The sequence below is a fragment of the Aotus nancymaae genome, unplaced genomic scaffold, assembly GCF_030222135.1.
Source record: "Aotus nancymaae isolate 86718 unplaced genomic scaffold, 86718_ANA_hifiasm-v0.15.2.pri h1tg000008l, whole genome shotgun sequence".
Lineage (NCBI taxonomy): Eukaryota > Metazoa > Chordata > Mammalia > Primates > Aotidae > Aotus > Aotus nancymaae.
Window position 1 is genome coordinate 5992376 of NW_026988419.1, and position 263026 is coordinate 6255401.

At 38.0% G+C, this 263026-nt stretch overlaps 2 protein-coding genes and 1 non-coding gene across 7 annotated transcripts; 2 read left to right on the top strand and 1 right to left on the bottom strand.

The window, feature by feature from the left end:
* The first annotated feature begins 50828 nt into the window (after nucleotides 1-50828).
* On the top strand, nucleotides 50829-219844 carry SPHKAP (SPHK1 interactor, AKAP domain containing). Of its 5 annotated transcripts, XM_012446151.3 has the most exons (13): nucleotides 50829-50981; nucleotides 82975-83053; nucleotides 99254-99359; nucleotides 121628-121735; nucleotides 188774-188833; nucleotides 190738-190872; nucleotides 194196-194451; nucleotides 195546-199299; nucleotides 207739-207924; nucleotides 210151-210237; nucleotides 212424-212476; nucleotides 212566-212750; nucleotides 217940-219844. In XM_012446151.3, the coding sequence occupies exons 1-13, from the start codon at nucleotides 50954-50956 to the stop codon at nucleotides 218081-218083; spliced, it is 5181 nt and encodes a 1726-aa protein (XP_012301574.2). In that variant the 5' UTR covers nucleotides 50829-50953; the 3' UTR covers nucleotides 218084-219844. The 5 variants fall into 5 exon arrangements, with proteins under 5 accessions (XP_012301574.2, XP_012301576.2, XP_012301575.2 ...); XM_012446153.3 differs by lacking the exon at nucleotides 210151-210237; XM_012446152.3 differs by lacking the exon at nucleotides 82975-83053 and having other exon boundaries at nucleotides 50860-50981.
* LOC135273703 (U6 spliceosomal RNA) lies at nucleotides 62995-63101 on the bottom strand. The gene has a single exon (XR_010341519.1). It is a non-coding gene; the product is annotated as a U6 spliceosomal RNA (small nuclear RNA).
* LOC135273638 (BLOC-1-related complex subunit 7-like) lies at nucleotides 162486-165427 on the top strand. Its single transcript, XM_064372918.1, has one exon. The coding sequence runs from the start codon at nucleotides 164181-164183 to the stop codon at nucleotides 164475-164477; it is 297 nt and encodes a 98-aa protein (XP_064228988.1). The 5' UTR covers nucleotides 162486-164180; the 3' UTR covers nucleotides 164478-165427.
* Nucleotides 219845-263026: the final 43182 nt, after the last annotated feature.

The following is a 263026-nucleotide window of genomic DNA, read 5'->3' on the forward strand; positions in this document are numbered from 1 at the left end:
TCTGGAAGATGGCTGAATAGGAAGAGCTCTGGAGTGCAATCCCCAGCCAGAACAACACAGAAGGTGAGTGATCACTGCATTTCCAAATGTGTTATTAATGCCCACAGACCAAGAGATTCCCAGGCTGAAAAACACCATGAGTTTCCAGCATGACTGTTTCAGTCAGCGCAGCCAGTCTCTGCACAAAAACTCATGCAAATCTGGGCGACCATATCAACTGGTCCCTGGAACACCTGGGAGACAGAGCTTCCCATTCAACTGAAAAAAAAGGGGGCTGAAACAGGGAGCCAGGTAATCTGGCTTGGCAGTTCCCACCCCCACAAAGACCAGCAATCTGGAATGCTCTGGATTGAGAGTTTCACAACAAGCTTAGCTGGACCAGGGACAGTCCAGCTGTATGAGGGGAAGGGCATCCACCATTACTGAGTCAGTCCACCACTCCCGAGGCAGTCCACCATTACCGAGGCAGTCCGTAATTACTGAGGGAATCTGCCATTACTGAGGCAGTCCGCTATTATTGAGGCAGACTGTCATTACCCAGGCAGTTCTAACTATACCTCTATAAACAAAACTGCAAGGGAGTTCACACAGCAGCTGGGCAGAGCCCACAGCAGCTCAACAATGCCTCTGCTGGCAGACTGTGACTAGGCTACCTCCTTGCTTAGCAGGGAATCTCTGAAAAGAGGCAGCAGCACATCAGGAACTTATAAATAAAGCCCCACCTTCCCAGGACAGACCACCTGGGAAAAAAGGTGTTTATGAGTTCCACTGCAGCAGACTTCAATGTACCTGCCCAGCAGTTCTGAATGGAACAACGGAGCTGCCAGCTCAGCACTTGAGCTCCTATAAGGGACAGACTGTCTCCTCAAGCAGCTCCCTGACCCCCATATATCCAAAGAGACACCTCATAAAGGAGAGCTCAGGCTGACATTTGGTGGATATACTTCTGGGACAAACATAACAGAAGAAGAAACTGGCAGCAACCCTTACTGTTCTGCAGCTGCTGCAGGTGATCCCTAGGCAAGCAGGGTCTGGAGTGGACCTCCAGCAGTCCTACAGCAGAGAGGCCTGACTATTACAAAGAAAACTAAAAAACAGAAAGAAATAACTTTATTATCAACAAAAAGGATGTCCACTCAGAGACCCCATCCAAAAGTCACCAACTACAAAGACCACAAGTAGATAAATCCACAAAGATGGGAAAGAACCCACACAAAAAGGGTGAAAACACCCAAAGCCAGAATGCCTCTTCTCCTCCAAGGGATCACTACTCCTCACCAGCAAGGGAAAAAAAATGGATGGAGAATGAGTCTGATGAATTGACAGAAACAGGCTTCAGAAGGTGGGTAATAGCATACTTCTCTGAGCTAAAAGAACATGTTCTATCCCAATGCAAAGAAACTAAGAACCTTGAAAAAAAGTTTGACAAAATGATAACAAGAATAAACAACTTAGAGAAGAATATAAATGAATTGATGGAGCTGAAAAATACGAGAACTTCATGAAGCATACACAAGATTCAATAGCCTAATTGACCAAGCAGAAGAAAGGATAACAGAGATTGAAGATCAACTCTATGAAATAAAATGAGAAGGCAAGATTAAAGAAAAAAGAGTAAAAAGAAATGAACAAAACCTCCGAGAAATATGGGATTATGTGAAAAGACCTAATCTACATGTGATAGGTGTACCTGAATGTGACGGAGAGAATGAATCCAAGTTGGAAAACACTCTTCAGGATATTATCCAGGAGAATTTCCCCAACCTAGTGAGGTAGGCCAATATTCAAGTCCAGGAAATACAGAGAACACCACAAAGATATTCCTCAAGAAGAGCAACTCCAAGGCACATAATCATCAGATTCACCAGGGTTGAAATCAAGGAAAAAATGCTAAGGGCAGCCAGAGAGAAAGGTTAGGTTACCCACAAAGGGAAGCCCATCAGACTCACAGCAGATCTCTTGGCAGAAGCCCTACAGCCAGAAGAGAGTGGGGGCCGATATTCAACATCCTTAAAGAAAAGAGCTTTCAACCTAGAATTTTATATCCAGCCAAACTAAGCTTCATAAGCAAAGGAGAAATAAAATCCTTTATGAACAAGCAATTGCTGAGAGATTTTGTCACCACCAGGCCTGCCCTACAAGAGCTTCTGAAAGAAGCACTAAACATAGAAAGGAACAACCAGTACCAGCCACTCCAAAAATGTACCAAATGGTAAAAAGCATTGACACAATGAAGAAACTGTGTCAAGTAATGGACAAAACAACCAGCTAGCATCAAAATGGCAGGATCAGAATCACACATAACAATATTAACTTTAAATATAAATGGACTAAATGCCCCAATCAAAATATACAGACTGGCAAATTAGATAAAAAGCCAAAACCCATCAGTGTGCTGTATCCAGGAAACCCATCTCACATGCAAAGACCCACATATGCTCAAAATAAAGGAATGGAGGAAGATTTACCAAGCAAATAGAGAGAAAAAAAAGCAGGAGTCACAATCCTAGTCTCTGATAAAACAGACTTTAAACCAACAAAGATTAAAAGACACAAAGAAAGACATTACATAATGGTAAAAGGATCAATGCAACAAGAAGAGCTAACGATCGTAAATATATATGCACCCAATACAGGAGCACCCAGATACATAAAGCAAGTTCTTAACAACCTATAAGGAGACTTAGACTCCCACACAATAATAGTGGGAGACTTTAACACTCCACCCTCAATATTACACAGATCAACGAGACAGAAAATTAACAAAGATATCCAGGACTTGAACTCAGATCTGGACCAAGCAAACCTAATAGACATCTACAGAACTCTCCACCCCAAATCCACAGAATATACATTCTTCTCAGCACCACGTCACACCTACTCTAAAATTGACCACATAATTGGAAGTAAATCACTCCTCAGCAAATGCAAAAGAATGGAAATCATAAGTCTCTTAGACCACAGTGCAATAAAATTAGAACTCAGGATTAAGAAACTAACTCAGAACCACAAAGCTTCATGGAAACTGAACAACTGGCTCTTGAATGTTGACTGGATAAACAATGAAATGAAGGCAGAAATAAAGATGTTCATCAAAACCAATGAGAATGAAGACATAACGTACCAGAATCTCTGGGACACATTTAAAGCAGTGTCTAGAGGAAAATGTATAGCAATAAATGCCCACATGAGAAGCAAGGGAAGATCTAAAATTGACACCCTATCATCAAAATTGAAAGAGCTAGAGGAGCAAGATCAAAAAAAATAAAAAGCTAGCAGAAGACAGGAAATAACTAAGATCAGAGCAGAACTGAAGGAGATAGAAACAGGAAAAAACCCTTCAAAAAATCAATAAATCCAGGAGCTGGCTTTTTGAAAAGATCAACAAAATAAACAGACCACTAACCAGATTAATAAAAAAGAAAAGAGAGAAGAATCAAATGGATGCAATAAAAAATGATAATCAGTGGTGGGGATATCACTACCAATTCCATGGAAATACAAATTACCATCAGAGATTACTACAAACAGCTCTATGCACATAAACCAGTAAACCTAGAAGAAATGGATAAATTCCTGGACACTTGCACTCTCCCAAGCCTAAATCAGGAAGAAGTCGAAACGCTGAATAGGCCAATAACAAGGGCAGAAATTGAGGCAGCAATTAATAGCCTACCAACAAAAAAATCCCAGGTCCAGAGGGGTTCACAGCCAAATTCTACTAGACATACAAAGGGGAGCTGGTACCATTCCTTCTGAAACTATTCCAAACAATCCAAAAAGAGGGAATCCTTCCCAAATCATTTTATGAGACCAGCATCATCCTGATACCAAAACCTGGCAGAGATTCAATAAGAAAAGAAAACTTCAGGCCAATATCCATGATGAACATAGATGCAAAATTCTGCAATAAAATGCTGGCAAACTGATTGCAACAGCACATCAAAAAGCTTATCCCTCATTCAAGAAGGCTTCATCCCAGAGATTCAAGCCTGGTTCAACATATGCAAGTCTATAAACATAATCCACCACATAAACAGAACCAAAGACAAAAACCACATATTATCTCAACAGATGCAGAGAAGGCCTTCGATAAAATTCAACAGCCCTTTATGCTAAAAACTCTCAATAAACTATGTATCAATGGGATGTATCTCAAAATAATAAAAGCTATTTACAACAAACCCACAGTCAATATCATACTAAATGGGCAAAAACTAGGAGCATTCCCTTTGAAATCTGGCACTAGGCAAGGATGCCCTCTCTCAACACTCCTTTTCAATATAGTATTTTAAATTCTAGCCAGAGCAATTAGGCAAGAAAAAAACATAAAGCGTATTCAATTACAAAAGGAGGAAGTCAAATTGTCTCTATTTGCAGACGACATGATTGTATATTTAGAAGACCCCATTGTCTCGGCCCAAAATCTCCTGAAACTGATAAGCAACTTCAGCTAAGTCTCAGGATACATAATCAACGTGCAGAAATCACAAGCATTCCTGTACACCAAAAACAAACTTAAAGAGAGCCAAATCAAGAAAGAACTGCCATTCACAATTGATACAAAGAGAATAAAAAAACCTAGGAATACAAATAACAAATGATGTAAAGGACCTCTTCAAGGAGAACTACAAACCACTGCTCAAGGAAATAAGAGGACACAAATAGATAGAAAAACATTCCAAGCTCATGGTTAGGAAGAATTAATATCGTGAAAATGGCCATACTGCCCAAAGTAATTTATAGATTCAGTGCTATCCCCATCAAGCTACCTATGACCCTCTTCACAGAACTGGAAAAAAAACACATTAAACTTCATATGGAACCAACAGAGAGCCCGCATAGCCAAGACAATTCTAAGCAAAAAGAACAAAGCTGGAGGCATCACGCTACCTTACTTCAAACTATACTACAAGCCTACAGTAATGAAAACAGCATGGTACTGGTACCAAAACAGAGATATAGACCAATGGAACAGAACAGAGGCCTCAGAGGCAACACCACACATCTACCACCATCTGATCTTTGACAAACCTGACAAAAACAAGCAATGGGGAAAGGATTCCCTATTTAATAAATGATGTTGGGAAAACTGGCTAGCCATGTGCAGAAAGCAGAAATTGGACCCCTTCCTGACATCTTACACTAAAATTAACTCCAGATGGATTAAAGACTTAAACATAAGACCTAATACCATAAAAACCCTAGAAGAAAATCTAGGCAAAACTATTCAGTACATAGGTATAGGCAAGGACTTCATGACTAAAACACCAAAAGCATTGGCAACCAAAGCCAAAATAGACAAATGGGACCTAATTAAACTCTTCTGCACAGCAAAAGAAACAATCATTAGAGTGAACTGGCAACCAACAGAAGGGGAAAAAATTTTTGCAATCTACCCATTTGACAAAGGGCTAATATCCAGAATCTACAAAGAACTAAAACAGATTTACAAGAAAAAAACAAGCAAACCCATTCAAAAGTGGGCGAAGGACATGGACAGACACTTCAAAAGAAGACATATATGAGGCCAACAAACATATGAAAAAATGCTCATGATCACTGGTCATTAAGAGAAATGCAAATCAAAACCACATTGAGATATCATCGTGTGCCAGTTAGAACGGTAATCATTTAAAAATCTGGAGACAAATCTGGAGATGCTGTAGAGGATGTGGAGAAATAGGAACACTTTTACATCGTTGGTGGGAGTGCAAATTAACTCAACCATTGTGGAAGACAGTGTGGTGATTCCTCAAGGACCTAGAAATAGAAATTCCATTTGACCCAGCAATCCCATTACTGGGTATATATCCAAAGGATTATAAATAGTTCTATTATAAAGACACATACACACATATGTTCATTGCAGCACTGTTTACAATAGCAAAGACCTGGAACCAGCCCAGATGCCCATCAATGATAGACCAGACAAGGAAAATGTGGCACATATATGCCATGGGATACTATGCAGCCATAAAAAACAGGAGTTCATGTCCTTTGTAGGGATATGGATGAATCTGGAAACCATCATTCTCAGCAAACTGACACAAGAACAGAAAAACAAACACCACATGTTCTCACTCATAGGTGGATGTTGAACAATGAGAACACATGGACACAGGGAGGGGAGCATCACACACCGGCATCTGTTGGGGGCAACTAGGGGAGAGACAGCGATGGGTGGGGAGGTTGGAGAGGGATAACGTGGCGAGAAATGCCAGATATAGGTGACAGGGCGATGGAGGCAGCAAACCACATTGCCATGTATGTGCCTATGCAACAATCCTGCATGTTCTGCACATGTACCCCAGAACCTAAAGTGCAATTATATATAGATAGATAGATAGATATGTGTGTGTGTGTGTATATATATATATCTATATAGATGTATATAGATATATATGTATATATATATAAAGAGTGTTCTGGTTCAGGTGTCAATATGCTACTTACATCACAGACAGGTGTATGTACTTTTGTGAATAATTTCTTCTCCCTCTATCTTTATTCTTTCGTTCTTCTACTTCTATCTCCTCCAAAGTATGAGAAAGAGAAATTCCTTTTCTGCTTACTTGTCCAGATATTACAGTCTATGCTGGATACTCGCTTTTCCTTTGGGAAAAGGTGTTCAAAGGCTCGCTTTTTCTGGGCCTCCAGGATTGCAGTTCCTTGGGAATCCCTTTAGACGTTCTCCCCTGTATAATTCCTTGACGTGGCTGATACACCATTTTGTCATTCCCCCACCTGAGTTCCTGTTATGTGGAAGTACACCCCATGGCCTTCCATGCTAAGTTCTCCTTATGCTGTCAGACCATCCTCTTGGGGAAGGAACAAACTGTGTTTTATTGTGTCCACCAGACGCAAGGGAAACCCATGAATCCTAGCCATCTCAAACAACAGGATCAAAGGCTGTCTATTGCTTCCTGTTCTACTTGTCCTGCTTATGGAATGCTGCAGAGCAGCAGAGACCCATATTGATCTTTATGCCCATCCCAACTCCAGGATGTGCCTATGAGGCACTCCCAGAATTCCACACACACAACATTCTGCCCATGGCAACCCCAAATGGGCTGATTTTCTGCAGCACAAGTTTCTAGCCAGTAGTGGATGTAATGCCACTTTCCCATGCTTGCTCACAATGTCAGTCTTTCTCTGTGGTTTTCTTGAGGTTCACTCCCTAGACTGTGTGTTCTCCAGTGGTTAGCTCTACTGGTTAGGCCAGTTGGATGGTGAAGGTCTCAGAGTTACTTTGATTAACTCTTAGTATGCTGTAAGGTGAGCTCTTACATGCTAATTTTAGCATGTAAAAGAATTTCTCACCTGATTTTATTTAGTTTGGGCACATTAGATTTCAGTAGAGAGGACTCCTTGGAATGGGAATGGTGGTAACTGTCAGGTTATGGATTCAGGAGAGCTTTTAGAATTTTTAGGCAAGAGTATAGGGAGCTCCAGTTTTGTGATTTCTGTTTTCTATGTAAAATAAAAGATGACATTGTCTATCTCTACAAAAAGAGATGGGAAGAAGTAGTAGATTTAAAGGTAGTAGAGAAATATTTAAAAAGGTTTTTGTAAAGATGTGTAAAGACTTGGAAAGCACGTTAATATGGAAGAACACATCAAATTATATACACTATTGAGCCCCTATTCTCTGTGCAAAATAGTACCAAAACAGGAGGGAGTGCACAGGCTGGAGGGCCGACCAAGATCAACTTTGGTTACCCAATAATATAACCTTAGATGGGTTAAGTGTGTGTTTAGATATATGGGATTCTTTAGATTGTTAACTCAAATTATCCACAGACACCACTGTTTTTTTCTTTTTTGAGACAGAGTCTCTCTCTGTCGCCCAGGCTAGAGTGCAGTAGCTCAATCACAGCTCACTGCAAACTCTGTCTCCCAGATCCAAGTGATTCTCCTGCCTCAGCCTCCCAAATAGCTGGAATTACAGGCACACACCATCACATCTCACTAACTTTCATATTTTTAGTAGAGACGATGTTTAACCATGTTTGCCAAGCTAGTGTCAAACTCCTGGCCTCAAGTGATCCACCTCCCTCAGCCTCCCAAAGTGCTGAGATTACAGATGTGAGCCATCACACCTGGCTGACACTACATTTTTGAAGTTAAAAAGATGGAAAAGAAGATACTAAGAATTAGAAAATGAAGAAATACTGCTAATTTTCAATAACACAAGCATCCTATTTCTTTCAATAATGACTTCTTAGACCTCTTTCTCTCTATATGTGTTTATTTTTGTGTGTATATATTTATATGTTTGTATATTTACACAAGTGATGTATACATATATTTGTGTGTGTATATATAAATATATATGTATACATATCCATGATTTTCCTATATTGCATTTAAAAGTTAAAGCTATCACTATGACATTGGTTTAGGCAATGATTTTTTTTTTTTTTTTTTTTGGATATGATCCCAAAAGCACAGGTAACAAAAGCAAAACTAGACAAATGGAATTACATCAAATGAAAATGCTTCTTCACAATGAAGGAAGCAATCAACAGAGTGAAGAGAAAACCTACAGAATGGGAGACAATATCTTCAAACTATACATCTGATAAGGAGGTAATACCCAAAATATATAAGGAATACAAACAACTCAACAGCAAGAAAACAACCCAATTTTTAAAAGGGACAAAGTACCTGAATAGACATTTTTCAAAAGATGACATACAAATGGCCAACAGGTATATGAAAAAACACTCAATATCACTAACCATCAAGGAAATGCAAATTAAAACCATAATGAGGTATCACTTCACCCTGTTAGAATGGCTATATCAAAAAGACAAAAGATAACAAGTACTGGAGATGATGTGAAGAAAAGGATGCCTGGCACACTGTTGAGGGAAATGTACATCAGTACAGCCATTGTGAACAATAGTACAGAGGTTCCTCAAAAAATTACAAGTAGGCCAGGCATGGTAGCTCACGCCTGTAATCCCATCACTTTGGGAGGCCGAGGCAGGCATATCACCCGAGGTCAGAGGTTTGAGACCAGCCTGGCTAACATGATAAAACCTCACTACTGAAAATACAAAATTTAGCTAGGTGTGGTGGCAGGTGCCTGTAATCCCTGTTGTTCAGGAGGCAGAGGCTGGAGAATTGCTTAAAGCAGGGCAGCAGAGGTTGCAGTGAGCTGAGATTATGCACTGCACCCCAGCATGGGTAGCAGAGCAAGGCTCTATATCAAAAAAAAAAAAAACAATTACATGCAGATCTACTATGTGATTTACCAATCCTACTGTGGAATATATATCCAAAATAAATGAAATAAGTATGAAAAGAAAGATCTGTACTGCCATGTTTATTGCTGCATTATTCGCAACAGCCAAGTCGTGGAATCAACCTAAGTGTCCATTGGTAAATAAATGAATAAAGAAAATGTGGTTTGTATACACAATAGAACACTATACTGCCTTTAAAAAGGGGAGGAAATCCTGTCATTTAGGACAACATGGTTAAACCTGGAGGATATTATGTTAAGTGAAGGAAGCCTGGTGCAGAAAGACACACTGCGTGATCTCTCTTACATGTGCCAACAGTTGATCTCATGAAAGTAGAGAGAAGAATGGGGGTTACCAGGGATTACGGTGGTTTGGGTGGTTGAAAGCGGAGTTTGGGAAGATGATTCTGATAGAAAACAAAATTTCAGTTAGGAGGAATAAATTCAAGAGATCTATTTTACAGTATGGTGACTATAACTAATAATGTATTTTTCTTAATGCTAAGAGTCAATGTAACATGTTTTCACCATAAAAATAATTATAGAAAGTAATGCATATGTTAATTAACTAGATTAAATTGCTCTATAATGTGTATATACTTCAAAACAATATGTCACATATGATAAATACATACAACTTTATCTGCAAATTAAATAAGTAAATAAGTAAAAGTTAAAGCTTTCAATCAAGCCTATCACATAGCTTCAAAACAATAGGTTACATATATCTCGGGTAGATAATTGGAAGGAAAAGTTCTATTTTTTTCAAGTTGCAATGATCAATTTTCAAATGGACCTTTCTCCCTACTGCCTCAGAGGTATTTACAGAAAACATCATGATCTCTCCTTAAATATAGCACATTGCTTCTTCTATTTTTAGTCTCCTAATTTTCTTTCCAATTGCTCAGTCCACAGCGTGACATATCTTTGGAAATGATTTCTTGGAGGGCATAGTATATTTTATAAAAGAGCAAAAAGGCTTTTAGTTTCATGCTTCATGTGTGAATTTTCCATACCCAGTTCGAGAGTATAACAATCATTTTCTGTGCTGTGTTGTGAATGCTCATGACAGTCAATGTTTTCCTCATTTGCTTTTCATCAACATCCAGCTCTGCATATCTTCAAAAACAGAAATTTGTTACTTTCACACAGAGGGAAGGACACACTGAACTTTCAAACTGCTTCCTCAACTGATACATACTACTATTATAGAAATGCTCTTTGTTTCTGGTTGACTTCCTTTGGTTTGCAGAAAATTTTTCTTTATGAATCATCTAATATGACTTGCACATTACTTTTGGTTTGACATCTCTTGTAAAGGGCAATAATTCCCATTTTCACAGAGGGTTAATTGGCTGAACAGTTTCCTAATTGTGGGTCAGCATTTATATTCTAAACCTCCTGCCTACAGGTATACTTCATTTATATTTGGCAGAAATATCATCCCAGCTACCTGTGGTTTCCCCTTCTAAAATTGCATGTAATGTGTGTCTTCAAACAGAAAAAGTAAAAACAAGAAAGCTCATCTTCCTTCAAGCAATAAATAACCAGCAGTTTATTCAGATAAAAGAGATGCTTTGCCTGATTGATACTATGTGAAAGAGTGAGAAACTAAGAAAGAAGGAAACAAGAAATGTAGCATGCACCCAGAAAAGATTAATGAAGGCATTGCTTGCCTGGAAGCATTTAGGATAAAAATGGCATCCTACTCCTACTAGATTGACTTGTCACATCTATCCAATGGGCTCTGGGGGAAGAGGGCCTGACTGATGGGCAGTTTGAAAGGGAAGTGCCAGGGTGAAATTGGGTCAGCCTGGCTGCACTGAGTCAACCACTACTCCCCACTCCATGGTTCCATAGGGTCCCCATAATCCTACATTCAAGGATTGAGATCAAGTCTAAGTGAGTATAGTGAAAAACCTCAAAGATTAAAATCTGTTTTCAATGTTTTATACATTGATTTGAGATATGGTTAGATGAGTGTACACATTTGTTAAAACTCATGGCATTGCACCCTTTAAATGAATGAGTTTTATTATTTATGTATTAGACCTTAATAAAGGTAATTTCAAATTTTAATTTAATTTAACTTTAATTTTAAAACTATTAGCTATAAAGATGACAAATTATTAAGGATATGCTTTGATACAATGTTACTTTATAAATTTTTATAATGATATCAGTTTACCTTTAAAATGCAAAAGTTATTTTAAAAAACTATGTCTGAAAAAATTATGTTCTTGAAATAACTTCTGTAGGTAATATAATTACCTTTTCCGGTAATTAAAATAACTAATATCAACAAGGTGAAGAAAAACCCCACAGAACAGGAGAAAATATGTGCAAGCTACCCATCTGACAAGGGATTAATAATCAGAATATATAAGGAGCTCAAACAACTCGGTAGGTAAAAAACAAATAATCTGATTTAAAAATAACCAAAAGATCTGAATGGGCATTTCTCAAAAGAGGACCTACAGAGGGCAACAGATATGTAAAAAACTGTTCCACATCACTAATCACCAGGCAAATGCAAATCAAAACTGCAATAATATATTGCCTCATCCCAGTTAGATTGGCTATTACTGAAAAGACAAATGCTGGCAAGGATGTGAAGAAAGGAAAATTCTTAAATGCTGTGTGAATGTAAATTAGTACAGCCACCATGGAAAACAGTACAGAAGTTCCTCAAAAATCTAACCATAGAACTACCATAGGATCTAGCAATACAACTGCTACGTACATATCCAAATGAAGTAAATTCAGTATATAGATGAGATTGCTGCACTCCTGTGCTTATTGCAGCTCTGTTCACAATAGGAAAGACTCAGAATCAACCCATGTCCATCAACAAATGAAAGGATTCAGGAAATGTGCTACATATACACAATAGAAAATCATTCAGTCACAGAAAAAATCAAATTCTGTCATTTGCAACAACATGGATGGAACTGGAAGACATCAAGTGAAATAAACCAAACATAGAAAGACAAACATGTTCTCATTTATATGTGGAAGCTGAAAAAAACACAAACTTGAACTCATGGGTATAGAGAGTAGAATGCAAGTTATGGCCTGAAAAGGTAATGAGAAGGTAAGGGATTAAGAGGGGAGCTGGGCATGGGGGCTCACACCTGTAATACCAGCACTGTGGGAGGCTGAGGTGGGTAGACCACTTGAGATCAGAAGCTCAAGACCAGCCTGGCCAACATGGTATGAGGCCATCTTTACTAAAAATACAAAAATTAGCCAGGTGTGGTAGTGGTCACCTGTAATCCCAACTACTTGGAAGACTAAGAAAGGGGAATTGCTTAAACCCAGGAGGCAGAGGTTGCAGTGAGCCAAGATCATGCCACTGCACTCCAGTCTGGCTGACAGCGTGAGACGCCATCTTAAAAAAAAAAAAAAAAAATGAGAGGTTAATAGGGATAGAAACACAGTTAGATAGAACTAATGAAATCCAGTATTTGGTAGAATAATAGGATTACTATAGTTAACAATTTATTATATGTGTTGAAATAACTAAAGAGTGGAATTAGAAAAGTTCTAATGCAATTAAATGATAAATGCTTGAGATTATGGATACCCCAATTACCCGTATTTGATCATTATGCACTGTATGTCTGTATCAAAGCACCACATAGACTCTATAAATATGTACAACTATTATGTATCCATGATTAAAATTTTTTAAAGGAAATTAAAAAAAAAAATTTAAACAAAAATTAAAAAAAAAAACTAAATCTTCATTCCAGTTCTGACATCACAATTGAAGTTAATCTCTGACTCTTTCCTCATCTGTAAAATGAGAATTGTATCTGCTTTACCAAGATTACAAGGTAGTTGTGAATATCACAAGAAATAATATATATGAAACAACTTTATAGATTACCTCATTAATGTTCAACTTTAAATTTATAATACATTTGGTGGACTAATTAGTCTATAAACTCTGTCTTGTCTGAAGCTTTATCTTATTCACATGGTAGCCTCCAGCAACTATCATAACACAGTCAGCATATACTAAGTATTCAATAAATATTTGTTGACTAAATAAATTAAAGAAGTATCAACTGAGCACCAGCTATTGCCAAGGAATATGGTAGGCACAAAACAAATATGCACATTAATCAAATCAAGACTCTACTTGGGCAGATAACTCATACATGTAGGCTTAACGAAGTGATTTGCCCCTCAAAGAAATGCACTTGGATAAAGAAGAGGTTTAGCCTGAGGGAAAAAATTGGACCTTCCTTGGTCAATCGTTTTCATCTTTAGAGAAAAATGGCAAAAAAAAAAAAAAAAGGAGCAGGGAGGATTCAGTTGTCCAAAATGAAAATTGATTATAAAGACTAGAAGGGGCAATTCATTCAACTCTATTCAGAAATAGAAACCTCTCTCCTCTCTCCTCTCTCTCTCTCTCTCTCTCTCCCCCCTCCACCCCACAAACGCACACATATACACACCGAGAAACTTGTTTTTGGTGTATTTCTTAAGTATTACTGAGGAACATGAACAGAGACAAGAAAAGTTACTTGGAAAAGTATTAGTAAATTATTGCCTTAATGGCTTTATAATACCTCAGGGTCTCTTCAAATCTCAAATTAATATTGTCACTAGGTATTTTGTTTGTTTGTACAATTACATCTCTAGAAGTTATCTTTCATTTCCATTAGAAAACAAATATGTACGTCCTTTCCTAGAAAAGAAGTAAGAAGAACCTCTGCAAACCAGAGTAATGCCTCTTTCTTATTAAAGTTGTCCAAATGTTGAGGATTCTGGCCTAGGAGTGAGAACTGAGCATTGTCACTTCATAACTGAAGCCACTGCTGCTCTCGAAGTCCAGTGCAGCCTGGACATTGGATTTGAAGAATGGCTTCCTTGACGCCGCTGGTTGGGTTTCTGGCAAGGGATGTGCCTAGTTCTTGAAGCCTCCCACTCAGGATAACAAAATTCCAGGAGTCCATAAGTTCCTGTATTTAGTGATTTTACATAAACCTTTCACAGACTTGCAAAAGTATCACAATCACTTTAAATACAGCATCCAGGCCAAGCACTCATGCTCTATTATTTGGGGCAGCCAATTACTAGACCTGGCTATGCATGCCCAGTAGGCGTTACAGTGCTACACTTACTTTTTTCGTTTTGTTTTGTTTTTTTTAATTGTACTTTAGGTTCTGGGGTACATGTGCAGATCATGCAGGACTGTTGCATAGGTACATACATGGCAAGGTGGTTTGCTGCCTTCATCCCCCCATCACCTATATCTGGTATTTCTCCCCTCCTTATCCCTCCCCACCCTCCCCACCTCCCACTGTCCCTCCCCTAAACCCCCCCAACTGACCACAGTGTGTGATGCTCCCCTCCCAGTGTCCACGTTTTCTAATTGTTCAACACCCACCTATGAGTGATAACACGTTGTGTTTGGTTTTCTGTTCTTGTGTCAGTTTGCTGAGAATGATGGTTTCCAGACTCATCCATGTCCCTATGAAGGACACGAGCTCTTCGTTTTTTATGGCTGCATAGTATTCCATGGTGTATATGTGCCACATTTTCTTTATCCAGTCCATCATTTTAAAAACATTTTCTGAAGTTGCTACGTCTTTTCAACATTTGCAAAAGCTGACCTCTGTTTCCCCCCATCTCTTCACCACATAATATGATTTAAAGAAACCCCTTAGTTACATCCACCTTTAAAAAATGTATAAAATTGTACATTAAAGTTTGCATCATATCAATCAAATGCTATTTCTATAAACCAGTGAAAACATTCATTCATTTCTTCTCCTTTTTTCTTATGTAAACTAAAAAATATTCCTATCAAGAAACAATCTTGAAGGCCTGCCCATGCCTAGTTGTGACAGGAGCAAGACTGCCTATGTGGAGTGCAAATGTTTGCATGCTGGTCTCTTAACAATTGACTGCAAAGTAAAAAGCTTTACCACTGTCGGTCCAATAGACTACCATCTGTGTGGAAAGCTATGTATATTGTTCAGCAGGGTGTTCCTGATACAGCCTATTCATGTCACCACAAATGTTAGAAATATCTCAGACAGCTATTGAAAATCAGAAACTGTATTCAAGGTGATGAAGTATTCTTTAATCTAGGATCCACCTGCCTCATGGAAATCTCCCTCCTGTGTCTTCTTCTTGTTCTTTAGCCACAAAAGACGATTTGATGCCCTGGTGTTTATTTCTTTGCCAGAGAAGAATCTAAATCCAGGATTTAACTGGTTGTTCTCTGAAGCAAAACTGGGTTGTGAGTTGAAGAAAGAAAGTAGCTTACAAAGATGCCAGAGCTAACATTCGCCATTGTAGTCCCAAACAGAAGCACTGGGCTTTGCGATCTTCCACGGGTGAGTCTGCATGTCTTCAGTAAACACAAAAGCCTTAGTTAAAATGCTCCCCAGTCAATGATCAGACTAACAAGAGTTTCTGCTTGAGCAAATTAGAGCAACTGCTCTAGACCTCTATTGCCATGTAACTCTGCTGCTCACAGGGACTAACTTTTGCATCTTGTAAATAATTCTGGCATGATTAGTCAGAGGATGTTTCAAAGCGTCAGGTGTGGTGATCACAAGCACCGTTTACTTGAGGTCTATTATCCACACCTCCCCTGGCCCCAACAAAAGACATCATGGAAAAAATGAATCCTTCTTGGCCACAAGACAATCTCCTGGGAGAAAATTTGGTTTGGTTAAATGTTCATGAAGCTGAAAATTTCACAAAATGAAAAGCTTTTTACAAATTAGGCTGGAAATCTTTCAGTGACAGGATATTTGGAAAGGTTTCTTACACTTCCAGATTTGAAGGAATTGGGAAAATCTGCAAAGGCAGCTGCTAAGTTCATGCATCACTTAGAAGAACAGCATATAATACTCTTTCCTTCCTTCTGGAATCCAGGCATTCTTACAGCTCACTATATGAATTTAAGAGTGGGTAATACATCCTTTTACCTAGAGTCGTGGAGAATAATGTCTTCACTCAGGGTTCCACTGTGAAGACTTGAACTGTTTTATAGATAACATCTCACTAATTTTCTTTGAATAGGAAATCATCTAGAGGAATTTGAGAGTAGTAACTATCATACTAATTGTGGTGGAATGGGGGGATGTTAAGGAATCTTTATTGTGCTGAGCGTCCTCTGAAACTCAAGTTTTCTCCAGGCCTCTTTCTAGTCTGTTCTTCCTGTGCTGGGCAGTCTAAGGTAATCCCAGTTCCACCTTTTAACTCCCAGAAATGCTTAAAAATTATTTCAGATCATCTTAATGTCTTTGGCTCCTTTGCTATACAATTTGTTGTCATGGAAACAGCACTAGACTTAAAGGAAAAAGGCTTATTTTCCTCTCCCTATCATTTGCCAGGTGTGCAGTTCACCTAACTGCTCTAATATTCCATTTTGTCATTTATTCATTTGTTAATTAATTTAGTAAGCAAATATTCATTGAGTATTTGCTCCAGGCCAGGTATGGTGCTAGACACTAATGATAAAATGGTGACCCTAACAAATTGTTTAGCCAAGGTGATCATCACTGATTCTTTTTTACCACCCCGTATGCTCAACTCTCTTCTCCATTGCAAAGGGGAGTTGATTCCCCTTCTCTCGAAACTGGGTAGGCTTTGTGACTGCTTGACCAATAGAATATAATAGCTCTGGTGCTAGATCCAACATTCAGGCTGCAAAAGTGTGGTGGCTTCCAGTTTCTGTCTCTTGGAGCATCTGTCTGTGGAATCCTGAGTCCACCATGTAAGAAATCCAACTACCCTGAGGCTACCATATATGAGGAAACCCAGAGCCAGTCATATGGAAAATCCATGGGAAGAAATAAAGGGAGAGATGGAGAGATGGGTCAGGGGGAAGCTTGGTCAGCCCCTGGCTTCTTCACATAATCTGATACTGGGACTGGAACAGTATCTAAATCATTTTAAGTGAGGAGGTAACAAAATCAGGGTTAGTCTTTATCAAAAGACATACCGCCTCAACAGAGATGTTGCTTGCTCAAGCGTTATAAAATGCACAAGCATTTTTGTAAAGCCAAAGGCATTATTAAAATGTAAAACATTATAATTAGTTATTACAAAAATGTTTTAGCGAGCTCACAAAGAAAAAACCAGATTTTAAAACCCAGAGGTAAGTAGTAGATTTTCAAGAAATATTTTAAATGAAACGAAAACTCAGTAATTGTCTACCAATAAGATCAGTACTCTGATGGCGTATATGGTTAAAATGTATTACAGACAAAGTAAAGTAAAAATGCAAGTAAAAACAGTTCTTTCATGACATATTCTCTTTGATATGCTGTGGCCAAAAGCACAAGGAACTTGAGGTCAGAAATTGTGACTCATTATGCCAATTCTGTCCATAAGTATCTATATGACCTTGGTCCAGTCTTTGCACTCTAAAGACTTCAGTTTCTCACCTGAAAATTAGGAGATCACAATACTTGGGTTTTTTTTTTCCAGTTCTTTAATTCAAATTGCCTTTATCTATTGTCTATGGAATTATTACATGTGTAAAGACATGTGAATATATGAAAAGAAAACTCCTGTATTACCTTTTTAGAATTTTTGACAAATTGCAAGCCAAACTAATATATTCATGATATTCTTTACACAGATATCTCACTCATAAACTATGTTTTTTTCAAAGACTGATTAAACAGATTGTTTTTGGCAAAGTCACTAGGTACTTTGTTCTTTAATTTTCTAGCACTAACTTAACGACTGATAACTCTGAGTTTTATCAGAATAAAATGTTAATACGTTCTATAAAAGGCTGGTGAGTTCAATTGAAAGTAATTCACTGTTAGTTTCTAGGCTTACCCTCAAAAAGGACCTTAAAATAATTTATTGTTTTATATCTAATGGGACTTATATGCAAGTCCCATTCATCCTTTTTAGGGGTCTTTTCCTGAAGGAAGAAGATGAGTGTTATCAAGCTACATTATTTAGCTTAAGGTTTTATATGTTTATAATGTCCTCAGTCTAGGTAAAATTTCAGGCTTACCTAGATCCATTTGACATTGGAGTTTACATGAGTATGTGTGAATAAATAGAAATAAATTTCTGTAGCACCTTCTAGATTGGATTCTCCTTGCTAGATGAAAGTAAGATACATTTGAACAACACTCAGTTTCTGCCACTGTTCACTTAGAAAGCAAAACATTTATGCAAATAAGTACACTGTAAGTCTGAGAGTATTATGTCATGAGAAGAATGAAGTAGACTTCCTAGCACGATTGCATGCTAACGATAGACTTCCAGACCCCAACTCCCATGCACAGACTCTGAGAAACACCTTTAGTTTAAAACAGATGAGATCAAATTGAAGGAAGTCATCAGGCAGGTAAAGCAGTACATTGAGGTGGTAAAAAAAGTATAAGCTTTGGATTCAAACACGACTGGGTTAGTTCTGCAACTTAGTAGCTCTGATAATAATGCCAAGTTATATAAATGTTCTATATTTGGTTCTACATCTGTAAAATAAGGACAACATATACCTTCCTAATTGAACTGTTGGGATGTAGTTTTATTGAGAAAAGATATACATTAGGGTGATTATAATGGCTGCAGCATAGTAAATATTGAATAAATATTGCCTGTAAGAATAATGATAATGATAGAAGTTTTAAACAATGAAAAGTAACATAGGCTGATGTCTGTGGACCAGTTGTAGCATTGCACACAGACAATCACTCAATCACTATTCACTTGTATTGGGCAATACATAAGTATGCCATACAGGCAAATCCAAAGCCTATGTTGATTGGGTAGAAGCAGTATTTCACCAGTAAATTATGACAGTCAATATAGTACTCCAGGGTTACCTCTATGCTGATTTGGTAAATTTTTTCTTTTACTAGTTGGAGAACTAGCTCACCTTTCTCTGATATCCAGTATCTTCACCCATTAACTCTTCTTTTCTCCAATTAAAGCTTACTGTCCAGTATCAAATTAAGAATATGTATAAATTAAGAATATGTATAAAGAGTTTCTAACATATTATAGAGTTATCTTCCCACAAACATTCCCATTTTAAAAGATCCCAACACCCTAAAGGAAATGAGCAAATTTCTTGTAGGCACCAGGTATTAAGTAAGCAAAAGAATTTTCAATGCTTAACGGTAGACAGATGCTTCCCTACAAACCCTGAGAATACTATCTACTCATCTAAGACTAAAGACAAACTTACTTTAACACATTCGTTTACAGAAACTAAAAGATTGTCAACAGGATATAAAATGTAAAGACTACATATTAATTGATGTATAATTAATATATAATCATATCTAGTTAAAAATATTTATTGACAATGCTACTGTTATTGCAAGTTGAGTTCTTAAAGAGAAATAATTATGCAAGTAGCGTAGGTTTCCAGGTGCTAAAACAAGTCCAGAAATACAGATCCCAGTGCCATCTGGGATTTTTGGCTTATTGTACATAGTTTACATCATTACATAGGTGAATCCCAAAAACCTATATAACAGAGTGTTCTATTTCACATCTCTCTGCTTTTTGACAAAACTGGGTTCTCATAAAAATTAACTTTTATGAAAGTGAGAACAATATCTTCAAATGTCAGATAGAAGATATGAACATGGGTGTTTGTGCTGAGTTGAGGCTATCATGGAGAGCAAATGTCTGGGGCTGTGTATATGTGAATGCACATAGGGATGTGTCTAATTGTGCACAAATGATTGCTAACCTGGTGGTTATAACAAAGGAAACAATAGCGTCTACCATTCATCAATTCTCTAATGGTTGACTGGCATTATAGCCTTTGCTTCACAATCCATCCTGAGAAGCAGGTAATTACCTAAAGGGAAACTGAACCCAAAATCACACAGTTAATGAGTTTCCTATCTGTGACTCACACCCAGGTTTGAGCAATACAATAGACTTTATCCTCACTCTCTAATACTACTTCTTGTTATTCCTTCCTGTTAACTGCTTTGTTTATAACAAGAACAACCATATATTTTTCATTGAGAGAAATATGCATCTCTCATAGATTGCACTATTGTTTGATATTTTAATGAGATCTTACCTTACTGCATTTTCAAAAAAATCAAGTATGACTTCTTTTTATCTAGAAATCATCCTAATGCTGAAGTCAAGAATCTACTTTACATTCCCAATCAACTTTCAGTCATTTAGGTCGTTTATATCCTTTCCCAGAAGATCAGCTGGGAATCCATCGCACAGAAGAAAATAATGCAAAAGCAGATTGTTTTACCTCACTGCAGTGAAAAAGGGAACTCTAGGATAACTGCAAATGCCACTAAAGAAGGTGGAGAAGAAGGTGATTTTTGTCAGGTATGGGTTTGTATGAGTCCGTTTTAACATTGCTGTGAAGAACTTCTCTGAGACTGGGTAATTTATAAAGAAAGGAGGTTTAATTGACTCACAGTTCACACATGGCTGGAGAAGCCTCAGGAAATTTACAATCATGATGGAAGGTGAAGGGGAAGCAGGTACCATCTTCACAAGGTGGCAGGAGAGAGAGAGAACGAAGTGGGGAGAGCCCCTTATAAACCCATCAGATCTCATGAGAACTCATTCACTATCATGAAAATCACATTCAGGAAACCACCCCCATGATCCAATCACCTCTCACCAGGTCCCTACCTCAACACATGGGGATACAATTTGGATTACAATTTGAGATATTATATGGTTGGGGACACAGTCAAACCATATCATGTTTCCTACTCAAAGATTCAGCAGTGGGTCTAAGGAATAGAGTCCACTTTGGAGTGGCTGCTGTTTCGGGCAGGATTAGAAGTAGGGGTTAACTAGTGCCTTTGTCCATTCAGGCGGCTGTAACAAAATACAATAATCTGGGTGGCTTGTAAACAACAGAAATTTGTTTTTCACAGTTCTGGAAGCTGGAAATCCAATATCCAGGCACAGGCAAATTCAGGCTCTTGGGAGGACTTACTTTCTGATGAATACACAGCCATCTTTTCACTGTAACCTTACATGGCAGAAGGGATGAAAGGCTTCTCTCTTGCTTCCTGTAAAAAGGCATTATTCTCATCCACGATTGTTGTGCCTTCCTCACCTAACCCCCTCTTCCAAAAGCCCCAAATCCTAATATCTTCACCTTAAATGTTATGATTTCAAAATATAACTCTTGGGAAAACACAAACATTCAAACCATAGCAATGAGGAAGTGGGTGCCCACAAGAGATGAGGGTCGTTTAGCAATGGCGTCATATGATGACGAGAAAGCAAAGCAGGTAAGGAGTGTTGCTGGTGAGAAAGTAGTAGCCACTCAAAAAACCTGAAAGAGGGAATTATTTTGGCACTTCGTGGCTGCTGCTTGACCCAGGAGAAACCATGTTTCCTTTTAACATTGCAGTGGGCATTATGTTTGTCCTGATTTATGGATTACTGCTTTCTTTCTTTCTCAATCCAAGCTGGTTTTCACTTTTAGTCCAGAACAGGATTTACACTTTCACTACTAATTCCAGTTGTTGAAATTATAAATCATTTCTATTCTATTTTATTACTGTGTACTTTTTATAGCATGTTTCATATGTTCTATAATTTGTTAAGGATGAGGATAAATAGAGAAAGTCCTTGTGGAAGCATAGTTAAAAAGCAGTAATGAGTATAAAATCAATTCGCAGTCAGGAGTCTAGAAAAATAATTGTATATATATATATTCATTATCCAGACCTCCTGTCTGCATTATTGAGCAATACATTTTCATTTTAGATAATGTTTATACGAACTGAATGGATAACACATTTCAATCAAAACAAATTTCTAGTTTAATGTGTTGGAAGAATCCAAGTATTTCAAAGTGCTGATGGAAGGAAATGAGAAAGTAATAAGGAGTGATGTTTTATTTATTAGCACAGAGATGATTTGACTCGAAAGCTATCATGGTGCATTTTGTCACTAGCCCCAAAATGAAAGCCTTCTGAATAGTGCAGCCCACAATCCATCTCCTGTTACTGGGTCCCATCAGTGTCTTCTGTATTTAGCAGCACTTTCCAAATCTCAGAATGGCTACATCTATATTTTGGGGAATTCCAAGAATTCCACATTCCTTTCTGAAGATGTTCAAAGAAAATGGACAGAAATACATTCTCTTGTCTTCATCTGTACCTTACAATGAGTAATAATTGATTTTAAATTCAATTTTATCTTTGTAGGCCACGAATAGATCACTAAAATGGCCAAGATAGATGATGTGCCCTCATGTTGAGCAGAATTGAGGGCTCTTGTGGGTTCTTCCTCCTCTGCTATTTGGTGTCAGTGGGCAAATTGTGTGCTGTCAAATGCTTCCTGCCAACAACACCGTTGCTGATTTAATATCACTAATAATAAGACAGGTCCCATGTATTTTAACCATGAAATAGAAAGGCTAAAATTGCCTGCTCTGATGTGTTAAACCATTGCTCTCTTTTCTTTCCATTCATTTTATCAAATATTTGATATGTGGAGTAAATTCCGAATGCAGAGTTTTTAGGAGTTAAATAAATGACACAAATCTTGTTACCAAGGTATCCATCTAACGGAAGCTTTGGCAGGAAATCCTGAAGTCTCAGTTCTTCAATTATGAGGTACAGGACCAGGGAATATAAACCTATTATTATTTTTGTTACAAACCCTAGAGATGGGACTTGGGCTTACTTTTCCTGTATCATATTTCTCTTTGTATCTATAAGCATACAAACAATGAAGATACATTTCATACTCATTTGGACCTGTGTTAAAACTATTTCACCATCTCTACCTTTGAAAACACATGCTGTTTTTCCTAACACTTCAAGAATATAGAGAGATCCTATTATTCTGAAATCTTTTATTTGCTTTATGGACTTTAGAAACAACTCTTGATACAAATGTACCTGAAAAGACAATTTGTAATTATCATTCTTCCTTTCATGCCAATTTGCTAAATCTTTGTAAAAAAGCGTGTTTAGAGTCAGAAGCCATTCATGAAAATTGTCATTCACAGTTGAAAAGCACCATTCAAACAGGGCGTGGTGGCTCATGCCTAATCCCAGCAGTCTGGGAGGCCCAGGTGGGTGGATCACTTGAGTCCAGAAGTTTGAGACCAGCCTTGGCAACACAGCAAAACCCCATCTCTACAAAAAAAAGGTGCAAAAATTAGCTGAACATAATGGTGCACACCTGTAGTCCCAGCTACTTGGTAGCCTGAAGCAGAAGGATCGCTTGAGCCTTGGAGGTGGAGATTGCCGTGAGCCGAGATGGCGCCACTGCGCTCCAGCCTGGGCAACAAAGTGAGACTCCGTCTAAAAACAAACGAACAAACAACAACAACAACAAAAAGCACCATTCAAGTATTTGATATTTCTACTACTACTGTTTTTTGTTTTGTTTTGTGCTCTTTTTAGTTTGTATTCTTCTAGAGAAAGCTTTAGAATTGTATCTTCTGTCACCATTTCCTGTATTCTAAGGAATTGGAATTGAACTGGAGAAATGTCCAAGCTTTATAAAATCAATTTGTTTTGGCAACAGATAGGAAATTTAAACATTCAATCCTTTCACGGCATCACATTAGGCTGCTTCAGCTATTCATAGCAGAAGGATTATTCATTATCAGGTGCACTCACTAATGGTTTCAAAGAAAAATAAGTGCTTCTTGTTTCAAGACATAAATTTTGGGGTTGTTTGTTCTACAGGACTTTGGGAAAATAGATAGCTAATACAAACAGAATCTTACTAATCATTATTCTTCCAGTCTCTAATATCCTGCTAAAGACAGACACAGTGATCACCAAATAAAGCACTCTTAATGTTAGTATATGTGAGGTCAGTAATTATTTATCAAATAAATAAAGGAATGAACTGACAACAGGTGTGAGTCAAGAAGAGGATGATAAAATGGCGAGAGATGGTTTCATGACAGCTTAAGTTATAAATTACCCAGTCTCCAGTAGTTCTTCATAGCAATGTGAGAACAGGCTAATACATCATCCAACTTGTTTTGATTGTTAGACTGATAGCAACATTCTATTGCAATATTCTTCATCTGAACCAGAAGCTATCCTCCAATCATGTTATTTTAAGATACAGTCACTACATGCATTATGTAGTATTTACTAGTTCTCTCTCTAAATGGTTTATCATCTTTGTTATGTTTCAAAATGTCTTTTAGTGTTTAGGAAGATTTCGATTCTTATTTTAGTAGAAATCTTTGTATTCAAACCCTTTATACTGTTGTTAATCTTCTTTTGTCTTACTTAATCTTTTATTATCTGGTTTGTCTATTTTATTATCTGGTTTGTCTATTTTGATTTTCACTTGCTAATGATAAAACTCAACGATCTTACACAACATTCCCCATTCACTCTCCCTTTTCTTCCTATTTTTAAAATTGTATTCCTTCCACTTTTTTGGAACATATAATGTTTATTTACTTAGCTTTCCCATTCATGTCACCATTCTTGGTTTAGTCACAATTTTACAACTAACTGTGTTAAATGTTTGCCACCAGCCTTCTGGCTGAAGTTTCTCCAATTGTCTCATGGAAGGAGGAAACTCACCATATACTTGAATTTTTGGGAGAGGTTAAGGTATTTAGGATTTCCTGTGTAGTTACATCTTTAAAACTGTTTTTTTTTTTTCTATAGTCTTGATATTTCAAGGACATCTTGGCTGAAAATTATATTCTTGGGTCATGCTGTCTTTGTGTTTTTTTTTTTTTAATGCTGCTCTATAGTACACTCGCTTTACATTCAGTTCCTGAAGAGTCCAATGCCAGCCTAATTTTCTTACCTTTATAGGTACCTTGATCTCTTTGCCTGAAGGCCCTGTGGATTTTTTTTCTTTGTCCTTATAGACTAACAATTTTACTAAGAAAGATTTCAGTTTATTGTCAAATCAATTTTTTGAGATGAACTCTTTTAGTAAGAATTTTAGAAGTTTTATTTTTCTATTTCCAAAAAGATTATATTGGATTTTAGTTTCCAATATTACTTCTTTTTTAAAAAAACTTGTGGATGCATAAGAAGTGCATATATTTACGAGTTATATGAGATATTTTGATACAGGAATTCAAGGCGTAATAATCATATAAAGGTACATTGGGTATCCATCACCTCAAGCATTTATCCTTTGTGCTTTAAATGATCCAATTATACTTTTAGTTATTTTAATTCATGTTTTTCTAAATGATTTACTTGTTTTTCCCCTTCAAAGACACCAATTTCATGTATGTTGAAACGTCATTTTCTAGCTTCCATTTGAACCACTTTTATTCCCACCAATATTACTTCTTCTTTTATCTAATTTCATTCTCCTGGCTCTTATTCTACTTTTCTTCCATGTATCTTACTACATTTTTCATGTTATCTATTTTTTGAGTCTTTGTACGTTCTTAAACTTTCTGTGTAATCTATTTTTTGAGTCTTGTATTTCTGAAATGGTTTACTTTCTTTTATTTATTTTTAAAATTCTTTTTTTGGTCACATGAATCCCCTTTCTCCCTCTGAAACGAGGGGATAATATAACAGAAAAGTAGTTAGAGTGAAAAGAGATAACAGACTTAATAAATTGCAGCCAAAATATTTTACTTTCACAAATGTTGTCCAAAAGATGACCACGTGAGTACATTACTAGGACTTCTGCACAGATGTGGAACAGACCACTAATGAGGGGGGCACCAAAGCTTCCAATTTGCTGCATCACAGTGACTCCACCTCTAGTGACAGCTGGATGCCAACAACATACTAAGTGCTTTGTATACATTATCTTATCTAAAACTTCATTTAATACGGAAACAACAAATCTTTAAGATAAACAGTATTGTCATCTACACTTTATGATGAGAAAAATCAGACTTCAAGAGGCAAATCTCAAGTGGAAAACAATATTTGAATGCAGCACCTCTTTACTGCAAAGTCCACGTTTCTCTAGCCACTCTGCTTTGATGGCTCTGCTAAATCACCCCATCATATCCACTGATACCTCATTCAGTCTTTTCAGCCCCATTTGCCTCTAGCTGACACCTCCTCTCTGTCAATGCCTTTAAGCATTTCTAGACACCTGCACTGGTCTGTCTCTTTGAAGTCTTTGATCCTGGTTCAATTTCCTGCTTACTCATCTATTGCAATTGCTCAGAATAAAAAACACATAGAACGTTTCTACCTTCACAGCCCTCATAGTCATCTTAAAGATCCCAAGCACATTCATATCAGAGTTGTAAGAAATTATGAAAATAGCATTGGAATGATCAACCTTTCATCATCCCTCCCCCTCTGGAGCCTCCTTGCTCACCGACCACCCTGTATCTATGTTCAGAGGATGAAAATGGGAAAGATCAAGGATAACAATCAGGTTGTTTGCTTAAACTATTGGGTAACTGTGACAATATTTTCTAAGAGGTGGAAGACTTCTCCAAGTAGCTGTTTGGAGTATGGAAATCTCTTAGATCCAATAGCCTTTTAAAAACGGAAACACCAAAAATTGAGATAAAAGTTAAGGCAGGTATCTTCCAAGAATGGACATTTACAACAAGGTTTAATTTAATACTTATTGAATAAAAACAAGAATTACATGCTGAATTTTAATGCCCCCAATAATCATAGAAACTTAAATTTTTCTTTATCTGAGAACATATGGGAAAATAGTTTTAATACTATGACTTTTATCAGCATATTTGTTTGTATATACAGACATTTATTTGACCAGTTTGTTTTGATTTTTTTGTTTGTCTGCCTTCCAAACTAGGACAAAATTTCCACAGAAGAAATGAATTATAACTTCTTTGTTCACTGATGTATCCAGAGTATCAAGTGCAATGCAATGCAATAGATGAGTAAATGAGTGTCTGCACATTGACAAATTTATATTGAATGAGAAAATAAAATAAATTCAGATATCAAATTTTATAATAAATATGAAATATTTATCAAAAATGAATTAGGTTATGGATCACTTTAAATACTAATTGTCAGTAAACTAGCATCACTGAAATTAACATTCAAATCTGAGAAGTTCATTTGAGACAACGTTATTATTTTCTATGGTTTCCTTTACACATGCTCAAATATACATGTGCTTACATGCAAATGAACAGTAAGGCTGATACATTGCTTGATGGCTAGAGCAATTTAAACTCCTGCTTCACTCAAGTGGCTTCGATTTCCATCTCTTAGAAAGCATAGTGAGGCAGTATGACTGAAGATATAGAGAACAACAGGACAGCAAATGGCGAGAACCTTAATGGTGGCAGCATCTTTTATTTATTTATTTATTTATTTGAGATGAAGTCTTGCACTGTTGCCCAGGCTGGAGTGCAGTGGCGCAATCTCAGCTCACTGCAACCTCCACCTCCCAGTTCAAGCAGTTCTCCTGCCTCAGCATCCCGAGTAGCTGGGACTACAGATGCATGTCACCATGCCAGGCTAATTTTTTGTATTTTTAGTAGAGACGGAACCATATTAGCCAAGATGGTCTCAATCTCCTGATCTCATGATCCACCCACCTTGGCCTCCCAAAGTGCTGGAATTACAGGCATGAGCCACTGCACCCAGCAGGTGGCAGCATCTTTTGCTCACATACGTTGAACTTCAAGGGCTGCAGTTCCTGTAGACACAGGTGCTTCACACAGCAACCCACTAGTGAGCTTGAAGGTTTTGTCTAGATGTCTGCAGCATCTGTTGCAATGCTTCTATGTTGCTATGTGAAGTACCTGCATCTAGAGGACACTCAGCCCTCGCAGTAAATTAATGTAACCGATTCTGAATTCTTCCAGATAATGCGTGGACTGTTTTCAGGTTCCATAATCCCCTTTTCCAGAACTTCCAAAAATACCTGAAATATGAAAAACGAAAACCTCTTAAGCCAAGTTTAGTTATATGTCTAAATTAAAGAAAATTCTATGTGACTACTTTTCTGTGGTAGGCTGAATAATGCCTCCCAGACGATGTTCTCATCCTAATTCCTAGGATTTGTGAATATGTTATCTCGTATAGCAAAAGGGGCTTTGCTGATGTGATTAAGTAAAGGATGTTGAGATGGAAAGACTATCCTAGATTATCTGTGTGGGCTCAATGTGTAAACACAGGGTTTTGTTTTCTTTTTCTTTTTCTGTTTTTTGAGATGGAGTTTCATTCTTGTTTCCCAGGCTGGAGTGCACTGGCGTGATCCTGGCTCACTGCAACCTCCGCCTCTCAGTTTCAAGCGATTCTCCTGCCTCTACTTCTTGAGTATTTCAGGATTACAGATGTGTACCACCACACCCAGATAACTTTTTTTTTTTTTAGTAGAGGGGGTTTTCACCATGTTGGCCAGGCTGCTCTCAAACTCCTGACCTCAGCTGACCCACCCACCTTGGCCTCCTAACGTGCTGGGATTACAGGCATGAGCCCCTGCATCCTGCCCAACACATGGTTCTTAAGACAGAGAGGCAAAAGGTCAAAGGAAGGAAAAAGCAACGTGACAATAGAATCAGCGACTAGAGTCATGTGACCACAGCCAAAGAATGCCAGCCAACTCTAGAACAGCCAAGGAATAGATTCAGAGTCTCCCCTAAAGGCTCTGAAAAGAACTAGCCCTGCTAACACCTTGATTTTAGCCTCATGAGATTAATAGCAGACTTCTGACCTTCCAAACTGTATAGGAATAAATTTATGTTGTAGTAAACCACCAAGTTTGTGGTATTTGTTATAACAGCAATAGGCAGCTAATATGCTTCTAATATAACTTGCAGTCTCTTCTTTTTTTTTTAAGACAGTCTTGCTCTGTCACCCAGGCTGGAGACCAGTGGTGTGATCTTGTCTCACTGCAGCTCTACCTCCAGGGTTCAAACAATTCTACAGCCTCAGCCTGCTGAGCAGCTGGGACTACAGGCATGTACTACCAGGCCAGGTTAACTCTTTTGTATTTTTAGTAGAGATGCAGTTTTGCCATATTGACAGGGCTGGTCTCAAACTCCTGGCCTCAAGTGCTCGGCCTGCCTCGGCCTCCCAAAGTGCTGGGATTACACGCATGAGGCACTATACCCAATCAACTTGCAGACTCTTGTTCATTCCCTTTTCACCCTTGATGCAAAATTGCCCTCTCTTTTGGCTCCACAAGCCCACCGTCTGAGATTTTAAATCACCTGTTTCTACTTCTTGATAATCTGTGAACCATGTAGCCATCCTGAGCTAGGCTGTGGGTTTATTCAGCCACTAGCTCTCTAACAGTGAAAACTTCCTTCACAACAGTGAAAGTGCCACAAAAGTGAAACTTTCTTAGGGGTATTTCAAATTTTCTCTGTCTTTGCCTTGTCTTCTATTACTTATTCTATGATGCTAAGAAAGTGATGTTTTAGCCCCTGCTTGGTACTGTTTTCCTAAGAATATCTTCCAAATATAGCTTTGATCGCTTAGTCTGCCTGTGACTTTTTATAGTATTTAACTTCTTATTTTTTTAACAGTACTTACATCTTGTATAATTGTATTATACACATACTTGGGATGGCAGTTAAAATTGGACTGGAAAAATAAGCTTATCCTGGTGGTTATGTCTAAACGGTAAGTACATCCAGCCTGCCAAGTAATATTAACTTTTAAAGACTCAAGCTCCTGAACTGAAGTGTTTCAGAAAATAATTTGATATATTGGTATATTTGATTTCTATTGCTGCTATAACAAATCAGCACAAACTTAGTGGCTAAAAACAACAAAAATTTATCACACAGTTCTGGGGATCATGAATCCAACATGGGTCTCACTGGGCTAAAATGAAGTTGTAGGCAGGGTTGCATTCCTTCTGGAGACTTATAGGAGAGTCTACTTCCTTGCCTTTTCCAGATTTTACAGGGAATCTGAATTCCTTGGCTCATGACCCCTTTGTCCAACCTCAAAGGCAGAATCTGAGTGTCTTCAGATGTCCTTCTGACTCTCTCCTTCCACCTGCTTCTCATACTAATAAAGATCTATGTGATTCCATTAGACCTAGGGGATAGTCCAGGATAATCTTGCCATTTCAAAGTCAGCTGATTAGCAGCCTTAATCTCACCAACAACCTTAACTTCCCTTTGCTGTTTAAGATAACAGATAGGGTTTGGCTGTGTCCCTACCCAAATCTCATCTTGAACTGTAGCTCCCAAAATCCCCATGTGTCATGGGAGGGACCCCAGTGGGAGGTAATTGAATCATAGGGGTGAGTTTTTCCCATGCTATTCTCATGATAGTGAATAAGTCTCACGAGATCTGATGATTTTATTAAGGCCAGTTCCCTTGCACACTTTCTCTTGCCTGCTACCATGTAAGATGTGCCTTTGCTCCTCCTTCACCTTCCATCATGATTGTGATGCCTCCCCAGACATGCTGAACTGTGAGTCAATTAAATCTCCTTCCTTTATAAATTACCCAGTCTCAAGTATGTCTTTACTAGCAGAGTGAGAACACATGAATATAGTTAACATATTCAGTTTTCTGGAATTAGAACATAGACACCTTTAGGGGGTCATTATCCTTCCTACCAAAGTTCATAAGAGCATTCACTAGTATTTTAGTCATATCATGACACTATCTACCTGTGGGAACTTTTGAAAGTCATCTGTCTCTGTCTTTTTTTTCCCTTGGGAAATTAGAGATCTGAGCTAACAACTTTTAAGCTCCTATTCCAGTTAAAATATGGCAAGTGTTTCAAAATATAAAAACATGTATTTTTAAACATATAAAACCATGTATTTAACCCTCCCACAAATGATGTTTCTCTTTACCAAAGTAAAGAGAGAGAAGTATCTTCTAGACTAGCAGTCTAGTCTAGAAGATACTTCTGCACAAAGTCCTCTGTAAAAACTTGAAAAATATATATATCCATCAGTACTAACAGCCAATAACTTTTAAGTTATAGCAATAGTGTTTTATTGTTGCAAGTAGCCAAAAGTTAAAAAAAAATAATTGAATCCTTCACAAGTTGCAGCCATTGTATATTTTTCAGCATATAAATTATTTTACACATTGCAAAGGCTTTCAAATGCTTCGCAGTTATGTAACAATCAACCCCCACTTTTTAAAGCTCACAGTATTGTTACTAGGTTTGTATTTCCTATTACTGAGGTGAAGAAACAAGCTGAAAAACATTATGAGTTTTTCCAAGGTGACCCAGTTAGAAAGCAGTAGAGTAAGTAATGAAGTTATGTCTATGCCTGTAAGCAATCACTGTTTTCTCCACTTCAACATCCCACACATACTCATCGCCTCCATTAATAAATGGAGAAAACAATTGAGAAGAAAAAAAAACAAGAGTTTACTGGTTAAAGGGTGGACTTTCGATAGCCATTGCATTGATGATAAATCATTTATGACTCCTGCCTTTGTTTCAAACTTTAATCTCTCATTTCTATCATTTACACGATTTGTACAAAAAGTATAGGAAGAAATGATGTACATATGAATTTAGCCTGAATGTATTTAATCAAGAGCTTCTTATGGGTTGAGAGATTCTTGGTTACTGCGTCCACAAGTGAGTTTGTGCTTATGGAACTCAATTTACTAATTCATCAGGCCAATATATAAAGTTGAATAAAAAATACTAAACAAGATGCAGTACATGAGGAAGGTTAAAAACTGCTATCATATTTTAGCACCATGCAGCTTTTGTCTTTATAAATAAACAAGACTGAAAAACAAAAAAGGAAACTATGAAATAACTTTTTTAAGGGGATATTTTTCATGATATTTGTTTTATTGCAAATTAGTATATAAAAGTTACTATTCAAATTATGATACATATTAATTATATATGTTTTAATGGTTTACTAATAATACTAAATTAATAATGTTAAATTAGGGGAGAGAGATCCAAGATGGCTGATCACTAGCAGCTCGGACTCGTAGTTCCCAGTGAAAGCGCAGAGAACGAGAGGACGCCACACTTTCAGACGAATATTTGTTGCTCACAGACTAGGAGATTCCCAGCAGAGGAGTCCCACGGGTCGCCAGGGCAACTCTTGTGGCCGGTGTGGCGGTTTTGCTGGTGCCTTAGCGCACCAGTTCTTGGTGCAGAGTCCGGAGATTCCCAGGCAGAAAAGCACCATCAATCTTAACACCGCTATTTTGGCCGGCTCAGTGGATTGCTCAGATTTCGGCGCTGGGAATCAACAAGTTGGACGTCAGCTCAGAGACCTAGTTAGAAAGTCGGTAATTACAAAGATGACAGATGGATAAATATATAATGAAGGGAAGAAACCAGCGTAAAAAGGCAGAGAATACTCAAAATCAGAATGCCTCTCCCTCTACAGGGGATCGCAATTCCTCATCAGTAACAGAACAAGGCTTAATAGATATATTTAATATTAAATTAAATATATCCAATAACAGAAGCAGGTTTCAAAACGTGGGTGATAAGAAACTTCTGTGAATTAAAAGAACTTGTTCTAACCCAATGCAAAGAAACTAAGAACCTTGAAAAAAGGTTTGACGAAATGTTAATGAGAATGGACAATTTAGAGAAGAATATAAGTGAACTGATGGAGCTGAAAAACACAACACGAGAACTTCGCTAAGCATGCACAAGTTTAAACAGTCGAATTGATCAAGCAGAAGAAAGGATATCAGAAGTCGAGGACCAGCTCAGTGAAATGAAACGAGAAGACAAGAATGGAGAAAAAAGGATGAAAAGGAATGAGCAAAGTCTCCAGGAAATATGGGACTATGTGAAAAGACCTAATTTACGTTTGATAGGTGTACCTGAATGTGACGAAGAGAATGAATCCAAGTTGGAAAATACTCTTCAGGATATCATTCAGGAAAATTTTCCCAACCTGGCAAGGCAGGGTAATATTCAACTCCAGGTAATACAGAGAACACCACAAAGATATTCTTCAAGAAGACCAACCCCAAGGCACATAATTGCCAGATTTATTAGGGTTGAAATGAAGGAGAAAATACTAAGGGCAGCCAGAGAGAAAGGTCAGGTTACCCATAAAGGGAAACCTATCAGACTTACAGCAGATCTCTCAGCAGAAACCCTATAAGCCAGAAAAGAGCAGGGACCAATATTTAACATCCTTAAAGAAAAGAACTTTCAACCCAGAATTTCCTATCCAGCCAAACTAAGCTTTATAATCAAAGGAAAAATTAAATCTTTTGCGAACAAACAAGTGCTTAGAGACTTCACCACCATCAGGCCTGCTTTACAAGAGCTTCTGAAAGAAGCACTATACATATAAAGGAACAACCAATATCAGCCTTTCTGAAAATATATCAATAAGAAAAGAGTATTAACACAATGAAAAATTTACACTAACTAATGGGCAAAACAGCCAGCTAGCATCAAATGCCAGTATTAAACCTATATATATATTCTAATTGGATAAAAAGCCAAAACTCATTGGTATGCTGCATCCAGACCCATCTCACATGCAATGATACACAAAGACTCAAAACAAAGAGAAGGAGGAAGATTTATCAACCAATCAGAGAGTAAAAATAAACAAATAAACAAAAAGCAGGAGATGCAATTCTCGCCTCTGATAAAGTAGACTTTAAAGCAACAAAGAGCAAAAGAGGCAAAGAAGGACATTATATAATGGCAAAAGGATCAATGTAACAAGAAGAGCTAACGATTTTATAGATCAACAAGACAGAAAATTAACAAGGACATTCAGGACTTGAACTCAGACCCGGAACAAGTAAACTTAATAAACATTTACAGAACTCTCCACTTCAAATACACAAAACATATATTACCACCTTACACCTATTCCAAAAGTGACTACATAATTGGAAGTAAATCACTCCTCAGTAATCGCATAGCATTTCATAGTTTTAAATGAAATGTTGGTTGGCTGCTTGTTTGTTATTTTCTTCCCTTATTCTTTCCTGTCTACATCAAGTATAATTATTGGTATAAAAGAGGTCTTCAATACCCATTACTAAACTGCATTCTAGCCTGGGCAAGAAAGCAATACTCCCATTCTCTCTCTCTCTTTCTCTTCCTTTTTCTTCCTCTTCTTCATTTTTTTCTTTCTTTCTTTCAAAAAAAAAAATAACGTTAAATTAAATATATCTAATAAGAGAGCGTATGTGCCTTTTCACCAGCATGCCACATTCCATCCTACTCTCCAGTCAATTCCAGGCCTACTGATGAGATATGAGGACAGAAAAGAACATGTAGCTAGCACAAATCTAGCTTGGAGTCATAGTGAAGGCAGTAGTTTGCCAAATATTTACGTTAAGTTTTATTGCCTAAAGAAACTGCCTCTGATTATTTTTCTTATTCCTTCTGTGATCTAGTTTGAGGTTTGATGCCAAAAGTAAAACACAGAAAATCAGTTAAAGGACTAAATCTAAGCGATTAGACCATCAAGAATAACTCTGGAGTAAAACAAACCAAATCAATATGATGATGCCAGTGTAAGCTTCCAAACCTAAAAGCATTCACCAACATACAGATACTGTGACAAATCACTTTACATCAAAAACCACTTGTTTTTGTTGTTAATTACAAAAATGTGTTTCCCAGGAAAACAATGGATCTACATCTGTTACAAAAATCCACAGCATGATTGCACTTTGCATATGAAAACTGACGACACTGTCTTATAGGCTTTCAATGTTGAAATAGCACCATCGACAAAGTCTGGGCTGCTTTGTGGTCTATTTACTTAATCAAAGATAACATTTGTATGAGAGACATAGATGTAATAGATCCTGTGGCTAAAATCTTAAATAATAGAGTTATTTACTGTCCATACAACCTCTTCCGTTGAATGACACTTCAGAAGATATTTTACAGAGAATCACCAATGATGGCTATTATCTCCCCCATAAATCAATCAGCTATTACTTTGCTGTTGCCAAAAATAGTATTGAAGCCAGAGTAAGAACCTAATAAACACAGCAGATATTTTTAAAGTTCATCCTAAAGTCCAAAATATAAATTTAATAGTTTAAGAAATAAATGAAAATAAAAATATTTTAAATTAAGTCAACATTAATATTAATTCATTCACTCAATACTCATTAATGATTACTGCATGCCAAAGCCTGACTGAGGGCTTTGACTGGGGGTATCCCTATGAACAAGATATTATAGCTTCATACTCTGTCTTCATAGGAGGGGGCTTACAATGTAACAATGATGACAGACATCAAATAGGTAATAATATTAAAATATCAGCAGTCGCTGTCAAGCTGTCCTAGAGGAGTTACAAAATGCTTTGGGAACAAAAAGTATACAGTCACACAGCTGGTATTTTTTTAATTGAATATTTAAAAATATAAGACAAAAAACACTTTCAGATAGAGGAAAATTTATTATTTTAAATTTTAATTTTACAATTAGGAAATAAAAAGGAATATTTAATATCTAAATTTAAATATGTGGGTTATGTAATTCTTCCACGGAATTTTCTTCCAGTATGCTCTTGAAATTATAACCCCCATTAGAGGAATAAATTGTATCTATAAAAGAATACAATTACTTTAGCTTTTAGAGCTGAAGTGCAGAAAAGTTTAATTGAATGCTTATATTTGAATAAGCAATTTTGTGACTGGGAAAAGTGTTTTTAAAAATAATGACCATTCTAAACATTTACATATAATTTGTTTTTAAAATTTTTCCCAGTTGTCACTTGTACTAAATGTATAGTGGAGGAGGCAAGGATATGTCCATCTATCCACATATTGACAATTGTCATGAGTGTATACATGAAGTAGCCAGATAACACATTTGGGTTGAATCAGGTTATAAGGAACAACAAATTCAACTTTTAAAAATCAATTTTTATGCTGGGCACAGTGGCCTGCAATCCCAGGACCTTGGGAGGCTGAGGCAGGCGGATCATTTGAGCCCAGGAGTTCAAGACCAGCCTGGGCAACATAGGGAGACCCCTGTCTCTACAAAAAAAAAAAAAAAAAAAAAAAAAAAAAAAAAACAGAAAAATTAGCAGGAATGCTGGTGCATGCCTGTGGTCCCAGCTACTTGGGAGGCTAAGGCGGGGAGAATAGCGTAAGCCTGGGATGTTGAGGCCATAGTGAGCAGAGATCACACTACTGTACTCCAACCTAGGTGACAGAGAAAGACTCTGTCCCACAAAAGTAAATAAATAAATAAACAAATTTTCTATTGAATTCAACTAATATTTATCATCCTAGCCACTAGAGGCACACTAACATGAAAGGGTTTTGCTTTGGTTCCCATGAAATTTATTTCCTCATAGGTAGACAAAGAGGTCTACATTAGAATATGATGAAGTGATGAGTGCCACCTTAGCCCTAGTAGACGAGGACAGCAGAGGACACAAGAAGAGCAGCCTGCTCGTATATGGAAGCATGGAGAAGGCATTCCTGGGACACTGCATCTGAGACATCTGTGAGACATGGCAATATCAAAAGGAGGAGGGGATAGGTGTATGAAGGTAGGAGAGGAAATTACCAGCCACTCTTTAATTTGTGTGATCTTGGTTTGCTGTGCTTGTTGACCAAGTATCTCCCCAGGTTGCTGTTTCCCAGTTGGCCTCCATGGCTTCACACACCTCAGTGAGGAGGAAATCACGGACCCCAGCCTGGGACCAACCTGTGCTTCCGATATATGGCCAACACTAGCCTTGCACTAAGGATCAGACAATGTTCAGTTTCAAAACGAAACTATGATTTGTTAGCCAGGATGTCCAGGGAGCAGAAATTTGACTCATGCTATAAAATAAATCCATATTTATTGTTTTCTTTATTTTTGCATGAAAATAATATTAATAAGTCTTTTCTGATTAAAAACTTTTTTATACAAAAAAAATCAGAATGTACAGAAAAACAAAAAGAAGAAAATAGGTTTCCTATGATCCTACTACCAGGGATGTAACATTTTTATTGTTATGTAACATTTTTATATAAATCAGTGTTGATGTTAGACTTTCCTTTTTCTTTACAGAGTAATAGCTGCATACCTGTTGGTCATTTGTATGTCTTCTTTAGAGAAATGTCTATTCAGGTCATTTGGCCATTTTTAAATTGAGTTCTTTAATTTTGTGGCTATTGAATTATAGGAGTTACTTACATATTTGTGAGATTATCCCCTGATCAGATATATGATTGGCAAATATTTTTCTCACTTAGGATGTAGCAAGCTGAAAAGAGCCTCATATCCACTCTATCAACAACAAAGCAGGCAAACAGTATGTTTATGGCTTTCTTTGAACCCCTCAGAGATCTAAAGAGCAGTGAATGATCAAATGGTCTCAAATCTAAGAGATGATTGCCTGAGAGAGAGAGACAAGGAACGTGTATTTGCTGACCTGACCCAGAAGCTGTCAGACGGGAAAAGTTCAGCTACATAGTTGTGGCATTGGCAGAGGCTAAGTAAAGTCTGGCCACAGAGTGAGTGTACACCCTCTGGGAACACAAATATATAGAAAATTCTCACCCTCTTGCATGCGTTTTTCTGTGGATCCCTCAAAAATGTCTGGTGAGAGTCCTGAAAAAGTTTCCTTATATGCAGGCCCGGAGGAGAACAGCAGCTGCTGTAAAACCTTCCTATACACTTCTCCCTGTCTACTGCAAGAAACGAAAGCCTTAATAGTGGGGCCGGGGGAGGGCACCGCTGTCGTCTTTAGGGCACTGGGTAAAACCCATCCCAGCTGGGAAAGTAAGCAGAACAAATGCTTTTCCCTGGAGAGAGAGTAGGAATGTCATGAGGAACATGACATGGGAAAGTCTTAACCAGGAGTACAGGACTTGCCCAAGACTGAGACTTATTCAGAATTAAGAGAACATCCTCTTTTCCTGTCTTGTATCACCAAAATAGCAGCATGTAGTGTATAAAGTAGCAGTGGAATGCCACTAGGGTAGGGGCAAGAGCACAGAGACAGACTCAGTGAGAAGCACAGCACCAAGGCAAGAAGGAAAGGCGAGGGTGGAAAGGCACTGAGTACAGCCCTCTGACAAACCAGCCCGCACACTACACACAAGGCAGCACTGCAGGATTTTGAAAACTGGGCTCTCCAGGAACGAGAATGGGCTGAGGAAGGGAACAGAGTATACGGGACAGCGCCAACTCTCCCTTTGCCTGCCAAGGTCGCTCACAGACCTTCCAGGAAGACAAGAATTTGGCCTCTCTGATCTTATGAAAGTACATTAATCAAATAAGGAGATAAAATGTGCTTTATTTAACAGCTCCATAAGTAGCTTGCCACTGGGACAGAAAGCCTGTGGGTTTCTATTGTTACATTATAGGTGTTTGTTTTTCTTTGATGAAGCATAATTTTGGTGCCATATTCAAGAACTCTTTCCTTAGACTAATTTTCTTATTTTCCTAAAGGTTTTATAATTTTGCATTTTACATTTAAGCTTATAATCCATTTTGTGTTAATTTTTGTATAAGGAATAAGATGTGGCTAATGTTCTTTTTTTGCTATGAATGTTTCATTGTTCCAGAACTGTTCGTTAGAAAGAATATCCTTTCTCCATTAAATTGTCTTTGTAACTTTGCCAACAGCCAGTTGACCATGTTTGTGTATGTCTATTTCTGGACTTTCTATTCTGCTATACTCATCAGTGTGTTTATCTATTTGTTAGTACTATAAGTCTTGATTACCATAACTTTATATTTCATTGTGATTTTGACTTTAATTTCCCTGATGACAAGTAACATTGAACATTTTTTCATATACCTCTTGGCCATTTGCATGTCTTCTTTAGAGAAATGTCTATTCAGTTCATTTGCCCATTTTTTAACTGAGTTATTCACTTTTTGCTATTGAATTATAGGAGATCCTTACACAATGGGGAAATTAACCCCTTATCAGACATATGAGTATTTTCTCCTATTACACAGGTTGTCTTTTCATTTTGTTGGTTCCTTTATTGTGCAGAAGCTTTTTAGTTTGATATTATCTCACCTGTTTATTTTTTGTTTTGTTGCTCATGTTTTGGTGTCATAGCCATGAAATCATTGCCAAGGCCAATGTCATGAAGATTTTCTCACTTTCTTTTAGAAGTTTTACAATTTCCAGACTTAAATTTAAGTCTTTAAATAATCTACTTTGAGTTGATTTTGTGTATGATATAAAAGAATGCATCATTTTATTTCAAATAATCTTCTTTTAAAGAGGATCTTAAAAATCAACGAAAGCCATTTTTCATGACATATGAAACATCTGCAAAATAGTAAATTAAAGCTAACAAAGAAAGAGAAAGCAAATGACATCAAGGGTTCATTGGTGAACTTTCAATACATCTGTTTTAAATATTCTGCATAAACAAAAAAGAAATACTAACAATTACATAAATATATAAACATTCACTATCTTTTCTGTACATATCAATATCATACCTACACAATTTTTTCCAACTGGATCTACAATATTATATGGAAATTACTTCACGGACAGGAGAGTTTTTTTCTTACTACCAGATATCGCCTTAGCTATTGCACGTGTATATGTGTTTCTAAGAATTAGAAGTTGATAAAATTAAACATTTAAAGTGCATTTAATCTCATATAGACAATGTAATATTCCCAATGCTAAAGAAACAATATCTTTCTTATGAGAATGAATAATTCAAACCACACTTCCAAAATCAATCTATAAATTTAGTGTAATCCTAATCATACCAGCAGGATTTCCTGTAGATATCTGTTAAGGACTGAGTATTTGTGTCTCTTCAAAATTCATGTGTTAAATACCTCCAGAATGCATGTGTTGAAGCCCCAACTAGCAATGTGACTATATTTTGAGACATGGCCTCTATGGGGGTACCTAATGTGAAATGAGATGGTAAGGATGAGGCTCTGATGCAATAGAATTGATATCCTTATTAGAAGAGACACCACAAAGCTAATGCGTTCTTTCTCTCTACCATGTGAGGTCACAGTGAGAAGGAACTTTCTGTAAACTAGGAAGGAAGCCCTCTCCAAAAACCAAATCAGACAGCACCTTGATCTTGGACTCTCTCAAAACTTTGAGAAATAAAGTTCTGTTGTTTAAGGCACCTACTCTATGGTATTTGACTGTGGCTGCCTGAAAAGACTAATACAATGTCAATCGCCTAGCTCCAAAATTTTTTGTTGAAAGGAAAGAACTAGAATAGCCAAAAGAACTTTGATAATAAAGAACAAAATTGGAAGGCTCACACTAACTGATTTTAAGGCTCACTGTAAAGTTACAGTAATCAAGATTGTTACAGTACTGACAAACGGATGAATACACAGATGAGTATAGCAGAATAGAAAGTCTAGAAATAGACATACACAAATATGGTCAACTAACTGTTGGCAAAGTTACAAAGACAATTTAATGAAGAAAGGATATTCTTTCTAACAATCTGTTTTGGAACAATGAAACATTCACATGAAAACAATAACATCAATCAATAACTTATTTCTTATACAAAGTAATACAAAATAGATTATAAACTTAAACACAAAATAACAAAATCTTTAGAAAAATAAGAAAATTAGGCTAAGGGAAGAGTTCTTGAGAATGACACTGAAGTCGTGCTTCATCAAGGAAAAAATTGATAGATTAGACTTCAACAAAATGAAAAATTTTGTCACGGTGAAAGGGCCTGTTAAGAGAATAAAAACATAGCCTACAGACTGGAAATAAAATACCTATTAATTATATATCTGACAAATTTGGTATTATATTCAGGATGTGTGCACGAATGTGTGTAAAACCTCAAAACTCAACAATGTTTCAATTTTTAAAAAGGAAAAATGGGTAAAAGTTTGAATAGGCATCGAAGAAGATGCGTAGATCAAAAAGAAGTACAGAAAAGATGTTTAATATCATTATTCATTAGTTAAATCCAAATTAAAATTATGTTGCCATACCACTACACACTCATTAGAATGATTGAATTAAAATAAAATTGATACTCTCCAATATTGATTAGAATGTGGAGCAATGGAACTCTCATAAGTTGCTGGTAAGAATCCAAAATGGTAGAGTCACTCTGGAAAATATTTTGGCAGTGTCCTATAAAGTTAAACCATAAACTTACTGTATGGCCCAGAAATTGCACTCCTACATATTTACTTTAGAGAAATGAAAGTGTATATTCACACAAAAACATCCACGTTGGTTTTATAAAAGCAATATTCTTAATTGTCAAAAAACTGGAAATGCACCAAATGTTCTTCAGTGAGTAAATAGATAAACCGATGTACATTCATACAACAAAATACAATTCTGCAATTAAAAATGTGAATTATCGTTAGACACAGTGTCTTAGTCTGCTTCTACTGCTATAGCAAAATACCTTAAACTAGGTAATTTACAAACAATAGAAATGTATTTCTCACTGTTCTGGAAGATGGGAAGTCCAACATCAAGGCATCAGCAGATTTAATGTCTGGTGAGTACTGCTCACTGCTTCCAAAATTGTGTCTTCTTGCTATTTCCTCACATGGCAGAGGAGGGCAAAAAGGAGTGAATATTGTGTCCTCACATGGCAGAAGGGATGAAAGAGCAAAAGGCACTAGAACATTCCATTCAAACTCTTTTATGAGAGCACAAATCTATTATGAGGACAAAGCCCTCAGGATTTAATCACTTCCTTTAAACAAAACAAAAGAAGAAGAAAGAAGAAGAAAGAAGAAGAGGACGAGGAGGAGGAAGAGGAAGAGGAGGAGGAGGAAGAGGAAGAGGAAGGAGAAGGAGAAGAGGAGGAGGAAGAGGAGGAGGAGGAAGAGGAAGGAGAAGGAGAAGAGGAGGAGGAGGAGGAGGAGAAGGAGGAGGAAGGGGAAGGGGAAGGGGAAGGGGAAGGGGAAGAAAGCCCACTTCTTAATACCATCACCTCAGGGTTTAAGTTTCAACATAAAAATTTTAGAGAGATGCATACATTCAGACCATGGCATACAACAACCTGGATAAATCTCAAGTGCATTATGCTAAGAACAAGAAACCATACAAATGATTTCATACTGCGTACTTACATTTTGTGTGACATTCTGAGGAAAAAACCAACCAACAACTTTTGGAATGGAGAATAAATCAGTGGTTGCCAGGGGTGAGAGGTGGTTGAAGATGGCTGAAGAACTACAAAAGTATAGTGTAAGGGAAGTTCGGGGGAGAAGAGGGAATCATCCTGTATTCTGATTAGGTGGTGGTTACCTGACTTGGTAAGTTTGTCACACCAAAAGAAAGTGAATTTTACTGTGTCTAAATGTTTTTAAATAAATTTTAAAATGTACATTTAAACAAACAACAAAATATCATCAGAATGTTCCTAGTTCTCACCCTGCCCTGATGCCCTGTAGATGGAGCACTTATCTTCTCTCTTGCTTCTGTGGCCTCTATTCCCACATCACAGCCAAAATAATATTTTGACAACATCAATCAGATTTCACTCCTCTGCTCAAAACTCTCCAAAGCTTCCCCATTTTATTGAGAATAAAATCAGGGTCCTTAAATGGTCTACAAGAGCCTTTATGATTTGCTCCTCCCCACCCTCCTTCCTATTCTGCAACTTTCCCTTGGAACCATTCTCTCTGTTCCCTCTGTCTGGAAAAATCTTCTCCAGATATTCACCCCCACAATCCTTTCCTCTCAATAGGGCCAAACCCCACCACTCTACTTAATGCTAAAAGGTGCCCCTACCCAGTACTCTCAATTCCCCTGCTCAACTTTCCTTTTTAAAAGTACATATCACCTTCCATTAAACCAATTCATGTACTTCCACTTGGGTTGTTTATTTTCTGCCTTCTCCTAGGAGAACATAAAAAGCAGGAAGACAAGGGTCTGTGCATGTTTTGTTCACTAATGTAATCCAAGTACCCAAACAAAGATCGGCTATTGTAAAGGAGCTCCAGAAATGTGTGTGGGCTGAATAAATAATTGAACATTGTGAAAACCTATAAGATTTGCTAAGGACTATAAGGATGTATAAAGTAATCCTTTAAAGACCTGTAAAAGCAAAATTATATTTGCCCGGCACTTTCACTTGAAAAGTCATGGCCTCTCCTAAATGGCAAGATTTAGAATATTTCTATTCTAGGCCCAGCACTGAATAATATCTTAAGCAAGTTGTCTTTTCCCTAGGCCTATGATTTGTTCTATAAAATAAAATATTTTAAAAAAATATTTCAAGGTCTTCTGTAGACTTAGAAGATGTTCATATAGACTTTGCACATTAGATCTGCCTCAGGAACTTTTATAAAGCACTGATGCCTGGGCACCATCTCTTCAGTCTTTGCAAGGTTAAGTATTGATCTATAGACAGGGTTGAGACCCACTGACCCAAAGAACATGGTTCAGCCATATTCAAAAGCCATCTTCCAAGCGTGTAAGTTAACGTATTCAGGTGCTTACTGCTAAAGCTAAATGTTGATCACCAAACTGATCATATTCAGATGTGTTCCATTGGCTTGATCAATGCCATCAATGCTGCAGACACTGGGGAGGAATATTAGGAGGCTGCATGCAAGAGTAGTTATAGCCAGGCTACGTAAGGTCTTCTTCCCATTTCACTGTGGCATCTGAGCATACTAGCTCCTTAAGCTGCTAAATAAATATCACATCTCACTTGTTTCTTCTCTATGTCTATATGCTTAAAGCCAAGTAGGACATTTTCTTATGCCCACAAGGGTGAAGCTTAGTCATTTTCATATACTTTTAGGAACTGTTCAGGCCCTGTTCAGCAATCCCTTCAAGTTCTATGACTGTCATTGAATCTTTGATATGAAACTTCAGAATTCTTACATTCTAGCTCGTCACACTTCTTCCAGAAATCTGAATGAAATCTACTGACTTCTGACACTGTTTTGAGACCACATTAGGAGAATAGCACCTGCTGCCCTCCCAAACCTTGAGAAGCTCAAATTCTGATAGCTGCCAACCAGAATTATTGGGTTAATTGCACCACCCCTTCCTGCTCTCAGAATTGGTAGAAGCTTACATTTTTGAGAGCAGTGCCACAAGGACTGCATTTAAGAACTTCACAAAGCTAAGAAATTGGAAAGAAAAATTTCAGTCAAACTAATGATTTGAAGAGTTCCATGATGCCCTGTTCTCCACTTGCTTTTTTTTAAAAAATTAATTTTCCAACTGTTTGTTTTAACATGCTGCACAGAAAATTGAAAATATCTACCATTAATTTGTTTGAACTTTATTACTTAGTTGTTTTAGCAGGTGCCATGATCATTGCAATTGTGAAACACAAGAATGTTCTATTTTGTTTTGTAAAGTAAGGCTCTGAGTCTCAGTAATCAAAAAAATGTTTAGGATTTGGAATGCACATAGACAATTTCCCTGTTTCTTGGTGAGGACTACACTCTAATGTGTGATATGTAAATTACAGACTGAACCACTTCCCTACAACTGTGATTTCTCTCCTGATGCTCTTTTTCTTTTCTCTTTTCTTTATTTTTAAATGAAGAAGTATATACTATACCTGTCATATATATTGGGAGAAAAATCTCAGTGTTTGTTAGTGATCAGTACTATTATTTGAGATAGTCTTGAGGACACCGTGAGACTTACAGGGTATGGTGGGGAGAAAGTGAGAAGATTGCTATGATGCTCGTTTCTCAGATTTGTACTCAACCTCAGAATGGATTGTGAAGTCCAAGCTTTAGGTGGCCAAATTCTACATGTGGAAAAGGGAAACCATCACAAAAAACGACAATATGCACCGGTCTTCTTTGTACATGCCAAGCCATCAAGTTCATCATAAAGTTAGGGCTGATTCAGAAACTATTCCAGTAACTGTTCTCTCTGCCTATTGGCCATGTTCTTCCCCCTAGACTTTTGCATATCTTGCTTTTTCTGTCTGGAATGAGTGTAAGTGTTCCCTTTTGAGAAATATGTTCCCCACCAGCCAATCCAAATTACCCTGCTGTATGTAATTTATACCATACATCATTATCTAAAAGTCTCCCATTTAGTCTGCCCTCTCCTTCAGAAACTAAGCTCTGGCCAGGCATAGTGGCTCACACCTGTAATCGCAGCACATTGGGAAGCTAAGGTGGGTGGATCATCTGAGGTCAGGAGTTCGAGACCAGCCTGGCCAATATGGTGACATCCCATCTCTACTAAAAATATTAGCCGGGCATGGTGGTGGGTACCTGCAATCCCAGCTACTGGGAAAGCTAAGGCAGGAGAATCACTTGAACCTGAGAGGCAGAGGTTGTAGTGAGCTGAGATTGCACCATTGCACTCAAGCCTGGGCAGCAAGAGCAAAACTCCAAAAAAAAAAAGAAAGAAAAGAAGAAAGAAAGAAAGAAGGAAAGGAAGGAAGGAAGGAAGGAAAGAAAGAAGGAAGGAAGGAAGGAAAGAAGGAAAGAAAGAAAGAAGAAAGAAAGAAACTAAGTTCTATGAGCATAGGCAGGGACCTGGCTGCTCCTGTTATTAATGCCTCTCAGTATGTACATCACCCACAATAGTACCTGAACTATGGAACACAGTGAGTACTCTGGTCTGAATATTTGTCCCCCTCCTCACCCCTGCACACATTTCATATGCTGAAATCCAATCACCAATATAATTGGTATTAGAAAGTGGGGCCTTGGGAGATAATAAGGTCATTCCTCATGAATAGAATTAGTGCCCTTATAAAAAACTTCCCAAAGAGGTCCTTTTTCCCTTCCACCAATGTGGGGATGCAGAGAGAAGGTATCATTATAAATGGAAAGTAGGCCCTCACTGGACACTGTATCTATCAGCACCTTGATCTTGGACTTCTGAACCTCCAGAACTGTGAGATACAAATGTCTATCATTTGTAAACCACCCAGTCTATGCTATTTTGCTTCAGCCACCTAAATGGAGTAAGACAGTGAGTATTCATTGTTGAATAATGAAAACATTAATAGACCAAGGAAAAGAGTGAAAGAAATCAACAAGTGCCATCCTTTAGAATCTCCGAAACAGGGAAATGTGGGCCCAGAGATAATCTGTGAATAATTGCACAGCAGGTCATGTCTAAGAAACAACAATCCTGGCGTGGCTCTGCAATTGAAACATACACCCTTCCTTCCCTACCTACCGTCCCAGCACACCAAAATGGCTGATTATGGCAGGCAGAATAACAGATCCCAAATGACAGTCAGACAGCAGACAGTCATACCTCAGTCCCCAAAACCTGTGAATATGCTACCTTATGTGAGTAAAGGGGCTTTGGTGATATGATTAGGTTAAGAATTTTGAGATGAGGAAATTACCCAGGATTATCCAAGTAGCCCAATCTAATCATGTGAGCCATTAAAAGTGGAAGAGAAAGACAGAGAAGTGGGCCAGAAATATAGTGTGTGTGAAAGCATAATAGTGTCCCAGAAATTTTGATACATTGTATTTTCATCTTCATTGAATTAGATGTATTTTTTAAATTTTCTTTGAGGCTTCATTCTTGACCTATGGATTGTTTAGATGTCTGGTGTTTAGTTTCCAAGTATTTGAATATATTCCTCTTATCTTTCTGTTCTTGATTTCCTTTTTGTTCCCATTGTAGTTGGAGGACACACTACATGTATGATTTCAGTTATTTCTAATTTATTGATGTTTCCTTTTGTCCCAAAATATGTTTTATCTTGGTGTATGTTCAATGGACACTTAAAAAAAGTGTATTCTTCTATTTTTAGGAGGCATATACTATAAATGTCAATTTGATCCTTTCTGTCGATGGTATTGCTGAGTCTTTCAATATCCTCAGTAATTTTCTGGCTAGTAGTTGAAAAAGTGATTAAAGTTTTCAGATATAATTTTGGATTGTCTGTTTCTTTTTTTAGTTCTATTATTCTGTTGTTTTATATATTTTGCAGCTCTTCTGTTTCTGTGTATTTAAAGTTGCTATGTCTACTTGGGAGATTGACCCTCTTACTATTAAATAATCTCCTGTCTGTCTCTGGTAATTTTCTTTGCTCTGGGGTCTATCATATGTCATATTAATATGACCATATATGCATTCTCTTAAATAATGTTTGCATAACATATCATTTTATCACATTTTTACTTTCAATCTTCCTATAGGGTTGTATTTGAAATGTTTGTTATAAGGAGCACATAATTGGGTCATGTTTTTAATTCACACTGTCAATCTCTGCCTCTGAATTGTTCTATTTAGACCATTTACATTTAATGTAATCATTGGTTCATTAGGCTCAAAATTAAGTTTTATTTTGTTGTTTCTGTTTATTTTCTCTGTTTTATCTCTTTTTTGTTTTTGTTTCCTTTTTCTTCCTTTACTATGGGTTAATTAAGCACTTTTTTAAATTTTAAAATAATAAAAATTGTTTAAAATAATAAAAATGAAAAAATTTTAAAAGCAATAAAACCAATTTCATTGATTTACCTTTATCATTTTTAGCGTATCTATGTGCATAGTTTTATAAAGTTATTTCTCTACATATTATATATATGTGTATATATGTATGTATGTGTGTATATGTATGTACATGTATATGTATATATAAATTTATAGTTTATCAGTGTTGTCAATTTATCAATTTGAGCAAAGTGTGTAAACCTTACTTGTCTTACACCCTTTACCCTTCTCCCTTCAATGCAATTGTCTTAAATGTTTTCTCTGTCAACATTTAGAAGCATATCAGACAAAGTCATAATCTTTCCTTTGATTTTCAAATATAGTTTAGGAAACTCAAAAGGAAAAGAAAATTCTGTTGTATTTACCAAATTTTTTCTTATTGTTTTCTTCTTTCCTAATATTCTGAGATTCCTGAAACTATAAATACAGTTTTATTGCTGTCTAGAGAATTTCTTTTACTCATTCTTTTAGGAGAGGTCTGATGGAATCCTATATCATGTTCACCTTCATTTCTAGTGAGTATTTTCATTAGACATAAGATTCTTTGTTCAGTTCTCTTCCTCTACACTTGAAAAATGTCAATTACTTCAGTCCTCCATGGTTTCTAGTGGGAAATACACTGTTTTTGAACTATATTTTCCTTACGGGTAAAGTGATATTTCTCTCCAACTAATAAAACAATTTGTGTTTTATTTTGGTTATTGTATTTTTCACTTCTAAAATCTCCATTTGTTTTTTCTTTACATCTTCTACTTATATTTGCTTAGATATTTTTAGGAGATGACTTTCTATTTTTTGTTTAAATTACTCATTAAATTATTTTTATCATGGCTGCTTTAAAATCTTTGACAGATACATTTAACATCTCTGTCATTTCCATGTTATTAATAGTATCAATTGATTGTTTTGTTTTGTGTTGATTTTCATTCAGATCTGGTTTTTAATATGACAAAGAATTTTCTATTAAAGCCTGCCTGTTTGGAACATTATGTTAGCAAATTCTGAATTTTGTTTAAAGATCTGTTTTAGATGGCTTCTCTTGACACTGCTCCTGTAGGGCAAGGAAAATTAGGCAACACTGCCTCATCGCTACCAAGTGGGGGTAGAAGTCTGGGGCCCTCACTTGGTTTCTGTTGACACTTGAAACCGGGTAGGTATTCATTACGGTGAAGCAAGAGTGGGTGGGAGTTCAGGCTCCTCACTAGGCCTTCACTGATATCTCTCTGGCTAAGAGTGGTAGGAGTACCTAGTTCCTGCTTCCCATGTGGCCTTCTGTGATTGAGAGTCGGGGGCAGGGGATACACACAGGGCCTTATTACATTTGGACTATGGCTTTTGACTCTCCACAACAACTCCTCTGACACTGCCTCAGTGCAGAGTGGATTACTGGTCTGTGGGTGTGAAAGTACAAGGTCATTGATACCAAGGTAAAGAAGCAGTGCTGATACCTCTTGTTGGGATTAAAAGTCCTGGTTCCCATGGAACTAGCCAAAATGCCTATTAATCAATGAGTGGATAAATAAATTGTGGTATATATATATATATATATATATGATGGAATGCTACTCAGTCATAAAAAAGTATGAATTAATGGCATTTACAACAACTTGGATGGGAGAAGAGACTATTATTCTATATGAAGTAACTCAGGAATGGAAAACCAATCATCACTACATTCTCACGCATAAGTGGGAGCTAAGCTATGAAGATACAAAGGCATAAGAATGATGTAGTAGACTTTGGAGACTCAAGGGAAAGTGTGGAGGGGCAAGGGATAAAAAACTGCAAATTGGATTCAGTGAATACTGCTTGGGTGATGGGTACACCAAAATCTCACAAACAACCACTAAAGAACCTACTCATGTAACCAAATACCACCTGCTCCCCAAAAACCTATGGAAATAGAAAATATTTTTTTAAAGTCCTGGCTTCCTACTTTTCCTTAATGCCTCCTGTATGTGTGGAATGGGAAGGGGACTTTATTATTTCTGTGTGGATGTGGAAGTTCAAGCTTTTCTTGGCACCATGATGGGGGAAACGAGACATGAAGAGGAGTGTGGCTAGTGTTTGGAGGGGATGAAAGTTCTGGTCCCTACTTAGTTTTCTCTGACACCACCTGGTCCAGGGGACTGACTTACATCCTCAGAGTCTACAGACGGTGAAATGTAGGCTCCCTACTTGGCCTTTGGTGGTGTAGTTGAAAGAGGGCCACAGTTATTTCTCATAGTGTTTGGCCACAATGGAGCCATTATTCTGCATAAATTTCCTGTCTTGCTAGGCTGCCTCTTTCCTGATCCTTTGGCTAGAAAGAGGAGTCCTTTGTCAAGGCTTTTCCTGTCTCTGTCCCTTGACATTTCTGGGTTGTCATCTTCTTCAGTCAAAGTCTGGGAGAACCTCAGGAACCCATTATCATGGCATTCCTTGAGTCCTGGGATCTCTAGCTGGTCTGCATTCTTTTGTCCACCTTTTTCTCATGCCTGTTTTATAGATAATCTCTGGTGGATTTAGTTGTACTTACTAGAAGGAATAAGTAAAAGTACACTGGCTCAACCTTCATGTTTTTGGAAGTCCCAAATTTTATTTTTAATTTGATTTTTAATTGGAAAAAGAAGCAGATTCAACAGCGCCCTTATCTTCGCAGTTACTTGCTGCTGTCAATGTCTTTCTTCTTAAAACAACTGTCATTTTTTGCTCAGGGAGATACCCAGCCGGCAACTGAGGAAGTTTGTGACAGCTCTTCCTCCCAGGTTCTCAGTGCTGACCTCAGATGGATGGCCGCTGTCCTGGGTTTTGAGATTTCTGTGTGCGCACACGGTTCTAACAGAAGATAGAGACAACTAAGTCACAGTTAAGCCAAAAGAGTTAAAGAAACAAACGTGAAAACCAAAATCAACAGAGGAAGTCCAAATAAAGGGACAAGACTTGGAGGTCAAAGAGAGCATTGTTCTGGGTGATCAACAGCATGGTAGACCACAAACAAAAATGAAATCGAGACAAGAAGCCAGAGGAGTGGCGCGCGACCCGTGGGGAGTGTGGGCGTTGCCAGGAGTGAGGGCGTGAATGTGGGAAAGTGGGTGAACAACTTCAGGGCTCAGACCTGCTGTACTCCAGAGAGAGAGGGAGGGGAGACCGACGGCAGGCGGCGAAAGAGAAATTTTGTCGGAGTCACCTATGCCTCTGGGCACGAATGAGCGGTAGACCGGGAACCTCCAGCATCTGAGACAGGGGCCCGCCCTGGAGGAGGCAGGAGCCAGGCAGAAAGGCGGGAGCGTTGGCCAAGTGCTCCTGCGAGATCAGAGAGGACCGCGGGAGGGGACATCGGGCGGTCGCAGCGCACAGAGCTTGCGGGCCAGGGAGGAGCGAGTCTCCGTGGGCGCCACCGCCGCCGCCCCAGCCTGCGCGCCGCTCTCCTGGCGCGCGCCAGTCTGGCACTCTGCGAGCTGGGTCCTAGCACCACAGACTTATCCTTCGCCTGCACTTTGCGTCTTTCTTCTCTAGGCGCCCATCAACAATGGATGTCAACTCTCTGCTCTCGGTACCAAGGTAAGACCCGCTTCTTTCTTTGCCGGACACAATGTCGATCAAACTGGGTTCCGCGCTGTGAGTCGCTCACCAACTTGCCCCAGAGCGCTTCGGTTTACACGGGGCTCCCAGGGAGGAGACAGGGGTCACTGCACTTGCAAGTAAGTCCGACCAGCCTCGCTGGAGCTACAGGGGTCCTTTTCAACTGCCCCACATGGTATGATGCTCAGTGGGGGCCTGCGCGCTGCAGCGGCACCGGGTGGGGTCGGCCGGGTGTCCGCCTCTAGGACCCTGGGACGGAGGTCCGCTCTGACCTGGTGGGAGCCAGGAGCTGGACTTTCCGCGGACACAGCCTGGAGAGGTTTCACACCTTGTGGAGAGACAGATTCCTAGGTCTAAAACAGGAGGGAACCGGGCTAGGGCCAAGTACTCCCGCTTTCCGTCCATCCTGACCTGAGCGAGTGTCTGGGGCTGCTGGGGTGGAGACGATTACGCCTCGCCCCCGACCCACACCTAGACTGCCCCAAAGCAGGACAGAAAAGACCTAGGTCGCCGGTAGTACCACTGTCCTCCGCTGCCCCCACACCCCCTGCCAGTCTGCGAGTTCCTTAACACCTTTGGCTCTGCTCGTCCCCTACACTGGGAGGGGGGGTCAGGGACGCCACCCCAGGAGCTGCCAGCTGCGAGTAACGTGTTTTTCGGGGTGTGTTTCTTTCTCCTGTCTCTTTTTTGCCCCTGTTCCGCACTCCTTTGAACTCAGTCCTTTGTGAATTTAAGTACCTGAGAATTTTGTATCTTTCCCATAAATGTCTGGGTAAATTGGGGCGGTGGTACTGGTCCTGCTGCCACCGTCCCCCAATCCCCCGTTGGGCAGGCGGCCTTTGCGCTCTTTGCGCTCGCTGGGCGCGGAGCGTTCGCTCCAGGAGCAGAGGATGCTGTTGCTCCCAGGGAGAGGGTGCCCCGGCTGCGGCGCTGCCCCTCCTCTCCTAGGCAGCGGCTTAGCGTGGCTCTTCCTGCCATCCTTACTCCCTCTTTTCCCCAAGCAAACAGCTAGGTAGCTTCTAGAGGAGAGCACCAGGCAGGCTCTGGAATAAACACTTTAAGTTCGGATTCTTGGAGAGCAGCAAAATCCAGTATCCACTGGCCAGGGCACACATGTAGTGATACTACATTGCCAAGGAGCCGAGATGCGGGTGGGAGGGGAGGTGGGGGTGGCGGAGGAGGAGAGAGACTACTTTCCAAAGGCTTTGAAGGCTGCCATCTAGAGACTTGAATTGTTTGTATTCCGCGATGAAATAGCGCTTTCTCGGCTCCACAGGCACTTCCTCCTTAAGCATCCCTTCGCCGCGGGGGTAGCAAATGGCTCAGAAAAGGCCCGCGGTGGTTTCTGTGCACCCGCTGAAGCAGCTGTTAAGTGAAGTCTCTATCTCCACCCTCCCAACCCCTGCCCCAACGGAACAGGATCAAACGACCACCACTAAGTCTTTCCATTTTGCCGATTTTTTTTAACTTAAAAAAATTGCTAGTGATATTTAAGCAAAGGCATTAAGGCGTTTGGAAAGTCAAGTAAATTGGAAGCTCACTTTCTTCATCCATCCATTCTACTGTCTAAGGCAAATTGTCATCAGAATTGAAATGGTGAATTGACTGGTCCTGATCCTCCAATAGAGATTTTTGATAAGACAGGGATTGCTTTAATCCAGTTTTATAGACCCATACAGCTGTGCCTGAATCCTGACTATATTTCTATTCAAATTCTGGAACATTTTCTAAAATACTAGAAACACATTATGCCAGTAATTTATTCAAGTTATTTCTGTCTCAGTGCTATAAATGACCCTATAAAGAGCAAAGCAACTGTGATAATATTGCTCTGACTCTTGCAGTAGCCTATTAAAATGTTAATATAGGTTTAATATCAGAGGCAGCAAACTAAACTTTTTGAACATGACTTTTTACAAATTTCCACAAATCAGTATAATAATTTCGGATATTATATTAGCATTCTTAATCTTGTAAATTAACTCCTATGCATCCGTCGATTCAATCCTCTATTTCGTTGAATACAAGAAACATCACTTCTTTTCTATAAGACTGAATTGAAAGCCATAGGGATTGATATGCAAAAGTAAATTAAAATTTTTTAATGGTGTAGACAAATCATGTATTAGTCATGCTACTTGTCCACAAAACATTGCATTTTAAAGAACTGGTGATTGCATATTGTACACAAGCTTTTCCAAGAAAACGGCAATGATCAGCAAATATCAAATTGTTATTGGTCAAGGCTTGCGATGTTCAATCTGAAAACATTTTTGGTATCTAATAAAATTAAGTTGGTGGTTATAAATCGTGGTTTCTCTTAAGAAGTACAAAACAATTTAAGACATTCTATTTAATAATTAAACAGAGAAAACCAAATGATTTAATAATATTAATTATAGAATACTTTTTATGTTGGCTTTTTCATTTTCTTCAAATTTTCTATTAAGCACAAGCATAGATTACTGAAATTTCAATCAAACAATATTCTGTGAAGATTGATATTAAAACATAATTTGACTATTATGCTTTAGAACTGTAAAGCATTTTTTTTTGAAGAAAATATTTTGGGTTCTTTGAGTTATTATACTATATTCCCTTCCTTCAGTGAAAACTCCAATTCATTTTCACTATGAATATTTTCCTTTTTATGTAGATTAAAGCATAATTTGACTATTATGCTTTAGAACTGTAAAGCATTTTTTTTTAAAGAAAATATTTTGGGTTCTTTGAGTTATTATACTATATTCCCTTCCTTCAGTGAAAACTCCAATTCATTTTCACTATGAATATTTTCCTTTTTATGTACATTACATCACAGATTTCTTAAAATCACTGGTTATCAAAGCTGGAAGATATCTTCAATAAGGAAACCGAGCTGTGCAGAGATTAAATGTTTCCATGTTAGTTACAGTATAGACCCGGAATCCAAGTGTTTTCTGATTAGTAGTCCAATTCAAGAAAAAAAAAATTTAAGGGGAAATTTGTTTTAATATGAAAGCTTTGATAGAGGTTCTTTAGTCATCTATTTTATTAAAATTTTATCTGATTTGCTAAGTCACAAAATTAGATATTAGAAAAATAAAAAAAGACTCAAAGGACTTCCATCCAGTGTGTTCTAAAGTACATTGTATTACAATGCAGTAGTTTCCCCTCACAGGAAAAAAAAGTCAATTTCACTTTTATGTTGGTAACTAGTGTGTGTATAGTAAGGTGTTATAAAGTGTTATCTAATAGATTAAATTATTTGATCATCACATCCTTGTGAGTCAATTATGACAGATATTACTATCTCCATTTCCTAGCTGAAAACTCTGAAGCAAAAGGAAATTAAATAAAGCAAATAATTGTATTTTAAAAATCCATACAAATTGTATGTAGTGGAGCGAGGTCATCCGCAACGTTTTTCTGCCTTCAAGTCCAGCTTTCTACTGTGTAGTGATTGAAAAATCCATACTTTCATTTAAATTGAAGGAAAAAGAAATTCTGGTACACGATTTGGACAAACACTGATATCAGTAGAACACATGGGGGCAGCCTAAAAGCAAGAAGACCATCTTCTAAAGCCAACAAGTGCCAAAAATAACTTTTTTTTGACAAACAGAAATAGTTTGTCATCTCGACTATATCTAAGCTTGAATTTGAAGGTTATGAGGGTTCCTTATTTTCTGAACATTTGCATTATTATACTATATTGTTTTACTTTTTGTTTGGTTTACTGGATTCTATTTCAATAATAAAATTTTTATATGACACTTCAAATGATAAAATCAAAATTCATCAAACATAAACTTTTAAAAATATAATTTATATTTATTTTCTCTGTGTGTCATAATGTATATAGGCTTCCCGTCATTTTGTTTCAGCCAATTCAAAGTTTAACACAGACACATGTCACTAAAACTCATCTGAATCTCAAGATTTGGCCTCTTAGTATGTTAGTTCCAGGAAAAAAAAAAATGATTTTTTAAAAAATGGAGCAATCCAATACTGTATAGTAGACTCTGATCTTCCATCACCAAGTTTTTATGGAAAGGTTAACTATTTTAGACTTACACAAAAGGAGAAACTTAAGAGCACTTTTACACTTCTTTGTCCTATCTATGAAAAACGTTCAGGAATGATTGATCCATTTCTCTTAACAAGTTGAGTGACAAAATACTGCCTTAAAAGTATGCTTAACTTCATTCTCTATCATGGAATCCCTGCTGTCCTCAAGGCCAGCTCTGAGCTGTGACCACATTTTCCAAGTTTCACTCTCTTTTCAGAGTAACACTGCCCAAGAGCTACAATTTCCTGAAGAGAAACAAACTGGGAATTAGAAAGTCCTGGTGCTTCAAACTCTGAGGGTCCACATTGTTGCTGGGTTGTGGATACTTGGTGAAGAGACTGGAATTCTGAAGGAAATTCCCAATCGAAAAAAAAAAATGCTTAAAAGAGCAACATTAAATCTACAATTAGTTACTAGCAACTTCTCTGGGACCTTCCTACATGATCTGGTAAATGGGCCCTTACAATCATCTCGTGAATGAATGATTAGGAAACATTTTAGTTTACAAGTGGCCTCCTTTGGCTGGTGGTACTTAACTCCTTTGAGTTGAGTTCTTTCTTGGTGTTACAGAGTTACAGGTACAAATAATTGTAAAGAGGGGAAGAGGAAGAAGTGATGTATTTGTTATTTGTGTTTTTTGTTTGTTTGAGATGGAGTTTTGCTCTTGTTGCCCAGGCTGGAGTGCGATGGCACGATCTTGGCTCACTGCAACCTCCACCTCCCAGGTTCAAGCGATTCTCCCGCCTCAGCCTCCCGAGTAGATGGGATTTCAGGCGCCCACCACCAGGCCCGGCTTTTTTGTACTTTTAGTAGAGACAGGGTTTACCATGTTGGTCAGGCTGGTCTCTAGCTGACCTCAAGTAATTAACCAGACTCGGCCTCCGAAAGTGCTGGAATTACAAGTGCGAGCCAAGCGCCCGAACCTGAATTTGATCTTTGGAAACCTGGTGCTTAATCCTGTTCTGAAATTGATAGCTGAGACTTCCTGGGCAAGTTACCTGACCTGTTACTTCTTTGCCTCCTCCTAGATGGACTGACATGTATCTTGGATATAATCATCTTATAGGCCCCTCTTGCTTTAGTCTTCTATAATGTCACAACCTGTTTTGTAGCAGGGACGCTCCCTTGGGTATGACATGGATAAATGTCTTACTCTCTTGAAAGAGGGGGGTGAAATCAAGACATTTAAAAGAACTGAAGCAACACACACCCATCCAAAAGAAAGCTTGTCTTAGAGAATTGGGTTGTATTGTTTTTAATGTTCCCCAGAGGTGGAAAGCAGCAGTGTGCTTACAGAAACTCTTTTGTAAAGAAGACACACAGCACAGTAATTAAGATCCCAGTTCTGTCACATATTAGTGATTAGTTATCTACTCTGAGGCAAAATGCTTACCTACTGTGTGATTCACTGTCATCATCTGGGGAATGTAAAAACTACCTCAAACCTTTAAAGAGGATGTCAGGCTTGAGATAGTATTATGAAGTACAATAAATAGTGAGTCTTTAGCAATAGCTTTCCATCATACTAAATGAACTCCTCTAAATAGGATTGTTTTATGATAGGTTTTTAGATTAATTCTGGTGAATAGCTCACATAACTCAGACATAAAGTTGACTTTATCTGATATTAGCATAGATACCCTTTCTTCCTTTTGACTTGTTTTTTCTACGCTTATTTTCTTAAACCTATCTGTCTCTTCAGATTTAAGTTGTTTCTTATAGATAGGGTATCATATCTTACATTTTTATCTCATCTAAATATTTTTTTAATTGATGTGTTGGACCATTCACATTTGTTAAGATTATAGATAGGGATAAATTAAAGTCTGCCGACTAGCTATTTTCTACTTGTGTCATCTGTTTTTATTCATTCTTAAAATTTCTGCCTTGCTTTGAGTTAAATGAGAATTTTTTTATGATTCTATTTTACTTTACTGATTTATTATTTAACTTTTATTTAAAAAATGTGTGATTGCTCTAGGATTTAGAAGATTTTTTTTATTAAGCAGTACCTATCTTCAAATTTTAACATACCACTTCATATCCAGTATGAGGTTTTTACAAGTATACATTCCAAATTATCTCCTCTGATTCTTTGTGCTAGTATCATCATATATTTTATTTTTATAAATGCCATAAACACATTATATTTTGCTTTAAATTGCCAGATATTTTTGGAACAATTAGAAATATGAAAAAATACTTTCATTTATTCCATTTCTGACATTTCGTTTGCATAGTTCCAAGTTTCTTCCTGGTATCAACGTCTTCTGTCCAAAGAGCTTCTTGAATCTGTGACTTCATGCCTGTTATTAATTCTAAAAAAACACTCAGCCATAATTTCTTCAAATGTTTGTCCTATCCTGTTCTGTTTTTTCCTTTCCTTCTAGAATTTTAATTGCACATATTTTAGAATACAGATCTTGGATGTTCTCTTCTAATTTTTGTTTTTGTTTTTGTTTTTTTCAGATGGATAACTTGTATTGACCTATCTTTAAGTTCATTGATTCTTTCCTTACCTGAGTTTATTCTGCTGATAAATTTATCAAAGATATTCTTTGTCTGGTTACCATGTTTTACATTTTTAGCATTTCCATTTAGTTTTATCTTATAGTTCTTATCTCTCTGCTATAACTACTCATGTGAGCTTGCGTGCTGTCTGCCTTTTCCACCAGAACCATTAAAATTATAATCACGACTTTTAATTCCCTGCCAAATAGTTCCAACATCTGTGCCATGCCTAGGTCTGGTTCTGTTTGTTGCTTCATCCCTTGGAAATGTTTTGCTTTTTTCCTTGCTTTTTCATAGGGTTTCTAATTTTTTGTTAAAAGCCAAAAATCTGTGTAAAATAGTACTATCACCAAATGGAAACTAGAAGTCAATGTTATATTCTCATGTTAAAGATGAGGAACCAAGACTGAGAAAAGTCAAATGACTAGTTGACGTTTACTCAAGTAGTGAGTAACAGAGCCAGAATTTGAAATCTAGGATTTCAAACTCAAAGTTTCTCTCTGCTTTCTGATGCCCGTACATTCCCACTTTGGAGTCCTCCAAGACCTTCTCATGCCACATAGCTTTGTTTATTTCAGACATTTTCGACCCCATATTCTAAGAAAGTCATTGAAGCAAATGAGAAAAAAAAAAAAAAAAGGTTCCTCCCTGTAATTATCTTACTATGTAATCTCAATATACCACATTTTTTTTCCTGAATGTCTTTTGATTCAATCTTTCTCAAAATATGGTCTCTGAATTAAAAGCAGCTACAAAGATGGGTGGATGCTATAAGAGGCTTTGACAAAGCCACAGGAAGCAATGGAAACACAGGGAGTGACAACCAACAAAGTTAAGCATGTGAATTAGAAAGTTTGTATCTGTTCCCAGTACAGCTGAGAATTCAGACACTGAAGCCTCTACCTGCACGTGGGGCCACATTTCTGCTTGAGATAGAAGAGGTGACATTTTCTTCCATATAATTTAAGAGAGTTTTTCTCTAAAAAATAAAAATAACATGCAGACCAATGTGCCTCCTTTTAACTACATTTTACATAGCCAAGTTATTGAAATAGTGTTTGAACTCGTTAGAGTATCCATGGTTTTAGAAGTACAGTTAGTTCAAAACATCATAAAGGTATCATATTGCTTTTCTATTGCTGCTTTTAAAAATTTTCAAAAAAATAGTGACTTAAAACAATAAATGTATCATCTCATGGTTTTGTAGGTCAGAAGTCTGGCATGGATCTCACTGATCTAAAATCAAGCTGTGGCCAGGGCTGCATTTCTTTCTGGAGATTTTACAGGAGAAACCGTCTCATTGCCATTTCCAGGTTCCAGAGGCTGCTTATATTGCTTGCCTCATAACCACCTTTCTCCATCTACAAAGCTAGTGATGGAGGGTTGAGACCTTTTCTCACATCACATCATCTGACTTCTGACCTCCTCTTCTGCATCCCTCCTTCACTTTCTTTTTTTTTTTTTTTTTTTTTTTTTCCGGGACGGAGTTTCGCTCTTGTTACCCAGGCTGGAGTGCAATGGCGCGATCCCGGCTCACCGCAACCTCTGCCTCCTGGTTTCAGGCAATTCTCCTGCCTCAGCCTCCTGAGTAGCTGGGATTATAGGCATGCGCCACCATGCCCAGCTAATTTTTTTTTTTTTTTTTTTTTTTTTGTATTTTTAGTAGAGACGGGATTTCACCATGTTGACCAGGATAGTCTCGATCTCTTGACCTCGTGATCCACCTGCCTCGGCCTCCCAAAGTGCTGGGATTATAGGCGTGAGCCACCGCACCCAGCCCTTCACTTTCAATAAACCTTGTGATTACATCAGGTCACCTAGATAATCCAGCATAATCTTTCTATATTAAGATCAGCTGGCTAGTAAACTTTATTCCATCTTGAACCTTGATTTTTCTTTGTCATATAATGGCACTTATACTACAAGTTTCAGGAATTAAGATATGGACACCTTTGAGAGAGTTCATTCAGTCTACCACAGGCATTAATTGAACTAAAAACTGATCATGCTGGCCATCAAATGACACATGAAATTCTACTAGAACTAATTTCTTTCTTATTTCTTTCTCCTTGTTTCCTTCTTTCTTTCTTTATTAAATAAAAAAGAAGGGACAAGACTATTTGTTCCTTCTCTGAGAAATGTGAGTAATTCAGTGTGATTGAGCTGAGACAACTGCTGAAGATTATTCACGAACACGAAACCAGATCAGAACGGACCTGGAAACCCTACAAAATTCACTCTTTGGCATATGTTTATTGTAGTGCTCATCAGTGCTATTCAGTAAGTTTTCCAATTTTACTCCTAAGTATAGGGCAGGATTGTACTTGCTCTTCTCCTTGATATAAGAAACAGTGAAGTGATATGATTTGGCCAATGCAAAGCACACAGAAGGGATATATGTCTCTTCCAATGTAAGTGTTAAAGATCTCATGTGTGACTTGCTTCATTTCTCTTACTTTCTGCCATGGTGACTAGCAGATTCCAGATCGTGGCTGTTCCAACAGGCTGAGTTTCAGAATGAGGTTGACTTGGAGCAGAGTCCCAAGCCAATCTATGATGGACATGTAGCATGAGTAAGAAATAGAAATAAACCTTTGTGGTCTTAATCCCCTGGGATTTTGGAATTGTGTTATATTTCGGTGTAACCTAGACCATCCTGCCTGACCCTGCTGCCCTGAGGGTTGAAACGGTAGGTGATCAGATGGGCTTTTCACTGGCTTGTGAAGATTTCCAAAGGATCTCACAGAACTCTATTTTTGCTCTAGAATTCCAAAGACCCTCATCACTATCTAACAACATATTCCTGGATGTATTGACATTAAGATGAGGTTGGAAAAAGGAAGAAATGAGTTTCACCCTGACCAGTTGTGCAAGTAGTCAGAAAGTTTGTCCTGTGGACCAACTCCAGATAATAACAATAAATACCATGGCCTATAGGCTTCTCCTCGGGACAAGGCGTGTGAACTGGGAATCACACTTATCCTGTCGTCAATTCACACATTGTCCATTTCACAGTCCACAGGCTTCTGCTATTTAGGGATGGAATGGTGTTGTGTCATATATACTTTTAACTCTTGAAAGTGCAATGCTAAATGATCATTTTCATTTTTTTAATTCTTTCATTTCTCTGTCATCCTCATATGATTAAATATATAGTAAACTTATATGTAACTTGTACATTTATTATACATTATACGTTCTTATATAGGATATACACACACCTAACTTTATAAGATTTTTTTTACAAAATCCAACACACCATAATTTATAAGCCTCTTAAGAGATTTTAGAAGGTTATTTTGTCTCCAAAAATTTTTAAGATAAACAGTGACATTAGATCCTAAACCTCACGTTAGATGCATCTGTGCTGCACAGGGGTTGACCAAACACTGATTGTGGTAGCATGTCAATAGGAGTAAGAAGAAGATTCAAGAGACAATTGTCAGGCAACGTTTATTGAGCAGACATTCTCTTCTGACACCTTCAAGACTCTTAATAGAGTAGGAAAGACCCAGTTCCTGCCTTCCTTACATTAACAGTGTGTAGGTCCAAGTGCACAGGGGGTACAGCTGGGGCCACAAATCAAAGGATGTAAGGAGACCTGCTAGGAAGTAGATACCCAGGACACCAGGAAGTTCATGCTCCTTCCACTCTGAAATTAGCTTTTCATTTCTTGAGTGATCTCTCTCAAACTAACCAAACTGATCAGTCCTCTCATTTAATTTTTAGGAGCATTTGGCATAATTGACAGGTGACCTCCTAACTTAAAGTTATTTCTTCCTAGGAAGAGACTCACCTATGCATTATAGGCACACTTACAAAAAGGCAAACGTGCCTTTTTAAATAACAAGTGCTATTCTCTGTGCTGGGAAAATGGGAACCCATTGGATATGGGATATTAGAATTACAAAGGACTTGAATGCAGGTCATCTTACCCAGACCTCTTCCTTTGCAGATGAAGAAACGAAAGTCAAGAAAAAAATGAATTACTCAAATCACGCAACTATTTAGAGATAAAGCCAAGAATAAAATGATATGCAGCTGATTGTACTTAACACTGCATTGCGTTTATTTAAAAAATATATAATCATAAATCTACAAAACAAAATTGGAAGCAATTAAAATTTTCTAGTACAGCAAAACATGTCTATCATCCACATCTAAATATCTTCTTTCCTTTTCATGAAGAAACAATAATAGCTATATAATTGCCCATGTCTTTATGTCACTTCAGTTGCCAGAATTCCTAGAAACAAATTCAAAGCTCAATTATAACAGTGTAAAAGTTTATGACTTGAATATCTGTGTTGTTCTTAACCATGATATTGACCTCTTATTATAATTTCTATTATTTTCAGCCCTGAATTCTAACTTATGTTTTTCCACTTTATTGTATATGTTTTTTTCTGTTAGCTATCACAAATTCCTAGAGAAACAAGATGGAAAGCAGATATACCCCAGTGATATTGTAGGCTTGGTTCCAGACCAATACAATAAAGTAAATATTATAATGAAATGAGGCACAAATTTCTTTTGGCTTTCCAGGGTATACAAAAGTTATGTGTACACTATAGTGTAGTATATGAAGTGTGCGATAGCATTATATAGCCAATTACAATGTACATATCTTAATTTTAAAAACTACATTTTAAAAAATGGTAATGATCATCTGAACCTTCAGCGAGTTCTGATCTTTTTGCTGGTAGCAGGTCTTGCCTTGATGTTGATGGCTGCTAACTAATCAGGGTGGTTGTTGCTGAAGATTGGGGTGGCTGTGCAAATTTCTTAAAATAAGAAAACAAAAATGCTTGCCCCATATATTGACTCTGCTTTTCATGAAAGACTCCTCTGCAGTATACTTTGCTGTTCGATAGCATTTTACTCATGGTAGAACTTTCACAATTAGAATCAAGCCTCAAAAGCTCTGTTACTGGTTTATCAGTTAAGTTTATGCACTTAGAATACTTTATCAATTAAGTATTTTAAACTCTTTGTGGTCATTTTGACAATGTTCTTAGCATCTTCATCAGGAGTAGCCTCCATCTCAAAAAAAAAGAAAAACAATTTATTTGCTCATCCATAAGAAGCAATTCTTCATTTGTTCAAGTTTTATCATGAGATTGCAGCAATTTAGTCACATCTTCAGACTCCATTTATAATTCTAGTTTTCTTACTATTTCTATCACGTTTGCAATTACTTTCACCACTGGAGTCTTGAACCCCTCAATATCATCCATGAAAGTCAAAATCAGCTTCTTCCAGACTCTCATTAATGTTGATAGTTCAACCTCCTCATGAATCACGAATGTTCATAATAGCATCTAGAATGGTGAATTCTTTCTAGAAGATTTTTAATTTACTTTGCCCGTGTCCATCAGAGAAATCACTATGTATAGCAACTGTACCCTTATAAAATTTTTTTAAATTTTTTAGAATATAGAATGCTTCAAGAATTTTCATGTCATCCTTGTGCTGGGGCCATTCTAATCTTCTTGGTATCATTCTGATTTAAGTAAACATGCTGTCGAAGCCAGCACCAAACATACTTTTTAAATCATAAGACTTGAAAATAAAAATTGCTTCTTGATCCATGGGCTGCAGAATGGATATTATGTAAGCAGGCATAAGAACAACATTAGTTTTCTTGTACAACTTCATCAGAGCTCTTGGATGACCAGGTGTTTTGTCAATGAGCAGTAACATTTTGCCAGAAATACTTTTCTAAGCAACAGGACTCAGTAGGCTTCAAATGTAGAGCAAACGTGAGGCAGAATTGCTTGAACCCAGGAGATGGAGGTTGCAGTGAGCCGAGATCGTGCCACTGCACTCCAGCCTGGTGCCTGAGCAAGACTGTCTCAAAAAATATATACAGAGAGAGAACAAACTGTGCTGTGAACAAACGTGCTGTCATCCAGGCTTTGTTCCATTTATAGAGCATGGTAGAGTAGATTTATCATAATTCTTAAGGGCCCTGTGATTTTTGGAATAGTAAATGAGCATTGGCTTCCACTTCAACTTGTCTTCTGAAGCTTTGAAGCCAGACGTTGACTTCTCCTCTCTAGCTATGGAAGTCCTAGATGGTATTTTGTTCTAATGTAAGAATTCTTCATTTACATTGAAAATATTTTGTTTAGTGAAGCCACCTTCACTAGAGATCTTAGCTAGATCTTCTGGATAACTTTCTGTAGCTTCTCCATCAGCACTTGCTGCTTTACTTTACACTTTTATGTAGGGAGACAGTTTCTTTCCTTAAACCTCAGGAACCAACCTCTGCTAGCTTCAAAGTTTTCTTCTGCAGCTTCCTCGCCTCTCCTAACTTTCACAGAATTGAAAAGAGTTGAGGGCCTTGCTCTGGATTAGGTTTTGCCTTAAGGGTGACCTGAACACTTAGACTTTCTCCATAACAGCAATTAGGCTGTTTCTTTTTCTTACCATTCATGTATTCCCTGGATTAACACTTTTAATTTCCTTCAAGCACTTTTCCCTTTGCATTCAGAATGTTGCTAACTGCTTGATGCAAGAGGCGTAGCTTTTGGTCGTCTTGGCTTTCAATATCCCTTCTTTACTTCATCATATCCAGTTTTAGATGTGAGGTGAGATATATGTGAATTTTCCTTTCATTTGAAGACTTACAGACCATTTTAGAGTCATTAATCGGCCTAATATCAATATTATTTTGTTTTGGGGAATACAGAGACCCAAGGAGAGGAAGAGAGAAGGGGTAACTTCCAGTCGGTGGAGCAGTAAGAACACACATTTGTTGATTAAATTTGCTTTCTTGTATTGCCATGATGTGTGGCGCTCCAAAATAATTTTAATAGTAACATCAAAGATCACTAAACACAGATCACCACAATAGCTGTAATACTAATAATGACAAATTTTGAAATATTGCAAGAATTTTCAAGTGGCAAGTTGAGGCTCATAAAAATTATGGTCTATTCACATTTAATTTGACTTTAATGATAAACTGCATATAAAAGGTTGTAAGTAGTTTATAACTATTAGTGCATTAAAGTAAAATCAACTGTTTAAAATAAATATATGATAATATAGAATGCCAAAGTTTTGTTGGATATTTTTCTCAATTATTAATTAAGCATAATACTACATATGCATTTTAAATATGCATGCATATATAAGATATCAGCATATACTAAAGGTATCAATGTATGAGAATGTCTTTTTCAGTTTGTACATTTTATAATTTAGTATATTTTTCATAGATATTACAATGAGTTAAATAATATGATAGGAACTTTAAAATATTTAATATTGCTTCCAAAGATACAAAGAGAATTATTTCCCTTCTTTATACTTCAGTATTAATATAAATTACATAACATATCTTATTTCTTTTTGTCCTACAAACCTATAATTTTGAACTAAGAACATAAAAAGAATTCAGTAAATTATTTTTGATAGACTGTATATATGTATAGACTTACCCATTTCTTTTCATTCTGAGTACATAATTCTTCCACTTAATTTATATAGACAAATAAATTAAAGAATTTATCTGGGTATTTCAAACCAAAAATAAAACTCAGATAAAAATAAATGAAGAACCCATTGAAGTCATTTTTCTCTAAGCAATATCTTGGGCCATATATTGTGTTCATGCTGACTCATGGATTTAATATATCCTGAATATTTTCAATTTTTACTTCAACATTTAAAACAAATGAATCAACAGTGCTTCAAAATAGTGATTAAAAAGGTACATTCACTTCACCTGTGTTAATTATCAGTAGATCAGTGATCTGACCAGCATTCTGTTACACTGTTAGTCTTTCTGTCATTGCAAAGGTGAAAAAAGTGTAGTGACTTCATGAGAATCAGGTAATATATATAATTAGTTGCAGTTTTGTCACATGATCACTATAAAAGTATCCAAGAAAGAGATTCAATATTCAGAGAACCTCGTAACTAGAGAAGTTGTTATCACAACCGATACAGTTTAGATGTGTGTCCCCACTCAAACCTCTTGTTGAAATTTAATTCTCAGTGTTGGAGGTGGCGCCTGGTGAAAAGTGATTGGATCATGGGGTCAGTTGCTCATAAATGGTTTAGCACCATCCTCTTGGTGCTGTCCTTGTCATAGTGAGTTCTCGCAAAATCTGGTTGTGTGAAAGCCTGTGGTATCTTCCCCTCTCTGGATTCTGCTGTCACCATGTGATATGCAAGCTCCCACTTTGCTTTCTGCTATGACTGTAAGCTTCTAGAAACCTCCCTAGAAGCACATGCCAGTTCTATGCTTCCTGTACATCCTGCAGAACTATGAGCCAATTAAACCTGCTTTCTTTATAAATCACCCAGTCTCAGGTATTTCTTCATAGCAATGCAAGAATGATACACAACCATAATAACACCCAGCTCTTATAGATCATAGTCATTCATCATGCAGAAGAAACGTGCAAAATATTAATAACATTTTCCTTAGTATTTCTATTGTGTCAAAGATACTTTCCATAGAATGAATAAGAACATATATAAAAAATGAAGCAGGAAAAGTGAAGATATGATCCAAGTTTTAACCTTAAAAACTAATTATATAGGACTGGTAAGGATGCTTGAGATTGGGCAAAAAATCAGGGAACAGCTTACTTAACTTATTTGAAAGGAAGAATAAAACCTAGTGACTTGAATGTAGTCTTCATTATGTGGGGGTACATGAAACCTGGAAAAGGCATATAAAGTAAATTTACTACAAGGAGATCTAGTTGTCATACTAAATGGTGAACAAAGTTAGTATGTTTGGGAATTTCTCTTTCAAAATAATATAAGGGAAAGTAGTTTATTTTGTCAATATTTTTTAAGTAAATATGAATTATGTAATAAATAATGAACTAGGTGTTGATTAATAGATCATAATTTTCCCTTCAAAATTGTATGCAAACATGGCCCTTTGTGTCACAAGATTATAAACAGCCTCATAAAAAGCCTCATAAACAGCCTCATCAATTTTGCCAGCACTCCCTTTAATTCTTTGATTCTCAGATCTGTCTCTTTGACACACTTAGCATGTTATAGTCCTCATGGATTTTCTCTTCTTCCAACATTAACTGTTTTCACTCTGATAGACTCATTTGCTGGTAGTTTAACATGTGATTAAAGAGTTCTCCAACATCACTTTCTTCTTTTTTCGGAAACCCTTCATCTTCCTCAAAGTTTGCTATTTCAATTGATTAGTATTTTACTTAAATAAAAGTCACAACCTCTTAAAGTATTAGCAGGCAATGACCACCAAATAATTAAGGTAATGGACAGAGATAGATGCTCAAGGTAGGTGGAGAGAGAAATTTACTGGAAACTCATTGTTAATTGTTCAGTACATTAATTAATATAACTTTTGTTTTCTTACACAATCTTGTAACTGCAGAAAATGGCTTAACAACAATGAGGACACCTGATCTTTTGAGGGACAATTTGTAATAACTTTAAGTTTATCAGATTTTCTCCAGGGAATGACATTGCCAAAAATCTTTTATATTTTCACCAAGATTATCTATAGAGGAGCGAATTATCTCACTAAGCAATGCAGGTGCAATCAAATATTTCAAAAACTCAGTCCTCTAAGAAATGTTCTAATGTAGTTAATATTACAGAGGTCTTTATATTTCTAAAATGCCTTATAATTATTGTTCTATTTTTAATTATTATTCTATCACTAGTGGTTATTTCAACTGAATATATGAAAGGCACCAAATGGTGTTCCAGAAAGAAAGTAGGCCCTTGATAAATATCAATACCCTTTTTCCCTTTGGATAAGACCACAATGTTGTTCAAAGTCTAAAAGATAGTACATAGATCAGTTGGATTAGAACTGTGTAGTAAAATTTCTAGCAGTGTTTTAAGTGACCAGGACCCTGGGGAGATGGATACATGTCTAGTCTCTCAGAGTTGCTGAGTCACTCATTGACCCCTATAATTGGTTCCAAATGCCTCTGAGGTCAGTCAAAATAAAAAATGCTGCCACAGAAACAAGTTTCTTTATAAAGAGTTAAGGTCTAATGTAAAATAGATCTAAGCCTTGGCAAAACAGAATTCATTCATTCATTTATTTATTCAGTACTCATATTGATCCTGTATTGTATGTCAGATATCAGCTGATAGGCAATAATGGACACAAGTAGAGTCCACCCCTTCTCATGGAGTTTTGGTACCAATGGTGAGAAAGACAATGACATCAGTGGACATATAGTAAATTGACATGTGTTCTCCAAGGGAAAGGAATATGGTCTTTAAGAACGTATGACAATGAACAAGACTTAATCAAGACAGAAAGGAAGAGTGCATTCTCATGAGGAAGAGTGTTCTGGCAGTTGGAAGAGTCCAGGGGCAGTAGAGCAACTGAGTGTTTAAACAACAATGAGATCTGAAAGTTGGGGGCCAGAATAGGTTAAGCCTTGGGGACCATGGGGTATTCCTCCTAAAAACAATGTGATGTCATTGATGGTTTTCAATGTACAGGTGGCTGGAAGCCCTAATTCATATAAAGTTTGTAGCCCAGTATGTGGCATATTGTAAATGCTTCATAAACAGAAACTATTAATATTGCGATAATCACTGTTGAAACTATAATTTCAATGCCACAATGTTTGGGGACTGTGTTAGTCAGGGCTTTCCAGAGGGACAGCACTAATAGGACATATGTACACATGAAAGGGAGTTTATTAGGGAGAACTGGTTCACACAATCACAAGAAGGAGTCCCACAGTAGGCCATCTGCAAGATGAAGAAGGAAGAAGCCAGTAGTGGCTCAGTCGGATTCTGAAAGCCTCAAAACCAGGGAAGCCAACAGTGCAGCCTTCAGTCTGGTTGAAGGCTGAGGGGCAAACTGCTTGTGTAAGTCCAAGAGTCCAAAGGCTGAAGAACCTTCCCCTGCATGTCCAAGGGCAGGGGAAGCATCCAACCCAGGAGAAGGAAGGAAGCCACAAGACTCAGCAAACAAAGTTATCCCACCTTCTTCCATCTGCTTTGTTTTTGCTGTGCTGGCAAACTGATTGGATGGTGCACACCCACACTGGGAGTGGGTCTTACTCTCCCAGTTCACTGACCCAAATGTCAATCCTCTCTGGCAACACCCTCACAGACACACCCAGAAACAATACTCTACCAGCCATTAAGGCATCTCTCAATCCAATCAAGTTGACACCTAATGTTAACCATCACAGGGGCATTCCTAAGGAGGGGAATACAGAGCTAAGATTACAGGATCACCAGAATAGGGTTATTCAAAAGTGGCAGCTGTCATTACGATGACATTTTAAAAGCATCTTATTGAGTTTCAAGGACATCTGGAAACAGTCACCCAACAGGTTGGTCATATGTCATGCAGATAAGAAGGCAACTCAGAGTATCCCAAAGGGCTGCTTCATAATATTTGTTGCTATATTACCATGTTCTCCACTGCACATAGCAAGGGAGGTGGAAATACTGCCCACACCTGAAAACACCCATGATGACCTGTGTACATTATAAATAGGTACAATTGCTCCTCTTCAATATTATGGAGGAAAGGATGGAGAGGGATAAAATAAGGAGTAAAAGAGAGAGAGAACATATAGATGATATGAGAAGGAGGAGACAATAGTGGATCACTTTGTACCTTAGTCTGCATCTTACATAATGAGTATAAAAGCTATTATTAGATTTCAATCAAAAAAATTTTGCCCCAACATTTGATAAGTGTACAATAAACATTATTTCTTTATTTATATTGAACATCTCTCTCTCTCTCTCATCTCTCTGTCTCCCTATGCCGCTCAGTAGGCTTAATAATTGCAGTCATTCTCTGGGGTAATGCAAAAATCTAAAACCTACCAGAATCCCCAGCCTGTCATTGTTGCTGCTGATATCCAGTTGATCATTGACATGCAGTGGCTTTCTGCTCACTTTAAAAGTTGGACAGAAAGATCTTTGTCTCATCTGAGAGCTCCAGGGCTTAAGGATTCAGTTTCTGTGGCTATAACAAAGCCAATCCTCCCAGTTTTGCTACCTCCTCATGACACTGGCTTTAAGAAGGGCTTTGTGGCTGGGTGTGTTGGCTCACGCCTGTAATCCCAACACTTTGGGAGGCCAAGGCAGGTAGATCCCCTGAGGTCAGAAAATTGAGACCAGGCTGACCAACATGATCAAACGCTGTCTCTACTAAAAATACAAAAATTAGCTGAGCATAGTGGAGAGCAGCTGTAATCTCAGCTGCTTGAGAGGCCAAGGCAGGAGAATCACCCAAGAGGTGGAGGTTGCAGTGAGCTGACATTGTGCCATTGCACTCCACGCTAGGCAACAAGAGCAAAACTCTGTCTAAAAAAAAAAAAGGCTTTGTTTCCTCTTTCTGCCAACCTCTATGTTGCTCCCATTCCATTACCTCTCAAAGTCAAGTTAATATAGCAATATACAATGTATGCGTGCTACACAACCCCTGTTGTCAGTATTGACAACCAGTTTCACTGAATTATTTTCATTGTGTATTGACAACTTTTAAATGGCTGCACGAATATAATTTAGTAAAAACGGCCAAACCACTGGTCTTGTTCAAGCTTAAACTAAGATAAAGCTTACCAATCGGTAATTAAGGGGAAGGATCTGATTCATTTGGCCAATTAGAATAATTCAAATGTAAAAGACATTTCCACAAAATATTAGTTATATCAGAATTGATACCTGAAATTTAACTCTTAATAAATTCTCTAATTTAGCTCTTTTGGGTCTGAAATGCAGATACAAAAAGTCAGGAAGCATCTGAAGAGTTTCTGATTCTGGAGATCAACTTGTTTCTCCAACCTTATTTGTTTGGAAGGGAAGTACACAGAAGCAGCAAACCTCAGCCTCTGAAGGGGCTCAACTCCTGATTCTACATGGTTCAAGGGTTATTTCTTAGCAAAGAATATGAATAGATTACAACTAACATCTATCAAAAATAAAAACAAAGCAAATTCCTGGAAATTGGTAAATACCTTCTATTCTCAATTGAGTCCTTCCTCTGGGCCATGATTTTTTTGTTAATAAATTGTACTTCTGAAGGAATATGAACTTGAATCATGCTCTGAATTAATAACACTATAGATAGAAAACCTAGCAATATTTCTGTATCTAGCACTGTCAATCCTATAACCAAGGCATTTCAACTGATTACCACATACTGAACAGGGCATGAAGGCTTGGAGTCCAAGGTGGCAAAAACAAATAAACATTTCGATCAAGGGCAATTTTAAGAGTGGATTAGATGTGATGTGGATTTGTACTTCTAAGCAAACATCTATTTTATTTTATTTTATTAAGTTCCATGGTACACGTGCAGGATGTGCAGGTTTGTTACATAGGTGAACATGTGCCATGGTGGTTTGCTGCACCCATCAACCCACTGCCTAGGTATTAAGCCCAGCATGCATTAGCTATCTTTCCTGATGCTCTACCTCCCCCACCCCCCTGACAGTGTATATTTTTCCCCTCCTGTGTCCATGTGTTCTCATTGTTCAGCTCCCACTTATAAGCAAGAACATACAGTGTTTGGTTTTCTGATCCCTAAGAAAATATCTTATGAACCCTTTTTCCTCAGCTACGGCTGAAACTCATGTAGCAAATGAAAATTCAGCCACTAACATTCTGAGTAAAATATTGTTTCTAGATTGGGCCAACTCAGTAGCCTCCCACTTACCCCTACTCTGGTCACCTTAAAGGTGTCACATGAGCTCACTCCTTCATCCTATCCAAGCTTTTCCTGACTTGCACATTCTCTCACTGTCTACACAGCAGCTAGACTGATCTACTTTTAGTCATTCCTACCTACTGGGTCTCTTCACCTAGCTAATTACCATTCATGCTTTATAAGCCAGATTCCCAGTGAAGCTTTCCCTGGACTTACTTTACTAAGACAAGTTCCTGCTAAGTATCAGTGCCTCACAGTTCATGACAGTTACACATTTGTACTTCTTTATGTGGTTATTTGCTAAACACCTGTCTTATCCACTCACTGTGAGCTTGTTGAAAGCAAGGTTCATCTAAGTTTTGTCACCCACCCTTGTATCTACAGTGTCTCATTGCATTTGACACAATGTCAACTCTGACAAATATTCATTAGACAAATAAATAAAACATAAAGTTTATCTGGGCCAGGTTTACCTGTGAGCACAGAGAACTTAGATGCTAATATCTTATTTGGAAGGCCAGGAAAGTCAGTATAAGGAAAGGGATTCTGAGTAGACCACTGAAAATAGGCTTTTATTAACTCACAAATATGCTGAGGTTTAAAACATGTTGGAAAAGTACACCTAAAAGCAGTCATCATCCCATCAAGTATCTTTAATTAGTGATAGGGTTTAGCTGTGTCTCCACCCAAATCTCATCTTGAATTGTAGTTCCCATAATCCCCTCATGTCGTGGGAGGGACCTGGTGGGAGGTAATTGAATCGTGGGGGCAGTTAACCCCATGCTGCTGATCTCGTGATAGTGAGTGAGTTCTCACAAGATCTGATGGTTTAATAAGAGGCTTTTCCTTCTTAGCTCGGCACTTTTCCTTCCTGCCATCATGTGAAGAAGGACAGGATTTGTTTCCCCTTCTGCTATGACTGTAAGTTTTCTGAGGCCTTCTTCAGCCATTTGGAATTGTGAGTCAATTAAACCTCTTTCCTTTATAAATTACCCAATCTCAGGCAGTTCTTTACAGCAGTGTGAGAAGAGGCTAATACAGTTGGTATATAAAAGTTTACCCCTAACCAAATAAATATTTTAAAGTATTTCATTCAGAAGGTACTCATAGGTCTAGCTAAAGAACGTTTAAATTTTATAATCATGGGGAAGATGGACATGATTGGCACAATATTCCACCTCCCCTGCTTCCATGCCCACGGATTCCACTAACAGCATCAATTCTCAGGTTCATTAAAATCACCGAATTAAGCTGAACTTCCTCCACTCTAACCTGTATTTTGGCTGGTTTCTGTCTCTTCAAAGTGATGGAGGTTTTTCTGTTAAAGACCTTGTTTGGCAGCTGAGGGTAGGGAATGTCAGGTTCCCTTGACTTCTTTTCCAAATGAGCAAGAATCTCCTGGCTCCAGACTCCTAGCCTCAGACCAGATTCCTAGCAGCAGTCAAAAAACCACAGATTGGTCTGGAGGGAGACTGCAAAGACATCCTTACATAAAAATGAGTTCCACGGACATAGTGATGACGACACAGAGGCAAAATACCTAGTTCCCTGTGGTGAGAAACTAGGGGAGAGAGGAAGGAAAGGGCTTGATGACTGAAGCCCCCGGTAGTCTGTAGCGTAAGATGGCCTTAATATGTCCCTCAGCTTGGCCAAACATCACATATGCTTCTTCCTGACTCTAGGCCCAGACCTCCCTTTTCTTAAATCAGTTTCTCTAGAAAATTTGTAGTTGTAAGTTATTTCTTTAACTTTTTATGACACAAATCTTTTTTTTCTTTTCTTTTTCTTTTCTTTTTTTTTTGAGATGGAGTCTTGCCCTGTTGCTCAGGCTGGAGTGCAGTGGCACGATCTCAGCTCACTGCAATCTCCGACTCCCTGGTTCAAGCAATTCTCCTGCCTCAGCCTCCCGAGTAACTGGGATTACAGGCATGTGCCACCATGTCCAGCTAATTTTTTGTATTTTTAGTAGAAACAGGGTTTTACCACATTGGTGAGGATGGTCTTGATATTCTTACTTCGTGATCCGCCTGCCTCAGCCTCCCAAAGTGCTGGGATTACAGGCGGCGTTAGCCACCTTGCCTGGCCCATAAATCCTTTTAAAGGCCTCTTTTCAATTTTATAACCCAGGAATGTCTTTTTTTAAGGACCCGGGAGCCACCTCCTTGAAATGCAAACATCTGGGAGACAGCACCCCATCCCCCAGTTTTCGTGGGAGGATAGGAGCCTAACTTCTGTGGATGCCTTGCTTCCAGTTTTACAAGCCCTTCCACTCATGAAGATATGAGAAAGTTTACGTTTCCTTTAGATAAGGCCAGTTATCAAATACAGATGGCCTATGGTTTTCATTCTCACCCCTAAACCTGCTCTTAAAAACTCCCCTGCTCTTTGTTTAAGCAGAAATGAATTCCATTTCCCATTTAAGAAATGGAGTTCTCCTCCATTGCAATAGCCTGGAATAAAGTGTTTCTTATCTATTTAACTTTGGTGCAATTTTTGCTTTCACACCATATTTAGGAACCTGGACTGTGCCTGAGTTAGTAGAGGCAGGGTGGGACAGCAGGGGAGAGCTCAGACTGGGGAAAGGATGGATCCTACAGTCTAGACTGGAATCCTGACTCCACCATTACCCACTGGTAAATCACTTCATCCCTCAGTCTTGGTTTCTTCATCTCTGCCACATAAGGAGGGACTGAATTTATTCAGTGATAGTAAGAACAGAAAGAAGGGGATGGAATGTAAGACATATTTAGAGAGAAAAATTGGAAGTATTTGGTAATTGATTGGGGTGAGGAAAAAGAGATTTAAGGGCAAATTCAATTTTTCTTTTAGTTTAGATAATTTGGGCTAATGGTAATTTCTTTTAGTTTAGATAATTTGGGCTGCTCAAAAACTGAGCAGCAAAGTCCTAGGGAAACACAGAGTGTACTGAAATAAGTTGTATTTGAGATAGATGCAAAACATAGAGATGTGAACATCCAACAGGCCATTGGGTATTCAAATCTGAAGCTCAGGGGCAAGATCTGCAGTGAGAATATAAATCTAGACTGAAAATCGTAGAGGGATGAGATCACTTGGGTGAACTCAATTCTATTCTTGGGTGAACTCCCAATTCGATTCTTGAATTGTGAATCTTTTGATATTTTTCCTATTTTCCTAGTGGTCCCCATGTTCACTTCATAGAATTAGCCAGAGAATTCAGTGTCTCAGACTTTGACCTTTCATACTCTCAAGGACACAACTTAAACTTGTCTCTGGTTCTTCCCACTCCTGGCTACTTTAACCACATCCAGACTGGAGCTGGGTGTAATTGCTCTCTTGGCACTACCGTAAGGTGTGAAATCACATAGACTATGCTAAAAAAAGAAATAAGTAAATTACAATCATAATTATCTTATATATGTGTATTTTATTTTCACACAGTCTCTCTGGTCTAAAAAAGAGCAAAGTGGGTAAAGAATAAAGATAGTGGAAAATTTGGGGAATAAATTGGAGTTGTTTGAATGGATGGCCAACTGAACAGAGTGCCGATTAATTGCAGTGGATAATGGCTCAATTCTCCCTGCTGCCTTGCTTGAGTGCACAGTCATGGCAGAAATGAATCTGTGTGTTGTCCATTCTGCTGCATACTTCTTGACCTTTTCCAAGTGTGTCAGTCATAGTGAGCTTCATTGAGCTGGACATGCTGTAGTGCCCCTGGCATTTCCACATTGGCCTCATGCATTCAGCAGCAGGCTAATAACCACGGCTTAATAAAAAGTAAAACTATCTAAAATTTGGTGCTTTGTTTTCTTGGTGATATTTTTTTCTTTTAAAAATTGTAATTAGGCAGGGCGTGGTGGCTCACGCCTGTAATCCCAGCACTTTGGGAGGCCGAGGCGGGTGGATCACGAGGTCACGAGATCGAGACCATCCCGGTCAACATGGTGAAACCCCGTCTCTACTAAAATTACAAAAAATTAGCTGGGCACGGTGGCGCGTGCCTGTAATCCCAGCTACTCAGGAGGCTGAGGCAGGAGAATTTCCTGAACCCAGGAGGCGGAGGTTGCGGTGAGCCGAGATCGCACCATTGCACTCCAGCCTGGGTAACAAGAGCAAAACTCCGTCTCAAAAAAAAAGAAAAAAAAATCATAATTGTCCAACTTAAACAACAACAACAAAAAAAAACTACTGCACTTCTGTGGCCACCTAAACAGTCTGAAAGTATTTTGGCCTCGGTGTTTACTTCTAAAACTCTCCAATGAAGGCATTCCCTGCAATTGTAAAACAGACTAATGTACTACCCCTTAGCTTTCTTCCATAGCCTTCCCCACAAAAATGGCACCCCCTTTACCCCCTTACTAACAAACCAAGGTAGTAGAAGTGCCTGCAATGAGGCAGATAGACTCAGAATCCCTCTGAAAAAAAAAATCTATTAAAAAAAACAACTAAAAAGGAGGAATAATAGGTGTTCTATTGTTAATTATCCAGCTGATCCATTCCATTCTTGTGAATTGGGTCCTGCCTCTTTTTTTTGAGATTCTGAGTAGAAAACCTTGGACTATTTAGATATACATTCAATCTTTCAGATCATTTGAATTTTTATTTCCATGGTATTCAATATACAGCTCTCTGGAAATATGTAATTTACTTTTGGTGCTGTGTAGGCAGTATTTTGTAATGGAAAAACCTCAAGGCATGAAATTGAAAGACCTGGGTTTTAAGATCATGTTCTATGACCTACTGTGCGACTTTGGCAAAATTAGTTGACAGCCCTGAATGTTTGGATTAATGTTTCCTGACCTGATTCTTATTGTTTGTGTACAGAGAAAACTAGGAAACTTATGTGAAAATATTTACTTTATAAGAGTGATAGTCAAATGCTATTTTCCTTAATATCTTACATATTTTACTTTTATTTATTTCATTGCTTTTCTGAATCTCTTCTCCACTACAACATAAACTCCGTGAAGGAAGGGATGTTTGTCTGCTTTATTTACTGCAGTATCTTGAGCACCTTTCACAATTTTTGCTGCTCAGTAGCTGTATTAGTCTGTTCTCAAGCTGCTAATAAAGATATACCTAAGACTGAGTAATTTATAAAGGGAAGAGGTTTAATTGACTCTCAGCTCTACATGGCTGGGGGAGGCCTCACAATCGTGGCAGAAGGCAAAGAGGAGCAAAGCCACATCTTACATGATGACAGGCAAAGAGTGTACGTTCAAGGGAACTTCCTTTTATTAAGCCATCAGATCTCATGAGACTTAGTCACTATCATGAGAATAGTACAGGAAAGACTCACCCCGATGATTCAATGACCTCTCACGGGTAATTCAATTACCTTTCTACAACACATGGGAATTATGGGAGCTACAATTCAAGATGAGATTTGGGTAGGGACACAGCCTAACCATATCAGTAGCTATTTGTTGAAAGAATAAAAGAATGAACATGCACACAGATTTCTACTTGGCTTTATAATTGCTTAGAAAAGATTATGTTCTTTCTGATTGTTGCACTTCTAAGTTGCTTATGGAACTGTTAACAAATCATTAGAAAGACATCCTATTTTGATTGAGTGTTTCAGGAGAAATGAAATGCTTGTGTATTTATAGAACACTTTACCTTAGAAAGTCTTAGCTTAAATCTTTCACAAGGGAAGACATTTCTAATCACAATGCTCTTCTATATAGGACACATTCAGTTCCAGTCTGCCTAGAAGCTGGCTAATAAACTGGATGACCTGCTGAGCTTTCTCTCTGAGCTACAATGAATGACAGCTCCTAAATTCTGAGGTTTTGCTTTGCCCTCTTTGCTTGCACCACATAGAAGCTCTCGTGCCTGTTTGAAACTATAATTTGCAATAAATATTACATTTACAGGATTTTTCTCAGAGATATGTGTATAGCAGTCTTGGACATTATAGGAATAAGAGAATCGTTGTTTGAAAGTTCTAAGACATCTGTAAGTTTCTTTACGTAATCACCGTAGTTGGACTTGCTCACGTTTTGCTCTTAGTTCACTTTTCTCAGTGGCTTCTAGTGAGCCAACAGCATAAACCTGCTGTGCCAATGGCTATATTGTCCTTATAATGATGAAACACCTCATCTGCTCAGCCTCAGGAAAATTTTATGCTCTGCTTCCCCCATAAAAGATGAAATATGGTTTCCAAGAACAAGTCAAAGTTTCTTGAACCTTGGCTATTTGGAAATCTATGGAGTCATAAACCTGAAACACATACTTATGTCATGTTTAGTTTATGGTCTTTTAGCGAGTAAACTTTTTCTCTTTTTATGATTTATATGGGGCATAATGCTTAAGGTTGTCATTAATAATAGTTGCATATAGGTTATGGCTGTTTAATTTTATCTGTTTTGGTTGCTTTATTAATGATCTACCTTTAGAAAGCAAACAATTCTTACTCCATTAACTTTTGTCTCACAAATGGTTACTGCCGAATGAATAAAAAGGGTAATCATTGTTAACCATTAAACAGAGGTACTGGGTCCTATCTCAGGTCTTCTTTTCATTTTCTGAAAGACAATGAACTGGGCAAAGATAGAGCTAGGAACTAAATAAGAAAACTTTCAGCGAAACCACAATAATTGAGATTAACTCCAATGAAAAAGTATGATTAAACACCTTGATAATGCCTAATGGTACCTGGGAAATGCATTGTAGTTAGAAATATAACTTACACAAAAAGGAAGAATGTTGCTGTACCATTTTTTAAAATGATTTTCTTGGGTGAGTTAAATAATAACCTTGTGAATGGGTAATGGGCTTAAGAATAGTCTATTTACCAATTATGCAAAAAAATAGAATTTAAAAAGTAATATTAATTATTCTAATTTCTAAAGTGCTGCCCAAATTAAAACTACTATTTTTAACTAAATTTGTTTCTTCAAATACAAAAACTAAGGGGAATCCTATAAAATCTCCCTAATATTCTTTACAAGTTAAGAATGTTTTAAATGTTGATTTTTTTTCATGAAATGGAAAATGCAGGTATATTTTCCCCTTGTAAGTTCAATATCTTTAAATATTACAGTGGAGGACTTACATGAAGATTTGCATTTTTCTGTCATTTTCTTAATTAATTATTTATTTTTGGTTGAGTGAATTTATGTGAGAAAAGAGGAAGTAGAAGGTTGATTCTATTTTTTATTTTTGCATCTCATTCTAAAACCTGATGGTTTTTTAGTAACCTTTTTTAACTGAGCAAGAGTGAGGAGTCATCAAAGACTGACATCTTATCTGCTATCTCTCTCTATCCAACTACTTCTGATTCTTTCTGGGAAGCTTTTCAGACAATAGGCCAGTTCTTTCTAATTTAGTCTTCTCTGTTCACAAATATTATTAGGTCTCCCTTATGCTATCCACATTTTTCTTTAAGCCCCCTGGTGCTATCCTTCTCTGTGTTTTTCCCAACACTGTCAGATAAATGTTAAATGCCTGTGAATTTCTGTTCCAGTAATGTGGCAAAATTATTCATCAGTCCTCTTGCTGAAAATGACTAAAATTGCAACAAAAATTTTTTTAACTTATTAAAAGTTATGAAAAGTAGATAAGATAATAAGAAATTACTGACTAAATATCATCAGACCACCAAAGATGAACAGAAAATCTTAAATAGCAGCCAGAATAAAAGATACAATACTTTTAAAGAAAATAATTAGACTGATACCTGACTTCAAAAAAACAACAATGGAATTCCAAAGATAATAAAGTGATATTTTCAACAGGCTGAAGGAAAGTAATCAGTTTAGAATTCCATATCAGTGAAGAGATCTTGCAAGAATAACTAGAGATATTTTTATACAGACAAAAGCTGAGAGTGTTACTTCTCACTGAAAATATTAGGCAGGATTTACTCAGATATGATGTCTAAAATACAAAAAGAAATAAAGGATGAAGAAAGTTTTAAATATTCAGTAAATCTAAGAAAATGTTGATTGTATAAAACAAAATTAATAATAACCTATGAGATCAAAAATAATAAAAATGTAGGTGATAATGTAAGTTAGGAGGGTACGTTAGTCCATTTTCACATTGTCGATAAAGACATACCTGAGACTGGGTAATTTATAAAGAAAAAGAGGTTTAATGGACTCACAGTTTCACATGGCTGGGGAGGCCTCACAATCATGGTGGAAGGCAAAAGGCACATCTTACATGATGGCAGACAAGAAAGAATGAGAGCCAAACAAAAGGGGAAAACCCTTCTAAAACTATCAGAGCTCCTGAGACTTACTACCACGAGAACAGTTTTGGAAGAAACTACCCCCATGATTCATTTATCTTCCACCGGGTCCCTCCCAGACACATGGGAATTATGGGAGCTCATAATTCAAGATGAGATTTGGTTTGGGACACAGCCAAACTATATCAGAGGGGTTAGTTGAAGTGTTCTAAGATCTTTGTATTTACCAGGAGGAGGATTAAAATGTTAATTAGTTTTAGAACATGATAAGGTAAATATACATATTATATATTTAGGATAACTACTAAAAGAAAAAAAAAGAAGGTACAATTTCTACAGTAGGCCAAAAAATAATAAAACTCGACTAGTTCAGCCAGGGAAAGAATGTAAAGAAGAGATAGGATCGTATGTAAGCAGACATTAAATGGACCCAGATACATCAGCATTTACATTAACAGTAAATGAACTAAATGTTGCAAATAAAATAAATGCCTGTTTTATTTTTTAAAAAATAAACAAAGTAAGACATATTTAAAACATGAAATACTAAAAAGTATGGGAAAAGATATATTATCCAATGGCTAACCAAAGAAAATATGTAGCTTTACTATTCTTGGGCCAAAGGAACTTTAAAACAGAAAAACATTGCCAGAAATAAAATAGAATGGTAAAGATCTACATTGCCAACAAGATATGTTATTTTAAGTTTCTATTCACTTAATAAAATTGCCTCAAAATTAAAACAGCAAAATGAAACAGAATTATAAGAAGAAATTATCCAAAAATGTATTAAGGAACTTTGAAGGTTTGTACATCACAACCAGCTTAACTTGGTGTACCTATACAGAGTACTACAATCAAAACCTGAAGAATGTATATAACATTTACAGAAATTGGCCATGCATAGTGGATAGTAAAGCAATTCTCAACAAATACCAAAGATTAATGTCATGTGAAACATGTTATCCGAGTACAATACAATTCAACTAGAAATAAAGACAAATTGGAAATTTCTAAATGAATAAAAAATTTAAAATACCCTTTCATAAGCATACAAAGTTACAAAACTGTAATTAAAAAGTAGAAAGTAATTTGAACTTAAGGATAATAAAAATTTCACATTTCAAAACCTATAGAATGCAGATAAAACCATTTCAAGAGAAAAGCATATAGCTTTAAAAGTACACTTTAAAAAAAAAGCTAAATATAGTAGTAAATGCATTAAGCATCTATCCTCTGAGATTTTAAAAACAACAACAAAATAACTACAAAGAAAGTAAAGAAAGGAAATGACAATAAGACCTGAAATCAATACAAGAAAAAATAACCAGCCTTTCAATAGCGTGGGATTTCATCTCTATAAAAATTTTTTATAAACTAGCTATGCATGATGGTGCTTACCTGTAGTGCCAGCTACTGGGAGGCTGAGGTATGACAATCTCTTGAGCCAAGGAGATTGAAGCTGTGGAGTCATAAGGGCACCACTGCACTCCAACCTGGGCGACAGAATGAGACCCTGTCTCCAAAAAAAGAAAAACATACTAAAAAATAGACTATGGAGAATAAACCAATCAAAAGTTAGTTCTTTGAAAATGCAAATCAAATTGACAAATGCCTGGTACTGTTAATTTTTAAAGAGGGGTAGAAACCCACCAAACAATAGTAAAAATGAGAAAAAAAGTAAACATCATTATACATACTGCAGACAAAAGTGTTATTAATAATATATTAATAAAATGTTATATTGATACATAAAAATAAGATTTAGATAACACAGGCAATTTTGAGTGCAAAAATAACTTACTAAAGTAATTCAAGAAGAAATGGAAACCATGAATAGTCTATAAACATTAATTTGATTCTGTGATCAAAAACCTTCCAACAGAAAATGTCTACTCCCACATAGCTTGGTTGGAGAATTCTACCAAACATTTGATAAATAGATAATTCCAATAGTACACAAATTCTCCCAGCAAGTAGAAAAAGTGAAATATCCTGAATTAACTTGACAGGAAAAGAAAGGAAATATAGCAAATCTCATTCATGATCAGAGGAAAAGATGCCCAACCAAAATATTAGAAAATTGAGTTCCACAACATATGAAAAAGAAAATATTGTTATCAAATTGAGTTTATCTCAGGAATTCAAGCCTGGTTTAACATTAGAAAATCAACTATTTTAATCAATCAAATTAACAAATAAAATGAAAGCATTAGAAAACCACAAATAGACAAGAAACGTCCTTAGCTTAATAAACAGTATCTATACAAAGCTACGGCAAGCATAATACATGGTGGTGTAACTTTAAGGATTTTTGCATTACTCTATTCAACATTTCCTGAAGGTCGTAGCCCACACATAAAGCAATAATGAGAAACAAAAAGTAAAACATTTAGAAAAGAAAAAACTAAAACTCTGAGCATTTCCAGTTTGTTTGATTGGTGTACATAGAAAACAAAAAATAATCCACAGGCAAATTATCTATTATGAGACTGAATAAACAAATTTAGGCTGTTTGCTGAATGTAAATCAGAACACTTACCTAAATTATATTTTTTTCATATGAGTCACAAAAAGGGAAAATTGTAAAAAGGAAATTATTTATAATGCTATCAATAAATATGAAATTTCTAGGAGTAAATCTAAAAAAAAGCAGGCAAGACCTTTCCAGAGAGAATTATAAATGGCTTAGATTGGAGATCCTCTTCTGTGACTACGAATGGTTGCTCCTTCATCCCTGATGCTCTCTTCCCCAACCCCTCCACACAAGGCAGGTATCCCACCTTGATGTCTCTGATATTTTACTACCTTAGTTCTTCTCTGGCATCCTCATTCACACAGTAAAATTGTATTGAATTCTAACGATTTGCCAGTGACTATCAGGCAATGAGATGCAAAGATAATTTCGTTGAATACATCTTATTCACTTCTTGCTTCTATAACATTGATAGTATTGATCTTTTTTCATAATTACTTTCATAATAACTTTTTAGCTGTTGAGATTTGAAGTAATATCCTGTTGATCTGCATGATTTGCATTGCAAAAAAGAACTAGAGCATGCCTTACAGGTAAGCATTGTGTAGAGACTTAGTTAAAATAAGCAAGACATTCAAAAAAGCTGAAATAAATATCCATAAACTGTGGAACCCTACAATTCTCTCTATTAGAATGTTAAGCCTGAGAAACTCAAAGTGTGTTTTCTACCCAGATATTCATAAAACAAATTAGAAGGCCCTGAAAGTTTTATCCACAAGATATAAATTATCTTTTTAATGCATCGAATATATGAAGCTCAATCACAGACACAAATCCAGCATATTACTCAAGACAGATGTTATCTTAAATATACCTGCAAACTTTTGAACTCTTTTCTGAGTTTTAACAAAATTATTACATCCTCACTATCTAGCTACTTGTGTTCCTTTTGAAACAGCCTGCGGTGATCTGCATCTTTTTTCTTAAATAATACTAAAACTTCTGTTTCTTTTTCTCCCCCTACCCTCTCCTCTCTTGCCTTCTCGCCAAATCTGCTGGTGTTTGTAACTCCCTTATTGTGGGTGTGGTCCTCTCCGTCAGCCATGTGGGTAGTTGAACCAAACTCACCTACCTGCCTCTCTGCTGCCTTGCCCACCAGGAGACACTCCCAGGAATCCAGGTGGGTTGTGGGGTGTGGGGTCCAGGGGATTATAAAGCCAAGTCTTTCTTGATCAGGGCCTCCTCTTCCATTCCAGCATCCCATGAGCCCTCTGGGATCCCAGATCTCAGGTTTTGATCCTGACCTTGCAGGCTTCCTTGTTTAGGGTACTTCAGCCAGACAGCAAACTGCACTGCATACTTTACCTCTTTTATTATTATTATTGTTATGATTTTTTTGACAGAGTCTTGCTCTGTCGCCAGGCTAGGGTGCAGTAGCATGATCTCAGCTCATTGCAACCTCTGCCTCCCAGGTTCAAGTGATTCTCCTGCTACAGCCTCCTGAGTAGCTGGGATTGCAGGTGCACACCACCACGCCCAGCTAATTTTTGTGTTTTTAGTAGAGACAGGGTTTCACCGTGTTGGTCATGCTGGTCTTGAACTCCTGACCTCATGATTCACTCACCTCGGCTTTCCAAAGTGCTGGGATTACAGGCTTGGGAACTCACCTCTCCTTTACTGTCAAAATTTACCCATTCTGTGCCCAATTCATAATCCTGCTACCTTCTTCTAGGTTAAATGGCTGTAAAGAATTAGGGATTTCGCACAAGACTAGACAGGTGGCAGAAATTTTTTAGTAGGCAGAGCACTCCTCATTCCTCAAATGTCAAAAGGAGGATGGTTTTCTTCTTGCATGGAAACCTAGGACTGGCAGTGTGTTTGGGGTTACCCCTCAATGATTCAAGTACCCCCCTTCTCTCAACAGGAGTAGCCATACAATCTGGTGCAGTCAGCAAGACAGCTTCCTGTGCTAACCCTCAGCCCATGTCTGCATCGCTCTTCTCTGGTCCCCAGTATCTCAATAAAACCAGAGCACCCCAAAGAAAAACCATTCTAAAGACAGTCAGTACGGGACAAAAGCATGTTGTATTCTGTGAGGACAGCAGCGCATCCAGGAAAGAGCACAGGCTGGGGGTCAGTTTTGACTAGGTTCAGATTCCAAATTAAGCCTCTTGATTAACTGTGCAACTGAGCAAATGCCAAGCCTAATTCTCGGTCTCCTTATAAATATAATGGGCAAATAGCACCTCCCCTCCTGTGATGCTGTGAGGATTTCAGGTTGCAAATATAAATATCCTGCCACAATGACTGGGGCAAAATAGGTGCTCTGTAAAGTATGTTTATTACCATTGACTGAAGTTATCTCCCTTCGGTAACAACCAATCTTGTCAAGTGAATTGTATGAGTTCCGTTTAACAGATGAGGAACCTGAAGCTCAGGGAGATTAAGGAACTTTCTCAAGGTCAAACGCATAAAAGTGACAGGCAGGACCCAAGTTCCCACACAGTAGTATTTTTGCCATACCTTATGGCATAAGAAATTTTCAATCTTTGGCATATTTATAGTTACTGCCTATCTCGTACTCAATGTGTAGATGCTGTTATACATTGCTTCATTAATTCTACTGGTTTTAAATATCGGAATTTTGAGCTATATGCATCTTGTATTGATTTTTTAAAACACAGAAAATATGTGATTTCCACTTATGACATATATATGATTTCAGTCTATCTGATAGATTCACTAACATTGGTATCTCAGTACTACAGACTCTCACAGACAAAAACATGGAGTTATAATTAAAAGATCATCTTTATTAACTCACTTAGAGATAAATGACAAGATTTCTTAAGTGGTGCCATTATTGACCCTACCACATTTATGGATCACTGACTAATTGTCAGGCATTGCACTAAGTATATTGTGGAGCTCAATAGTGAATCAAATTTTATTTCACCTCAAGAACTAAATAACAAATTTAGAAATAAAATATGGCAATGTTAATTCAACTCCAGCTAAACCGGAAAATCCTTCTTCCTTTAATCTAAAATTCAAATGTGTCTTAAGATGGAGATTGGTACATATTAATATTGAGGGGTAAAGATATATTTGCTGAATTTTATTTTTATAGATACTGTCTTCAAGAGGAAGAAAAAATCCAATTCTTCATCAGATCTATAAGTAGCTTGCTGGCACTATTCACAATAGCAAAGACATGGAATCAACCTAAATGCTCATCAGTGACAGATTGGTTAAAGAAAAATGTGATACATATACACCATGGAATATTATGCAGCCATACCAAAGAACAAGATCATGTCTTTTGTGGAAACACAGGTGGAGCTGGCGGCTATTATCCTTAGCAAACTAACCCAGGAACAGAAAAACAAATACTGCATGTTCTCACTTGTAAATGAGAGCTCAGCTATGAGAACACATGAACATAAAAAAGGAAACAACAGCCACTGGTATTAATTTGAGGGAGGAGGAGGAAGAGAAACAGAAAAAATAAGTATTGGGTATTGGGCTTAATACCTGCATGATGAAATAATCTGTGCACAAACTCCCATGACATGAGTCTACCTCTGTAACAAACCTTCAGGTGTACTCCCAAACCCAAAATAAAAGTTAAAAAATAGTAATAAGTAACTTGCTGAAGGATTTTTAGGATAGTGAAAATATTCTCATTCTGTTTGATACTATAATGGTGGATATATGTGTCACTTTTCCAAACCTGTAGAATACACAAGACCAAGAGTGAGCACTAACGTGAACTGTGGGCTTTGGGTGATTATGACGTGTCGATGGAGGTTCATCCATTGTAACAAATGTACCACTCTGGTCAAGGGTATCGACAATGGGGAAGGCTGTGTGTGGAGGAGCAGGGATACATGGACTGTCCTCTTAAGTTTGCTGTGAACCTAAAACTGCTCTAAACGTAGTTTTGAAAAAAAAGAAAACTAAACAACTTCGCTAATGTGAAAGGCAAATACAAAAGCCAAAAAATCTAAGGGAAGAAAATCTAAGATAAAAAATATGTCTGGGATGTTTGTTATCCAGGGATCATGTAATTAAATATTCTCCAGGCCAACTATTGTAATGAAAAGGAGTGCAGCAGGCTCACAAGCCACGCTTTAGAGGGATCCCAAGTTCACCAATTACTGCCCAGTGTAGCCTCATTTACCAGTTTTTCCAGAGAAGACAGAAACTCAGTCTTTTTTAGTACATTATTTCAGTCTTCAAGTGTTGGCAGCTAATTTAAAATATTTAATACTGTGCAGGCCAACATGGCTCCCGCTTTCTCAGTTCTGTTTATATTCTCATTGCTAAATGTTTTTTATATAAAACTACCTCTATTTTAAGTTTACTCTCTTTTTATTTATAATTTTTTAACATTTAACAAGCTGTACTTTTTAAAGTCCTAAAAGGAAAATACATTCATGATGAGAATTAAGTTACCTAAAGTGGAAATAATCTATAATTTTAATAATAGAAACTCCAGGTGCATTTTGAAGAGCCATTTATTGAATCCTAATATTTCTGCCAAAATGAGAGCCAAAATCACCTGGGCAAGATTATCCTCTAACCCTTTCTTAAAGAATATTCTTTAATCCCATTTCAACATGCTGAGTGTTCAATTCTACTTTAAAATTTTTTCTGCAGGTTTTGGATATTCTGAAATACTCTAATAGTATATATTAAATGTATAGGACATATAGAAAGGGACAATAAATCCAACAAAGGGCTCAATAAGTCCTTGAGTTCACTAAGGTAGTTAAAGAAAAATGAAGCTAGTAGTATTGGCCATTCTTGCACATCAAATTAGAAGAGCTTTTAAGACCATTCTTTTATATGGTGCGATGATGTTGTTATTTTAAACTGTGCCAGAAACTCTATCCAGCCGCCTCCAAGAACTTTGGCTCTTGGTTTAAGTCTCATTATCCAGAATCAGTGAAGTGTGCTCCATAGGCCTGTCCAAGTTTGATTTCGTTTCACCGCCTATCTGCATCTACAACTAGAAATCATTTGACTGCCTCATCCCCCGGAGATATGAGGGAGGCAAGATAGAGACCCACAGACAATTATCTGTGACAAAGGATTCTTCCCAGGCAGCACTAAAGCTTTTGCCATGAGAAGTTATGTTTGGCTTTAAGGTAGCATCTGGTGGCTTTATTGGCTTTGTCACTTTTTCCAGTCACATCAGCCCCCTTTACTGTGGCAGCTTAATTATCTATTACCTTTGGTGGGACTCATAACAGCTCATCACCAAAGTGGTAACCTATGTGTTAAAACCGGAAGTGTTATTTGATTCGAAAGGAAAACAGTACTTAATAATCAGAACTTTTTTTAGAACTTCAAGTGTAATAGAATTTCACATTTCCTAATTTGTTCATAAGCACTAGATTTTGAAATATCTTTATATCACCCATTTTAAAATAAAGACTTTTTCTGGTCACAAAATACTATATATTAAATATATAGACAATGTAGAAAGGGACAAGAAAAATTATCACAAATAGCTACATTATCCAAAGATAACTGCTATTAACATTTTCATGTTTCTATGAATACCAAACTATGTATTTATATATGTTTTAATGAACTCATTGATTTAACAAACACTTCCTGAGCATCTATGATATGCCAGGTGTTATTCTTGGACTGGGACTGCCTCGTGGAAAACCAACAAAGATAAGGATATTCATGAAATTTATAGTCTGTAGGGCATAGGGTAGGAGCAGACAAAAAGTGACACATGAAATAAGTAATAAACGCAGGAAACAAATACAAATACATGCTATAGAATGTTGGAACATCATACTGATACTGAGAAAAATAGATCAGGGTAGGAGATATTGAGCAAACAGAGATAAAGAGGCCTGTGTGGCAATTCTAGTTAGGGAAGTCAGAGGAACTCTCACTGAGAAGGTGACATTTGAGAAAGACCTAAAAGAAATAATAAAGTGAGATGTGCAGATCTCAAGGCAGAGAGAATTTCCAGCAGAGGCAACAGTTAGGGAAGGATCTAAGACAGCAGCTGTGCCCGGCCTGCTTTGGAAACAGCAAAGAGGCCAGTGTGGCCAGAGTGATTTGACAGAATAAGAAAGCAAAAAGACAAGGTCACAGAGGTAACAGAGGGTCCTTGGATGCAGGACCTGGTTATCTGTGGCAAGGACTAACGATTTTGCTTGAAGTAAAATGAAAAGCTTCTCCAAGTTCTTAACAGAGGAAATGACCTGAATGGGCTGGGCATGGTGGCTCACACCTGTAATCTCAGCATTTTGGGAGGCTCAGGAGGGCAGATCACCTGAGGTCAGGAGTTTGAGACCAGTCTGTCCAACATGGTGAAACCCATTTCTACAAAAAAAAAAATTAAATTAAATTAGCCAGGAGGTTGCACTGAACAGAGATCATACCACTGAACTCCAGCCTGGGTGACAGAGTGAGACTCTATCTCAAAAATAAATGAGAGCACTTGGGCACAGGGAAGAAAACAACATTTACTGGGCTGAGTGGGGAGGGGGAGGGAAAGGGAGGGGAGAGGAGGGACAGCGGGGGGGTTGGGGAGGATAGGAAGGGATAACACCAGGAGAAATGCCTGAAGTAGGCAACATGGCGGTTGGGGGGAGCGGTTGAGACAGCAAACCACCATGGCATATATGTACCTATGCAATAATCCTGCAGAATACAGGATGTGCACGTGTACCCCAGAGCCCAAAGTACAATAAAAATAAATAAATAAATAAAAATTAAAATTTTAAAGAAAGAAATGAACTGAATGGACTTATATTTATGTTACTATTAGTAGTAGTAGTATTAGTATTATTTTAGAGACAGGGTCCAGCCCTGTCCCCCAGGTTGGAGTGCAGTAGTATGATCATGGCTCACTGCAGCCTCAAATTCCTGGGCTCATGTCATTCTCACACCTCAGCCTCATGAGTAGCTGTGACCATGCCATCATGCCCAGCTAATATTTATTTTTTCATAGAGATGGGTCTCATATGTTGCCTAAGCTGGTCTTGAACTCCTGGCCTCAAGCTGTCCTCCTGACTTGGCCTCCCAAAACACTAAGATTACAGGCATGAGCCACTGCACCTAGCCCAGTCTTATATTTTAAAATAATATACCCATGCCAATGATTATGCATTATAATACTTTGTACTCACTTGTGTTCATTTAATATGGAACATTTTCCCATGATATTTTTGAGGGCAAAGAGGCATCATTTTCATGTCTGCATACTAATCTTATCAATGTTCTTACTGGTGAATGTATTTCTAACTTTTAGCTTTTTTTTCTGTTAAGAATAATGAATTGAATATCTCAATGTGTTAAGTCTTTAGCTTGGTGTCTATCATCTAAAATAGAATCCTAATGGAAAGCATTGCTGACTCACCGGCATGCATGGATAAGAGTTGTGGAAAGCGTGGACAGGTGGTTTTTCAAAAATGTCATATGAATGTGTACTCCCAGAAGCAACATGCAAAGCAACACTCTTTTTTTTAACTTTTATTTTTGTTTCAGGGGTACATGTGAAGGTTTGTGATATAGGTAAACTCATTTCACGGGGGTTTGTTGTCCAGATTATTTTATCACTCAGGTATTAAGCATAGTACCCACTAGTTATTTTTCCTAATCCTCTCACTCTTCCCACCCTCCACCTTCCATAAGTCCCCAGTGTGTGCTGTTCTCCTCTAGGTGTTCATATGCTCTCGTTATTTACCTCCCGCTTAAAAGTGATAAAGTGTCGTATTTGGTTTTCTGTGCCTGCATTAGTTTGCTAAGGATAACAGCCTCCAGCTCCAACCAGGTTCTCACAAAAACAGACAAACAAACAAACAAACAAAAAAAAAACCACGATCTCATTCTTTTTCATGGCTGCATAGTGTTCCAGTACCACATTATTTTGTTTAACAGAATACCATATATTTTCTTGATTTCAGAGAGAAACAAAATTCATTCTTTCACTTATTTATCAACAAAGCTTTCTTAAAATTTACACTCTGCACAGCCATCCCCGGGCACATCAGAATTGTGTATTCTTATGCTCTTCACATGCAACCGCATTTCTTACCTCTCCTCTTTTACTCCCCTTCACTTCCTTATGCCATTTTCATATGACTGCCTTTAAATGTAAATGATCAACATGAATGTCTCAAGCCAGAGTCCCATTCCATGTCTAACCTTCAGTAACATTTCCTCATTTTGTGGCGTTTGTGATAAGTGACACAGGGGCTCCACAGAACCCTAACTCCCAGAATCCCTAGAAGGAAGGATTTGCCAACCAAATTAAGGAAGCAAACAGAACCAGAAAAAAATACATAAAATAAAAATAGTTATTATATATTTTTAATGTAATCATTGAACTGTTGCCAATAAAACTAACATTTTAGCAATACAACTACTTTCCTCTAGAAACACTTTCAATTCAGTTTTTTCACTAATGTCACATTAGTCTTCTGTAAGCTTCAGAGCTTTGCTTTAATGACCTCAATATTTTCCCATGATAATTGATATAAAACTGTGTGTATGAACAGGCTGCATCTTCATATAGTCTTAGAATAATTTATTAAATTCTGTATTCTCTTGGATTTAAAAAAGCCATATTATTCTTCATTTTCCAATCTAATGATAATAGTTAAGAGTCATCAGAAGTATAGAAATTTCTCATTGTACTTATTTTGGAATCCTAGTTCTAAGAAAAGTGACACTATAATAAATGTTTATGAAATTTATTCAAAAATGTTCATATATTAATATTTAATATCCAAATGTGCTAAAAACCTATCAAGGAGACTCTTAAGAGTAACTAAATTTACAGGGCTTCATGTGGTAGGTGCTACATGACTCCTTCACAGGAAATAACACCGTGAAACCACCGCAATGATCTCATGACAAAGCTTCTATTATCATCTGCATTTTACAGATGAGAAAACCCAGGTTTAGAGAGGGTTGAGTAACATCCAGCTCCATCCATCTAGTAACTGGTAGAAAGGAAGCTTGCCCTTAGATTCTTGAATGCCAGCGCACTAGGAACTGGCTTTATTTAGACTCATTTAGATGACGTGGTCACAGAAGCAAAGAATTAGAAGGAATATTAGAGGTCACAGTGGAAAATGGTATGGTGTTGAGAGCAGCAGATGAAATCTTAGGTCTGTTATTTAGTAGCAACATAATCTTGGCGTATTAGGCTGTTCTTTTGCTATAAACTCCTGGGACTGGGAAATTCATCAGAAGAGAGGTTTAGTTGGCTCATGGTTCTGCAGGCTGTACAAGAAGTGTAACACTGGCATCTGCTTCTGGGAGGTCTCTGGAGGCTTACAATCATGATGGAAGGCAAAGGAGGTGTGGGCACATCATGTGGTGAAAGCAGAAGAGAGCAAGAGGGAGGTGCCATCCACTTTTAAACAGCCAGGTCTCATGAGAAGTCACTCACTATTGCAAGGGAATAGTGCTAAGCCATTCGTGAGAAATACACCCCCATGATCCAATTGCTTCCCACCATGCCCCACTTCTAATACTGGGGATTATAATTCAACATGAGATTTTGGAGGGACACATATCCAAAATGTATCACTTGGATTGCATGTTAGTTAACCTCATCAATCTTCAGTTTCTCCTCTATAAAATGGGCATAATAAAATTAGTATGTAAAGCACACCATAGAGTGCTCAGTACCTGCTATGTATTAAATGAGGGTAAATTCTGTTAGAAGTAGTATAAAGAAGATCATATATCAGAATGAGGCAACTGCCCAAGTGGTTTGATGGAAGAACATGGGAGCATGAGGCAATTATGGTAATACACGTTCTGAATGTACCTGAACTACAGTCTAGATTTAGCAGAATGCAGTGATACACATAATATGCATTGACTATCCGAAAAATATATATCTAAATTTTTTTTAGAAATAAAGAATTCTAGTCCAGCCATGGTGGCTCAGCCCAGTAATCCCAGCACTTTGAAAGGCTGAGGCGGGCAGATCACCTGAGGTCAGGAATTTGAGATCAGCCTGGCCAACATGGTGAAACCCTGTCTCTACCAAAAATATAAAAATTAGCTAGGCGTGGTGGCGGGTGCCTGTGATCCCAGCTACTCGAGAGGCTGAGGCAGGAGAATCACTTGAACCTGGGAGGTGGAGGTTGCAGTGAACCAAGATCATGCCACTGCACTCCAGCCTGGGCAAAAGAGTGAGACAACATCTCAAAATAAAAAAATAAAAGTGAAGAAATAGAAATAAAGAATTCTAGTGATAAATATTTCTATAGTAAGCATCTAGTGGTATTCATGCATAAATATGCACATATTCATGCAAAATTAACTTGGCAACAGGAACACATACTTTTTACCTTACATTAAAATAATGTTTTTACACACATTATTTGTAGGACACACATTTTGAAAAAATTCCCCCATAGCCTTCATTTAAAAAATGAACAGAGAAAAAGGCTAAACCATCATGCTCACTTGCTGGACCCTTTTTCTGAATGACAGATTATAGCTGGGGTCTTGGGAAAGCCTGAGATTATGAAACAGCTTTTAAAGATATAAAACTAGTAAATCTGTACAGTAGTGATCAAACCATGGGACATTACCTGCCATTGTCTCCTTAATGAGAGATAAGATATCAATTTGCAAAGCACAGATTGTTCAAAATGTGTTATCTTATATTGTTATACAATCTCCAATAACGTTTGATTTGGAAGCACAGCCCTTTTCTTACATTAGGAAGTTTGCTATTTGATTGTCTTTTCTACTGTAATCCAGTTATTTTATGTAATATCTGTTTAAGAAGAGATTTCACATTTTACTTCATATGTCTGATATATTTAGAGTGGCCTAAATGAAAAGGCACTAATTGAACAATATTCAACATAATGTTTCAGAGAAAACATTATATTGGCTATTGTTGAGAAAAGATCTCATAACTGAAAATAGGGAATTTATCCACTGTTAGTGTTTACAAATTATATCCCAAATGAAATAACAATACTAGATAGTGTCTTTGTTTTTCATCTTCTTCTAATAATCAAGATTGAATTAGAGGATAGCTAAATTTGAGGCCATTCTTTCTTCTAAGAATGAGCCACTTATTTTATGATTAATAATGAACAGCCTATTAATATTTTCTTTATTGTTACTTACCAGTACCTTAAAAAGTGAAACCCAAACTCAGGTCTGCAACATTTTCACCGATCTGAAGACAAAAACTGTAATAAAATTTTGTCACTTATCTTTTCTTAAAAATAAATGTCCTTCATTCTTGGATAATACATCACAGTTTCTTGTTACAGTGTTACAAAGCCCTTTATTTGAAGAATGATGGTTAAAGCAGAGATATAAGGGGTTTTCTGAGGTTTATTTGAGAAAATAAAAGGCTGGACTCTTTAAAACATTATTACTGCTGTGGTTATTTTTATTTTACTGGTCTAGGAGATTAAGAAGTCTGGAATTTTACAGTTATGGAGCCCCTTTCAGTATTGAAACAGAACATACAGTGATGGCTTCTAAATATTTTAATCCTACAAAATAAATGAGGATTTTGTAAGTCTTTCAGCTGCCAGTGAATTGATGACATATTTACTTTGCATGAATGGCATGGCATGTTCAACCTAGGGAAAAAAAAACATAAACTTCTTACTTAGGAGATGAAACCAGAAAAAATATACACAGCAATAAATGAAAATTTTTTCACTGGATACATATTTAAATTGGTAAGACAGATTTTATGCAAGCTATTGCAGTAAGAGAGAGAGCTGTCAGTGTAGAACTGAGGTTAACTCCAAATACAACAAGGACAAGTAGGGATTTACCCAACATGTAGAGTGAAGGGGTCAGTGGACAGAGAATTACTAAGAGAGGATGTCAACAGTAGGGGATCCTCACTAAACTGTCCTAACAGGTGTCCTAGTAGACAGGCCAGGGACTTAAGTATCAAAAGTGGGTGGATGAGGAAGTTGATCAGATATTTGGATGTAAGAATTCTTTCTAAACTGACTTAGCAGGATTATTCTCTATAACTGGGCTCGGCAGGCCAAAATCCAGGCCTAGCTGAGAAGATGTCTCAAAGGAGGAGCTTGACTAAAGTTTGGTCAAGAAAAGAGTCTTTGTCAAGATTGGTTAGAAGAGGAAGACAGGAGACACTAATACCTCATGTGATGTTTTAAAAGAGTCAGTTTTTGAAAAATTGACCTAAACCTCTGAGCTTCATGTAACAGGTAAATTCCTTTGGATAAGGGTAAAATAAGAATGTTCACTTGAGAAAACTTCCATTTCGAACTGTGTGAAAGCATAGTTTAAAATCCTCTCAATTTTTGGTTGTCATATGTTGTCAAATTGATTTTAATGACAACATCTCAATCCCTTGCTCAAGATCTCTTCTGGTAGATCTGAGTTTTAATTTTTTTTCTAGTGTTGGGATTAAAGCTCAAGAGTAGATATTCCTAATAGGGTTGAGACAATCAAATGAATTATAATTACTACTTTTTACCAAGAGCATTCTTTAAGGAGGGAGAAGACAAGAGCAAATCTTATCTTTTAGAATCTGTTAAAATGGTTTAACTTTACACTGTGTTTACTTGACATTTTAGCAAGCATAACAGCAGACTCTCTTTTCATTAGAACTATCCTGGGAAATTCCTTAAATTATCTTCTCAGATGTGGCTTATCCCGCCATCTGTCAGCAATGCAGAAAATTTAGCATTAAATTCAAACGCTTGTTTGTGCCTAATCTTTTGAGGTTACCTAGGCTGCTCAGAAAGATAAGAACAAACAAACTCAGTAAGTGCTTGTTGGGCATCTCCCACTGGCTGGCACTGTCCTGTGTCCTAAGTGACTCCTGCCCTTTTAGGTCTTACAGACTAAAGTGGAAATAGACAAATATAAAATGATATGCCTTTTGGACAAGTGCTAAAACAAGATATGGCTTAGAGTACTGTTGGAATACACAAGAATAGTGTCTGTCTCACTTCCTGGGTTGGGGTGGGGTGGGAATATGGGGGTGGGAGCAAGGTAGGATTGCGAGTGTGTTTGTGAGGGCATGGGGCACTGGAGCTACATGGGAGAGGAGAATTAGCCTCCTTGGCAGGGGGAAGGGAGAAGGGAGGTGCCACAGGTAATTTATAAGCTGAGACCCAAAGGATACAGTAGGAATTATTAAGAAGGGAAGGTGAGGACTAGGTAGAATATTCCTAAAGAAAGTAATATCATGAGGATATTACACCCAGGCCTCTCTATCGCTGTTCGTCCAGTGTCTCTTTTACTCTGATCTACTTTTCTCAGTATCAGTATGATGGCCCACAGGCAAATGGAATATGAATTCAATTTAATATGTTACATAAGTGTTTCTCAAACTCTAATGGACATATAAATTACCTGAGTTTAATGTCAATATGCAGATTCTGATTCAATAGTTCTGAGTTCCTGGGAATCTAACAAGCTCCCAAGTGACATCAATGCTACTGGTTCATGAACCAAACTTCGCATCGCAATATATAGACAACTCAGTTTCCAGTAACTGGATACATCTCTCTCTAGAGAAATAACTGGATATTCCCTAGACTATTTTCATGATTGATATGACCTACTTATACTGCATGAGTCACTGCAGTGGTGGCAGTACAGCGGCAACTTACCATCTCATTTAGAGATACATGAATTTTTTCTATAAAGAAAGCTGCTTTATAGAAGTCTGGTTTAAAATCTTCATAGAAGTCTGGTTTAAGCCACCACTTCAAATTCTACTTTGTACCTTCTTTCCCATCTTTATCTACATCCTCATTGAAATGCACTTAACAGTTTCAGCATGAAACCAGTTTGAAAGGTTGTGTTTAATAAATATTGTCAACACTTGTCAAAATCAAAGGAAAATGTCCCAGGGAAGAACTTGCAGCCTTACACATTAGGAGAGTTATAAAGCTGTACTGTATCTTGACAACAATTCTTTTAATGTCAATTTCAGCTCATTTTAATAAATGCATGAGTTTCATATCACTGCTATCTCCGCCTCATTCTGTAACAGCAAATGTTCTGCTTCTCTAGAGATCAAGGACAGCATCATTGTAAATACTCTACAAATTCCTTCTCCATCCCAAAGGCATGGGAACAGACTGGGCCATGTTGTAATGTCACCTATTGGAAATGCACACTCACATCACATGCTTTAAAACATAAGCCTACCTCCTACATTTTCTTTGGATATTAGGCATTATTAAAGTGATATACATGTTTCAGAAGATGTGTCTGCTTTAAATATGGGTGCAGTAGAGTTGCATTACACTTGTCATCTAGTAATGTATTGATTTTTGCCCCACCATGTGACTCAGCTTCATTTAACACTCACAACAATGAACAAATATATATGTGCATATATATAGTTAAATTTTTTTTATTAATGCTATATAGGCTTATCATTAGAACAAATGGCATCAGCCTTGCAGGCAAGCAAAAAAACTTTCAAATTTCCTTTCATACCTTCATTTTCAACTAGGATTTTACAGTCATCTTAAAGGCAGAAGGACTTTATATCAGAATATCGGTGGGTAGACTTGTCATTACTTCCTTCTATTAGATGAGCTCAAGTTCTTAAACTTTTGGGTGCATAAAAAGTATTGTAGCAGGTTGTCTATCTAAAACCATATATAAAAGTGCTTCATGGGTAAATAAGTAATTTTCAAGGCTGACCTTTTCATTTTCTCTATTTTTACATTACCCCAATTTTGGACCTAACCATCTCTGCCCAAGTTAGATAGGATTTCCTTCTGGAGTGACCAGAGGCTGTTGAAGTGCTCTTTCTAAGATGTTTCATATCTAGAAGGAGCAGCCTGAGGTCTGTGCCAGCCTTACTTTTCAGCCTGCCCACTTCCTACTCCTAAAGTCTCTAACCATGTAAAAAGTCATGAGGATGTCTTAGCACTGGGCATAAGTCCAGGGATGACCTGGATGGAAGAGATCTACTAGCCCATCAGAGCTGCCTGGGGGACACATTAGCAACAGGACACAGAGCTGTGTAACCCTACATCCTGTCACCCTGAACTGCACACAGGGCCTTGGCTGGCTCCTAGAGGGAGTCATATAACTTGACTTAGAGATCAAGATTTTATAGATCAAAATCAGCTTGGTTCATGGCCTTATCTTGCACATGTAAACTATTTGGAACCTAACAATAATCGCTGTTTGGCCTTTTGGTAAAAGCCAAACTGTCCTGTGGCCAAGAAAGCATTCGAGGAGATGTCCACACTGGGGTTTGCAGTAAATGGCAGCCTAAAAAGTTGTAGGTCCACATTGTAAAAAACCTGTAAAAATAGGGGCTGAAAACTCAGGTGTCTCTTATATTTTGCAAGTGACATCCAGGGCTATGAGGGAATCACAGACTTTAGTCTAAACATGTCATTTATGAATGATGAGACTAAGACTCAGAAAAGCTAGGTGGCAGAATAGGTAGAGACTGGCAACCAGGAAATTGAGCTAATTTCCTTTTCCTGCTTTCTTTCTCTCTTTCCCTTCCTTCCTTCCTTCCTTCCTTCCTTCCTTCCTTCCTTCCTTCCTTTCTTCCTTCCTTCTTCACTCCCTTCCCCCTTCCCTCCCTCCTTCCTTCCTTCTTTCTTCAATTTTTCTCTCTCCTTCCCTCCTTCCTTCCTTCTTTTTCCCTCACTTCTTCCTTCCTCTCCTTTCCTTTTCTCCCTCCCTCCCTCTCTTTCTTTCTTTCTCTCTTTCATTTTCTTTTCTTTTCTTTCTTTCTTTTCTCTCTTTCATTCACCTTCCTTCCTTCCTTCCATCTTTCCTCAGCTAAACAAAGATAATGTAAAGGGCGTTATCCTTTCATTTACATGAGGTTCACTCTAGCCCTCAAGTGACAATTACTCAAAAAGTAATATATAAAAAATTTTAACAAAACAGATTTTATTTGAATTACTCTGTGCAGATTTTGCCTGAATCTATGATTTGTTACACAGCACAGTCAGTAGTCATTTTTTAAAATGTCATTTCATAATAATGGAAATGCCAACAGACTACACTAATGCCCTGTTTGACTAATGGCTAATTGAAAAATTGGCTAATTTAGTGCTTGAAACATGAGCGTTATATGTTAGATAGAAACAAATTGTTTATTTAACTGATCTTTTATTTGGCACTTGTTTTAAGAGAAAACATCTACATGTCTCATTGAAAATTTTATGCAGAACTATCAGATCATATTCCAAAAATATTTGTTAATGCATTGTGCATGTTCTATGTGGTCAACAACAAAAATTCAACATATAAATTTGAACTATCAGTACGTTTTAAAAGTCCAAATTATTGTATTTTCAGAAGAAAAATATTTAGAAATGCATATAACATTTAGAGAGTTTTCTGTATTTAAACGAGGCTCAATGTTGAGTTTCCCAGTTATGTAAAATAAAAGTTTGATAACAATTTTCATTTTTATCATGTCTTAAAAACATAGAAGTATTTTTTTTTTTTTTTTTTTTGAGATAGGGTCTCACTCTGTCACCCAGGCTGGAGTGCAGTAGCATGATCTCAGCTCACTGAAACCTCTGCCAACCAGGTTCAAGCCAGTCTCATACCTCAGCCTCCTAAGTAGCTGGGATTACAGGGGCATGCCATCAAGCCTGGCTCATTTTTTTGTATTTTTAGTAAAAACAGGGTTTCACCGTGTTGCCCAGGCTGGTCTCGAACTTCTGACCCCAAATGATCTGCTCACCTCAGCTTCCCAAAGTGCTGGGATTATAGGAGTAAGCCACTGTGCTCAGACAATTTTAAATATTTTTAAAATATTTATACAACTCTGTACATAGCCAAGCCGGTCAATATTGACAGAGATACGGGGAGGGATGTAAGTCTATAATTTTGGAGATAGAGAAGTTGAGGAGCTGTCTCCAGCCACAGAGATGGTAAAGAGATTATCCGCATTTTCTAAAATCTACACTTTTTTTTAAATGGTACCATTCTGAGTCCAGATTAAAATTACATTTTACCTCCATTTAAAAAGTAAAATGGTATTTTGTTATGTGTTGATGTTTTCAGAGATGAATTAATGTGGCAATTGAGAAAAATTTATTTGGGTTTTAAAACTGCTTGCTTAAGAAAAGATGCTAACAAGGCCAGTAGTCAGACAGATGCAATTCGGTCCTTCAAAGCGCCGTGGAAGGCAGTGGTATACAGTTTTATGGCCACAGTAGGATCATCTGTAGTGGTCTCACCCATTACAAAATTGTATGCAACAAAGAAATGTCCATTTCGGCAGGGGGATTGGCAGTGTTTAATGAAATCTGAAAATACGATTTTTGATACACCACGTTGTGATTTGTTTATTCTTTATTTCCAAATATAGAGATGACTCACTGGAATGTGTTTTTGTGTTTTGGGGCACAAACAGCAACTTGGAGTCATCACGGATGTATGACGTTTTGGAACCGCAGCAGGGCAGTGGATGCGGCAGCTCGGGAAGCAGCCGGGGGAACTCCATCACGGCCTGTAAGAAGGTAACCTGGCCTTACACCACTTTCTTCTTGCCAGTTGAACTTGAACTTCATTTAATCTGAAAGTTTAAACACTCTTCCTAAAATAGAAACAACAATAAAAAGAAACAACAAAGTGGTCCATGGTTTGCTTTCCCAAGTAAACCTTGATAACATTACAATTTTAATCCATGGAAATGGTCAGAAAATTCAAGCACAGGAAATTATAAGTCTCCACTGCCGTACTACCTCAACTCAAGACTTTTCCCCAGTGTTTCTTCTTAAACTTGGCCATGAATAAGTTTCTTGCATCTCCTTTCAGAAAAATATTCACGGATTTTGAATGACTAAACATATTAAATTAAGTTACTAAATCTGTATCTAAGAAAATTTTAGGGCTGCTTTGCTTTTGATATTTTCATATAACAAAGGATACGCTTGGCTTATTTTATTAGGAAAAAGAGAATGGTATTTTCTAGAACATAGACTTAAGAGCTGATAAAAAAATTATGCTCTAAGATACAAAAACACTTGAACAACGTAAAATCACTGAATTTACCTCATTTTTCCAGCCAATTCAAATAAGGCCCAAAACCTTGAAGTAGAATGTCCACAGTCCTGGTTTCCCACCTAATGTTTTGTCACTATTTATGCTGAATTCCATGAAAGCATGTTTCTTCTCATCCCAATTTAAAAGCAATCACACTGAGTTATTTCACTTATTGCGAGAATATTAAATTATAAAAAATCTTATAGCTGTATATTAACACAAATTCTGATACTAAGCATATTGTATATATGTATGTATTGTGTGTATATGTAATACACATTATATACATACATATATATGTATGCATATGAGAATATGGGTATATATATGTTTATATATACCCAGATAAGCAGCCTTAGTTATTCTCTGCTTGTGTGAGTTTTGTATAGGTTTCTAGTTTTCAAGTATTACATAAATTAACAAATATCTGTACTGAAAAATATACTTACTCCAGAAAGGTAGCATTAAACATAATTTTACAAAAGTATTTGCATACATTCATTCATAACCAAATTAAAAAAAAAGCTGTCTAATTAATTAAGGAGTCTTATTAGCACATGTTACATGATCTGTTATTCTTTCTTTTATCAATTCCTACAGAGGAATTGGTGCTAAAATTTCCACTTTTTAATACAGGAAACTAAGGCACTATAATTCAAAATGATTTCAAGTTATTCATAAAAGAGCTAATACTTTATAAAACTATTTATAAAAGAGGTCTCCAAGCCTTAGGTATACTCTGTTCAACTCTGTAACTCCAAATTATAAATGCTTCATCAGATGCTGTACATTTTACAGGGCTAAATAATTTTTAGTCTGTTCTAATTTTAAAAAATAAATACATTTCTATTGATACAAGTTTGTGTGGTATTTAAAAGAAGAATTGGATCCAGACTGCCTGAATTTAACGGCCAGTTTCATCATTACTTGTGTGATCTTGAGCAAATGACTTTACTTCATGTCTTGATTTTCTCATGTGAAAAATGAAGAAAATAGTATTATCTGTTTTACAAGATTGAAGCAAGAACTTAATCAATTAATGTGAAATGTTTACAGCAGTGCCTGGCACACTTCAAGCACTCAAAATAAAGATATCACTAATATTACTCTACAGAAGAATATTATCAGCAAGCACACAGTCACAGAAAATAATTTTGTATAGGTATTACCATGCCTAGAGAGTTAGGGATTTATGATCTGTTGTCTCAGCTACAGTTATTTCCCTGGAAAAGAGGTAGTTACATTTATGTCTTTTTAAAAAAATATATCCCATCTGGAAGCTCTGAACTGAGAGAGCTGTTTGGGCCTGGATGTCCACTCAAAAAATCAAAACTAGGGCCAGGTGCAGTGGCTCACGCCTGTAATCCCAACACTTTGGGAGGCTGAAGAGGGCAGATCACCTGAGGTAGGAGTTCGAGAAACCTGTCTCTACTAAAATACGAAAATTAACTGGGAGTGGTGACTTGCGCCTGTAGTCTCAGCTACTTGGGAGGCTGAGACTGGAGAATCCCTCAAACTTGGGAGGCGGACCTTGCAGTGAGCCAAGATCACACCATTGCACTCCAGCCTGGGCTACAGAGTGAGACTCCATCTCAAAGAAAAAAATAAATAAATAAAACTAAAGCTAATCTATAATTCTAAATGCCTTCACTAGCATATATATATATATTTGCATGTGTATACATATGTATATATGTAAATGTATACATAAATATATACATTTACAAATAATGTGAAATTTTAATGTAATCTGACTAATCACAATTATTTTTAGAACAACTATTGGGAAATTGAACCGTATTAAATTGTCTTTATCTTGATCCAATATAGGCAATTTTGTATGGCTCAACCTAAATACATTCAAAACTCTGTTAGATCTTGGGAAAAAATACAAAGATAGATCATAAATAACCCTCGCCCTTAATTAATTCACAGTATGGTTTGGGATATAATACTGGTTTCTCTTGTAAAAAGTCAAATAATAATTCATAAGTTAGACAGTTATCCAAGATAACAACAGGCATGCCTTCTTTTACTTTACTTCACATCATTGGACTTGGCAGATACTGAATTTTTTATAAAATGAAGGATTGTGTCAATCCTACATCCAACAAGCCCATCGTACCACTTTTCCAACAGAATGTGCTCACTTAGTGACTCTGTGTCACATTTTGGTAATTCTCTCAGTATTTCAAACTTTTCATTATTACCAAATCTGTTGTGGTTATCTATTACCAGTGATCTTTGATGTTACTATGGTAACTGTTTTGAAATCCAAGAACTGCACTCAAGTAAGAAGATGAATTTAATCAATAAATGTGTGCTCTGACCGATCCAAGGACGAGTCATCTTGTTAGAGGCTAATGCAGCTGATAACTTTAAGTGTCGGCCAATGCTCGTTTCCTATTCCAAAAATCCTAGGGCCCCTAAATATTATGCTAAATCTACTACCTGTGTTCTATGAATGGAACAACAAAGCCTGGATGACAGCACATCTGTTTACAGCATGGTGTACTGAATATTTTAAGCCCACTGTTGAAGCCTACTGCTCAGAAAAAATATTCCTGTCAAAATATTACTGCTCATTGACAATGAATTTGGTCACTTGAGAGCTCTAGTGGAGATATACACGGAAATTAATGTTTTCATGTCTGCTAACACAGAATCCATTCTTCAGCCTATGAATAAAGGAGTAATTTTGGTTTTCAAGTGCTAATGTTTAAGAACTACATTTAATAAGGCTATAGCTGTTATAGATAGTAATTCTTCGATGGATCTTGGCAAAGTAAATAGAAAATATTCTAAAAAGGTTTTACCGTTCTAGATGCTATTAAGAACATTTATGATTCATGGGAGAAGGTAAAATATTAACATAAACATGAGTTTGAAAGTTGATTCCAACTCTCATGGATGACTGAAGGGTTCAATACATGTGGTTGAAATAACAAGAAAACTAGAATTGCAAGTAGAGCCTGAAGAGTGACTGAATTGCTGGAATGTCCTCATAAATCTTGAAGGAATGAGGAATTCCTTCTTATGGATGGAAAGAAAGTGGTTTCTTGAGATGGACTCTACTCCTGGGGAAGATGCCATGAACGTTTTTGAAAGCAGCAAGTTTTGAGAGGATTAGCTCCAATTTTGAAAGTTCTCCTGTGGGTAAAATGCTATTGAATAGCATTGTATGCCCCAGAGAAATCTTTCTTGAAAATAGACTTCATCAGTGTAGCAAAGTTCATTGTTGTCTTATGTTAAGAAATTGCAACAGGTACTGTAACCTTCAACATCCATTACCTTGATCAATTAGTAGCCAGCAACCTGGAGATAAGGACCTTTCACCAGGTGAAAGGTCACTGAAGGCTCAGATGACTGTTAGCATTTTTTTAGCAACAAAGTATTTTTAATTAAGCTACATACTTTTTTGGTTATAATGCTATTTCACACTTAATAGACTACAGTATAGTACAGACATAACTATTATATGCACTGGGAAACCAAAAATTTTATGAGTTCCTTTACTGTGTGTGATATTTGCTCTGTTGTGGGGGACTGGGATTGAATATCTCTGAGACATGCCTATATAAATCCATAGAAAACAGGTATTGTTTTATTAAAAGCCAAGAGCCAAGATTGCCCTTAGATCTGCAATAGACAGCAGCAAGTTCAGTGGAAGGTACTCAGAAGGATGATCAAGATTTGAATTGAGAAAGAATATACAACCAAACTTGGAAAGGGCTGCTGCAAATTAATGAAGAAGTCAGTACCTTCCCTGGTAATATATTTTTTAATATTTATAGCACATTCTTTTCATTTCAACTATTCTCTCAAGCTTACATAATAATTGCATTTGAAAGACAAATTAGTAACTGTATATGCCTCGAGTCAAACACCGTGGGGCTGTCATTGTTTACCTTCTCTTCAAAAGAGTTGTTCACCAACGTTTTCTTCTTTGTATCCAGAACAGAAGCACCCAATAAATAGTCATTTAATATTGAATGGATTTTATGCCTTTATTAATTATTTTATTATTAAATAATACTGTAAGCTAATTCTTTAAAATCTTGTTAATCACAGATTGCAGAACAGGGGAAGTGAAGATCCGTATGTTAAATGCACATGCAGTGTATGTTCTATACAAAAAAAGGCAAAAAGAACAAGGACAGTTACATCTGAGAAGTAGCAAGGCTGTCCTGACAAATCACCGCTCTTCACAGTCAATCAACCTTCACTGAGAGTAACATGAATAATTGAAATCTATTGGTAATTCCCCAAACTCATTTCATGTAATCGTGTCATCTTTTTCCTCATCAAACTTCTTATCAGAACCGACATATTGCTAAATTAACTGGTGGGAGAAGTAAAACAAGGGTCCACAAGATAATGCATTAGTTGGATAATCAGCCTCTGAAAAATTGCAAATTGACTGAATTTCTTTCACATGTTCCATAATGAATCTCTAAGGATTTCAGGAATCCTACCCAGACACAATTGCTTGTGTTCCTCAAATTTCCTCTGTAGTATTGGAGAAATATGGTCCCTGGAAGCTGCAGCTCTGAAAAGGCAATAGCATCAGGAAAGAGACTTTGGTGTACTTCGTTGAAGGAAGAACTCTTCAATATATAGTTTTGGTAGCAAGAGATGGTCTTTCCCCAGAGCTAAGATGACCACACCATGCAGTGACAATTTGCATATATTGTCTTAGTATTTTGTTAATTGACCCCCGTTTGCTCTCAAAAGTGCTTTGGTACGCAAAATAAGTTATATGGTCATCCCATCTCTGGCTTCGGATTTTTCTCTCTCCCTCTCCGTTTTTTAAGAGCTAAAAACGTTAGATAAATTCACACTGAGGCTTTAGTGATTGCTTAATGGAGTGATAACAAACAAATTATGTTTACTACTTCTATTGCCCCCTCCCTTAACTGACATTGGTAATTGAGCCTATTGAGCTTGAACATAAACTCAGAATTCTACTTATTATGAAGCTCTAAACAAACACTTTCAATCTATCCAAGTTGACATGTGAGCTAACCTCTATGTCACCCTAATTATGTGCACTGAGACGCAGGGGCAGTTTTAATGTATGCAATATGATTTCCCAAAATAATGCATTTAATATGATAGAATTACAGAATATTACAAGAAGAAAATGGAAAAGAGCTGCTGGGGAGGGAGCCCTAAAGTTCTCCCCCTAGCGTCCCTGGAATTATATTTCACATAAGCATTGTCTGAAGCCCTCATATTTCATGTAAGCATTGTCTGATGCCCCCATCTCATACAATAACTCCTTCTTCTCCTCTATTTTTTTTCTTTTTTTTTTGTTGCTGTTGTTGTTGTTGAGACGTATTGCTCTGTCGCTCAGGCTGGAGTACAGTGGTGTGACCTCAGTTCACTGCAGCCTCTGCTTCCTGGGTTCAAACGTTTCTCCTGCCTCAGCCTCCCAAGTAGCTGGGATTACAGGTATACACCTGGCTAATTCTTTTTGTATTTTTAGTAGAGATGTGGTTTTGCCATGTGGCCAGGCTGGTCTCGAACTCCTGACCTCAAGTGATTCACCGACTTGATCTCCCAAAGTGCTGGGATTACAGGCATGAGCCACCATGCCCCGCCAACCACTCCTTCTTATAAGACAAATACAACCACCATTGCTAAACTGAATCTTAGGGATTTTACACTAAACAAGCTAAATGATTATATGTGTTACTCTTTTATATTTGTTTAAAACTACATAAAAATTCTTCCTAGTCTCTTTATAATAAATAAAAAACTGTTATCTCCAGAGCAGCAGTGGGATGTTGCGTATCAATCCTGGACTTGGAATTGAGAGACCTGAATTAGATCCCAGGTTTCTCTTCTTGCTGTATGAACTTAGGCCAGTGATGTAACCTGACTCAGATTCTCTAAGGTTAGTGTGATACTTACATACAAAAAGGTTTGTGTACGCCCTTGGCACATAGTTGATGCTTAATGAATAATAGTTCATGCTAAATTAATAATCTTTTAGACAATGGAAGTCTTTATTTAACTGAAATTTAAAAACTGATATAAACATAACTTGCAGTATGCCTCATCCTTTCCTCTTAAAGCATTATATTCAATGTCATATTTCCACAACAGCTGGGCATTTTCAATCTAAGCTTTACATCACAGACTGAAGGTTTGCTATTTGGGATATAGTGAAACCAAGCCTCTGTATAGGATTCATGTGAGGAAAAAATTGTTGGAGAAAAATCAACACCTGGAATATCCTTCTCTTCTCTTTTCATGTCATGTTAATTAAATCCGCCTTAAACTTGGACTTATCAAAGGCAGCAGACTGAAAACACTTCAGGTTCCCAGAGGCAGAGTTTGATCTTAATATGACATCTGAACAGTTTTCTGAAGTTTCAAGAGCATTCTTGGCCATGATGCCCCCCTTTAAACTGACTTAAATTTGCTGTCAACAGTGGCAAATATATCTCTGAAGAATGACAGAATGGATGTCCCTGGATGTTTCATTTTATTCTGCAAAATACACTTTCATCTAAGCTCATATCTTTTTGATAAGATGTAATTAATGAAAGCAATTTAATTAATGTGTTCAGGCACAGGCATACAAATTGGAAGGCTTTTTCACAGTCTGATCCCTATCTCTAGAGACACTTTTATTAGTCAGAATTTCATCGCTCTTGGACAAGAGCCCCAGCAATACTTCTCAGAAGCTAAGAAGTACTTTCACTGTGCTTCAAAGCTAAATATTCACATAATGGAAAATAGATATAATATTCTGTATTTGCAGAAGCTGTTTCTCTCAAAGAAGCAAAAACTTTAAAAATGAATAAATGAAATTAAATAAAAATCAGCATTACTGAGCTTATTCACCTTTCTATAGAAGTAAGACACGAGAATTTCCCCCTGCAGTAAAAACCACTCTCAAGTCTTTAGACATGCTCTTCTGGTCTAGCATCCTATCAGTGGTCTTCAGGTTGGATTCAGACACTAGAGAATGGCCTAGCCAATTTTTGCCAAACAGCTAGATGTCCTGTTTTATCATCATTCTGCAAGAGCAATCAGAAGCATTGAAGAAACAGAGATTTTGTAAGAAAAGACATAGAAAATTATCCTACTAAAAGCAACATTTAAAGAAAGCTAATCTGATAGTTTTCAAGAGAATTCCTTAAAACAAAGACAGCTTGCAATCTGGGATGCCAGGAGGGAAATACTTGGTGGAAATGGGGATGGGGAGGAGAGGGGAGGGAGGGCAGGTGAAACCAATGTGGGTGTAGTGGATGGAGAGAAAAAGAAACCTGGGTGAGATACATTTGGCAGTCAAGATTAGGAGAACTCTTTGACCGTAAGGACTGAACAGAAGAATGACTGCTTAGGATAAGATATTTATGAATGGTGGAACATCTGAGACCACTGGCAAGAAGGCACTGGGAGACAGAGAGGAGAAGAATCCATGACTCCTGATTCAGCCCAGTTGCATCTAAAGACCCAGCCACAACATTCCCTCTGGAGGCAATTTCATTCACCATCTAAGGAAACTTCTGTATGCCCTGAGGCACATCAACATCAGGGTTGTACTGAGGACAGAACGCAAATAACAAAACCTAAAATGCAATAAAAAAAATAAATAAATAAAAGCTTTGATTAGGGCTCATGTTCTCTTCCTTCAGCAAAAGCAGGTCAAGACTGGCTTTTCTCGTCTTAAAGGCAACCAGGTCCACACAGAAACAGAGAGGTGGGGCTGCCTGTGCTACATGGAGGGCTCATCCTCTGGAAAATGGTGGGAAAATTTTAAACCACCAGTTATGGCTTGTTTTGCAGTTTGAATACAATTCAGCTTCTTATCCCGAAGTCAGTATGTTTGACGACTTCTATTCTGGACTCTGAACTCTGCCCATTTCTCAATGCCTCCAGCAGTTTTTCTATACAGTAGCGACGATTCCAATGTGCCAACCTTGTTCTGTTCTCTACACTCAGTTCCTTGAGCATCCTTTCTGCTGTGGGTGAAGAACCCCTGGAAGGAACCTGCATGCTTTTACTTTTTTCTAAAAAAGAAGGATTCTGAAAATCCAAAACAGCTTAGAACATTTTGTGGAATTGAAGCTGATGCCACACTACTAGAACTAGGCAAGTGATCTGTTTTTCTGAATTCCTGTGGTCATTACCCCAAATCTTTTGTATATTATGTATTAAAATCTCTGTCTAGAAATACAATGAGTTTACATTGAATACATCTAATCTGGCATTAAAAATTCTCCTTTCTATCTTTGGGTACTTAAAAAAAGTCTCGCCAGCCCTGCTCCCTATCACTGGCCTCAGGGCCGCCTCTGTTTTCTTTCAGTCCCTCCTCTAAGAAAAGTTCCCAGCAGAGTAGTCTGGAGTAGACACTACATTCCCCACATGTCCTCGCAGCATCCGTCTTTCTCATATCCTGCCAGACTCACCCTTCTGATTAAAGTGCCCGTTTTCAGTCCTGCCAGTGTCAAAGTGGGAAGGAAAAACATGGCTCAGAAAAATTGGAACACCTCTCTAAAAGACACCTTCTGGCTCATGATCGATCCCTTCACGTGAGCCCTCTCCTCACATTCACTAGGCACATCTCTGCCTCTTGAGAAGGAAACTCACTCTGAAAGACTCATATCAGGGCTCAAACTCTCCAGATGGAAAGCATCAAAGAAGAAAATGCATCCCTTCACAGATTATGTGCTCATCTGCAGGCATCTTAAAAGGCAGTTGTTTCCTGTAGCTTTTTCCCAAGAAGAGAGGAGTCGGAGAATAAAGAACTAACTTATTTTATTTTATTTTATCTTATCTTATCTTATCATTTTATTGCAACATAGTCTTGCTCTGTCACCCAGCCTGGAATGCAGTGGTGTGATCATGGCTCACTGTGACCTCCAACTCCTGGACTCTAGTGATTCTCCCACCTCAGCCTCCTGAGTAGCTCAGAGTATAGGTGCAAAGTAACATGTCTGGCTTACTTTTTATCTTTATTATTTTGTAGAGATAGGGTTTCACCATACTGCCCAGGTTGGTCTTGAACTCCTGATCACAAGTCATCTTCCTGTCTCAGCCTCTCAAAGTGCTGGGATTACAGGCTTGAGTCACTGCAGCCAGCCATGTCACTTAGATTTTAACTGCCACAGTTCAAAGGCAAGCACCAATACTCAAGATTAAATCCACTGTTCCTTTGTCCAGTGGCCCATTCTGCACTACCTATATTTTGCATACCAACACAAAAGAATTCAAAGTCAGTAGAAGGCTTTCATGCACTTTATATATCTTCCTACATGTGTGTTTCTTCTTATATTTTCCTTCTCTTAACATTAAAATCACATTCCCTTCACTGATAGTGTAAACATTATAGCGTTATACTGACTCTAAATAGCAATTAATCAGCTGTCCTCTATTTATGCGTCTAACTCGATTCCGCTTAAACCATTGCTGATCATTCATAAATTATACTATATTTGCATTTCCTGAGTATATCTGTTTTTGTAACTCTTGCATCTTACACTTGAGACTGAAACTCAGCTATCACATTCATGTGGATAAAGCTCTTATCAACTTTCAAAGGCTTCTTCAGCCAGCTGACATCTGTGTGATAGGACTGAAGCCGTGTGGCCTGACCCTTCTTTTCCAGTCCTCATCAGTTCCCAGGCTCTAACTCATATAACTGCATTATACCATTGGCACCTAAGAAAATTTAGAAATTTTGTAACTTATTATTTTTAAAGTATCATAAAATAATGGAGTTCTTTTAGCCTTTGGAACAAAACGGTTCTCCATTATCAAGAAGGATTCACCAGCTCAAAGGCATGATTGGCTGGAAGGGTTGGGAAGGAAATGGTTAGTAGTGAGACTACCATTCATTCTCTCTCTCCCTTGACTGCGAAAAAGGGGTAGGGGGAAAGACTCCCAGATAAGAGAAAAGGTAAAATTGTCGTCTCATGATAAACATACTAATGAATAACCTTCAGATAAACTAATTGTATATTTCTAGTCAGACAGTCCTTACCTATGAAATGCTTTTTGCAGTACATATCTGGTCTAAGTTTGCTTCTGGCAAATAAATATAGATTATACTGCTTTATGGAGCATTTATCTCTGACAAATGTCACATAAGGATGTAATTTGAGTACAAAATGGAGATGCTTCATGAAGAAAAGGCATCCTTTCTTTGAAATTCATGTCCCCATACATGTAATGTAGAGACGTTGTATGTTACCCTGGGCCAGGATGCATATCCTGGTATAATACATGAATGCTTTACATCCAATCATATAGAATTATAGAATATGTCGTATGAATAACACATTGTCTTACCTTGGAAGCCATTTCCCCTTTTTGTCAAAGGAGGCTAATACACAAGAACTCAGGCAGTCATCCAGTAAAATCATCGTTACGAGAAAAATGTTATCCTAACATTTAATTAAACCTTCTGAGAAATGGAGACCACACCCTGAGTTTCTGATGCCAATTTTTTTCTTCCACAATAATTTTATTTCTAGTTTCTTTCATTGTTTCTTCTTAGTAGTTCAGTGTGCTTTAAATAGGCATTACACAGTTTCCCTGTGAAATAATGGGAAAGTATTTATATCCCAGAGTGGAAAACAAAAAACTATAGAATTCTCAGAAAGTTCAGCATGAAGTTAAATGTATAAAATTACACAAAACCTCCTGACTTCTGGTCTTGCATGTGTGTGTGTGTGTGTGTGTGTGTGTGTGTGTGTGTGTACTAGGCTTTTAAACTGTTATAAAATATTTGTCAGCAATTAAATATTAATTAAGCCAGTGACTAAACTTTGCAAAATTATAGTAAGAAAGCTTTTTAGATTCTTAGAGTGCTTCGAGGTATTAAAGAGTATCTGGCCCAGCTCAGCAATGAATTTCTTTTCAGTGAAAGATAAAAGATTATTTTTCCACTACTGGGAACCTTCATTTCCCATCACTTCCTCTACCACTCATTCTGCACTAGGCATTTACTGTCCTTTAAACACACCATGCATACTCCTGCTACGAACATTTGCTCTCCCCAGTAATCTCTGCCTGGGAGGCTGCTCTGCCCTCAGATGGGAGTGCAGCTGACTCCTCACTTCATTCCAATCTCTGCTCAGTGTCATCCTTAGAAAGCCTTGCCAAGACATACTTTCAAAAATAGCATGCCTTATTTCCTTATCCCTTTGTCTGGCTTTATTTATCTTCATAGTAGTTTTCATTATCTGACATATATGCTTATTTATAATTTATGTGATTATGATGTGTCCTTCCACAACAGAATGAAAATAAGACTGTTTTTTCATTCTTGTCTTGTTCACCAATACCCCGGTTAAACGCAGAGTGCCTGGCACAGACAGCAGGTGCTTAACAAGCAGTTGACTGGAAGAATGATTGAAAACTTAATATGGATGGAATTATCCTTGTTTCATAATAGCATTCTAAAGTTAACATTAAATATAGAGTCTAATTAATACTTTTGAATATGAAATGAGCCAATATGGAATCCATGCTAATTTTTTTGTTTTAAAGGTGTCTTGAAAAGAAAAAAGATACCTTAAAATTGAAAGGAAAACAAACCACAAAGAAATACCACTCTGCACCTGTTAGAATTACTAAAATAAATTTAAAAGCAAAAATTGACAACACTGAGTACTGACAAGGATACGGGACAGGTTGGACTCTCTCATACCTTGCTGGTGGAAATGGAAAATGGTAAACCCACTTTAAAGGACATTTTTTCAGTTTCTTATAAAGTTACCATATGACTTAGTAATTTCACTCTTGGGTACTTGCCCCAGAAAAGCAAAACCTTAAATTTAGACATAAACCGGTAGGCAAATGTTTATAACAGCTTTATTTATATTTGCCCCAAACTGAAACAGCCCAATTTTCTTCAACTAGTGAATAGCTTTAAAAAAAAAAAAATCTGTGTATCTCCATAGAATGAAATGCCGCTCAGCAGTAAAAGAAAATGAACAACTACTCATCCACGCGATAATGTATGTGAATCTCAAACTCGTAGTGCTAAGAGAAAGAAACAGGTTATAAAAGGCTACGTATTATATGACTCCATCCACATAACATTTTAGAAAAGGCAACATTTTAGGGATACAAATCAGATCAATAAATTAGAATAAATCAAAATATTGTCTAGTGATACAAATCAGAATAATAAATAGAATAAAGTTAAATATTGTCTTTTTATCTCTTAATGTCACAATTTTTTCCCTTAATATGTCACAATTTTTCACTTATTCAGGTCCTCTTTTCAATGCACCAATAAAATTTTGCAATTTTCTTTATTTACTTTCTACAGAAAAAAAAAAAAAAAGAAAAAGAAAGAAATCAGATCAGTGGCTGCCAGGGGCTGGGACTTAAGGATACATTTAACACAAAGGAGAAGGAGGGATTTGAGGAAGGTGATGAAACTATTCTATATCTTGATTGGGCTGCTGGTTACACAACCATGAGCATTTCTCAAAATTCATAGAACTTTACACATAAAAGTTGAATTCTATAGAAATGTGGTAACTCTATCAAGAAAATGTTACCTTCAGTAAACATGTCATGTTGCCAAGAAAATAGGTCGGAGTGTCTTAGTACCTGCCTTCATTCCAATCATCTCTTCTCCATCTTTAGCATTCACTATTCAATTCCAGTTGAACCACTCACATCGCAGTCTTCTTATGTAAAAAAATGTAATTTAGTGCCCTAGAAAGAGTCTAGAACAGGAACAGGAGCCTGGAGAGTCTCCTCTGAGTAATGCCAATGCCTCTTCCAATGGATTTCTCTGACTCTCTTTATTTTTCCGCTCCTCTTGCTTTTTCTCTCCACATACTGTTAAATATGATTTAAGACAATACAGAATCTAAGCTAAAATTTTAAATTTAAAAGTATATTTCAAAGGTAAGGGAAAAATAAACAATGGTGAAATGAAGTACCACTATGCACCTGTTAGAATGACTAAAATAAATATAAAAGCATATGCCTTCAGACAGTGCTTCCAGAACTTTTCCACATCATGACACATATTTAAAGATTTGTTTGGAACCCTTGAGTAACAGATGCTTGCCCTGGAATGGCCACCCAGGTCCTGTGTATCTAGTCTCCAGACATCAGAGAGCATCAATGTGTCAATATCTCAGCATATCTTAACTTCACTGATTCCACCTGTTTGAGAAGGAGGATGTGGTGAAGGGAGTAAATAATTAATTTCTGTCTTTAAAAGAAGAGTGAATTCCTTGTTCTGGTGACATTATACAATTAATTTTAAGTAGTGTTTTACCATTAATCATAATAAAGACATTAACCAAATATAGCATTTATGTGTAAAATTTCTCCCTCTTAAAAGCTTTGAGGATGTTCATATCTTTATGCTTACAGTGATCAGAAAATGAAATGTTTTGATAGTACAGGACTAGAAAGTGGGAATTCTTTTCAACATTAAAATTCTTTGTTACATTTTTATAAAATTCTTGAGGGAAGAAAAAGCCTTGCAGAAATATAAAACATTATTGTGAGGTAAGCTGAACTTTTAAATTTTCTTTGTATTGAATAAATCATGATTTATTTTAAACTCACAGATTTTAATTTGCAAACACAATCATTGAAAAGGAAAATTGCAAATTTCTATTACAACAAATCTAAGATTTTGATGTCAAACAGCAAACAGCTGCTCAGTACCAATGGTATGTAGGGAGAAAAGTGGGGGCCACAAATTGAATAAGATATGTGTATACTTATGTAATACTCATATAAATTGGGAAGCATGCACCTTTCAATAGTCTGAGGAAGAAATTTTGCTTGTTTTACAAAGACTTTATAAGAACAGAGAAATAATAATATCAGGGCAGGCTCAGTTTCAGTTATATCTTGAGGGTTGGGGGAGAACATTGATGAAAACTTCAGGGGACAGGTGGAATAATATGAAACAATGTGTGCATCAAAAACCTGTGTGGTGGAGCTGTTTAGTAAACCAGTGGATTACAGCAGAGCATTTATGGAGAGAGACAATCTGAGACAAAGCCTAGAAAGCATCTAAATTGGGAAAAATGCTGTATCTTAAACATTGGGGCTTCGTCTCTGTTAGGAGAGAGCTGGGTTAGCATCTGTTCTGGCTTGAATGCTAACCTATTGTTTGGCAAAACCCACAGCAAATATTGTCCTTCTGTCCAGTTTTGCAAAACCTAGCTTAGTTTCTGATAGGATTAGAAGGTCCTCAGTCATAGTTATTGGATCAGTTAATCAATTGAAGTTAAAGTCTTATGAGAGAATTGTATAACATGAGTAATAATATTAATAATAACAACAGCTACTATTTGTGAGCACTTGAAATATTCAGACAGTATGTGTACTCATTATTTCTAATGTCTGCAGAAAGATTCCTCATTGTGCGTAGAAATACCACCCTCATTTCATAGGTGGGAAAACTGAGTCTCAAAGAAGTTAAGTGCCTTGCCTTAGGTTCAACAGTTCATTCATGGAAAAATTGGAATTTGAAACCAGGTTTGTCTTCAATGCTTACATTTTTATACTTTTTTTTGGTTTTAGTGAGCTAGATGGATTTCAGAGATAAGGAAGATAGAGAGATGAGAGAATTACAATATGAATACATAGGACCCCTGTGTGTGCCCAGCTTCCCTAACTTCCCTTCTCAAGCATCGTCTCTGTTTGAGTTTACTAGGGCTGGTATCACAAAATACACTAAACTGCGTAATTTGCAAACCACACAACTGTATTGCTCACAGTTCTAGAGGCTGGGAAGACCAAGATCAAGGCAACAGCAGATTCAGTGTCTGGTGAAGGCTCATTCTCCATAGATGGTGCCTTCTTGCCATGTCCACACCTGGGAGAAGGAAGGGCAAAAAGCCTTCAAGACTTTTGTAAAAGGGCACGCATTCCCTGCCTCCGGCAGACCCCTTTTAACCTAATCACCTCACAAAGGCCTTACCTCTTAATGTCAACACATTGGGGATTAGATTTTAACCTATGAGTGGAGGACACAAGCATTCAGACCATAACAATCCCCATCCCTTTTATTCTCCATTGCTGCACTTTGTTTATTTCTTCATGATACCTACCACAATGTGTAATTAAGTGTGTACTTCAATGCTCCTTTATTTTCTGCTTGGCTCTCATGCCAAATTTTAAGTTATCATAAAAACGGAGACCAGTTTTGTATTATTCACTGTTGTATTACCTGGAGAGTAATCCATGGTATGGACTAAATAAATTGCTATTTTTTAAGTAATTGAAAGAACCTAAGTAACTGCTAATTGTTAAGTAATTTGCTCTCCAAATTAAACTTTGGAGAGCAGACTATAAGACAGGAAATAGATAATGAGACGTTCCAGAAAGCACCAAATTTTCAAGCCAGGGTAAATGAGAGAATTGTCCTGACATCAACTGCAAATAGGGAAATCAGGAAATCAGGTTTCTTTTAGGTACTGGAAGTGGGGAGGGAGGGAGTTTGTGTGTAGACATGAATAGTTCAAGGTGATAGCAAGAAATCCAAAAGTCATAACTAACAGGAGTATAAAAAGCCAAGTTCTACAGAAAGGTTAAAGCTGGAACTGCAGAACAGCAAGTCACCCATCCATGTGGTAATTAATTCCCTGAGACTCCATAATTGATGAGAGCAGAAAGACCAATACACTGAAGACCAAAGTATAAGGAACACTTACATTTAGAGCACCTGGGGAAGAAAAACTAGCTAAAGAAGAGAGACATGTCTTCTCCACCTGCCCTGATACATTCAGACAACACAGATCCACCTTTCAACACTCTAGTCAAGGGCAAAGCCTTTTCCTGTCCCTTCCCCTAGGTAGAACTGACCAGTCCATCCTTGGTGATAGCTGACCTGGATTGTCATTGATCAAAGCACCTGATTTTCTTTATCACAATCTGAGTGCTTGTTCCTCCTCTAGTAGAGTTTCATCTTAATATTCTCAGTACTGACATCAAAAGAGCTCAATGAGCATTTGTTAACTGATATTGACTGAAGGGGAGTAGAGAAGCAGGAGGAGAAAAATGAGAATGGCACATCACAAATAATAAATAAATTAAGAGGAATTGTCAAATGTTGTGAAGAGGCCAAGAAAATGTTTGATGAAACAGATACTGTCTAAATTTTACTACATTTTTTATACTAATAGCAACCATGTATCATTTACCTACTCTGTTGAGGTTAGTCCTTTACAAGCATTTTCTCATTTGATCCTTAGAATAAACTTCTGAAACGTCTTTAATTATCTTCATGTGATAGATGCAAAAACTAAGTCACACAGAAGTTAAACGACTTGCCCAAGTTCATCCAATGAGATGAAATGGGATCCAGCTTCAGTTCTGCCTCCAAATCTCCGTGACTAATCACAAATCACTGTCTTCTCCAATTTAAATTACTTTTAAAAAATATTAAGACATTTCTCAGTGATGTTTGGGGCTATGTCCGGGTTACTAAGAGTCTATTTCTCCCTCTGTGCCTAATCAACATTAAATTTCTGCAACTTAGTTCTCTGTGTAAAAAGAAAAGTAACCGTCATGTAGAGCAAAACGATCTTCCTAACCTTATATACTGAACTCATGAAATTTTAAAAGAAAATGTGCCATTATTATTTCAAACTTGTGAACACACAAAACATTCATTATTAGCTCTTCGTCTAAAATAACTAAGTCCATAACTAAAAATAGCAGATAAATAAATGAGCCGTTGAGAGCCTGGTGAGTTTTTCTCTTTTCTCTCTCAGAAAGCAACTCTCTCAGCAAGGAGAATATATTCATAAAGCTTCAAAATCATTAAATTCTCAAGCACCTATTCTTCCTTCAAGCATTCTTCTTTTCCTAATAATTTGTCCAAGCCATGAAACTAAAAGCTTCTCACAGGCTAAAATTGCTTAACATGTGATACTAAGTGGTTTACTGAAGTCTGCATTTTTATTCTCTTTGCTTATTTGGCTCTCAGTGTATACTATCTGAGAAAGGGAGAGGGAGGAGGAGCAAAAGGGTAAGGGAGGAGGAGAATTACATGATGTTTGTTTGGTATAGAAGTGGCCTTCAGATCATTTGCTTTAATTGTTTACCAAAGGCAAAGGGAGGTGGGAGCTAGTGGACTTAACTACACAGTTAACAAGGAGTCAGGACTGGAATTTAAACCTCATGAACACACCTAAGTTCAGAGAAAGAGAGAAGTAGGTAAATGCATAGACTGGGATTTGGTATAACCTGAAAATGAGAAACTGTATAATTTCAATGGAACACTGCCTTAGTGGATGCTTTAATGTCCGGGAGCCTGACCCAAATCCTAGTTCTGCAAATACTGGATAAATTGTTGATCCCTCTAAGCCTGGGCAAAGGAAATAGTAACTATCATGATAGCTAATTCTTACTGGGCATGTAGGATGCACCAGGCACTGTTTTAAGAACCTTACCTATGTTAGCCCCGAGAATCTACCTCAGAAGCCTAGAGATTCAATTCAGATAATAGTGTAGGTCAAGACATTAGCCTAGACAGTTCTCAATAAATGTATTATTATTTGGTCAATAATTAAAGAATATAAGTATTTAATAACAAATTATCTAAATATTAATGAAATTTATGGAAAATATATATCTTATTTAATTATTAATATAATCAGATAAACTAATTTTTAAAGATGATAAAATTAAAATTTTGAAGTTACATTTATGTGGCATATGAATATTCTCACCAAACAAAGAATCTCTTGTCCAAACATTTCTTCTTAAGCATGGCAAGCTTCAGGTTTTATTTTAAATTCCAGTTCCTTATTCTGCTGTTTCTGTTTCTTCTAAAGCAAAAATGTGCTGTAGGGAAGAGACACAGTATCCCAGGGAAATGGAAGAGTCAAATGAGAAATCTTTCTAGAATTCTTCATTGAATGAGCAGGTCCCTAAAGCACTTGACATTTTCCTCACATCTAGGATAGGACAGAGCAAGGTCTCTGTATACTTTTAGTTATTATTTGTTTTTAAAATAGGTGCAGAAAAAATGCCTTTAAAATATCTGCTGAAGACTTGGCAGATTAAGTGTCTGTGCATATTTCTCTACTAGAGAAGTTAATTGCAGATGAAATCCCACAGGTAGCCAGCTCTTCTCCTAACTAGCCTCATCTTCAGACAGCCCCTTCCATAATTCTGGAATCTTCACAATGGAAGGTTTCAGACTGATGAGTTTTAGCAAGTCTCCCTCTGCCTGTCTGTGTTCACCAGGAAAATGTACCCACCCAGGCCACCAATGTTCTGAAAGCACCAAGTGAATTGTGTCTGAACTCTGTCCCCTTCCTAAGGCTGATAAGTGACAGTTGCTTTTCTCTGTTGACATATTTTGTTGTAACCCTGGTATTATGCGTCCTAAATATACTAGAATGCAGACAAGGTGCAGGGTAAAATTTTGAGTACTGAGCTTGAGAATGACTAAGAAGTGATTCTTAGAATATTTCTTAAACTGCATTTTTAGGCATTACTAACTGGTATTTCATTTGATGCCTGTATTTTAAATATTGAATGTTCTTATGATGCAGTGTTAATGAGTGCTTTGTTTTATTGATGGGTGTTCCGAAATCTAGGGATCACAGAAAGGCAATGAGCAGAAGCATGGTGACATCGGTTTGCTTAAAGACAACTCAAGTCGATGTAAAAGCATGCTTTCCCTTGAGAAATTAAAATACTGTTAATACTTTGCAAGTAGATTAATCACATTATAATTTACATCACAAAAAGTTTCCTCTCCTTCAAGAAAATTGTCACCTCAGAATTTCACTAATGGAAAACTAACTTTAAAATTGAAGTCCATAAGAAAATATAGTTTTATTTATAAAAATTAGATGCACATAAGGTTTTGGAAACATGGGTATATAAGACAGCCCTGTTCAGTAATTTCATGTCCAAAGTCAGGCTCTGAGCAACTTGGGGCAGAAACTCAAATCTCTCTGAGACTCAACGTCTTCATTTTCAACCTGAAAATTTCTGTAAAGATTTGTATCTTTAAATAATTTCTATCTTACAGCATTGCAAAAAAAGATTAAATGAAAAAGTAAAAAATATATATATGAAAATTTTAGCAAAACTTCAACATATTCTGAGCATGCAAAAATAGTAGTTGTAACTATTAATACTACAAAATGCAGAACTAAAATTATACCTTAGACCAGAATATTTGCTAAAGAAAATTTGCCTTCTCACATATGACATATTTTCAGTCCTCTAATTTCAGACAGAAAGCTTCCAATGTTCTTTTGTCCTTCTCAGACACCTTCAAACAGTAACAGTAAAAACCAAGTTCTGAGAGAATAACTTATCATTTCCATGGCACAGTGTTTCACATATATCATCTCAGTGAATACCCTCAATGATCCCACCAGATGAGTAGTATCCCCATTCACGGCTGTGGAAACTTAAACTCAGTGTTTAAGTCATCTGTTTGAGGTCATCTTGCTACTAATGATCAAGTTAGGATTTCAACCCAGTTAGACCACTAAGGTCACTGCTCTTAAACTCTATTCTACGCTGGAAATAAAAGAGAAAGTCATGTGAATGGCATAAAGTGCATGTGGATTTAGAGCCTTTTTCTACTTTAAATACAGTTCATCCAGGTCAATGGTTCTCGATGTTTTTTGAACTCAAAATTCTTTTGTACTGTAAGAAAAATATTAGGGATCTCAAGAAGCTCTTGTTTGTATGGATTATACTTTTTGTTAATTTTCATATTACAAATTAAAGCTAAGATATTTTTTATTTGTTTTCTTTTCAAATAACAATTTTAAATAAGAATATATCATTTGACAAAATAATTTTAGAATAATAAACACATTATCCTATATAATATACTTTTTTGAAAAATATTTGTTTTCCAAAACAAAGCAAAACCCTTTAGTGGGAAGATTTCGATTTACATGTCTGCAAATCTTCTTAATGTCTGACTTGATACAAGACAGCTGAGCTGTCCTAGCTGCCTCTGCATTCAGTCCGTTGTGCTGTCACACATCATGTATCCTCTGAAAAACCCCACGGAATATACATGAGACAACGAGAGCAAAAAGGGAAAATAATGTCTTAGTATTATTTTCAAAGTAGTTTGACTGCTGCACTCTCTGAAGGATGTCGGGGACATCCTGAGCGGTCCCAGCCCACCCTTTAAGAACCAGTTTCGGTAAAATGTTTAAGAGAACTGAGATGTTCCCTAGCCAACATCAGTCTGCAGTAATGATCGAAGTTCATCATTCAATTACTTGCTCATCCACAAAGGGTCTCTTTGTACTGTTCTGGGAAAGAACAATGAAAATTTGCTAATGAAAATTTATCATTAATATGATAAATGACATTATGTTGATATATAATTATATTTTATATCATTATAAATAATAATAAAATTTATTATTAATAAATTTTGTCCTTTTTTAGATGAGTAATGTTACTCATCTAAAATGTGTCAGAATTAGATTTAGTTAACTGTATTCAGAGACTAAAAGGAGTATATTTCTGTCTTTACAGAAAAAGAGAAGACAATCTTTCGTTGTACAAATGAAATGTAATTGAAGTACTATCCAATTTTACTGGCATGAACCAGACTGATTCAATCTGTTATGTTGCTTTCAGTGAAAGTAGTAGTCAAGTATTAGCAGACGTATTCCCTAATAAAGTAGAGGGTACCAGAAAAGCGTTGGAAATCCTTGAAAAGATGAAGAAAATGTTATACAATATTTGAATAATTTTTTTTTTGTGAAAGAGTTTTGCTTTTATTGCTCAAGCTGGAGTGCAATGGTGCGACCTCGGCTCACTGCAACCTCTGCCTCCTGAGTTTAAGCAATTCTTCTGCCTCAGCCTCTCGAGTAGCTGGGATTATGGGCTCACGTTACCATGCTCAGCTAATTTTTCGTATGTTTAGTAGAGACAGGGTTTCACTATGTCGGCCAGGCTGGTCTCAAACTCCTGACCTCAGGTGATCCACCCACCTTGGTCTCCCAAAGTGCTGGGATGACAGACGTGAGCCACCACGCCTAGTCAATATTTAGATAATTTAAAGGCACATTAGCTATTATTTATAATATTTCATCTTCAAAATATCTCAGCTCCAAAATATGCTTGTTCTTCCTTGCTTTAAAAACCCAAACCCAGAAATAAGACATTTGCAAATCATATTTGGTTTTGTTAATTCATGTATTCCAGCTATTTTTGCCATACTATACTATTTCTACATGGCAAATGGTGTTTTTATGCAATCTATTTCTAAGTTATTTCTAATAACTTTTTAAATTAACATAGTACCCTAGGTGTTCTAGAAAAATTGTACACTATTTCAAAGCTTTGTTACTAGAGCTAAAGAACTGAAGAATCAATATTACATCAAGGGAAAAACCCCACATTTTGTTAATTGAAAATATTTATGGAGTGTGAAAGAACACTAACACTAAATGAAGTTCGCTCCCCATCACCCGTAGAGTCATACCCTCAAAACAACCATTTGATTGCAAATTATATGAAAGCTGCACACATTGACATTTCCAGGTGTTGGATTTGATGAGAGAACATCCATGTTAACATTAAGTATTTCTCTCAAGCTAACTCTTGGTTGGATATTTTACGTATTTTAGAGGTGCCATCATCCTGCAAATTTTTTCTAACACCCAGAAGTTCTGAGGAAAATAAACACCTACAGGTTTTTAAAATATATATATAAGAAAAAAAGGCTGCTGTTTGGATAGAAAGCACTGGCGAACAAGCACTGAGGTTTTCTGGGTTCCCCCAGGTTCTTCGCAGCAATAGCCTGCTGGAGTCAACAGACTACTGGTTGCAGAATCAGAGGATGCCCTGCCAAATTGGTTTTATAGAAGACAAGTCTGAAAACTGTGCTTCTGTAAGTATACAGATTTCTTGAAATGTTGTCTGATAAAGCAGGGAAATGGGCACATGTACCCTTATTTAGGACCAAGTTTCATAATTCAATAAATACCAAGTTGAGAAAATATTCGTTAGAAAATACATAACTGGTTTTATGGACTGTTATCAAAATGGCATGCAGAGCTAATGTTTCCACGCTCATTTTGCTCATGTTAACAGGTAAGTTATCTAAAAGAAAAAAATGTTTATATTTTCAAAAATGACTGGTAAAAAGATTTGGAAATAGAGTTGTATTGTGAGAAGTAAAAAACCATTCAACAACTCTCTTGTGTTCTTTTCTGTATGTTTTATAACACCTGCTAGTAAGTATTTTCCAGTATGAAAAATGCCTAAAAATGTTCCATCGTTCTTGTATGTTATAGTCACTGTTGGAAAACCTTTTTAACCCAAAAAATAAACAGGCATACATTTTAATATACTGAAGCTGAGCCTTACATACAAAACCTTCTTTTTCAAGGGAAAATATGTTCTTCCAGATAAACAATATTATTCTCTTAGCCTGGAAAGGGATAAGATATTATAGTAGAATATGGTCCTTCCTATATGTTACAGAAAGCTGTATGTTTTATTCTGATTGAAATTACCTAGCTCTAATGGGGTCATGATTACAGAGATTGCGGGAGAGTGTTTCCAAAGAGGAGAGAAATGTAATGTAATTCGCATGACTAAATTGAGAGCATCAGCTCTGAGCTATTCCTGGAGGTAAGTTGCATGCCAGCATTTCTGTTAAAAGAAACAAGAAAGGAAGCTGAAAATGGGATAGGGAGGCTTTTTATATATAATGAGCAGAACTAAAGAACCAGAACTGGCAGACAGAGGATGTTAAACGTTTCACACTGCACAAGAAATGCCGAGTCCATTCAATAGACTTAAGTCAATCCCTTTGCTGAGGCAAATGTTTATGATTCTTCTACTTTTAGAACTTTTGATTCCTTGTCCAGAAAATTCATTGCTGGCTAAGATTCTTTGGGGGAAAACACAAAGAATTAAGTGGCAAAAATTTAGGTAATATCTTCTTCGCACATTCAATTCTGAAATGAGTCGGAAAATTCAGGCATTTGCAGAACAGATCTCTAGTTACACAGCTACAAATAGTAAAATGGAGAGGAAAAGCTATCAGCAGACAAACTTTGGTCAAAGTTGTCATTTGAACAGCTCTTAATAAAAAGTCTCTCAGGAGAACTCACCAAAGTTGGGGCACTAAAAATTGTGTAGTGAAGGGCAAAGAGGTCTTCTCTGAACAGTATATGTCGGGGGTCTGGATTTCAGAGCTACAATTAGAATGCTAACTCTGAATTTTTAGTCCCTTTATAGTGTCGGATGGCATCAGTGAGGTTGAGTTGATTTATCTGCCTTTATAGTTCTCCCTGGTCTTTCCAAACGGGGAAAACCTATACACAGTAAGAGGCATATCGAAAGATTCATTTGCTCCCAATAGTTTGTAATAATTGAAACGTCCACAAAAATGAAAAATTGAATTAAAAAACTTGAACTCACAGAAGTAGAGAGTAGAATGGGTGGTTACCAGGGGCTGCGATAATAGATTCTGGGGAAGGTTGAGAAGACATTAGTCAAAGGATACAAAATTTCATTTAGATGGAAGGGATATGTTTAAGAGATGTATTGTAGAACGTGATGACTATAATTAGTAGCAACACATTGTATCCTTGAAAAATGCCAAGAGAATAGATCTTAAGAGTTCTCAACAAAAAAATAACTATGTGAGTTAATGCATATATTCATTAGTTCAATTTAACCATTCCAGAATGTATATACTGTATATTTCAAAATATTTTGTTGTACATAATAAATACATTCAATTTTATTTGTCAACCTAAAACATAAAATAAAACATTTTTTTTAAATGTTCAGGACTCTAAACCTAAAAGAAATTTCAGGATCCTTATGAAAAACCAACCTGAATCTCACAAAAGTGTCCTGTAGTTACTTTTTCTTAATTTCCAAATCCTATCTTTCTGACTTGGCACAGATTTCTAGGGTGGGTAGAAGAAACTTAGATGTCCAGAGCTGCACTCTTCCGAAAGGAAATTATTGCCTACAGAAGAAATAGAAGTAAACCATAGAGATGATGGACCAGGACAAAGAATTCATGAGCAAAATAGCCACGCAGAAGGAGTGACCAAAATCGTCAAGGAACAAGGACTCAATTCCTTTTCAAAACCAGTTCTCCACATCAGTATGCAAATGAAGTATAAAGAGGGAAAATAGATTATATTTTAAAATAATATTCTCATTATAGTTTAATTTTAAGAATAGTTTAACAAAATCCTCCCAAACCTAAATGTCTTTACATATAATCACAAGAGATTCTGAGGAACCTGTATCAATTCAGTTCTTACTGCTTTGTAACCTGTTCATTACTCTGTGGGGACCCAACTCCAAGTTATTCTTGCTTCTTTAACTTATTTCATCCTGACCAAAGTTAGTAGCCAACATTTTCATATCTAGTTTTGATTGGGTTGGTATTCACTCTAACGAACTTCTAGTGTTTCGATGTGTGGTTTCTTTGATCTCAGTATGTCAGTGGTAGCAAAGTTTCCTGAATTCAAGATGTCGACATAATATTTTTATTGAGGAACAATCTCAGACATGGAAAACATTCAGGATGTTGTGTGCATATTTCAATACCCCTGTTTTTTCTCAAGCATCAAATGATGAGTTATAGTCATTTTTTCAGTGGGAAACAGCATTCATTTCATAGTTAATATAAGAAGTCTTAGTGAAGAGCAGTTTTGGAGCAGCTGGAAACATTATAGGTATGTGGAATATATATGTTATTATAATTATATATATTATATATATAACATATTATATTATATATTAAAATAATTATATAATTAATATTATATCATAATTATATATAATTATAATATGTATTATATATATAATTTTTTAATTATATATTTACATATTATATATGTAATATATAATATGTAATACATATAATATAATACATATTATATAATACATATTATAATTATATATAATTATGATATATTAATTATATAATTATTTTAATATATAATATTATAATAATTATGTGTTATATATAATAATTATAGAACTGTGAAAGGACATTTTAAATTATCTAGTGCAGATAGTTACAAAGTTTTCAAGAAGCCTTTAGCATTTTTTCTTTAAAAATTAAGTTTTGAAATTATTGCTTCTTTAATTTTAGACTTACCAAAAAATTGCAAGAATCCTCAAATTTTAACACTTAACATTACTTTATCCTTTTCTCTGCATGTATCTTTTTCTGTGTAAATGTTCATATATAATTTTCTATGGAAACTCTTGAGAGTAAATTGCAGACATGATGCCCCTTTATTTCTACACACTTCAGTGTGGGACCTAAATACATAAAACCAGGATCGAACCCAGACCTGCAGAAATCTTTGTTCAGGCTCCTAATTCAGTGCCCACTGCACCCATTGTACACTGGGTACTGAATTAATTCTTTAAATATTTCTTTAACAATTTTTAGGGAAGAACTGAATGCTGTCTGTAGAAAAGTAAAAACCTATCAAATGCTAATAGCAGAAGTCATCCAGCCTCAGAGCAAAATAAAGGTCCTCTATTCAGCTGGACCTACTCACTTTAGGAAGCAGTTTAAGAATCAAGAGTTACCTGAGCAAACAGCAGGCTGTGGAAGACAGAGTGAGAGGGCAGCTCTCAGCTCCCACTACTGAGGACTTATTCCTTCCAACTTCAGCCAGTACCATGCTCTGAGAGAGATCCTGGGATGAGTTCTGTTTCTTCCATTTCAACTTATTTTCAGGGATTTTTGTGCCCATCCCTTTTAGGTGGATGCAGAAGGGACCAACTTAGGAGGCTTGCTTTCTAATCCAATCTAGAGAGAACAGATAAACAAAGCAGCTGAGTGAGGCAGAGCAGGAAACCCCAGGCCTATCTGTGTGGCATCCCCTGTGCCTCAGTTGCTCAGGCACCTCGGGAAATCCAGCAGGCCCAGAGGAAACGTTCTGGCTTTCAGTCAAATGAAATTTCTACTAAACTTCATCAAGCCTCCTGAAGACAGTGAATTAGGATTCTTTGGCAGGTTGTGGGGAAAACATGACACAAAACATTGGTGGAGAAAAGTCACTCATCGCTAGCAGCTAGGTGACTCTGTATCCGTGACGGTTGTGTGGAAGAAACAGAAACCAAGAAAAGTGAAACATGAAACTGAAGAGTGGACCTGGTGCAGAGGCTCACACCTGGAATTGCAGCACTTCGGGAGGCTGAGGTGGAAGAATCGCTTAAGCCCAGGAGTTTGAGGCCAGCCTGGGCAAAAAAGTGGGTTCCCCATCTCTACACAATATTTTTGAAATTAGTCGGATGTGGTGACAAGGGCCAGCTATTTGGGAGGTTGGGGGAGGAGATCACTGGAACCCAGGAGTTCAAGGCTGCAATGAACTACAATCGCACCATTGCACTCCAGCCTGGGTGACAGAGTGAGACTCTGTTTCAAAACAACAACAACATAAATTGAGGTGTTTTTAGTAAATGACTTGAAGGCTAAATTTGAAGTGGATTACCAAATAATGCAGCACTAATTTGAGCATAGTCAGTGAACACTGTATGTAGTACGGGCTTTAGACTTAGTCCATACATTAATCAACATCTTGAATCCTGAAGCTATTAAAGAAAACGTTTTTACAAATTTACTTTTATTTAAAATGGACTCCAAATTAGATCACATGCTGCACGTAGAATTCTACATAGTAACAATTAAGATCATTGACTTTATTTTACTTGCCCAAAGAATTGCAATGTATATTTAAGTATTAAATAAGTAGAGTGAGACTCCCAATAATTAAGAGTATGAAAAGTAATTTGTAAGGAAATATAGGTGACTGTTTATATGACCATTTAAGTATCCTGCAACTGCAGAAACCAATTTTAAAATGTCTATACTTTAGTAAATGACACAGACATAATTTAAACACCAAATGACAATTGTGTTTAAAAAAAAGGGTAAGCAATATATTTGACAAACTCGAGTATTAATCTAAATACATAATGAGTTTCTATAAAACAATATGAAAATTCCAGTAGCAGAGTTTGCAAAAGCCATATGTAAAGATACAATTGTTAGCAAACACATGAGAAAAATAAGCTTCTCTGGTAATCAAAGAGATGCAACTATAACTATTCTACCATTTATTCTGAGTAAATTGCTCAAGAGTTTTGAAATTATTACACCCAATGTTAATGTAAGCACAGTACAGAAGACACTCAGCACCTGATAATGGGAGTATAAATTGATAAAGTTGTATAATCTTTCTGGAGGATAATTTTGTAATATGTTCTACTCAAAGCATTTAAAATGTATGACTATTGATCCACTTCTAGAGATGTATTTTAAAGAAATGACCAGAGTTGCATGCAGACTGGTATAAAATATGGTTATGGTACAAAATGATATATCTAAGGAAACAGAATGGTTCAATTTAGAACCTGAGTCTGGAGTTAGACCACTTTGGTTTGAACCCCATAGCCTCCTCTTTCCAGCTATGTAATATTGAATGACTTTAGTCTTTCTCTGCCTCAGGTTTCTTATCTGCAAAATAGAGATAATAATTGTATTTACCTCATAGATTCAAGGATTAAGTGTGTTATCACTTGTAAAATGCTAGAACAGTGCCTACACACAGTAAACATCAGATAAGTATTCAGTATACTTAACAGCGTGTGATGGCAAGACTTAAGAGAGAATTTACATGTCCAACAGTATAGGAATGGTGAAATAAACTTTGGACATCTACATCATGAAGACTCATGCATCCTTCATAAACCAGATTTGCAAGAAATATTTAAGCACATGAAACTTAAAGCCAACAATGTAACTGTATGCAAAAAATAGGCTACAAAATTGTACATGTACGTTAAACAGCCTATGTTAGTGAATTACATGAAGAAAAGAGAGAAATCAGGAGTAATTACAATGATTTGGACTTAAATTCCTAAATGTATGGAAGCTCCTAGTGTATGGAAGGGGAAGACTAAGGAGAGGCAGAATGGGCTGGAGCTAGGAAGTGGGGATGATGCTGGATATCCTTTAGTCATTCAAATGGAGAAGTCAGTAAAATAGTTGAGTGTTATGTTGGAGTTATTGGCAATATTGGGACAAGAAATAGGCATTTGAAGGTCTTCAGAGTGACCATCAGAAAATGAAGAGCAGCCAACCAGGGAGAGTGTGTACATAGAGAAAGTGGCTTGTGCTGAGCTCTTGGCCACTGTCATAAAAAGTGTTTGGCCATTCTCTCAGAGGTACAAAGAAGAGCTGGTGCAAATCCTGCTGAAACTACTCCAAAAAAATAAAGGAGGAGAGACTCTCCCCTAACTCTTTCTATGTAGCCAGCATCACTCTGATACCAAAATCTGACAAACACATAACAACAACAACTGCATGCCACTATTGCTGATAAACATAGATGCAAAAAAAAAAAACCAACAAAATATTACCAAAATGAATCCAACTGCACATCAAAAAAGTTGATTCACTACTATCAAGTAGGCTTTAATTTTAAGATGCAGGGCTGGTTGGACATACACAAATCAATTAATGTGATCACCACATAAACAGAATTAAAAACAAAAACCATACTATCATTTCAATAGATGCAGAAAAAGCTTTTTATAAAATACAACAGCTCTTCCTGATAAAAACCCTCAACAAACTAGGCACCAAAGGAACATACCTCAAAATAATAGGAGCCATCTCTGACAACTCCACAGTCGACATTATACTAAAAGAACAAAAGCTAGAAGCATTCCCCTTAAGAACTGGAACAAGAAAAAGATGCCCACACTCACCACTCCTATTCAACATGGTACTGGAGGTCCTAGCCAAAGCAATCAGGCAAGAGAAAGAAATAATTTTTTTTTATTTTTTAGTTAAAAAAAAAAAAAAGATAGTTGAGACAGTAAAACTACCATCCAGATAGAAAAAAAAAAGAAGTCAAACTATTTTTCTTCACTGATGATAGGATTCTATACCTAGAAAATTCTAAAGACTCCATAAAAAGGATCCTAGAGCTGATAAACAACTTTAATAAAGTTTTAGGATACAAAATCAATGCATAAAAATCAGTAGCATTTCTATACACCAATAATACTCAAGATGAGAGCCAAATAAACACAACACACACACACATAACACACACACACACACACATACACACATATATATCTTGGGAGTACCTCTAACCAAGGAGATGAAAGATCTCTACAAGGAGAACTACATAATACTGCTGAAAGAAATCATAGATGACACAAACAAATGGGAAAATCATCCTATGCTCATAGATTGGAAAAATCAATATCATTAAAATGGACTTAGTGCCCAAAGCAGTCTACAGATTCAATGCCACTCCTATCAAAATATCAATGTCATTTTTTACACAATTAGAAAAAACTATTATAAAATTCATATGGAACCAAAAAAGATAGCCAGACCAATTTTAAACAAAAAGAATAAAGCTAGGGGCATCATATAACCCAACTCCAAACTATACTACAAGGCCACAGTAACCAAAACAAGATGGCACAAAAACAGACACATAGACCAATGGAACAGAATAGAGAGCCCAGAAATAAAGCTGCACATCTACCACCATCTGATCTTCAGCAAAGTCAAAAACAACAAGCAATGAGGAAAGGACTTTCTGTTCAATAAATGGTGCAGGATAACTGACTAGCCATATGCATAAGAAAGAAACTAGACCCCTACATTTCACCATATATGCAAATTAACTCAAGATGGGTTAAAGACTTCAATGTATGCCCTGAAACTATAAAAGTCCTAGAAGAAAACCTAGGAAATATCATTCTGGACATCAGCCTTGGCAAAGAATTTATGTCTAAGTCCCCAATAGCAATTGCAACAAAAGCAAAAATTGGCAAGTGGAACCTGGTTAAACTAAAGGGCTTCTGCCAAGAAAAAGAGACTTTAAACAAAGCAAACAGACAACCTACAGAATGGGAGAGAATATTCGCAAACAATACATTAACAAAGATATGATATTCTGAATCTATTGGAAACTTAAACAAATCAACAAGCAAAAACCAAAAAAAAACACATTAAAAAATCAACAAACAAAAAACCACCCCATTAAAAAAATCAACAAGCAAAAAATAAATTACCCCATTAAAAAATGGGCAAATGACATAAATAGACACTTCTTAAAAGAAGACATACATGTGGCCAACAAATATATGAAGAAATGATCAATATCAGTAATCATCAGAGAAATGCAAATCAAAACCACAGTTAGATACCATCTCACACCAGTCAGAACGGCCATTTATTAAGAAGATAAAAAAATAACATATGTTGGCAACATTGCAGAAAAAATGGGAACACTTATACACTGCGGGTAAGAATGTAAATTAGTTCAGCCACTGTGAAAAGCAGTTTAGAGATTTCTCAAATAACTTAAAATAGAACTACTATTTAATCCAGCAATCCCATTATTGAGTATAAATCATTCTATCAAAAAGACACATGTACTCGTCTGTTCATCACAGCACTATTCACAATATCAAAGATCTGGAATCAACCTAGATACCCATTGATGGTAGATTGGATAAAGAAAATGTGGTGTATATATACCACGGAATACTACACAGCTATAAAAGGAATAGAATCCTGTTCTTTGCAGATGTAGATACAGCTGGAGGCCTTTGTCCTGAGCTAACTACCACATGTTCTCACTTAGAAGTGGGAGCAAAATGCTGTGCACACATGGACATAAAGATGGAGACAACAGAAACTGGAGACTGCCAGAGATGGAATGTGGGAAGGGGCAAAGGCTGGAAAACTACCTATCAGGTACTATGCTCATCACCTGGGTCATGGGATTATTCTTACACCAAATCTCAAAGACACAATTTACTCATGTAACGAACCTTCACATGTACCCACTGAGCCTAAAATAAAACTTGAAAAAATTAATGATGCATTTCACCAAAATAAAAAGGGAAAGTTCAGTCAATAATCTGCACATTCTAGGGTCCCTAAAATAGCAAGAGATTATTATTTTAGTATGTAAGCCTTAGTTTCAAATATATAATGAAATGTTTTATGTATCTGGACATTTTTGCCACCGAAAATACAATTAGATGAATAAATTGATGTGTGTTTTTAAAACTTGGGTTTTTATACCACTTCTTAACTGTTTTTTAATTCATTTTGACAAGAGTACATTGTTAAAATAGCTCAGAATAGCTTCGAGTTTCAAATTTTATATAATTCCTGCGATGATAGCAATTATCCTCTGAGGGGAAAGCCCGTCAATCAAGAAAAACAATAATAAACAATGTTTCTCATTAAAATACCTTTAAACTTCAAGGATATTGACTACATAATTTTCTATTTCTCCTCAGCGAAATTATTTTTTGGATTAACATGTCTGTCTTAATCAGTTCTTTCAAAATCTTAGGAAAACTAGTTAGAAGTGATAGCTTAAAAAAGAAAAACACTTCGATTCTCAAGATAAATTTTTAAAATAGAAGTAATTAAAGATGGATCTGACTAGTGACACCCCCAGGATGTATGTTTTTTTAGTTTAGAGACTCCAGAGTATTATTTCCTTCTGTAAAAATAAGACGAGCTCACTCTAGAGGTTTGTTAGGAAATGAGAAAGTGCTAAAAGCAGAAGCAAGATTTCTGTCCTTGCAAACTTACATAGTACACTTTTTTATAGACCAGAGACAGCTTTCACTTTATGTTCCAGACAGCACCTAGCAGCACCACAGCATCTGTAATGTTGGTGGACACACATACACACACACACACACACAAACACAAACACATACACACACACACACACACACAGTTGACCCTTGAACAATATAGGTTTGAATTGCACAGATCCACTTACAAGGGGGTTTCTTTCAACCAAACTCAGACGGAAAATACAGTATTCACGGGATGCAGTTTTTCTATGGGCGAATTCCTCCAAGGCCAATTGTGAGACTTGAGTATTCATGAGATGTTGGTGTGCTCAAGGGCAAGGAGAGGCGGTTGTGGGGGTGGTGGTGGTGTTCTGGAACCAGTCTCCAATACACACTGAGGGACTGGTGTATATTTCTGTTGAAATTGTGATTCTGATAAGCAAGCAGTTTACCTCATGAAAACCCAACCAGGAGAGTGATCCAAAAGACAAAAATTAATCCAGGAGGTATATTTGCACCTGAGTATCCACTTCCTCTACATCTGCTCTCTCCACACTTAGCCTCCTGATTAGCCCTCACTCCCCATCACTGCCTTTTTTGCGGTTTCATTAAAGTGATTGTCATTCTTCAAACATCTATGTTCCTTTATGTATGTTTTATTATCTGAACTCCTCTGGTATCCACTTGCTGCTCCATAAGTTTTTGCTAATGTTTTCAGTCCACTCATGTTCATGCAAAACTTTTAAACATTATTTAACACTTTTAAGCATTTCTTCTTCAGGACAATTCTGGGAGAAAACATACCAATTTTTTTAATTCAGCTTAATTCCTGGAAACTTACTGTAATTTCCTGCGCTGCTTACTTTATGGGGAACTGACAGCTGGTTTCTCAATGACATTAATCATCCTCCTTCAAAATTGCTCTGTCATAAAAGAGAACAAATGGTCATCATTGTTAATAAAAGTGCTATTCACCACTGCACTCTTATATTCTTGCATGCACTTCTCCATCCTACAAATCTTACATTTCTCCAACTTCCCTTTGAAAAGCAAATAACAAAACAAACAACACTTTTCTTGATCCTCACTCCCTGTCAAACTGCCACTATGTTCCTTCTTATTTTACTACCAAATTCTAAAAACCATAAAAATTATACTATCTCTACTCTCTGGCTTAGTTACCACTTTGCTGAAATTTCTCTTATTAGTGTCACCGAATCTACTGACATGTTTTCACTGCTTATATTACTTAGCTCTTGGTGGGACTGAACTCACACCCCCACACAGCTTCTGAAAATTAGCTGTTTTCTCCATGGCTTTAAAAACACTAGTCTCTCTTCAATTCTTCTCCTGCCTTTGGGATCATTACTTTTTTGTTTCCATCCTGAACTTTTGCTTTCCCTACCAGGCACTTTAATGCGATGTTTCCCAGAGATCTGTCCAAAAGCCTGGTTGCTTCTCACTTCCTTCCCTCACTTCATATCCCATGGTTTCTGGCTGTTTACACATAACCACCATCTCTGGACTGTAGATATAGTGCCTAAGTTTCTGTTAGGTACTCCCATCTGCACATAGCCAAAATGTCCTATTTCAACATGACTAAAGGTAAATGTCCAAAAATATGTTCTGTCTTTCAAATTTCCTATTTCTATGACAGTTTTGTAATCTACACATTTTTCCAATCTATAATCCTGAGAATCACACTTTCTCCCTCACCCTTCATCTTAAATTGATTATCAAAGCTGTTTCGATTTTGCAATTCTGGCTCTGCCTTTTCAGCCCCAGTGTCACTATTTTGTTGCTTAAAGCCCCACATATTTCTTCTAAATATTTAATATGCAAAATTCCAAAGCAAACAAGCAGAAAAAAGCAAAAAGTCCCTAGCAACCTTAAAAAGTCACTGGAATCTTTTTCTCCTAAAATATTCTGCAGCACCTAATTCCCAGATTTATTTTAAGGTTCCCATGGTATGAATAACTGCATCCCTAGTTCTCGACTGCCATCCTCAGCACCACATAATTCCTCCAGGGGCTGCTGAGTCAATCCAGTATCTAATTCAAGACCATGGCTCTTACTTTTTAATTGAACTGGATATTAATTCCAAAGGAGCTGATATACCATCTTCATCCTAATTTTTTAAATGGCATGCAAAATGCCACACCAATGAAAAACACTTTGACATTGGCACATTTTGACATTGAAAACACTCTTACAATTATCATTTGTCAGATCCTAGTGATAGGACCAAAATATCAACTGGTGTATCTGCACCATATGCTAAACAAACAGAATGTACAAGTGTTTTCTGATCTGCCAAACTAAGTGACTAAACTTCCATTTATGAAATCACAGAACCCAAGAGCTGTAATAAACCTGAGAAGATATATTACCCATTCTACTCATTTTTCAGGTGAGAAAACAAAACATCAATGAAGAAAAGAGATTTCTCAAGGCCACAGAGTAAATTAGTAGGAAAGCCAGGCCTCAAGCTTAAATCCACTAGCTATTAGCAGTGAATACATCACTTTAAAATATTCTGGTTGGTTCCCTCCTCAAAATATTATAATTTTAAGAAAATGTTTAATAAGATACAATTTATTCATTATAGGATTATCATGTTTATTTGATTCTTAAGATATTTGCATTACTAATCCATGCTGAAAGCCTAAAATTAGTATTATAGAAAAGTACCCAGATATTTAGATTTTTTGTTATTCTCAATACACTCAAGATTGTCATGTTTGTATTAATTTTAGAACATTTTTATTACCTCAAAAGAAATTCCACTTTGCTTAGTCATCACTTCCCAAACATACTATCTACTTAGGCCCAGACAACTGCTAATCTACTTCTTGTCCAATAGATCTGTCTACTTTCTCTTCATTTAAATTTGTTTACTCATAAAAACTGAATCATATGTGTCCTGTAGTGCCTGGATTCTTTCACTTAGCATGTTTTCAAGGTGATTCACATCTTATTATGTATCAGTATTGTGTTTCTTTTTATTGCTGAGTAATATGGCATTGTGTGGGTTTTGTTTATTCATTCATAAGTTGAGGAAGATTGACATTGTTTCTACTTTTTGACTGTTATAAATAATACTGTTATAAACATTTGCATGCAAGTTTTGTGGGGACATACAATTTTATTATTCTTTGGTATAAACCCAGAAGTAGAATTGCTGGATCATATGGTAACTCGATAATGTAACTGTTTGAGGAACTACCAGACTGTTTTCCAAAGCAGCTGCACCATTTGACATTCCCACTAGCAGTATAGGAAGGTTTTAATTTCCCTACTTCTTCACCAAGATTTGTTATTATCTGTCTTTTGGCTTACAACCTTTCTAGTGAGTATGAAATAACTCACCGTGCTTTTTAAAAAAATGTCCACAGTTTTGGGGAACAGGTGGTATTTGGTTATATGAGTAAGTTTGTTAGTGGTGATTTGTAAGATATTGGTGCATCCATTGCCTGAGCAGTATGCATTGAACCCAGTTTGTAGTCTCTTATCCCTCAACCTATTCCCACCCTTTCTCTGGAGTCCCCAAAGAACACTGTATTGTTCTCATGCCTTTGCATCCTCATAGCTTAGCTTCCACTTATGAGTGAGAAAATACCATATTTGGTTTTTTATTTCTGAGTTACTTCATTTCAAATAATCCAGTTCCATCCAGATTTCCATGGATGTCATTAATTTGTTCCTTTTTTATGACTGAATAGCATTCCATTACATATATCACAATTTCTTTATCCACTCATTGATTGATGGGCATTTGGGCTGGTTCCATATTTTTGCAATTGAGAATTGTGCTGCTATAAACATGTGTCTGCAAGTATCTTTTTTGTATAATGACTTCTTTTCCTCTGGATAGATACAGAGTAGGGGGATTGCTGAAGCAAATGGCAGATCTACTTTGAGTTCTTTAAGGACTCTCCACACTGTTTTCCATAGTGGTTGTACTAGTTCACATTCCCACTAGCAGTATAGAAGTGCTTCCTTTTCACCACATTCATGCCAACATCTATTATTTTTTAACTTTTTGATTATGGCCATTCTTACAAGAGTAAAGTGGTATCACATTACGATTTTGATTTGCATTTCCCTGATCATTAGTGAGGTTGAGCATTTTTTTATATGCTTGGCCATTTGTGTATCTTCTTTTAAGAATTGTCTATTTATGTCCTTAACCCAGTTTTTCATGGGATTTTTTTTTTTCTTGCTAATTTTGTTTGAGTTCCTTGTAGACTCTGGATATTAGTCCTTTGACAGATGTATAGATTGTGAAGATTTTCTCCCACACTGTGGGTTGTCTGTTTACTCTGCTGACTATTCCTTTTGCTGTGCAGAGCTGTACAGAAGTACTTTAGTTTAATTAAGTCCCATCTATTTATCTTTATTTTTGTTGCATTTGCTTTTGAGTTCTTGGTCATGAAGTCTTTGCCTAAGCCAATGTCTAGAAAAGTTTTTCCAATATTATCTTCTAGAATTTTCATAGTTTCAGGTCTTACATTTAAGTCCTTAATTCCATCTTGAGTTGATCTCTGATAACATTTTTTGTTTTAAAGTTTATTTTGTTTGTTATTGGTATAGTCACTCTAGCTTTCTAATTGTTGCTCTTTGCATGATTTTTAAAATTTTTATCTGTTTTCATCCTTTTACTTTCAACCTATTTATATCCTTCAAACTCTACTGTGTCTCTTATTCACACCACATAATAGGATATTGCTTTTTATCCAGTATTACAATCTCTGACTCTTGATTGTACTGTTTAATCTAGCTGCATGTTACAACTATTCTAAAAATAGATGAATTACAGCTATGATATATATTTGTCATTATAAAGGAATACCTGAGATGGGGTCATTTATCAAGAAGAGTAATTTAAGTGGCTCACAGTTCTGCAGGCTAAATAGGCAGCATGGTGCTGGCATCTGCTCAGCTTTAGGTGAGGCCTCGGGTAGCTTACAATCACAGTGGAAGGCAAAGAGGGAGTCAACCCGTTGCATGGTAAGAGAGAGAACAAGGTAGGGAGGTGGTTCCACTTTAAAAAAAAAAAAAATCTTACATGAGCTCAGAACTCACTCATCATCAAGGAGATGGTGCTAAGCCAATGATGAACTATCTGCCCCCAAACCAAAACACCTCCCACAACACCCTGCCTCCAACAATGGGAATTACATTTCAACATGAGATTTGCAAGGGATAAACATCCAAACTATATCATTCTGCCCTTGGCCCCCAAAATCTCATATCCTTCTTACATTGAAAAATGCAATTATCACTTCCCAATAGTTCCCAAAAGTCTCAACTCATTCCAGCATCAACTCAAAGTCCACTGTCCAAAGTCTCTTCTGAAACTCAAGGCCAAGTTATTTCCAGTATAAGCCTGTAAAATAAAGAACAAGTTGTTTACTTCCAAGATACAATGGAGGTACAGGCATTGGGTATTCCTATGCCAAAGGGGAAAACTGACCAAAAGAAATGAGTAATAGACCCCATGTAAGTCTGAATCCCAGCAGAGCAGGCCTTAAGTCTTAAGGTTCCAACATAATTCTTGACTTCATGTCTTGCATCCTGCTGCAAGGGGTGGGTTCTTATGGCCTTGCACAGCTCCACTCCTGTGGCTTTGCAGGGTGCAGCCCCCATGGCTACTGTCACAGGTTATAGTTGAGTGCCTACAGATTTTCTATGCTGAGGTTACAAGATGCTGGTGACTCTACCATTCTTGGGTCTGGAGGACAGCAGCCCCTTCCCACAGTTCCATTAGGCAGTTCCCTGGTGCAGTCCCTGTATGGTGACTCCAACCCCACATTTCCCTTCAACACCTCCCAAGTAGAGTTTTTCTGGGTGCTTCTGGTGAGACCTTCTGCCTCTGGGCACCCAGACTTTCCCATATATCCATCCTCTGGAATCTAAGTGGAAGTCCGCAAGCCTTCTTCACTGTTGCATTCTGTGCATCTGCAGGCTTAACACAACACGGAACTTGCCAAGTCTTATAGCAGCTTACATTGTCCAAAGTGGCAAACAGAGACGTACCTGGGCCCTTTGATCTGTGGCTGGTGCAGAGAGGGCAGGATGTAGGGAGAAGTGTCCTAAGGCTGAGCAGGGCAGTGGTGCCCTGTGCCTGGCCCTTGAAGCCTTTCTTTCCTCCTAGATCTCTGGGCCTGAGATGGGAGGGGCTGCCTCAAAGATTTCTAAAATGGCATCAAGGCATTTTTTTGTTGAAAATTAGCATTTGGCTTCCTTTTTGTCATGCCAATCTCTTTAGCAGGTGATTCCTCCACTGCTTGCTTATATTCTTTCTGTACCACTGGGCCAGGCTGCAAATTTTCCAAACTTTTATGCTCTGCTCCCTCTTTTTAATATGAATTCCAACTTTAAGTCAATCCTTTGTAACTGCATCTAACTGTAGGCTGTTATGAGCAGTCATGCCACAACTTGAACACTTTGCTCCTTAGAAATCTCTTCTGTCTGATACCCTACATCATCATTCTTAAGTTCATACTTTCACAAATCCCTAGAGCATGGACACAATGCAGCCAAGTGCTAAGCTATTCATGGGTGACCTTTGCTCCATGTCCCCATGCAAATAAAAAAGAAAGAAAAATAACTTTCTTTTATATTTGCATCTGAGGCCTCCTCAGCCTGGGCTTCTCTGTCCATATTTCTATCAGTATTTTGGTCACAACCATTCAACAATTCTGTAAGAAGTTCCAAACTTTCCATCTTTTTTCTGTCTTCTTATGAGCTCTCCCAGCTTTTCCCAGCTGTCTCCATTACCCAGTTCTGAAGCTGCTTCTACATTTTCAAGTATCTTTGTAGCAATGCCCCACTCCTCAGTACCAATTTTCTGTGTTAGTCCATTTGTGTTGCCATGAAAGAATACTTGAGACTGAGTAATTTATAAAGAAGAGAGGTTTTAATTGGATCATATTTCTGTAGGTTCTGTAGGAAGCATGGCCTTGCTATCTGCTCAGCTTCTGGTGAGGCCTTAAGAAGCTTACAATCATGTCAGAAGGTAAAGGGGAGCCAGCACATCACATAGCGAGAGAGGAAGGGAGGTACCATACTCTTAAACAACCAGATCTCTCATAAATTAACTGAGAACTCACTCATGACTAAGCAGATGGTGCTAAGCCATTCATGAGGGATCCACCTCCATGGCCCAAATACCTCCCACAAGGCCCCATCTCCAACATTGGAAATTACATCTCACCATGAGATTTGAAGAGGATAAGCATCCAAACTATATTACCTTAGTACTTCTTGTTTTTCAAATGTCTCATATTATATTTGTTCCTCTTTTCCTCCTTAACTTCTTTCTTTTGTATGAAGTGAATATTTTCTAATGTAACATTTTAGTTTCTAGAGCAATTTTTACTGTATTTTTAAAATTATTTTCTTAGTGTTTGCTGTCATGCTGACCATTTGCAATTCAACACAGCAGAATACATATATACCAACCTAATTCCAGAAAGATAGAAATGTTACTTCTAGTTTATGTGTTTTTAATATTACTAACACTACATCTATATGTATTCCAAATTCAACAGTACATTATTATAATTTTTTGTCTATTAAAGAATCCAAGAAAAGAATACAGAGGAAGTGTATATTTATAGAATTTTTTATATTTACAATTTATGGGTCTCTTTCATTCCATTTTTTCTGTAAATTTATTTTCTGGTCTCATTTTTCTTCACTGAAATACAACTCAGTTATATCCCCTTTCTTTGTGATGTTATTGTCAAATTTATAACATTTCTATATGTTATAGGTCTAAAAATACAACTTAGACATATTCTTTTTAAAATATTGCTTTTTGAATCAGCTAAGAAAAACTATGCATTTTTCAACAAGTTTGTAGTTTTTAGATACGGTTTTTTTCAAATATTTGCTGTTCCTCTCTCTTTCTCCTTTTTCTCTGGTATTCCCATTAAATGTAGTTGGTGAACTTATAATGTGTCATATTTCTCAAAGTCTCTGTTCATTCTACTTTCTCTTTGTTTTACAGGTTGCATATCTCTATCAATCTCTCTTTAAAATTCACTGATTATTTCTTCTGCCAGTTCAAATCTACTGCTGAGCTCTCGTATTAAATTTTTCATTTTATTATACTTTTTAATTCCAGAATTTTCATATGGCTCTTTTAAATAGTTTCTATCTTTTTATTTACATATTTTTTATCTGATGAAACACTGTCTTCGTACTTTGTTTCTTTAAGCACCATTTCCTTTAGTTCTTTAAACATATTCGCAGTGGCTATTTTGAAGTCCTTGTCTGTTGAAGCTGACATCTCACAGTCAGTTTCTGACGCCTGCTATTTTTTCTTGTGTATGGGTCACATATTCCTGTTTTTTTGCATGCCTCATAATTTTTTTTGGTTGAAAACTGGACATTTTAGATAACATATTGTTTTTAACAACTCTGGGTACTGATTCCATTCCCTTCTCTCTAGGGCTTGTTTTGTTGTTCCTTAATTTTTCATTTGCTTTGTAATTTGTCTAGGTTATTTTAGTGAAGTCTATTTCCCCCATGCAGTGTGAAGCCTTTGGTATCATTCCTCAGAGGATATAGCCTTGAAACTTTGTACAGCCACCTAGGATGACACTGGTCTTAGCATAGGTCTCTTTGACTGTGTCTTTCCTCAATCTTTCTTTTTGCCCATCTAGTTCATTTGGTATTATGTCCCTGAATGCTTGACCTCACTATTTATGAGGTGATTGTGCTATCATTGTTTTCAACAGTGCTCTGGGGTATAAATTGCTCAGCAGTCTGATCCAGTTAAATTTCAGCAGGGGTTACTTTAGAAGCTAGCTTTAGAGTTTTGTTCTGATCCCCTGTGGGCTCTTCTTAGCTGTCTCATTCCCTGAATCTCTCTATGGTGCTAGCTGGCCATTGGTTTAGTTTATCACCCTTAATTAACAGGGGTTATTGTTTGTGAGGGAACCCTTAGGCTTGAACTTTCCCAGACTAGTTTCAAATACACTTAGTTCCTTTGAGGAGAGCTTCAGAGATCTCTTTCACAGACTATCTTTCCTCCTGGGCAAACTCTCTGAACCACTACTCTGGGCATAGGTAGCGTGGTATCCTCTGGTGCCCAGTTTGACTCTCTTAGTGTGGAACCTTTTCCCACAAGCAAATTTGAGTGACGGCGGTCATGGCATTCTTACCCTGACATATCTGGGGTACTATCTCAATCTTATGGATAGAACCTAGATGAAAAAAAGGAGTCCCCAGCTTCTTGGCTTCACTCACTGGGAATTTAGTATCTTCAATTTGAAATTCAAAGGGATGAGAAATGTGAGTAGCCTCTGCTTCCAAGTGAGATACAGTAATTCTTGTTTGGGAGCTGAGGGCAGAGAAAGCACCATCTTCTTAGATGCCCAAATGGAGCTTCTGTCAAATTGTGCTGAGGAGAGGGGAGGCAGGGGAAAGAAGGAAGTAAGTTGTGGTTTAACTGTCATAGACTCTCTGTTCTAGCCGAGTTTTAGTAGATTTTCTTGAATAAATATTTCTTCATTTCCTATATGCCCTTAGGGAAATTTCTAAACAATTATGGCAATTGTTTTCATAATTTTTGCCAGTTTTTTTTTGTTTGTTTCACTCGGAAGCTGGTCTTCAGAGCTCTTCACACTGTCACTCCAGACCTGAAACTCACTACTTTCTCCATTTCCAGTTCTTTTCACTTTATATGACATGGCTGGCCTTTGGAGAGGATTGAGTTTATAACTGAGGCAGGGTTTATAAATGTAGAGGCCGCAGTTTCACGCCTTCTGTTAGAGGTAGTGTAATATCCTTTAGCATTTAGCCTCATTGAGGGTATGGCTGACCTCTCTCATGAAAGTTAAGGCATCTGACGCCACTGAGGAAGAACATCTCATTTTTGCTTAAAGTTGACAAGTGAATATTTGCGAAAAGAGGCAAGATTTTTCTCAGAAAAAAAAAAAAAATCAGGATTCCTTATAATACATGGAGTCCAACTTCAAAAGATGCTTTTATTAGTTTTGTTCTGAAAACCTGCAACAGAGGTTACTTAATGTCCAGAGCAGCCATTAAAACCCTTTTTCAATGGCATTGCTTGTTTAACTTTAAAAATGCAATTTTAAGATAAGCCCACAAAATAAATTGTTGTAAAATGTTGCCCTAAATATGACATATGTTGATTTGTAATATACTTGTCAGCTAGAAGCTACTTAGACATTAGAGGAGAATTTTCAAAGGATGGTAAATGTTGAACAGCTCAAATAGAGTCCTTCTCTCTAGTACCAACTGGACAGAAGACCAAATTGTCTATTGATGTCATTCATTTTTTCCAACGTAATCATGTCATCAGCCTGTAAGAGAACTTAGTCCTGTATCCTTGAAGTCATCAGAATGTTTACATATTTTCAACCAGACATCCATGGATAAATATGTCTGTATCAAAGAAAAATTTTACTTCAATTTTTGTCTAATAACAATGATAAGTTATGTGAGGTAGGTACAGGCAAACAAAAAGAAACCTGGTATTAAAATTAACAGTGGTATTTATCACCGCAAATTCTCAAGTGACTTCACTATGTGAGCTCAAAATTTTGACACCCTTTTTAAATGCTGATTCACTGTTCTTGACAGCGCAGTATTGGAAGAAAGTGATATTTTGCTTAATTAATGAGAGCAGCATGATTCTTCTGCCTTTATGTATGCATTTTACACTGACCTTCAGCATAGTGTTCTGTTAACTCAGCAAATTGCTGCTATTCTGGCACTTAGTCTGTGAAAACAGATTCTGTTGAATTACTTAAGGGACAAAAGAACTAGAGATGTATTTTCGTTTATCTCAGTAACAGCGAAGGAAATTCATCAATCAATGCCACAGGCTTCAAACCACTCTTATGATAACTCAATTTTATTGACTATTTTTCTTCCTTTGGTAAGTTTGTCTGCAAAGATGCATTTTTTCTCTGTTCAATTCAGCCAGCCCTCCCTCACTCTTTGCCTAGGCAGAGATCCCTGAAATCTAAAGAACAAGAAAAGGCCAAAAAAACTTGACTCAAGCCTTGTTCATGTGCCTGGAAACAAAGGGGGAAATTAATTTCAGAGATCACCTAAAACAAAGCTCCACAGGACATTTAAGACGATGCAAAATTAATGGATTCCTGTGGTGCATGAAAATTTACATCACATCATTTGTTTGAAAACAAAACTTATACCAATTTGTAATAAACAGTATTTATATATGAATGCATACAAAAGTAAAGTGAATGGATCTATTTTCTTAGTTTGTTAATAATTATAGGAAAAATTTATGCAGCCTTTAGACTTAGCAATTTTTAGTTGTGCAGAAATTACCTTTTGGTTCGTATTCATGCTCTACTATTAATATCATAACCAGTATTAACTATAGTAATATTTTGAATAAAAAAAATTTAATACTAATAATTAATGTCAGAAGGTCATTATTAACATGCACTGCCTATGAAAGATGAAATAGGCTTAGATTTGCCAGTCATTCCTCTGAGAGGCAGGTGACAGAAAGTTTTTAAAATACCACTGCATTCTATAAGCCACCTCTAGTAGGCGTTCTTTTTTTTTTTTTTACTTTAAGCTCTGGGATACATGTGCAGAGCGTGCAGGTTTGTGGCATAGGTATACGTGTGCCATGATGGTTTGCTGCACTTATCAACTCATCGTCTAGGCTTTAAACCCTGCATGTATTAGCTATTTGTCCTAATGCTCTCCCTCCCCTTGCCCCACACCCCCTGACAGGCCCCAGTGCGTGATGTTCCCCTCCCTGTGTCCATGTGTTATTGTTCAACTCTCACTTATGAGTAAAAATATGCGATGTTTGGTTTTCTGTTCCTGTGTTAGTTTGCTGAGAATGATGGTTTTTAGCTTCATCCATGTCCCTGTAAAGGACATCATCTTCTTTTTTTCATGGCTGCATAGTATTCCATGGTGTATATGTGCCACATTTTCTTTATCCAGTCTATCATTGATGGGCATTTGGGTTGGTTCCAAGTCTTTGCTATTGTAAATAGTGCTGCAGTAAATATATGTGTGCATGTGTCTCTATAGTACGAAGATTTATAATCCTTTGGGTATATACCCAGTAATAGGATTGCTGGGTCAAATGGTATTTCTGGTTCTAGATCCTAGAGGACCATCAAAAAGCAGGCAAAGGATATGAACAGACACTTGTCAAAGGAAGACATTTATGCAGCCAACAAACATATGGAAAAAAGCTTATCAACATTGGTTATTGGAGAAATGCAAATCAAAACCACTAGGAGATACCATCTCATGCCAGTCAGAATGGCAATTATTAAAAAGCCAGGACACAATAGATTGTGGCGAAGCTATGGAGAAACAGGAACACTTTTACACTGTTGATGGAAATGTAAATTAGTTCAGCCATTTTGGTATCATTTCTTAAGGTGGCTAGATACTGCCCATTGTTTTACTGGGGCTTAGAAACGTGCAGGACGAAGGAAAGGAGATAACACACCCCATCTGTTACTTTCCCTTTTTTAAATGTTTTATCTTGTTTTTCAAAAGCTTTCTTGGATTACAAGGTTTATTTTTTCTATGAGGGAATAACTTTCCTGTATTAACAAGTGAAATGGTGAATAGATTATCTGTACTGAGAAGTTCTGTGTGAAGTAATGAGCTTCCTAATAAAGAAAGTGTTCAAACAGAGGCAGGATGAACACAGAGCCATGACATCACAGAGGTGATTCCCTGGAGGGTGGTGAACTAAATGACTTCTGTGAGATCTTCCACTCCTGATTTATATGACTTTATGAATCATTTCAATTTAAAAAGCATTGATATTTACTTAATACTTCCATCTGCCAGAATCTCTCCTAAGCACATTAGGTGGGTTCATTAATTCCAACACATCTCTGAAGGATAAGGAATATTATTTTCTCCTAGGAAGGTTTACCTGAATGATGTAACAGTCACTCAGCTTGTAAATAGTGGAGCCAAGAATGATCTATCCAGGGGCCCAGTCCCCCAGCTCTTCCTGCACTGTCTTCACACTATTTATACCCATTTCTAGCCCTATGACTTCGTGGTGACTGAACAATACGCTTGTTCCTTTTTATACAAAGACAGTGGGACCCTTAATTATGAAAGTGACTGCTTAGCGATTTCAGAAGTGTACATGCTTTTTATTGCTACCATTTTAGATGCTTTCCTGAGAATTTTCCTGCCCGCTTATTACCTGTTAATAAAAACAGCTTTATCCACTTACATAATGCTTTAGTTTACAAAGTACTTTGAGTAATATTTCTTACTAAGTTTTGACAGAAACCCCATGAAGTAGCTAGAATACATGCTGTAAGTGAAGAGATATGCATGGGTGTTGAAAGCTTAAATGCTTGTCCAGGATTATAAAGTGATAGAATCTAAGCCTGAACTCAGGTCTTCCAGTTACAAATGCCAAGAAATCTCCTCCCAGCTACATCACCTGCCAATTAATGGATAAATTGGGAAATAAAATCTTATGATTTCATATCCTTGACTTTCTAGAGGGGCAGCTGGCAAATACGGTCTTTGAACCAACTCTGGGCCAATGTTTTGCAAACAGAGCATTTATTTATTTTTTAAATTGGTAAATAAAAATTGTACTTACGCATCATGTACAAAATGCTGTTTTGATATATGTCTACATTGTGGAAAGGCTAAGTTAAGCTATTAATATACTCATTACCTCACATTTCTTTTTGGTAGTGAGAACACTCAAAATTTACTCTCTTAGCAATTTTTAAGAATACGACACATTGTTATTAACTATAGTCATCATCTTCTACAATAGATTTCTTGAACTTATTCCTTCTTTGTAACTGAAATTTTGTGTCCTTTGATCAGTATCTTCTCAACCTCACCCTCATCCTCAGCCCCTGATTGTATGGTAACCACCATTCTAATCCCTACTTACATAAATTTGATTTTTTAAAAGTCTACACATCAGTGAAATTAAGTGGTGTTTGTCTTTCTATGCCTGGCTTATTTGTACTTAATATCCTCCAGGTTCATCCATGTTGCCTCAAAGGAGAGGATTTCCTTCCTTTTTCAAGGCTGAATAGTATTCCACTGAGTATATGTACCACATTTTCTTTCTCCATTCATTCACTGATAGGCACCTAGGGTAATTTCATGTCTTGCCTATCATGAATAATACTATAATAGACATGGAATTGCAGATAACTCTTTGACGTACTTATTTCATATCTGAAAAGTACCTGAAACAGATCTCCATCAGTTTACAAATTTATTTTGACAAGGTTAAGGACATGCCTAGAAGAAAAGAACACGGTATCAAAGAAATAGTCTGTGGTTGTGCCTTTCTCTAAAGATGATTTTCTCTAAAGGGCTTCAATATGTAAAGGGGAAAAGAAGGCTAGAGGGGAAAGAGAGAGGGTACAGTAATCCACATGTTTCAGAAGAAAAGGAGCAGGTGGGGGAATAGTTAATTACGTATTTCTTGCACTCAGCACTTTACATAAGAGAAGGTGAACACAGAGTAGCTACCTGTGGAGATATATAACATTTTCTCTGTAGCTGTCTGCTTAAGAACAAAAGGAAAGGCAGCTTCTTGCATGACTCAGCTTTCAGCTTAATATTTTTTTTTTCCTTTTGGCAGAGTGAAGTAGTGTCCTGAGTTTTTATTTTCCTTTCCCAGAATATATACCAGTAGTAAGATTTTTGGATCATGTGGTAATTCTATTTTAATTTTTTGAAGAACCTCCATACTGTTTTCCATAATAGCTGTACTAATTCACATTCCCAACAACTTTGTACAAGCGTTCTGATTTCTCCACATCCTCTTCAACACTTGCCATCTTTTGTCTTTTTGATAATAGCCATTCTAACACATGTGAGATAATGTATTATTGCAGTTTTATTTTATTTTAGGCCAGGCTGGAGTGCAATGGTGTGATCACAGCTCACTGCAACCTCTGCTTCCTGGGTTCAAGTGATTCTCCTGCCTCAGCCTCCTGTGTAGCTGGGATTACAGGCATCCGCCAACATCCCCAGCTAATTTTTTGTATTTGTAGTAGAGGTGAGGTTTCACCATGTTGGCCAGGCTGGTCTCGAATTCCTGACTTCAGGTGATCCACCCACCTTGGCCTCCCAAAGTGTTGGGACTACAGGCATGAGCCACCATGCCCGGCCATCATTGTGGTTTCAATGCATTTCTCTGATGATTTGGAATGCTAAGCATCTTTTTTCATATACCTGTTGGCCATTTGTATGTCTTATTTTGGCAAGTGTCTATTTATATGATTTGACCATTTTTAAGTTGGGTTGTTTGTTTTCTTACTATTGAATTGTTTGAGTCCTTTATGTATTTTGGGGATTAATCCCATTAGATGCATGGTTTGCAAATATGTTCTCCCATTCTATATGTTGTCTCTTCATTCTGTTGTTTCCCTGGCTGTGTGAAAGCTTTTTCGTTTGATGTAATCCCATTTGTCTATTTTTGCTTTTGTTACCTATGATCTTGGGTTCATATAAAAAAAGAATCATTGCCTAGTCCAATGTCACAGAGCTTTTTCTCTATGTTTACTTCAAGTAGTTTTATAGTTTTAGGTCTTAGATTTCAGTCTTTAATCCATTTTGAGTTTAGTTTTATCTGTGGTGTGAAATAAGGGTCTAATTTCATTCTTCTGCCTGTGGATATGCACATGGTGCAGTTTGAGGGAGGCCTTGCTGTTGGCATTCTGGGGCTGGCTGCCCTGTGCCTGAATCAGCAGGCAGGTAGACCTTGAGCCTGGGTCCATAAGGATGGGCCAGGAGCCAGGATCCACTGAGGTGAACCTAATGATTAGGTTTGTGGAGATGGGTTTGGAACCTGGGTGCACGAAGCTGGGCCTGCAACCTATATTCAAGGGGCTTGCTGAACCCTAGGTCCACAGGGGCTTACTTGAAGCTGGTGGGACTTGAGTCTGAGTCTGCAGTGGCTGGTCAGGCACTTGAACAGCCCTGGCACGTGGATCCACTGGGGTAGGTCTAGAGCTTGAGTTCACAAAGGCTGGCCCGGTGATAGGAAGGACCTGGAACTTGAGTCCATAGGGATAGGTCTAGGTCCTGGGTCTATGGGAGCTGTCTGGAGCCTGGATCTTGCAGGAGTGGTCTTGGAGAATCAGTGCACAGGATCCAGCTGACACTAGGGGTCTACTGAAGCAGGCCTGAAGCCTGGGGCCATCAGGGCCAGCCTAGTGCTGTGGGCCAGGGATCCCCAACCCCAGAGCCATGGACCCATACCAATTGGCAGCCTGTTAGGAACTAGGCCATGCAACAGGAGGTGAGTGGCAGGCGCACAAGCATTACCACCTGAGCTCCACCTCCTGTCAGATCAGCAGCAGCATTAGATTCTCAGAGGAGCACAAACCCTACTGTGAACTGTGTCTGCAAGAGATCTAGTTTACGCACTCCTAAACCCCACCCTAAATTCCACCTCCCTTTGACCTTCCATGAAAAAATTATTTTCCACAAAACCAGTTCCTGGTGCCACTAGGGTCAGCCTAGCATGGCAAAGGCCCAAACACTGAGTCTGTGACATAGGCCTAAAGCATGGGGCTGGGGGATCCTGCCAGGTTCTAGAGGGTGCCTGGAGGCTCCGTTCACAGGTACTGGCCTAGACTCTGGAGCTGTGGGAGTTTTATTGGAGGGGCCTGGTTTTGAGGTCTGAGGCAAAGGCTGGTGCTCACTTCCCTCTCATTCCCCTACTCAGTGGGTATCTCTCTCCACTCTGTGCTGTCTGGAGTTGGGTGATGTGAGTAATGTCACACTGTCCTTCCTACACTCTTCCATGCATCTTTTCTTATTTCTCTGCTATACTGGGATGCTGTAATCTCTCTGTTGTTCTCCATAACTCTTGTGAACGTATTTTTGTGTGTGGAAAGTTGTTTGACTTGATGTTTCTATAGAGGTGGGGGTTGGAGTGCTAGAGAGTCCTATTCCACCATTTTGTTGGCATCTGTTTGTTAATAAAGTTTTATTAAGACACAGTCAAACCACTAGTTTACTTATTGTCTGTGACTCCTACACCACCACCACAGAAGGGTTGAGTATATGCAGCAGAGACCTTATGGTGTGCATGTTTAAAATACTTACTACAGGTCCCTTTACAGAAAAAAGTCTGCCAACATCTGTTCTAGAACAAATATCCAACACTTTGAAAGATAAATACTACTTCTCTGTGTTGCTGGTTTGGTATGGGCAAGCACAAGACTGTTCCTGATAGATGTCAGCAATCTATCAGGTCCCTTTTGCATCCAGTGTTGGAAATACTTCACTCACAATCATCGCGACTTTAATTGGCTGGTCTCTTTTATAAGTCTGTTTTCACGCTGCTGATAAAGACATACCCAAGACTGGGTAATTTATGTAGGAAAAAGGTTACAGTTCCAGTGGTTGGGAACTTACAGGTCCAGTGGCAGGGGAATCCTCACAATCATGGCAGAAGGCAAGGAGGAGCAAGTCACATCTTATTTGGGTGGCAGCAGGCAAAAAGAGCTTGTGCTGGGAAACTCCCATTTGTAAAATCATCAGATCTTGTGAGACTCATTCACTGTCATGAGAACAGCACAGGAAACACCTGCTCCCATAATTCGACCACCTCCCACTGGATTCCTCCCACAACATGTGGGAATTGTGGGAGTTACAATTCAAGATGAGATTTGGGTGGGGACACAGCCACACCATATCATCTCTGCTTCCCATTACTTACGTATGATTTATTTTGAAATTTTTATCAAAACAACCTTTTCATAATGATTTTGTACATATACTCCTATTGTAGTTTCACTTTAGTAAAGGCTTTGTTTCCCTTATCTATTAACTTCCTCTAATTCAACTACTCAAAGTGTCCTAAGAAATTACATGTTTTGCAGCATTTCCCATGACCTACATCTGAGAATGAGACAGAAACACTGCTTTTTCTTTTCCTTCTGAAGAGTCATCTGACATCATTTTCAAGAATGATACTGGTTCCTGCATAAATCTAGCTTTTTTTTCCCTCTAAGCTGTAATTACTAACAGTATATTTAGTAATACAAGCCCTAATTTGCCATCCTGTAGCCTGTTAGTTACATCCTACTGAAAATTTCAAAAGCTACTCAAAAGATTCAATGCATAGTTTGCAATTCTGAGAAAGGACCAAACACTGGTTAGCCTTTTTTAAAAAGAAAGAAAGAAAGAAAGAGAAAGGAAAAAAAGAAAGCCCTCCCTTGGTAATGGGGGTAAACGGAGTATACATTTCCCTATTGCTGGGCCTCAGATTTCAAGATATAAGTTAACAGGGGCAGGTACACATACACCTGAGCCTAACCAAGGTGTTATTAATTTTGAGAAATAGATGCATATGTATATACCAAAATACAACGTGTTAAAATGTTGCTACATTTATGGCACAACAGAAATAATGCTGTTATTATAAAAACTCTCTCATCTTTGAGGTCCATTTTGGGGATGATATTCTATAATTTGTATTTATTTCCATAATCATGTTCTTCCTACTTTAATAGGCATTGTACTACTCCCTGGAGCTACCATGGTGACTAACATAAATATACCCTCTGCCCTCTCAGAACCAAAAATTTCTTGGATTGGAATAGAATGCCCTTTTCCTCCTCCTCCTCCTCTTCTTTGTAACATTGAGTATCTCATGCTGTACTGAGACTTGATTGGCATGCATACATGTTATCAAGTAATGAGAGAGGAAGGAAGAAGGATTAGGGAAAAAGGAGAGAAAGAGTGACAGAGAGAAAAGGTAGAAAACAAGAAAAGGAAGGAAGAAAATGTAAAGGAAGACAGATGAAAGGAAGGAGGTCAGGAGGGAAGGGGACTGGAAAAGCAGACTCAAAGGAAATAAAAGAGTTACATACTCTGAAGGGTGTACTTTAGAAGACTTCAAATAATTCAGGATTGACTTTCTCATGGGCCGATAAGGTTTGCCTCTGTGTCCCCACCCAAATCCCACCTTGAAGTGTCACAATCCCCACATGTCAAGGGCGGGGCCAGGTGGAATTAATTGAATCATGAGGATGTTTTTCCCCAAACTATTCTCATGATAGTGAGTAGTTCTCACGAGATCTGATTTTATAAGTGTCTAGCATTTCCCCTGCTGTCACTCATTCTTTCTTGCCTGCTGCCATGTAAGATGTGCCTTGCTTCCCCTTCACCTTCCACCATAATTGTGAGGCCTCCCCAGTCATGTGGAACTGTGAGTCAATTAAATCTCTTTTCTTTATAAATTACCCAGTCTCAGGTATATCTTTATTAGCAGTGTGAGAACAGACTAATATGTGGGCCTTAATACAAAGTACAGATGATGGATCTGGAAATACAGCAATTTACAACCATTATATATTTTGTGTAATTGAACACATTTTTTAATCACAGTATATGCTTATAGTAATTTTTTTTGCATTGCAAACCCTTATTTTTAAATTATCAAAAATACAGTCTGCCTTAATGCAGACAATTACTTGGCTTAATGTCATGGGAGTACATGCTTGAAACTTTGACCCTGAGGTTAAGTCTACAGCAATTTATCCTTATCCACTGATATGGTGACTTCTGAAAACTGAATGTTGAACTTGCTTCAGTTTGTGTTTTCTACATTGTCTCACAGAGTGGGTCTCTCCTAATTATTGACAGGTCATTGGGAGCTTTTCTTTGGTCCTCCCCATGGCAATGTATCACAATTAACCTCATATCCAAAATTATTGATTTTATGCTTTAAAAAAAGATTTTAAGTGATGATACAAGCACATGCTAAAGTGAAATTTATCAAAAACACTTGCAGAGGGACTGTTGCTTGTAAACTATCAGTCCCTGTGGTACTGAGGGCAGCAGGCTTGTCTGTTAGCAGATGAAGTGGAGTAACCATGTAACAATGGTTTAAGGGTTCACCAGAAGAGTCTGCTTTGAAAGTCTGTGATTATTGATGTGTTGATTTAATTTGGAAAGGGTTGCAACACAGATCTTCCATGAGTCCCACCTTCTTGAATTTTTAGTATTAAAAAAAAGTTATGATGCCAGAAAAAAGTGTGATTAGTAGGCATTTATAGTGTCAGTCTCTGGTTATGTCAGTCTTTTAGCTCTTCCTGAGAGGCAGGCAGTACCTTAAGGATGCATTTTTTTTTTTCAAGACGACCCACTTAATAGTTCTGGTGAAATCAGAGTTGGAAAGATTCCTCCATGTTCCACCCCATACCTAACACCCACATACTTGCTCATATGCATATAATTACTGTTTCTCTGGACTGTTTCTGCCTAGTGTATTTTCAGGCAGGCAGTGTCTTTTAGTGACCTCAGAGCTCTTTGGCCCTGACTTTATTCATTAAGTATTTGGAGTTGTATGAACCAACACTCATTCAATTTGAAGCCCTTATCCCAATTCTGTAACTCTTGTGTGGCATTCCATGCCAGACCAGTAGCCTCCTCATATCACCAGGAGAGAAAGAAGATTTGATCTGCCACTAATGAACTGTTAGATGTTGGGTCAATTATTCTGTCCTTCTCAGCTAATTTCCTCATCTGTAAAATAAACTGCTCTGACTAGACATTTTCAGAGTTTCTTTCCAGCTCTAAAAGTCTGTAATTCTCTGATTATCTGTTCCACTTAGTATGGCTGAACCACAAATTACCCCAAAATTTAGTAGCATAAAACAACCTCTCAATAGGCTTACAAATTTTGTGGATCAGAAATTCAGCCAGGGAAAAGGGCAAGGGTCTTGTTCCTACTTCATACTGTCTGAAACTCAGCTGGAAGATTCAAAACCTGGCTCCACAGGGCATCAGCTGTGTTGGCTGGAAGGTCAAGGACTGAAACAACTGGAAGCTTGCTCATTCACATGTCTGAGTCTGACACCTGGGTTGGAAAGATTTAAACAACTGAGACCTCAAATAGCTGAGCTTCTCCAGGCATCTCTCTCTGTCTCTATGTGGCCTCTTCAAATGTTCTTTCCAGCACTGCATCTTCAGTGGAGCCAGACTTCGTACATTGTGGCTCAGGATTCTCAAGGTACATGTTCCAAGAGCCAGGTAGAAGCTATGTTACATTCTATGGCCTATCTTCAGAAGTCACTAGGGTTATTTACAGTATAGACACAGCCCACCCAGAGAAAAGGGAAAGGAACCTGGACCAAACTTCTTGATGGACACGTGTCGGTAGTACACTGTAAAACATGGATTTGGGGCAATGTATACTGGAATCATCACCTCTGCAAAATTCAGTGTCACATCATGCAAAAGTAGCTTCTCAATGTGTTTGGTGTAGCATGAATTAAACCAATCTTCCATGGTTCCCACCTTCTTGAATTTTTAGTATTAAAAAAAGTTATGATGCTAGATAAAAGTGTGATTAGTAGGCATTTATAGTAGACAATTATAGGTAACTGTGTATATAATGAACTGGCTCATATGATTGTAGAGACTGAGAAGTTTCATAACCTGCAGGCTGTAGACCCAGGAAAGCCAGTAGTGTAATTCAAAGGCCTGAGAGCTGATGGCATAGATTGCAGTTCGAGTCTGAAGATGTGAGAACAAGGAGTGATGAAAAGTAGATCAATATTTCAGTTCTTTGGTTTTAGTCAGGGAGCAGATTCACCCTCCCTCCACCTTTTTATTCTATTAGGGTCCTCCATGAATTAGATGATGCCCACCCACATTGAGGAGTCCCATCTGCTCTGCTCAATCCCCTAGTTCAAAGGATAATCTCTCCCAGAAACACCTCACATACACAGACAGATAGATTCTGCAGAAGGCAGTCACCCGGAAATAATGTTTAAACAGCTATCTGGGCATCCAGTGGCCCAGTTAAGTTGACACATAAAACCAACCATCACACTGCTGTTGGGGATTCTTTAGCTAATTGGCATATGTAATGTCTTCCTGACATTACCAAAAAAAAAAAGGTTGAATTGCTTGATACATACCATAGATTGAGATCTGTAGCTGTAGTTGCCCACCACTCCAAGATAAATGAATCCAATGTAAGGACCATTATAAAAAAGAAAGAAAGAAAGAAAAGGAAATTTGTGAAGCCATCGCTCCAGCTATGCCACCAGACACAAAAACCTTGCACTTTTTGTGAAATATCTCTTAATTTCATATTGAAAATGCAATTTTCATGTGGGTGCAGGATTTCCATAAGAAAGGCATTCTTATACGATGAATGCGACTGACATGACTCAAGAAAAAGTGAAGTCATTACATGACAACTTAAAACAAAGGGAAGCCAAAGGGTGAAAAGTGGAGAACTTAATGCCAGCAACCAATGGTTTCAGAATTTTGGAAAGAGGTTTGGATTAAAAAGCATATCAAGATAAGAGGAAAAGCAGCTCCTCAGACCAACAGGCAGCAGACAAGTTCCCAGATGCCATTAAGAAAATCACTGAGAAAAATATCTGCATGAACAGGTTTTTAATATAGATGAAAGTGCCCTATTTTGGGGGAAAAATGTTACAAAGTATATTTATTGTAAGGAAAAGAAGCAAACACCAAGATTTAAGGTAGGAAGAGATAAACTAACTACCGTTGTGTGCAAGTGCAGTAGGGTTTCTGACCAGAACTACCCATACGATAAAGCTGCTAACCCCTGAGCGTTGAAGGATAAAAAATAGACACCAGCTTCCAGTCTTTTGGTTATACAAGAAGGTGTGGACAATGAGATCCCTCTATTCTCTCCAATGAGAGAGCATAGTTTCATCAATGCTCTCTCCCTGAAATCATCAAGTACCTTGCCAGTAAGGGACTGCCTTGTACAACTCTTTTGATATTGAACAATGTCCGGAGCCACCCAGAGCTCCATATGTTCAACACCAAAGGAATCAAAGTGGTCTATTTGTTCCCAAACATAATGTCACTAACTCTGTAAATCAGGGGGTCATAGAGAGATCCAAGATGGCTGATCACTAGCAGCTTGGGCACGTAGCTCCCAGTGAAAGCGCAGAGAACGAGAGGATGCCACACTTTCAGACGAATATTTGTTGCTCACGGACCAGGAGATTCCCAGCAGAGGAGCCCCATGGGTCGCCAGGGCGACTCTTGTGGCTGGCGTGGCAGTTTTGCTGGTGCCTTAGTGCACCAGTTCTTGGTGCAGAGTCCGGAGATTCCCGGGCAGAAAAGCATCATCAATCTGAACACCGCTGTTTTGGCCAGCGCAGTGGATTGCTCAGATTTCGGCGCTGGGAATCAACAAGTTGGACGTCAACTCAGAGACCTAGTTAGAAAGTCAGTAATTACAAAGACGACAGACGGATAAATATATAATGAAGGGAAGAAACCAGCGTAAAAAGGCAGAGAATACTCAAAATCAGAATGCCTCTACCTCTACAGGGGATCGCAATTCCTCATCAGTAACGGAACAAGGCTTAATAGATTACAAGTGTGTTCCAATAACAGAAGCAGGTTTCAAAACGTGGGTGATAAGAAACTTCTGTGAATTAAAAGAACTTGTTCTAACCCAATGCAAAGAAACTAAGAACCTTGAAAAAAGGTTTGATGAAATGTTAATGAGAATGGACAATTTAGAGAAGAATATAAGTGAATTGATGGAGCTGAAACACACAACACAAGAACTTCACGAAGCATGCACAAGTTTAAACAGTCGAATTGATCAAGCAGAAGAAAGGATATCAGAAGTCGAGGACCAGCTCAGTGAAATGAAATGAGAAGACAAGAATGGAGAAAAAAGGATGAAAAGGAATGAGCAAAGTCTCCAGGAAATATGGGACTATGTGAAAAGATCTAATTTACGTTTGATAGGTGTACCTGAATGTGACAAAGAGAATGAATCCAAGTTGGAAAATACTCTTAAGTATATCATTCAGGAAAACTTTCCCTGGCAAGGCAGGGTAATATTCAACTCCAGATAATACAGAGAACACCACAAAGATATTCTTCAAGAAGACCAACCCCAAGGCACATAATTGCCAGATTTATTAGGGTTGAAATGAAGGAGAAAATACTAAGGGCAGCCAGAGAGAAAGGTCAGGTTACCCATAAAGGGAAACCTATCAGACTTACAGCAGATCTCTCAGCAGAAACCCTACAAGCCAGAAAAGAGTGGGGACCAATATTTAACATCCTTAAAGAACTAGCATCAAATGCCAGTATTAAACCTATATATATATTCTAATTGGATAAAAAGCCAAAACCCATCGGTATGCTGCATCCAGACTCATCTCACATGCAACGATACACAAAGACTCAAAACAAAGAGAAGGAGGAAGATTTATCAACCAATCAGAGAGTAAAAATAAACAAATAAACAAAAAGCAGGAGATGCAATTCTCTCCTCTGATAAAGTAGACTTTAAAGCAACAAAGAGCAAAAGAGGCAAAGAAGGACATTATATAATGGCAAAAAGATCAATGTAACAAGAAGAGCTAACGATTTTATAGATCAACGAGACAGAAAATTAATAAGGACATTCAGGACTTGAACTCAGACCCGGAACAAGTAAACTTAATAAACATTTACAGAACTCTCCACTTCAAATACACAAAACATACATTACCACCTCACACCTATTCCAAAAGTGACTACATAATTGGAAGTAAATCACTCCTCAGTAATCGCATAGCATTTCATAGGTTTAAATGAAATATTGGTTGGCTGCTTGTTTTTTATTTTCTTCCCTTATTCCTTCCTGTCTACATCAAGTATAATTATTGGCATAAAAGAGGTTTTCAATACCCATTACTAAACTGCATTCTAGCCTGGGCAAGAAAGCAATACTCCCATTCTCTCTCTCTCTTTCTCTTCCTTTTTCTTCCTCTTCTTCATTTTTTTCTTTCTTTCTTTCTTTAAAAAAAAAAATCAGGGGGTCATAAGGATCTTTGAGGTTCATTACGTTTGTTATGCTATGGAAGGGATTGTCAATGCCAAGGAAGAGAATCCCGATAAAAAGAACATCATGAATACCAGGAATGACTGCACCACTGAAGATGCCATCATTGTTATTGAAAAAGCCATAAAAACCATTGAGCCCAAAGATGACTTGACAGAGATGAGTGCTTCTGAACCAGCGCCAGAAATGAGAAAGAAGATATATTATAAAGAAACAGTGCCAGCAAACAAATTGACATTAGACAATCTGGCAGGAGGGTTCCTATTCTTCAAGACTGCTCTTGACTTTTTTTATGACCTGGACCCCTCTAGGATAGAGTCACTGAGACTAAGACTGTGGAAGAAAGATTGGTATCATTTAGAAACATTGTTACAGAAATGAAAAAGAAAATAGTCAGACAAAATTTACTATGCGTTTTCACAAAGTTGCACCAAGTATACCAGCTCTTGCTGCCTCCTTTATGCCTCCTCTACCTCATCCACCTTTAATGCCCTTGAGACAGCAAGACCAATACTTCCTCTTCCTCCTCCTCTTGGCCTATTCAACATAAAGATGACAATTGTGTCTCTAGCTTACTTTATTATATGAACAATTATATAATATATATAACATAAAATTATGTGTCAATCATGCACATGTTTGTTTATTGCAGCACTGTTCATAATAGCAAAGACTTGGTATTTGCTATTTGGTTGCAAATACCCATCAATGCCATCAATGCCAACCCAAATGCCCATCAATGATAGACTGGATAAAGAAAATATTTTTTAGCTCCCATATATAAATAAGAACACATGATATTTGTCTTTTTGTGATTGGCTTATTTCACCTAACACAATTTCCCCCAGTTCCATCCATGTTGATGCAAATGATAGAATTACACTTTTTTATGGCTGAATAATACTCCACTGTGCAAAAATGCCACATTTCCTTTATTCATTTATTGATGGACACTTCAGTTGATTCCATATCTTGGCTATTGTGAATAGTGCTGCAGTAAACATGGAAACACACATATCTCTTCAATATACTGATTTATTTTCTTTTGAGTGTGTACCCAGCAGTGAGACTGCTGGATCATATGGTCATTCTATTTTTAGTTTTCTGAGGAACCCCCATACTGTTTTCCATAGTGGCTGTACTGATTTACATTCCCACCAATAGTATATAACGGCTCCCCTTACTTCACATCCTCACCAGCATTTGTTATTGCTTGTACTTGGATAAAGGCAATTTTAACTGGGGTAAGATGATATCTCATTGTAGTTTTGATTTTCATTTCTCTAATGATTCATGATGTTTAGCATTTTTTTAATATACCTATCGGCTATTTGTTATTAATCCCTTGTCAGATAGGTAGTTTGCAAATATTTTCTCCCATTATGGGAGTCATCTCTTCACTTTGTTAATATTTTCTTTTGCTGTGGAAAAGTTTTTTACCTTAATGTGATTCCATTTGTCCATTTTTGCTTTATTTGCCAGTGCTTCTGAGGTCTTATTCAGGAAATCTTTCCTCAGATTAGTGTCCTGGAGTGTTTCTCCAATGTTTTCTTCTAAGATTTTTATACTTTCAGGTCTTAGATTTAAGTCTTAAATCCATTTTGATTTTATTTTTGTACATAGTGAGAGATAGGGGTCTAGTTTTGTTCTTCTGCATATGGATATCCAATTTTCTCAGCACCATTTATTGAAGAAACTCTCCTTACCCAGTGTATGTTCCTGGCACCTTTGTTGAAAATAAGTTGACTGCAAATGGTCAATGTGTCTATTTTTAGGACACTATCATGCTATTTTGTTTATTATAGCTTTGTAGTATAATTTAATCAGGTAATGTGATGCCTCCAGTTTTGTTCTTTTGGTTCAGGATGGCTTTTGTTCTTCTGGGTCTTTTGTGGTTCCACATAAATTTTAAGGGTTCTTTTTTCTTCTGTGAAGAATGTCCATATTTCAATAGGGATTGCTTTGGGTTTGTAGATTGCCTTGAGTAGTATGGACATATTAACAATATTGATTCCTCCAATTCAAGAGCATGAACTGGCTTTTTATTTTTTGTGTGTCCTTTATACTATCTTTCAGTAATGTTTTATAGTTTCATTGTAAAGATATTTTTACTTCTTTGGTTAAGTTTATTCCTAGGTATTTAATTTTATTTATAGCTATTGTAAGTGGGATTACTTTCTTAACTTCTTTTTCAGGTTGTTCGCTGTTAGAATATAGAATTGCTACTGATTTTTATGTGTTGATTTTGTATCCTGCAACTTTACTAAATTTATTTATCAATTCTAATAGGATTTTGGTAGAGTCTAGGTTTTTCTAAATATAAGATCATATCATCTGCAATAAAGAATAATTTGACTTTTTCCTTTCCAGTTTGGATAGCCTTGATTTCTTTCCCTTTTTTGGTTGCTCTGGCTAACACTTCTTTTAAATTTTCAATTTGTGCTTTATTGAATACATGATAGGCACCTACAGATACAGAGGACAATTGTATATTTAATAACTCATGTCTAGTGACTATGCATGTACATTTGTAAACAATTCATCTAGAATTCTGATTAGGCCCTGGATCAATGTCATTTTTTCTTTTAGCAGCAGAACCTTTTCCTAAAAGAAATCTTACCTGCCTCTGTCTGATATAAAAAAGAGAAAACAGAGATATTCATAAGTGCTGATTTGAAAGCTGAGAGCCCTGATTGGAATCAAATTCACTCACAGCTCTGAACCAGAGGTCCCTAGTTACATGACAGATGTCTGAATGAAGGTCTGTCTCTCTGATCTTCTTTCTGATGACTGGCTATTTCTGATTCAGCCCTCCAGAGAGCCTATCAATTTACAAGTCAAGATGATCTTAATAGAGCATATAAAATGAAGTACCATCCTTTTCAGACTCCTAGCTCAGTATGTGTAGCCTATATTAAATTTTATGTTTTGTGAAGTATTAGCTCGATATTGAACTTTTGTCGGTTTTCTTTCATTGCATAATTTTTTAAAAATAGATCCATTTCTGTTGTAATTGAGTGCACCCATCAAAGTTTTTAGCAGTTATCAGAGAGTCGATAGAATTCAAATAATTGGGATTTCTGCAGTGTTCAGAGAGAAGATGCAAATGCTCCTGTCATTTCTCAGTTCTTTTTACTTCTGTGCTGAAACAGAGAAATAGAATGGCCTTCCGCCCTGTTGTCACCCTGCAACACCAACACAAAAACCAAGGTTGTTGAGTCTTTCGACATATATTCCTGTGATCTGCACTTTTTTGGTCACATCGATGGAGCTGAATTTTCAAACTAGGTGAGGAAAGACAATTCTGGATCTCTTATACATTAAGGAGTAAACATAATGAAAGAGTGTGCATGAATAAAGAAATGAAGAGAAGCTTAAAAAACTGAACAGTACATCAAAAATACATTTACAGTTTCCAAAGTATTACCCTTCCATTTACTAGCTTAGTTTAAATGAATGCTGAAATGAATAGGCAAATTTGAAGAGATGATGTGCACTCATAAGTTCATGCTGTAATGAAAATTTATCGTGGAAGAATGGATGTTCCTTTTGCTCCAAACAGCTCTACTAGCTGTGAAAACTATTCTCTTTTGCATGGCAACTGAAATGAGCATGATTTGTCACTGTTGAGCAATGTGCAGCCAAGAAGCTGTGTGCTCATTACAGCCCTGGGCTCTGGCTCCACTGCCCCCACACAGCCAGGGGCTCAGGGGACTCTGGCTGTTCTCTCTGGAAGGTGAAGGGGAACTTTGCATCTGCAGATTCTAACAGCTTGACTGTGAAAGGGGACCGAGGGTAATTGAATAACCTTTTTAAAGGAGGATAAACTTCAAATAGTCACAAATTACCATTTTCTAGAAAATGAATTACCCTGTATCAAGGTGAGACCCAAGGGAGAGAGAGAGAAGGCTGGAAGGTACAAAAAGAATGTGACCCGTGGCTGACGATGAAGTCAGATGTTCGTGGGCACTGGGATCACAATCCTTTCGAGTTTCAGAACGCAGGCTTATTTCAACAGCAGGATGAACCACATTTTGTTGGGGAATCTATTGGAGATGAAATACAAGGGAAAACATAAGAAAATGAAAAAGAACCATTTGGGACTTCTCTGCCACCTATTCTGTTGCATAACTATTAGAAAAGATTAACTGAACCTCTCTCCTTTCTGGTAACTCTGCGGGGTTTTGCTTGCTTCTTAGTCTCTAATGGCATAATTAAATGCCACAGTGAACCATGTCCTTCAAAGCTAAACCACAGCTCCCCTGTCCCTGGAATAAAGGATGCCATTTGAAGCTTCATCCCGCTGCTCCTTAGCTTCTCTCACTTGTATTGCTCCAACAGAAAGTTTTTACACAGCTGCACCATCATCACTTAGTACCATTTCTGGTGCATAGTTGACTCATGACAATTTTGTTGAGTGTGGACAGGGTAGTCATCTTGATAGCCTGGGGCTGGTTTGCTCAGTGGAAGATTCATCCTAAGTGTCCTGAGGCAGCCTCGCCACAGACCCAAACAGCAGCCTTCTCTCAAATCAATGTACAGTCTCTTTCTAGAAAATGATTCTCATGACCCTACCATTCTTCCATGACTAGAAAATTAATGGCACTGACTGGAGTTCCACAGCCCACACTTTGCACAACCATTAGCAATAGTAGCCTTAAATCAGGAATCACAAACTTGAAAGCCTAAGGGGACCAGGCACAATGAAGTGGCTAGAAAATGACCACCAAAAATAGAATATGAGCCCATTTCTTCTTTCAGAGGTTACTCTCAGCACCCCCTTTATAGCCAAACTTTTTGAAATAGTTTGGACTCGGCGGTCTCCACTGCAGCAATGAAACCCACTGCAATTAAGCTTCAGTTCTCAGCAGTCCATAGAAACTGCTCTTTGCCAAGTTTATCAAGAACCAATAGACTTTTTTCAATCCTTGCCTTACTTACCTCATGGAATAGCTGGTACCTCCTTTCTGTCAAGGACTGTGAAGGTTCTGAGATTTTGCTCTACTTTCAGACTAATAAACCAGACTGTGGCTGTCTCATGTATGTTGGAAAAAGACATGAGACTCTTGGGTCAGAGAAGAAGGATCCGAGGACTCTATTACTCACAGCACACAGTAGCCTGAGAATTAGCATGGTCATGCTGGTTTCCCTTGCCTCCCAAAAAGCACAATGGTGACATAGCTGGCTCCCAGGTATATGCCACACTCACAGTTAAGTTGGCACCACAGCCAGGAAATCCTGAGCTTGGAGAAGTCACTGTATTTACAGCAAGCCATAAGTAAACCTGCTTTTTGTTTGGAAAGGTGGGAAGATAATGTACCCCATCCTTCAAGGTTACTTGCTGCAAACGCTGTGCTGAGAAATGGCCCTGGTAATGAGCAGTCAGGATGTGAACTTTTGGGCAGGCCCAAGGCCATCCAGTGCAGTTTGCCCTTCCAACAGTGTCTTTCTTCATCTACTGTAGCACCACACTTCCCTGGTTTTTTGGCAACTTCTGTGGCTACTTGTGTCCTTTCTCAGTTCTGTTACTCTGCCCTTTGTCACCATTTAAAGAGTCCTGCATTAGCTCCTCCTCTCTTCCTTAAATACTCTTTCCCATCAAGATTTCATGCTTTAATTAACATCGATATCAGGAAATACAAACTCGAATACCTACAGGGGCAAGAAAGGTAATGTAAGTGAGTGGTACACCCCAGGAATAATGCTAGATCTGCCAGAAATATAATCCTCAGCTATTGTTTTTAGTGAACAGAAGTGAAAATATTTAACATAATACAAACGTGTGATACTGAAAATAACATTTTCAATCAAATATTTAAAAGAATAGACTCTAAAAAATAAAACCATCACATTATTAAATGGTTACATTGTAAGTTACTAAAACTTGATGTGAAACTTTTTATTCTACACGCGATGGTGATGGCAGGTTTAATATTTCTATTTACAATGTGCAATAAATGCCAACTTCAATCTTGATTCCTCTGCCTGGTTGTGATGTTTACTTTCGCTATTTTCCATTATGGAAATAGCTGCTCACATACACAAGAACTGCCAAGCCTGAATATGTTTTTTTATTTAGGGTAGCTATGCCTCAGAGAGTGATAGAATTCTGGTATTTCAATGTTATCATTTTCAGATTCTACTACTTACGATACTGTATTTAAGTAATCTCTATTGTTAGTTCTTCCTTCCCAATTTAAATATTAAGAGAGAAATTGAAATGAGCAATGTCAAGTAATTTTACTTGAAGTTTAACATTGACCAGAGTAATCCTGTTAAAGATCAGCCTTCAAAACCATAGTATGGAGAATGCTGTTCAGTTGCATTTGGGTAACTAAGTATATTAGCATATAAAGATTGAGCAATTTATTTCTTCCCAAATGACATCTCAAAATACGTAATTTCAGGATGAATGGACCACTGCAATAATGCATTCCTGTAACTATTCATTGGTTAGACCAGTCATACTGGCAATTAAAGTGGTCAAATCATTAATGTACTCTTTGCAACCACAGATGCATGAGTAAGTCAATGTCTTTCAACAGTTAAAACCCTCTACAATGCTTTGTCATAACAAAGCCACCTAAACTCTGTGTAGTGCTTCACATCCTGTTTATTCAGCAATATCACCTTGATGAAAGTTACAGAAGCATAGTGAGCTCATGGAGTTCATTGCTATGTTCATAATATTGTCCAGTTACAACTTTAAAACAAAAAATATAAAAACAAAAACTGGTTCATAATGTGCTACATGAGCTAAAATTCTACCTTGTTGCAAAATATTGCCACTGTATGGGTTAGTTTCTTAGTAAATCACTTTAATACCAACCATAGCATCAATACTACATCTTGCTAATTTGACCGGTCTACATAAACTATTCAGTTAACCCTGTCTTATTATGCAAAATAAGTCATTTCATGATATTATGTAACCAGAAGTGTTATATCCAACAGTTCCTGGATTAAATCAAAGTTGACATCTACACCAAAAACAAATATAATTAGGCAGTACTAGAATGGCAGATAGGTAGGTAGATAGACAGGTAGGTAGATAGGTAAGTAGATAGACAGATAGATAGATAGATATAAATGTATCTATGCTTTCAGCAGATGCCACAAATAATTTTTCCATGTAAATTAAATAGTAAAATCTTAGCACTAATTTGCCAAGCAACAGTATTCCCAGCTAGAACTTTATTTGTAAAGCTTGTTTCTGTTCAGAACACACAATTTCTGCTGTACTCAATAGACTTTCATAAACATACCATCTGTAAAAATCAATTGACCAAGCAAGTTATTTTCTCTAATGCATAACTAATTTCCTAGTGCATAACTAATTCTGCATTTAAGATCACCAATTATTTCATTATGCTTCTTTATACCTGTATGGTTCTTCATGATGATTTCATAGTATTATTTTTCGATTTTGTTTTGTTTCTTTTAAATACAGACATACTTTGCATATTCAATATGTAGATCCAAGACTAACTTTCACAAAGAAATAGGATCTCTATTATTTTTCTTAAAATATACAGCTTTGACATTTTTATTTTTTCCATTTTTAATAGAGTCATGGTATGGAGACATATTTCTCTATTATTTAAAAATAAAATGACTGTTCAAGAACAACAACAAAGAGTGAGACTTCAGTATGCAAGATGTGATAGGAAATGGTGGAAACCAGGGGACAGAGGAGCACATGCAACATTAAAGAGGAGGAGGGGGGAACAGAGGAGCACATGCGACATTAAAGAGGAGGAGGGGCTCTCTTCCTTCCGCTTTGCTTGTGTTTTGGCCCCGGCGACTCGCCATCGCCGTGCAGAGGCGTTCGCTAGTGGCAGTGATGGCGACTGAAAGGCCAGATTCTCAAGCGCGGTTCGGTCAGTCCATGAAGGGGCTTCTCACAGAGATGGTGACCACCTGTGGTACTGACGTAATCGCGTTCACCAAGCAGGTGCTGAAGGGCTCCCGGAGCTCTGAGCTGCTAGGTCAGGCAGCTCCAAACATGGTACTGCAGGAAGATGCCATGTTGCACTCAGAAGATAGTTTAAGGAAGATGGCAATCATCACAACACATCTTCAATACCATGTTGAACAGTCATCAGATCTACAGGACCAGTTGAACCATCTGTTGAAATAGAATGACATGTAAGAGTGCTGTAGCACTCCTTTGCCTAATGCCGAGGAGTAAATACCTTCACAACCCTTGTGCTCTGGGTTTGGTTTTCTATTTTCTTCTCCAAAGTTAAGTTAGAAAAGTTTTGTGTTGATGTACAGTTTATCCTAAAAAGAAGCGAGGTGGCTGAATTTTGGAAGCACTTCTTGAATTGGACTAACCCATGCTCTTACTGAATTTTTTCAGCTGCTTTGTTTAGTTTGATATTAAAGCAAAATTAAAAGAGTTTTCCCATAGAACTTTTAATATGTCAAAAGCTATATTGTCAGGCCAGGCACGGTGGCTCACGCCTCTAATCCCAGCGCTTTGGGAGGCCAAGGCAAGCAGATCACAAGGTCAGGAGTTCAAGATCAGCCTGACCATTATGGTGAAACCCCGTCTCAACTCAAAAAAAAAAAAGAAAAGGCTATATTGTCTACATTGCAGTACTTAAGGAAATATTGAGTAATGTTTTAAATTCAGAAATAGAGCTTCTATTATAAACACGAGAATTATTTTTTTCTCTTATTCATTAAGGAAATATCTTAATTTCATGGTCATATAAGGGTGATAAGTAATACCTGATTGTTTCCTTTTCTGTTCTGGTAACTCAGAGGAGATATGTGTTTTATTTGTGATAGCAAATTCCTAAATGAACATTAGGCAAATGGTATCATTGTCGGGCCGGCTGCCGCCTCTTGCCTTGACCCACATTCCTAGGATTTCTTTGTTGCTGTAATTCTTGATTAAGTGACCTTGGCTTTCATTTTGTAATTTTTCTAATCATCAGCACATTCACTTGTATGACGTTACTGCCAAATATGAAGGTAGTTGAATTATTGTGAGTGATTGCAGCATAGGATTGTGCCATGGTGAAGACTTTGATGTTTATCTGTGTTCATTGGATCTATCTTTTAAAATGGCATTACCATGAATCTGTTGTCAAACTTGAATATCTTTGTTTGAATTTAAAATGGGACTGTATATTGTTCTAGTTAGGTCTTCATTTACTGAGGGATTGAGAGAAATCTGACATAAGAAAATATTGTTTTCACTGCAAGAACAAAGAGGAAGTAACAGTGAATCCAATGTAGCTCGTATTGTTATTGTCCAATCATCAAGTTGACCAAGCATATCAGATTACATTTAGTTCTCATACAGATGGATATTAACTTAAAGTTAAAAAGCTAGATATGAAGGATCTGAAAAGGCATTAATTTATGTATTAATTCTATGAACATGTATTAATATTACAGTATTGTTAAACACAGATTGACTCAATTTGCCTTTGAAAAGAAAGACCACTCATTTAGTAAACAAAGCTAAGTCCAGTCATTACAAGAAGCAACGAAGTACTTAAGTTGGAAAAAAATTAAAATGAAGGGATGGTCTAAGTTTTCTTCATGCTGGAACAAATATTAAAGAAGCGGTGATTGCTTACATTGTATGTGATAAAATATTAATAACTTTCACAATCAAACTTTTAATAGTAAATATAAGATAAAATTTACATTAAATAATGAAAACATATTTGTACTGAATTTAATCAACTTTAGAGAACATCATAACAAAATACAAGAAAGAAAAGTAGCCAGAAATGTGAGAACAGGTGGAAATGTATACATAATCTGATGGTTTGTTTTTAATAGAAATAAACAACATACATAGAATTAAACGGTGATCAACAAACAGAAAAAAGAGGATATGCGGAGAACAGAGGAGCACATGTGACATTAAAGAGGTCTGGGGAATGGTTGCCCTACAGAAATGCAAGTTCATTGTCCTCAGAGTTGTTTGTTTTTTGGGTTTTCTTGAGCCAAAAATCCAAGTTTCTTAATACGAAATCATCCAATTGTTTCACATTACCTTGATTACACTTAAAGCATAACCTATTCCACACTAAACATATTTGCAAGCTGGATAACAGCTAATTTTAAACTGAGGGTACCAGTTTATAACCTCTGAAAGAAATAGGGTGTTATTCCTTATCTCATAGGCCGGAATCTGGATTCAGTCCCTAGAAGAGCTCTTAGTCTTTAAATTAACAGAGTTTTGCTTTGTTTTGGTTTTGGTTTTTTTAGTGGCCCCAGCTACTATTATTTTCTATATCTATGTATACACTATATATATATACACACACACACACATATATACATAGATATAGAAAATATATATTTATAAAAATGTACGTACTTATAAATATAGAAATATATATTTATATTATATATTATAGAAAAATATATATACATATATACACACATATATATGTATACATATATATATGCATATATATATTTTCTGGATATTCAGAGTATAAATACCTCAGCCCAAATATTGTAGCCATTGTCAAGCAAAAATCTTTGTTTAAATTCCCTATTATAAAGTCTTATTTACCCAGTAATGGGTAAAATTGAGAATCCAACTAATAATGATCAATAATAATAGTAATAAAGCCAGGCACGGTGGCTCACACCTGTAATCCTAGCACTTTGGGAGGCCAAGGCAGGGGGATTATGTGAGGTCATGAGTTCGAGACCAACCCAGCCAACATGGTGAAACCCTGTCTCTACTAAAAATACATAAAAAATTAGCTGGGCCTGGTGATGCACGCCTGCAATCCCAGCTACTCAGGAGACTGAGATGATAGTACTGCCTGAAGCCGGGAGGCAGAGGTTGCAGTGAACTGAGACCGTGCCACTGCACACCCCAGCCTGGGTGACACAGCAAGATTCCATCTCAAAAAAAAATTATAAACAATAAAATAAAACAATAACAATATTATTAAAGTGAATTGACTTAAGTTTTTATCCCTGATCCTGCCATCCCTCATGTACACTTGTCTAGAGCCAACAGAACATACCTGCTGTTATTATCCCCAATTCCTATGCTATGCCTTAGAGGAGGTTTAAAACTAGGAAAACCCTCACTTATTACATCGGGAGCACACATATGGAAATGGAGTAGTTCAAAGCATCCCAAAGGTTCCAAGCTTGGCCCCAGAGCCATCGAGATTCATGGAGACTTTGTCACCAGCTTCAGCCTGTGTTCTCCTCTTAGAGATGAAGCCATCGCTTTCCTCTTTCAAGGGCTGCTCTTCCCCAGTCACCTACCTCCATGGTCCTTTCTCAATCACCCACTGTACTCACAGAGCTTTCTGAGAACTTTGCTTCTTTCCCCCCCAAAAAAACCTCACCTCTCCCTCTTTCTCTGGGAAATGCCTCTTCCAAGCTCTGCCTCTCCATGCCAGCCCCCTCATCAGGGTCTTTGTGGCCTTCACCAAATCACCACTTGAACCCAACATTAGATGCTTCATGGAATGAACATTCCTCAAGAAACATCATGGATTTGGCTGCAAATATATCAGACCCCTGGAAGTAAATATGTTTCCTATGGCTAAGTCATGGTTACAAAGAACAACACTCTTGTTTGGCTACTAAAAAGATATGCTGAAAATGTATCCAATCATTAATCAAATTAAAAACACTGTAGGCAGGGCGCGGTGACTCACGCCTGTGGCCGACGTGGGCGGATCACGAAGTCAAGAGATCGAGACCATCCTGGCCATGGTGAAACCCCGTCTCTACTAAAAATACAAAAAAATTAGCCAGGCGTGGTGGCACGTGCCTGTGGTCCCAGCTACTCGGGAGGCTGAGGCGGAAGAATCACTTGAACCCAGGAGGCGGGGATTGCAGTGAGCCGAGATTGCGCTCCCGCCTGGTGACAGAGCAAGCCTCCGTCTCAAAAAAGCAAAACAAATAAACAAACGAAAAATACTGTAACCATTTGAGACTAGGTTTTTTCTCACAGCAAAATTGATTTGCCCGCTTTAAACTCAATGAAAATTTCCGTTTTCCTATTACCAAGTAATGGTTTTTTCACTGCTTAATGATTGCAGTCATGCAAAAATAACCCTTGGATTATTCTTTTTAAACATAAAAATGAGTTTTGTCACCGACCCCACAATTTTAGCAAACCGAGTGAATTCCCAGTGTGAGTGAAAAGAAATGTTGCTTTTGTTTGACTTTAATTTATGTTTAGTAATTTCCCATTACAGTTTTTCCAGAAAAAAAAGCCATGAACTCTTTACTGAATACAGAATTTATTCAGTCTGTTCTACACAAATAAGAGTGGACATGTCCCTTCTATCCTATTTAACCTGTTCATTTGCTTCTCAGACCCTTTCTCGCAGGGAAGGCATGGTGATGTGGTGATTAAAAGAACAGCCCATAGAATCAGAATTGTCTTCGGACTTTTAGTTCTACTGTTCGCTGATTCTGTGGCCATGGGAAATTAATTAATTTTCTGCCCTTCAATGTCCTCATCTATATAAGTACAGTGTCAGGGTCAAGCTTATCTGGTTGTTAATAGGATTAAGTGAGCTAAGGTATGTACAAGCACTTAGTACAGAGCGCAATAAATTGTGAAGCTTATTACTGTTGTTGCTTTAATGATCAACACAGATGGCACTAAGATAAGCCAACAAAACTCACTGAAGGGAATAATCCTATGTTCTGCATCTTTGTACTCTCTGTGACACCTAGCAGACTGCCTTCTGTATCTGTGCTAAACCTTAGTCTTTAATGGTGAGATAAAATGTACCGACACTTCCATATAGTAGCATCTGAATGATTTTTTTTTTTTTTTTTTTTTTTTTTTGCTGTATTTAAGTTTCATGTTACCTAAAAACAAGAATTGGAGGATAAAAAAAAAAATTGGAGGATAAAGTGGCAAACAAACCCATTTATTCCATCTGCTTTTAAATTTTGTTTTTTAGGGAAAAAATTATCTTGCTTTCCCTCTCTGTCTCCTGGTATAGCAACCTTTGTAGTCACTGGCTGGCATATTCAGTCAACACATACAGTATCCTCTGCAAGACCACGACTGCAGCTGAGCTTCAGTACCTGCAGAAATCAATATAGAATATGTTTGTAGAGTGTTCGTTTTTGTTACGAAGTCCATTAAAAATTACAAAAGTTAATAAGTAGGAAATGAAAAATGCTATAGGCACTCCGGTAAATGGTTCTACCGAAGTTGAATATGTACTTATCATATAACCCAGCAATCCCACTCCTAGGTATTTAATCAAGTAGGATGAAAACTTACGCTCCTACAAACACCTGTATGCAGTGACTAGACAAATGAGTGAATGGATAAACAAGCCATAGTGCATCCAGACAGTAGAATACCACACAGCAACAAAGAGGAATAAACAGCTGATGCACACAACATGGATGCATCTCAAATGCGTTTTTCTGGGTGAAAGAACCCAGTCTTAAATAGTTACATCCCATACAATCCCACTCATGTGGCATTCTGGAAAAGACGAAACTATAGGAACAGGGAACAGATCAGTGATTGCTGAAGTTAAGTGTAGGGAAAGCGTCTATCTATAAAAGGCAGCACAGGAAAATTCTTGGAAGTGTTACTATTATTTTGTATCCTGTGGTGGTTACAAGAATCTTATGTATGTGTGAAACCTCATAGAACTGTTCACCCAAAAAGGTGAGCTATGCTATATGTAAATTTGAAATGGAAAAAAAAAAAAAAAGTTGTAAGTGAATAAGCGGATTCTTCTATTTGGCAATTTATGAGCTACTTTTAGAAGACTCTTCTATTTATTGCCACAGTGCTACATAGAAACTCTTTAAGAGAATGCCAAGGGGAGCACAGAATGCTAGGAAATCTGTGTGTGTAGGTATTAAAGAAGTGAGCACTTTGGTTAAGGTCTTAATGCACGTTCTGATTAGTGAATGGGGAGCAGGGCATAGGTAACAGGCCCCTCCAGCAGCGTTAACAGCATGATCAGAGGTGCAGAGGAAAGAAAATGCTGGGCATGTTCAGGAAACACTGTTGGTCTGGTTTGGCTAGAATTTAAGCTGCAGGGTTGACAAGCAGAGTACAGTAAAATGCTAATGCCTATCTTGACTGGAAGTGATGAGGATTCAATGGCATAATGTGTGTTATAATGCATGTATAATGGCGTAATGGATGTGAGGGTTAAAGGTTACAAAATGTAACTTAATGTATGTATAATGAGACAATGTATGTGTGGGCACTTAGCGTGCAGAGTGACTTTGCTAAGTTTTCTCTAGACATTACCAAAAAAAAAAAAAAAAAAAATGGAAGCTTGGTAGGCTAGGAGGTGCAAGCTTGATAGGCTAGGAGGTGCAGAATGGGCTAGAATGGGGTAGCTGGAGTGGTGGGTGTCAACTGGAGGCTTTTGTTTCTGGTCACAGAATGAAATTCTGAATTAAGCAGTCAGCAGGAACTAAAAAGAAATGTAGTCCCATCTCAGCAACTCTGTAGAAGTACGAGGAACTGAGACTAAATAAGACCAATTATTAATGAGATGTTAGGATGTTGGGGATGGGGATGGGAATAGGGTGGAGGGAAAAGAATCTGCCCACACAATTATGTCAACCTCCCTAGGGAAAGCAGGTACCACCAGATTATGTCACAATTCCTCCTAACAAAGCTTTGAACCAAATAATAGCTCCCAACCAATGGGGCCTGTCTCCTCATTAGCTTCCTATCACTTCCAAGATAAAGACAAGGTCTTCAAAATTTCCTTGTAGGAAATTTTTCCAGCAACATCTGAAACCTGCTTATCCTGCTGGGCTCAATACACACCATTCTTCTGCTCAGTCCCTACACTCAACCACTCTTTCTTTCAGTTTCTTAAAAACACTATGCTCCCTCTTGCCACAAAGCCTTGGCAATTCTATTTGTTTCCTAGCAGGAATCCTCTCTCCACCTTATGGGCTTCCCATGCATTTCCCAATCCTTTCCCCAACCTTGCCTCCAAGACCCTCAAACCTTTGCTCAAACTTCCTTCTCCTCTTCTTTGAGTTCAGTGTTCTCTGGCACACACCCACTAAATGCTACGGACTCTCCCTTGTAGTTGCGATTTCACAACTACATTACTCTCATAGGTATTCCCTATATTTTCCCAAATGATGAATAAAACACCTTGTAAGTTTTGAGATGCAGATAATAATGTAGAAACAGAGAATCCCAGTAAAGGATAGAGTTTAAAAGAGGCGATCTTGCTAGAGATTTGCTTCACAATTGAATATTTTATTGCCTACTATCCTCAGTAAAAATATTGTCAGTTCACACAAGAACAGAAAACCAAACACTGCATGTTCTCACTCATAAGTGGGTGTTGAACAATGAGAACACATGGACACAGGGAGGGGAACATTACACACCGGGGCCTGTTGCAGGGTGGGGGGCTAGGAGAAGGATAGCAGGGGGTGGGGAGATTGGGAAGGAATAACATTAGAAGAAATACCTAATGTAGATGACAGAGGCATGGATGCAGCAAACTACCATGGCATCTACCTATGGCATCTACCAAGCTACCATGGATTTTACCTATGTAAAAATCCCACACTATCTGTGCATGTACCCCAGAACTTAAATTATAATTTAAAAAATGCTTACAATTGTAAAAAAAAAAATTATCAGTTCGATGGTATTACATCAAGGTATTTTTAGTTCATAATAGATAAGAGTTACATGAATACAAAGAACTATTTAATAATCGTTACCTAAAGTATGATTTCTAGTATATGGTTTTAATACTATGCTCTTCTGAGACATTATAGAATACTTCTAGAAGACATCAGAACATTTTCTTCATTCATGGCATAGAAGAGAACTTTAAAGAAAGAAGTGAGGGATAATGTCAAGTCGGTTTTTGCTTTCAGTCATGTTTCCCTTCCTTATTGTGCAGTGGCATTTGAGAGCACAGGCTTCAGTTGTCAAATGTAGATACTTAATGCAATTTTCTCAGTCCATTGAACAAGTCAGAAGTGCCTTTTTTGAGCACTGGTGATTCACGATTTTCTTCCTTTCCCAATCATGGAGACCATCCAGGCTACTCTCAGGAACACTGGTAGGCCAACCCACTTTAAAATATGCCTAAATATATACATGAGCAACCATTCAAAAGAGAAAAGAGGCCTTCCCACTACAAGCCACAAAGAGGATAAAGGTAATTCTATCTACCCATACTTTAAAGTTGTCTGATAATTGGTTTGAAGTCACATTTGTCAATACTTTATAAGCAAGCTTTTATTGACTGCATCTTCTTCCTTTGGAAGTGTGATTTCCTCTGGCTCATGCTCACGCATTATATTAAACTTCCTGGAGAGCAAAGATACATTGTTTGCTCATTTTCTTTGTCCCCTTGTTCAGATTTTGAACTGAAAAACACTTACGAAGCTCTCAAGTCAGAAAGGATTACTGCAAGCTCAGTGCCTAGGGAAAGCAGGCACGTCCAGAGTATGCCACGACTCGTTGTAACATAGCTCCCAACCAAAGAGGGCCAGAAGCGATGGTCCAAAACATCACAGGCATGGGCCAAAATGGGACATTTGACATGGCTACTTCAATATCTCTACATGTTCCTCTGTGACCTGGCCATTCTTCATTTAGCAGTTATTTACTGATCATCATTGCATCATGATTTTGATAGATGCTGGGCACATAGTGACAGGCCATGGCCCCTCTCTTCATGAGTCCATCTTATAGTTGAGAAAAAGCAGGAAATAATTAAACAAAATTCATATAAATTGTGATAACCGTGATGAAAGAGAGGCACAAGGTGCTGTGAGAGACAATAGTGGCAGAGTGATCTGGAAAGGTTACTTTGAGGAGCTAGCACTTAAGAGGAGGTCCGAAAGATGAGAAGGAATACATGCACCACTGTTTCTAAGCCTCATCCTGTCATTGAAGATGACATAATGCAATAAATTACAAAAACTGTATTAGTTTAAGAGCTGGCACCAGATTCTGAAGAAATCTTGTTTTTGATGTAAAGAAATGTTTGAGGCAATGCATTAAACATGAAAATTAAATACATTAATTTATCTCTTTTCCCTCCTGAAACCACACTTAAAGTAGAACAAACGATGTATAAAACCACAAAGGACAAAGAAAATGGGACATTAAACAAGAGATGTGAAATTTTCAGAAAATGGAAATCAAATGTATTGTAGCAGAGCTAAGAATGCAAAATACAGTACAAGATTTCAGAGGGAAATGCCAAGACATTTCACATCTAAAATTCCAGGAAATAACTAATAATTTGAGAATGGGTTTCAGACATAGAGAAGACAGATAGGCAGTGGGCTAAAAATGGGGGTGTTCTTTAAAAGTCTGTATAAGGAGGAGTCAGAGCTCTGAATCTTTTCTCGGTTCCTACATAAGAGGCTACCACCTTGACAAGAGGTTTTCGTTCACTGCAGCACCCCCAGCACCTAACACAGTAACAGACACATAACAAGCACTCAACTTGTGGTTTTTCAATAAATCAGAGGGACTGAAGTTTTATTCCACAGTAACACTAGCCAGCATCCAGAGAAAGGTATGGGAAATTAAAGGCCTGAAAATTAAGTTTAAGTGAAAATCTATACACTAAGACACGCCTCCCAGCCCCTGGGTACCACTAAGATCCAAGAATGCTGTAAGCCAGATTTTAACACCCACGCCCAGGCAATACATTGAAGAATTCCTCCCTGGAGAAACAAATTGTTTGCAGGAAGTGCAACCTATACATTGTAGACTGAATGCTTTCATTCCAATGAAATTAATATGCTAAAGCCCTAACTCTCAATATGACTGTATTTGGAAATAGGGCCTATTGCTTCTCAGCTTTTTGATTAAGATCAAGTGTGGAGATAGGGACTTTAAGAGGTGATAAAGTTTAAATGAGGTTATGAGTATGAGATCTTAATTGTACAGGGCTAGTGCCCTTATGAAAAGAAGAGACACCGGGGAAGAGACGTCAGATCTCTCTTTCCACCATGTGAGAACACAGCAAGAAGATGGCTGTGCACGAGTCAGAAAGAGAGCCCTCAGCAAGAATCAAGTAAGCAGTCACCCTGATGTAGGACGTCTACCCTCCAGAACAATGAGAAAATAAATTTCTGTTGCTTAAGCCACCCATCTAATATATTATATTTTGTTACGGCAGCCTGAACAGATTAACTCTTACTATACAAACTGATAGTAAGAAGTCTTTTAAGGATATGACTGGGTCCCATCCAATCAACCTAGAGAGAAATCCATTAGTTAACAAGCACCACTCAGGGGTCTCCAATCTGCTCATCATTCTTAAATATAGATGTATAACAGAGGAAAGGTTTTTTAAACTCTCTAACATAAAAGCAATACAACAAAGCATCAAGACTCAAAAGTAAGAAAGAGAAAAAGTTTTAGGGAAAAAGTAACCTCTCCACAAATAAATACCTAGAGTGTTTATCATTCTTAAAAAGTGTGAATAGGAGACAGCTTTAGGTGTTGATTATTTGAAAAGAGACTTATTCTGACTGTCACCTTTGATTGATAGGTTGACTAATATAGACTTCTAGGTTGCAAAAATTATTTTATTCAAAATTCTATTATATTGTTCTGATGTCTTTTGGTTTCTAGCATTGCTATTGAACAGTGTTACATTGCTCTGATGCTTTTTATCTGTGTGGCTATTTTTTAAACTGGAAACCATGATAATCCTCTCTTTATCCCTGATATTCTAGAATTTCATGATGCTAAGAATTAGCATTGGCCTATTTTGTGAGCTCTTTTAAGCAAAGCACACAAGTCTTTTCAGATCTGAAACATTTTCTTATGTTTTAATCATTCTGTCCCCTCCATTTCCAATGTTCTAACTCTACTATTGTGAATACAAATTAGATTGGATGTTGGATTTCTTGAATTGGTCTTTAGATTTTTTATTATTTCCTCAATTTTTTTTCATTTTTGTTCTTTCTGGAAAATCCCCCATGACTTTATCTTTCAATACTTCAATTATATTTTATTTACATGTTTGGCTCTCATAATCTTCAAACCCACACCCCCTTTTATTATCTTGAAACAAAAAATAGAAAAAAATACCTGTCGGAGCTGGCTTTTGTTGGGTGAGAATAGGTATGGTCTAAAGATTTGTGTCACTCCAAAATTCACATGTCAAAATAATCTCCAGGGCAGTGGAGTGGGGCCTTTGAGAGGTGATTAGGTCATGAAGGCTGCACTTTCGAAAATCGGATTTGTGACCGGGTACAAAACAGGCTTAAGGGAGCTGCTAGGTGAGGATGAAGCAAGAAGGCATCTATGAGGACCAGGCCCTCGCCAGACAGGAAATCTGCCAGTGTCTTGATTTTGGACTTCCCAACCTTCAGAACTGTGAGATATATATTTATTTTGTTTAAATATTTCCCAGTGTAAGGTATTGTGTTATGGCAGCTTGAACAGACTAAAACAAGAATCAACCATTGAGTTTTAATAGTAGCAGTAGACAGCAATGTACTTCACATGGGTCTTCAGGCTGTTTTACAGTGGGGGCCAGGGGTGCAGCTTACCTAGGCTGGGCAGGCGTTTCCGAGTCTGCAAGTTCCATGTGTATTTCATCCCCACTTGAACCAGTGGTCTAGCCTCAGAGCATGTTCTTATCAGGGCGATGGCAGATATAGACACAAAAAGGACAAGCCCACCACACAGGCACATTTCAAACTCTTCCTTGCGTTTCATTCACTAACATCCCATTAGCCAAAGCAAGTCATGCAGCCAAACTCAAAGTTAAGGTGAAGAAAAGTAGATTTTTCCTATGGATATAGAAAAGAATGAATATTAAATGAACAATAAGTCAATCTGCTATGTATGTAAAGCAAAAATTTAATCAATAAAAACAAGTTTTAGGTAAAGGAAATATTACAATATACAACGTGGCCCCTACTGAACAATAATTACCTGATCACAGCAAGGCAAATACTAAATATTGATTTGCCCTAAATTGTGATATAACAATTCTGAGGAGAGGTAGAGAAAGTGGAGTGGGTGGCCAGGTACAGTGGCTCATGCCTATAATCTCAGCACTTTGGGAGGCTGAGGTGGAGGCCTGCTTGGGACCAGGAGTTCAAAACTAGCCTGAACATCAGAGCAAAACTCTGTCTCTAAAAAATATACAAAAATTAGCCTGGTGTGTCCCGGCTACTGGGGAGGCTAAGGTGGGAGGATCTCCTGAGCCCAGGAGGTCGACCCTGCAGTGAACCAGGATTATGCCACAGCACTCCAGCTTGCGTGACAGAGTGAGACCCTGTCTCAATAAAAAAAAGAAAGAAAGAAAGAAAGAAAAGTCGGGTGGAGAAATTTAAAAGGCTGATTAATAAGTAAAAAGATACACTTAGAATAAATAAGACCTGGTGTTCAATAGATCAGTAAGGTGACTACAGTTAACATTAATAAATTCTACATTTTAAAATAACTAGAGGAGAAGAATTCAAATGTTTCTAGCACAAAAAAAAGATAAATATTGAAGGTGATAGATATTCTAGGTACTTTGATTTAATTACGTGAATGTATCAAATTATCACATGTACCCTGAACATGGATGCATCTAATATGTATCAGTAAAAATAAATTTTTAACAAATCCGTCATTGATGAGCACTTAGGGTGATTCCATCTGCCTAAGGCAAAAACTAAATCAGTAAGAACAAGTTGTAGGTAAAGGAAATATTGTGAATAGTGCTGCTATGAACATACAAAAGCATGTGTCTTTGCGGTAGAATGACTTACTTTCCTTTGCGTTTATACCCAGCAATGGGATTGCTGTATCAAATGGTAGTTCTAAATTCTTTGAGAAACCTCCAGACTGCTTTTCACAGCTGCTGCATTAATGTATACTCACACAAACAGTTAATAAGTGTTCTTTTTCTCCAAAGCCTCACATCTGTTACTTTTTTGGCCTTTTAATAATAGCTGCACTGACTGGTGTGAGGTGGTATCCCATTGTGGTTTTGATTTGCATGTCTCTGAGGATTAGTAATGTTGATCATTTCTTCATATGTTTGTGGGCCACTTGTATGTCTTTTTTTGAGAAGTGTCTGTTCATATCCTTTACCCACTTTTTAATGGGGTTATTTGTTTTTCCTTGTTAGGTTATTACAGTTTCTTATAGATATTGAATATTAGACCTTTGCTGGATCTTGGAGTTTGTGAAGACTTTCCCCCATTCTGTAGGTTGTCTGTTTACCCTGGATAAAGAAAATGTGGTACATATATACCGTGGAATGCTATGCAACCATAAGAAATAATTAAATTATATATTTTGTAGCAAATGGATCAGCTGGAGGTCATTATCCTATGTGAATTAAGGCAGGAACATAAAACCAAATACCATTTATTCTCACTTATAAGTGGGAGCTAAACATTGGGTACCTATGGACATAAAGATGGGAACATCTGGGGGCTGCTAGAGCAGAGAGAGGGGGAAGAGCGCAAGGGCTGAAAAAGCTACCTATTAGATATTATGCTCACTACCTGAGTGATGGGATCATTTATACCCCAAACCTCAGCGTCATGCAATAAACCCACGTAACAAGCCCGCATGTGCACTTCCTAAATCTAAAATAAAAGCCAAAATCATTATAAATAAATAGAAAAATCATTTGAAGTGCTAAAAACCTCATCGTTTATAATGAGGCAATGTCTCACCTTTGTGATCAATAAACAGCAGTATACTAGAAGAAAGAGAATTAGTTTGGGAAGTTCGCAGTTTAGAAGGGGTGGGGCAGAAGACAGATATTTTTCATTAAAAGGCAAACTGTGCCTACACATTTTGCACAGTTATTTAAAAGATTTTAAATAGCACACATTTTTTTAAAGTTAAATATGTTTAAACATACATTGGCAAGTGTTTGGAGTAATACAACAAAAGCGTTTATTGACCACTTCCTGTGTTTTAGACTTTATAAGCTATATGTCTTTAAACCCTTCCAAAAACCCTATGAGATAGGTAGCATTTTCCCCATTTTATGGGTGAGAGTATGGAGCCTCCTAGTGGTTACACAATTTACACAACCAATAGGAGCAGAGCAGAGCTAGAATTGGAGCTGGACTCTCAACACTGTTCCACATTCCCTCTCCTGGCCTGGGCTGCTGTCAGTGCAATCATGTGTCGCTTAAAGACAGGAATGCATCCTGAGAATTGAGTCATTAGATGATTTTGTCTGCAAACATCACAGAGTGCACTTACACAGCCTGGAAGGCATAGTGTACTACACACCTAGACCAGATGCTATAGCCCATTGCTCCTAGGCTACAAACCTGTACAGCAGCTTATTGTTCTGAATACTGTTGGCAATTGTAACACAGTGGTAAGTATTTGTGAGTCTAAAGATATCTAAACATAAAAAAATTACAGTAACAGTACAGTATAATCTTATAAACTCTACAGTAAAAATATGGTATGCATAATCTTACAGTCATATATGTGTTCTGTCATTAACAGAAATGTCATTATGAGGTGCATGACTGTAGTTCAGCAAAGAGACACTTATACATGATAGAAGAGAATTTAGAGGTCAAGGACTAGCTAGGAGGGAGTAGGTGAGAGATGGCGTGGAGGTGAAAGAATAAAGAGCAAATGGTGACGGTAAATAGGTAAATACTCCCCACCCACCTCCACCCCGCCTTTCATCAAAAGGTATTCAGAACACCTGCTAAACTCAAAGACTTGCTGTGAATGATTGATTTTTCTATGTAAACCAAAGAAGTGACTGAGTTTTACATCAGGGTTGATCTCCTGCAAGCAAAATAACCTTGTAGAAATCTTGTGAGGGTGCTCCAATTTCGTGGCAACAAAGTGAAGAATTAAAGTTAATCAAAAGGGATTTCAAGGAGCATGGAGTCCCCTTCAGTCCCAGCGGACAATTAGGCAAAGATAAGATACAACTTTTATCTCCTCCTCGCTGTCTTTGGAAATAAATCTTCTGTCACTCCCCAATATTGAAAACATAAAGCACAGAATCTTATCAAGACAATGGAGTCTCACCTGCCACCTTTCTCTCTCAGTGTACCTTCCTTTCCACTTCAAATCCTAGATTAACTCATTCAAAACCCCAGCTGATCTTTCTGGATTTCCATATCTTATAGCCAACCCGTTTTTATTTGTCTAGATTTCAGTATCAATTTAGCTTGTACCTTTGTTGTAGCACTCACTGGAGTCTGCCTTCACTTACAGTGGTCTGATTTCAAGTTTCACATCAGCAAACAGACGAGTTTAGCCCACCAAAGGGCGACGACCGTCTCGTTCATTTCATCAATGCATGCCACACCTAGCTCTGTAAGCACAGAGGGATTACCTTTAAGTGTTCTTTAAAGGGACAAGCGAGTGAGTAGAGTGAGTGAATGAATGAATGGAAACAAATTAATGAATGAAGTAGCTGTGAGGCTTGGCATGTTTTGCTTAACCTATCTGCAATTCAGTTTCTTTACAGATAACATGAGAGAGTCCAACCAGATTTTTTTTTTAGACGGAGTTTTGCTCTTGTTGCCCAGGCTGGAGTGCAGTGGTACGATCTTGGCTCACTGTAACCTCCGCCTTCCTAGTTCAAGTGATTCTCCTGCCTCAGCCTCCCAAGTAGCTGGGATTACAGGCCCAACTAATTCTTGTATTTTTTGTAGAGAAGGGTTTTCACCATGTTGGTCAGGCTGGTCTCGAACTCCTGACCTCAAGTGATCCAGCACCTTGGCCTCCCAAAGTGCTAGGATTGCAGACTTTGATTCACTGCACTTGGCCTGAACCAGATAATTATTAAAGTCACTTCTTGCTCTCAAAATCTGTGGTTTCATATTGAAATAAAAATACAAGAAACACATTTTCCTACACATACTTGCACCTATGTTTTGGAGAGTTATTCCACTTTTGTTTGTTATCTCATTCAGGTACTGATCGCAAAACTTAAAAATGTATTTGGCAAGAGCTACTTGAAGCCCAAGAATAATTTTTATGCTTTTATTCTGCTTTCAAGTGGGAAAATGTTAACTAGAAGTAAACGTGGAATCACGATGAGGTTTGGGAATGACAAAAGGATAAACTTCAATGCTCAGCTGGCGTTGCCCAGATACTGCTATCTCTCCTCGCCTAAGGAGGGGGTCTTTTTGAGGTTTTTCTGAAGGTTGCAAATAGATGGTTCACATATCCTTCAATTGTCTCCTGGAATTCTAAATCTCAGACAGGAAAATATAATGATAATACAAAGAATTTTTGTTGTTTTTTTGTTGTTTTTTTTCTGCCAGATTAATGGATGCTTCAGGGAATAAAGTCAGAAACATTGAAATATGAAACAAACAAAAAACCCAGCTCCCTATTCTCTGGCTGTCAATGACTTTTGGTAGCATTAAAGAATATGAAGTGTTTGGCAAGCTTTTCCAATTGCCTATTTATTTTTAATACTTGACTCCACAACTGAAATTCAAGTGCAAAATTATTTGCCACACCTTGTTAACAGCCTACTGCTTGCATCATAAAGGCCATTTTTCTAAAAGTCATTGCCTAAAACAAGTGAAGTTCAAGGGAGTAAATTAGACAAAGAATACAGATATCAGGACATACATCGTTTATACCAACAGAGACCAAAAAAAAGAATAACGACAGTATTTATTCATCATGCAGAAAGTCTTTTGAAACAAGGATTTTTATTTGTTTTAGTTGATTCTGAAATATTTAATGAACAAACAAAAATTGTATATATTCAGGGTAACAACATTTTGGTTTCACATATGTATACACTGTGTACTGATTACTGCAATCTAATTATCACAGCCACCACCATCCATAATTACCATTTGTGTGGGGGGGGATAAGGGCAATTAAAATCTCTTTTATCAAAGTTCAAGTAAACAATGCAGTACTATTAACTATAGTTGCTATGCTGTACATTCGATCTCCAGAACTGATTCATCTAAAACTGAAAATGTATACCTTTTGACCAATTTCTTCCCATTTTCCTCACCTCCCAGCCCTGTGCAATGACAGTTCTACTCTCTGCTTCTGTCATTTTGACTTTTTAGATTTCACATGTAAGTGAGATAACACAGTACTTCTCTTTCCGTGCCTGGCTTATTTCATACAGCATAATGTCCTCCAGATTCTATTTTAGTAACTAATTAACATCATTGTCAAAGGAAACAAATAGGAAAGACTAGTTGTCATCCTTCTCACTATAACAAATGTTCCCTCTCGTATTTTGTTTTATTTTGTTTTTCTCTAATTGTTTTATCTATGTATTTATTCATTATGTGTCAATTGTAGTTCTTAGAATTCCATCTTTCAAAGGCTTACATTTAGTGGTTGTTTATTGTAAAAGCAAGTTTCTTCTCAACACTTGGCTGTATGTTAGACAGAAGGTTTAAGTTAATGAGTCTCTAAAGAGTCTCATGAGTCCAACCTATGCAGAGAGTAACTTAGATACATGCCTTGGGCTGAAATTTTCATCTATAAACCTGGAGCAGGCCAAATAGAGTGGTTCTTAGAGTACCAGTGAAACTGAGAACCACTTGTTGCCTTTTATTAATATAGATATTCAATCTGGATAATTCTGTTAAGAAAAAAGAAGTACCTTTCCTGCATTTGCAGCTATATTTTAGGACTAAATCCTCTAAATATTTTTCCACTTCTCTTTGTAGAGTCACTCAAGTTGTGCCTCTAGTAATCGCTATTGGGTTGTTGAGATTTTTAATAAATTGTACCTGTACCAATGAGATTGCAGCATTGGTTAATTATTGAAGATGCTCAAAGTATTTGCTCAATTATACCTGAGGCTTCTTGAAGAGGTAAAGTTTGGAGTTACTTAGTACTTTGGTTATCAAAAATAGAGATAAAAGTTAGATGTTTAGTTTAGATAAACTATTTGCATTTTAAATTTAAGTTCACTATTACTTATTCACTGTGATTCTAAGTATTTTAATGATCTTTTATCTACTCTAAAACGTTAATCTATTCAGATTACAAATATGACTTTCTAGCTTTACTTTTTCATATTTTCTCTGTGCAAATGTGTATGATTTTTAAGAAAAGGGAGAAAGCAACCACTAGACATTATTGCATTTTATTACTTTAAAGGTGAAAAAAATCTTTAATGGAAGCTTAGACGAAGAGTTAAAACACAAAATTCTACAAAAATTTAAAGCATGCAATATTTATGTTCAATTTATCATGTCTATGGCATTTTTTCTTACACCATAGTCAAAGATAGGTTGTCTCATTGTACCTGCGGAAGATTTTCATCCATTATTTGATTAGCCTTTTAACGTCAATGAAAAATGCATCATCGGCCAGGCACAGTGGCTCATGCCTGTAATCCCAGCACTTTGGGAGGCCAAAGTAGGCAGATCACTTGAGGTCAGGAGTTCAAGACTAGCCTGGCCAACATGGTGAAACCCTGTCTCTACTAAAAATACAAAAATCAACCAGGCGTGGTGGCACGTGCCTGTAGTCCCAGCTACTGGGGAGGCTGAAGCACAAGAATTGCTTGAACCTGGAAGGCTGAGGTTGCAGTGAGCCGAGATTGCACCACACCACTCCAGCCTGGGCAACAAAGCGAGACTCTGTCTCAAAACAAAACAAAACAAAAAAAAAAAATGCATCCTCAACTAACTTTTTTAAATGTTTAAAATAAAGCTAACCTATATATTCTTTCCATACATTGTGTTGAGAGTTTGAAATTATGCATTGGATTCAAGTGTTTAATCCGCACATAAAAGCTGGCATTTGCTCATTCTCATCCAGTGTTTTTTTCACTAATAATAAAGGATCTGTTGCCTACAGGTCTATAAGTTCTCTCAGCATTATTCATATTTGAAATCTAATAAGTAATGATGATTAGGGAATGGTCGATATTTTAACATGTCTACATTTGTGTTTTAAATTGTAGTCTTTTTGGAATTTCAGGTATGTAGTTGGATACCTATTGCATGTCTCTTGCAATCATTCCCTGGTATGATGACACATTATAACAGTCAGTACCCATAATGCTGGCATGCATTTAAATCCATTGAGTCATAACCACCTCTGGGAACAAGAGGAAAGTCATTTCTTAAAAACAAAACCCTGAAAAACAGAGTAACATTCTGTTCTCATGCATAAATAATAAGGGTTTAGAAAAAGCAATTTAATGTCTTTGGTCAGTAGATAATATTTATGTAATTAAACTGAAATAACTACTTATACCAAGTAAATAGAATTTGGGTGGCAGAAAAAATAATTACAGGCAAGGAGCCAAATTTTGTTTTACAGTCTCAGAAATGGCTGTTGTTTATAAATATTCTATCTCAGTCACCAAAAATCTACATATTATTTTATTATATTAAATATATTTTATTAAATTTCCAGAACAAACAAATCTATAGAAGTATAAAATAGATTAGTAGTTGCCAAGGGCTGGGGAGAGGATATTTGGGGGAAATGGAGAATGGCTGCTAATGAACATAGCTTCTTTTAGGAATGACAAATATACTAAAAGTTATTGAATCACACACTTTAAATGGATACGTCATATGGTACGTAAATTAGATCTCAGTAAAGCCATTATCTTTAAAAAATAAATACATAATAATAGTAAGAATTGATAAATAATTGAGTAAATATCACCAGGCCCCAACACAATTTAATTTTGATTAAATAGTTCTGGTTTAGAGCCCAGAAACACGCAAGTGTAAGAACTCTGTCCAAATGATTCTGATGAGCCATGCAGACAGGTTAAGTGCTCCTAGTCACGGAGCCAGTCAGACCTAAATGCAGCTCCTTCCGGGAGTCAGCCAGGCCTGTGATTCTCCATTGGTGGTTTGTTTCTTTGCGTGCTTGCCTGGCACCACACTGAGCGCTGGGAATCCAGTGACGACAGGTCCTGCCCTCATGAACTAACAGGTTGCGAAGGCTACAGGAAAATCGACGATTTCTATGTTCAAGGAAAAGGACAATTATGTAAAAATACCTACTTAAAAAAATTTATTCCTGGGTCATTTGGCATATTTGGATTTGCCCATGCAGGCATTTTACAGGTAGCTCAATAGCATCACAGCACTGATGCCTTATTCTCCATCAGCTGGTGGTTCCTGCATGCAGCCCCAGCCTCCCCACCAACAGGATTCTCTCCAGCTCGTGGAACCATAAGGCAGAATCTTCCCGGCTTCATCATCTCAGTCACATTCACCCTAATGGCTCCTGCAAAATATAAAAATAAAAAACTTTATTTCAGCTTCCCACTACCAAAAGTTTCTTCCTGTAATAAGGAGGGAAATATTTCATTCTAACCCATAGGTCTCTCTCAACTCTTATTGTACTGGGAGCATATTATACAATTATGATTTCCTCTTTCATTCAACCTTCGAAAAGTCTGTTGAATGATACCCAGGGTCTTTACCGGGTAAGAGGAAAAGCAGTTCTGCCCACAGATTTTGATCTTACATCTGGAGTTCCTCTAGGAAGCGCCTCTTGCCTCAGACGCCGCTGCCACTGTCTTCTCTTTCTCCTCGCCTCCATTAATCTGGAGACTCTAACCAGGTCATTGTTCAACAGGAGCAGATCAGGAAAGAATCACCCATTAATCATTTTGCAATTTTCCCTCTTCTGCTTTTAAACATGTCCCCTGCCCTCCAAGCTCACCTCAAATTCAACCTTCACCTGGATACCATTCATGATTGATCCAGTTCCCCCGACTCCCTTCTCCAGCACACATGGCCCATGATGTTACTGTCACTTTAAGGACATGTCCTGCCTGGGGAGACACATGAAAACTCCCCGAGGGCAAGAACAATGTCTCGTATTATTTGTCTTCTCAGCACCCAGCACTGACACCAGACACTTTGGAGACACAGAACATTCAGTCTCCTCATCAAAGCCTCCTAATCCAGGCTCACCACTCCCAGCTCTACTAGACAGAGGCTGGTCCTATATTCTGTACTTGGACTTCAGCATTACTGGTTGCTTAAATCTCAAGTAAATAACCCAAGCTTGTAGAGATTGAAAATCTGCTAAGAGCAATCTAGTCACATGGTTCATTTCAACAAGAAGTGGATTTACTGTAAAACTATCAAAATTTAGGTTTCAGGTCTCTTAATATACATAAGCCCCAGTTTCAAGGCCCTTGGGACAGCAGGACCTAATGTATTTACATGGCTATACCTTTTTGTAAAATATTCAGACTAAGATATTTTACCTACAATTATCTCTTTCCATTTCAACTCCTACTACCTCTTATCTCCCCCCATTACTGAGAGTCATTGCAGTGACCACAGGCATTTTTGGACTCTGGCTTAAGGGAAATTGAGGGGGGTTGTATTGCTAGCCATCCACACATAGGAATGACTTTCGGGAATACTTCTACCATCAAGAGTGGTAACCTAACCAGACATTGCAAAATGAATGTGCCAGGTCAGGGATGGTGTGACCGTGCCCTACAGCTTCCAGTGGCAAAAATATGTAGGCAGGGAAACAACACAAGTTTACATGCCGGAAGCTACTCTGTGTAAAATTCTTCCAATCATCAGCCATGTAAAACTTAAGTACGAGATTGAGTCCTCATTGATGCCTGGTCGACCAGAAATTTCCTCCTGGTGGAGGAAGTACAGCACTGAAAATCAGAAATGCATGATGTACTTTTTTTTTCAGGGGAATCACATAAAAGAGAATCAATCCAAATTACGTCTTTAGAGTACAAAACTATAAAAGTACTGCAAAGAGTGAGTATGTCTAAAACAACTCATATATGAAAGAAACTGTACATTACTTTCCCACTGAATTTGACAGTAAGCTGAAAAACATATTTTCAACAAAAATTTGGAAGTTAAAAAAAATCAGTCAACCATATTAGAGGAAACCTGGCTTATCTTTCTAGTTTCTCTAGAGAAGACAACATTTCAATGTTGCTTTCACATGAAGAAGGGACAAAAGGGTATTTAGTCAAAAATGTAAGAAGAAAAAGCACTGGAGGTGCATTGGGCAATTGATCAGATGTCATATTTCTGGCAGTTTTTATGTTTATAGTATTTACCAGTCCTTTTAAGTTCTAGCTTTCTTGGGATTCCTTTTTTTCCTTCTAAATAAGTAAATATTCACTCTCACACCTAATTTAGAGTTTTTTAAATTTCGTTATTCCTTTTCTTAAAGAAGGCCTCCCCACATTGCACACACATCAGCCCTACGAAGCCTGGATCATCCCCTACTAGCAAGATATTGAAAGGTGTGCCTGAGAAGTATAAGCAAGAAGTTGGTGTGTGTCTTGCTTTGCTTTTGTCTTGGTTCAGCTAGCAAATGTGGAGAGTGTCCTCCAAGTGCAGGCAGAGTTTCGTAGAGTAGCCCAGAATGGGTAAAAAGGGAGTTCATCCTCAGAGAACTAAATAAAATATTTCAGAGCAGACAAATTGTTACTGTAGATGCCTTTGTTTGCTCTCTGGTCCTTGCTTTGCCCTCTCCCACTGTGATGCAGGATAATAAAAGCTTCGTGATGCCCAGGGGCAAGGTGATGAGCCTTTCTTTAAGGTGAATGGAAAAATCCTCTCATCAATTCAATAACTTCAGTCGCAGTTTCATGTTATTAAAAGTCCCTGAGGACTGATGGATATGGAACTAGTTTTCCAAGGGCAAAGTTTCATTATTATAGGAATGTTCTCAAACTTCCCTAGATCATGAACTGCTTCTGAGCTCCATCTACTATTGATGCTCCCATTCACACTGTCTGCAAAGGGACTCATGCCGATCTCTTCCTATTTTCCTATCTTTATTAATCCAGCACGAAAAGAACTTCTGAATGAGAGTGTGGGTCCTTTCATGCTCTTTCTTCCCCCTAATGCCCATCAAGTTATTCTTAATAGGTTCATCCTAGGGTTGCACTTCTAGGATCTCATGAGTCCATGAATCTTGAAGGAATTTCTTATTATTTGGGACTAAAGCAGTGGTGATCTTTACAATTCTATTTCAGTTTTAACATCTTTCTCAAAACCTTTCCATTATTTTTTTAACCTCAAAAAGAAAAGAGATGTACTGAGAAATCATGATCCCCAAAAGAAACTGAGATCAGAAACCCCCATGTATTTGCAGGCATCTGAAAGTTCAATTGTCTAACTAAATTCCAAGTAATTAATGTTCTCAGTTTTGTATCTTCAAATCAACTAGTTAGAAATAAAAACCTTTAGATGATTTCTAACAAAGTATTAAAGAACCTCATTAGCATTTTCTCATTTAGCACAAACATAACAAGACCTAATTATCAAGACTTCCCTTCCTCTAGGCCTGCCTGCAATTAGATTATCTTATTCCCTGTTTCTTGACAGCGTGTTACACTTTCTCACCTCCAAGTATTAATCACGCTGTCTGTCCAATCCACTAGTGGTGATCCCCACCCATTCCCTACCCAACAAAAGTCTTTTTATCTTTCAAAAACATATCTAAGCTCTTTGAAAACTTTCTTAACTTTATTTTCCCCAACCAACCCCATCTGAATGTTTATAGTAGTTTTCTATCTCTGTGGTATGTTTGGGATTTAAATTACAGATATGAGTCACTTACTGTTGGGGACATGTGATGAACAATGCATCATTTGGTGATTTTGTCATTGTTTGAACATCACAGAGTGTACTTACACAAATCTAGATGGCAAAGCCTACTGTATCCCTAGGCTATATGGTATAACCTGTTGCTCCCAGGCTACAAACCTGTAGAGCATGTTTCTGTCCTAAATACACAGGCAATCGAAACACCATTTGTGTATCGAAACACATGTAAACATAGAAAGGGTAAAAACAGTAAAAATACAGTATTATAATCTTAAAGGACCACTGTTGCATATGTGGTCAGTTGTTGACCAAAACATTATTCATTATGCAGCATTGACTGTATAACAATGTTTTATTGTTGTTCAGATGTATTGTTTAATATTGTGGCTATTGTTTTTATACTAACCCATTCAGACATTTATCCAAGATGGCTAACCCAGAAACAAATTGTATAACAAGGTTGAATAAAGTAAAATGAACCATAACAATGTGGCAAAGAGCAGTCCACACTTATTACGCACTGTATTAAAAGTGGCTAGAGAAAAGGAGCAAAAATGAGAAGAGGGAAGGAGGAAATAGAGAAAAGTATTATAAACAGAGACTTAGAGCATGAAAAGTTGTTTTTCCTATTCCATGAGATTTGATAACACCTCATAAACCTGAAGGTCTTGCTGTACCTGTTCTATTGGCTCTAATACAAGCAGACTTTTTAGTGTATTAGGCCATGAAGGGAAGATGGCATTTGCTGTAACCAGCGGGAAGCTGAGTAGGGCGTTGGAGAGCTATTTAGAGGCCCAAAGGTGAAATGACTATTTCTATGCCAAACTGTCTACGATGTGTAAGACTCTCAAAGCATTTGCTCCAACTGATTCCTGATTTCTTTTTTCTAAAAAGACAGTTAGATTTTTTATTTTAATGTACTATTTTTTCCCTCTTTCCCAGGTCTGCTTCGTGAATCTGGATGTGAACAAGGATGAATGCAGCACAGAGCACCTGCAACAGGTAACATTGGAAACCCAAGCTGTCCAGGAGCTCATTACAAGGACCATTCAATTCGATTTCATCTGTAAATGACACTCATTTTGTAGGAGAGTCTTTAGTTAGACAGTTTCATTACAGTCCATCTCCCCAACCCCTTCCCTAGCACTTTCCTTTACAGTTTGCCCTTTTTACATTTGTGAAGCTCGCTTTCCCGCACAGGCAGAACTGTCCAAGCAGGTACACATCCTCTTGCCCACCAGTGCCTTAAAATGGCTATTTCTACATGACTTTCCCAAGACTTTTCCAAAACCTGCTGATACCAGCCAACCCTCCCCTCTGTCTCTCAGATTTGCTTCCTCCTGCTGCTTTCATCAAATGCTTTATCTGTACCCTTGGCTTGAACTTTTTGCATCCTGTTGCTGCTAAATTCTCCAAGGACATCCAAGGCTGTGAGGACCCTGATGTAAATAAATATCTGAAAGTATGCAAGGACTTGAAGGCCTATTCAGTCCTCTGGAACTAGAGCCTGCTTATACGATGGAAAGAATTAAGTGCTATTAGATTGCCATTTCATGCTGAAAGTGGACAATGGTTTGAATTTACCATTTAGTGTGATACCATGTAATGAATAACAGCACATGTTTGCCACTTGATTTTCACAGAACAGTGGACCTGCAATTACATGGTTATTGACAGTTATTCCCATATTGACAATGCTGCGCTTCAAGCTTCTCAAACCCAGTTTCCCACACAGCTAATCCATTATAAATTTTCACTAAGCCCCAGATATCATCATCTGCGTAGTACTATGGGATTTTCAAGAGAAACTGAACATACAATTTTATTTGATAGAATTATGGTGCAGAGTCCATCGAAGAGAGAGTAGAGAGGACCAAAGCAAGTTGGCATCTAAGAATAGTGTGTTTGGAGAGTTTATGTGAGTGATTTGAAATAATGGTCTGCTATGGCTAAGAGCATACACACACCTTGGCACTGACTTAGCTACATGAACTGTGCAAGTTACTAATCTCTAGGCCTTAGGCTGCTTGTATATAACATGAAACAAATAATGGTACCTAATCCATATACTTCTGTTGTAAAGATTAAATGTAGTCAGATTTAACATATATACAAGCTTTAGCACAGTGCTTTGTACACAGAGTAAAATCAATGCTAGTCACAATTTTATTGTAATTATTGTTATTGACAATTAGAACAGAGATGTATTAGTCCATTTTCTTGCTACTGATAAAGACATATCCTATACTGGGCAATTTACATAAGAAAGAGGTTTATTGGACTTACAGTTCCACATGGCTGGGGAGGCCTCACAATCATGACAGAAGGCAAAGAGGAGCAAGTCACATCTTACATGGATGGCAGCAGATAAAGAGAGAGCTTGCATATAAAAACTCCTGTTTTTTAAAACCATCAGATCTTATAAGACCCATTCACTATCACCAGAACAGCATGGGAGATCCCCACACCTATAATTCAATCATCTCCCACCAGGTTCCTCCCACAACATGTGGGAATTATAGCAGCTACAAGATGAGATTTGGATAAGGACACAGAGCCACATCATATCAGAAGATTACTAGAAAAAATATATATATATTTTATGTAAGGTCTTAAAGGGAAAAATTTCTCAAAGTTACTGTTTATACCTGTGGTATAATAGTAATTACTAAATGTTTACTTGGGAAAATTTAGAACTGAACTGTTTTTAAAGCTTGAATTTGCTCTTTCAATCTAAACTTGCATGCTTCCATTTTATAAAATGTATTCTAGTAATAATCTTAGTAGATTAAGCAATTTATAGTACAAACAGTTTCAAGTATTATTTCTGCAGGTAAAGTAGTCTTTGATGAGTGGTGTCTGGTGAAAAGAAATCAGCTAAACTGATAGAGATACTTGCTTTACAGAAACTGGTCAACGTTTCACCAGATCTTCCAAAACTTATCAGTTCCATGAATGTCCAACAACCAAAAGAAAATGAAATTGTTGTCCTAAGTGGGTTAGCCTCTGGAAATCTGCAGGCAGATTTTGAAGTTTCCCAGGTAAGACGTAAGTTCTTGATAAGCCATTCATTTATATCTATAGTTAGCTCAGCACAGATCAGTGTAAACCCAAAACAGATGCTACACATAAGCTTCTGTAACATAGGAATCTCAGTGTCTTTGTATTTGAGAACAGTCTGCATTTGTATTTCTCTTAAATACCACCACTTAGAGTTTGACAGAGCTTTTCTTGCATCAACTCCTAATTTCTATTATCTCCTCAAATTCCTAAGTTGTATTTGAACTAGAGTAGATAGAGTAGGCATTGGTTATTTAGCTTGGTTTTCTACAAATCTACTGAATAAGCAAAACAGAATTGTCTTCTCTTTTAGGAGCAGTACCAAAATTCTATTTCATACCATGTGATCCCAGAATCCAACAATATCATCTTTCAGATGTTATGTATTTCTTAGGAAGTACCAAACTAGCCAAGCTAGTAAATCCAGGATGGCAGCTTCAAGTATGAAAAGAGAGTGTCTTGGGCACAACTAATAAAATATCCCCGCTCCAAAACAAGTGCTTTTGAAAATACTACTATTATCATTCAATGCACTCATGTTCATTCCTAGTATATAAATCACTATAACATTATTTAAAGACGTGTAAGTAAAGTTGTTTAGTTAATGTATAAGAAAAATACACATAAAGTATGTTATAGTGATATGTAACAGCTCCAGATTAAAATGATGAGCATTTGTTTTCCACAAATTGTTCTTCCTTGGGTTTTAATTTCGCTGTCAATTTTTAAAGTCCTCTTTTATACTTCAACTCTTCAAATTCTCAAAAAGCCCAAAGTCTCCAAATTTCATGAAACATAATACAGTATGATAAATCAATTAATAAACAAGGTGGTTTTATTTCCAGGTAATCAAATCTCCCTGACTTTGTAGCTACTGAAAAGTCTTGTGTGTCAGAAATTTTACATGAGTCCTAAGTAATTTGTGGCTTGTCAATAAACTGTACATTATCTTTGAGAGTGAAGAGTTTATTCCCATTTTCTTTTTAGCATTAACAGATTGTTTTTAAAAACTGCCTCTACATTATACAACTCTTTTCCTAGCTTTTGGCAACTACAGGTATTACTGAGAAATTCTGACTTTCTTTCAATATCTCTATGAAAATTGGTGTTGACATTAATTGGACTTGACATTGAGTTGAACTTACCAGACCCTGATTAATCCCGGTTAGGATTCTTAATTAAACATGTCAGAAAATTAGCTTAAGCAAAAACAGAACATATTGTTTCATGAAACTAGAAAGATTCAAGAGTGAATTAGAGACTTAAACAATGTTATCACGACGTGGATTTTTCTCTTGTGGCCTCTTTTCTGTTTTCTTTCCACTTGGCCCTATTATCAGACAAGCCCCTCCCATATGGAAGCAATACCCCTTTGGGTTCAAGTCGAGACAGAGTGAATGGAATGTCACTTCCATGTGGCTTTCAGCAAAAGTCTTATTGCATTCTATTGGCTCTCATACATCACATGACATTTCTGAACCAATCACTGTGACCCAAGGAATTCATTACTCAGATTGGCCAGGCTTGAGTCACATGACCACCTCTGGAGCTGGAAGTGAATCAACTCCGTGTGAATCACTTGGACTCTGGTGAGGTTGACCCAGTGATAGTATAGTGTGCCCTTCTCCTCAGGGCAATTGTCTGATTCATGTTTGCACCTCCTTGCATAATTTGCATACAATAGGCAGTCGGAAAATACCGGGTGAGTTTAGTGTAGTATGTCTAAACTCAGTGGAAAGGAAATTAAGCCAACTTCTGCTTACTTTACAACAGCAGTTCCTCTCCATTTGGGGAATCACAAATACTTTGTGAATTCAATAAAAGCTGTAGACCAGTGCGTCTCAAATGCTAATGCATGTAGGCATCTCCAACAGATTCCTTGGAGATGCAGATTCTGATTCAGTAGATCTGGGTTGAGTCCTGAGATTAAATATTTCCAACAAGCTCCCAGGTGATGCCACGGCTGCGGGTCCACACCCTCACTTAGAAAAGCAAGGCAACGGACCACCTTCTTTGAAAAATAGACCTACTCACATATGCACATAAGGGAATTCTATTTTTTGAGCCCCCAGGGAATTCCTGAACCCCTTGGAGAAGGATTGCATTTTTCATTGTATTATAGTCTCTCCTAGAATTATTGAAACCTTTTAATACTATTCCAATGAACAATAAATAATATTAATAGTGAAAATGTATAGTGGAGAATGGGGATATGGTTTGTAACCTTAGAACTGAACAGAAGTAACAGGTCTAACTAGTGCGTGATTCAATAATTTGGGCCTCTTTTTCACTGTTCTTCCCATATGCTGGTCTTTTAGAGATAATTAGTTCACTTCCTAGGGATTTCATTTAATTTCATGTTGACTACTTCTTCAGATAAGCAATACAAATTATAGAATCTAGTAGTTGATGGAACACTTACTGTACATCTGAAGTACCAGTAGGGGTTTTACTGAGTATCTTCAAGGCAGAGAAAGATACTGGTCTGAGAAGCTGGGACTCAGTTTAATCAAGAGAGTTAACCAAGACAGCATTGACAAAAATTTAGACCGGCTCCTTCTTGACTCTAGACCTTGACTTCCCTTTACTTAGAGCATTTAATCTAGAAAATGTATAATTCTAAATTCCTCCTCTGCCTTTTTGAGATATAAAGCTTTTTGTAAAAGCCTCTTGCCAGCTTTATACCTAGAAATGTCTTTTTCAAGGACCTGGGAGCTGTCCCTTTGAAATGTGATCATCCAGGAAGATAGTTCCCTTAGTGTCCCCAGTCTCCATGGTAGAGTAAGAACCTAACTTCAGTGAGCATCTTGCCCAGGTTGTAAAACTACCTCCTGTAATAAAGATACAAGAGAGTTTACTTAAAGCCAATTATCAAACCCAGATGACCTAAGATCTCCCCCATCACCCTAGCCCTTAAAAACCCTATTGCCTTTTGTTTCAGTGCAGTTGTGGTCCAACCTAGTTCTGGCCTCCCTTCCCTATTTTAATAGCCTCGAATAAAATCTTCTTTGCCTGTTTAACTTTGCCCAGTTGAATTTTTGCTTTGACCAAGGGAAACTAAAATATGTGATACAGCTGGTCTATTTTCCCCTAAGTCAGACTTTCTCCTAGGTACCCTGTGTTCCCAAACTTCACTTGATTTTTTTTCAAGCAGTTTATTAATATGATCCCAGAAGATATTTCAGATATTTTAAAGGTCCCCCACTCCTTTTAAGAGGAGAGCTTGGTAGAAAAGGAAAGGTCAGAGGCAAGAGTCTTTTATTTTCCCTTTTCAATAAATGCCTTCTTTTCTCTTCACTTTTAGTGCCCTTGGCTGCCAGATATCTGCTTGGTCCAATGTGCAAGAGGGAACAGACCAAACAGTACCAATTGCATCATCTTTGAAATCAACAAATTTTTGATTGGTCTGGAACTGGTGCAGGAGCGACAGCTCCACCTAGAAACAAGCATCTTGAAACTGGAGGATGACACAAACTGTTCCTTATCTTCAATTGAGGAAGACTTTCTCACTGCTTCTGAGCACCTGGAGGAAGAGAATGAGGTGGATGAATCTAGGAACGGTGAGAACTTTCCGATAAAAAATGTGCCTCCTGAAACTAGTCCCTATATAAAAATGTCTGGGTGAGATTTCAGAAAAGTTCCAGGCCACATCAGTTTGGCTGACACATCACAAACTGTACTTGCTGAATTTTAAGGAAGGAAGGAAGGAGGACATGAGAACACTGGTGAAGATGCTGACAAATGCACTTAGCAGACTTAATGGTTGGTTGGATCCAGACTCCCAAAAGATGCCTTAGGGATGCTGAAGGGAATTTGTGTACTTTAAAGGAAAATCCTCCTGCCTGCCAAGAGATGGTGGCTATCACAGGGAGGAAAGTTAACCTTCCTAAGACTTCCATAAAAGCCATATATTAGTTGGACCCAAGTTGGACCAGCCTGGATTTGAATCCCAGCACTGCCACATTGAGGCTGTGAGATCTGGTGCCAGCTACCTAATTTTTCTGAGCCCTAGTTTTTTTTTGTTTGTTTGTTTGTTTGTTTGTTTGTTTGTTTTGTTTTTTTTGTCTAATTTGGGAGCACTGCCTATAGCTAATGACTTTTGTAAGGATAATCCAGGAAAGTACTTGGCACTCATTTCTTCAGCTTTTTCTGTTGACTCAGTCACAGAGCTCAATGAACAATGGGTTCCTTCTTCCCAGTTTTAGCCACCGAGGAAGGAGTACCCCAGATGTTGTTGCACTGTCCCTGGGACAAGTTATGTGCAAACTTCAGACAAATCTTTGCAAGCAGTCCCACTACTGAGGTTGATGTCAACATCTCCCCTTCTCCTTCAGTACTCGATGGGAAGCTCTAAGATGCAACTGTCTTTCCCTGAAGAATGCTTTCCCCTGAAGAATGGTGGCAGTCCTCAGCCCTCAAATACCTCCTGCTCTAATGCTCGCATTTGTAACCCACATGGAAAGCCATTTTGTTGGGTGGCATTCTATCATGAAATTTGAAAGCCTTTTCAGACTCGTTTTTCTTGAAGAAACATTCAAATGTTATTCTTCAAGGGGGAAAAAAGTTAATTATTTTTAGAGAGTAATTATTACATTAGACTCATGGTAACCTGCCATTCAAAAAGTAATGGTGTCCCTCATTTTCTCTTCACTAGGTTATGAAAATATAAATGTCTCAGCCAATGTTTTGGAAAGTAAACAGCCAACGGGTGCCACCCAGGAGGAATGGAATTACAACAAAGAAAAGTGGCTTTATGCTTTGGAAGACAAATACATCAACAAATATCACACACCGTTGGTTAAAACAGAACGATCTCCAGAAAACCTAACAAAGAACACAGCCTCGCAGAGTCTAGGTCCCTCAGCCAAGCCATCACAGCGGCAAAGTGAAGCTGTGGGGAGTGAGAGACAAGCCACACATTATTATTATTCAGAAGCTTTTAAAGACCAAGTGGAAAAATCACAGGCACTGTATATTCCAAAGGATGCTTATTTCTCCATGATGGATAAAGATGTGCCTTCTGCATGTGCTGTGGCTGAACAGAGAAGCAACCTAAACCCAGGAGATCATGAAGGCACAAAAAACGCTCTCCCTCCTATACAAGATGGAGAAGTCACAACTGGCAAGTATGCTACAAATTTAGCAGAATCCGTGCTGCAGGATGCATTTATCAGATTATCTCAGTCTCAGCCCACCTTACTCCAGGAATATGCAGCCAGTGTTTCTGTAGGAAGTTCTCTGCTTCCCAGTTGCTGTTCCACAAAAGATACAGTGGTTTCTCGGTCATGGAATGAACTCCCCAAAATCGTCGTTGTTCAGAGTCCAGATGGCAGCGATGCTCCCCCTGAACCAGGCATCTCCTCATGGCCTGAGACGGAAGTCTCTGTTGAAACCTCAGGCATCCTCTTGGGAGAGAACTCCAGCAGACAAGCCCAGAGTGCTGTAGAAGTGGCATTAGCTTGTGCAGCCACTGTGATTGGAACCATTTCCAGTCCACAGGCCACAGAAAGACTCAAAATGGAGCAAGTCGATTCAAACTGTCCACTAGGTGGCAGTGGTGCACAGCAAACTCAACCACCCCAAGGGCTCAAGGAACCTTCCATCAATGAGTACTCCTTTCCATCTGCTTTGTGTGGCATGACTCAAGTGGCCAGTGCCGTGGCTGTCTGTGGTCTGGGTGAAAAAGAAGAGGTGACGTGCTCAGTGGCTCCAAGTGGTGGTCTCTTGCCTGCAGCTGATGCTTCTGAAGCCATCCCCCCACTTTGTAGTTTAGCAAGCATAGAGCTTGGCAAGGAAGCTATTGCAGAGGGATTGCTCAAGGAGGCTGCTCTGGTTTTAACAAGGCCTAGTACCTACAGCAGCATGGGAGACTTCCTGGAATCCATGAACAGGAGAATCATGGAAACTGCTTCAAAGTCTCAGACCCTGTGCTCAGAAAATGTCCTCAGGAATGAATTGGCACATACGCTGTCTAATGTTATCCTGAAGCATTCCATTGACGAAGTTTACCAGGAAAATATGGTAATCAACCCCAATGACGACAGGCATTCATCTGAAATTCTGGACATCTTAATGGAAAGTACAAACCAACTGCTCTTTGATGTGATATGCTTCACGTTCAAGAAGATGAGCCACATTGTACGGCTTGGTGAATGTCCTGCTGTCCTTTCTAAGGAGACCATCAGAAGGAGGGAGACGGAACCAGGCTGCCAGCCATCTGATCTGGGTGCTAGTCAAGCATGGACAAAAGCCACTGAATCCTCCAGCAGCTCTCCACATAGCAATTCACAGAACACTAGTCTTGTCATCCACAATCTTGTGGGGGACATGCATTCAAAACAAGACAAGGGTGGAGTGACACCAGGCCTCTTCAAGAACCCCACGCTGCAGTCAGAATTATCACATAGTCACAGAGTGCCCAACTCTTCGACTGCTAAAATATCCCCCAAGGAAATATATCTGAAAGGAACAGCAGGTGAGGATACAAAAAGCCCTCATCTCAGTGAGAATGAATGCAGAGCCTCTTTGGAAGCACAAAGGTCCCCGACAGTCAGCCAGTGCAGAAGCGGTTCCCAGGAGGCTGGGGACAGTATCCACTCAAACACCCAAGAAAAGTACAACTGTGCCACATCTCACAACAACGAAGTTCAAGTCAACCTGTCCTTGTTAGGGGATGACTTGCTGCTTCCTGCTCAATCCGTGCTTCAAGCAAAGCATGCAGACATCTACTGCATTACAGACTTTGCGGAAGAATTAGCAGACACGGTCGTCTCCATGGCAACTGAAATTGCAGCGATTTGCCTTGACAACTCCAGTGGAAAACAACCCTGGTTTTGTGCATGGAAAAGAGGGAGTGAGTTTCTGATGACACCCAATGTACCCTGCCGATCCTTGAAGAGAAAGAAAGAGATCCAGGGGAGTGGGGCCGCTGTGAGGAAACACAAGCCTCCCCGGCTCAGTGAGATCAAGAGGAAGACGGACGAGCACCCCGAGCTTAAAGAGAAGCTCATGAACAGGGTTGTGGACGAGTCTATGAACCTTGAGGATGTCCCAGATTCTGTCAATCTTTTTGCCAATGAAGTGGCAGCCAAGATCATGAACCTGACGGAGTTCTCGATGGTGGACGGCATGTGGCAGGCACAGGGCTATTCCCGGAATAGGTTACTGAGTGGTGGCGACAGGTGGAGCCGGCTGAAGACCTCCAGCTGCGAAAGCATTCCGGAAGAAGACTCCGAGGCCAGGGCCTATGTCAACAGCCTGGGGTTAATGAGCACCCTGAGCCAGCCCGTCAGCAGGGCCAGCTCTGTCTCCAAGCAGTCGAGCTGTGAGAGCATCACCGATGAGTTTTCCAGCTTCATGGTGAACCAGATGGAAAATGAAGGGAGAGGATTTGAGTTACTGCTGGATTACTATGCCGGCAAGAACGCCAGCAGCATTCTGAGCTCAGCCATGCAACAGGCTTGCCGGAAAAGTGACCACCTCAGCGTGAGGTCGAGCTGTCCCTCTAAGCAGTCCAGCACAGAGAGCATCACCGAGGAGTTCTACAGGTACATGCTGAGGGACATCGAAAGAGACAGCAGGGACAGCGCCTCCTCCAGACGGAGCAGCCAGGACTGGACAGCTGGCCTACTATCTCCTTCTCTGCGATCTCCAGCATGCCACAGACAGTCATCCATGCCAGACAGCAGGTCCCCATGCTCCAGGCTGACAGTGAATGTGCCCATCAAAGCCAACTCTTTAGATGGCTTTGCTCAGAACTGCCCACAAGATTTCCTAAGCGTGCAGCCGGTCAGTAGCGCGTCCTCATCCGGTCTCTGCAAATCTGACTCTTGCTTGTATCGGAGAGGTGGGACTGACCACATCACAAACATGCTAATTCATGAAACGTGGGCTAGCTCCATCGAGGCCCTCATGCGCAAGAACAAAATCATTGTGGATGGTGTGCGGGGAGCTGACACGGAGCCTGTTTCCGGTGGCTCTCCCTCGCAGGCAGAGAAGTGTGCATATAGATCAGCTTCGAGCAGGATGCGCGGTGGGCCGACTCTACTTGTTCAGGAGTCTCTCGATTGCCCGAGGAAAGACCCTGTTACCGAATGCAAACAGCCCCCAGTGTCATCTTTGAGCAAAACCACTTCTCTTACAAACCACAACCGTTTAGATTCTAAAAAAGAAACTTTCTCATGCCAGGACACTGTCCCAGTAAACCACAAAAGGCGATCACTTTGCTCCAGGGAAGTGCCTTTGATTCAGATTGAAACAGATCAGAGAGAAGCACGTGCTGGGGAACCTGGGCCCTTCCTTTCCAAAAGCAGCCCCCTAGAGGAAACAGAAGAGCATATGAATGATGAAAACATCCCAGATGTGGTGACAAGTGGAGACACAGCTGTGAACACCTGTCAAATCCATAGGTGAGTGAATCATCTCTTAGACTACATAGGGTGCATGTGACTGGAATTTGCATCTTAATCAATGCTTAGGCTGAATCTTAGACATAAATTCGGATTTGATTGGCGAGCTAAATTTTCAAACCCCCCCGCCAAAAAAATGACCTCCTGTGTTAATATGCACTTACGATAGAGAGTTGAAAGTAACTTTCTTAAAAATATCCAAAACAAATTAAACTCATTTATATAACCAAAGAAGATATCATTCTCCCCATTAAAATTAATCTCCTATGGTTTGCTACCTTTTAAAATTCATGCATGGCATTTTTAGGCAAATAATATTATTAATAAGATTATGCAATAATATTAACAATAAATGATGCCAACTTATTCATTTGAAAACAGTTAAATTTAAATAAATATTAGTATTGGCATTTGACATTAAATATTTTGGCATCGTTATTCTCTCCTCTTGTTTTTCTTCTCCCATAGAGTCTCTCCTTTCAAGTTTTTCTTTCTGTTTTTTTTTTTTTTCTTTTTTCCGAAGATCTTGGCAAGGACACTGTGTCCCACAAGAGCTGGCCCTTTAGATGCCTGGTATAATTCTGGCAGTGTGAATGCAAGGCAACCCTGGAGTATTGTTATTTAAACAGTTCTCTTCCAGAAAATTATGATGTAGTTGACGATGCATTTTGAATTTGACACAATGTAATAGTTTCTCTCAGGCTGCTTAAAGAACTGTCCATTCCTTTTACAACATATATTTGCTGTAGAAAATTTATAAGATTCTTGAATATGAGATCATTGTATTATTCCTTTAGTTTTAGTCCGTAAAGTTAAAAAGGGAAAACAAAATAAAAAATTAAGCTACTGGCCTTGGAAAACCTAAGTTGGAGAAGTCTTTTCAGAGACATATGACTATATTGTTTGTTACTTACAAGAAGCCTGTGATTTTTAAATGTTTAGTGGCAATGAACAAGTTGAACATAGCCTTCATCAAATTTCAGCAGCTCTCTGAAAGTCCTTTATACTTTCCCACTTCCACCAGAGAAGGGATTCATCTTCAGGTACTGGTGCTGCCCACTAGAGGGCATCATTACAGCTGTGGTTATGGTTGAGTGTGTTTGGTACGTAGTGTCTAGGTGGATTTAAATATATCCTTCTTAGCCACTCAGTGCTAAGAACTTAACTTTCCAATTGGATGAAACCCTGGAAGAATAGGGAGAAAGCATGAAAACAAAAGCAAAAGAGCACAAAGCTAAATCAAATGACGTAGGCAGAGCTAACCAAGACACATGTTTATACAACAGTAATTCTCCAGCTATAGACAGTATGTATCGAAGTATTTTATCTAGGTTGCATGGAAAATTACAATTTTTTTAAAGTGACCAGAGTTAAAGAAACAAATTAGCTCATGTGTAATTCTTTAGAATTACTTTAACTTGAAATACAAGAAAGTGGAAAACCCTTACTATAGAATACAGATGCCTGACTTAGAGTGTTCTTCAACACAGATATCTTAAACCCAGCTGAGACTTTTAACCAAAGAGTGACTAGTTAGGGAACGTTCACCAAATAGCAATTCAACAAGATTTATGGTTGTAGGCTGAGATCAAATAGCATGTGTTACTGAAGTTGAATAAAATTCATTATACAATTATGAATTAAATGTCACTGATATCCTTAAAATAGGTACAATTCAATGCTATTTCCAAAAAAAAATTGGAAATATTTATGAATAAAGTCCTCAAATGACTTAGGTTTGTATTACATATAATGACCTAAGAACATACCCTCTAAAATCATGATTTCTGGTTTGGTTTACCACCAATAAAACAAAAAAGAATGTAGAGTCATCCACCCTAGAAATTCAAGACCTACATCTGCTTCCAAAACATAAGGACTAAATATTGAAAGTGTTTTTCTTTGTGGAACAATATGAAGAATTATTATGGAACACGGATTTTACTAACCTTGCAGCGATGCCACCTTGAGCAACGTCCCTGTTTACCTCAGTTTACTCGCCTATAGGAAAGAATGATAATTATATTATATGAGGATCTTTAAGGTTTTAATAAAGAAACACACATAAATCTCTCAACTCAGTGCCTCGCAGGTTGTAAGCACTCAATAACTGCTTGCTTTTTGGTGTTGTCATTGTTTGGGGTTAGGGTATATAATTGCCCTTATTCCAGGAATTTTTTTTTTTTCCAAAAGAAATAGCTTATGAACAGTAAGAGGATTTTATTAAAACAAGAGAATTTACAGAATTTGCTAGAGGGAAAATTAACCATATTTAGATTACATTTTCTAAGCTCAGAGATGTTATGGGATTTGATTAGTCAAAATAGCTAAATACAAAACTCACTTCTCTGTGAAACAGTTCTACCCCCATCCACACAAACAAGATAACTGGCATATGCACTCTTAATTTTGTTTGGAGTTGTGGAGGCATCATGTCCTGAAAATAATTTTAGGCTATTTTCTTTAAGCACGTTTTTGTGATTCTTACTTTAAAAAATGTTATTAATCCTCAATATACTGAAATAAAAATCACTTTCTTACTTTTTTTGTTAAAAGAATAACAACTTCAGAGTTTACTTGACTTTTTGATAAGCTGAGACCACGAACTATAAACAAGAAACTGAGAATTCTGAGCATTCACACGCCACACTCGCTGACATAATCTTATGTTTTAGAAACGTATTTTAGGTTGTGTATCCATTTATATTTGCTTCAAGAAAAAATTATTCATCCCTCAAACATTTGAGTGCTTATTCTGACAAGCGATTAGCCTTGGGGCTGAAAACACAGAAGAAAATAGAGACTTGTATCTACTCTTATAGCTCTTACACACGAGTGGGAGAGTCAGCAGCGTACATGGGAAAAGCTTTGGAAAAAATATTATTGTATAGTGTGATGAGAGAAAAAATAAAGAGTAATGTGGCAGCAAATAACTGGTAGGGAAAGTGGATACTTAGATAGGATGTTGGCATTTGAGATGAGACCTAAAGAAGAGAAGTTGCCAACCCTGGGAAGAACTAGAGTGAAAGACTTGCATTTTAAGCATTATGGTGATCTAGCCAGGCTCAAAAGTGTTCCCACTATGAGTCACCTAGAAATCCTGGATTAAATACAATAAACATCTTTTTAAGCACAAAGTTGATTAAAAAAAAAAAGAAAGAAAAGAAAAACAAATAAGCTTTTGTGATCTATTGCCCAGAATGGTTAATATAATAAATAACAATTCAGTATATATTTCTTTTTCTTTTTTTTTTTTTTAGATAGAGTCTCACGCTGTCACCCAGGCTGGAGTGCTGTGGTGCAACCATGGCTCCCCACAGCTCCAACCTCTGGGCTCAAGCGATCCTCCTACCTCAGCCTTTCAAGCAGCTGGGACTATAGGTGTGGACCACCATTCCTGCCCAGTTTTTTGATTTTTTTTGGAGATGGAGATCTCACTCAGTTGCCCAGGCTGGTCTCAGACTCCTGGGCTCCAATGATCCTGCCACCTCAGCCTCCCAAAGTGCTGATATTATAGGTGTGAGCCACTGTGCCTGACCTATATATTTCAAAACTGCTAAAACATTAGCTATTAAATATTTTCACCACAGCAAAATATAAGTATGTGAGGTGCTAGATTTGTTAATTAGCATGATTTAATCATTCCAGTGGGTAAACATATATGAAAGCATCACAGTGTACCCCACATAATAGATACAATTACTGTCAGTTTAAAAAATTGACAAGCAGGTGTGGTGTATTCCCCATGGATCTGGATGTTTGGCACCCCTGTCTAAAACAGCACCTCCTAAGAGCCCTTATCTGGAGAGATGGGAACGGAACGCTGTCTGCCATAATGATTTACCCTCGTTTCGAAGATAACGCTGATCTTAACAGTAGTAATTATAATGAAAATTTCAGAAGGAAAAGAAAAGAAAGAATTTGAAAACATAGTAAATTAAAGCTGACTCCGTGCCTTAAAGTAATGTCAGGTTAACAACCCTGTGAGAGCCTGGCAGAGGCAAAAGTAAAATCTCCAGAGAGTTAAGCCCCATCTTAAAGGATTTCAAAAAATAAAGCCCCATCAAATATGGGCTCAGAGTCTCAAACTGCAAGACACACAAGGAATCAAGGCACTGTAAGAAAGACTCAGCACAAACATGAAAAGACAGAATTAGCCCTACTAAAGTTCTCAGACACTGGAATTATTAAATACAGGATGTAAAGTACTTATTTTTAATATTTCGAAAAAATGTGACATACAAAATAGGAGCAAGAAAGAAACTACCATCAGAATAGAATGAGGTAGATATAAAAATCAAATACCACTACAAGAGACAAAAAGTGTAATAATTGAAATTTAAAACCACTAGATAGAAAAACATATTATTGAAACCAAAAACACAATGGCATACCTGCAGAGACAGCATTAAAGTTGAATGTGAAAGGACTTCTGTTTCCATGTACAATGAAGTTACTGAAACTGAAACTGAACTTGCCCTCCATCCATGAATTTTTTTTTTTTTTTCGAGACAGTCTTCCCCTGTCACCCAAGCTGGAGTGCAGTGGTGCGATCTTGACTCACTGCAGTCTCTGCCTCCCAGTTGCGAGTGATTCTCCTGCATCCACCTCCTGGGGTAGCTGGGATTACAGGAGCATGCCACCACACCTGGCTAATTTTTCTTTTGTATTTTTAATAGAGATGGGATTTCACCATGTTGGCCAGGCTGGTCTCAAACTCCTGACCTCAAGTGAGCCACCTGCCTCTGCCTCCCAAAGTGCTGGGACTGCAAATGTGAGCCACTGTGCCTGGTCCATCCATGAATAATTTATTTTTGATGAGCAGAATTAAGCAACTGCTTTCACACATTGTACAACAAGCAGCACATTGAGCGAAGGAAAATAAACATGATTAGCCCTATAATCACCCTCACTTTCTGTCGGGATTCCCTTTTCAGACAATAGTGCAAAGACGGAAATCCTGAGCGGAGTTTAGTGGACACAGTGAGGTGAGGAGTCACAGGCTGGAGGGAGATACACAGAGAAAGAAGAGGAATCTGCACAGGACGCCCCTGGACCCATTGCTGAACACTGAGTCATGCAGGCATAGGTACAACCCCATGATGCTAGGGAGTCGTAAGCTGGACAGTGCCACAAGCTCCCGTAGTACTGGAAGATGTTTCCAGAGTGAAGAACCCATGTTAAATACACACAGTACTCAGTAGAGACCCTGAAAGGATCACATCATAGAATTAAGGCTAAACTGCCCTAAAAATCAAGGCTTATCTACACTTGTTCTAACAAAACTTAAAAAGCAAGCATCAAAAAGATCAAGCTGAACTTAAACTAATTTAACCTAGAATAAACTCTAGGTTGTTTAAAGGAAAACAACGATATCCAGTACTCAACAACATGCACACTTGGAATGTAGCATCCAAGCAAAAAAACACTACGCAGAAGAAAAATATCACTCATAACAAGGAGTGTAAGCATCAATAGAAACATCTCCAGAAATTACAGAGAAGATATAATTAGCAGACAGGGACTTTAAATATGTCTTATAAATATGCTGAAACATTTAAACGTACACATGAATATAAGATTTGATGAAAGTTATAAACTCACAAATTAAGAAATATAATGAACTCTAAGCAGGATCAACAAAAAGGAAACCACATCCAGGCACATCATAATATAATCAAATTATTAAAAACAAATCGTAAAGAAATAATCTTAAAAGCAGCCCAGATAAAAAGAAGCATTACATATTAAGGAGCACAAATAAAAATGGCAGATTTCTTATCAGGAACAATATAAGAAAAAAGACAAAGAATGACAGCTGTACTGTGCTGAAGGAAAAAACCGGCAGCCTAGTATACTTTAAACAGATCAATCAATGAATGAACAGAAACAGAGAGGCCAATAATAGACACCCACAGATAGAGTCAATTGATCTTTGACAAATAAACAAAGGTAATATAATGAAGAAAAGATAATCTCTTCAACAAGTTGTACAGAAACAGCAGGACATTTACATGCCAAAAAAATCAATCTAGACACAAACATTACACCTTTTGCAAAAAATAACACAAATGGAGCACAGATCTAAATGTGAACACAAAGCTATATAACTCCTAGAATGGCCGGGTCCAGTGGCTGTAATCCCAGACCTTTGGGAGGCTGAGGCAGGTGTATCACCTGAGCTCAGGAGTTTGAGACCAGCCTGGCCAACATGGTGAAACCCTGTCACTACTAAAAATACAAAAATTAGTTGGATGTGTGGTGCGCAACTATAATCCCAGCTACTCGGGAGGCTGAAACAGGAGAATTGCTTTAACTGGGAGGCAGAGGTTGCAGTGAGCCAAGATGACACCACTGCACTCCAGCCTGAGTGACAGAGCAAGACTCTTTCTCAAAAAAAGAAAAAAAAAACTTCTAGAAGAAAAATCTAAATGTTCTTGGGTATGGCAATGAGGCACCAAATTGATAAACTAGACTTTATTAAAATTAAAAACTTTTGCTCTGTGAAAGACACCGTCAAGAACATGAGAAGATAAGCCACAGATTGGGAGAAAATATTTCTAAAATACATATCTAATAAAGGACTATTACCCAAAATATACAAAGAACTCTTAAAACTCAACAACATAAAGATAGACAAACAGTTTAAAATGAGCAACGTCATGGAGCTTTTCTGCTGTTCTTTTTTCCTAGTAGTTTTATAGTTTTAAGTCTTACCTTTAAGTCTTTAATCCATTTTTAGTTGTTCCTTATATAAGAGGTGAGAAAATGGTCCATTTTTATTCTTATGTATGGGGCTATCCAGTTTTCCAACACCATTTATTGAAGAGACCATCCTTTCTTCATTGGGTGTTTTTGGCACCTTTGTCGACAATCAGTTGATCATAGATATGTAGGTTTATTTCTGGACTCTCTATCCTATTTCATTGTCAATGTTTTTATCCCAGTAACATCCTGTTTTAATTACTATTGCTTTGTAATATATTTTGAAATCAGGAAATTCTGTCATTTTTGACAACATGAATGAACATAGAGGATGTTACATTAAATGAAATATGCCAAGCACAGAGAGACAAATGCAGTCTGATCTCACTTATATATGAATTTTAAAAAGTCAAACTCATAAAAGGAGAGAGTAAAATGATGGTTTCCAGAGGCTGGGAACTCGGGGAGGTGGACAGAGAAAGGAAGATTCTAGTCAATAGGTAAAAAGCTACAGTTAGACAGAAAAAACTTGTTCCAGTGCTCTGTTGCACAATAAAGTGACTACAGTTAATAATAATGTATCATATATATCAAAATAGCTAAAAGAGAAGGTTTTAAATGTTCTCATCAAAAATAAATAATAAACATTTGACATGATAAATATTCTTATCCTGATTTAAGTGTATCCTGATTCCATGGTGTATACCTAAATAAAAATATCACATTGTACCCCATAAATAGATACAATTATTATTTTTCAGTTAAAGATAATAGAAGCCTTTAAATGATCAAAAGACCTGAAGAGACACTTCACCAAAGAACATGTAAACAAAACAATAAGATATCACCACATACCTATTAGAATCTCAAAATTCAAAATACTGACAAAACCAGATGCTGAAGAAGATGTGGATTAACACAAACTCATTCATTGCTGATTGGAAGGCAAAATGGAGCAGCCACTTTTGAGGACACTTGGAGAGTAATCTCTGGGGTGAATCGTTTGTGTATCTTCTTTTTAAACACCATTGTCCCTGGATAATTGTTTTGTGTGCAGGCTGGGCTACATACATGTAACCTGTTTTTCAAATGATTGCAAGGAGTCAGTAGAAAATCATCATTCTCAAAAAACTGACATAAGAATAGAAAACCAAACACCACATGTTCTCGCTCATAGGTGGGTGTGGAACAATAAGAACACATGAGCATGGGGAGGGAAGCATCACACACTGGGGCCTGTTGAGGAAGGGCTAAGGGATGGAGAGTGGGACAGCAGGGGGTGGGGAGGCTGGAGAGGGATAACATGGGGAGAAATGCGGGATATAGGTGACAGGGGGATGGAGGCAGCAAACCACCTTGCGATGTATGTACCTATGCAACAATCCTGCAAGATCTGCACATGTACCCCAGAACATACAGTACAAAAAGAAAGAAAGAAAGAAAGATAGATAGATAGATAGATAGATAGATAGATAGATAGATAGATAGATAGACAGATTAATAGAAGAGGTGGAAAAGCTGGCTGATGGGGAGTAATGCTGAAAAGGTCAATGGGATCCAGGGCAGCAGCAGAAGGATCAGCCCAGGGAGACTCCACCTGTGTCCAATGACATCCTGCTTGCTGGGGTTCTGCAAAGCAGCTCTGTGAAGTGTGTGTGTGTGTGTGTGTGTGTGTGTGTGTGTGTACACGCGTGTGTGCTGCCTCTCTTGGTAATAATATCTTGCCCTTTATAGTGACAACTTTGATGCCAGAGATGTACCAGAGGCTGAATCCTCTACAGAAGCCAGAGCCCCTGAAGAATCCCCCAACCCTCCAAGCAGCAGCGAGGAGAGCACAGGCAGCTGGTCCCAGCTCGCCACCGAGGAGGACAACCCAGATGACACAAGTAGCTTTCTGCAGCTCAGTGAGCGATCCATGAGGTACCTGTTCTTCCCTTGACTTCCCGGGGAATTTAGTCTCAACACAGATTCTAAAAGTGCATCTTAATGGTTCTCTGCAACGGGTCCCTAATAAAGAGAGAGCGAGAGAACAAAAAAAGGAAAGCTCCCACTATATCAGGGTGCCTGCCTGTCATGATTTGTGCTGAGAGGTATCTTAATATCCAGTTATGGCTGAAATTACTTCGGCCGTAGTTAAGAATGAGCTCTGTTCCCTTCCCTGCAAGCCCCAGCTAGTACAGTCAGTGATGATAACGTGAATTTTTTTAAATAGTGAGCTGCTTGTACACCCAGTGTGTTTGATACTTTCTCTCTGGTTCATTTACATTTCAGATGCAACACAGGCTGGGTTTACCCGAGGCAAGTGCTTCCCCACTGTGTTGTATTGTTTAGCCTGACTGTTCCTCCCTCTATCTCCCCTTCCCTCTGTATTGTTCCTCCCAAAAAGCTAGAGAGAAGGTTAGGAGACATCAGATGTGGAAGGCCTCAAGCCAGTCAGGAGACATTAACTAAAAACTATTCCTCAGTGAGGTGGAACCTCTAAAATAATCTCTGTGTTTCTGCCCAAAATCTTATTTGATACTGGACCACGAACTTTGCACAGAGGCCAATTGGAAAATGAAATCAGCCTCTGGGTGTATGTATGAGTCTTGGAAAGTTTTATTTCTGGGAATTTAGTCTGTTTAGACTTAACATTTCACAATGTTAAACAGTTTGTCAGAACTTCTAAAACTAGTGGGAAGTATTACAAGATAGAAACAAAAAGCAAAAAGAACTCGAATCTTTGGACTCGACAGCAGAGGTTTATAGGGTGATTATCTCCAGTACAATTTTGAATCATCAGGTTTCAATATATAAATATACCTGGTGCCCGCCCCCCACCAAAGCTAAGAGGAGAATTTAAAATTGAGGGCATCTAGTTGACATATTTTCTATTCTTAGAATATAATCCACTCTTGCATATTCAGGAGAAAACTGTCCCACTACACAACATACCACCACTCACCTTTTGAAAGCCTTGCTTGAAAGAGACATCACTGGAAATAGAGAAGGTGAGAGGAGACTGAGTGTTTTGGCAAAACTGGATATATTTCATTTCACAAGCACAAACAGAGCCTAAAAACTGGCTCAGCTTCGCTATGTTTCAGTAAGTTCCAGGCTAGTAACTAGACCGTATGCTGATTGTGCACCCTATGAAAATAATGCCATGTGCAGTCCTCCTTCTCTACAGTAGAAAAGGTACCAGGTGTTGCTCTCTCTTGAAGACTGGAAGATTAAGATAAAGGAGTGATAAAACATTGACATCACCCAGCTTTGTACTTGCAGGTTCTGTAGTCTCATTGGAAAGTAACAAGCCAGATGCACAGCCTGTGAAATCCTATGCAATGTCCCTGAGAAGATCCCCCAAATGGGTCGGGCACGGTGGCTCACACCTGTAATCCCAGCACTTTGGGAGGCCAAGGCAGGCAGATCACAAGGTCAAGAGATCGAGACCATCCTGGCCAACATGGTGAAACCCCATCTCTACTAAAAATACAAAAATTAGCTTGACGTGGTGGCACGCGCCTGTAGTCTCAGCTACTCGGGAGGTTGAAGTAGGAGAATGGCTTGAACCTGGGAGGTGGAGGTTACAGTGAGCCGAGATCGCGCCACTGCACTCCAGCCTGGCAACAAAGTAAGACTTTGTCAAAAAAAAAGAAAGAAAGAAAGAAAGAAAATCCCCCAAATGGCAAAGGGATAACACAAGTCCACTGGTTTCTGTCAAAAACCAAGAAGCAAGCAGATAAGCATTCTGGTGTCTCCTCCAGCCCATGTTTTCAGAAGTTCTTTCATCTCTGCAGGTGTCCCCAGTAGCAAGAAATCTCTTGCTGATAGATAAATACCTTCATTGTAGCTAGAATAAAGAATAGAGGCGTACTGACTATTACCATCTCTGTGTGATCTACCAGTTGTGATGCCACTTCAGAAACTACAAATTATTATTATTATTATTATTATTATTAATATTTGCTGAGCCTGTTAGTCTTATGTTTCATTATGATTTCTCCTAATTTGGTCAGAAATAGATATTAATTCAGGTATCCTAGACACAAAGCAATATTTTCCTGGGGACCAAAGGAAGGAGCTTGTACGACAATGGAACATCAGTGTCAGCAGCATGGCAGAGGGTGGAGATGGGCATTAATATGTAAACTTTTGCTTTGTCAGCAATGGCAACAGTAGTGCCACTAGCAGTCTTGGCATTATGGACCTGGACATTTATCAGGAAAGCATGCCAGCTTCTCCCATGATTAAGTAAGTAGCCACTGAGATGCAGTGATTGTGAGACCACTACTCCAATTCCATCTGGCAATCCATTTTGATCATTCAGGTTGTGCCCAACCACTGACCTCATCATGTCTGTACTGCTGTGGTTCCATGTCACTGGAGCAAGAATTCAAGCCTAGAATAGGCCCTGCACCCCGCCACCTGCTTTCTGGGTTTCAAGTCTGCCCCCTGTGGAATAATCATTTCAGATAACGTGTATCAATATCATCCAAAGTGTATGTCATTTTACCTACCTAGAAACAGTAGCAAAAATCCATTTAAATTATACCATGCCAACTACAGGAGACTACTCTATAGCGTTCACTGTAAAACATAATCGCTTCAATAAAATCAAATGTGAATGGCTTTTCCTTTACATGTGGAAACCTGGGGTTACCACTACTACATGTGTCTAATATTAAATAGTTGTCATGCTGGCTATGTGTCATTCTCACCCAGTGACTATGCTCTCCTTAATATGGGGACTCCCTTTAGACCAAAGGAAAAAAGGATTTAGAGAAAGACAAGTACGTTTAGGAATTATATACTTCTCAAGGTAGAGCACGAAAAGAGAGGGCAGCATGAGGTCCGGACTACTTCTAGAATATGTGGTTATTCTGCAAAATTAAAATGATTGACATCCAGTTTTGACCATTGTGATTTCGCTTACGATTTGGAGATTTCTGAAATTCAGGACAATAATAAACAAGTATAGGCCGAAGTTGCTCCCTGACCTATTTTCTCAATCACTCTCTATAGCTAAAGCATTTTTATCTCACCATTTAACCAGGTGTGCTCCTCAGTGGCGGAGGGTGACAGTGGCTTTGTTGCTCCACACAGCCATTATTCACAAGTAGAGACGAACGATCATCTTGGTTTTTTGTTGTGTTTTGTTTTTTGAAGGAGAAACCAGAAACTGAAACAAACAAAAACTACCTTGGGGTAAATTTATTTTTCTCTTTCAGGAAACATTTATTTAGCTACTTTTCCCAACTTTCTCTGCAGTATGAGCCTATGAGCCTATGACCCCAGGGAAAATCTTTATTCTGATAAAGCCAAGACGTCACCTCCATTCAGCATCCTACAGCTCCATAAAAGCAGAAACTGTGCCTACCATTTGTCATACCCACTACGTCACTTGCATACACTTGCATAGAGATCTAGAAGAAAATCTAGATCTTTGAAAAATCAACATTTCTGCAAATAAATAGGTATGAATACTCTTTCTCTCAATATCAGGAACACAATGGAATTTTTCAGCCATCTCTTAGCAGTAACAGAATGAGACAATTGTTTATCATCGAACAACACATTTTTAAGGGCTCCTGTACTCTAATTTCTAGATATGACAAAAATACAGGCTAACCACAGGCTTCCTAGGATAGCCACTTCCTTTCAGCTGCTGGCCATATGTTCTTACTTTAGAAGCATTTACCAAATCCTCCCACTACATGCAAGGCTCTGTAATAAGTGCACACCATATGAAAACACCTCCGATATTAAACTCTACCATATCTAATTAAATACTTCCATTATGAGTCCCTATTCTAAACCACCCCAGCCTACTACACTTCCCCAATAAAAAGAAAGAAAAAGAAAAATTTTAATTGAGATATTTTGCTGTCAAATTTAAGTTCTGCAGTTTGTTGGTTGTCTTTTTTCTTATTTCAGATCAAAGAACCATATACACGTAAAATTCCTTTTTAAATAAAAATACAAGCTATGTTGTGATTATAATATAGAAAAAACATTGTGACAAATGGGAACACACGATTCATTAAATGGAAAGTAAAATGCAGAAGAATAAAACTGCAAATCAGAACTAGTTACCTACCAAATCTCTGATTGTTTAACCCTGTGAAGGTTTGTGGTAAGGAGGTTGAAGAGGAGAGAAGGATGCCTCTCTCAGAGTCTCCCACACCAGTTATCCTAACTAAAGTAACTTGAGTTATATGGCCTGTTGCTGTTGTTGGAGGAGGACATTTATTGCAGACCCAGTGATCCTACATAATAGCCACACTGGTATTTTCCCAGCATTACCCCACTCTACAAAAACAATAAATCCAGAATGACCTTCAGAAGCCTTTAGATCAGTAAGACCCATCGCCTCATCTTTCATTTACAGCTTCCTCTTCTAAACATTACCAACCATATACTGTTGTTTTCTCCCAAAGTGAATTAGTAGAAGAAAAGGAGATTCTTAAAGGACAGTCAGAAAGCATAGAGGGTAAGCCACCTTCCCATACTTTTGACACATAATTGACTGGGTTCTCCCTTTGGAAAGAGGGATAAGACTGTGGTTGTGTCTGTGCTTAGCATCTGCATCTGGACTGCCCATGGGAACAGCCAGTCCCCAGAGGAGCCTGCTGGTGATCAACTTTGACCTGGAGCCAGAATGTCCAGATGCCGAGCTCCGAGCCACTCTGCAGTGGATAGCTGCCTCCGAACTTGGGATTCCCACCATCTACTTTAAGAAATCTCAGGAAAACAGAGTTGAAAAGGTATCACGTTCCAGGTTTGGGTAGGATATCAATAAAGCTTTGTGTTCTTACCACCACTGGAAACTCAGTAAATGCTCAGTTAACCCATTTCCATTTGAATTATTTGATCCTAACTGTTTTTGACCTCAAAATTGTGGCTAGAACACTGAAATCTTCCACTGGTGTAAATGTAATATAATTAGTGTTTCTTTGATCCTTAGTTTGTCTTAGCTAGTAGGTGGTGATGAGAAAAGTAAATTGAGGAGATGGGAACTTTTTTAGAGTCTGTTAGTTATTGTGTTTTCTTGTTCTGGGACAAACTTCTTCATAGCACTATTTTAAATAAAAGAAAGAAGAACCTGATATATAATAGAAGCCAAAGTGAGGCCACACTGATACCTAAAACAGGCCAAAAGATAGCATTTTTAATTCCCTTCCAAATGGGTTTGCATTAGGAAGACTTTTTTATTATTATTATTCTCCACCTACCAGAAATATAAAGCTAGGGAAGAGATCCTTGGCCAACATCAAAATTAATAGTACTGTCACTCTAGTTCTATATCTCTAAGACCATTAACTGTGGTAGAATCTCAGCTATTAAGAATAAGGCATGAATCTGTCTCCCAATGTCTTATTTTCTATAATTTAAAAGTAGACTCCTTTTAAAAGATTTCAAATTAAAATTAATATTAGTTTTCTATTGCTGTGTAACAAACTGCCCCAAATTTACCACCTTAAAACAACACCTAGCTCTGTATGCCAGAAGTTCAGCTGTGATCTTTGCTTAGGTTTTACAAGGCAGAAATTATGGCGTTAGCCTGCCTGGGCACTTATCCAGAAGTTCCAGGGAAGAGTAAGAGCCCAAGCTCCTTCAGGTGGTCGTGCTAATTCAGTACCACGTGGTCATAGGGCTGAGCTCCTGTTTTCCCACTGACTGTCAAAGAGGGCTGCTCTCAGCACCAAGAGGCCACCCACATTCCCTGTCGTGTGGATCCTTTATGTCCTCTTGGTGTCAATCTCCCTGATACCTTCAGCCACCAGCCCAGGAAAAACTCTGCCTTTAAAGAGTTTGTGGGATTAGGCCAGACACAGTGGCTCATGCCTGTAATTTTAGCCTTTTGGGAGACTGAGGTAGGTAGATCACCTGAGATCAGGAGTTCAAGACCAGCCCGGCCAGCATGGTAAAACCCTGTCTTTACTAAAAAAAAAAAAAAAAAAATTAGCCAGTCATGGTGGTAGGCACCTGTAATCCCAGCTACTTGGGAAGCTGAGCCAGGAGAATCACTCGAATCTGGGAGACGGAGGTTGCAGTGAGCTGAGATTGCACCACTGCACTCATCGTGGGCAGCAGAGTGAGACTCCATCTCAAAAAACCTGATAGGTTTCTGATTAACTCAAAGGTAACGGATAAATCCTTTTTGCCATGTAAGCTAGCGTAATAAGTGTGTGATCCCTTATTCATGGTCCCAGGGATGAGGGTGAAAAATCTTGAGTACTGTTTTAGGAGCCTATCAAGTCCCTGGGAGGATTTTCGTGTCTTACTGTCACAAGGTGCTTCCATGTGCCTCCTCCTACTTGTTTCTCAACAACCCTGTGAAAAAACGGAATAGATATTATTGTCCCTTTTTTACAAAGGGGCAAATCGGGTACATGAGTGATTTCCCAGGCCAAGTCCCCACGCCCTGCTTTCTCCATAAAATACTCCTCAATAGTTCTTTATTTTAAAAGGATCTTTCTCAAGTTAAATGACCTTGGGCTTACAATCTGGATTCTTTTAAACTGTGTAATTTCATTTTAATTCTCAGTGCCAAAATCTAGCAGCCTGAAATGAAAGTTCTTCACCCTCTTGCCCCTGCTTACTAGTTAGAACAGCTTCTCTATTTCTGCATCACTAGTCCATGGGATCAGCTATTGGAAAAATGGAAAAGGAGACCTAATTAATTTTTCTTACCCGCCCTCACTTCAACTTTTTTCCAATTAGTAATTAACACTCCCTTTCATGCCTATGCCTGCCTGCTGTTCTACCCAAGATTATTCTAGGCACCTTCCCATACTTGTCATACCTTCATTTGCAAGGTGTTGAGTGGTTCACTATTTGATAAATTCTCCTCCTACCTTACCCCTCAGCTGCAAAGGGTGCAATAAAAGAGCATACTCACTGGTGACCCTACTCCCATGCCATACACTGTCCCAAAGACCCCCTGCTACATAGAGGGGAGAAAAACATTCTCGGGAATACATTCCCCAGCTCATGGGAAAATGAAAGATGAGCTGGTTCTAATTCTATCTCCTGCCACTCCTTGAATAAGAGCATGGCATGGTAGATTTTCAGGTGGTATCTTAATGGAATCGATATTTGTACAATGTATCTTCTTAAAGGAACAATGATATGTGAATATATGTCTCATAAATCCCCATTTGGTGCAAGGGTAAGAGGTGTCTCACAAACACCCAGGTTACATAAATCATGCCCTGACTTGATATTTGTTTATCCTGACCTGATTTTCAATTCTCAAAGAGAATGCTCATTTTTGCATGTAAGTATTTTTCTGAGAAAATAGACATTCCACTAATGTTATTAAGAAGAATATTAAATGATATTTCACTCATTCAATTAGCACCACATCAAGAACCCTAATCCTAAATAATGTAATTTTAGGAACAAAATCTTCTAATTTTTTTTTTTTTAGTCAGCTAAGGCTCTCTGCAGATAGTGGCTTTTCCACGAATGACTACCATTTGTTGCCTGTGACTGAACTGGTTAAAGAAAGAAAACCCTTAAAAAACGTTTTGATCATCTTTCTTTTATCAATAGTATGTTTGGGGACCTTATTCTGGATGTTATTTAATTAGCCATGTAGTTAAATGGCCATTTTCAAGTGATGTACAAAAGAAAGCATGTCTTCCATGGAGGCTGTGTCATATGAGAACAGCAGTGTCTCATTAGCTTCTCATCAGCTTGGAGAACGTTAAAGAAATGTCTCCACAAATTCCAGAAAATGTCATCTTCCCACTGTCACTAGGATATTGAACAACATTCACAGATGAATCCCTGAGTTCCTATTTGTGTGAATTCTAAAAAAAATTTTGGCAAATTAGTCTATGTGTTTTATTTTATGGTGTTCCCCATTTACTAACCGTCCTGCCTGTGAAAAGGGAGGTATGTGTTAGGGAACAGGGTGTCATGAATTCATAATGAAACAGCTCATCTTTCCCAGCACTGCCCAACACTGAGGCTGATGGGAGTGACTGAGCTGAGCCACCATGGCCTGAAGCAGTCCCACATCTCCCACCCACCACCTATATGCCCACTCAGTCACCACATGATAAGAAACGCACCCCATGGCCAGCTTTTATTTTGCTGCTTGCCCTCCACTTTGCCACTCCAGGGTCTTTTCAGCCTTTTCCTAGATCTATAGCCTCCAGTCATTTTTGAGGAGCACTCTAGTAGTAGAAAATTATTGAGCAGCAGCCTCAAGATATGCATGTTTAAATTATATATGTGAAAATACATTACCTGAAACTCAAGAACGAATACTTAGAGAAAGTTCATCCTCCGTGATGCTAAATGTTGATCCATATCCCAGTCTTCTTGAATGTATTTGACTCACACTTGGTCTTGCATCCCTTCTATCATTCAGCAAATATGCATGGAGCACCTACTATGTGCAGGCACAAGATATGAAAAGATGGCTAAGATGTTCTTCTGCTGGGAGATTGCTATCTGTGCTTGCCATCTGCCTCTCATCTGTCTCCCTTTTCACAACATCCTAAAACTCTTTAAGACAGTGTTTATGTTTCCAGGTATTAAAAGTTAAGGATGTCATTTTCCAGCCTAGGAAATTGCTTTATTTTGATTCAGCCAATACAAGCCAAATGAGTACAATAAAGCACTGATTTCTGTAACTGTGCAAATAGTTGGTACCATCACAGCTGGGAGAAGAAATGTAATTTAACAGTGGATCTCTGTGAGACAACTTCTCAGTAATTGAAACAAATTAGCATATTCAAACTGGAAAGAAACTAGCATTCCAGTTTCTAGTTGATCTCTAAAGTCTGAGAAAACATATACCCAAAAAAAAACTTTTTAATTAAAAAAAACTTAGGAAAAAAAAAATTGAAGAAATAACAACTGAACCACAATCCTCATCTTTTTGTCAAATAAGGCTCTCTTCCTCATAAAACAATGACAAATGTCCAGCCTATTTTTTCTCCCAGTGCTCCAAGTAAATATCAATTGTATGTTCTTCTGCCACCAAGATGCAGAAAGGTATAGTGGTGGAAAGAGCATTGGAGGGAAGTATTAAAAGACCACGATCCTACTGGCAATTTTTCATCTTTCAAGGCCACATCTTTTTCATTGCAAATGCCCACATCATAGAGTTGTGACAGAATCAAATGGGATTAATGTTTTAAAGTGTTTCCTACAGTTTCTGGCTTTCATTATACACTTCTTTCCCCAAAAAAGTACCTAAGGCATTAGAGAGTCCTTCACACTGGACTTCACCACACAGTTTCACGAAGAGAATGACTTATAATTATTTCCCCATCTTTCTTCCCTCCAAACCCACAATTCACTTGCAGTCCAGACTTTCTCTCTAGGTTGTGGTCAGTTGAACTGGTACCAATAACCAAGTGACAAATCTAAGGCGTTTCCTCCATCTCTCCTGTTCCTGTGGCTGTGGAAAGCCAGCCTTCCTTGATCCTTGACCTCGGCCGGGAGGGTGAGGGAGTTGCTTCTCAGGATGGAATGAGGAACCAATAGGTGGCCCTGCTTCAAAGTTTACCACTTGATTTATTAGGCCAAAACTTACATACCCAATGAGATCTTATTTGTGATAAAAATAGAAGGGACTGAGAACTGTAATATACAGTCCTGTTATAGAAAATCTAACCCAGAAAAAAGCAGACCCGAGAAAACACTAAATGTCTAAGAGACTGACTCTTAAAAAAAGAATTTGCCTTAATTTCACCTAATCCTCTGCAATCAATGAATGGCAACTGCTGTGAAAAAGAAAATTAAGTTGACAAAGCTCAATAATAATCTGAAATCCTTAAAAAGAAAATGGATTATCCTGGAAAACAGTCCTCCGACACTAGAGACATTTAAATATAGACTGGAGAGCCACTGGCTTTGCAAGGGTGGTTGAACGAAGTGGCTCTGAGGACCGTCTATGCTGCGTGAGCCCTAACTCTCTGTTTTATTTTAGTTTCTAGATGTCGTGCGACTGGTTCATCGGAAGTCCTGGAAAGTGGGCGATATCTTCCACGCAGTTGTCCAGTACTGCAAAATGCAAGAGGAGCAGAAGGATGGGAGCCTGAGTCTCTTTGACTGGCTCTTGGAACTGGGATAATAAGGCAGTCTGCCCTGTAGCGCATTCTTTCCCTTTATTCCAGCTTAGATTACAGTGGTTTGTTCTAAATGCTCTAAACAGTCTCAAAACATCACATCACATTAGCAGAACTATAAAAAAAAATCTGCTACTCAAATCCACTGCACACAGAATAAATTGGAGGAAAAACAAAATATAGGTCTGTCAAAATTCATACAACTTGTGGGTGATTTCCAAAGAGCTTGGATTATAAGGGCTAGACAAAGAGAAACTTCAGTGGGGCCCAAATTAGAGCACTTATAATGAGACCCAGTCTCCAGGAAAACAACATTCACATATGTTTAATTATATAAAATAATTGGTAATGTCTCTAAATAGGTGAACCAACTAGAAACAAACTCACTGGTCAAATAATTTTTTGAAGTATCCTGTAACCTATATTTTACTTTTCTGAGTCTGTTAAGGGGCTGCCAGCCCAGAGAAATACTTAAGATATGGGTGTAAAATCCCCAGGCCTTTATAGAAAAGATTTCCACTTTCAAACCAATGTTGGTGGACACTGATAAAAGTATAGCAGCATCCTCTACTGAGGTGATTTCATTTATTCCCTGCAACCCACTGATAAATATCCCACTTCTCCCAAACAGTATCTGGGCTCTTAGCTAAGAAGAAAACTATTGTCAATTGCTATTCAACTGAAGAAGAGGAAGATAAAAGATTGTCTTGTTTCCATCCCTGTATTACTTGGGCAACATGACTACATAATTCTTACCCTAAGAGAAAGCTTTCATATTTTTTTTAAGAAGTCTTTTCAGATGAAATCTGCTTGTGTTCTTGAATAATATGGAATACAAACTTTCACTTTATTTTATTGTAAATTATAAAGAGATCATTGTCTTAAATAATATATTGAGTTAGCTTTGAGCTTTCTAAGATATAGAGATTATTGTCTAAAGTCACATATTGACATTGAGCTCAGTGGTTTGTTTTATCACCAATGTGCTGGTACCTGTGCAGCAGACACCCCACTCCAGTGGCATTTATAATGACAGAAGCAGGGTAACGGTCTTATGTTTGACATGATCAGTTAGGATCATAGACTTTCCCTGGCTGGTAGATATTAGCCTTGAATTTGGGGTAAAGAAGATTTTGCCACATTTCAGTTGTTTTAATAACAGAGATCTACTCTTTTGAAAAATAAAGGTATCTAATGTTCCCCTAATAAGTCTTCCAACTAAATGACCTACACTGACTTTTATTTTCTTGATCAAAGAGGTGTTTATTGAGGATTTCTGGAAATACTATACTTTTACTCTATTTTTAAAGATCACAAAGTAAATTTAAGTGTGAACAGGTTCTCATACCATGAATGCTGGCCTCACCTGATCTATCATCCACATTTTGAAATGCCAAAAAAGCCTCCTCGTAAGCCATACTTCCTTCCCCACTCCCATCCTGGGATACTTGCCCAGTGCTCATTAGGCATTTGTTATCAAATAGTCCAAATTTAGGTTATTATGCCTAATTTCATACATTAACCAAATGCCCAATTTTAAAAGATATCCATCAATTCATGCTAAAATGTGCTTCTTTGTGCTAACAAATGGAGAAGAATACGCTTATTTTTTAAACAATCCCAGAATATTGTGTGTAGACTTTTGTCGTGCTCGAATAAATGTTTACTTATCTTACAAAGCACAAATACTGGACTGTAACCACGTGATGAAGTTATCTATGTTGTACCTAACGTTGCAAATTAATCAATAAATCTCTGTTGTCAGATTGTCGATTATTTTTTCTGCAAGAGCTTTAAGCATCTCATAGAAAAAACAGTCACAGTACAATTGGATAAAGGTGGATATATCCCTCAGACAAGTCATCCTGCTTTCATTTTTTTGAAAAAGTAAATGTTCTTGGCTTAATTTGTTAAAATCAGTAATATTCATGGAAATCAGTTTCTCAAACTTGGCACTATTGACGTTTGGGACCACATCATTCTTTGTTGTAGAGGGTTGTCCTGAATATCGTGAGATGTTTGGCAACATCCCTGGCCTCTACCTACTCGATGCTAGTAACTACCCTCTCACAGTTGTGATAACCAAAAATATTCCCAGCATTGCCAAATGTCCTCTGGAGGCCAAAATCATCACTGGTTGAGGACCACTGTTGTCAAGAATGCATTGAAGGATGAGGGCCTGAGTCTCCATGAGGTGTTAAAGGAGGAAGCACCTTAAGCTGTCTAGGGAATCTCTGTAGGAGCCTGAAAACCGGGCATTTTCCTACCCAAGGCCCATAGGGTGTGGCTTTTACCTTAAATCTGGGGAATAGGAGAAAGAGGCACAAGACAGACAAGGAATCTACAAACCTGGGGATAAACCAACCTAGACTCAAGTAAACTTGAAGTAAAGTTGTCAGGGTTAGAGGTAAGTGGATGATGCTCTTTGAATTCAGGAAATAAATTATTGGAATATATGCAAATAAAACATTGAGAATCATGGGCACTTTGTTTTATTCACTAACAAGGAGGCATGAACATGCTTATGTAAAGAAGAATTCTCCAGTCAGCCAGGGAATATTGTTAAATAAAAACAAACTCTCGATGTTGGCAAAGAGGCTTTTTTAAAAGGATTATGGCAACCAGGGTAGGGGAACTCTTTTAATGGAGGATGGAACTATTGCAATAACAAGAATGCTTCAACCACAAGATCTGCAAATGTGTTAAGGGTTAGGCAGAAAGGAGTTTTTTGTTTGTTTGTTTGTTTGTTTTGTTACAAAGAGGAGTAAACAAGTCTGGAAAGAACTAGCTGTGGGGAAATGGGATGGACAGGGTGAGCCAGTGAGGTGGCGTGGTCATACAGTAGATTAGAGAATGGTTTATCTTGAGATCAGCCTGGTCTCAGGAGGAGGCCTCTTCAGGAAGGGCTGTATGATGAATCACACTGAGGAGGGGCCAAAGTTCAGGGAACCAAGGGAAGGAGAGAAGCTTAACTAAAGTTTAGTTACAAGCATTTGTTTCTCTGGGTCAGTGGGTACAGTTTGGCTCATTCTTTATGAGGTAAAAATGAGAATTTGGAGGGTCTGTGTGTGGTCTTGTTAGAAGTAAGCCAGAGAGTGATCCATGAGTCTAAAGTCATATGGGGAAGGATGATTCCTTGCACTAAGCCATTTCTGAAACATTCTCCTTGGGGAAACTTTGTCCATATCAAAGACTCAGCAGAGAGTCCTTAGGAAACCGTTGTCCTTGACATCTCCTTGGATCCCATTGTCTTCCTTTCCCAGTGTAAGTGCGTATCCATTCATTCAGTAGACACCTTCCTAGTCACTACTGGGTGTTGGGCATCATGCTAGACAGTTGGAATGAAGATCTGAATTACATTTGGCACGGCACGTAGGAGCTCACAGACTGTAGGGGAAATGCACACATCAAAATCTAACAGAACAGCATAATAATGGCTATAATGCAACTCTGTATGGACTGGTGAGGCAGGGAACACTGGAGAATATTTATTGCTACCTGGTGACATCTGGGGCCACTTCCAAGGAGAAAATATTTGAGCTCAGCTTTGTGTGTGAGAGAGTCATTTAAACAGCTTAGGGGTATGAGGGTAGGGGGAAGGGACTCCAACCTGCTGAAGAGAGGACATGCAGAGCGGAAAGCCTATGAGCAGTAGTCTGGATATGCAGCCCGAGGCACAGCTGGAAATTTGAGGCAATTGTAACATAGGTATGAGCTGAGGGAGGAACCAGGTGTGAAGCTGGGAATAGAAATTAAAGCCACATTTTAAGAGGCTTTCCATCTATGCCAAGGAGTCCAAAACATATTATTCTTTTTTCTCCAATAGAGACAGGGTCTTGCTCTGTTGCCCAGGCTGGTCTTGAACACCTGGCTGGTCTTGAACACCTGGCCTCAAGTAATCTTCCTGCCTTAGCCTCCGTAAGTGCTGGGACTACTAACATAAGCCACTCTACTCGTCCCAAAATGTGTTATTTCAGCATGAATCATTTTAATCAAAAGAGATGGAAAATCAGATGTACATGTAAGAAAAATAACATATGTAACTATATTTGTGGGCCACTGAGTTTTCTTACATTTGAGATAACGCCATGAAAGACAGCTTTGTTCATGGGCATGTTCATGGGTAGAGGGGTTCCTCACAGTTTTGTGATTTTTTCTTCTCATATAGCACTCTGCATCAGGGGTCTCTAAGACCAACCTCAGACTCAATGATACGCTGGAAGGACCCACAGGACTCAGAAGCCATGTATCCATGGTTATGATTTATCACAGCAAAAAGGAATGAATTAAGCTCAGCAAAGGGAAAAGGCACATAGAGCAAAGTCGAGAAGAAACAAATGCAAGGTTCCAGTGTCTCTTCCCAGTAGAGTTGCACAGGATGCACTTAACTCTGCAATAATGATACATGACAACCCATGCAAAGTGTCACCAACCAAGGAAGGCTTAGTGTCCTGGTTTGGCACTGGCGGTCAGTCACGTAGGCATGTAGCAGCCATGTGACTGGCCTCAACTACTCATGCTCCAGCCCCAACTACACACCAAAAATGGATGTTTATGATACATCCCATTATTAGAGTATATGTTGTGGTCAAAGTGGCATAGCATGGCCCAAGGCATTAGGCATACAAAACACTCTTACCAGGTAGAACATTCCAAAGGCTTGGTGCTTAGCTCTTAGGAAACAGCCAAAAGTTGGTCCTGAAAATAGACCTCTTTGGGGAATGTGCAGGATTGGAACAACCCAGGCATCTTGAGTTTACCTTTTCCTGAACAAGCACTTACCACCACCTGCCTTCCAGCATGGTACATTGTGTGCAGGTGGTCTCCATTGCTGATTGAGAATTCCTTGAGGGCGAAATCACATTTTACTCATCTGTGAGTTCTGCCATAGTCCCTAGCACAAGAGCAGATGTCATGTAGACCTGGAAAACTAATAGGCCTTGGGGAACTGAGGCCTTGGTTTACATCTGATAAAGTTCAGCCATTAATTCTAAAACAACAGTTTTAATTTTATGCTCTTCTTAGCTTACTAGAGACAGCTACCTGGCATACAAAGCCGCTCAGAATTTCTTATGAAATTACTTTTGGATTCAAGCAAGTGAAGCATTCTACAAACATTTGCATGTTACTAGAATTGTATAAGATGTTTGACCTAAAATATTTTAATACCACAAAACTGACAGTATTTTTAGAAGTATTAGAACCAATTTAAGTGATATTCAGGACATTACTAGCAGAACTTGGAAGCTAATCGAGTGCAGGCAAGTTAGAATGAAACAAACAGAGAAAGAAAAACATCCTTGGAAGCTCACAGTTCTATGATTTGTTCTTCTCGTATAGCACTCTGCATCAGGGGTCTCTAAGACCAACCTCAGACTCAATGCTATGCGGAAGGACTCGCAGGACTCAGAAGCCATGTATGAAATGTTAGAATGGAACAAACAGAGAAAGAACAGAGGAAGAAAAACATTCTCTGAGCCTCCCTCACTCTCAGTAAAACTTGTTTATGCACAAAGAAAATGTTAATCTATTTTTGTTGTTAAGATATCCTTTAACCGACTAAATTTTTTCTGAATAGTCCCTTCAAAAATGCCATCACAAAAGTCCTCTAATTTCACATTCTCCTTTTCAGGGTTCACAGCTCCTTCCTGAGAAAAGGGAAGGGAAGCCCTTCTGTTCTTTGGAGATGGCCTTCCATCAAACAATTATCAACATGCTTTTATTTCTTTTTGGAAGATTCCCACCACTTTGTTGACTCCATCCCATTACTATACCCTTCATTCTGCCAGTTTCTGGTCCAGAACATGGCAAGGACTCCAGATTTTACTATGAGGCTCTGAGCACTCAAAACCCAGGTGCAAAGATTGTTTTATGGCAAATTGCGATGTCCTTGGGCTGAACATCTGGCCCAAATCTTTATACACACACAATCTGTCTGTCTCTTAGCGCATCACAAACAACAGCATGCAGAACAGATAAAGCAGAAACAACAGTTTCTGTCCTTACAGAGGAAAGTAGAATTAATGGCTCTTTGTTGAGACAGAATAAAGGTGGATGAAACCAAGACAGTGTCTAGCTTTAAGTGCCCTGGATCCTTCTCCAGGCCCATGTGTGACGTTTGTGAAGGATACTCTTGCTGACTACTTCAAGCAACAGGACACAGTTATTTTAAACCTAGCAATATTTTTAGTAATCAAGGCAGTAGACCACACATTGACCTTTTATGAAATGCACAGAAATGTCACAAAGAAAACCCACTTCACTGAATTACATCAGTTATTACCTCCTGTATTTTTAATAAGATAATAAATAAGCAGAACCTTATTTTAAATTTTCATTGCAGGGATATAGTATTGGAGAGTTCCAGGCTCTCCAATATATTTACCAAATGTTTTTGATACTTTATTTTTTATGTATGTTTTAATATAACAGGTAAAGTGTGTAAATAATGTGATATATGAGACCATTTCTAACTGAACATTTTGTACATTGCTGTCTGTCAGAGATATGGTACCAAGGAAGGAGCAAAACAGTTGTCTGGGGTGTGGCGTCTAAGCAAAGCGAAGGTTAGAAGAGGCTTCCTCCTAAACATCCACGAACGGTTTGTCTCTTTGTTTTCTAAATGTCTGGGGCAAGAGGCAGAGAAACTAAATTTTGAATAATTCTGCCCAAAAAGGTTAAGAAAACTGAGTGTTCAGTGAGGCAAAGAAAAACATGTAGCTATAATTCTTACCAATTTTATTGCATAGGCTTGTATTAGTCCTTTCTCATGCTGCTATAAGGACATACCTGAGAGTGGGTAATTTATAAAGGAAAGAAGTTTGACTCACAGATCCTCAGGGCTGGGGAGGCCTCAGGAAACTTAACAATCGTGGCAGAAGGGGAAGTAAACACGTTCTTCTTTACATGGCAGAAGCAAGGAGAAGTGCGCAGCGAAATGGGGGACAAGCCCCTTATAAAACCATCAGATCTCGTGAGCACTCACTATCATGAGAACAGCATAGAGGTCTCCACCCCCATGCTTCAGTTACCTCCCACCAGGTCTCTCCTACAACACATGGGGATTATGGGACCCATAATTCAACATGATTTGGGTGGGGACACAGCCAAACCATGTCAAAGCTCTTTTGAAGACCTAAGGAAAGTTGCAAATACACAAAATTTAGGGGTTATTGGTAGAACTTCAGGGAGCTGTTCAACCCTTTTTCATAACTCAGCTCTAGTTTCTGGACAGTAGGGCTCATGTCTTCTTCATTTGCTTTCACCTTCCAGATCCTACTTCTGGTTCCTATCCTCAATTGTTTGAAGAAACCCCACCCTTGTGGAACGCATGTATTTATGAGGAAGGCAGATCAAAAGAGTCAGATTCTGACCAGAAGGAATGCTATTTTAAAGGTTTTTGGGTTTTTTGTATAGTACATGTTCTCATCAAGATTATTACAGAAATGCAAATTAAAACCACAACGAGATATCACCAGTCAAAATGGCTATTAATAAAAAGTCAAAGCTGGGCATGATAGCTCATGCCTGTAATCCCAGCACTTTGGGAGGGTGAGGCAGGTAGATCATTTGAGCTCAGGAGTTCAGCCTGGCCAAGATGGCGAAACCCCATCTTAACTAAAAACACAAAAATTAGCCAGGTGTGGTGGAGCATGCCGATAATTCCAGCTACTTGGGAAACTGAGGAAGGATAATTGCTTGAACTAAGGAGACAAAGGTTGCCGTGAGCCAAGAGTGCACTGCACTCTAGCCTGGGTGAGAGCGAGACTCCATCTCAAAAAGAAAAGTCAGAAAATAAGAGATGCTGGTAAGGTTGCAGAGAAAAAGGTATGCTTGCACACTGTTGGGAGTGTAAATTAGTTCAACCATTGTGAAAAGCAGTGTGGCAATTCCTCAAAGAGCTAAAAACAGAACTACTGTTTCAACCCACCAATACCATTACTGAACATACACCCAAAGGAATATAAATTGTTCTATCATAAATGAACATATGCAATAAATGCATATGTTCATTGCAGCACTATTCACAATAGTAAAGACATGGAGTCAGCCTAAATGCCCAGCAACAGTAGACTGGATAAAGAAAATGTGGTATATATACACTATAGAATACTACACCAGCCATAAAAAAGAATGACATCATGTTCTTTGCAGGAACATGGATGGAGCTGGAGGCCATTATCCTAAGTGAACTAATGCAGAAACAGAAACCCAAATACTGCATATTTTCACTTATACATTAGAGCTAAATGATAAGAACCAATGGCCACAATGAAGCAAGCCACAGACACTGGAGTCTACTAGAGGAAGATGGGTGGGAGTGAGGAAAGGATCAGGAAAAATAACTGTTGGGTACTAGGATTAGTACCTGGGTGATGAAATGGCCTGTACACCAGACCTCTGTGACAAGAGTTGGCCTGTATTAACAAACCTGCTCATTACTCAATCAAACCATGTGAATTTGTTCTTTCTTCATCTCGATTTGCTGACAACTGAGGTAACAGTTCTAACCACCTGCCACTCAAAGTGGATTGAATGCATTACTTTCCACTTGAAATATTACACCATTTCAACAGAACTATATATGTATACCTCTGAAAAAATAAGAAGCTGTAACTTATGCCTGTAATGGCCTATTAAGCATTTTTTGACATTACAGCCCAGGCTTTGGAGTTGCCCAGTATCCACCTTGCAGAAAAGAGAGATAAGAAGGTGAACTCAGCAGAATGCCCGGCATTCGTTTCACTCACTCCACTCATTAACCACTTATTCCACCAATACTTAATTCGACACCAAGCATGCTGAGCACTGGTCTAGATGACGCAAGGAAATGCAATGGAGAACAGAGAAGATCTTTGACATTTTAGAATTTTCATTCTAGTAAAGGATATAAATGATGAGCCATAACAAAAATATATTAGTAACATATAAAACTTATTTGGGCATATAGCATCAGTGAAAAATGTAGGAAGAAGAAACTTAATTTAAAAGCAGAGCAAGGGTTAAAGGGTAGTGGAAAATGTTCATTTAGATTATGCCTCCCCTCAGTGGTTCCAAGGGCCCTTGAGTAAATTTGAAAGTTTTTGAAGAAGTCAAAGAGTGTCACTTGAGATGGCCCCTGAGGACTACTCGCTAGTCAATCTCAACCTGGGATTGTTGGTACCAAAGAAGGAGGTGATGAGAAAGCCAGCTACTGTCTGCACTTCCATCAGTGAGAGGGTCTGTGCTTGCTTGTTATAACCATGAGAACAATCCTGGGAGCAGGGATGGAAGAGGAAACTATACGTCCAAGGACAGTAGTGTGCACAGAGCCAATGCGTCTCTATTCTTTGGACAGTTTTTCCTCTCAGCCCCATGTCTCTTTGGTGGTATATTTTTCCCATCTTCATTCTCTCCCGACATTTTCCAGCTGTCTCCAGCTGGATGCTGCATTCGTTTGCCCTGAGCTGCCACATGAACGGGTGACACAGCAGCATAGTTTCCCTGAGTCATGGGGTCTCGTCCTTCAGAATGTCAAGGACAATGCCATCATCACTGGAACTCTCCTGACCAATGAAAAAACAACATTTTAAAATAAACAAATTTGTCCCGGTGCAGTGGCTCATGCCTGTAGCACTTTGTGAGGCCAAGGTGGGTAGGTCATCTGAGGTCAGGAGTTCAAGACCAGCCTGGCCAACATGGTCAATGCCCGTCTCTGCTAAGAAAACAAAAATTAGCTGGGCTTGATAGTGGATGCCTGTAATCCCAGTTACTGGGGAGGCTGAGGCAGGAGAATCCCTTGAACCCAGGAGGCAAAGGTTGCAGTGAGTTGAGTCTGTGCCATTGCACTCCAGCCTGGGCAACAAGAGTGAAACTGCATCTCAAAATAATAATAAATAAATAAATAAACAAATTTATTCGTGGAAGAAAATGAAGTTTTCTGACTCAGCATGGAGGTTTTGGCCAGCCCTTCAGTTAAGATCGTGACATCTGCTAATGAGTATCTCACAGAAGTCCGAGAAGGGTCAGCTTCTAACGGTTCTGGAAAAGCAGGGCAACCTTGGCAAGAATATCCCCAATGCTAATTAGCCAGAGTTTTATTAATGATTTGTTCTTCTGTGCTGCTTGCTCAGGTCCATGCACTTATTTGCATGTGGGAAAAAAACTGAATCTAATTTTATAGATAAGCAAATCAAGATGCAGAGATTTGAGAGGATCTGAGCAAGGAAGCAGAGACAACTGGCATTTACGTGAGCACTTGCTCCGTGTCCCAGACACGATTTGAATTGCTATACGTGAATTGACTGCTCTGTTCTCTGCCATAGCTCCTTGAAGTTGGTATTATCACTTCATTATTGAAAAACTTGGAGCACAAAGAGAGTAAGTGGCTTGCTTAAGGTCACAGAGCCAGAAACAGGCAGAGCAGGATTGATCCTAGGCAGATGAGCCTCAGAGGCTGCACTCTTAACTTCTGCTGCAAGCTTGTTAATTGCCTTAAGTTGGAGGCAGGAGAAGCAAGGGAGGTCAAAGGATGAACAATGCAGAGGGAAAAAGAAGCCAAGTCACAACACACAAATCATTCTTTCTCAATTTTGTTACGTATTTTCTCAGCCACCATGACTCTTCTGAAGTAAGAAGAGAGCACAGTGAATAAAACTGTGTTACTTACTTGACATTGAGCACAATTCAGGCTGGGAAAGTGCAGCCGATGGCTATTTATAAGGTTGGGTTTGCTGTTTGAGAGCACCCCAGGAAAGGAGCCGCTACTTCTAGACTGTTCTCCTAAGCTGCCTCCAGGCAAATGCTGCATTTAACTGCAGTGTTTGAGGGCATGGCAAGATGCCCTCAATCTGGAAGAATACCAGGTTATGTTTTCCAAAACTCTGAAATTTACAATTTAAAATAAAAGTTTCTTAAGGCACCAAAAAAAAAAGTTTGGCTTCTCTCATAATGCTTTTAGAAGTATTTTTTAAATGTTATATTATATTTAATGTTTAAAATGCTATACTTCATTAAACACTCAGTGAATAATGCTGTGCCATTCATCTGTTCAAAATGAAAAATTAAGCAGCAAACCAAAAAGCAGAATTGTTCAGTGAATCGCAGAGGAAGCGTGCACGAGCCAAATACTCAGTGTGGGAAGAGTGAACAAATCCTAAACACATGGAGAGATGAATTTTAAATTCTCTTTTTAGAGCTTGACTCTAGGAGGCAGCATGAAAAGAGAAAAGAATAACAGGAGGTTATTTTTCAAAGTAACAAATGCCGACGTGAATTCATTACAGGTCTAGGAGTTAGAGGAATCTTCCTTTTAGACAGGCCAATGGAAAGAAGGTACAAATAAAATCACCACAGTACATAGACCTGTTGGTCACTAATTACACACTGAAAATGACAACTGTCCTGTCCCAATCTGGGCATTGATAATGTGAATAATGGGGGAATCTTTGGCATGAAGCAATCCAAAGAAAATTGGCTACACTGCCCAGGGCCACATGGATCATGGCCAAAATGGAAGCAGATGATTATCACATACGGTGACACCATGCAGTAGAGACTTTTTCTCCCTTAGTCAGCGGCACGACTTTTCCCTCTCCTTTTTGCCTGATTTTTTTTTTAAGGCATCCACCTTCCTGCATGTAATCTATGTGATGCAAGAGAAGCTGACTCTATTCCCAGCTCCCAGAGTGAATGCAGGCTGGACCACGCCCATCAGGATCTTCCCCTATCAGAGCATTTAGCCCAGAAATAGACATGGGACTTAAATTGTCCTAATGTGAAGGTAAGGAATCATACAGAAGGTTCATGCTCTCTCTCTCTTCCTCTCTCTCTCTTTGTCTCCCTCTGTTTCTTTCACTCTCTTTCTCTCTCTCTCTTTCTTTCCCCCCTTGCTCCAACTCCCTGGGAATATTGAACAAGGAAGCATTTCCTTGGCAGTCAGCTTGCAAATGTTAATGGTTTATTAAACAACTCGAATTATGTGAAGCAGACAAAAATATGATGCACTTTAAAATTTTTCCAACTATGAGGCCAACCGTATTCTGTCAAACCTCCTTTCTGTCATTCTATTATGAATCTATGGCAGATCATAGATTTTTTAAATGCTTTTTTTAATGCTTTTAACAGCACCCAAGTCACATCCTGAGTGCTTTGCTGCTAAGAAATTTCTTCTGCCAGATACTCTATAAATTATTTCCCTCAAGTTTAAAGTTTCATAAATCTCTAGGGCAGGGGCAAAATATCACTAGTCTCTTTGCTAAAACATAGCAAGGGTCACTTTTATTCCAGTTCCCAACAAGTTTCTCATCTCCGTCTGAGACCACCTCAGCCTGGATTTCATTGTCCATATCACTATTAGCATTTTGGTCAAAGCCATTCAACAAGTCTCTAGCGAGTTCCAAACTTTCCCACATTTTTTTTTATCTTCTTCTGAGCCCTCCAAACTGTTCCAACCTCTGCCTTTCACCCAGTTCCAGGTTGCTTCCACATTTTCGGGTACCTTTACAGTAGTACCCCACTCTTGGTACCAATTTACTGTATCAGTCTGTTCTCATGCTGCTAATAAAGACTTACCCAAGACCAGGTAATTTATACAGAAAAAGGGGCTTAATGGACTAAGTTCCACGTGGCTAGGGAGGCCTCACAATCATGGCAGAAAGATGAAATCTCACATAGCAGCAAACAAGGGAAAAATGAGAACCAAGTGGAAGGGGTTTCCCCTTATAAAACCATCAGATCTCGTGAGAGTTACTCACTACCATGAGAACAGTGTGGGGGAAACCACCCCTATGATTCTATTATCTTCTACCAGGTCCCTCCCACAACATGTGGGAATTATGGGAGCTACAACTCAAGATGAGATTTAAGCAGGGACACAGCCAAACCATATCAGTGACACAGTGGACAGGAAGAACTCATTGGGCAATTACATCCTCCTGCCCCCAGATATTAGTGTTCCTGGTTCTTGGGCCTTCAGACTCTGAAACTTATACTATCAGGTCCCCTGGGCCTTAGTACTCAGAATAAATTATACCACTGGCTTTTCTGGTTCTTCAGTTGCAAACAGTATATTATAGGACTTTTTCACCTCATAATCATATGAGGCAATTCCCATAATAAATTTCTTCTTCTATATTTCTTTCTACATATCCTATTGCTTCTGATTCTCTGGAGAATCTGGACTAATAGTAAGTGTCCACAGTAAACAGGCACGATGCCAAACAGTGAGACTCTTATCTGCACCAATGCCGTCTCTTCTCTCCCACCCTCAGCTGACTCTCCTCTCTGGAATTTTCTTCTTCACTAAGATGTGCATAAGGTAAAATCACCCAATCTGCTGTCTAAACAGGCCACCAACCAAAAAGTAAGTAAACCAGAATTCCTTCCTTAAGGAACGATCATGTGTCTCCTATCTTGATTTGAAGGAGAGTTGTTGGAGGGAAGGAGGAACCCTCCCCAACAAGGCAGAGGGCAAAGAGGAAAAAGACTGATGGCCTTCTAAGCATGCAGCCAGGAATGAAGAGTGGTGGCTGAAATGGCTTACAGAGTTCAGATCCAGACCCATGTTCTTCCCAGTCCTAGATGTTGAGAAAGAAAATTATCTCAGAGCAGTCTGAGCTACATGAGGCATGAAAAATATATCAGGCCCAGAGTGGCATGAGTATGAGACTGGAATCTCGACTCCCTCCACGCACACACCCATGCCTAGGGTCAATTGTGTAAAGGCATTTTGTTTTTTCTTGTCTTCAAGTTGCATAAAGTGACCTTCACCCATTATCTTCATGTTACTAAAATTTGTGATATGAAGAATAATGTATAGCCAATCAATAGCTTATGTTATTTTAATGAATCAATGTGAGAACTGCTCCTTATTTTTTCCTTTAAAAACCCACTTGTAACTGCTGCTAATTGGAGAATATATTCAGGACAATTTGAACGTGTTTCTCCTGTGTTCTAGTCTTCAAATAGAAGTAGATAAACTCTCTACTTACATTATTTTTTCCTCAGTTTCTTTCTTAGGTTGACAGGATCAGTGTTGGTTGAGAAACAGTGACAACCATGACACAGAGTATTTCAAAATTGGTTAGATAAGTAGATTATGATTCTTTTTTCTTCTGCCTCCTTTTCACTCCAACCTGTTGGAGAAATTTGAAACCAAGAAAAAGAACCAGCCACATAATCAGCAAGCCCCAGTGCAAAATAAAAATGTAGGGCCCCTTTTGCTAAAATTATTAAGAATTTCAAGATGACAACAGAAGAGCATTAAACCACGTGCATGATTTCACAAAATGTAGGGTCTAAGTGGCTACAGAGGCTGCACACCCATAAGGCCTGCAGAAAAGTAAAGGAACAAATCAAACCAGGCCCTCTTCTTCTTTTTTTTTTTTTTCATTTCAATAAAACAGTATTTATGGACACTGAAACTTGAATTCATCTAATTTTCATATGCCACAGAATATTCTTCTTTGGATTTTTTCCAACATTTAAAAATGTAAAGAGAATTCGTAACTTGTGGACTGTACATAAACAAGAGGCGGACTGGATTTGGCCCTTGGGTGGTAACCTGCCCGTTCCTGCATAGGTTCAGCTCATGAGTTCTCTGCTTTGTGACCATGCTGGTTCCTACGGTGCTTCAACCAAGATCTAGCTCCCATCTCGGGATGCCAATCCTTGAGTCAGAGTCACGTGGCAGCCCAGGCACACAGTCCAATCACCAGGTAAGCACCAGTGGACAGGTCCATCTCAGTCAAGGCTATGGCCAAACAGTTCCTCAGGCCATAATCAAGCCTGGGTGATAAGAGAAGGTGGTAAGACAGGTATTTAAAATTAGTTTAGAAAAGTAAATGGACATCAATTATATACTTGTATGTTTGTAGCCGGCAGAGTTCATATTGCTTAATAAACCCAATTATAAATGAGTGAAATCAGTTTGAGGACAATATTCACATTTAGGAAATGCAACTTGTGATAACATTTTAGATAATTTATCAGCTCATCTACAAATGGCAAAGAAGACAAGAAAGAACAAAATGCCTTTAAACAACTGCTCCTGGGCATGAGTGTGTATGTGGAGGGGGTCAAGACTGACGATTTGGGGAAAGGCACAGCTGAGAAAATTACAGAGGATCAGATCTAAACCCCTCAACTTACCCTGCTTAAAGCTGTCCTATGTCTACGTATATAAAATCATAACAGTCTTCGTTGTCGTGGCCTATAAAAGGCCTGCCAGTCTTCATGTTCTCTTGGGGAAAACGAGCAGCAGTGTAAGTATCATTAGCACTAGGGAACGTATCCGAGTCCTGCAGCACCAAAGTATGTTAGCAGCGGTGAATCTGTACGGGTCTGCAGTAACTTTAATTGTTGCCTTCTGAGAAGAAAGAATTCGGCCAAGAGGCATAAGGCAGAGTGAGAGACAGGCAAGTTTTTTTTTTTTTCATTTTTTTTTTTAATTGCATTTTAGGTTTTGGGGTACATGTGAAGAACATGCAAGGTTGTTGCATAGGGACACACATGACAGTGTGATTTGCTGCCTTCTTCCCCATCACCTATATCTGGCATTTCTCCCCAGAGGCAAGTTTTAAAGTGGGAGTGAACGTTTATTAAAAAGCTTTAGAGCATGAATCAAAGGGAGTAAAGTACTCTTGGAGTTGGGTCACGTGGGCAACTTGAGAGCTCAAGTGCATTGTTTGACCTTTGACTGGCGACTTATATGTTGGCATGTGTCCAGGGGATTGTGTCTCTTCTCTCCTGACTCTCCCCTTAGGATGGGCTGTCCACATGCACAGTGGCCTCCCAGCACTTGGGAGGGGCCTCATGCACACTGTTTGCTCAAGTTATGCACACGCTCACTTGAGGCGTTTTTCCCTTACCACTCAAGTGTTACCAGTTAAACTCCACTGTTTCGTCTCTTAGTGCATATGCTTGATCCTACTCACCCATTTCCTGAGATCTTATCTGGAAGCTGCTGATCATCAGTTTCAGGTGTTTCTATCTATTAGGAGACTACATTTCCCTGGCACTGGCTGTGACCCAATTATTATTTTAGAGAGGCAGTTTAATGACCATCTGATCGTCACCTGATGGTTGCCTGACACTCCTTGGAGTTGGCAGGTGGGAGGGAAGGGGCTCTCTCCTGCCCTGCTCATGTCTGACTACCTATTTTAACAGTATCACTATCCTGAGACCACCATACTATGAGGAAGCCCAAGCTGGGCAAGTGAAAAGAGAGGTTATGGGGAGGAGCACCAAGGTGACAAACATGGGAAGGACTCATTCTTGTATCTTCCATTCCAGTGTTGCTGCCAACACAGTGAGCCAGCTGATGCCACATGGAGTGGAAGAACTAACCAGCTGAGCGTTGTTCAAATTCCTGATCCACCAAATCGTGAGAAAAAAATAAATGGTATTATTTAAAGCCACTAAGTTTGGGGCTAATACAGTATGTTACCTAGCAATAGAGAACCAAATCACAGTTATCCATAAAAAATATAAAATATTTAATACAATGGAAATATTTTAAGTATTTTAAAATAATGGAAGTTATTTTTAAAATTTGAGTTATATTGTCAGAGGTACTCCTGTTAAACGAGACAAGAGAATAACTGCATATTTAACTTAATAAATTTAGTTAAAGTATATATTTAGGTAAATTTAGTTAAAATGTTATAAACTGCATAACAAAACATTATGAACAAAGTCAAAAGCAAAAGAGTATATTAAAGTACTTATAATATATACAACATTGTACAAAAATAAACCATGCTATTTAACACTCCTACAATTGATAAAGTGTCTCCAAAGAAAGTGGACAGAAGATAATGACAATTAATAAATAGTGAAAGAAAAAGGACCAAAAGTGTATGAAAAATTATCTGCTTCTTCAGTTATCAGGAAAATGCAAATGAAAATACAACATATATAATTAGCTAAAATTTAAATCATTGATAACGTTCAGTGCTGGCAACGGTGCAGGGAAACAGGTACTCTCATGCAATGCTGATGGAAATGCAGAAGGCTAAAGCTTTGGGGGAAATTTTTGACAACATTATTAAGATAGGTACACAAATAACTTTATAACTCTTATAGAAAGTTACATTTAACCAATTAAGAACCATCTGGTTGACAGTGCTGGACTTACTTCCACAACCTTAGCCAAGAAGCTCGGTTTGAAGAGAAACAAAAAGGTAATTTGTGAATTACTCCAGAGAAATATGAAGCTGCCATCTACCTTGCTCTCATCACATATACATTCTGAGACAAAGATCAGACATATATAGAGTTACAGTGAGGTAGTTCGAGGGGTCAGTGGGGAATCATGACTGTTAGATTCTATGTAGACTGTACCTGAAAGCCCAAGTCAGATGTGAGAAATCAGAAATGGAAAAGATGTAGCAAAGATCATTCTTAGCAAAAGAAAGAATGTAGGCCATGGTAGGGAGACTGAAAGCTGAGACAATATTGGACACAGACCGTCGAAGAATGGGAGGACTTACGATTCAGAAGTGCTTGGAGCCAAAATGCAGAAAGCCTTGAACAAACAACTAAGTATGTAGGATCTAACCACACAATGCAGCGTTTTATTCACATTTGTGTGGTTTTTGTTTTGCTTTTGCTTTGTGTATGTGTTTTGATAATTTTCTTTATTGAAACTATAGTGTTCAACTAAAAATTACAGTTGACTCAAATAACACAGGTTCAAATTGCATGGTCCACTTATATGTGGATAATGAGAAGAGGGTACATTCAACATGGGTAGAAAGCAGTTTCTGGATAGAGCAGGGGTAGGGTGAGAGTCTAACATTCTACATTTTATTCCGAGTCCCCAATCTAACCATACTGAAAAGTGAAGAATTTTCTTGCAAGTTTTTCCATAATAAATTTTGAATTATATATATATAGATGTATTTCATAGCTCCCAGGATGCATGCTGTGTGTTTATCCCAAAACAAACTTAACTGAAAGCCTTGTACTTGCATATATATATATACATACATACACACATATATATATACACACACACACATACATATATATATATATACACTTGCATATTATATGTATCAGTATACCTCATGTTGTCCAGGCTGGTCTCAATCTATCTTAGATTTTTCACTGTGTTTAATTCAGTACACATAAGTGGACCCATGCAATAAATATATTTGAAAATATATTTATTTTGGAGTTGGGTGGTGATGTGAAAAAGTATGCAAACTGTATAGCCTAGAAATATTGACACAATTAAAAAGTCAGGTATCTTATGAATACATAAAATATATATAAATACTAGTCTGTTATGTCATTTGTTACCATAAAATATATACAAACTTATTAAAAAATTTATCAGAACTTATGCACACAAACAGACTATACCTGGTGTCATTTGCCATCAAGAAAAATGTAAACAACTGTGAAGATGCAGTATTGAATCATAACTGCATAAAAATAACTGTAGTACTTCTTATACTACCATAACCATTTTGTGTTCACCTCCCGTCGTTATTGAGATAGCTCAAGTGCTGCAAGCGGCCTCTTAAAAAGCCATATGATGCCAATCATCTCCATGTGAGCAGTTCATCTCTCCAGCAAATTGCATATCACACAAAAAAATGATCTTAGAGTTTTCATTGTGTTTAATTCAGTACTATAAACCTTCACTAACAGCATGGGACCCACATAAATTGCACCTAGTGATGCTGGAAGTGGTTCCAAAAAATAGAGAAAAAGTCATGACATTACAAGAAAAAGTTTAATTTCTTGATATGTCTTGTAAATGGAGGTCTACAACTATGGTTGCCCACTATTTCAGACAGACAATTCACCTTGTAAACAGGTTACATAAACTTAATTGTATCAAAAAATACAGTACAATACTGTAAATGCATTTTCTCTTCCATATGATTTTTTTTAATTTAATTTTTAAAGAACAGAGATTTGTTTCTTACAGTACTAAAGGCTGGAAAGTCTCCTTATGATTTTCTTATAACATTCTCTTTTCCTTAGCTTACTTTATTATGAGCATACAGAATATAATACGTATACTGTGCAAAATAGGTGTTAGTAGACTATTTATGTTATTGTTAGGCTTCTGGTCAACAGTAAGCTATTAGTAAAGTTTATGGGAGGTCAAAAATTATACATGGATTTTTTGCTGTCCTGGGGGTCAGTACTAGTAACCCCTGAATTATTCAAGGGTCAATTATACAACGAAAATAGGTAATGTGTATTTTTTATTGTTCTAGTATTCTGGGTATAAACAAACTATTGTCATAATTCCAGTTATACAGAGTAGCTTAATGTATAATGTGGGTTCTGTGATTCAAATTGTACTTTGATAAATTAGAAGCTCTGGTGACATCTGCTTTATTTTATTTTATTTTTTGAGACAGCCTCACTCTGTCATCCAGACTGGAGTACAGTGGCACAATCTCAGCTCACTGTAACATCCACTTCCTGGGCTCAAGTAATCCTCCCGCATCAGCCTCCCAAGTAGCTGGGACCACAGTCATGCACCCCCACACCCAGCTAATTTTTCTATTTTTTGTAGAGATGGGGTTTGCCATGTTACCCAGGCTGGTCTCGAACCCCTGGTCTCAAGCAGTCCACCTGCCTCAGCCTCCCAAAGTGCTGAGAACTACAAGTGTAAGCAAATGTGCCTGGCTGACATCTGCTTTACTGATGACAGGAAAGAGCACCTGCCAAAGGAGGGCTGGACTTGGGGTAAGGAAGTGTGACCTTGAGTCTCATATACCACTGACAATCTGTGTATCTTTGAGAAAACTACTGACCTTTTTGAGCCTCAGTGTATCTTTCTGTAAAAGGAGTAGCAGTATACCTCAATTACAGGGCTGTTGCAAGTAATCAATAGAACAACATTCACAAACACACTTTGTAAGCAGCAAGGTACAGAGCCAATGTGATTCCTGAATCCTTGACTCTATTTTAAAATGGTCACCCTAAATGATGCCTGCTTAGAAAATGACATATTAGTCTACAGAGACAGAGTTAAAAACAGGCTGAAGTATTTATAAACCTAGTTTCCACCTGGGTAAAGCATATTTTTGACAGGTAATTTTCAAGGGAAGCTTTCAAGTGTCAAGTTCATGGACCCATGAATAGACACTATAATTGAGGGTAGTCAGCATTAGCTTGAAGCAATTAGTAAGATCTTAGAGAACATAAATAAGGTTTTTATGAATTAAACCTTTATATAATACATTTGAATTGTACTCTTTCATTCTCTATAGTTTTCCAGAAAATATTTAAAAGATTTCTCATATATCAGCTCCATAAGAATATAGGTCTCTGCTTTATTTTGAAAGAGTGTTGTTAATGAAACAATTAGCTAATCTCCTTTTAGTGTGACATAATTATTGTCTGGTTCCTGTGATTTTAGTGGCCAGGGATTTTAGATATTTTACTCCAGCCATAACAGTTTCTTGCCATTTCCCTGCAAATGATCGATGATCTTGCAGAACCTTCCATAAGCTCTTTGATCTACCTGGAATACACCTTCTCTGTCATGGATACCTGAAGGTGACTCTTCTCACATCTATTTGTCCCATCCCAATGACTCCTAATTTTCATCTATGGTTCTGCTTGCTTAGAGGGAAAATAATGGCTTCCCAGGCTATAGGGGTTGTTATGTACCTAGGTTAAACCAGTGACTGCATTCTATTTCTTTGGCCAAGAGATTGATTTAGGGGTGAGCATATGACTGAATCTAGAGAGTTGGGCTGGATTCTGTTGCCTATTGTGGTCTAATTAAATTGATTGGCCAGGATAAACTGGCTTTTTCCTTCATTTTTATTTTCCATTTTTCTAACTTGTTCACTAAGTATTTCTGGCATTTCACATGGTTCTATTGAATTAGGGTTTCCTAAGACTAAAATATATTTCTTCCTAAATATTGGGCAGATCATTCTGACAAGCTGTTTATATAGTTCAACTAATGTTGGAGCTCAGCAATTAAGAAATTGATTAAAATTCTCTCCAAGAAGTCCTGGTATTTTGCTGTGGAATGAAATTTGCATAAGCCAGGGATTTCCCCTCTAGTAACTGGTAGCTCCATAAATCTATTAAAATAAATGTTCAATAAAGCATCATGAAAATCATATCAGATTAACATGGTTAAGTTACTGCAGTAATTCATGCTATTAAGAAGACTTGTCCTTAGTGTCCATACAGCTCTTCCTAGTTTTGATTAGGTGATTTTTAAAATTTTTATTTTAAATTATTTTATTTTATTTGGAGATGGAGTCTCACCACGTTGCTCAGGCTGGTCTCAAACTCCTGGGTTCAAATGATCTACATGCCTCGGCTTCCCAAAGTGCTGAAATTACAGGTGTGAGCCATTGTGCTCAGTCCAAGGTGATTTTTTTTTAATGCAGCTGATTTCTTTGACACTTCTCTAATTGACTAGTGTCTTGTCCCCTAAGCTTGAATTTAGGTGGGGTTCACACAAAAGTGTTTGGTTGAAGTGAGGCAATGTGTCTTCTAAGGCTAGGTCATCAAATGCAGTGCATCTTCTGCCTATTGCTCTTGGGTGTTCACCATGAAGGAATCCATCTGCCATGTTAAAAAAATAAACAAAAACAAAACAGACTAGCCTGAAACTACCATGGTGGACAAACCAAGTAGGCATTCCTATTGACAATCTTTGAGAGCCTAGCTTTCAAGTCATCCATCCCAGGCACATACACCACTGAGCAGAGATAAACTATCCCTGCTGTGTCTTATCTAAATGCCTAACCCACAGAATTGGTTAGCATAATAAGGTTGTTGTTTTGTGCCACTATGTTTTCAATGGTGTGTTATGCCACATAGTAATGGGAATATTTATCTTTATTCCTTTTCAAGGACAGATTTCAAGATTTTTTAAAAATGTTTCAGCTATTATCTATGTAGGTATGTTTTTTTAAAAATCATACTTAGGATTTAATAAACTTTTTGAATCTGTGATTAGTTTCTTAAATAGTTCTGAAAATTTCTCAGCCATTTCTGTACCCTTCTCACTCTCTCCTTTCTTTTCATGTCTCCAATTAAACATGGCAGATTTTTGCACCATGTTTTATCCACTCTTCTAGTATCTCCCCATGCTAGATAATTTCTTCTGACCATTTTCCAGTTCACACATTCTCTCTTCAGCTTAGTCTGCTGTTAAACTCATCAATTGTGTCTACATTTCAGTTACTGTTTTTCAGTTGTAGAAGTTCTATTTGGTTCTTTTAAAAAAAATCTATTATGTCACTTTTTATTATAGCTCCCTATTCACTAAATATATTTCCAAGTTCAGATTTTTTTTTTTTTAAACAGAGTCTCCCTTTGTTTCCCAGGCTAGAGTGTGGTGGCATGATCTCAGCTCACTGCAACCTCCAAGTAGTTGGAACTACAGGTGTGCGTCACCACACCCAGCTAATTTTTATATTTTTGATACCAACAGGGTTTCAACATGTTGACCAGGCTGGTCTCAAACTCCTGACCTCAAGTGATCTGCCTGCCTCAATCTCCCAAAGTGCTGAGATTACAGGTGTGAGCCATGGAGGCTGGCCCCAAGTTTAGATATTTTAAATATTTCTTCAAATATAATAAGTATAATAGTTGTCTTTGGTTTGTATCTGATAATTTATCAATCTGAAGTCTATTGCTGTGACCTGTTGTTTTGCTGGACCTCATTCATGTCTCCTAGGTTCTCTGAGCATCTGGTATCTTTGACAGCATGTTAGGTAGCTACTTTAAAAACTAACTATATAAGTAATTTTAGGCCTGTGATAATGAAACCATTCCCTTGGGGCAATTTTTGTTTGCTTCTGCCAGGCACATGAGAAATCTTTCAGTCTGAGGCTGAAAAACTTAAGATCATTTTGTATTTTATCCAGCTCATTTTAGTTGTTTCACTGGAGTTTGGTCCTAACTACCTAGCTCATCATTACCTAAAATAAGCTAGGGCATGGTAGACTAATAGAGATCATAGCCTCTTAAGCTTTAACATGCATACAAATTACTTTGGCGTTAACTAATGGAATTGTTAATAGTAATTCAGATTCCAATTCAGTAGGCCTAGAGAAAGGACCAAATTTCTGTATTTTTAACAAGCTCCTAGATGAAGGCAATGCTAAATTTGAATAGCAAGAAGGCAGATACATTGTAAAGCTGGATAGAAATATTAAATGAGAGTTGGGGGAATTAAAACATATGCCATGTTAATTGTATAAATAATATGGTGCCCCGAATCAAACATGTTGAAACCTTTCCTTTGCAATACATTAGCTATCTATGTACCTGGATACCTAGATCTAATATACTAGATATCTACATACCTAGATACCAAGGTACCTAGAGACTGAAGCATGTCTGAGAGTACTTGATGCAGTGGTGAGGTTTTAGTGGAGATGATCTGCAAGGAGTGAGGAGTTTATTTGTTAAACTGAGGAAGATACTGTAGAGTATAGTATAATACTTGCTCCTTACTCTACTTCTCACAAATAGGTATTTAAGCCCTGAGGAGGGCAGGTTGTAGATAAAAGCTGAAGGAGCTATGTTCATGTTTCATGAGACATAGGAGTATAAGGAGAAGGCCACTTATCATCAGGCCTTGCAGCTTTGGAAACTCTGGAAAACCTACTCTTTACATGTCCCCAGTAACTGGTACCTGTACCACATACCAAGGAGGCATTCAAAAATACTGGCTGCAGCCAGGCATGGTGTCCCATGCCTGTAATCTCAGCACTTTGGGAGGCCAAGGCAGGTGAATCACTTGAGGTCAGGAGTTTGACACCAGCCTGGCAAACATAGTGAAACCCTGTCTCTAATAAAAATACAAAAAATTAGCTGGGCATGATGGTGCATGTCTATAGTCCCAGCTACTCAGGAAACTAAGAAAGAAGGATTGCTTGAACCCATGGGGTGGAGGCTGCAGTGAGCTGAGATCATGCCACTGCACTCCAGCCTCAGTGACAGAGTCACACTCTGTCTCAAACACACACACACACACACACACACACACACACACACACACAAATACTGCTGCTGTGACTCTTAGTGGTGGATCAAAAAGGAAACAAAAAATTTTTTAAATACAAGGTAAATGAATGATTTGCAGAGTGTATTAGTCCATTTTCACACTGCTGATAAAGATATACCCAAGACTGGGAAGAATAAGAGGTTTTAACAGATTTACAGTTCCAAGTGGCTGGAGAGGTCTCATAATTATGGCAGAACGTGAAAGGCACCTTCACCTTGACAGCAGACAAGATAAGAGAGATCTCATGCAGGGAAACTTTCCTCTTTAAAACCATCAGATCTCATGAGACTTATTCACTATCACAAGAATAGCATGGAAAAGACCAGTCTCCATGACTCAGTTAGCTCCTACTAGGTCCCTCCCACAACACATGGGAATTATGAGATTTGGGTGGGGACAGAGTGCCAAACCATAATATGGAGTGACTGGTATTCCTCAGGTTCAATCAAAGGACATAGTCAAGGCAGTCTAGAACTAAACATCTTAACTCTGCACTAACATGAAGCACCTCCAGGGGCCACTATAAATCATTAGGAGAGATTTTAAATTGAGGTCCTTCGGAATACAAGTGAAGATAAGAAGGCAGTGGAATTTGAGCAATTGTTATTAATATTGACCTTATTTGAACCCAGGAAATGAAGAAGCCTGGGGATTAACAATGAACTGTAAGCAATTACTCTATCAGATACCATTAAGGCACTGAGCTTCTGACAATTTTAACCAATGTTTGCAGCAGATATACAGGGCATGAAACATTGACTCTACTCTCAAGAAATTATAAAATCAAGAAGAAAAAAGATATTAAACATTAAAAAATGATAGATATAGACATAGTTACAGACTATAGATATCTCACTTTTGGCATCTCAAGGCCATCTATATTACATTTCAAAGTGAGGGATAATTCTTAACTAGTGGAGGTTGTATGGTGTATTGGAAAGTGTACAAGATTTTAAAGCTGACATTTTAGGGTTCAGAACTGTGCTGTCATCACTAGTTGGGTTATTTAGTGTTGGTTAGTTAGGTTCTTAAATTCCAGAGCAGTTGCAAAGTTTAAAAGTGATAACCTTTACAAACCACTTGCCACATATTAGACATTTAATGGCAAATGTAAATATCTTTACCTGTCCCTTTCCTCAGTGTATTAGGCTGTTTTCATGCTGCTGACAAAGACATACCCAAGACTGGGCAGTTTACTAAATAAAGAGGTTTATTTGGACTTAGAGCTTCCCATGGCTGGGGAAGCCTCAATAATGGCAGAGGGCAAGGAGGTGTAAGTTATGTCTTACATGGATGGCAGCAGGCAAAGAGAAAAAACTTGTTCATGGGAACTCCTCTTTTTAAAACCATCAGATCTCATGAGACTTACTATCATGAGAACAGCATAGGAAAGACATGCCCCTATGATTCAGTTACCTCCCACCGGGTCCCTCCCACAACACATGGGAATTCGAGATGACATTTTGGCAGGGACACAGCCAAACCATGTCAAAAACTTAAAAAGATGTTTAAATTCTAAGTCAAAGTTTTCTCCAATTAAGATTGTGATGACAGAAGATCTGGACTATTTTGAGGAGACATGCTCTGAAAAATCAACATCACTATTTCCCAATGTTCTTCCAAAGTCTTTTTTTTTTTTTTTTGAGATGGAGTCTCACTCTGTTGTCCAGGCTAGAGTGCAGCGGTGTGATCTTGGCTCACTCCAGCCTCTGCCTCCTAGCTTCAAGTGATTCTCCTGCCTTAGCCTCCCAAGCAGCTGAGATTACAAGCATGCACCACCACATCCAGCTAATTTTTTGTATTTTTGTAGAGATGGGGTTTCACCATGTTGGCCAGGCTTATCTCAAATTCCTGACCTCAAGTAATCTGCCTGCCTTGGCCTCCCAAATTTCTGGGATTACAGGCATGAGCCACCACACGTGGCCTCAAAGTCCTAATTCATTCCAGCTTTAACCCAAAAGTCCAAGTTTGAAGTCTCATCTGAGATAAGGCAAATCTCTTCCACCTATGAGCCTGTAAAATCAAAAGCAGGTTTTTTTGGGCTACAGGCATTGGGTAGATACAGCTGTTCCAAATAGGACAAATTGGCCAAAACAAAGGTGCTACAGGCAAGTTTGAAATCCAGTGAGGCAGTCAAATGTTAAAGCTCTGAAATTATCTCCTTTGCTCCATGTCTCACTTTGAGGTTACACTGATTCAGGAGGTGGGCTCCCGTGGCCTTGGGCACCTCCACTCCTGTGGCTTTGCAAGGCGTACCCCCCTCCTGGCTGCTTTCATGGGCTGGCATTGTCTGTGGCTTTTCTAGGTGCATGGTGCAAGCTGTCAATGGATCTACCATCTGGTGTCTGAAGGATGGAGGCCCTCTTCTCACAGCTTCACTAGACAGTGCACCAGTGGGGATTCTGTGTGGAGTCCTACACTCCATATTTCCCTTCCACACTGCCCTAGCAGAGGTTCTCCATGAGGGCTCCACCCCTGCATCACACCTCTGAAGCCAGAGTCTGAGCTGTACCTTGGACCCTTTTAGCTATGACTAAAGTGGCTGGGATGCAGGGTGACAAGTCACTAGGCTGCACAGAGTATTGAGGTCCTGGGCCATGCCCATAAAACCATTTTTTCCTTCTAGCCTCCAGGCCTGTGATGGGAGGGGCTGCTGCAAAGATCTCTGACATGCCCTGGAGACATTTTCCCATTGTCTTGGCAATTAACATTTGGGTCCTCCTTACTTATGCAAATTTCTGCAGCAGGCTTGAATTTCTCCTCAGAAAATGGGTTTCTCTATATTTCATTGTCAGGCTGCAAATTTTCTAAACTTTTATGCTCTGCTTCCCTTTCGAACATGAGTTCCATTCCAAACCATATCTTTGTGAATAAATAAAGCCGAATTATTTTAACAGCAACCGAATCACCTCTTGAACACTTTGCTTCTTAGCAATTTCTTCTGCCAGATACCTTAAATCATCTCTCTCAAGTTCAAGTTTCAACAGATCTCTAGGGCAGGGGCAAATACTGCCAGTCTCTTTGCTAAAGCACAGCAAGAGTGACATTTACTCCAGCTGCCAACAAGTTCCTCATCTCCATCTGAGACCACCTCATCCTGGATTTCATTGTCTATATCATTATCAGCATTTTGGTCAAAGCCATTCAACAAGTCACATCTTCCTGATCTTCTGAGCCCTCCAAATTATTCCAACCTCTGCTTGTTACCCAGTTCCAAAGTTGCTTCCACATTTTGGGGTATCCTTAAAGCAGTGCCCCAATACCTCAGTGACAATTTACTGTATTAGTTCATTTCTTAGTTCCTTGATATAAGGAACTGCCTGAGACTGGATAATTTATAAAGGAAAATGGCTTAATTGACTCACAGTTCAGCACGGCTGGGGAAGCCTCAGGAAACTTACCATCATGGCAGAAGGCAAAGAAGAAGCAAAGCACTTTCTTCACAAGGTGGCAGGAAGGAGATGTGCCAAGCAAAGAGGGGCAGAGCCTTTTACAAAACCATCAGTTCTCATGAGAACTCACTCACTATCATGAGAACTGCACGGGGGAAACCACCCCCATGATCCAGTCACCTCTACCTGGTCTCTCCCTTGACACATGGGATCCATGGGGATTATCAAGGTTACTACAATTCAAGATGCAATTTGGGTGGGGACACAAAACCATATTATATACTTTCAAATTAGCCTTCCTAAATGTCCCCAATTAATTAGATCTGAACTCAATCATAATTTTTTATATGTCAGAAACTATTAATGTGGGGGCTTGGGAAAAATGTATTTTATAACAGATACTCAGTTGGGTATACAAACATTGACATCCCAAGAATTTCCATATAGTAGGAGCAACTTAGTAGGAAAAAGAGCTGTTCTTGAAGTGAAACATACTGACTTTATGAGTCTTTTATGTTTATCTAAAGGTGCTTTAAGCAATCTATTGGGGGAGGAAGAGAGCTGTAGTCTTCCCCTGACCTGAATCCCTTGGTGCTAACTGCAAATATATTTTCTTTCATTGAAAACAACAGGCCCTTACGAGAATACTTATTCAGTAGTCATTTCAACTCTCATCAGTTGTTTCAGTGAAGAAGAAAAACATGTGAGAGTTGAAGCCTGACATTTGAAGATCCTTTTTCTAGCAATAAAAGAGAAAGTGTGATTTGTATGTGCCTCTTATCCAGATCTCAATATGAATGAAGAGAGAAAGTCTAAAGATAGTTAGACCCAGACAAAAGAAGAATAAAAGTGTTAACTATTTTTTTTTTGAGACAGAGTCTCACTCAGTCACCCAGGCTGGAGTGCAGTGGCATGATCTCGGTTTACTGCAACCTCTGCCTCCCGGGTTCAAGAGATTCTCCTGCCTCAACCTCCCAGTAGCTGGTATTACAGGTGCCTGCCACCACACCTGGCTAATTTTTTTATTTTTTATTTTTAGTAGAGACAGGGTTTCACCTTGTTGACCAGGCTGGTCTCGAACCACTGACCTCAAATGATTGGCCCACCTCCACCTCCCAAAGTGCTGGGATTAGAGGCGTGAGTCACCACACCCAGCCAGAAGTGTTAACTTTTTATAATCCCACATAAAATATCTTTTAAGTACATTGTAAGTATAGCTTAATGCTTGGAAGGGGAATTTGGCTGCTTGACTGAGCTTTAACTTGAATGCCACTTTGTTAAACAAGCACTTATTAAGTATCACTGTACCCAAGCATCCTGGGAACACCAAATATAAGCAAGGTCCCTGCTCCACTGAAAAACATTCTTGTAAACAAAAAGCTACAATACACAGAGACTAGTGAAATGGCTTATCTGTTAAATACTAAAGAAACTCTTTTTATCTTCTTTTCTTCTCTTTGATTGTGTTCAATTTTATAATTAGATGGTATGAGGGTGTGTGTACAAGTTTGACACTTCCTATGAAGATATGCTAGCTCTTGATTTAAAAGGGACAATTTAGAATTATGGCAGAAGCATAAATAATATAATACCTGAATCCATTGCTTCAAGCTGGAAACTTTCATCAGAAGACTCAAGCACAAAGAATAAATTTCTAGCAGGGTTCTGTCAAAGCTCATTGTTCAGAAGAGGTTGTATCTGAAAATGCTGTTATTCATCTGTCTTTGTTACCTTAAAACTAAAGACTTCCACCCAGATAAAATTATACCTTTCCTGCTGGTTGATCTTTTAATAATATACACAGGTGGCTAAAGATTTATCAAAAGACATTGCTGAAGTAATTTAGGGCAGTTTTCTTTGAGAAATGCATTTCCACATGGTATTTTGCCACTGTGTTTCTGATAGAGTAAAACACGAAAATTATATTTAAGATTCAAAACTTTATATTTGTTGAGCTAAATATCTAAAAGGAAAACAAGACACCTCAGATTTGAAATTTATTTTGAATTACACTAAGTCTCTCTTTGACACATTTCCAAAATCGTTAAATCATAAAATTTTAGAGTTGGAAGAGACATGAGCAGAGCCAAAAAAACAGTCAGTCCTAGGTTTAAATACTGCCTATAACATTTCATTGGTCTTGCTTTAAGTGGCTTTCAGGTGGTACCATTTCAGAAGTCACAAAGTTGAATTCATGCAAAAGAGTATATCAAATTCATGTTTCAGGAGTTAATGGAAGAGTTAATGAGCCCTTCAATTTTCCTTTTCTTTTAAGAGGTATAGCAACAAAATTCACTCAAGGTGAAATAAGTTAAAATTCAAACGTTATTTTTGAAGCTACAAATAAGTAATGAATAAAATTAGAAATTGGTGAACAAATATTTGAGTGTCTTTCACAGAAAGGCCTTGGGTGATACATCCAAATTCAATGCAATTCCCATCAAAATACCACCATCATTCTTCACATAACTTGAAAAAACAATCGTAAAATTCATATGGGACCAAAAAACATCCTGCATGGCCAAAGCAAGACTTACAAAAAGAACAAATCTGGAGGCATCACATTAACTTATTTCAAACTATGCTATAAGCCCATAGTCACCAAAATGGCATAGTACTGATATGACAATAAGCATACAGAACAATGGAACCGAATAAAGAACCCAAAAATAAACCCAAGTCCTTATAGCCAACGGATCCTTGACAAAGCAAACAAAAACATAAAGTGGGAAAAGGACATCTTACTCAACAAATGGCGCTGGAATAATTGGCAAGCCACACGTAGGAGAATGGAACTAGATCCTCATTGCTCACTTTATACAAAAATCAACTCAAGATGGAACAAGAACTTAAATCTAAGACCTGAAGCTATAAAAATTATAGAAGATAACGTTGGAAAAACCCTTCTAGACATTGGCTAAGGCAGAGATTTCATGACCAAGGACCCAAAACAAGTGCATCAAAAACAAAAAATAGGTGGGATTTAATTAACTAAAGAGCTTCTGCACAGCAAAAGGGACAGTCGGCAGAGCACACAGACAGCCCCCAAAATGGGAGAAAATCTTCACAATCTATACATCCAAAAAAGAACTAATACCCAGAATCAATAAGGAACTCAAACAAATTAGCGAAAAAAAAAAAAAATCCCATCAAAAAATAGGTTAAGGGCATGAATAGACAATTCTTGAAAGAAGATATACAAATGGCCAACAAACATGTGAACAAATGCTCAACATCACTAACGATCAGGGAAATGCAAATCAAAACCACAACGCAATAACACCTTACTCCTGCAAGAATGGCCATAAATCAAAAAATTAAAAAATAATAGATGTTGGTGTAGATGCAGTTAAAAGGGAACACTTCTACACTGCTGGTGGGAATGTACACTAATACAATCACTATGGAAAACAATGTGGATATTTCTTAAAGAACTAAAAGCAGAACTACCATTTGACCCAGCAATCCCACTATATCTACCCAGAGGAAAAGAAGTCATTATATGGAAAAGATACTTGCACACGCGTGTTTATAGCAGCACAGTTCACAATTGCAAAAATATGGAGCCAGTCCAAATGCCCAGCAATCAACAAGTGGATAAAGAAATTGTGGTATATACACAATGAATACAACTCAGTCATTTAAAAAAAAAAAGTGAATTAATGGCATTTGCAGCAACCTGGATGAAACCGGAGACTATTATTCTAAGTGAAGTAACTCAAGAATGGAAAACCAAACATCATATGTTCTCACTGATATGTGTGAGCTAAGCTATGAGAACGCAAAGGCATAAGAATGATACAGTGGACTTTGGGGAAAGTGTGGGGGTAGGTGAGTGAAAAAGACTACAAATTGGGTTCAGTGTATACTGCTCAGGCGATGGGTTCACCAAAATCTCACAAATCACCACTAAAGAACTTCCTCATGTAACCAACACCACCTGTTCCCACAAAACCTATGAATATAAAAAATTTAGAAAAACAAATAAAAGTATAATAAATTAATTTCTCTTTCCTGAGACTTATGATTTTAAAAATATCCCTCCCTGTGATGGTCGGTGATGTGTCAACCTGGCTAAACTGCAGTCCCCAGTTATTCAATCAAACACTAATCTAGGAGTTACTATGAAGGTATTTTGCTTTAATTTTTGGTAGAGATGCAGTCTTGTTATGTTTCCCAAGCTGGTCTCCAACTCCTTGGTTTAAACAATTCTCCCACCTCAGCCTCCCGAAATGTTGTGATTATAGGCATGAGCCACTGTACTGGGTCTTATGAAGGTATTTTGTAGAGATGATTAAAATCCATAATCAGCTGACTTTGGGTAAGGGCAATCATCTTACATAGACTGAATGGGCCTGATTCACTCAGCTGAAAGACCTTAAGAGAAGAATAAAAACTTCTTAGGAGAATGAGAAATTCCTCCTGTGGACAAAAGTCTCCGCTGACACTTATCCTGATGACCTTCCCTAAGAATTTCAGACTTGCCTAGTCAGCCTCACAATCCTGGAAGCCAATTCCTTACAGTAAATCTCCTTACGTTTTCTACTTTACTCCATTTATTGTCTGAACCTCAACTGATATACCGCCCCCCCTCCTGCCACCGTCACTAAATTGTAAACTATGAATGAGGGAGAGGTGTTTGTCTTCCTTATTATGAATCCCAGTACCTAGCAACACGCTTGGTCCATAACAGGCACCCAGTGACCATCAACACAAACAAGCTACTCTGTGATTATGACGTGGACCAAGACAGAAGACAAAGCAAAACAAAAACATCACCTTACAGCCGTCAGGACAGAGCAGGAGCATTGTTCAAGCCACAAACACGACTAAACAGCCCCCTCTCCTGGCTGGTATGAGTGACAGCTGCTCCTTTACCAATTATAACTTTCACCTTGCTCTAGTCTGCTTTCTCTATGGATAATTCATGAAGATACCCAATCATATAAAATTATTCTTACTTCCTGAAAGTATTAAGTCTAGAGCAAAGAGCAGGGTCAAGGAAGGCAAGAAGGCGGGAAGGCAGGAAGGGAAGAAAGGAAGGAAGGAAGGGAAGAAGGGAGGGAGGGAATGAAAAAGGAAGAAAGTGAGGAAATAAGGAAGGAAGGAAATAAGGAAGGAAGGGAGAGAATGAAGGAGGGAGGAAGGGAGAAACAATCTGGTTGAAGAAGTAAAGCTTGCAGCATAAAGGGTGGTCCCTGACATAAGGAGTAAGCACATCTGGCCATGGAGATCAGGAAGATTTAGAATATGACCTGGGGATAGACTGGGGGAACAAAAGTGTAGAGATTAGAAAGGGCATATCTGGATGCGTCATACAAGATAAACAAAGAATTCATGTGAGCAAGTGAGAGAAAACAAGTGTGGAAGAATAGACTATAACCAGATTTTGCACAATTAAATGCAGAACTTCATTTTTTCAGCCAGTGGTTTCTTGCCGTCTATCTATTTATCTATCTAGCTCTCTATCTATCTCAAGAGTCAAAAAAAATTCTCTTCAAATGTATTTTACTTGCAGGCTAAAATCAAGGACCAAAAAAAGTATTTTTAGTGGCACTCCTCTGGCTAAAAACAGGATTCCATGTACTCAGCTCCTCACTCACTGAGCTTTAAAAAATAGCTGAGGCTCCATAAAGCAGAGTTTGAAAATCAATGCTAAAGTCGTGAGCCATATTAGCATTAATTCATTCATGTATTTACTCCATCAATCAATCAATTAATTTACTATTTAGAGCACTCTAACATGTCACATTCTGGAGAAGCTCCAAGTAAGAAGAGAAGCTTTGTTTCCTGGTGGTGGGACCAGCTTGAAAAGGGACAAGAACTCTCCGGAGGTTGCAGGTCTTTCTGGACATGACAGGTCCAGAGGCAGCTTCCAGGTCCTGTGAGGCTTATTCCAAAGACAATGAGTCCCTGATAGAGGAAGCAGACTGTTGTGAACACTGTGGATGTATACCGGCCAGATTTTTCCCTGATCTCATCTCTCCTCCATGAACTTGTGCCACAGCCCTGGGGAGAGAAGTTAAAAACAAAGTGCTCCATCATAAAAATCTCTGTGACACATTGGGGCAGCAGCAAAGCTGCTTTATAGCCCATACAGCAAACTGCTAACGCCAGTGCTAAAAGGCACTTGAGGTGGAATAGATTTAAAAAACGGAATATGAGAAAACGTTATCTATCTGAACAGAAAAAAGCGATGATCCCAGTGGACAGAGATAGAAACACTTGTCACCTCACCCGCATCCTGTCTTGGAAAAAGCAGGATGTCTGACAAATCCAAAGAGGCCCAAGGAGAATACAAAGTCTCCTTGCCTGGGCCTTCTTGCAAGGCTTTCCATTTTTCCCCAACCTCCTTATTTCCAAGGGCCTAGGCTTTTTCCAGCCAACGATCTTCTCGTCACCCAGCAGGGCTCCTACTCAGAAGTCTCCAAAAGACTTCTAGTCTTCTCTTTTCTTGGTGGTTAGTCTTCTTATATTCTGTCTTTATTCACTGAATAGCCCATTCCTCACAAGGAACCAACAGACCTGTGCTCACTGACTCTTTTACCTTGGAACTCCTGTCCTTTGTCCTGGTCTCTTTGTAAACCCCCAGCCCAGGGCCAATGTTAGAATGTGCCTTCTCCACACCAGTGTTCCACAGTCAAGCACCATGAGAGAGAATCACACAACCATAATGCTGATCGCTACAGTAACTCCATCAGCTCAAACCTTGGCTGCACTTCTCACGTTGCCCATCAGCCCTTTATGATTCTCTTCAGTGACTATTCTCCCCCCCAAAAAAAGTTCCCAATGTCCATCTCAGTCTTTAAACACCTCGTTCTCTGCAGACATCATCAGAAAGCACGGTCATCAGGCATTAATTATTCAGGTGTTTGTGTTGCTGCTGGCCTGATACTGAGAGCCAGGCCTTGGTGTTTTCCAGTTGAACACACAACTTCACAGAACCTCAACATAAACAAGGCTACTCTGTGGCCATGGTAGAGATCAAGACAAAAAACAAAACCACCCTAGAGTCATGTCTGAATACAGAAAGAACATGAGCATTGTCCAAGCCAAAACATGACTAAATAACCCCATCTCTTGGTGATACGAGTGACAGCTACTCCTTTACTAATTAGAACTTCAGCTCTGCTCTAGTCTGCTTTCCCTATGGATAATTTGTGAAGCACCCCATCATATAGAATTATCTTCACTTCCTGATAGCATCCAATATAGAGCAAAGAGCAAAGCCTAAACCTAACCTAACACAAGCTTACATCCTATAATAAATTCTCTCTAAAATTCTCTCTCTGAGACATTCCATGGTTTCCCAGGGAGTGTATTTTCTCTCCAATGTGTCATCAACAAAATTCATTCAACTATAGCCCTGTTTCTGGCGGTCTTCAGCTGGAGGACATTGACAAGAATTATAAAAATGATTGCTTTTGTTGGATTCTGTACTAAGTAATTTGCATGTGTTATAATTGAATACTTTGATGATGGTGAGGATTTGTGCTCATTGTAGACATGGAAACACTAAGACTGAATCAGATAAAAAGCCATCCAAGTCACAGATCCAGCATAAAGGATAGAGGAATTCATGAGTCTGGCTCCTGAAGGATATAATGTATGCAGTAGTCCATTTCCAAGACAAAGTGCTTTGAATCAGCTTAGGTCAGCAAATTACAGAAGAAACAGTTTTACTAGGCCCCTGCTTGGATAGCTAATGCCTGCTTGTCAGCCTCCCCCTCCTTGTCCCCCTTTATTTGCCTTTATCCAAACCGAAAAGTTTAGTCTAAGATGCAAGTTTACTAGCCTACAAAATAGCTTGTTTTGTCTGTTATCAGCCTGCCCAGATACTTAGGTAGTAAGTCAAATACTCGAAGAGACCCTGAGCTAACTAGGATTGCAATGCATTGTGGGCTGCAACAAAATGCAGCAAGAGAACCCTAAAAAAAAAAGAAAGAAAAACAACCACCTGAAGCCCCAATCAATACACAACAATCTGGGAAGATTGTGACCCCACAGTACTCAGCCTATGAGGAACCAGGGGAAAGACCTGCTCACTACGAGATAAACTCCTTGTTGAAACTGCTGTTTCAACACCAGGGGTGCCTGCCTGTCAGACATCCGATCTGGCAAGATCGTCATTAAAAGTCTCACAGTGCTCTCTGGATCTCTGACTCCATTCTTTGGGTTTGGACAAGTGAGTTTGTTTCTCCCACTCCGGAGCTCATGATCTTAATGATTTTAGAAATAAAAACTAACAAATTTAGGAAGACCACTGTCTTCCTCATATCCTCTCCTCCAGTCTCAGAACAGGCGCTGTTTCTCCTTATAATGTCAGCCTCTCCCTCTTTCTGCTCTTTCGCCCCTCCTCTTCCTCCTTAAGCAACTGGCTTAGCAAATACCAATTTTCTTCTGATTCTTCAACATTTCTCTTTCCCCTAGAACCATCTCTTCAGTTTAAAATCAGGTATAAGTCTCTTTCATTCTAAAAACAAACCCCAGTTACCTCCAATGACCCATGGTTCCTTCATCTTTTCCATCTCCAGCCCAAGTTCTGGAAACCCTAGCCTACATTCACAAGAGGAGGATGATTAACAAGCATGCGTGAATGGAATTTGGGAAGCCTATCTTTTCCAGTGTGGCGGGCAAGAGAGTCAGTGGGAGAAACTCAGAAAAAGAGTATGAGAAAATAATGATATCTGGAGTAGATTCTAAAGTATGAGGTGGTAAAATTGCCCAGTTGTAGATACAGGAAAAGGAATTTTAGAGTAGTTCGGCAAAAGTAAAATCACAGAGAAAAGAAATCATGGAACATTTTTGAGACCTAGTGAGTAGACTATCTGCTGTATTAGTTTAGTAGGGCTGCCCTAACGAAAGACCAGACTGTGTGGCTTAAACAACTTGTTTTCTCACAGTTATGGAGGCTAGAAGTCCAAGATCAAGGTGCTCCCGGTCTGGTTTCTTCTGAGGTCTCTCTCCCTTGCTGGCAGATGGCACCTTCCCACTGCATCCTTTCCTCTGTGCACTTGCCTGCTGCTGGAAATACTCTGAACCCCTCTGTGGTGACTGAGCAACCCCAAGCTTCTGGAAGAATTGGCAAAACCCAAGCTATCTGAAATAAGAAGAAATCATTGTTGATTTTTAACCTGCAAATTCTCTTAGAATTTGCTTTCCCCGAAATGAGTTATTTGCTTTGTGATGCTTGTTACTTACTGTATCTATTATATTTGAGAAAATAAAGGATAATGTGAAATGCTGAGATGTGACTTAGAACTTTGGCTCTGCTGAGCTGCAGCTTGTAACTTTGGCTCTGCTGATCTGTTCTGGTAAAAACAAGAACTCTGTGAAAGGGACTAACCGCATAGCTTGACTGCCAGAGAGAGATGACAGCACATAATAGGCTTCTCGTTGCAGAGAGCCTATAAACAGACATGTAATAGAGAGGTTTATTACCTGGATTTCTTTCTCAGGAAAGGCATATTGATTAGGGCCCTTGAAGGGGAGTGCGGCCCTTATGGAGACCCTATAAATGGACGCATGAGGGGTGTCTGTCTCTGTGGTTGAGATAAGGATGTAAAAGTCTTTCTTCTCCCACTGCTCCTCCAGTCTTGCATGGAGGCCACCTCCTCTTGCAGTTTTTGTGGACAGGCTGGTTGTCCTGTGTCAGATCCTGTTCCCCCATAGCTGTAAGTCCAATATGTTCTTGCTGATAATCATAAGTTTATGTTTAACCTACAATCTTGTTAAGGTGTATGGTTTCTGTCTGACACACAGAAAGTTATCTTTACATTGTTCTGCTTTTATAATACCACATTGTGAATTTTGTGCACCAGTTTTTGCAAATGTATTTTTTTGTATAATCATCACTGAAACTTTTCGTAACCTTGTTCCCTCTCCCCTATTAAAAGAGCACATGAAAACTGTTGAGCACAATGAGGTTTTCAGGGGAATGTCAGACATCCGTGGAGCAGCATTATGTGGTGCCCCCCTGGGCCCAGCTTTAAGGAAAACTTTTTCCTTGTCTCTGTTTTTCACTGACCACTCAATCACTTTGAGAGATCTTAAACCCACGTTGATGTATTAGGAGCTGGTCTCGCCAATAGCCTGCCTCGGGTCTTTCTTTTCTTGTAAGAACACCAGTCATTGGATAAAGAAAATGTGGCACATATACATCATGGAAGACTATGCATCCATAAAAAAGAATGAGTTCATGTCTTTTGCAAGGACATGGATGAAGCTGGAAACCATCACCGTTAGCAAACCAACACAGGAACAGAAAACAAAACACTACATGCTCTTGCTCATAAGTGGGAGTTGAACGATGAGAACATGTGGACACAGGGAGGGGAACATCACACACCAGGGCCTGTCAGGGGGGTGTGGGGGGAAGGGAGGGAGAGCATTAGAACAAATACCTAATGCATGTGGGGCTTAAAACCTAGATGATGGGTTGATAGGGGCAGCAAACCACCATGGCACATGTATACCTATGTAACAAACCTGCATGTTCAGCACATGTATCCCAGAAAGTAAAGTTAAATAAATAAATAAATAAATAAATGCTTGAGGGTATGGGTAAAAAAAAAAAAAAAGAATACCAGTCATATTGGATTAGGACACCCCCCCCCAAATGTCTCATTTTAACTTAATTACCTCTTCAAAGACCCTATCTTCTAATAACTACATTTTGAGGCACTGAGGGTTAGGAATTCAACAGCTGAATTTTAGGAGGGATATGACTCAACCCGTAACATCTGGGATATACAGGAGCAGGAAAGATGAGGCCAGAAATACAGATTAGGATCAGCTCGCAGATGCCTGGGAATATAAGAATGGGAAACTTGAAGTTCTTTAGATAGTGAGCTACATGAACACCTGACATGGCATACTTCACCTAATTTAACCTTCAATTTTGATGGTTAAATCTGCTAACATGATTCATTTACAAATAAATTATCTTTGAATGTTATAATGTATATTTTGCAGCAACCAAGACTCCCCTCTAAAGAAACTTGCTTTCCCATATATATATTCACATTCTTCTATTTTTATCCTCTCCTTTTAAACCAAACCTAAGAGGAAGATCTTATAGACAGTAAGAGATTATCTAAAATTTACATAGGGCCAATGCTACAGAAAGGTTTTGATTACTAGTTAAATATTAGCTCAAATGCTTAGGAAAGCAGCTAATGCTGTTCTAAATATAGACCACCTGCTTTCCCCAAGGGAGTCAGTGACTCAGAAGCACACTGGAGGGAGGAAGGCTCTGCTGCAGCAGCAGTGAATGGTCTTCAGAAAGACAGAGGAGCTGCCCCTGCACTTTGCAGGAAGGGCAGCACATGCAAGATCGCCCTTCCCGTCACCCAGAAAGCACTGATTATTCCAGCCTCGAAATGGCACGTTCTCAATGGAGAAAGGGAAGGTCATGTTGTAGTTGAGAAAACTGAGTCACAAACTGAATTCTCAAGGTCTCAAAACCAAAAAATGGTGGAGCAGGACATTAAAACAGACATTCTGATTCCAGAGTTGGTATTTTCAATCATCAAAATACTGTCACTCAGGAGAAACGGGCTGTCATGGCAGCCACCCCTCCTCTCAAATAAAAACCATTATGACAGTTTGATGTCAACAAAGCACCAATGACCTCCACTTTTTCCGGGAAATGGCCACCGCTGAAAACCTTCCACCCACAGCACTGAGCAATCCTTAAAGAGACTGCCAAATGTACCTGAAGACCAGTTAGAAAATCTCCCCACTTCCAAAACTCCTGTCTTCATAGAACACTTGTTAATGAGAAGCTGCCTCGCATTTCCTCTTTTTACTCAATAAAACGGATTCTCCTTTGAACCTCTGACCTCCTGCTGAAATGAAAGTGAAGGCAGATGGTTTCCCTATCTGGTCGCAGACTTACTTTTGTCTTTGACAACCAAACACAAATCAGTGTGATCCTTTAGGGTTTGTGGTCATGTAAAAGTAATCAAATTCAAAGTACTTACAATGATTAGATACTCAATCCATTGAAAACACAGTAAACTTTATTAAAACAAAAATAATCCATGTCAGACTCTGATCAGATACTAACATTAAAAGTCATAATTGAGTGTTGAATTTCCCACCGCATGCGGTAGTCATGACTCTTAATCAACCCAGTTTTATCGCGCTTTTTCCCCTTTGTAAATCTCTAAACCTCTAAGTAGGTTCAGATGCCTCCTCGGCTCTGCACAGCAATGGAAATCATTGTTCATGAGGAGGAAGACGTAAATATCGTTAATTAAGAGCAATTGCCAAATCTTGAAATCTTCCTCCTCATACTTGAGACAATAAAGTATTTTTATAAGAAAAATTAGAGGGAATTTATCAAATACTTTAAAACAATGCCATAAGGGTAAAAGTATTTCCCAGGGTGTTTTGATGTTCTTAATTTGAACATCAGTCCTATAAAATAAATGATCACAATATGGCTTTCAACAGAGGGGCCTATAAAAAAATGAAACTATCGCTTATGCACCTTACTTGTCTGTGTCCTCGCAAATAGACCAGAAGGTGTCTCTACAGTGCATCAGGATTAAGAAGACACGTCATTTGCCCCAAATCCGCCAGCGTGGCCCTAAGCTTTGAACTATACTACAATCTGAGCATTGTTACATATCCCCCCATAAACCTGATCTGTAAGAGACACAATACAAAGCTTACTCTATATTCTTCACGTGTAGCTGTAAGAAAAGAAGCAAGTGCTGCTGAAAGATGAACACTGCCACCTGCTGAGATAAGAGAACTAACAAAAATGCTCAAGGTTATGCTCTTTTAAAACAGCAGTTACATTTTCTAGTTTTCATCAGTGAGAGCAGTAAAAAGTATTTGCTTCGTTGTTAAGTAAAAGGTATAAACATATGGCCTGTGGTGGTGATTACTTGATTAAGATTCTATAGTCCCAAGAAAATAGTAGCAAAGGCAATTTTTTTCAAAGCAATCCATCCAACATTTCCCAAAAGGTAAGACAAAGAGCAATCTTCACCTTCACTGTATTTACAGTTGCCATAGAGCCTTTCTGGAATTCTCATTGTTTGCATGCCCACAAATAGCCATAAACTCATTTTTAAGCTTCTAAGTAATACAACCTGAAACTACAAAGCACAAGAGAAAATTTCAGACTAGAAAGAAACTGGTGGTTTTGCTCTGATGTGCAAAATTTCGGACTAGAGAGAAACTGATGATTTTGCTCTGATGTCCAGCATTCACAACTGTATCACTTCCCCTTCATATGCTGAAATGATATTCACCCTGGGAATATCTTTATATAGACCGGCATGTTCCAGAGGAAAGGCAAGGAGAAGAAGGTGGGGGCGGGTAGTAAAAAGGCATAAAAGACTCAAAGTTATACCAACTCCTAAATGTGCTGCCGGCTTAAATTAGGACTCTAATAATTCCTACTTTGTTCCTATTATTAAATGAACTAATTTATGCAAAAGTCTTGTAAATTGTAAAATATACAATATTTTGATTTTTTTCTGTTTGTATTAGAAAGAAGTAACCTGACGGGGCAGGAGGAAGTTAGGGCAATCAGCCAGAAGATCGTTTCAGTTTCAGTTTCTAGTGCCAGGGTGATAATGAGATTCTAGATTCTAGATTTAAAATGGAATGAAACTGCATAACTAGGATTTTCTTAATTGAAGAAAATATTTATGATTTGGAGGATAGAGAAAATAAACGGAAAAAAGGAAATGATAATTCTATTGTTAGCAGAAATAGCATTGTTGAGATACGGCAAATAGAAGGAGTGGGGAGGGGAGTAAGCAATTCTCTTTTAGCCTTGATGAGAATAAAATAGATGGCAAGATGCTTAAGCTAATAAATATGTGTCCTCAATCTTGCAAGCAGGAAGGTAACTCAGGAGGACAGACACCAGCATGCTAAGGATGGCAAAGTGGAAAGTCACCAAACTCTGGGTCCTTGAGTCCTCGTGCCATTGCATAGCCACCTTTGGGACTGGCCTTGTTTTAATTATGGTATTAATCATGGTATTTAATCATGGCGAGTATTCTATTACTTGTAACCAAAACATTTCTAACCAAGACAACAGTGGATTTGAATTCAGCAAAATATAATCTTGGTAAGATAACAGTTTTTTTTTTAACTTCAAATTTTACTCCTTTGGACCCTTAAAAAGATAAATTGTTTCTAAGTAACAGTAGCAGTGAAAAGAAGGAAAATAAATTTACTTGTAATTTAAAGATGATTGATGTGTTTTAAATGGCAATGTGAGACATACGGGTATAAAAAACATTGTTTAGTTCAAAAGTGCATTTATTTTAATTATAAAATGGGAATTATGCTAAATCATGAGCTAATATATTTTTATATATGAGCCATTAGAAACTCTATTTCTTTTTATAAGAATACTCCACTCTCATAGACTCATATAAGAAATCTAAACGTATGAATAAGATGGATTAGATCATAATCGTCTATATTGATGATCTCTTTACTTCTGAGTTCCTCTGTTCAATACAGAACCTTTAAAAGGGTAATACTCTAAGAACCTAAAATTTTATTTCTAATTGATAAAAAATTGATCTAGGTAATTCTCCCTGCAATACCTATGACACATTAAAGTCAGTTATATCTCAAGTATAATTTCTGAGGAAATAATACTATGTTCTTTCTGGAGAAATGTGTTTATATAAGATGATTAAGTTTTTGTTCATAAAAATAATAGTAAATGTTGGCTGGTACAGGGGCTCACGCCTGTAATCCTAGCACTCTGGGAGGCTGAGGCAGGCAGATTGCTTGAACCTAGGAGTTTGAGACCATCCTGGGCAACATGGCAAGCCCCTATCTCAACAAAGAATAACAAAAAATTAGCTGGGTGGAGTGGCAAGTGTCTATAGTCCCAGCTACTTGGGAGGCAGAGGTGGTAGGATTCCTTGAGCTCTGGAGGCAGAGGTTACAGATCACACCACTGCACTCGAGCCTGGGCAAGAGCGTGAGACCCTGTCTCAAGTAACAATCATCATAATAAATGTTGATTACTATGTTTATTATGTGCCAGGTATTCCTTTTTTTTCCATTTTTTTATTGTTTTTTTGAGACAGGGTCTCACTTTTTTGCCCAGGCTGATTTCAAACTCCTGGACTCAAACAATCATCCTGCCTTGGCCTCTCAAAATGCTGGGATTACAGGTGTGAGCCACCACACCCAACCTGTGCCAGGTGTTCCTAATCCTAAAGAAGAGAACTATATTGTCACTTTTCAGGTGAGGAAACTGAGACAAGAGAAGTGGCCACATAACTTGCCTATCGATTAAGGGTTGGAATCAGAATCCACATGCAGGCAATCTGACTTCCAGACCCATACACACCGCACGACAAAGTATTCAAACATTTAAGTAGGTTGGACTATCTGAAAGTCATAACAAATACTAAGAAAGACTTCCTCAACATATAAAAACAAGAGAAATAAGCCATTTTCTGACCAAGGTCTTCCTACACCTAAATTGGTCTATGGGACTTTGGATCTCCACTACCATACATTGGCTGACTATTCTGAATGATGTAACAAAACAGTATCACCCCTTTCCTGAAGTAATCAAAGAAACAGATAGGCAAGAGTAGGCATCTGGTTCTATTTTTGGAATTTTAAAAGAAGTAACCACAGTGGAAAAAGGATAGTGACTTCAATAAATGATGCTGAAACTGAAAAACCTGATATCCACATAGAACAAATGAAATTGAATCCTTATCTTACACCATTCTCAAGAATCAACTCAAAATGGACTAGAGATTTAAATGTAAGACCTGAAACTGTAAAACTCCTAGAAGGAAACACAGGGGGAGAGCTCCACAGAGTTGATTGTGGCAAAGATTTGTTTTTGTCATGACAGCAAAAGCACAGGAAGCAAAAGCAAAAAGAAGCAAATAAGATTACATCGAACTAAACATATCCTGCACAAGCAAGAAAATAATAAACAGAAAGAAAAGGCAGCCACAGAATGGGAGAAAATATTTGTAAACCATATGTTAAGATAAAGAGTTACAGTGAAGCCATTATGGAAAATAATACGAAAGAACCTCAAAGGATTGAAAATGGAACTACCATATGAACCAACAATCCCACTTCTAGAATATGTATCCAAAGGAAATCAGTATCTTAAAGAGGTGTGTGAACTCCCACGTTCACTGAAGCCTTATTCACAATAGCCAAGATATGGAAACAACCTAAGCATGCATGGATGGGTGATGGATAAAGAATATGTGATATCTATACATCCATATGGATAAAGATAGTAATACATATATGTCTATATCAATAAAGAAAATATATCTTTATCTGATAATGTAATGTAAGAAAATGTAATACACATATATGTATCTATCTTTATCATATATATATATCACATTTTCTTTATTCATATGTTCATCAATGAACACTTAGGAGGTTGTTTCCATATCCTGATGATTGTCAATAATGCTTCAATGAACATAGGTGTGCAGATATAATTAGACGCAGGCATACCTTGGTGTTCTGCAGGTTCAGTTCAGATGCCTGTGGCAGTTTCTTAAATAAGGGAGCAATAAAGTTTGCTGCATCAATTGACTTTTCGTGAAAGATTTCTCTGTAGCTTGTGATGCTGTTTGATAGCACTTTACCCCGAGTAAAACTTCTTTTAAAATTGAAGTCAGTTCTCTCAAACCCTTCTGTTGCTTCGTCAACTAGTTTATATAATATTCTAAATCCTTTGTTGTCATTTCAACAATGTTCACCGCATCTTCAACAGTAGAATCCATCTCAAGAAACCACATTGTTTATCCATAAGAAGCAACTCTATCCATTCGTTTTATTGTGGGATTGTAGCATTTCAGTCGTACCTTCTAATTCTAGTTCTAGTTCTTTTGCTATTTTAAACCACATCTCTTGAATTCCTCAGTCATCCATGAGGATTGAAATCAACTTCTTCCAAACCTTTGTTAATGTTGATGTTTTGACCTCCTCAAAATGATTCATCATTCAAGATGAATCATGCATGTGTTCTTAATGGCACCTAGAATGGGAATCCTTTTCAGAAAGTTTTCAGTCTACCTTGCCAAAATCCATCAGAGGAATCACAATTTATGGCAGGAATAGCCTTACAAAACGTACTTCTTAAATAATCAAGCTTGAGAGTCAAAATTACTTCTTGATCTATAGGCTACAGAATGAATGCTGTGTTAGCAAGCATGAAAACAAACCAATCTCCTCATTCACCTCCATCAGAGCTCTTGAATGACCAGGTGAATTGTCAATGAGCAGTAATATTTTTGAAAAAAAATATTTTTTGTTTCTGATCAGTAGATCTCAACAGCAGACTTAAAATATTCAGTAAACTATGCCATAAACAGAAGTGCTTTCATCCAGGCTTTGTTGTTCCATTTACAGAGCACGGACAGAGTTGATTTAACCTAACTCTTAAGGGCCCTAGATTTCAGGAATGGTAAATGAGCACTGGCCTCAAATGAAAGTCATCAGCTGTCTTAGCCTCTAACAAGAGAGTCAGTTATCCTTTGAAGCTTTGAAGACAGGCACCCTCTCCTCTC

Bases quoted from the DNA above. Each gene is read 5' to 3' on its own strand.
- LOC135273638 (XM_064372918.1), top strand. From the start codon at position 164,181: ATGGCGACTGAAAGGCCAGATTCTCAAGCGCGGTTCGGTCAGTCCATG.
- SPHKAP (XM_012446151.3), top strand. From the start codon at position 50,954: ATGTCAACTCTCTGCTCTCGGTACCAAG. The intron at 194,452-195,545 runs GTGAGAACTTTC...TCTCTTCACTAG, and splicing joins GGTGGATGAATCTAGGAACG to GTTATGAAAATATAAATGTC. The intron at 212,477-212,565 runs GTAAGCCACCTT...GTCTGTGCTTAG, and splicing joins ACAGTCAGAAAGCATAGAGG to CATCTGCATCTGGACTGCCC.